The sequence below is a fragment of the Doryrhamphus excisus genome, chromosome 12 (genome assembly GCF_030265055.1).
Source record: "Doryrhamphus excisus isolate RoL2022-K1 chromosome 12, RoL_Dexc_1.0, whole genome shotgun sequence".
In the NCBI taxonomy this organism is placed as follows: domain Eukaryota; kingdom Metazoa; phylum Chordata; class Actinopteri; order Syngnathiformes; family Syngnathidae; genus Doryrhamphus; species Doryrhamphus excisus.
Window position 1 is genome coordinate 13186046 of NC_080477.1, and position 277452 is coordinate 13463497.

General features: G+C 41.0%; 29 protein-coding genes across 51 annotated transcripts in view; 21 read left to right on the top strand and 8 right to left on the bottom strand.

Moving 5' to 3' along the window:
- The first annotated feature begins 354 nt into the window (after nucleotides 1–354).
- Nucleotides 355–26894, top strand: prtga (protogenin homolog a (Gallus gallus)). The gene is made up of 18 exons (XM_058089670.1): nucleotides 355–511; nucleotides 1214–1516; nucleotides 10422–10566; nucleotides 10703–10836; nucleotides 11082–11378; nucleotides 11543–11702; nucleotides 12015–12262; nucleotides 13862–14026; nucleotides 14411–14716; nucleotides 15314–15502; nucleotides 21068–21163; nucleotides 21243–21429; nucleotides 21527–21654; nucleotides 21868–22038; nucleotides 22726–22905; nucleotides 22999–23122; nucleotides 23203–23332; nucleotides 23534–26894. The coding sequence occupies exons 1-18, from the start codon at nucleotides 445–447 to the stop codon at nucleotides 24035–24037; spliced, it is 3534 nt and encodes a 1177-aa protein (XP_057945653.1). The 5' UTR covers nucleotides 355–444; the 3' UTR covers nucleotides 24038–26894.
- A 620-nt stretch (nucleotides 26895–27514) lies between these two features.
- ccpg1 (cell cycle progression 1) lies at nucleotides 27515–37659 on the top strand. Of its 2 annotated transcripts, none has more exons than XM_058089351.1 (10): nucleotides 27515–27708; nucleotides 28231–28319; nucleotides 29726–29843; nucleotides 29986–30071; nucleotides 30144–30339; nucleotides 31384–31698; nucleotides 31770–31852; nucleotides 32215–32340; nucleotides 32997–34228; nucleotides 36258–37659. In XM_058089351.1, the coding sequence occupies exons 2-10, from the start codon at nucleotides 28260–28262 to the stop codon at nucleotides 36442–36444; spliced, it is 2403 nt and encodes an 800-aa protein (XP_057945334.1). In that variant the 5' UTR covers nucleotides 27515–27708; nucleotides 28231–28259; the 3' UTR covers nucleotides 36445–37659. The 2 variants fall into 2 exon arrangements, with proteins under 2 accessions (XP_057945334.1, XP_057945333.1); XM_058089350.1 differs by having other exon boundaries at nucleotides 27518–27708; nucleotides 29983–30071.
- pigb (phosphatidylinositol glycan anchor biosynthesis, class B) lies at nucleotides 36090–41339 on the bottom strand. Its single transcript, XM_058089352.1, has 12 exons — nucleotides 40394–41339; nucleotides 40165–40288; nucleotides 39882–39999; nucleotides 39689–39793; nucleotides 39169–39299; nucleotides 38944–39084; nucleotides 38790–38841; nucleotides 38457–38668; nucleotides 38309–38373; nucleotides 38020–38230; nucleotides 37783–37960; nucleotides 36090–37708 (listed from the first exon to the last, which is right to left on the bottom strand). The coding sequence occupies exons 1-12, from the start codon at nucleotides 40503–40505 to the stop codon at nucleotides 37595–37597; spliced, it is 1563 nt and encodes a 520-aa protein (XP_057945335.1). The 5' UTR covers nucleotides 40506–41339; the 3' UTR covers nucleotides 36090–37594.
- Nucleotides 41167–41910, top strand: LOC131139606 (protein PIGBOS1). The gene is made up of 2 exons (XM_058089353.1): nucleotides 41167–41330; nucleotides 41655–41910. Exon 2 carries the CDS (start codon nucleotides 41701–41703, stop codon nucleotides 41899–41901), a length of 201 nt encoding a protein of 66 aa, XP_057945336.1. The 5' UTR covers nucleotides 41167–41330; nucleotides 41655–41700; the 3' UTR covers nucleotides 41902–41910.
- A 1237-nt stretch (nucleotides 41911–43147) lies between these two features.
- Nucleotides 43148–52119, top strand: rab27a (RAB27A, member RAS oncogene family). Of its 2 annotated transcripts, none has more exons than XM_058089233.1 (6): nucleotides 43148–43347; nucleotides 47696–47864; nucleotides 48742–48827; nucleotides 48903–49006; nucleotides 49145–49268; nucleotides 50417–52119. In XM_058089233.1, the coding sequence occupies exons 2-6, from the start codon at nucleotides 47712–47714 to the stop codon at nucleotides 50610–50612; spliced, it is 663 nt and encodes a 220-aa protein (XP_057945216.1). In that variant the 5' UTR covers nucleotides 43148–43347; nucleotides 47696–47711; the 3' UTR covers nucleotides 50613–52119. The 2 variants fall into 2 exon arrangements, with proteins under 2 accessions (XP_057945216.1, XP_057945215.1); XM_058089232.1 differs by having other exon boundaries at nucleotides 43148–43338.
- A 102-nt stretch (nucleotides 52120–52221) lies between these two features.
- On the top strand, nucleotides 52222–58577 carry vrk3 (VRK serine/threonine kinase 3). 2 transcript variants are annotated; one of them, XM_058089229.1, is made up of 14 exons: nucleotides 52222–52381; nucleotides 52975–53171; nucleotides 53313–53438; nucleotides 53980–54090; nucleotides 54211–54339; nucleotides 55187–55245; nucleotides 55815–55881; nucleotides 56497–56581; nucleotides 56664–56760; nucleotides 56836–56928; nucleotides 56998–57130; nucleotides 57373–57490; nucleotides 57578–57636; nucleotides 57716–58577. In XM_058089229.1, exons 1-14 carry the CDS (start codon nucleotides 52365–52367, stop codon nucleotides 57850–57852), a joined length of 1428 nt encoding a protein of 475 aa, XP_057945212.1. In that variant the 5' UTR covers nucleotides 52222–52364; the 3' UTR covers nucleotides 57853–58577. The 2 variants fall into 2 exon arrangements, with proteins under 2 accessions (XP_057945212.1, XP_057945213.1); XM_058089230.1 differs by lacking the exon at nucleotides 53313–53438.
- ripor1 (RHO family interacting cell polarization regulator 1) lies at nucleotides 58106–68695 on the bottom strand. Its single transcript, XM_058089783.1, has 17 exons — nucleotides 68609–68695; nucleotides 68323–68413; nucleotides 68097–68196; nucleotides 67944–68022; nucleotides 67815–67838; nucleotides 67269–67322; nucleotides 67015–67164; nucleotides 66864–66927; nucleotides 66745–66788; nucleotides 66507–66632; nucleotides 66220–66368; nucleotides 64029–64137; nucleotides 60988–61530; nucleotides 60505–60908; nucleotides 59732–59822; nucleotides 59567–59654; nucleotides 58106–59497 (listed from the first exon to the last, which is right to left on the bottom strand). Exons 1-17 carry the CDS (start codon nucleotides 68693–68695, stop codon nucleotides 59406–59408), a joined length of 2295 nt encoding a protein of 764 aa, XP_057945766.1. The 3' UTR covers nucleotides 58106–59405.
- A 3630-nt stretch (nucleotides 68696–72325) lies between these two features.
- ctcf (CCCTC-binding factor (zinc finger protein)) lies at nucleotides 72326–78582 on the bottom strand. Its single transcript, XM_058089640.1, has 13 exons — nucleotides 78415–78582; nucleotides 77045–77326; nucleotides 76796–76975; nucleotides 76308–76674; nucleotides 76063–76233; nucleotides 75720–75853; nucleotides 75490–75610; nucleotides 74857–75006; nucleotides 74608–74768; nucleotides 74343–74525; nucleotides 74127–74259; nucleotides 73856–74005; nucleotides 72326–73664 (listed from the first exon to the last, which is right to left on the bottom strand). Exons 2-13 carry the CDS (start codon nucleotides 77303–77305, stop codon nucleotides 73420–73422), a joined length of 2256 nt encoding a protein of 751 aa, XP_057945623.1. The 5' UTR covers nucleotides 77306–77326; nucleotides 78415–78582; the 3' UTR covers nucleotides 72326–73419.
- A 1141-nt stretch (nucleotides 78583–79723) lies between these two features.
- On the top strand, nucleotides 79724–86738 carry LOC131139500 (uncharacterized). Of its 3 annotated transcripts, none has more exons than XM_058089178.1 (8): nucleotides 79724–79878; nucleotides 80755–80858; nucleotides 81553–82021; nucleotides 82104–82202; nucleotides 82291–82327; nucleotides 83859–83930; nucleotides 84488–85645; nucleotides 85714–86738. In XM_058089178.1, exons 1-8 carry the CDS (start codon nucleotides 79780–79782, stop codon nucleotides 85962–85964), a joined length of 2289 nt encoding a protein of 762 aa, XP_057945161.1. In that variant the 5' UTR covers nucleotides 79724–79779; the 3' UTR covers nucleotides 85965–86738. The 3 variants fall into 3 exon arrangements, with proteins under 3 accessions (XP_057945161.1, XP_057945160.1, XP_057945162.1); XM_058089177.1 differs by having other exon boundaries at nucleotides 85711–86733; XM_058089179.1 differs by having other exon boundaries at nucleotides 82104–82196; nucleotides 85711–86731.
- A 960-nt stretch (nucleotides 86739–87698) lies between these two features.
- On the top strand, nucleotides 87699–89918 carry nudt21 (nudix hydrolase 21). Its single transcript, XM_058089103.1, has 7 exons — nucleotides 87699–87999; nucleotides 88426–88626; nucleotides 88693–88756; nucleotides 88847–88936; nucleotides 89058–89133; nucleotides 89233–89347; nucleotides 89554–89918. Exons 1-7 carry the CDS (start codon nucleotides 87878–87880, stop codon nucleotides 89573–89575), a joined length of 690 nt encoding a protein of 229 aa, XP_057945086.1. The 5' UTR covers nucleotides 87699–87877; the 3' UTR covers nucleotides 89576–89918.
- A 669-nt stretch (nucleotides 89919–90587) lies between these two features.
- On the top strand, nucleotides 90588–96421 carry ogfod1 (2-oxoglutarate and iron-dependent oxygenase domain containing 1). Of its 3 annotated transcripts, XR_009132245.1 has the most exons (14): nucleotides 90588–90806; nucleotides 90982–91127; nucleotides 91197–91243; nucleotides 92546–92646; nucleotides 92720–92836; nucleotides 92904–92995; nucleotides 93063–93191; nucleotides 93263–93376; nucleotides 94652–94731; nucleotides 94815–95065; nucleotides 95133–95261; nucleotides 95344–95552; nucleotides 96030–96088; nucleotides 96171–96241. XR_009132245.1 is itself a non-coding variant. In XM_058089059.1 (13 exons), exons 1-13 carry the CDS (start codon nucleotides 90644–90646, stop codon nucleotides 96318–96320), a joined length of 1578 nt encoding a protein of 525 aa, XP_057945042.1. In that variant the 5' UTR covers nucleotides 90588–90643; the 3' UTR covers nucleotides 96321–96421. The 3 variants fall into 3 exon arrangements, 2 of the variants coding, with proteins under 2 accessions (XP_057945042.1, XP_057945043.1); XM_058089059.1 differs by lacking the exon at nucleotides 95344–95552 and having other exon boundaries at nucleotides 96171–96421; XM_058089060.1 differs by lacking the exons at nucleotides 96030–96088; nucleotides 96171–96241 and having other exon boundaries at nucleotides 95344–96022.
- Nucleotides 96422–96769: 348 nt separating this feature from the next.
- tradd (tnfrsf1a-associated via death domain) lies at nucleotides 96770–102163 on the top strand. 3 transcript variants are annotated; one of them, XM_058089160.1, is made up of 6 exons: nucleotides 96831–96869; nucleotides 98573–98646; nucleotides 99038–99191; nucleotides 99278–99558; nucleotides 100145–100283; nucleotides 101392–102163. In XM_058089160.1, exons 3-6 carry the CDS (start codon nucleotides 99041–99043, stop codon nucleotides 101688–101690), a joined length of 870 nt encoding a protein of 289 aa, XP_057945143.1. In that variant the 5' UTR covers nucleotides 96831–96869; nucleotides 98573–98646; nucleotides 99038–99040; the 3' UTR covers nucleotides 101691–102163. The 3 variants fall into 3 exon arrangements, with proteins under 3 accessions (XP_057945142.1, XP_057945143.1, XP_057945144.1); XM_058089159.1 differs by lacking the exon at nucleotides 98573–98646 and having other exon boundaries at nucleotides 96770–96869; nucleotides 101392–102160; XM_058089161.1 differs by lacking the exons at nucleotides 96831–96869; nucleotides 98573–98646 and adding an exon at nucleotides 96918–97135.
- A 2910-nt stretch (nucleotides 102164–105073) lies between these two features.
- On the top strand, nucleotides 105074–113622 carry LOC131139347 (guanine nucleotide-binding protein G(o) subunit alpha-like). The gene is made up of 8 exons (XM_058088868.1): nucleotides 105074–105622; nucleotides 105742–105784; nucleotides 107590–107731; nucleotides 109385–109545; nucleotides 109620–109748; nucleotides 109835–109964; nucleotides 111977–112130; nucleotides 112205–113622. Exons 1-8 carry the CDS (start codon nucleotides 105505–105507, stop codon nucleotides 112390–112392), a joined length of 1065 nt encoding a protein of 354 aa, XP_057944851.1. The 5' UTR covers nucleotides 105074–105504; the 3' UTR covers nucleotides 112393–113622.
- cog4 (component of oligomeric golgi complex 4) lies at nucleotides 112333–122084 on the bottom strand. The gene is made up of 19 exons (XM_058088866.1): nucleotides 121810–122084; nucleotides 121017–121099; nucleotides 120793–120907; nucleotides 120534–120708; nucleotides 120081–120274; nucleotides 119906–120011; nucleotides 119075–119232; nucleotides 118960–119018; nucleotides 118747–118871; nucleotides 118543–118661; nucleotides 118060–118226; nucleotides 117790–117958; nucleotides 116987–117049; nucleotides 116794–116907; nucleotides 115652–115744; nucleotides 115496–115579; nucleotides 115314–115415; nucleotides 114955–115083; nucleotides 112333–114242 (listed from the first exon to the last, which is right to left on the bottom strand). Exons 1-19 carry the CDS (start codon nucleotides 121942–121944, stop codon nucleotides 114108–114110), a joined length of 2325 nt encoding a protein of 774 aa, XP_057944849.1. The 5' UTR covers nucleotides 121945–122084; the 3' UTR covers nucleotides 112333–114107.
- A 451-nt stretch (nucleotides 122085–122535) lies between these two features.
- On the bottom strand, nucleotides 122536–125140 carry LOC131139349 (uncharacterized). The gene is made up of 3 exons (XM_058088872.1): nucleotides 124717–125140; nucleotides 123047–123478; nucleotides 122536–122975 (listed from the first exon to the last, which is right to left on the bottom strand). The coding sequence occupies exons 1-3, from the start codon at nucleotides 124787–124789 to the stop codon at nucleotides 122620–122622; spliced, it is 861 nt and encodes a 286-aa protein (XP_057944855.1). The 5' UTR covers nucleotides 124790–125140; the 3' UTR covers nucleotides 122536–122619.
- A 1734-nt stretch (nucleotides 125141–126874) lies between these two features.
- On the top strand, nucleotides 126875–129253 carry LOC131139348 (uncharacterized). 3 transcript variants are annotated; one of them, XM_058088871.1, is made up of 4 exons: nucleotides 126875–127209; nucleotides 127341–127447; nucleotides 128307–128738; nucleotides 128810–129253. In XM_058088871.1, the coding sequence occupies exons 2-4, from the start codon at nucleotides 127375–127377 to the stop codon at nucleotides 129160–129162; spliced, it is 858 nt and encodes a 285-aa protein (XP_057944854.1). In that variant the 5' UTR covers nucleotides 126875–127209; nucleotides 127341–127374; the 3' UTR covers nucleotides 129163–129253. The 3 variants fall into 3 exon arrangements, with proteins under 3 accessions (XP_057944854.1, XP_057944853.1, XP_057944852.1); XM_058088870.1 differs by having other exon boundaries at nucleotides 126876–127133; XM_058088869.1 differs by having other exon boundaries at nucleotides 126877–127447.
- A 1918-nt stretch (nucleotides 129254–131171) lies between these two features.
- Nucleotides 131172–134090, bottom strand: LOC131139498 (uncharacterized). Its single transcript, XM_058089171.1, has 3 exons — nucleotides 133703–134090; nucleotides 131669–132094; nucleotides 131172–131597 (listed from the first exon to the last, which is right to left on the bottom strand). Exons 1-3 carry the CDS (start codon nucleotides 133932–133934, stop codon nucleotides 131254–131256), a joined length of 1002 nt encoding a protein of 333 aa, XP_057945154.1. The 5' UTR covers nucleotides 133935–134090; the 3' UTR covers nucleotides 131172–131253.
- Nucleotides 134091–135077: 987 nt separating this feature from the next.
- Nucleotides 135078–141219, bottom strand: gfod2 (glucose-fructose oxidoreductase domain containing 2). Of its 6 annotated transcripts, none has more exons than XM_058089034.1 (4): nucleotides 141041–141219; nucleotides 140597–140690; nucleotides 138858–139173; nucleotides 135078–137709 (listed from the first exon to the last, which is right to left on the bottom strand). In XM_058089034.1, the coding sequence occupies exons 3-4, from the start codon at nucleotides 139108–139110 to the stop codon at nucleotides 136817–136819; spliced, it is 1146 nt and encodes a 381-aa protein (XP_057945017.1). In that variant the 5' UTR covers nucleotides 139111–139173; nucleotides 140597–140690; nucleotides 141041–141219; the 3' UTR covers nucleotides 135078–136816. The 6 variants fall into 6 exon arrangements, with proteins under 6 accessions (XP_057945017.1, XP_057945015.1, XP_057945018.1 ...); XM_058089032.1 differs by lacking the exon at nucleotides 141041–141219 and adding an exon at nucleotides 140874–140926; XM_058089035.1 differs by lacking the exon at nucleotides 141041–141219 and adding an exon at nucleotides 140863–140880.
- thap11 (THAP domain containing 11) lies at nucleotides 140508–142755 on the top strand. Its single transcript, XM_058089038.1, has one exon. It carries the CDS (start codon nucleotides 141632–141634, stop codon nucleotides 142433–142435), a length of 804 nt encoding a protein of 267 aa, XP_057945021.1. The 5' UTR covers nucleotides 140508–141631; the 3' UTR covers nucleotides 142436–142755.
- A 146-nt stretch (nucleotides 142756–142901) lies between these two features.
- Nucleotides 142902–150690, top strand: nrn1lb (neuritin 1-like b). 2 transcript variants are annotated; one of them, XM_058089039.1, is made up of 6 exons: nucleotides 142902–143126; nucleotides 143220–143328; nucleotides 144190–144303; nucleotides 144788–144963; nucleotides 147425–147572; nucleotides 149199–150690. In XM_058089039.1, the coding sequence occupies exons 4-6, from the start codon at nucleotides 144906–144908 to the stop codon at nucleotides 149500–149502; spliced, it is 510 nt and encodes a 169-aa protein (XP_057945022.1). In that variant the 5' UTR covers nucleotides 142902–143126; nucleotides 143220–143328; nucleotides 144190–144303; nucleotides 144788–144905; the 3' UTR covers nucleotides 149503–150690. The 2 variants fall into 2 exon arrangements, with proteins under 2 accessions (XP_057945022.1, XP_057945023.1); XM_058089040.1 differs by having other exon boundaries at nucleotides 144836–144963.
- Nucleotides 150691–150879: 189 nt separating this feature from the next.
- On the top strand, nucleotides 150880–157738 carry slc38a8b (solute carrier family 38 member 8b). Its single transcript, XM_058089041.1, has 10 exons — nucleotides 150880–152327; nucleotides 153503–153701; nucleotides 154423–154579; nucleotides 154643–154747; nucleotides 155137–155194; nucleotides 155950–156064; nucleotides 156145–156292; nucleotides 156379–156581; nucleotides 156703–156754; nucleotides 156927–157738. The coding sequence occupies exons 1-10, from the start codon at nucleotides 152139–152141 to the stop codon at nucleotides 157027–157029; spliced, it is 1329 nt and encodes a 442-aa protein (XP_057945024.1). The 5' UTR covers nucleotides 150880–152138; the 3' UTR covers nucleotides 157030–157738.
- Nucleotides 157739–158373: 635 nt separating this feature from the next.
- On the top strand, nucleotides 158374–168814 carry cmtr2 (cap methyltransferase 2). Its single transcript, XM_058089031.1, has 3 exons — nucleotides 158374–158408; nucleotides 164043–165320; nucleotides 165949–168814. Exons 2-3 carry the CDS (start codon nucleotides 164055–164057, stop codon nucleotides 167002–167004), a joined length of 2322 nt encoding a protein of 773 aa, XP_057945014.1. The 5' UTR covers nucleotides 158374–158408; nucleotides 164043–164054; the 3' UTR covers nucleotides 167005–168814.
- A 13586-nt stretch (nucleotides 168815–182400) lies between these two features.
- Nucleotides 182401–198817, top strand: LOC131139806 (calretinin-like). Its single transcript, XM_058089709.1, has 11 exons — nucleotides 182401–182587; nucleotides 192052–192128; nucleotides 193055–193144; nucleotides 193260–193340; nucleotides 194739–194795; nucleotides 194985–195062; nucleotides 195844–195899; nucleotides 195986–196025; nucleotides 197714–197767; nucleotides 198022–198093; nucleotides 198162–198817. The coding sequence occupies exons 1-11, from the start codon at nucleotides 182497–182499 to the stop codon at nucleotides 198276–198278; spliced, it is 813 nt and encodes a 270-aa protein (XP_057945692.1). The 5' UTR covers nucleotides 182401–182496; the 3' UTR covers nucleotides 198279–198817.
- Nucleotides 198818–201249: 2432 nt separating this feature from the next.
- Nucleotides 201250–207308, top strand: LOC131139380 (aspartate aminotransferase, mitochondrial). Its single transcript, XM_058088962.1, has 10 exons — nucleotides 201250–201418; nucleotides 203457–203613; nucleotides 203999–204127; nucleotides 204210–204269; nucleotides 204365–204526; nucleotides 204993–205097; nucleotides 205277–205427; nucleotides 205695–205860; nucleotides 205935–206085; nucleotides 206339–207308. Exons 1-10 carry the CDS (start codon nucleotides 201336–201338, stop codon nucleotides 206459–206461), a joined length of 1287 nt encoding a protein of 428 aa, XP_057944945.1. The 5' UTR covers nucleotides 201250–201335; the 3' UTR covers nucleotides 206462–207308.
- A 783-nt stretch (nucleotides 207309–208091) lies between these two features.
- On the top strand, nucleotides 208092–215108 carry slc38a7 (solute carrier family 38 member 7). The gene is made up of 12 exons (XM_058089055.1): nucleotides 208092–208253; nucleotides 208824–209268; nucleotides 209454–209507; nucleotides 209869–210013; nucleotides 210715–210859; nucleotides 211661–211759; nucleotides 211862–211919; nucleotides 211993–212107; nucleotides 212190–212337; nucleotides 212637–212836; nucleotides 212921–212972; nucleotides 213934–215108. Exons 2-12 carry the CDS (start codon nucleotides 209014–209016, stop codon nucleotides 214034–214036), a joined length of 1374 nt encoding a protein of 457 aa, XP_057945038.1. The 5' UTR covers nucleotides 208092–208253; nucleotides 208824–209013; the 3' UTR covers nucleotides 214037–215108.
- A 57-nt stretch (nucleotides 215109–215165) lies between these two features.
- On the bottom strand, nucleotides 215166–219412 carry si:ch211-122f10.4 (cathepsin A-like). The gene is made up of 11 exons (XM_058089802.1): nucleotides 219108–219412; nucleotides 218551–218662; nucleotides 218339–218476; nucleotides 218102–218257; nucleotides 217528–217619; nucleotides 217083–217167; nucleotides 216848–216994; nucleotides 216649–216794; nucleotides 215759–215921; nucleotides 215604–215693; nucleotides 215166–215538 (listed from the first exon to the last, which is right to left on the bottom strand). The coding sequence occupies exons 1-11, from the start codon at nucleotides 219275–219277 to the stop codon at nucleotides 215455–215457; spliced, it is 1383 nt and encodes a 460-aa protein (XP_057945785.1). The 5' UTR covers nucleotides 219278–219412; the 3' UTR covers nucleotides 215166–215454.
- gas8 (growth arrest-specific 8) lies at nucleotides 219350–226508 on the top strand. The gene is made up of 15 exons (XM_058089803.1): nucleotides 219350–219474; nucleotides 220104–220248; nucleotides 221050–221159; nucleotides 222035–222099; nucleotides 222160–222325; nucleotides 222418–222459; nucleotides 222537–222581; nucleotides 222650–223237; nucleotides 223378–223473; nucleotides 223718–223915; nucleotides 224047–224247; nucleotides 224959–225013; nucleotides 225574–225779; nucleotides 226013–226328; nucleotides 226432–226508. The coding sequence occupies exons 8-14, from the start codon at nucleotides 223235–223237 to the stop codon at nucleotides 226205–226207; spliced, it is 954 nt and encodes a 317-aa protein (XP_057945786.1). The 5' UTR covers nucleotides 219350–219474; nucleotides 220104–220248; nucleotides 221050–221159; nucleotides 222035–222099; nucleotides 222160–222325; nucleotides 222418–222459; nucleotides 222537–222581; nucleotides 222650–223234; the 3' UTR covers nucleotides 226208–226328; nucleotides 226432–226508.
- A 458-nt stretch (nucleotides 226509–226966) lies between these two features.
- Nucleotides 226967–244850, top strand: LOC131139866 (stereocilin). 3 transcript variants are annotated; one of them, XM_058089794.1, is made up of 30 exons: nucleotides 226967–228678; nucleotides 229570–229717; nucleotides 229846–230949; nucleotides 231136–231160; nucleotides 231238–231751; nucleotides 232157–233047; nucleotides 233125–233187; nucleotides 233254–233379; nucleotides 234205–234371; nucleotides 234450–234633; nucleotides 234713–234828; nucleotides 235072–235204; nucleotides 235435–235617; nucleotides 236841–236879; nucleotides 236963–237139; nucleotides 237228–237377; nucleotides 238806–238864; nucleotides 239057–239180; nucleotides 239291–239373; nucleotides 239456–239591; nucleotides 239876–240081; nucleotides 240709–240799; nucleotides 240883–241039; nucleotides 241351–241514; nucleotides 242195–242350; nucleotides 242433–242575; nucleotides 243743–243891; nucleotides 244128–244225; nucleotides 244408–244555; nucleotides 244698–244850. In XM_058089794.1, the coding sequence occupies exons 2-30, from the start codon at nucleotides 229618–229620 to the stop codon at nucleotides 244772–244774; spliced, it is 5763 nt and encodes a 1920-aa protein (XP_057945777.1). In that variant the 5' UTR covers nucleotides 226967–228678; nucleotides 229570–229617; the 3' UTR covers nucleotides 244775–244850. The 3 variants fall into 3 exon arrangements, with proteins under 3 accessions (XP_057945777.1, XP_057945778.1, XP_057945780.1); XM_058089795.1 differs by having other exon boundaries at nucleotides 226967–229717; nucleotides 234474–234633; XM_058089797.1 differs by lacking the exons at nucleotides 241351–241514; nucleotides 242195–242350; nucleotides 242433–242575; ... (2 more) ...; nucleotides 244408–244555; nucleotides 244698–244850 and having other exon boundaries at nucleotides 226967–229717; nucleotides 240887–241032.
- A 578-nt stretch (nucleotides 244851–245428) lies between these two features.
- Nucleotides 245429–277452, top strand: part of furina (furin (paired basic amino acid cleaving enzyme) a) — a 52895-nt gene continuing 20871 nt past the window's right edge. Inside the window, exons 1-4 of one of the 4 annotated variants that reach the window (XM_058089799.1) lie at nucleotides 245429–245614; nucleotides 251369–251695; nucleotides 272105–272203; nucleotides 275305–275400. In XM_058089799.1, the coding sequence (XP_057945782.1) occupies nucleotides 251402–251695; nucleotides 272105–272203; nucleotides 275305–275400 (489 nt within the window). In that variant the 5' untranslated portion in view covers nucleotides 245429–245614; nucleotides 251369–251401. Of the gene's footprint in view, nucleotides 245615–245786; nucleotides 246033–247432; nucleotides 247598–251078; nucleotides 251286–251368; nucleotides 251696–272104; nucleotides 272204–275304; nucleotides 275401–277452 lie in introns of those variants that run through there. The other 3 variants (XM_058089801.1, XM_058089800.1, XM_058089798.1) reach the window with 3 other exon arrangements.

The window sequence follows — 277452 nt, forward strand, 5'->3', positions numbered from 1 at the left end:
GTTTTTTGGAATGTTGGAGGAAACCGGAGTACCCGGAGAAAACCCACGCATGCACGGGGAGAAACATGCAAACTCCACATAGAGATGGCTGAGGGTGGAATCGAACACAGCTGTGTGGCCTGCGTGTTAATATACTATATATTTCCTCCAATATGTAATTATTAGTGTAAAGTTTAAAATCCAGTGTGTACATGAAGTACAATGAAATGGTCACACTGGAAAGACAGTGAAGAGGCTGTGCTCCGCCCCATCTCTAGATGGCGCTGTACTCCAGGAACGCCCAACTCCAATTGCCAGGCGGTGATTAATGAGTGTGATCAGCCCAGAGGAGGGCCACTATCTCCCGCAGCTCTCCACACCAGTCCGGCATCTCAGTAGTAAGGCAGTTCTTGTGGAGGAAGCTGCTATGACACACGAGCGAGCATGCACCGAAAATTGATGTAAATGGCGCTTGTCAAAAGGAAATTATATCAGCGTTTGCTGTTCTTTGGCGTTTTCCTCTCATTCCCTGGTAAGTTCACTTTTATTTAAGGACTTTTAAAGGTATTTTAGTCACCACATGAAAAAAGTTGAGGCGACAACATTGGAGGGTTCGTTCAAAGGATGGCTGGCCACTTTGGCATCAGTTTTAACTTGACATTTTAATGATGAGTCATGTCATTAATGGTATATCTGGATAATATTTTTCATATTGAGTGCGCACATTGACATTGACACTGTCACTTGAAAACCGTTTGTAACTTAAATCATTTAACCGTATAGTGAGTGTTTGCTACTTTAGCTAAACAGGTTTAGCCCAGAGTTAAAACACTCATATAATAAGGCCTAATTTCGTAATAATATGTTATCCTTCATTATATATTACTTTTATGTTTATTCACAATAAACTTAAATCATAACAAACCATTAGCAACACACAACACTACTATGTAAACAGACAGCAGGTTGTACATTCACATTAATCTCAGTTTATTAATGTTCAGGAATGAAATGTGCAGTGGCAGAAATAATATGATAAATATGTCAAAGAATTGCAGCAGGACACCTGTCTATAACTCTCAATTAGAGGTATTTTTTTTCTTTTAATGAAGTCAACATCATTATCACTCAGAATGCACAAACCTACTGTCCGTTGTTAAAAAGTGTGCACATTCTACGAATGCATGACTTTTTATATTATGCTATATCTTACTATTGTACTCTGTTTTTCAAGGGGTTTTCTGCTTCAGTGAGTTGTTTTTCATCAAAGAGCCACATGATGTCACAGTGATGCGCAAAGAAGCCGTCATTTTGGACTGTCAGGCCCATGGAGAGACGCCTATCGATGTCCGGTGGCTGAAAAACGGAGTGAAAGTAGTGGAGAACGAGCGGGTGTACCTGCTCTCCAACAGCTCCCTTTATATTTCGGAGGTGGAGAGCAGAAGAGGAGACAAATCAGATGAAGGCTTCTATCAGTGCCTTGCCCAAAACAAGTATGGAGCAATCCTGAGCCAGAGGGCCCGTCTTACAATCGCTAGTGAGTATGACATGTGAAGGTGCTTCATGCCCATTTTGGTTCATGTTTTGTCTGTTTGCTTTGAAATTTGCTTTTATTTCCCTGAATTAGTTAAAGATTATACACAATATATATTTTCTGCATTGAGGGCAGCTATAGTGGAGGGAAAGAAGATACTGTTTGGAAGAGGGACATGCCCATTGGTGTGGTAATGAAGGAGCAGCAGATTTGAAAGGTCAGGCGCTGTCCAGGAGACCACCTCCCTAAAGCTAAAGAGCAGATGACCCCTATTCACTGGCCTGGGCTTTCATGTTATTGCCCCCTGATCGCTGGTGGAATTGTTCTTTTGGAATGCGCTCTCCCTCAATGCTGCGCTCCTATTTTAAGGGGGGGAGGAGAGAGAAGCTCCAGGCAGAGTTGTGGGTTGGTCTCTCCTCCACCTCCTCCTTCTCCTCTCGCCAACAGTCCACAACTCTTGTAGCCACTTTTAAAAGTTTTATGTCAGTTTTATTTTCCCAGCCCGCAATGTATTTACATATTTTTAAATCCAGCACAGCCTGATAAATGTCTTTAAATTCTCTGTTCAGTGAAAGCAGAAGAGAAGAGACATATTTAGTTGTGATTGCACGGCGTGTCATGGGATCTGTCTGAAGGGCTTTTCTGTCTCTTTTTGAATGTTTTTTCATAAAAGTTTGAGCGTGTGAGTGTGGAAATGGCACCAAACCGTTACAGTCTGTTTCAGTATTGTTGCTAGTCCTTAGATTTTGTTGCCGGGTCATTGTATTCATATTTCAAACAATTCTTCCCATAGAAAATGTTGGAAACAAAATAATCAGTTACTGTCCGCTTAAAATCTTTATATACTGTCTAGCCAGTGTTTAAAGTGACACAATGATATACAAGTATCAAAAGAAGTTTACCACTGTATAAACTACTTTGATGTGACACCTTTTGAACATTTTAACAGTCTTCCAAGTGTAAAAAGACCTTAACAGCTATAAAAAAAAAGAAAACCTACCACAAAAAGCTTCATGTATATGACGGTTTCACGGTTAACATTCTTAACCGTCATACATAAAGTCTAATGTTAACTGATGTACATTCAAACTTGAAAATGATGAATTGTGTTGTGGGATACACAGAGTCTGCGCATATAAAATATAGGTGGTGTCACGCAATCTCACGTCATTAAAATGTGATGATATTTATTGTTTAACGAAGAGTTGTCTCATGGGAACAGAGCAGCCAGCATCTATGGCATCTCCACTGTGAATGATGGTACACAAAATATGAAAGTGGCAGTGCACCAGGCAGGATTGGAGCACTTTACTCACACTATAAACCTTGCAATGTTATCGTAGTAGCAGAAGCTGTAGTAATTCTATATTTGATCAAACTTACTTCAATTTTTTCAGATCAAAACACGATTGCTGCATATGACTTCTCTCAATACATGTGATGCTATTTTGAAAATTTGCTACTTTTTGGTTACTCTAAGCATCATGGGAACCGTAGTTCCCAACCGTAGAACCGTAGTAAAAATAAACCTAATTTATTGCTATCTGCCATCTTTATATAGCAGGACTGAAGTGCTCAAATGCTAAAATGTTCATCTATTTTTTAGATTGTATGACCTTTAGAGAGCTAAAATATGGATATTCCAACTGTATTTAATTTTAGGCGCCCTCTGTACCACTTTAATGATGTTGACATTACCTTGTTGTTGAATTTTAGTTCACCTGTTGTTTGTAGTATGATCTAAGAACTGCATACTTCTGTTCCTTCATGATCATTGTGGCTGCAATCCCCATTTGGAAAAGCTTTATGAATTAAATGGGCAGTGTACATGTTTTATAATAAATATAAGAGGCGATAAAGGCGGCCTGTAAGCTTTACTAGTTTGTTTTAAAATGGCAGTTAGGCCCGCTTGAGGGTCTATCTGGAAGCTCATAAAATTTGCACATACCTGAGAAATGCTCAGTTGAAGGACACAGTGGTAACAGTGGGGGTTGTTGCTAGTGCCACACACACACACACACACACACACACACACACGCACACAAACGTGAATTGTTGTTTCCCAGTACCACAACCCTAAATGACCAAACTTTATTGCCGGTCAGTTTCGGCTGCAGGGTTTGCACAATTGTTCTCCCTGCTCCTCTGGCCAAAGAGTGAAAAGCTTGTTCACCCTCACTGTTTTCTTCCATTAACCCCCACACCCCCACACCACTGTGCTCCCTAAAGAAAAGGTCTCTATTTGACTTGATACCAGTGGACTGAACCACAGGAGCTGTTCACTACAGCAAGGCTAATGACATCAGTTAAAAAGTTAAGCATTAGACATTGATTCTAAGTTTAGATGTTGTTTATACAACAAATGTGACACTGCTTATGTGTTAGCGCTTTGGGGCTGTGAAATTTAACAATGTGGCGGTCATGAGAGCACAAAGGTGAGACAGGATTTGGCCCTGATGAAGTGGAATGCGACACATGAGCCACGTCATGTGACTTTTGTCAATAGACTTCAGGTTAATGGGGGATTTGAGCCAAAAACTTGTGTCCCTCTTTTGGTGTCTCTTGTAGCTTGTCTGTTCAGGTGTACTTGCTCTGAAAATAAACACCTCTCAGGCCACGTGTACAAGTGTGGTTTAACTGTGTCAGCAGTATATGATTAGTGATTCCGAGTCCTTGTTTCGATTCTGGCTCCTAAAGATTATTGATTCCGATTCTTTTCAGATGTAGGGTCATAAAAGTTTGCTTGGTATAAGTGAGGATGCCAACCAAAGTTCTTATATGAAATGTCTGAATGTCTCCATTAATTTTTTATGAATTACTTTACTATGAATTTCTCACAGGGCTATTTTTAGCCTGGTTGGAAGAAGTCTGGCGTAGCTCATCATTAACATGACACTCTACATTGCGAATCTGGATGTTTTTAATGTGCACCCTCCTTTACATGATATAATGGTGTTGCAAATGAATGAACTCAAAAGCTTCCTGACGTTTCTTATCTGTTGGTTTTTGCTGGCTTTTTCTTTGTTAGTGGCCATTTTTTCCAGCTTCCGGGCTGGTGGATCACTGAACGTAGGAATCTAAATTTTTTTAAATGAACGATTCTGGGAGAATCTGAATATTTGTCATGGTTTCTGGTCCTGATACCACACACAGAACCAGATCAGGGGAGCTGTCTGTGAGCTGAGTCTTGGCGGGTTTAGAGGCCACATTACTATTACAAGAGAAACCTGGCTTCCCTCCATCCATTTTCTATACTGCTAATCCTCACTAGACTCAAAACGCTCGGTTTCAAAAGGCGTGGAAAAAAACGCCCCTTTATGATGTCATAGAGGGGCGGATTTCCTTATATATAAACCACCGTTTATTATCAACTCTTATACAGTTAGCAGCACAAACCGGAACTCTTTCTATGCACTGGCAGTGTGACCAACCACAGCAGAGTGGGCGTGCCTGGAGGCGGGCCGCAGTTGGAATACATTAAAACATCTGGAACCACGAAATCCAGCTGAATAGGTGCAGATACTGGAAGAACTGGAACGCTTTCTGTGCTGGTTATTGTGTGTAGCTGCTATAGGAGTCCTCAACTCTATACAAAAGACTGAAAAATTAGCATAATAGGTCCCCTTTAACAAAACCTCCATGCTCAACCATAACAGAACGTTGGTTAGGGTCCATTAAACTGTTTCAGAAGGTCTGACTCTAACCAAAATGGATGCAAACCAAATAAAATTTTCCCATAATATAAAGTAAATCCAATTTATCTGTTCCATAAAGCCAAAAATGTTAACACAAAACATGTTTTTATATATTTACAATACTGCTTTTACATGCAGTAAACAGTTACCAATGCATATAAATGCTGAATGAAAGGGTTATGTGAACATTTAAAGTTACTTTTACTTTCACTCCCTGGACTGGTCGCCAGCCAATCACAGGGCACATATAGACAAACAACCATTCACACTCACATTCATACCTATGGACAATTTGGAGTCGCCAATTAACATAATTAACCTGTTTTGGGTGGCACACACGGGGAGAACTGAGATTTGAACCCAGGTCTTCCTGATCTTTTTACTGTGTGGCCATCCTGCTAACAACCTGGCCCCCACTCAGCCAGGCGGCAGTTTCTTACCTCAATATGCTCAAAACTCAAATTGAATTTAGCACATATGTACAGTACTTATTGAATATATTACGAATTACAGCAATAAAACAGATAACAAGAACCTGGAAAGAGAAATCTCTTCCATTTGTCATTTACATGCATTTAGAGATATTTTTGAGAGTCAACCGCTGATGACATCATAGACAGACTATGTAGCTGACTTCCGCTTCAGGTTTCCATTTTGTGAGCAAGATAGCTTCTTTGTTAGACACTAAAGGATGTTTTGTGATAAATGTTGTGATAAAGTCGGCTGTACAGCATTCAATGCTCGGTTAAAGTGGAACGTTGCCTTGTATAGCTTTGTACATTCTATTATTCCAATGGGTTTCCAGTGGTATCAGAGGTATGTTACACCCCTAAATTGCTTCTGATAAATAACTTTGTCTTGAATTACATGCTTGTCCTTGTAAACATGTATATTTTAAGCCCTATGGACACTGTTATTATGTAAGGTCTTGTACCTTGTGAAAACCTGAGCTTTAAAGCAGGTTGTAATACTCCCTGTAGTGGCATCCCATGATATCAGTGTGCTGAGCTTGTGTCTTTTGTGAAAAAAAAATCACACAAATGTCATTTTTAGTGTGTGTGTGTGTGATATGCAGCTACTAACAAAGTGGATTAAAGCTCACAGGCCAGGATCACTTTGTTATTTTAGTTGCTAAGGAATACACTGGACTTGCACAGGCGCGGCACTATTAGGAACTCTAATAAGACAAGAGCAAACTTCACACAGTGCGAGCTGTGGTGAGGTTGAATGAAATGTCCACGACAACTGAAGGCGTGGAATCTTGTTTTTCCTACTCTGCTGGACACCAAAGGTTACCATGGTTCCCCTGAATGGCAGGCCCAGAGGTCATAGGGCTCCCTAAATTGTTAAATAGATGGAGGGTAGCTACCCCGAGCCCAGAACCTAAATCTTCTTTCCAAGAATACTTGAAGCTCCTCCTTTTTATGAGTCGCTTCAATGCCTATTACTAGTGCTATTTGTTATTTTGACAAGGATATGTTAATATGTTTATTAGGTTTATTGGTTGCTGCATTTAGAAAAATATATTGTTATATGAGTCGTGTACACTGGCCGGTGTATATTCCCAATGTATCTTGAAGCAAACTAAAGGAGTTGTTAAACAATGTGTACCTATTTATACATGTACCTTTATTAACTCCATGTTGTGACATCAAGGGTAAAGACAATGAAGTCACTGTGTGCGGTGAGTAGAAGTTGGTGTTGAGTGATTGGAAAACTTAGAAGATAAGGAGTTTAAGGGGCGATGAGGGCTCAGTGCTGACCCCAAACCCCACCCCCACCCCCACCCCCGTTGCATAGTGTTTTCAGGGGTCACACCGCTCGTGGGAATAACTCTTTGTGTAGCCAGAGCAGTGGTCACTTGACTGTCCTGCAGGCCATGTGGAGCAGCAGCACATCTGCCAGCCCGCCAGTGATTGATTAGTTGGCTTTTTCTTCAGCTTCACATTCTTCTGCTCTGGCTTATCAGTCAAGTTTTGTTTCCCTCTTGACCACTCAGTAGGGTCACTGCATATTGTTAAGTCGCTGGGTTCCAAAGAGCTACAATGAATGATGTTACCTCCTTTTTGCATGCAGCCTGATGAATGCAGTGATGATTTTTATTGTCTCTCCTAAAAGATTGGACCCTGGGAGTGGGTTGACTTGGAATAGGAGCGGGCTCTCATGTTCATCCATACAGTTAACTTACAGAAATGATTGTTAGGACAAACAGCTACCCAGCAAATGACTGGAAAGTATGAAAAAATATACAGTCATTCCTCGTCTGTGGCATTAAACCCCTGACTCTATTAGAGTGCTCTAGACATGAACTAACACCCCTATAGTCACATTTTATACTGGTGTTACCCAATATAGTAGACATTAAATAAGATATACAGTCATTATGTGAGTCTACAGAAGTTAGCATTGGGAAAGTGCCTTGTTGATAAGCCAAAAATGCATACTGTAACATTTGCTTAAGCATACATATTTTTGGACTGATAATATGCTGTTGTCAACCATGAAACACAGATGATTTATTAAAAAGTGTATGATGAAAAACCAAGATGGACTGAAGCCGCAAAATTTGAAGCGTGATGTGGTGAGGGATGACTGTAATCACTTCTCCGACATAATGTACATAATGTTGTGGATTGTTGCAGTTTCATAACAAATATTGTGTAGGATACATATACACTGGCCATTTCATTAACTATGCCCGCATACTTTTTGGCCATTCACAGCAACAACTGTTTGTCTTGATTGACACTGTCAAAGAGGTATTTATTTACACGACAGTTAGGTATACTTTATTAGTCCCAGGAGAGAAATGATGGATTTATAGTTTTTTTTATTGTTGGGAGTTTGCAGTGGTGGACAACTACCCTGCATGATACTTGGATAATGGTGTTTGAAATATTTTGGGAATATGTAACTTAATAAGACCCCTTAAATAACATAAGTGGGCACCAAAAACAAAAAAGTGACCTTTTTAAATGATGCTGTATTGCCTTTAGTGTGACTTTCTTTTAGTAGCTCACATGTATGTTGAGCCTGCTGTGTAGAGACTGACCACAGTAACCAGAGCAGAGGAGGCTGAACTAATTCCTGGTATTTGTAAGGCAACCTTTGTTTGGGCTTGACCTGTTCACTGACCTTCCGCTTGCTGAGCTGCTGGCATCTGTTGCAAGGAAAGCAAGTCGAAAAAAGGAACAACTAAAAAATGTATAGGCAGGACACTGAAATAGTGTTAGTTACAGTGGTGTTTGTTGTTATTTAACATTGTATTGATTTTGTATGTTCACTTGAGAGAATTTACGTTACACAGCCAAACACTAGCGAAAGTTGTCTGACAATACAATGTTTGCAACAAAATATGTTTGCACAGTTTGCAAAGGACTGCAGTGGCGTGGCCATGCAGAGATGTGCCTGAGCTGGGTGCGAGGCAGGATTTGTGGAGGTCAGAGGTTAGAGGTGAGACTGCTGGGTAGAGCAGATGGTCAGCACTGCTGCTTTTTGCTTTGGGGGAATGGGCTCAAGTATTTATTATGGTTCCATTTGTGGAAAAAAATTAATAGAAAATGCAAATGTGAGGGAATACTGTAAGAGGTAAAAAAAAAAAAAGACACATCTGATATAATGTCAATGTGATAGAATTAACGGAATGCGCATAATAAAGACAGAGTGTTTGCTTTGATAAATTAAACCACACATTAGATGCACTTTGGCAAACATCACCATCCAAAGCTGAAGGTCAGTGTTCTATTCTCATCTGTGACTACTGCCCTAGAAACCCCAGCATTTATAGATTTTCCACCTTGACTTAGTAGTTTATCAATAATCAATGATCACCCCGCTGTTTGTCAATCCAGCATCATTTGCCTGAATGGAAAAGGCCGAGCAGAGAGACAGAAGATCAGTGCGGCTCATCTCTCATGCCCTACAGCCATATCACTCCAGCACTTAATGGCATTGTTTTGGTTAGCGCCTGTGTAATGTGGGGGTGGATGGCAGGAGGGGGGGCCTGGGATGCCTTTCACCCCAGTTCTGTTTTGACATCCAGCAGCCACAGTGGGTCTAACAAGAGAGGGGATAGAGCTCGGGACTAATTTGATTAAACATGACCATGCCTTTAAAAAAAGACGAAAAGCTGACAATAGTTGGCCTCTCGTCTAACAAGAACAGCGCTGATCACAAAGCTGTGATTTTCACATCTTGCCAGGAAAACAACAACTCCGTAGTAAACAGCATCTTTAGAGTATCGCACACTTGTTAGAGTTCAGTTCAAACATCATAAAGACGTTTCTATGTAAAGTTAATTGGTAGGTAAATCCAATCTCATGACTTTGGGTTTGCAAAATTAAGCTCTTTGATTGACAAATTTTGTTTTGTCTATCAGCAAAAAAAAAGCATTCATAGTCACAGTAGTTGGCCTGAAAAATCAATAGTATCTATCTGTTAATATCTAAAATTACATTAAACATTCTCTGTAAGCTAAAATGACTGTACTTGTTATTTTGTCTTCTTCAATTTGATGCTTTGTCAGATGTCACCTTTGCTTCCTTGTTAATTTGAATGTCATTTTCACACCACCTATGTATTTAAATAGCCTAAATAGCACAAATTGGATGTTGTCCCAACAACAACAACAATCCCCCTTGAGCAAATGGCCCAAGAAACAAGTTTTCCATCTGAAAGTTTGTATTTTGATTTATGGTAGGTGTTTTTTTTTTTTTGGTTACCAATCACACCCAGGTCTTTTACCAAATGCCTAACCTCAGGCTTATTCAGCTTTTTGAGCAAAGAGGGGGGATGGTAGCGCTTTCGTTTGACTTCAGTGGCTTTTAGGCCAGGAAAGCCTTCTGTGAAAAGAGCATACATATATCAACAAGAAACTCCTGATGATGTCATAATTCATGTACATGAGCCTTAGGGGGCTTGTTGCTCAGCTGGTGGTGACAAGAGCTCAGTTTCAGGAAACATTATCCATGCAAGCGGGATGTAGTTGTTTGTAGCTTTTGACAGACTTGACATTTAACATGATGATGTTTCAATTCAATGAATCAGACTTCATGGTTTGTTCGGACTCTAGGAATTCTAGTTATGGCAGCATCTATTAAAAAAAACATGAAATAATTCAGCACTTTTTTAAATCACCCATCCAACTCAAACGCTTCATTCAATGTTGACACTTTAGCACACTCAAAGTAAAGGAATGCCCTCTTCTGCTGCAGGTATTTCCTCGTTTACAATCCAGCCAAGGTCCATCGTGGTAACCGAAGGCTCAGTTGCCAGATTTTCTTGCAAAATCACTGCACACCCTCCTCCTATCATCACTTGGGAGTTCAATCGGGTCACATTACCCCTCGCCACTGAAAGGTATGCACTCTGATGTTTTCGGTCCGCCATTTGGGATATTGTGATACATGCTTGTTGGACAGCAAAGTTGTTATGGAGTGCTGGTTAGTGTTGTAACATTCTTCTACCGTATGTATTTTTTATTTGTGTTCTCCAGAATCACAGTCCTGCCTGGTGGGTTTCTTCAGATCTACGGGGTGCAGCAGGCAGACGCTGGCAGTTACCGTTGCATCGCAACCAACATTGCTAGCCGGCGCCGCAGCACAGAGGCAACACTTACCATCACCGCAGGTGTGTCACGGTACAATGTATTTTAGACACTCCACGTTTGTAGTTTTACCACAGAAGAATAGTATTTTCGTAGCCCTGTAGTTTAGACAAAAAAAAACAGCAACTGCAAAGAGATGCCTGAAGGAACGTGGGGTTTATTGCAATTATTGCAGAATTTTCACTTGAATGTGCAGTACACTATACAGTATGTGACATGAAACCTCATATATTGATGCTTCCTCCCACCCTCTTACCTCTCCCTGCAGCTCCCAGCCCCCGGCTTCCCCAGAGACCACGCATCATAGCCGGACCGCAAAACATCTCTGTGTCCGTGCATCAGAGTGCCACCTTAGAGTGCATGGCCACAGGCAACCCCCGACCCATCATCTCCTGGAGCCGGGCTGACAGCAAGTCTATTGATGTTTACCACACCAAAGTGTTGGGAAATGGCAACCTCATCATTACGGACATCAAGCCCCAGCATGGAGGAGTGTACGTGTGCAGGGCCACCACTCCTGGCACGCGAAACTTCACTGTTGCTGCAGCCAATGTTACTGTTCTAGGTAAAGATATACACTTTGAAAACTCATTATAGAATTCTTTTATAATGGGAAAATAGTGGTGGTGGTTGAAAATAGATGATCAAATTTCATTAGGTTGTCATTTATTCAGTGTACGCAAAAAATGTGTTGAATATGTTTTTGCTCTTGTTTTCGTTCCTCTACAGCTCCGCCTTCCTTGGTGGAGTGGCCTGAAAGCCTAACACGTCCACGTGCCGGCACTGCTCGCTTTGTGTGCCAAGCTGAAGGCTTTCCAACTCCTCACATCACTTGGCTCAAGAACGGGGAAAGAATTCACTCCAATGGTCGCATCAAGATGTACAGCAGGTATACTTCTTTATATGCGATTCACATTGGGTTTTATGGAAATATGAAGGAGAGGATCAAAGACAGAAGTTTAATGTTTATTTTACCTCAGTTGGCCAAATAAAAAACATGCATATGAATAATTAATTTGTGTCCCAATAGCAGGAAGGAAACTGAATAATTTAGCAGTGCAAATTGGGGATTTAGTTGGTTTCCCTCTAATTTTCTCCTCGCTATTTAGCTGTCAATGCCTTTTACAAAGTAATTATGGGATGACTTCGCCTTGGGAAAGGAACCATGTCATGAAGTTGTGTGTGTGTGTGTGTCCCACAGCAAACTGGTCATCAACCAGATCATTCCTGAGGACGATGCCATTTATCAGTGCCAGGCTGAGAACGAGCAGGGCTCTGTCCTCTCCATGGCAAGGCTCATCGTGGTGATGTCGGAGGACCGCCCAAGCGCGCCAAGAAACATTCGAGCAGACACTGTGTCCAGCTCTGCCATATTGCTGGCTTGGGACAGGCCACTTTATAACTCGGATAAAGTTATTGCATACTCGGTGCACTACATGAAAGCTGAGGGTAAGGGAACAAACATATTTACATAATTTGCAATGTATATACTATATGAAATAGTAGTATTGAGACAAATGGAAATGAAACTCTCTGAGGTCACTTATGTTACGTCAGGAGAGAGGGCGTGCTTGCTCGCCATCTCTTTTCTAGCTCATTTAAACGGATGTTGAAAGAATTCTTCTCATCCAGTCCGCTCGTTTGGACCTTGTTTTCTGAGAACAGAAAACGGCCTTCCCCAGACTGTTCCCACAAAATTATACAAAATGTCATGTAAAATGAAAAATTTAAACCAATTTTGTATAAGCGAGGGCTATTCAGCTACATAGATTTTTCAGCAATCAAAGGACCAGGGCATTGTAAGCATTGCTTATATGAGGCAAGCTGTGCACAAAGACACATTTTGTCAACAAAAGCAGAGGAGTGATTGTCCTGTCCCTGAACAAAGATGGTCTATGTGAAGAGAGCATTGCTTCTGCTGCTGATTTAAGGGCTACTCTGAAAAAAGACGTATTTTATAATCATCATTGACTTCCTGGCTGCAATTTGAATGGGGCTTGCCTAGTGTAATCTCTGATTGATTAATCAATTGATTAAGAGGTGTTTTGTTTAAATATCTGATTATCGTGTCATAGCTTGGTTGTGTTACTATCTCAATCAGTGTTGTATTATGAGAATAGAAATGTAGAAAATCACGATATCTCGTCAATCTACATTCTGACTATGAGGCAGCTGAGCATTTGCTGTTTTTTGCTCAGGGTAAAGAGGAAAGATGTCTTTACAAGGTTAGTCCTATTTAGCTGTGGCGTTTCAAGAATCAGGGCAGAGAAAACTATTCAAAAACATATTGTGTGGGAGCAGAAAAAGCCCTTTGGACTGTCAGCCTTCCTGGGAACTTTTTCTAAAAACAGCAAGAGTCACAGTGGAACAATGTTCCACCTCAGGGAAAAAAAATCAACTTTGTGATTCAAGAGCTGCACTTAATTATAATTTGACTGACTTCAGTTGGTGAAGTGAACCAGGAAAAAGAAACACCTGCTCATTTTTGTAGTCGACGAGGAAGTCCGAATAAAAAGAAGTAGCTTTATTGTTAAATAAGTGGCATCTATTAAGGTTCTCACCACTTCAGGTTAAAATTCAGTGACATCTCCACAGCCTTTGCGTGAGAATGACTGTCAGAGGACAGCACACAGTTCGCCCTGCACCTGAGGCTGCAAAGCCTTGCGCTAAATAGAGGCTGTATAATGAGAGGATAAACTAATTAGTCTGCGTGATGGAGTGTCCAAAAGTGCCTGTCCTGGGGAGCCAGTCAGAGGGTGTGAATTGGGAGGGAGAGTACTCTTTTTCAGGGAGGCCTGAAAGAGGCATTCAGTGGGAGGACAAAACTTTTTATGTGCTTTGTTTACAACATTTAAAATCCAATTAGAATTTCCACAGAAGACCAATATATATCCATATCTATAGCTATTAATAAACTAACTAATTAAGTATTAGCTTAGAAAATACAGATGGGAGCGGACACATGTCTCTGCGCTGTTGATTTGCTTATCATGGTGTAAAGTAGAGACACTTACACACCATATTAACTGAAATTTGTAATTTGTCCAGGATTAAACAACGAGGAATACCAAGTTGTCATTGGAAACGATACCACTCGCTATATTATTGATGATCTAGAGCCGGCTCGCAACTACACCTTCTACGTTGTGGCCTACATGCCAATGGGAGCCAGTCGCATGTCGGACCACATGTTCCAGCACACTCTTGAGGACGGTGAGGAATTTAACAATATCATTATTCAACATTAGTGGAGTTTTATGCAGACGCATCACACCATGGGAAAGAACCGACACGGTTGTTTGTTTACTTGATGTTTTGCCGTAGTTAATGAGTGTGGGTTTTGTTGACGTAATGGGGGAGTCAAATATCCCTGTGCCCTTGTGTTTCTCAGATTGTGCACACAATCTCATTTACAGGTGCGTTTGTTAAAGCCACCTTTGGTACACTCAACCTGCAAATCTATTTTCATGTGGAGCTAAAAAAAAGTATTCCAATCAATGCCAAAAACACATCACATTGGTTGGTAGGATTGGTGTCAGAAGTTGATTTGCACCTCGTGGGATGTTTTAGTTATCTCTTCTGTTTTTCATTTCCCAGTTCCCCTCCGTGCCCCCGAGCTCAGCCTCACCAGCCGAAGCCCCACGGACATCCAGGTGTCGTGGCTGCCCCTTTCCGACAAGCTGAGTCGCGGTCGGGTCTCTGCCTATCGTTTGTCCTACCGCACCAGTGCTGAGAGCTCAGTCTCTCAGATGGAGTTACCTGGAGAGAAGACACGCTATCGCCTAGAAAACCTTCAGCCTGACACCATCTACCTCTTGCGAATTGCTGCCGCCACTAGCGTAGGGTGGGGTGAGCAGTCGGCCTGGACTTCCCACCGCACTCCAAAGGCATCCAGCGCTCAAGGTACAACATAGAGTGGACGTGTATCATCTCCATATATACCACGCAAAAATATTTATTCTAAATATTTAAAACATGCTGAAAACCCAATTTCTGTTCAACAGCTCGGTTTTCCAATAATCTTGTTAAGGCATTGCATTTGTTACTCTGTAACCTTTGCCCGGGACTGTCAGTATCACTGAAGGGGTTTCAGTCATGGGTCATAAAAGGAGCCATTCAGGCCTCCGGGTGGGAAAAGCCGAGATGGCCGTTTAGAGCTTAAGCTTTGAGGAGGAGGGGGTGTATGATTAGTTTTTCCTGCCCATTTCTCTTTTGCAGTGTGTCTTGTCTTTAAAATCAGGTGTTTTCTAGCAGTAATCTTCATTCCAAAAATAGAGATGTGTGAAATTGCTCCCTGTGCCATCAGCGTGGTCATGCCTGCTGTGTATTAAGTGTGAAACAGCTGGTAAACATCAAATGAGAGTTTCACTTTTCAAAGAACAACTTCCTGCAGGGGACTACAGCTCTCCTGCAGAATTCTGGCACGGTGCTCATAAAACAACATATTTGCTGCCATGTTGGGATTAAATAATTCAGTTGCAATCTGTTTTGTCTACACAGTTCCTCTTTCTCCTGAGCTGCATTTGGAGCCCTTGAACTGCACCACTATATTGGTACGCTGGAGACTGGCACAGAAAAATTCGGCCAGTGTGCAAGGCTACAAACTGTTCTACCATGAGGAGAGCCAGCCTGAGAGCTCCCCGCTTCACCTGCGTGCCTTGGATCATTCACACACCATTGGAGGCCTCGGTGAGTTGGGCTGCAGTCCTACTGATTTACTTTGGTCAGATTTAGACTACATGGTTGCACTTTAGAGATGCTAAAGATTATGTTATGGCAGCATAAAATTAAATTTCTTCTTTATCACGTTTAATTTTTTCCAGACCTGACCGTAAGTGAATATTCATGAAGTAGGATTCCTTATTTAGTGGAATATTTTTGTAGTTACAGCATAGAAAACCTGTTTACAGTCTTCTAAATACGGTTTTTAACATGGTTAGAGCCTTCTAGACATGAAATAACACCCCATAATCACCTTTACACTCGTATTGCTCAAGTCTGTGTTCCAATAAATGTGTTCCGGATGTGTGAAGGCCAGGATGTGGCATCAGAGGTTCAGAGTTGTTATTATTATGATGATTATGTTACTATTATTGCTGTGCAATAATCTACAATAAAAGCCTGCTGTTCTGGCAATCAAGTCTGACATACGTTAAAGTAACACAATGCGTCGTCATAATGCCTTATACAGTATTTGTATTGTAGATCAATTAACCATTTATGCACTTAAAAAGCTTAATTTAGGCTAAATCTATGTAATATTTGCTGATATATGCATATTTCTTTACTAATAATAGGCTGTATTGAACCACAAAACGGCAGGATTCATTAATGAAAATATTTATTAATCAATATTATAGACTGAAGGCGGAAAATTCAAACCCCAATGTGGCGAGGGACGACTGTATTAGGAAGGAAGAGCAGTGCCGTCTGGCGCTATTTACTCACTGTAGCACAGTTTAAAGTAACCATTTTGGTCACTACAATAGGCATATACTCACATCCCAATGCGATCCAAATCAAAAAGTGTAGTGATGTATAACCGCACCACATTATATGGAAAATTATTTTTATTATTTTGAAAATGTGGTGACTTTTTGAGCCACATAACATGTGCTAAATGATGGCATGCCTAATATTGTGGCTTGAGAGTGAATGGCCACCTAGCTGGATTTTAAGTGGCCATTTTTATGAGTGATTAATTGGCAGACGTCACATGTCAAACAGAAGTTCCTTAGCCGTGGGACAGAACAACACTACTTCCCATTTCCATGACCCCTGTGCCGGACTGTGTGTGTGCGTGTGTGTGTATGTGTCTTTTCAGCAGATGCTGGATAGCGTTGGAAGCATATCACAGCTCCTCTGGCCCTTGAGGTCACACACATTCATTTAGGCTTTATTTCTTCTTTGAGAGGGGGGTAAAAAGTCACAGGCGATGCAGTGGACAACTGACCATCTGTGGCCAGAGGGGGTCAACCAGGTGGTCAGCAGCTGACTTGTAAATCAGGCCGCTTGGTGCTTGAGCAGCATCCGAAAGAAAGACGAGCAGGCACCATAAATTACTTACAGTGTAAAAGCAAACTGCTGCTGACAATTCATTGACTTCTCTGGTTTTAAGATATTTCTACTTTTAGTGCTGTTACGAGTCGAGTTTTACCGGCCACATTCATCCGTGTAAGCAAACTAAAAGAGGCTTCACTTGTATTTACAATGTGATATTTTCGTCCGTCTGTTCATCTTTCTACATTCAGCAAGCATCTGATTGCTTTGAATGATGAACGCATGGGATGTAAAGGGCTCACGATCAAACCAAAGTTGGCGCTAAATAAAGCTCCCTCTTTGGTGGCATTTTAAAGACTGAGGATGGCGTTTAGCTGAGGCAGATTTACTGTTTGTTTTATGAGCGTGGTGAGCAGTGTTGCTGACATCAAAGCCTCTCATTGTGTTTGGCTTCAGAGTCACAAAGCTGGTTTATTGGCCAAGATTTTAAGGCAGTGCAAGCTCTCACTGACCAAGCTGTAGGCCAAACAATGAGCATGCCTTGTGGGTTGGCTATCGTGTGTGTCAAAGGAGTAGTTTCTTGTGATTCAGCTGCAAGTGTGGCGCAAAGGAAAGAAGATGAATACCGGTGCATCTGCTGTGCTGTGAGGCAACAACACTAACTGCTAGTGAAAGTCCTGCTGTGCCGCGGGGACTCCACATTAACATCTTATTACTTTGCTTACATGGGGATTGGTTAATCAGTAATGAGAGCATGATCATTTATGTAGCGGAATAACATGGTTTGAGCATACTTTATGAATAATTGACAAGATCTTCCACTGTTTTTACAGATATTTCCTCAAACGTGGAAAATCGGCTTATTATAAAATATGTAATTTGATTAAATTAATATTTATCCACTATCAAATACAGTGGAACCTTCAAGGCCGACTCTCACTGAAACGGACACTAACCAAATACATTTTTCACACAAGAAGTCATTTAAATCCAATTAATAGTTCCAGAAAGCCAGAAATGTGAACACAAAACGTGTTTTTATAGTTTTACAATTATCGTTTTACATGTATAAAAAGATTTGAAATGCATATAAATATACATAAATGATGAATAAAAGGGATAATGTAACATTTAAGGTTACTTTTACCTTTGTTGAAGACGTGACTGTTCCCAAAGACACAATGTGGCAGCAACATCAACATGGACACCACCTTCCTGTTTTGCCATTTAAATTCAGTGTCGTTGCTCACCTCCACCCATCCATTTTCTGTACTGCTTACTATCAAAGACGTTTGATTATTAAAAATACAACAAGAACACAGTTGGACTTGAGCAACATGACAAGCACTGGAAAATGTATGTAAAAGGAGGCAAAATTATGGCTTCTGTGTTTCTGTGTTAACCGAAAAACATGCTAACTGGGCAGACGCTAACCAAGGGTCCACTGTAAAAGAAAAGAGTTATTTTGAGCTGATTGTCAACATTTAATTGTGCTGTATTTAAGAAGCAGATGTCAGTGTACATGCTATTTTGTGGTAATGGGTCATTAAATAGGCATCATGTCTGAAAATGGACAGTAATAAAAATACTAAGAGTTACAGCAAATATTCTTTGAACCTTTGGTGAGCTACCTGTAGGACACCACTAGTTTAAAGACATGGAAGCATGTTGTCACATTTAAGCTCCTCTACACCTCAGTGCTGTAATATAACAACAACCCTTTTCACTATCAGAGCGACTTTGCCAAAATAGAAATAGCAGGTAGCCATTTGTGTTCTATTGTTTATGATAGCAACATGCTAACTTTTAAAAGTGGTCTTCATGTTTTGGTTGTTGTCATCTCCGGTATAAACATTGACAAACAGTAAAATAACATCTAACATCATAAGCGGGTGGTCTTCATTTGGCATCATTTTTGCATAATTTTATGAACCCCTTCTGTAACATAAACAGACAGTAGCCAACATTGTGTCCTTGTGGCTATGAAATGCTGAATTTTAATTTCCTAATTTAAATATCCTTGTACTGTAAACAGATTTCCCAATACATCTTGCTGATGTTGTTTCCTCCATCCACCCCTCTGTTGTCAATGTCATTGATTTCTGAATGATCAGTACGATGAAAGTGGATACTGCTTATTCAGCTCAGCTCTGTGTGTACAGCTGCACAGGGACACTGGTGCTGAACAGCCTGGTAAATGATCACTTATGACAATCCCAATGATTGAAAGCGCATCCCGAGGGACAGGAATGTGTTCTTGAGGCTCCGCTTGGGTGTAAATGTTGTAAATCTTGTATATGGTGAATCCTTTGGCTCAAATACCTCTCATACCTGGTGGCACCAGGCAGCGCTGTGTAAACACATGTAACACTGTATCCTTCATGTCACCCATTGCACTGATGGAACTCAATACAGTACATTCACTAATAGCCCTAAGTTACTTTAAGTATGCTTACATTTGAGTGTGTTTGCTTTGTTTGTGGGAGGCGGTGGATGCTGGGGTGTGGGCTCATGTGGGAGTTGACATTTACGGCCCCTGTTCAGGTCAGGCTTGCCATGGCCTGGGGTGGCCTTTCGCAGGGCAGAACAAAACCTCAGTGGCCAATGGGATTTGCATTGTGGGACTAAAAAAAAATAGAAGCTGACCACTAACGGCCCGAATATGCTCTTTAATACAAACACCGTGATTTATGGAAGTCAAGCTTTGAGATATTTACACCAGTGCGATGGGCAGGAAAATTCTCCACTCGAGGAATGTCAACGTAGTGTAGAATGAGAATACAATGGTTCACATTAATAACTGAATCTGCCTCCAACTCTACTACAGTAGCACTGTAGCTTATTTGATTGATAGCCAGTTACTGTTTCATTGTATTAACACATTTGAAAGGGAGCCATTTGGTTAGCCCTGCTAACCTGGACTGGTTGTCAGCCAATCACAGGGCACATATAGACAAACAACCATTCACACTAATACCTACAGTCAATTTGGAGTCGCCAATGTTGTTACGTATGTTTTTGGGATGGAGATTGGAGTCCAACAGCAGATTGTTATGCTTCTTATAGTATCAGAGCATGTTGACATCCTCTGTTCCTGTTCCTGTAAGTTTAGCATTTACTTTGACTCTCAGCAATGTTGCCCTGGTTTTCCACTCACTTCCTGTGCTTGACCCCCATCCCCACCCCCCACCCCTGAGTGCCTGACATCCCCTCCTTTTGCAGGATTTAGCTTGCCCGGATTCCATGTCAAAGGGCATGGCCCAGATGTCACAGCTTCCAACCCTCCCCCCCAGCAACCCCTCTGTCGTAGATCCTCTCTCGCATAATTACGGCAGGTCCATTGTATTGTGGTCTTTGGCTTGAGATACATAGATGTGGACACTGAAGTGAACAATCTGGCAAAAAATATACTTTTTTGATAAATTACAACATAACATTTGAGGGGACGGAATAAGAATCGTTAGGCAACAAAAAATAAAAGGTTCGTCTCATATTCCACGCCTGTGACCTCAGATTCTTTCTGAGTTTTATCTGAGGCTGACCTCTTGGCCTTGGACTGGCTCCAGTGCAAGTCATCAGGCCTGTGTAGAGGGCACAAGAGCTCTACTCCCACCACCTCTTAAACTTCTCCATCCACGTGCACACAAATTCATCCCTTGTGTTTCTGATAATGCTCATGCTGAACAAAACTTTTTACTTTTTTACTTTTCCACTGACATCAACAGATACCGATCTGTGTCTAATGCTTGTTGTGTACTAAATTTGTAAAGCAGTTGCTTGTTTTAGTTGCCATGTTCTATATAAGTAATTATCATCATATTTAGGCCAAAAGGGACATTTGGTGATCTGACCTTTGTTTGGACCATGGTCCTAAATGTGACCACGGATGTCCTTCCCAGGGGCTTTAGTTGGTCAACTTCACCCCCCCAGAACTTAGCTCTGAATAGAAGTGGTCGCTGACCAAGGAGCAGCAGAGCTTGACCTGGGCTGGAGAGAGGACCTTCCTTTTTGTGTGCTTGAAAGACGGGTGTAAGGGTGATGGATCTGACCAAAGGTCTTATAGTGCTGAGCGTCTGTCACACTTGCACCCCACCCTCACTTCCAAAACCCACATTGAGCGTACACCCACACCGGCGTCATTAATCTTCAGTGTTGACAAGCAGAAATGTTTGTGGGTCTTCATTGACATCCACATGTGAAACCCCAGATGGACTGATTTGGGAATTTTGCCATCTTCCTTCCCTTTAAATGCAGACCCAAGAAAGAAGTACCATGTAAAGCTTCTGGCTTACAACTTTATCGGGGATGGCTACCAGGCTGACCAAACTATCAGCACCCCTGGATGTGTCTGTGAGTGCTATCCCCTTATGTTCATTTCCATTTATTAACAAGTTGGGAAAACATAACAAACTTTTTCATGCTTTCTCAGCTGTTCGAGACCGCCTGGTGCCGCCTCCACCACCTCCACACAATGTGTACGCAAAGGCCAACAGTTCGTCTTCCGTCTTTCTTCACTGGGGTCGACCAGCCTTCACATCCAGCCATGCGGTCAACTACACTGTCCGCTGCAATCCTGTTGGCCTGCAGAATGCCTCACTGGTGCTCTACCTGCAGACGTAAATGACAACTCTTTCTTATGTCACCAATATTACACATATCACGCTGTTGTAATGGATGCATCATCATTATTTGTTATATTCATCTTTTATTCAGGAATGAGCAGAGCCTTTTAGTGCGAGATCTGGAGCCCAACACCAAGTATGAATTTGCTATCCGTCTTCATATTGACCAACTGTCCAGCCCCTGGAGCCCTGTGGTCTATCAGAGTACCTTCCATGAAGGTGAGTCTTACCTTGCCATTTACAAATCATTATATGTGCTATACTATCTAACAGGTGTCAAACTATATAGGCCTGGGGGGCATATATGTGTATATATATGTATATATTAATAAATATAATTTAGTGGAACAACCCTACTCCTTGACTTGTCGCCTGACTTCCTGCTGTAAACGTACAATTGACTGATCACTCTGTTACATCAATCTATCCTAGCTCCCACGCTGCCTCCCACCAACGTGAAGGTGACGCTGATCGAGGAGAACACAGCCCTGGTGTCATGGAAACCTCCGGATGAAGCAAACTTGGCTGTCACGCACTACACAATCCTTTACGCCTCCAGAAATGAGTGGCTTTCAGGGGAATGGCAGGTGCTACAAAGAGAGGGTAAGGATGCGTTTGTAGAGAGAGAAAGAGCTAATAGGCAGATACGTGAGTCCATTCACAGCTCTTCTCCAGCGTGAGACGATGGGTCATTGGAAATCAGTAACTCATCTTTCCTGATGTTTTTAGCTTCGGATTGATGCTGATGTGATTACAGATGTTTTACTTTCCTTTTCACCTTTGTACACATTTATCAACAAGCAAGTAGTGTCACTCCATGACTGGTTATTGAGATCAGGAAACACAAAGACACATTTCACCCAGCAGTACTCTTCTGGGGAAGGGGTCAAAAGTGAAGTGATTCACAAAGCCCCTCTAGCTCCTCTCACATCAATCTAAACAGCACACCCCCACTTCTCTTTTGTGCTGAGATCTTAGTAGTGTAGTGTGTTTCTTTTTTGGCGGGGTGAAGGTTAGCTAAACTGTACAGAATATACATATATTGAAGCACTTGTTAATTCATCATATATAAGAAATGTTTTAAGATGGATGAGGTGATTAATGGAATAGAATGCCCAGTGTTGTATACTTCTGTGTTAATACTGAAGATGGATGCTCCAGTCTAGCTATTTAAAAAGACTCCAATAATTATAGTCAACTCTAATCCTAGTTTTTCGTCTTCAATATGGAATACTGTGAGTGTAAAGTCAAAATGATTTTGAGCGACAATGTGGTGATTTTCTTTGACAGGGAGCATCACCATGGCGCTGCTGGAGAACCTGAAGCCTGGTCAGTTCTACCTGGTGAAAGTGTCTTCTTCCAACAAGATGGGTGATGGGCCATTCTCTCAAATGGTGGAGCTGACAGTGCGAGCAGATCACACCTCTGGTCATGATCCTCGGCTGTCACGTGGCTCCACACACTCCACAGGTCTGTAATGTTTTTCACTTGGTGTCTCATCTTCTATTTAAAACTCACAGCAGTATTTTTCATGTGATCTTGTGTGTGTTTGTTTTTTTGCAGGCTTTTCCGATGGCTACTACCACCTGGACCAAACTTCCATGACAGGCATCACTGTGGGTGTCTCCATTGCTCTCATGTGCATCATCATCTGTGCTTTCATTATCGTGTGCAGAGGCAAACACAGGTATACTTTTTGTTTGTCCACCACATTCAAAGTTTGTGTGCATGTGCCTCAAGTGATATTTCATTTTGACTTCCCTGCAGGAAATCATCAGCTGTTAAAGTGAACAGGGACGGAAGGCGCTCATCCACCTCTGCTGCTGGACAGGGCCCGGTTGAGGACACCAACATGAGTGTTGCCATGATGAGCCAGAACCATTTCATTGATACTAAGGTGCTTAATTAACACTGAACATTTTTATCACTGCCATCATATTGACATACTGTAATAGAGATGACATAATAGTTGTATAGGTATGGTATTAAGTAACATTATGCGTAACTGGGCTAGCCTTGTACAGTATGTTTGACATCACACCTTGATGGTTCCGGTAGTCATGGATTTACTGTTTGTAATATTGGTTGGCTTTTACAGGGTGGAACCAATCTCATCATCAATTGTCTTGGCCCAGTTCAACCCAATGCTGAGAAGAAACACAAATGGTTGTCCTTCAATAGCAACAAGGGTATTAAAGACGTACAGAAGATGAGACGCAGCACCGCCTCCTACCAACCAGGGTCTACCATTTTGACCTACGAAGAGGAGATGTCCGTTGCCGCAAGCCAGCCAGTCTCTCTGCAGGCTTTGCTTGGACGTCCTGGAGACTCAGAGGGTTCATCCAATAGCGAGGGCAGCAATGCCACCGGGGACTCTGGTCGCTACTCGCACGACGAGACGGAGATGACCAACCTCTCCTCCAGTCCCAGCAGCCGGCAGCCTTCTGTGACAACGGAGGACAGTGGCGGAGGTGAAGACGAAGAAGAAGCAGAAGCGGGTCGGTTGGCAGAGGAGAGTGATTTGAAGTTGGCGGAGGACCTCAGGTGTCATCAGAATGCTCAGAGAAGTTGCCTTTTGCTGTCAGTGTGTGAGGTTGTGTAAGTGTATGAGTCTGTGTGTGTGTGTATGTGGTGGTATACTTGCAACAAACTTTACGGCTTAACTGAAATACTTGTGAGTAGCAAGTGTACCGCATGTTTGTGTGTGACTGCAGAAAGTGGAAAGAAACAAAGAACCCCCTTTTTTTTTTTTACTTTAAAACCTCTTTTCTCTTTTGTTTGAAGCCTGCTCAACTTTAACCTTACGGTAAGCTTTTTCAGGCCTTTCCTTTTCACTCCTCTTTGTTTGTTTGTCTTTTAAAAAGAAAGAAAAACTCACCCACCACAAATGTTTGTGATTGTCAAAAAGCGTATTTAAGAGTTTATCACTGGAGTGAAAAGGGAAGAGTGGAGCCCCTTTTCACTGATTATCTACCTCGGTTTGCTCGCGAGTCAAACCTCCGTTGTACAGGTATATTTAAAAACTACCACGTTATGTGACATTACATAACCTGTGATACTTCCTGATTGTCATCCCTTTTTTGTCTATATTTTTCCCTGATTTGCTGGAATCTAAGGGCACTGCTGCTTTCATTCCCTACTCTGGTACTGGATGGAAAACACATTTGTCTCCTCAGATGTCGCTGAGGTCATGAGCCAGTATTAATAAGAGTTTTCTTTTCCATTATTGAGTAATGGTGTGAAATGCAAATAATGTATGTTGTTTAGAGTGTTGTCAGTGTGCAGCTGCCCTTGCTGTTCCTGTTTTTATACTACCTCAGATTGATTTGATTGTCTTTGTTGGCCTTCCTAAACTCAGGGATCAAGGTTTAGTACATTTGAAAAGTCATGTAGTGTTACATGGTGAACTGACAGGGTATCTCAGTACTAAGCTGTGTGTAATTGCCTAATAGATTTGCTATGAATGTATCTCTGTGCCAGTAGCTCGGATCAACCCCTTTTTGCCTTTTTTTTATTGTTTATCTTCTGTCTCAACTTCCATAAGAGCATGCAGTGTTACATAGGTGCAGAAAAGCTTTGTTATTGGCCTTAATGTGGATGCATCTCTCAGGGGGCCGAGCGAGGCCCCGTTTTTCTCAGGTAGAAGATGCATCGCATGAAGAGTGATTGTAGTGAACCAACATGATGTTTAAAAGTAATAATAATCAGGGATGAAAGTGAAGAATCAACATAACGTCCTGAAAAGCTATATTTTTGTTAGACGCTTTGTACTACTGAGTACACAATGTATTTGAATCTAGCTCCAGGTATTCTTTTTCCTGTTATTCTGTAGAGTAGATAAAATTAGCACTTGTCTGCCAAGTAGTTTTGTATTAGCAGGCCAATATGCAGTGGTGACTGATGCTATCGACCCAAAGACCTGTTTGCCTACCTGACTTTATTTTATTATAATCTCTCAGCTGTTGAGGGGCATGTGGAATAATCAAACATGTTATTAAACCAAAGATGATGATCAGCTGAGGTGATGCTCCTCACAACAAAGCCTTGCACATTAGTGGCCTTGAAATATGACAAGTTGCGGGTGAAAGTTCTCCAGGGAGGGGTGCCAGCAGCATTCACGGGCACCCGACCCAAAATGGAGGGGCAATTACTAATCAGTCTTATGCACACAAAAACAAATGATCCTCACACAGAACTCCTCCAAAACTGCTGCAACCAGATATTGTATATTATAGGAGAAATTATATTATTAGTGATTTGTGTTGCAGCAGCGCAGCCATGGATTTGCAAATGTGCACCCACTCCTTCATGTTATCAACACAATCTAACCTATTTGATTCTGTAATTCAATTTTGAAAGGGATGCCCATTGATCCATTATTTTTAAAAATGAAGTTGATTATTAATATCTGTGAAATTCATTGTTGATTAATTGTATATTGAAGCACTACTTGGCTGCAACCAGCAGAGGCGCTATTTATGTCTAAAAAAATGATATCATGTATCACTGCTATAGAAAGAGATTCTCACATCCCGTTAAATGTTTCCCATTAGGTTAAATTAAACAAAATTACTTAAATGTTCATCACTAATTAATTTTTAAATAAAATAGAGATGATTGCAGTTTAATTTAGGAAAGACTGCAGAGAGGTCAGCGGGTGCACAAATGTTCTTCCATTGCTGTTTATAATCAGAGGGTTCCGAAGAAGAGGATTCAATCAGGGGGGTGAATCTAGAGAGGAAAAGTGACACAATCAGTTACATTTTGTTTTCAGGGGCAAACTTTTTAAACCAAAGATTATTTTAAAAAGGTCACTGCTGCATATTGGCAAGAAGAGATCAGGTCGAATACATCCTGCTTATGTGTAAATTGTTGTCGTTTTTTGCAGCTTGTTGTGATTTAGAATTGGGCAAAACATGAGCTGCTGCACTCAGCCTTAAGTATTGTAATGGTTCTGCTGAACTTCATACAGCTGCAAATGTACTGTGTGTTCTACCTCCGTATTTTTATGATTCAGCTTCCTGTAAATTGTGCAGCTTCAGTATATTTGCCTCAATGATGTTTGTGAGAGTCTGATCAAATGTCACTTATTCACATAAGAGAACATCCTTGGATGTCGTCCTGGTCTCTTCTCATGTGTTCCTATCCGATCATGTGAATTTAAAGGGATTTGGAGCTTTTAGTCTGCTAATGGACTGACTTGCTCATAGTCACCCTTTTTAGCAGGAAAGTGTGATGACGAAATCAAGTGTCGAGCGCCGTGGGTTATTTTTTTTGACATATTAACTCAGGTGGATCCCGAGCTGCTCCTCCTCAAAAGAGAAAGTCATAAAAATTGAATGTATCGCTTGTAATTAAGATGCTTTTTGTTAATGCTTCATGTTTTGTCTATTTGTCTTTGTCATTAAGAATTATTTGGAAGGTTTTTTTGCCTAAAGATTTTACACTGTGGTTACTTATGAAAAGTATGATTCTCAGTTTAAATAAAAGTAAAAATCTAACAAACGTTTGTTTGGTGTCGTGATTATGTGTGATAATGTGGCTCCTTTTTATTTAACTAGACTGGCCTAACTTGCAGGCAGTGTAGGTTCAGCCTAAACTAAGTGTTACCCTGAATGCTTGTTACTATTTAGCATGTGAGCTGTGACTAGTCCTGGGTATACTCCGCCTTTTGAATGAATTCATTTAATTTTTAGAATGTGGTCAATAAAGAAATAACTCTAATTCACCTTACAAATTCACCAACAATAAACAACAATCAGCTCCCCCAATTCAGGGCACGTGTAACTTTACTCTTTAAACCCATTATAGTACAATAATACACAACTCGCTTCCGTGACCACCCGTCACGTGACGCAAGCTCCTGGGCCAAAACAAAACAAGGCACGTGCTCCCGGATGGAGGCTTTAATTTTTTGTGGTTGTTGTTGTTCATAAAACACAATGAACCGTGAGTCTTTTTTATCTTTTTGTTTTTGGCAATACTATGTGCTGTCACGTTTCCTTGTTTATGTTTTCAGTTATTGTCGTTTGTACAGGGTTGGCCCCACCCTCGCGGAACTCGTTTTTCACCATTGATGAGGCTTGTGGGAAATGAAGTTTTATAAGCTTGGCGTTTTCATTAAACTCTTGAGCTTCTCTGTTACCATTAAACTACATTTCCCATCAATACTCGCTATGTGTTGATGTTAGCGGATAACTTGGGCCCGGGTATACTGCAATAACTATCCCCCCGCCTGTAAACAGCTGCATCATCGTTGGGCACAAAACAAAGGTAATACGACTACTTTTTTTCACCACTCTTTGCATTAAATAAGCGTGGAACGTTTGTAGCAGACGTGAATAAACGTTGTCTGTATGCATTTGCGAGTGTACGCAGCAATGTGTCGTTACTAACGCGTTCGAACCAGTTAGTCAAGGTAAAATCAGCGTGATAAACCATACGAGAATCAAACTGCAACTGTTGTGTCGACGTTCTGTTGTATCCTGTTTTCCTATTTCATTCAAATTTAATGGTATGTGTGTTAGCTTAAACTTCATGACTTAGAATGACATGAACAACTGACTTGGTCCCCGTATGGGGGGCACTGTGACAGGTCATGGTGCCTTATGACATAGGATACAAAGTTTATGATTTAAACCTTTAGCGCTAATATCCAATGTGATGATAATTTAATGACATAAGCTTCAAGGCAGTTTGCTCGACTCCAGACAGTCTACCTGAATGTTGTTTAAACTGTTGTTTGTAACAACAAATTGTAATGTTTGTTAGTGATGAAAGTTTTCTCTCCTGTAGATTCTGCAGTGTTGCAGACAACTGACGTAATGTCAGATACGGCAAGTGATACCGAGTCATCCTGTGGTTGGAGCATCATTAGTATTGAGGTAATAAGAACAATTTAAAAAATTCAGAAATCTGTGGCAGCTGGAAAAATACACTGTCTCTCTCCGGATGTACTTGGACACACTAAAATAATAAATAAAAACGTGTAGTAAAACTGATTAAGAAGTATTTTAAAAATTGATACCCTAGGGATGTCCCGATCCACATTTTTTTGGCTCCCTTATCTGATTCAATTTTTTTTGTAGTCTTATTTGATCCGGTGTGGTACCGATCCCTTTTTTTCAACATGAAAAGGTTTTGTTACAAACATGAATTTGTGAAATTGAATACGGTTATGAAAGCTTTATTTTAACTTTTTTTTTTTAAACAAACTAATCTCTTCAACCCAATAGTAATTTATTGACGGTCCCTAGTATTAACCAGCCACTTTAGTGGCACCATGCCATCTCCCTCCAACATGACACAGCAATCCGGGCACGGTGAGGCAGAACCTAAGCCTAATACCCAACGTCCAAAGTGAAACTATACTTCACCACGGTACACTGCAGACATCTCTGCAAGGAGTTGTTACCACACCGACCAAATTGGTGTGTAGCCCTTTGCAACGAATGACCCAAACCCGTGGCGGAAGCCGATATCATCCGATCTTCAAAAATACAGTGGATCGTCCAATGATCCTGACCTTGAAGATCGTATCGGAACATCCCTGGTATATACATTTAAGAAATACAGTAAAAATGATCACCAATATCGACTATAGATAATTGAGATGTCCATACACATGTCTTTTTGACAATTTGTAATCTTTTCTATGGCTGGCAGAGAAGTAGTCAGTGATCACACAATATAAACTTTTATATCGTATTAGAAAATTGTATTAGAAAATAAGCACACCGGATATGATTACACTGTGATTGGCTGGCCACCTGTCCAGGGTGTACCCTGTCTCTCACCCAAAGCCAGCTAGGATAGGATCCTAGCTAGTCATGTCACTAATGAGGAAGACGGAGGAAAAAGCCCAGAATGAAAATACAGAGTATAGCGATGCTGCACGCCTGTAGAAAGTGAAACTTACGCTTGTGTGCCTGAAAAGTAAAAATATCAATCTATGAGGTGTCTCCCAAATGTTTTCCTTCAGTCATACTTTATGTATAAGGGTGGCAGAAGTTGTTATGTGAGAGAGAGTGTGAGTGTGTGTGTACCCTGATGGTTCCCGGTTAGAAGTTGAAAATACACTGATCAATTATAGTGTATAATATCTAACAATCTGCTCTCTTCAGTTTTGGTCCTTTATTAATTCAGTTTAGTAACATTCCTGACAGTTGGGCCATTTGACTTTGTCCATCTGACTTTGCAACACATGTCAAAATATACCTTTTAGTCAAATGAAATGTCAAAACTAGCACCATCCATTGAGTGCTTGTTTGTTGTATCTTTGTGTTTCCAGGGGTCTGATATAGAGACTCTAGTGTCAGAGGCTACTGGACAACATGGAGCTGATCTCTTGGAACGCCCCCCTGTGGTGGAAGCAGAACTACAGGACTCTCTCAATTCAGCGTCTGCTTGTATGAATCTTACTTGAATACTTAAGAAATTATTTTTTTCCATGATTTTAAATTATATATTTCAGATATGCAAATAAACTTTTCTGCAAAAATGGTTCACAAATGAAGTGATAACTTGTATTTGTTGCATTTATCTTAGCAGCTGGACACAATGAAGACAAACGCAATGGCTCATTTGAAGACACTGCAGGAGAACAAACCATAGATGAAACACTGTCCACCCCAAAGGTGAGCGCATCATTGTAAAATCTCACCGGTGGCTACTTTGTGTACAAATTGTCTGGACCTTTCTACATACAGACTGTAGCTGATGCCGCAATGGAGGAACGTGTCACCGTGGTGTCCTCCAGCGAGCAATCTGATATTGTGACTCTTCACGAGCTAAGGGAGGACGAGTGTGACCTTTTGGAGGAGGCGACGGTGCTGACTGCCAATGAGGGATTTAAACTGGGGATGTCGTGCAGCAGCCAGTATGCCTTCACAGCTGGAGAACCTGGTAGGACCACAGCCTCCCTCTATTCTGTCATGATTCTGTCATGCTGTTTTTTTTTTAGTTGCAGTCTTAACTGACCATATTTTGACACAATGTGACAGAGAATCATATCTTCCTTGTTGTTTGTCGCCAAAGAAGGTCTGAGTTCGAGTCACTGGAGACTTACACGGAGTCTCGTGAACTTAGGCTGCCAGCTGCGAAGTCAGCTCACGAGAGGTCACACTTTTACAGGTGGCCTGGTTTGAAGTGTGACATGCAAAGCTTGTTCACCAACTAATCAATAATCAAGAAGACAACACTTAACGCATGTTCAGCTCCTCCTCCGAAGGAGTAGTCAGGCCACACTAGAAAGAAGAAAAAAATTGTCATGGTACGAGAATGTAAAGTGTCTCCCCAAGCAAGTCAGAGCTTTTCTTCCTGTCACTCACACGGTGACTTGCACCAATAATCTGAGATCTTCTCATGTGCATATAAAGTATATAACTACAGTTTACTATTTGTGTCCTATCAGTGTGGCCCTCATACTCCTTTGTAGAAAGTAGTTGTTTTGTAGTTCTTCACTATTTTGGTAGTATTTGTGTGGATCTTATGCTCGTGTGGCTTAAGTTTCTTTTTTTTAAATAAAGTAGCATTTTTAAATTTTTTGCAGCAGACAATGAAAAATATTGAAATTATATTTCACTAAGTCAGAAGGCAGGTTAATTGGTGACTCCAAATTGTCCATAGGTATGAATGTGAGTGTGAATGGTTGTTTGTCTATATGTGCCCTGTGATTGGCTGGCGACCAGTCCAGGGTGTACCCCGCCTCTCGCCCGAAGACAGCTGGGGTAGGCTCCAGCATGCCCGCGACCCTTGTCAGGATAAGCTGTAGAAAATGAGTGAATGAATAAGTCAGAAGGCATGTACCTCTAATTTGTTTTTTCATCACTGTATATGTTTGCCTATATTATACAGATATTACTATTTTGGCAACATGCATGCATTCAGCTGCTACACCCATAGCTACCTCATTTCTACCACTTTAACTTTACATATTCCTCTGTAAAGTTTTTCCAGCAAAGCCGCTGCCTGCCGCCACCTCCAGCAGCAGCGAGGACGAAGCAGGTCCCAATATGGTGGTGCGAAGGCGAAGGTTGAGGAAGAATACGGCAACCGTGACAGAGTCCTGTGAGGAAGAGGAGACGACGGTGGAGTCGGGTCTTAGCGAGGAGGAAGAGAAGGAGGTCAAGGAGGAGAAGCAGGAGGAGGAGCAAAGTCAAAGCCGACCTGCGGCACTGCAAGGCCAAGGCAGTGGAACCCTCAACCTGTGTATCCTGCTCGCCCTCGTTGTAGCCGTCAGCATGGGCTTTGGCCACTTTTACGGTACCTTTGAATTACTTAACTTGTTGCCATTGTTCATGTTTTTATGTGTTGCATTGTCTGGTTGTTTACAGGCACCATGCAAGTACAAGAGAGACTAAAGACAGCAGATAGAGTAATCGAGATGGAAAATGTGAGGGATCTGCTTCAATATCATGTAAGTCAACACTGCATCACACAACGAATTCAACATAGGGCGCTATAATTGCAAGTTGTTACATTTCTATTATATGATGTTTCATGGTTATGCTGCTGGTGGAGTTAACTTGGCCACTTTTCCTTGACGAAGATGTGCATGTGACGTGAATCAGACGTGAATCATTCCACTTGAAATCCACCACAAAACATTCAGGCCATCCGCAAGAATGACCGATATTATGAATGCACTCGGAATTTTTAGAATGCACTTGGAATATCCAAGAATAAACCCAGTCATTTTCATTCTGATGGCATTCTGGCTCATTTTGCCTCTAGCGTTTTGTTTTTTTTTCCTGAAATGGTGTTTCTTTTCACATTTAGGTTAAGGGCAAAAACCGTGGGCTGGATGACTTGGATGATCAGAAGATGATTTTAGTGCTAGCAGACCTCATCAAAAAGATTAGCAAGGAGAACAGGGAACTCAGCATCCAGCAGGGACATGTTGAGGTAACCGATGCTTTCTTCACCTCAATATATTGCAAGATGCAGAGAGATATTTATTGCAGATTGGATGTATTTTAGAGAATAGGCCTTCATATGTATGAATGCATTTTCAACTGGTCTTAGGACCCACATTCGTCCATGACCGTTTATACAAGTCAAACCAAGCAAATGTTTTGAACATTTTAGAGCACAATATCAAGAAACTGAAGAGAAAGACCAGAATAGCTGCATGTGCATCAAAAATAATAAAATATTTGTATACTGCGACCCTCGTGAGGATAAGCGAGAGGCAGGGTACACCCTGGACTGGTCGCCAGCCAATCACAGGGCACATATAGACAAACAACCATTCACACTCACATTCATACCTATGGACAATTTGGAGTCACCAAACCTAGCATGTTTTTGGAATGTGGAAGGAAACTGGAATCTAACGCAGGTCTAGCTGTGTGGCCTGCACGCTAACCACTCTTAACCATGCAGCCTAAATTATATACTAATTGACAGATTTAGTACACATATTACTATCAGTCACAGTGAAGGTGAAAGTACTGTATGCTAATGCTAATGACATAGCACTTTGTGATTAAGTAAGGCATTGTTAGACGAAATACATTCTATTGTGAAATATATATCTATATTTTTTCCTTCACAATCAGGCCCAACGAGATGGCCTGGCAAAGCTGCTGAGACAGAAAGAGGAGAAGAGCAGCATTTTGACAGCCGCAAACCAGCATCTGAAGAGCTCCCTGCAGCGGGAAGAAAAGACGCTATCCACACTGCAGGAGGAGCTGAGCAGCCTGCGCTCCACAGTCCGAGATCTGGAGGCCAAGGGAGCCGGCTCTGACTCGCTGCTGTCCGAAAACCAGAGGCTGAAGGACGAGCTGGAGGGGGAGAAGGAGCTGGTCAGAAACTTTCAGAGCAAGAGGGTTGACATCACGGCGGAGGTGCTGGCGCTGAGGAAGAGGCTGGACAAGGAGAGGAAGGTTACGGATGAGCTGAGGAGGGAAATAAGTGAGCTGAGGAGCAGCAGCAGCGAATCTGGAAGAGAAGCAGACACCCAGGCCGAGGAGCTCCAGTCTCGCCTGAAGGAAGTGGAAAAAAGGCTGGGCTTTGAGCAGCAGCGCTCTGACCTCTGGGAGAGGCTCTACCTGGAAACGAAGAAAGACCAGCCCAAAGGAGACACGGAACCCAAAGTCAGGAAGTCAAAAGAGGGCATGCCAGGGAAAGTGAAAGAGACCTTTGATGCAGTCAAGAACTCCACCAAGGAGTTTGTCCATCATCACAAAGAGCAGATTAAGAAAGCCAAGGAAGCTGTGAAGGAAAACCTGCGCAAATTCTCCGATTCCGTCAAATCGACTTTCCGTCACTTCAAGGAGTCAGCCTCGACCTTCATCAGCAAAGCCAGAGGATTCTATGAAGAGAAATGCAGCAAGAAAAGAAAGTGTCATCACAAACACGACCCCGGCAACCACAACACACGAAAACAAGGTGACAGAGTTCATAAAGAGCGAGGTTGCCAAAACAGCCACCTGAAAGGATGCCGAGGAGTGTTTGACTGCGCCTACCGGGAATCCATGAGCCTCTTCAACACAGCCATGGAGCCCATACGAGCCGACGAGTTCCACCAGCTGCTTCGGAGCTATCTGCAGCAAGAAGTGGACCACTTCCACCACTGGGCGGAGCTGGAGAGCTTCATTAACAACTTCTTTCACAACGGGTACTTCATCCACGATCGCATGCGCTTCACTGACTTCGTCTGTGACGTGGAGGACTACCTGGTTGACATGCACGAATACCACGGGCTTGACAATGACGCCTTTGGAAACCTCGATGACTTCATCTACAGGCACTTCTTTGGAGAAGCTTACACAAACGGCTACGGGCCTAGGTGAGCATCTTGTTAATCACTGAGATATATTATTATTATTAAAAGTGACATAGTTATGTCATTTCACACTGTCCCGACAAATACTGTATGTGTATACAGTGAAGAAAATAAGTATTTGAACACCCTGCTATTTTGCTATTTCTCCCACTTAGAAATCATGGAGGGGTCTGAAATTTTCATCGTAGGTGCATGTCCACTGTGAGAGAGATAAACTAAAAAGAAAAATCCAGAAATCACAATGCATGATTTTTTTAACAATTTATTTGTGTGATACAGCTGCTAATAAGTATTTGAACACCTGAGAAAATGAATGTTAATATTTGGTACAGTAGCCTTTGTTTGCTATTACAGAGGTCAAACGTTTCCTGTAGTTTTTCACCAGGTTTGCACACACTGCAGGAGGGATCTTGGCCCACTCCTCCACACAGATCTTCTCTAGATCAGTCAGGTTTCTGGGCTGTCGCTGAGAAACACGGAGTTTGAGCTCCCTCCAAAGATTTTCGATTGGGTTCAGGTCTGGAGACTGGCTGGGCCATGCTAGAACCTTGATATGCTTCTTACGGAGCCACTCCTTGGTTTTCCTGGCTGTGTGCTTCGGGTCGTTGTCGTGTTGGAAGACCCAGCCACGACCCATCTTCAATGCTCTGACAGAGGGAAGGAGGTTGTTCCCCAAAATCTCACAATACACGGCCCCAGTCATCCTCTCTTTAATGCAGTGCACTCGTCCTGTCCCATGTGCAGAAAAACACCCCCAAAGCATGATGCTACCACCCCCATGCTTCACAGTAGGGATGGTGTTCTTCGGATTGTACTCTTCATTCTTCTTCCTCCAAACACGCTTATTGGAATTATGACCAAAAAGTTCTATTTTGGTCTCATCTGACCATAAAACTTTCTCCCATGACTCCTCTGTATCATCCAAATGGTCATATGCAAACTTAAGACGGGCCTTGACATGTGCTGGTTTAAGCAGGGGAACCTTTCGTGCCATGCATGATTTCACATCATGACGTCTTAGTGTATTACCTACAGTAACCTTGGAAACGGTGGTCCCAGCTCTTTTCAGGTCATTGACCAAGTCCTGTCGTGTAGTTCTGGGCTGATTCCTCACCTTTCTTAGAATCATTGAGACCCCACGAGGTGATATCTTGCATGGGGCTCCACTCCGATTGAGATTGACCGTCATGTTTAGCTTCTTCCATTTTCTAATGATAGCTCCAACAGTGGACCTTTTTTCACCAAGCTGCTTGGTAATTGCTCCGTAGCCCTTTCCAGCCTTGTGGAGGTGTACAATTTTGTCTCTGGTGTCTTTGGACAGCTCTTTGGTCTTCGCCATGTTACAAGTTAAAGTCTTACTGATTGTATGGGGTGGACAGGTGTCTTTATGCAGCTAACGACCTCAAACAGGTGCATCTGATTCAGGATGATACATGGAGTGCAGGTGGACTTCTAATGGGCAGACTAACAGGTCTTTCAGGGTCAGAATTCTAGATGATACACAGGTGTTCAAATACTTATTTGCAGCTGTATCACACAAATAAATTGTTAAAAAATCATGCATTGTGATTTCTGGATTTTTCTTTTTAGTTTATCTCTCTCACAGTGGACATGCACCTACGATGAAAATTTCAGACCCCTCCATGATTTCTAAGTGGGAGAAATAGCAAAATAGCAGGGTGTTCAAATACTTATTTTCTTCACTGTACATTCACCCTGGACTGGTGGCCAGCCAATCAATATAGACAAACAACCATTCACACTCACATTCATACCTATGGACAATTTGGAGTGGCCAATTAACCTAGCATGTTTTTGGAATGTGGGAGGAAACCGGAGTACCCGGAGAAAACCCACGCATGCACGGGGAGAACATGCAAACTCCACACAGAGATGGCCGAGGGTGGAATTGAACCCTGGTCTCCTAGCTATGAGGTCTGCGCGCTAACCACTCACCCGCCATGCCGCCCTATGTGTATACAAGTAATTAAAAATTCCGTAACACTCATTTTCTTGCTCTCCTCCCTCCCAGCGGGCCGCTTGAACGACCAGACCAGTACTCCAGGGAGGAGTCAAGGGTGAATCATCAAGCTCGTAGGCAGCAGAGAGACAGAGCGCGGCATCACAGTGAGCGCAAGTGGAGCAGGACAGGAAGAAACGGACACATGGCAGATGTCAAAATTGAATTGGGCCCTATGCCGTTTGACCCCAAATACTAAAAATGATATAATTCTTTAGTCTTTTTCTGGTTTGTCTGTTTGCACAATATTTATATGTTTTGAAGCTACTGAATGTCTACCAGCTGGGGTTGGTTTGGGGAAGGAATTCTATTTTTGGTATGGGATTAATCGCTATCGGGGGAAAAAAAACACCTCACTTTAAAGGCATTCAACTACAAAACAGTCAAATACCCTTGCGAAGGTAAGGAGGGAAAACTGATTGGACGTTTAAACCAAGTGTTGGCAAAATGTATAGTTATTTAATCTTTGACCCCTAACTACCTCAAGCATCTACTATTCAAAACAGAGCAATTAGATTACCATTCAAATTGCATGTGAATGCTAAGAGATGCTGTCGCTGAGCTGAAATGCGCATAAATGCATTAATTATCAAAGTAATACCCATATAAGAATGTCCAAACTTTTTCCATCCAGAGCCACATACAGAAAATATATCTGAATAATACAATACAATTGGGGACTCTGATTAGCAGCTCAGTTATTAATACAACCTGGGGTATGCTGGCAATGCATTGACATCTTTGTTACACTATTCTGTCAGTTAGCTTTCCTTCCTACCCAAGATTATTTCTTAAAATACCTCAGCCATTAGGTGACTAATGTTCATTTTAACTGACAAATCAAATATACCTTCTGTTACACACCCCTAACAATCGCTATGAGATGAAATTTGTGATCTTTATAGAGGTGACACGTTCATTTGAACTTTCACCCCAGACGCCTCTTTCACATTTTAACAGTATTTTTTAACAATTTCAAAAATCCCTCAATTTGTGAAGTTTCAACTAATAAATGGTAAATTACATTCTTTTTGTGAAAATACATTGACAGCCCAAGCTGGTGCGGAAAGTCAATAGCAAAACAGGGGAGGCTTTAGTGTTTATGTTTTCTAGAATTGTTGTAACATTCCACCTCTTGTTTTTGCTTCATCTCAACTTAAACCTTATGGTTCTTTAACATGCATTTAGTGAGGGAACTTTTAAAGTTCTCACCAAACATTTAGTGCATCATTAACCATTTGGTGTTTGGTTTTCCCATAGGACAGAATGAAGCTGTATCACAAAGCATGGCGTTTAAAATTTACTTCAGCAGCTAATGCACCGTATCAGAAGCATTGTTCCAGTAGTTGTCAGTGCCTTTCGTAAATAAAAATGCTTCCTCCAACTCTTCCCGAGGGAAAATGGGTGTGAAACATCTCTGTTGTCTTTGTGAAGTTATTCTCGTGCAAAAACACAGAGATTTCCTGCAACATAAAACATCAACAGGAAGTAAGAGGTCAAGTTTTCAACCTGCACAGAGATTTGTCAGTATGTTCACCTTCTCTAAAACATCAAACAGAACCAAGTGAGTAGGATATGAGGACTTGTGTGGAAATGAAGTTCTGAGCCAGTGAAGAGGGTCACCATAGAACCTGTCAGCTTTGTCCATGTAATCCTCCTCGCCAAGATCAGGCGGACACTCCAGGAAACTCATCTTCAGTGGGCAGTGAATGTGACTGCATAAAGAGAACAGTTAGCTGCTTTTTCAAGCCCTCTACATCCCATCACGAAGTACCTGTAGAAAGGGGTTGAGTGGCAGGGCATGAGGAAGAGAATGTCCGGCTGTGGCTGTTCAGAGACATGGCAAAGTGTCTGGAGGTGGCTCATGACGTCTAGAACACCGCGCTGATGAATGAGGCCCGTGTAGAGAGCTGTGAGCAGGTTGGTCACTAGCAAAACAGATGCGGCTGCTCGGCGCCACGCTCCCATATTAGCCATCGATAACCCTATGGTCAACCCACCGATAAACGTTAATGGGTATAACACATAGTGTGAAGCGTTGCCATGTCTGAATATGAACTTACCACAAAAGATCATACAAAGAGGAAGCAGAGAATAGATGAACCTGAACTCCTTGTGAGGAAGCAAACTGAAAAGAATAACATACTGTCAGGTATAATAAGAAGGTATCAAAGCATCATTTATGATATTTATGATTTTTGTATGCTTTACCTGTACACGCTGATGGTCCAGATGATAGCCACCAGCAGGATTCTGTATCTTCTGAAAGCCAGGGAGCATCCGTGAAGAAAGAAGGGGAGATGTGGACCGATGATGACCACAAAGCCCTGTGTGAAGTACCAGTGCCAGGGGTGGGAGCCGTAGAAGTCTGCTATGCCATGGAAGACGTTAAACTTCAGGAAGTTAAACTGCACGAAGGTCCACTACACAGCAAGACACAACAACAAAATGTCAATCAAAAGAAAGCCCTATTATTTGTGTAAAAGTCGACTTTTTGATACATCTACTGTATTGAATCTCAACAAATCATGCATCTAGTTTTACCTTTTCATAGAAGATGCAGTCAATTATGGTTGAAATCACAACAGCTGACACCCTAGAGAGATGAAAAAGAAAACATCACCTCCCCAAAACATACGTGTATATATATATATATATATATATATATATATGAAGCCATGAGATTAAAAGCACAAACCCAATCGGGATGTAGTCATGAGAAACTAATCTCAGTTTGTTTTCCTCCTGCCAGAAATGGTAAATCAACAGCGGAAGCCAAACAATCAGGGCCGTCGGACGAACAATAATAGCCAAGGCAACAAGGATCAAATATTTTTTGCTGGGAAGAAACAAAACCCATAAGCAATGCGTTAGCTGGGAATCTATTACACAGACAGAAGGAGACGTATCATATTAAGGAGACCTGCTGTGTGTTTTGGATGCTGGCAGAGGGAAGTAGGAAAGGGCCAGGCAGGTGATGGTAGCCTCCATGCTGTTGCTGAGCGTCCTGGTGCAGCAGAACCACGTGAACCACGAGCACAGATGGCAGAAGAACTGAAGAAACACAATAAAACACATTTTCTCCGAGTACTCCGGTTTCCTCCCACATTCCAAAAACATGCTAGGTTAAATGGCGACTCCAAATTGTCCATAGGTATGAATGTGAATGTGAATGGTTGTTTGTCTATATGTGCCCTGTGATTGGCTGGTGACCAGTCCAGGGTGTACCCCGCCTCTCGTGAGGATAAGTGGTAGAAAATGAATGAATGAATAAAGTTGCGCTATTATAGTGGCAGGTCACACTATTCCACACCCATAGGAAGCGTATGATGCAGAGTTTTGAAACCGTGACTTGACCCTTAACCCTTGAAACTGGCCTATGCGTAAACTCCATAAACACATGCAACCACGTTTGCACCCATCCATCTGTCAGTTCTATTTACCGTCCATTTTGCAACTTGTCCATTCTCTAGTGTCCTGATGAGGAAAAAAAACTTCACGTCTGCACATGCAGCGAGGAGCGCTTGACTGACTCGAGGCAGCCAAATCTGCAGGGGAAAACAAACCAGGTTAAATAACATAACATTAGATTGCAGGTGGTAATAAATTGTCTTAGAGATTATAAAAAAAACTTTCCAGGATATAAACTGAGTCACAGTTCAACAAGTGTAGTAGTTTGTATATGACGGCAAAGAACAGAGGATAGGTGAAGCCTCGAATGCCTGCTTTCCATTCCCAGGTCAGATAGCCATAAGTCACATTGTTAAGGTTATATAAAATTTGTAAAACAATTTGTCATTGAAAAAAAATTAATGAAAATAACAATCTAAAAAAACAGCAACCTTCACAATAAAACAATTATTAAAAGATGATACATATTGTAATATATTTTTAAAAAATGTTGATAGTTAAAGGATATTTGAAGACCATGTGATGGGCAACCTCCAGAGACTGCCAATATTCATCTGGAACAAAACTGGTCTGAACTAGGAAGCAGTTGATCATCCGGAAAGTCACAGAAAATGCTGCAACTCTCAGCACATCTACATGGAGCAAGAATAACGACTTAGTTATTAATGAAAAGTAGGAAGTAGCTACTCCATAGCTTGTCTATAGTGCGATGACGTCACAACAACCAGGAAACCCACCATTCTTAAGAGAGTCATGATCTCCCTTTATGTATAGTAGTGACTTTCTTTTCCTTAGTTTCACATCCTCTTCTTTCCTCCCGAACTTCAGACGTTGTCTAAAAGTCTCCATATGGACATTGTGTCTTTAGACGTACATCTACCTGCCTTACCTGTCCGGAAGACAATCGCTACACTCATTCAGCCAACATTACTCCAAATATTTAACTCGAGGAACTCAAAAACACTTGAGTTGTAGATACAAAACTGACACGACTTAATGGCGATAGCTTCACAACACTGAAGATCCAACTAAACCACCGTGTTTTTTTAAGTATACTGAGGAAATCCAACTTATTGTGTACCCTACTTTTTCAATTGGAAAAAATGTCATTACCGCGCTTCCGGATTTACACCTACTTCCTGTACAGCGTTATATTTAGACTTCAAATTAAAAGTTTAAAATAATGTAACAATAATTCTAACCTCCACTAGACAGCAAATTAAAATTGCTAATCGAAATGAATAGATTAAGTATTATAAGTATTATACATCTGCCATTTAGCGTTAGAGATCATCTAATATGTTGAGGGACAAACTGTACAACATAGGTATGGGCTGGGATTTAAAATGTATATTGGGAAAGGGTGACAACACCAAAGAATGTTGTCATGCACTATTTTATTTTGTTTAGGCGTGTGTTTGTTTTGATTTTCACTCTTCTGTAAGTCTGTAACCTAAGTACACACCATGCGTATCCATCCTCCGGTACAGTAGGAGGCGGTATGCACCTATGTTGGTAGCAACCCGCCATATACAACAACAACAACAAGAAGGAGAAACTCTGCAATATGGCGTTAAGTGACCCTTCCGTATCCTCCTTGTTGAGCCTGCTCTAACGTCGTGTTCTTCTGTCTATCCGTGGTCAGTACAATCACACGCGTCAGATACTACCCCGGTGAGTTCAAGATAAACACATATTATGAATAACCTGGTAACTTGTCAGTCTCTGAAAACTGACAGGCTAGCCATGAAGCCATTATGCTAACATGCAACGACAACAACAATCTGTGGGAACATCCGGTGCTATCTTTCAGTGTAAAACTACTTCATAGTATTTCATCTCAGGCAGTTTTAACAGTGCTAGTAGATAGATGTTGAAGTATGTATTTATTCTGATGCCATGGATAGGTCAAACAGCAAAAATTACATAGCGTGTTGAGTGGTAGATATAGTTGACCCAGCTTGTACTCCAGTGTTTGTAACATTGCTGTTCTTTCAGGACCATCTTGTGCCCTCAACATCGGAACTGTGTATTGCAAGAAGTCATGTTTCGACAGAAAATACCTTTCACACAGATGGCCTTTGCCGCAGTGCTTGGAGTTGCGGGTGGTTTCTACATCTACAGACCCTACTACGACACAGTGACAAAGATCACAACACAGCAGCAGCAAAACCAGGATATGACACAAAAGGACAATGTACCTGATGGAAAGAAATCTAAGTGCACTAATGAACAGCAAGAATAAAAATATTTATAAGTTGTTGATACTGTGTCATGTAATTCATAATTATCATAACAAAAACAGGCAAATCAATGGTAAATTAGCAGCCAAAGTATGGACCATATATACTGTATGTGGTTCTGACTTAGGGTATAGTTCTATGATAGTATAATATTTTTCAAACCACACATATATATTTATATAACACTTCTCCACTGTGTGTGAAGTGATGAAATACACTACTGGAAGTAGTGCAACTAAGAACTAGTCTAAAGCACAGGTATAATTATGAATATGGGAACTGTACATTGTGGCAATTAGGCTCCCTCTAGTGTCAAGAGTTGGGACCAGCTTTAGCCACGAAAAATACCCAAAGATGAGAAATGCACATATCACAGGAGACATGTATTTGGCTCCCTCTAGTGTCCAGAGTTGGGACCAGCTTAATCCGGCTACATAAAAAAAACTTGTAGTGAGTACAGCATATTCGCTGGATATTTGTCAAACACTCCCTTACTGTTTTGGAAAGCTATACTGTATTCCACCAATCACCAAAATCTTTGCGAACAATCGTCCCCTGAAATTATTTTATATTAAATTGCCACTGTGAAATCAACTCATATTGTGACAATTTTGATTGTGTTTAAACTTAAACAGGTTCAGAATACTTACTGGTCTGTCTACTCGGTAGAAGCGATGTTGGCCCAGTGTAATTTCTGGAATTAATTTGCTCAGTAAAGTTCACTCGTGTTTCTCTTTAGTTAGTTTTTTAAGTGTTTTGGGGGGAATTTAACGATCATGTTCAAACACTACAGTTACCATTGTTTTGGCTTCTACGTCATGGTTCGTCTGAGTGTGTCGGTAATGCTATTGCTGTTCTTCAGTTGACTGTCTAATTTCTGGAATTTCTCCTCGGTCAGGTCAGTAATAGTCACCGGTTTGTGTTTCCAGTTGGTCTAGTGCGGTGACGGTTTTGTGCTTCTATGTAATGGATAGTTTATTTTTCATCATGGCGTCAGTATGTGTAGTTTTATTCCTTGTATTTGTTGTTATGCTAATTACAATTTTCTTTAATTGAGTCTGCATGGTTGGTGTTGGTTAAGTCTAATTACTGGCGTTTCTCTATGTTATCTTCAAGCCAGTCAAGTCACTCTAGCAGGTTTATAATGGCCAGTAGCCAGAAGTGTTTCTCTTAAGCATGAAAGTGAAGTGAGTCCGAGATGATGAAACAAGTTGGAGCCCGGCAGGGAGGAGGAGGAGCCCAGCACACTTGCTTGCTCGCTCGCTCTTTCCTTTCTCAACTCAGCAGCAGCTCGTAGTCATAAAAGTGCTTGAGTAAAGTCGCCTCTGACATCTAATGGTTCAGAGAGGACGCGAAAAATAAAAGTCACTTTTTTCTTCTTTTGGTGAGCTTTGTTTTTCCCTTCCAAAGCAACAAGTGGCAGCAACGCCCCGGGGCTGGTGAGTGAAGTAAGTTAGCTATCAGGAAATGTCAGCACACTTTTAGCATCTGTTAGGACGGGGCTAGCTTCAACTCTATGTGGGAGCTTTTCAGCGTTATTTTAGTGACAAAACAGCACTCCTTGGCTATTAACTCACTCTAATGTCACTGGGGGAAACTATTTTACAACACTTTGAGAACCGTTAGCTTCTCCTCCAGCGTGTAATTCATTGGGGGTTCTTTAAATACTGAACTTGGTTGACAACTTAAGTAGAGGTTTGTCCACCAAAACATGTCTGATGGAGTCAGGTGAGTAGTTCAGTGATATAAACATGAAAGGGTCATTGCTTCTTATATTTTACTTAGTTTTTCTTTCACTTTGATGTGATGTGCCTCCTCCTGCTTCTGGGAAAGAACTTGTTATAGGAAGTTCCATCAATGTTGAGTAGTCGAGTTGTCTTTTTATTATTAAGGTCTATGTACTAGTTACTATTAGGATTGTCCAAAATGCAGACCCTTAGCATATTGTAGAAATAAAATTAAATATTGAAACAACAGCAAAAATGGGGAAAATAGAGCAGAAAGTCACAATCTAAACAGAAAAGGCTGAAATGTTGATACTAGTAATTAATAACAAAGCTTTGTATTTAAACGAATTGTCCATAGGTGAATGTGAGTGTGAATGGTTGTTTGTCTATATGTGCCCTGTGATTGGCTGGCCACCAGTCCAGGGTGTACCTCGCCTCTCGCCCAAAGACAGTTGGGATAGGCTCCAGCACTCCCCGCGACCCTCGTGAGGAAAAAGCGGTAGAAAATGAATGAATGAATGTATTTAAACATATGCAATTTATACATCCATCCATTTTCTATACTGCTTACCCTCATTAGGGTCACGGGAGTATGCTGGAGCCTATCCCAGCTGACTTCGGGCGAGAGGTGACGTAATTTATTCCACCCATGGCCAACCTCCAGGCATGCCCACTCCGCTGTGATTGGTCACACACCCAAAGTGCTTCCTAACTATGACCCATATAAGGAAGTCCGCCCCTCTGTGACATCACAAAGGAGCTGTTTTACCACGCCTTTTGAAACCGAGTGTTTTGAGCCATCCCAAACTTTTTTCAGGGCTCACTTCCAAATGCGCAAACTTCATTATCTGACACTTTGGCATCGTTTAACACGAGAATTTAACTACATTTATAGGTCAGAAAAGTGGAAAAAAGCATAATGGGTCCCCTTTAAAACAGAAAATGAAAGTCAAACAAGAAAATTAAAGTATAGATGCTCAGGCTATTGTTGTGTATGCTCATGTAACGGATGCCCCACTACCTCGGTTTTAAGAGCTGCGCTGAGCACACGGTCGACAGTCTAGGCTTTTGGCCGAGCGGTCAGCGCTCTCGTCTCCCATTATGAAGGCCCTGTATTGGAGCACCGGCGCGGGTCGTGTGAAGCAGGCAGGTTACACTCAGATACCTGAAGCATTAGGGGTACACTGGCTGTGTGTGTTCAATTTTAAGGTTTCATAATGTGGTTATAAGTAATGTGATCAGACAAATAAAGCATAGACAACAAAGTTAGGGGTACATGTGTTGCCAAACCTTCATGCTTTTGTGTGCAGAGGTTCAGGGTTACATCATGGGGTGTCCTAATTTTTTCCCATGTTTTTATATCCGGATTTCAGCCCCTGAATTGGAGTGCTGCCCAGGGTGGGCCCTCTACTTCTTACTGACAAAATGATTAGAGCTGTTTTTTTGTTGGGTGCCCTGCATGGAAAACAAACATACCAACTTCACTACCACTGCAGGAAAAGGACTTGAACATAGCAATTACTTCCTCAGAGGGTGAGAGAACAATAGAAAATGAAATATTTTTAGCTAGACAATCTTCAAAACTTCATTAAAACTAAACTTTTTTTAATTTTGAGAATGTTTCTGAATGTTCTGAATTCCTGTTTTTATGCCATGGTTGTATTGATCACAATACATAATGCTTTCTGGAGGAGTTGTAACTACTGGAGGTTGACATGGATGTAGCTTAACTTCCCATAGCTGGGGACTAGTCAAACTAGTTCAGAGTGCCTCTGCTCCTAATAGCGCAATCCATTTCGCCTCAGTTGCATTAAGACACACATGATTCATCACTTTCACACAACAGACAATTCCATATGGATCAAGTCATTGTTATTATTATGCCCCTCCCTCAACATGGTTGGCAGCATGGTTGGATTTGTGACTTTGCCTTGAGGCCAGTTAGATTACTACAACAAGCTCATTAACTGCCAAGAAAATATTACTGTAAAATATGACTGTACATTGTATGTATACATATAATACATGTAACAAGAGCATGAGGAGCCCATTGTTTTTGTCTTCTCAACCCAAATATCGTTAGCTTGAATTCCCTAAGGCATAAAAGTCAATACAGGAATGATGATAATTGCAAGAATGACTCGAGAGAGTGACATGACTAACAAAGTAGGAATGCAATTTCACTTTTAATAAAGCACTAAACCCGCACCCTCCCCAAAGAATCACAATTATTAACAATCTAATTACTCCAGGATTGTAAGTTCATTCTTACTGGTAGCATTTCCCACTTCTGCTTCCTTCTCATCACTGTGGAATTTTTACATTTATTTTCATTTTACCATGTTAGAACTTGTAATTTTTTAATTAATTTGTTATTAGAGTACTATGTAAATAGTAGAGTAGGGGTTTTTGTTCGACTCCGTCACTTAATGATCTGCGTCAGTCTGAAAAAAAAAATGACAGGAAACCTGCACAACAGTGTGTTGAGACACACTGAGTGAGTCTCCGTTGTCGTCAGCAGCCCTTTTGAATTGTACTCGCGTACACGCTTGTACCAAGCCAAGATTCATAGAAATCTGTTATATGACCCAGCTACCTGAATATTAAACTAATATTAAACTGTTCATGCATTGTATCGACCCACTATAAATCTGTACATTTCTAACACTTCTGTTTTCTATGGTGTCATCTTTCATTATTATAACCTATGACAGCAGATTACGTAAAAAAAAACAAAAATCACCCTGATGAAGGCTGAATTTGTTGTAGTGATTTACAGTTAATATGGGGATCAGCGGGGCTATTAGGATCCAATGAAGGTGCTGTAATGAAAGATATAAAACAACAGTATGTGGTGAGATTAAGTCAATTAGCTCATATGCTTACTCAAGTATACATGAATGAATTAATGGACTAGTAGTGAAACAGTTGAGTTCAAGTGGTCTGAAGTTATACTGCCAAATTAGAAATGCATGATCTTGTCCCAGCAGACAACCGCTCAGCCAGTGTTGATATGGCTGATGTGCTTATAGCAAACAACACTATAGCAAGTATAACACATGACTTTCACGCCAACAGCTGAGTAGTCCAACCAATATTCTAAAGCACAAGCACATGGTGGTCTTAGATCACAGCAGATAGACACATGGATGCTGCTATCAGCTGTTAGCATCATTGTGAGTGAGTTCATCAAGCATCTTGCTTTCGCAAAAGGACCTTAATCTTCTTATGGCTCCAGATGAAAGGATCAGTGGGGGGTCACCGTGAAAGAATGTAAGGCTTGTTTGAACGCTCTTTCTGCACACTGGTCATATGATGTATCGGCGCGTTCTTCTGACTGGAATTAGTCAACCATGTGAAGTGTGAAAATGTGCAGTTGAATAAATCAAAAATAGCTATGTAGAATACATTTCAGTGTAAACGTAGTAGTAAACAATATGTGTCCATGAGTGCTCTATATCATGGGTCTAAAACTGGTGCCAGCCGGTCTCTAAAGCAGGTGATTTTTAATGATCAACACCTCCAATTTGAGGGAAGGAGCTCATCAATTAAATCATCTGCTGCTCGGAGAGTAAGTCTGCTGTGTCTTGGCCCTACTGGGAAGAGTTTGAAACCTCTGCTATCCTTGGACGCTTGTGACATTCTCAATTTTCAATGCAGTACATGTGTATAAAAAAATAATGCGGCTCAGGGTTGGATCAAGGAGATTGATTTGTTGTGGCGACCCCCTGTAGGGAAAAGCCGAACAAGAAAGAAAAGAAGTATCTTAACATGACGTTTAATATGAAAACCACAGTGTTACAATTTATCCATCATATACCATCATTTTGTGACAGTCACAATGTTAAATGCCAACTGAATAATGAAGATGGAGTGTAGATTTTAATTCTAGAGGTTTCACTAAAATGTCAGTAAACACAACAGCTATACAAAAGTATTATTTTCTCTAGTGCCACATTTAAAGGCAAAGGTTTAATTAATTTGAACATGCATACAAGTTACATTACATTACAATTCAAGGAATATCTTTCCAACATTTACAAATGGCAATGTCTTGTGTGTGTTTTAGAAATCAAGCTCTCACCATGTCTGATGGGGAATATGATTACCTCATCAAGTTCCTAGCCCTGGGTGACTCTGGTGTGGGAAAAACTAGTTTCCTCTACCAATACACTGATGGCAAGTTCAATTCCAAGTTCATCACCACAGTTGGAATCGACTTCAGAGAAAAACGAGTGGTAAGCAAAGGCTCTTTTCTTCAAGAATGAAAGCGATTAAGTCATAGTGTTTTGTTTGTTTGTTTTTTTTTAGTAAAGTAATTGTGTATAAGCTAGGAGACCAGGGTTCAATTCCACCCTCGGCCATCTCTGTGTGGAGTTTGCGGGTACTCCGGTTTCCTCCCACATTCCAAAAACATGCTAGGTTAATTGGCGACTCCAAATTTTCCATAGGTATGAATGTGAGTGTGAATGGTTGTTTGTCTATATGTGCCCTGTGATTGGCTGGCCACCAGTCCAGGGTGTACCCCGCCTCTCGCCCCAAGACAGCTGGGATAGGCTCCAGCACCCCCCGCGACCCTTGTGAGGAAAAAGCGGTAGAAAATGAATGAATGAATGAATCAATGAATTGTGTATAATATTTTAATGACTTCTTGTTTTATCTTTTGGACGAGTACATACACTCTTATACATTCTATATATATCTGAAAAAGTTTTATCGGTGCACCCCTGTTGGTAACAGAAGCAAGCACCTACCATCAACAAGCACCTGAGCAGGGCTAATATTTACCATCAATCACTAAAATGTCCATCATTTCCCATCTTTTTAAAGATATCCAAATGAAATAAATGTTCACATATACCGGTCTATATTTGTAAAGCCCAGAGTGATAAAAAAAAAAACAAGTACACAAAAATGAGTCACAAAAGTGAATATACTCATCACATTTCAACAACCAATGCTATATAATGGTAATCTATACTGCTGTCCAAACTGCACACTGACTACTCTAAAGTTGTGTGTAGTTCGATATTTACTTCATTTTTACTGCACTAGTGAAGTGAGATTGTGGTGACTAATGGTGCAAGGTGTTGCAGTAAATGTGTCTTCTGACAGATATACAAATCTACTGGTCCTGATGGCTCATCAGATCGAAGTCAGAAGATCCACATGCAGCTGTGGGACACCGCAGGACAGGAAAGGTGTGTTACACAAACACTTTGTACGTCTCAGTGTTCAATTAACTTCAGTTGTGTTTTGATTTTTTTTTTAATCAGGTTTCGGAGTTTGACCACTGCCTTTTTCAGGGATGCTATGGGTTTTCTTCTGCTGTTTGACCTCACCAGTGAACAAAGTTTCCTCAATGTCCGAAACTGGATGAGTAGGTCAACATCTTTAATCAAGATCTTTATCTTTAATAAGTAGGGATGTAAACGATTCAATACCAGTGTTATTTATCGTGCACCCCTAGTTGTAGGTCATGTCTGTTACATAAAGTAAATAATACCGTTTCTGTCAGGCCAGTTACAAGTGCACGCCTACTGCGAAAACCCAGACGTGATTCTGTGTGGCAACAAATGTGACCTGTCTGAACAAAGAGTCGTGAGGGAGGATGAAGCCCGAGAACTGGCAGAAAAGTACGGGTAGGTCTCACTCATTCGCACACACAAAAACCTCTCCCAGGAACATTTACTAATGAGGCAGTGGCCAACATGTTTGCTAAAGTCAGTGAAAAGAGAAACGTCAGACTCTATTGGCCCTCCTGGAAAAGTCAATATTTGTCCACATGTGTAAAGTATCCTACCCTGGCACACCTGTACTAAAAAGCAAATAGTGTAATGGATGAGAACAGCATGAAGTGTTTTAAAAGGCTTTTCTAGAAGATTAAACGCAAGCCTGTTTGTCTTAGCTAGGCAGGCGCACACATCAAGGTTTTGTTTGTATCCTCAGTAATGGTAGGCTCTACAGCCACCTTGACACTCAAATTTTGTCCACGCAATTCATCGTAAACAGTTGTGAAGTACTATTGTTGCGTGCCAGTGCACCAAGGTGCATTTAGAACAGTTTTTTTCTGACACATTTAATCGTCGTGCCACTTGCGTGAACTTGTCGTGAATATTGCACAACCTGTTCCCAAACATTGCGGCTCGTGTGTATCAAAGCATGTCACTTATCAACCCGGCACGCATTGATTTTACACACTCAAGACATCAGCAAGCAATACTAAGATGCCTCCCAAGAAGGCAACCAGAGGGAGAGTCAGGCCTTGGAAGAAGAGTCCAGGCAAGAAACCGAGCACCTCCACAATAGTTCTGCAGCTGCAAGATCATATAAGCGCCTTTTCTTCTCTGCAATGAGAGCTTCTTTGGAGTTCAACCTCTTGTAGGTTCCTTGCAAATAGAGTAATTAATGAGGCTATGGGTGATGCTTGCTATATGTGGCATCACGCAAGACACAGCGGCGCCAAATAGTGTCGCAACCGCTTCAGGAATGTGGGAAGTGGTGGTGACAATGCACAGCCATTCAAGAACAATGCACATCACGTGTATTCGGTACATTACTCAGGTGTAAATAAATTGTACACTAGCATGGCATTTCATGCCAATTTTTGGTCACAAATTGTGTGCAAACTCGTCCTCACGCTTTCAGGCATGACGTCTAAATGACGCATATTTGCCACAGCGAGGAAAAATTGTGAAGTGTCAAGGTGGATTAAGACAAGTCAACTGCACATTTTCCCTATTAATCTAAAAGTTATATGCATATTACATTCATTTTGTTGCTTCAACAGAATCCCTTACTTTGAGACGAGTGCGGCAAATGGCCAGAACGTCAACGAGGCTGTGGACATCCTACTCGACCTCATCATGAAGAGGATGGAACGATGTGTGGACAAGTCCTGGATCCCTGATGGCACCTTCAGAACCAATGGACCCAACAATGCAGACTTGGCAGACAGCTCAAACAAAGGCAAATGTGCATGTTAAGAATGTGGAGGAGTCATTTAAATGAAAGGGGACCTATTATGCTCATTTTTCGACCCTTTGTATTGAGTTGTGGACTCCTATAGATCAGCTACACACAATAACCCGCACAGAAAACCTTTTAGAATTTGCAGAATCTGCACCTATTCCAGTTGTATTTCCTTTGATTTGTGCTTCCTGCCAAAACGGTCTGTGGTAATTTATTCCACCCACGGCCCGACTCCGGCATGCCGGCTCCGCTGTGATTGATCACATGTCCAAAGTGCTTCCTAAGTATGCAAACCTCATTATCTGAAACTTTAGCATCGTTTAGCACGAGAATACAACATTCTAACTATATTTAAAGGTCAGCAAAGTGGAAAACGCATAATAGGTCCTCTTTAAATATGAAGGTGATGTGTCTGTTTTAGGTTAAACATGCAAGTTGGTGAGCCATAAACCTACTGATTGGTGATACCTGCTGTGTAATATGTCACTTACGTGCCTTTGGACATTTGTGACTTTGTCGGGTGCTTGAGGGTGGGAATATTTGTTTACCATAATGCTAAATTATAAAAAGGCAACATTAGTCATATACTGTATGAGCTTTTTAATTATTTGGGACAACATTCCTCAACAATAAGCACCAATTATGTCTTCTGTAAGTAATACAGAAATATAGAGAAATACTGTATATGTGACAAATAATACAATTTGTATTATTTGTGTTTGTATTATTTGATTGTTTTGATTTTTCATTGAGTTTCTGAGTAAAGAAAAGTCATAAAATATTCATGCAATTATACAAAGGTTCATTGAGAAGCAATTTGTATTTGCAGTTTCCATTTCAAATACTCCAGATCACTTCATAAACATTGTATATTCTGTATTCTAATGTCATCATTTACATGAATGATATTTACACTTAATGGCAGTAAAACACTGAAATGCAATTGTTGTCCAAAATGGTTTTAGGTTTTTTTTTTTCAAAGTCCATAAACTGACTCATATGTGTAAAAATAAGAACATGTGTGTTCCAAATACAGTTGATTTTTCATCTATACATTTTCTATGCCGCTTATCCTCACAAGGGTCGCAGGTATGCTGGAGCCTATCCCAGCTGTCTTTGGGCGAGAGGTGGGGTACACCCTGGACTGGTCACCAGCCAATCACAGGGCACATACAAACAAACAATCATTCACACTCACATTCGTACCTATGGACAATTTTGATGTTAGAGGGAACTGGAGTACCTGGAGAAAGCCCACACACAGGGAGAACATGCAAACTTCACACAGAGATGTCCAAGCGGAGAATCAAACCCAGGTCTTCCCGATCTCCTGTCTGTGTGGCCCATGCTCACCGCTCGGCCACTGCCGGCCCCAGTTGATTTTTGCTCCCTTAAAATTTGAATTGATCTATTGAATGAATCGAAATTCGTGCCATAATTTGAGAAAATTGTGTATTTATTTTAATAAAGAAAATACAACATTTTTATTTATTTATAATGAACTGTAATTTGAATAAAAATGAACATGATAAATAATTTTCTCTTTATAATTATTCACAAAACATACAATATTTATCATTATGAATGTGGGTAATACAATCAGCATTCAGTTTCCATTTTTATAACACATTGAGTGAATTGCTCTGCTGGTATTGCAGTAACAACTCGACTGCAGTACTCCTACATTCCGATAGGGGCAACATTTTCTGTAGAGGCCGCTATAATATATCAACAAAGAAGAAAGACAAACAGAAGCATCCTGTACCATGGAGGACTCGACAAGGTAGTTTAAAAGTATTGTGAATAGTTTGACGACCTTTGATTTTTTCCCAACTATAAGTGTAATTCTGTCTCTTACAGACGATACTTATGCGCTAATCTAAAATAGTCAGACTGTTATATCGTGGAATATTTTCGTCGTCTTGCTAATCATTTTCGTTTTACAACAGCCATAGATTTTACTATCTGGTGAACTTTGGAGGGTACATCATCGGTTGTTATTTCTATCTATTGATTTATTTTTTTCTGTTTTGTGTAATATTAATCATAGTCTTATGGCAGTGTTTCTTTTATAGTGTCTAATGTGCTAATGCGTCACATTAACAAGTCAATGTAGGTTATAAAATATAGTTGGTACCGTTTTGGACGTTACATTAGCACGAGCTGTATCGTATTTTTCAAAATGAACAGTTTTAAGTTGGTGAAACAATTCTTGTATTTGAGCCGTTGGTTGTGTATGGGTTTTACCTGATAGTTTGACTAATCTGCAGTTAAATTTTAAAATACAGTAAACACCGAAACACGATGTGATTGTGTTGTTTTTAGGTTCCTGACACTCCCATTGTGTTTATAACATGTCTGTGTTTTCTCATGCAGGGTGACTTTCCGTTTCTGCCCACAGTGTGGCACAAAACTGCAGAGCGATTTTAAATTTTGTCCTTCGTGCGGGAAGAAGATCCCCTGTTCTGTTGATACATCAGAACGAGAAGACACCTCAGCTCCTACAAACATCTCTCCTTCTAAAGTCGATGAAGCCGGTAAAGAGTCCATCGACTCTCAGGACTCCACAGAGGGTAAGATGGACTCTGTAATACTACATTCACCTTGACCGCAATCTTACGAGATCCAATACAAGAGCTGCATAGGCAAAAACGTATTAAAATTGAGGGGGGGTAATGTGTACTAAACATATCACCCTTTTTCTTGCTCTACAGTACATGGATGTTTAAATTCAAGTACAGTCTCTCCTCGTCCTGCACTGCGAAAGACTCGTAAATCCTACCGTCTGAACAGAGTGCTCAAATTAAATGTGAATGAAGCCCCTCCCTCCAAGACACAAGGTAACTTACATTAATATTTGAGCACCCTGAAGTTGGTATAATCAAAATTCATTCATTCATTAATTCATTCGTTCATTCACAAATAACCATTCACACTCACATTCATACCTATGGACAATTTGGAGTCGCCATTTAACCTAGCATGATTTTGGAATGTGGGAGGAAACCGGAGTACCTGGAGAAAACCCACACATGCATGGGGAGAACATGCAAACTCCACACTGAGATAGCCAAGGGTTAATCAAAGTTTAGGCCCAATATTTGATACAGCCCTTGTATTGGATCCTTTTAAGAGAGGTCAACTGTGAAGGGATGCAGGAAACAAACAATATGTCTAATGATTGTACAGTACATGTGTGGTTCATTTTGCATTTGTGTGATCGATGACGATATTGAATGCGGTACATCTTCACCATAACAAAACCCAGTCATGAAGGTGACGACCCTTGAGGTCACTTCCCCTCGATCTGGTACACTGGGAGAAGCACACACACAATCACAAGCAATTATTATCTATCATTCAGCCACTGTTTTTCCCCAGTTAGAGGAAAGGCGAGACTCTTACCGCCTGTGGAAGAAGGAGAGAAATCAGACAAAGCCACAGTAGACGTCGCTAGTGGTGCTTCACCAAAATCCAAAGCTCTTTCCAAGGGTAAATAAACACAACTACAACTTATAAGCACCGACCACAGCAAGAGATGTACAGTACCTGCACAATGGAATCATATAACAATGAGCAGTTTCATAAGCATTTCTTTGTTTCCTCGTTTAGCCAAGAAGCCGAAGCACACGGTCGCTTTGCAGACGCTCGAGAACGGCACGGAGATGACGGACAAGTCAGGCCGGAAGTGGACAGTGATGCAGCTGCTCAGTCAGAGCGTGACGGAGTTTGTGTATCAAGGTGGCGTTTCATGAGTGACACCAGGAAGCAAATTCAGTCTAGCATCTACATCAGGGGTCTCAAACTCAATTTACTTCGGGGCCACTGGAGCTCGGGTCTGGGTGAGACTGGGCCGCATCAAAACTTCGCTTTGGTTCCAATTTTCTACAAGAAAAGCTCTGATAAAACATTCCACCGTTCTCAGATATCTTGCTTTTTATTTTTCTGCACAAAATAAGATGAAAAATAAATAAACAAATCAAGAATAAAGAAAATCAATCAGTAATAAATGAATATAATAATAATAATAATAAAACGGCAAATAATAAAAACTTAAGAAACCACATATAGTTGGTGGGTAGACAAATAATTTTTTTCAGATTAAAATTAACAAAGCATTATTAGAGCCCTGTAGACATGACAAAACACGACTATAGTCACATTTATACTCTTTTTATTTACAACATATTGCGCAACTGGGGTCTTGAGACACATGCTAACTCGCAAACTAGAGAGCTAGCGACCTAAACGGTAGCCTTCAAGTTATTTCCTTTAAACTTAAATAGCCAAAAACTTACCACTTCCACACGGATAGGGAGGATAACTATTAATAGTTATTTAACCTTTAACATGAACATTAATCAAACATAATAATTTTTTCTGGGTACATGATACCATACAGCATCCATATCAAACTTGCGCGGGCCGCACTAACATTAAACTTTCATATCAAGGCGGGGGCCTCAAACTAGTGTCGTGGGCCGCGTGTTTGACACTTTGTCACACTTTGTCGTGTTTTTGTGCGAAACAGTTCAGGAGTTACACCATGGGGTATCCCGTGACTGGATCTTTGTCTTTTGTTTTCCAGTTGTACAAAAAGGGTCCAAAAAGTCCACCCCCAGTGAATCCAGTTACATCCTCAAAATGGTGAGCCAAACTGCAGCAAGCACATATTGTTGACATATTGTATGTGGATAATGCCTGCACGCTCTGTTTCAAAAAGCGTGCCCCTTTGTGACATCACAGACGGGTGGAGTTCCTTATATGGGCATTATTAGATACATTCATTATCAACTCCTAGAAGGTTTGGTTTGGCCGTGCCTGCAGGCAGGCTGTGGGTAGAATAAATTTGTGGGAACCATGAAATCCAGCTGAATAGGTGCAGATTCTGGAAGAACTATAAAGCTTTGTGTGCTGGTTATCGTGTGTAACTGCTCTATAGGAGTCCGTAATTCAGTACAAAGGGCTGAAAAATGAGCGTAATAGGTCCCCTTTAAGAAAAGAACAATTAAAAATATATTACAGTTTAATTTATTTGAATTTAGTTGAACTCTTCTGCACTCTGTGTGTATGCTAACGGCCACGCCGCCACCCACTGAGGGCTCACTCCATTCATGCTGTGCTGAAACCAATGCAATGGGTGATATCCCTACCATCTACAAGAACTCCAAGAAGAACTCCAAGAACATTAACAATGAATTGAATCTTAATTGCAGGGAGCTAAAGACGGAAGAATCTTCAATGAGCAGAACTTTCTGCAGAGGGCTGCAAAACCTTCATCTGGTGAGCATTTAGTGTTTTATTTTAACATGTAAACCCTTTTTTTGTGGATAACTTGTTTAGTTATTTTCTTTATTTATTGTTTATTTATTCTTATTTTTGGAGTATACAGTTTTGATGTGAAGATTTTCCTTTATAAATCACTGGTTGTTGGGATCAGCCATTTGAGTGAAATATATCATATAGCAGACCAACACAGTGAGAGATGACAAGTGAAATGAAGTTTATAGGATTTACAGAAAGTGATTTATAAAGGAAAATTGAAAATTATCAAGGGCGCCCAAACTCTTTCATACCACTCTGTGCGTGTGTGTGAATGTATATGTGTATATATGTGTGTGTGTGTGTGTGTGTGTGTGTGTGTATATGTGTGTATATATATATATATATATATATATATATATGTGTGTATGTATATGTATGTGTGTACAGATGTATGTGTGTGTATATATATATATATATATATTCCATATATACATATGTATGTATATTGTCAATATTGTATATATTTCTTTTCATTTGTAAGTCGCTCTGGAGTATAAGTTGCAGGAACAGCCAACCTATGAAAAAAAGTGCAATTCCAAACCGCATTATAACAGAACTGCATCATTCCTACAGTGGAAAAGTGGATCAAGCAGCAAAACATGGACTTGCTTGGAATTCCTACCTGTGCCGGTTTTGGTTTGTACACAGATTCTTACAGGTGTGGATATTAACTACTTTCTTTTTTTTTAGTACCCATTTTAGTGTTGGCTTGTGTGTAAATGTTTGGTTGCTTTATTCAGGTTCTTGATTTTCTCCTCCATTGGCCAGTCTCTGCCATCTGTCATGCAGGACAAGCTTCTTCCAGAGAAGACCGTTCTCCATCTCACCTGCAGATTAGTGAGCATCTTTTCCTGGTTTCTCCCCTATTGAGTGCACTGTTAGACTCCTGTCTGATATCTTCTCCTTTTACAGCTGGATGTGCTTCACTACATCCATTCTAACGAGTATGTTCACTGTGATGTGAAGGCTGAAAACATCTACATCCAATCAGGACAGGCCACACAGGTAACAAGTCTTTATGAACACAATGTGGGCGGGAACTCATTTTTTGTTTACCATTGTGTACGTGTTCAGGTATATTTGGTTGGATACTCCCACGCCTTCAGGTACTGTCCCAGTGGAAAACATGTGGAGTATGCCGAAGGCAGAAGAGCGCTACCTGAGGGCTCTCTGGACTTTATCAGCTTGGACGCTCATAAAGGAGTTGGTGAGCTGACCACTTCACAGTATTGTACCTCTAAAGTGGAAACTCTTAAACGGGACCCATTATGCTTATTTCACTTTTCTGAAATGTTGTTAGAATGTTGTATTCCCGTGTTAAATGATGCCAAAACTTCATATGATGAGGTTTACACATTTGGGAGTGATGTTTTACACTGTTTTTTTTTCCTAACACTGAGTTCTACTGCCGTCAATGTGATCCGTACTTTGTGTATTAACCTCTTTCAGCTCCGTCGCGCCGCAGTGATCTACAGTCTCTAGGCTACTGCATGCTGCATTGGCACACGGGGGTGTTGCCATGGAGCACCCTCACCGACCCGGACAAGGTGGCCGCCCTTAAACAGAGGTGAGGGAGTGAGAAACACTGACGTGCAAAATGACCCAATGTGGTCCCCGTTTTTTATATGTAACCTTATATTTAACCTTATTTTAGGTACATGGATGACGTTCCAGCACTGTTGAGTCACTGCTTTGGGCAGAAGAGAGATTCCAGTAAGTTAATATTTAAAAATATATATATTACCACAAGTAAAATGAACTGAGGCTTATGGGTGTATTTGTGTTTGTTTAGGTGCATTTCTGAGCTACCTGACCGCAGTTGCGAATCTGCAGTACACAGAGCAGCCCAACTATTCTGAGCTGAGAGCCAAGCTCAGTGCAGCTTTGACTCAGCTGAGCGGGCATCTGGACGAACCTCTCGTCTTTTAGAAGAGGACACATAGGACAAAGAACCTGTGGTTTGTGAAGAATAAGGGTTTTAAATCCCATTTGAATCTGTATTTTCTATTTATAATATTCTTCACTGCTTTTATTGGTGCAGGATTCTTTGTAAGTGTGCTCCTGTTGTGCTGATTCACAGCAAGTTTTATTGCTAAGTTTGTTCAAGTTCCTCCCTTGTGTTTTGCTGAACAGAGAAAAGTTGTTTCGACAAATGTGGTGTTCATATTGAAATATTGCAAATGCTTTATTTGTACAACTTTTTTTTTGCTTGTTTGTGGTTTTATTGCACTGAATGGAATCAGTTCACATTGTTTCACGTAGTGTCTATGACATTCTCACATTTCATGCACTGGCTTTGGATGCTGTTCACTATACCTTTTCTTTAACTTAAAATGTGAACAAAGAAGTTATTTTTACATGTTTGCCAATGCTACCTAAATCTACCATGTGCATTGACCACAATTTAGCTACAATCCATTTCATAGAAATATGGAAGTTTCGCCCATTTGAAACCGGTCTTTGCTTCATTAAAAATATCTACCAGTAATTAATTAAATTGTTGTTCAAGAAGACAATGATGTGTTCATTTAAAAGAAAACTTTATAAAGTTTGAACATTTCTGAACATAAACATTTCAGGACATATACAATTCTTTATATGAAACAGTAAATATCTCTTATGGTGAACACTCTTAAAAGTAATTCCAAAATAAACACTTTGCTTTTTGCCTGTTCACTTTTTTTTTTTTTTTTTTACAACCTTAAATCCATCACTCGAGGCACTTTCTGAATAAAGAGGCGTTTTGCACGATGACGTAAAGCAAGATAATGCTGACACACTGAAGCGCCCCACTGAGGCTACTCTTGAAGAGACCTCTTTTGGACAGACTTTTTTTTGTTTTTTTTACAAATGAGTCTTTTACAGCGGACATGCTGGCAGTGTGAGGCGTCTACACATGCAGGTTTGAATAATACCTTTTACACAGCAAATTGCATTAATATGAACTCCAATCCTGCAAGTGTGGAAATAAAATAAAATCCCTAAAAAGTTGTGATCATAAGGCAGCTCAAGTCCTGGTGTAGCTTAAAAGACACATTGTCACACAAGTAGAATACATTACCACTGTGGAAATAACCCCACAGCTTTGTAGCAAAGACAAACATCACATGCTCGTGGAGTCCTTCCTAAGAGCTTGGCTTGCTGGAAAACACTGCAAAACATCCCCAATCCATCAATACTGCAAGTTTAGACGCTTGGAATGTTTGCCTTTGTTTACCCCAGTGACTGATTGGATGCTGAGTAAGGAAATACATCCTCTCCACTGTTTGATCACTTAAATAAATGGAACAAATTAATCCAAGCCTGCTTTTAGTGGATTCGAACAAAAGTGGTATTAATGCAGGCAACGCAATGCCATTAAAAGACTCCGAACAAGGCGAATACGTGCACAAACTCTGCAGCAATGGAAGAGCTTGTTTGTCGAATGAGTGGGACTTGGCAATGAGCACATTAGACGAGTGGAAATGGCTGGATGCTGTGTGTCATTGAAACACAGTGGGGGCCAATTGGCTGGGAGTAGGGGGACGCTCCTCCTCCTCCTCCTCCTCCTGAGCATCTTGTGACCTCTCCTCTTCTGAAAAAGGAACAAAAAAACATTCAAAATTTAAAGCCACAGTTACTACTTATTACAGCAAACACTCACGGTGTTGGTCATCTCCATTTTCCTCACTAGGCTCCTCCTCGGGGAGTTGCACCGGACCCAAATCCTGCTCCTCTTCCACATTAGACTCCTAATAATGTTACACATTTAGTACCAAAGACTTCTTCAAGGGGGAAGCAGCGTCAACTCATCAGACAGCACATTTACCTGAGATTCAGAAATACAATCTTCATCAGAGTTTCTAAATCCCTCCGGAGCCTCCATCAGGAACTCCAAACCGTCTCCTGTCTCTTCATCGCTGATTGGACACATAAAAGAAGATTTGTTGTGGGAGGAAACCGGAGTACCCGGAGAAAACCCACGCACAGAAAGAACATGAAAATAGAAAGAATCGAACCCAGGTCTCCTTGGTGTGCGGCCTGCACGCTAACCACCCACCCACCAAGATTGTGATTGCCTTTTATTTCATTCATTCATTTTCTACCGCTTTTTCCTCCCATCCCAGCTGTCTTCGGGTGAGAGGTGGGGTACACCCTGGACTGGTCGCCAGCCAATCACAGAGCACATATAGACAAACAACCATTCACACTCACATTCATACCTATGGACAATTTGGAGTCGCCAATTAACCTAGCATGTTTTTGGAATGTGGGAGGAAACCAGAGTACCCGGAGAAAACCCACGCATGCACGGGGAGAACATGCAAACTCCACACCGAGAGTGGAATTGAACCATGGTCTCCTAGCTGTGAGGTCTGCGTGCTAACCACTCGACCGCCATGCCGCCTACCTTTTATTTGTTTTGCCAAATAATCATCTCTTACTTTCAGATGGTTTCATAACGCTGACATTGGTGGATAAAATGTGGACGTGTTCTTCTATAAGATCTCACTGGACTGTGCAGGTCTACCTGACGTGGTGTTGCTATGTTTCTATGAGTTCTACTGCAGAGCTGTGGAATAAAGCAGAGAGTCCGCATACCTTCCTCCTGAGTAGAAGTTATCTTTGTCCTTTTCCTCCTCCGCCTCTTCTGTCTTCTCTGGTTCAGTCATACCGTCATCTTCTACATGTTGCCCCTCGATTGCGTCTTTTTCTATTTTGTCTTCCTCTTGTGTTTCTTCCGCTTGTGTTTCTTCCGCTTGTGTATCTTCCGCTTGTGTTTCTTCCGCTTGTGTATCTTCCGCTTGTGGTTCTTCCTCTTGTGTCTCTTCCTCTTCCTTTTGTTGCTCGTCTTCCTCTTGGTGCTCAGACGTTTCTTGGTGCTCCACCACTTCTTGATGCCCCTCTTCCTCTTCATCCTCCAGGTCGGAACAGTTCAGAAAGTCAAAACTCTCAAGCGCCGTCTCCACTTCCTGAGTGAAACTTGAAGATGTAGGAAAAGGGACCTGTGGACCAAATGCAGTGCTAGATAGTCATCAGAAGGTAGTGTAGGGAATGAGTGAATAACCAGAAGCGTCAACTTACAGTTGGAGCTCCATCTGATTGTTTTAGATCTGTCTGCCTTGGTCCCTCAGCCTCTGTGGTCCCTGCTTTGGTGCAGACTGTGGAGTCCTCAGGTGGATTGTTAGCGTGCATGCTACCGCATTCGTCTGTCCTCTCTAAGGACTCGGCGGCAGCGGAGGAAACATCAGAGCATGAGCAGCTCAGCTCTGCCGAGGTTTCCAGAACCTCTGATTGGACAGACAGCCTGTCCGTCACAGTACATTCTGGGCCGGTCTCGCCGACTTGGCTCCTTGAGAAGGAAGTCTGAGGGTGACCGTTGTGCACCGAATCCCTCTGAGAGAAAACCTCGCCGGCTTCGTTCTCATCCTCTTCCTGGTTGGATGAAAGTGACGGCGTTGATACGCTGGACTTGTGTGGCGTGAGCGATAGCGGCGCGGTGATGTTGGAGGCCGACAGCCTCTGAGTATGGTGGGCCAGCGCCGGGCTGGAGGAGTCGTCAGAGGATTCGGAGGAGTTAGACCAAACAGTGCCGTTGTCGAGCTCCCCTTGTCGCTTCAGCAGAGACTATGGAGGAGAGAAGAAGATGTTGGTAGGACTGCTAGCAAAAAATCAAAACTGAGCATTATTATCTTTGCAAAGACATAATTTGGTATACCATTTTCCACACGCTCATTAAACTGTGCAGGTATGCCTAAAAATTCAATTCCCCTCATAAATTGCTTTACTACTCATAAACACAGTGGCCGCCAAAGTTGCACATGGCGGTCATGACCAGTGCTGACAAATGTAGCACCTAGTAATTAATAAAACCCAATGGATGTGTTCCTTGCAGGACGTAGAACAAATGAGTGCTTTGAAACCTGCAAGTCCACTGCGATTCAGGTCAGATTTATAAACGCAGCACACACACGTCGAGAACAATGGACACATTTTTGGGCCTGCGGGTATGAGAAAACAGGTGGAACCCAACAAGCAAAACAATCTGTTTTAGGTCCGTGGTTTACAAGCACATTGTTGACTTTTATTACTTACAAAAGTATGGGAACCACTCAAGTAATACGACTCAGCTATGACTGACACAGGGAACTATTCACCACTACAAATATTTGCACCATTTATTTCTTATATACCGTAATTTCCGGACTATAGAGCGCACCTGATTATAAGACTCACACACTACATTTTTAGAGGAAAAGCGATTTTGTACATACACAAGCCGCACCTGTATATAAGCCGCATGTGCCCACATTAAAACATGTAAACATATTTACAAAGAAAGACGGCTTTTATTACCTCTGAAAGCTTTTTTCGTCTTTTTACATTTGCTCCAGTTCTTAGGATACAGTCACCTAAAGTCGGATGCAATCATACACCTTCCCATCAAAACGATGTCATCACTGGCCTAAAGATCACACTGTCAATCCAAACAGGATAGGTAATATTCGGAAAAAAATATGTACAGTCCAGGGTGTACCCTGCCTCTTGCCCAAAGACAGCTGGGATAGGCTCCAGCATACCCACAACCCAAGTAAAGATAAGCGGCACAGAAAATGTGTCGTGCCCACTTTAAAACATGTAAACATATTTACAAAGAAAGACGGCTTTTATTACCTCTGAAAGCTTTTTCGTCTTTTTTTAGAGGAAAGGCGATTTTGTACATACACAAGCCGGACCTGTATATAATCCGCATGTGCCCACATTAAAACATGTAAAAATATTTACATGTTAATGTTTTATTACCACTGAAAGTTTTTTTCGTCTTTTTACATTGCTCCGGTTCTTCCAGCTGCCGTTTTCCAGCGTCTCACCATCGATTCGTTTATGCCAAGTTTACGTGCAGCAGCTCTGTTTCCTTCTTTATCGGACAGCTCATTGCTTTTAGCTTGAAAGCTGCGTCATATGCCTTTCTTTTTGCATTTTCCATGATGAGGGTATGTTCACGCTAATTTAATTTATGCACAAGACAAGAAGTTGCAGTCTTCCTCGACTCATATATATTCCACCGGTCTTAATCGTACCTTTTCTACTCGAGAGCCCCTGGCGGCCGCTAGAAAAATTACATACATTTGCCACATCACTGAATAAGCCGCAGGGTTGAAAGTTTGGGAAAAAAGTAGCGGCTTATAGTCCGGAATTTACGGTAGTTTGATGTAAAAACAGCCTTGCGTGTTTTCCAATTTTGTAAAAATCTATTTTAAACATCACTTGATTAACTGGCATTGTTGTCAGAAATTGAGTGTGAATTTAAAATATGTTTTCCTCTATAATTTTGTAACTTGTCGACTACATGATCAAGCGGCATGCTAACTAATAACCTTTTCTAGCGCCCCTAGTGGATATGACAGGGAATGATTCAGCTCAGAAGTGTCAATCACTTGCTATTACTAAGAAACTAGCAAACTCCACTAAACTACGACTACGTCCCACACACCAACTGTAAATTGCTGGATGGGGCTCTTGCACGGCTCAGTTCGCAGGATAAGGAAGCCGTCCCGTCCGTCACTCTCTTATGGACCGCCTCCGTCAGCCGGCAGTTCTGCGCTGCGCCCTTGTGACGTGTGCTCTTCAGGTGAGGTGAGGAAGAGGAGGAACATATTGGACGGCTACTCAACCACGATTAAACAGCTACAAGGGCCGCAGCTCCGCTCATACATGCTGCTGATGTCACACCGCCCTCTAGCGCCATCATTCGCCGCAGCACTACCCGCGTTAGGAACGCCACTTCCACAACCACACGACCTGACACACAGTCCTGTGTGATTATCCTCACACACATCAGTGCTACCGCTACACACAAAGCAGGTGGGGAGTAGCTGAAACAGAACAAGCCAGTGAAATGAAAGTAATAGCAAGCCGTGAGTGAGGCAAACATCAGTGGGTACACTCACTGGCCGCTTTATTAGGTACACCCGGACTCTTATGTCATTGTACTACTGCACGGACTGAATAGCTCAAAAGTTAAGACACTTTAACTACGCCGTGCAGCACATCAGGTGTAGCGGATGAAGCAGCCAGTGAGCAAAGAATAGAGGTTCAATGGAAAATGTTGCCCGTTGACTCACATAAAACACTTGCTCCCGCATGGAGGGCGTGTCTGGAGGGCTCTGATTGGACAGCAGACGTTTGGATACTGTACTGGTGGATGATGTCTGGTCATCCTTATCAAATGGACTGGAATGAGAAGAATAGAGAGAAAGGAGATGGATATTAAAGAGTCAAATGGTAATGGTTTATTTTTATTTGAACATGCATTACGTTACAATTGAGGGCATCACATAATCAATTCACAAGTCCAAATGTCCAAAAGGAGTAGGAAGAAGCAAAGCTTATTATATCCTACCCCTCTATCTGGTACTTTACAATCGGTAACTGTTATATTTGTTCACTTCCTGCCTTTGTAATATTCATTCATTCATTCATTCACTACCGCTTTTCCTCACGAGGGTCGCGGGGGTGCTGGAGCCTATCCCAGCTGTCTTCGGTACACCCTGGACTGGTTGCTAGCCAATCACAGGGCACATATAGACAAACAACCATTCACACTCACATTCATACCTATGGACAATTTGGAGTCGCCAATTAACCTAGCATGTTTTTGGAATGTGGGAGGAAACCGGAGTACCCGGAGAAAACCCACGCATGCACAGGGAGAACATGCAAACTCCACACAGAGATGGCCAAGGGTGGAATTGAGCCCTGGTCTCCTAGCTGTGAGGTCTGCACGCTAACCACTCGACCGCCGTGCTGACCTTTCTAATATATATATTTTTTTATTATATTTTATTGTATTTTTTGTCACACACCAAAGTACGAGGTGATATGACCATATAATGACATAATGAGTACCATAGTAACTGTCAATATAGTGATATATATATATATCTCACTGATATATAACAGTTATAACAGTGTTGATATATATATATATATATATATATATAGGTTAATTGGCGACTCCAAATTGTCCATAGGTATGAATGTGAGTGTGAATGGTTGTTTGTCTATATGTGCCCTGTGATTGGCTAGCAACCAGTCCAGGGTGTACCGAAGACAGCTGGGATAGGCTCCAGCACCCCCGCGACCCTCGTGAGGAAAGGCGGTAGTGAATGAATGAATGAATATTACAAAGGCAGGAAGTGAACAAATATAACAGTTACTGATTGTAAAGTACCAGATAGAGGGGTAGGATATAATAAGCTTTGCTTCTTCCTAGTACATCATGACTGGTTCAAGACTCTTCATCCTTGTATTTAGCAAACATCAACTGCTTGTATTGTTTCTTGAACTGGCTCATCGTTGTGCATTGTTTGAGTTCCTTACTCAATCCATTCCATAGTTAGTTATAGTACATACTGAAATGCTATGGCTTTTTAACATTGTCCTTGCATATAAGTGTTTCACCATAGTGACATTAGTTGAATAAAGAAGTGGTTGTTATACCAGGAACCCCCCTCTAATCCTGGTTTGGAGTACTATTGTAAGGACTAATTACAACAAAAAGACATTACAGTACTCATTCTGTCAAAAAAGGAATCCCTAAAGCAAGCTCAGGGAGGACAGAAACCTCCCGTGGAGCAGAATGGCAACAGCTCGCTTGATCTTGATTTTCAGTACAGACCATGAAAGCGAGGCCTCACGATCCTTCTGACTTTTTTGGGTTTCAAACAGGAGGTGTCAAAAACGTTACCACAGGGATAAAAGGCTTGCGGCGGCCAAGCGTTCATAGCGACGTCTCTTTTTGATCCTTTGATGTCGACTCCTACTTATCATCGTGAAGTAGAATTCACCAAGTTCTGGATTGTTCACCCACTAATAAGGAACTTGAGCTGGGTTTAGACCGTTGTGAGGTTAGTTTTACCCTACTGATGATGTGTTGGAGACGTGTACAGTAATAATAGCACGAACACAACATACTTCCAAAAAAATGAAAGTATTAGTGGAAGTGTTGTGCATGATTGATTGTCATGTACATGTTATAATCTCATTTCAGCAATAAGGGGACTTGTGTGCTTGTTTGGCTCATTTTTACATGCATAACTCCTCTTGTGACTCACCATGTTTGTTATTGGGCCGCTTCCGGAAATGACTTCATTGATGCTTCTGATTGCCATGCACATGACACCGCGAAGAAGCAAATGTGCCTTTTTGAAAATATCTGTTTGTGTGGCCGTTTTTTTTTACCAAATCTATCTTTTATGTTAGGATATTTTGAGGACTGAGACCCTGAATGTGTGTTGCTGCATGTTTCCATACCTCCAAGTGACCTCCAAATTGAGCTTCACCGTACCCAGGTCGTTGATGTCCACCGCAAGCGTCTGCGGCAGGGGGCAGAACAAGTCGAGCATTTCACAGGACACACTACCCACTACCACATGATTGGCCAGACTCTTTAGCTCTGTCACCTGAAAAAAAAGACAATACACTTGGAACAATTCCTACCTAAACACAGTTGGATACTGCAGAAGAAAACCTCTGGTGATGACAACCAAATCTCCTTAGTGGAGATGGGCATGAAGTAACACATCTCATTCATTGCTTACCTTAATGGACAAGAGTTCAGTGACAAGAGGCAGGAAGATGTACTCTTCACTGTCCCACATTTGTTTGTTGCTGACTTCCACGCGACCCCGTAGCCTCCAGCGTTGCCGCCCGTAACGCATTAGCACCTAGTCAGAGAGAGAATATGTTGAATATTTGGAACATTCAATAAAAATATGACATATTATCATCTCCACACATTTTTACAGAGCCAAGAACCATGTTTGAATAAACTTTTACCTCATACTGGTCACCAGCACATAGCCGGGCAAAGCCAGCAAGGCCTGTAACATGAACACAAAATGGTAAATTGAGGAGAAGAGGGAAGAGAAAGTGATGAGTGTAGAAAAGTGACTCACCCTTCATCTTGACATGAAACTCTCCCATGTGGCTTTCCAGTTCACTCTCCAGTGAGCACATATGCTAACATAGACATCAACATACAGTATAGGCCATAAATGTCAAGGGAATAACGTTAAGAACGTGAAGCTCATACGTTCAGTCACTCACCTCTGTACATTCCCTGAAGCCTCTGTTTGCCTCACTCAGGCTCTCCCTGGCCTCCTTACTCCCAGTGGCGGAGTTAAAGGCTGCCACCATTTTACTGGCGCCGTCTCTAAGTCGGCGCTGTATGCAGTAAGCATCGTACAGCTCCTCTACCTACAATATCACACGTGACAAGAGGCGTCAATCACTGTCGACTTGAAACAACTAGTTGCTGTACATTTATAGGTACTGTACAGTTATGAGCTGAATAAACACACCTTGCTGAGGTGGAATTCCAAGCGACGCATGAATCTCTCTATGGCTTTCACTTGCTAAAATAAAAGAGGCAAAATTAGGAGATCTTAAGAGTATGTATACCTTTTCTATGCATTTCACAGTTTATCGCGCAGAGTGATTAGCGCGCAGGCCACATAGCTAGGAGACCTGAGTTCAATTCCACCCTTGGCCAGCTCTGTGTGGAGTTTGCATGTTCTCCCCGTGCATGCATGGGTTTTCTCCGGGTACTCCGGTTTCCTCCCACATTCCAAAAACATGCTAGGTTAATTGCCAACTCCAAATTGTCCATAGGTATGAATGTGAGTGTGAATGGTTGTTTGTCTATATGTGCCCTGTGATTGGCTGGCGACCAGTTCAGGGTGTACCCAGCCTCTTGCCCTAAGACAGCTGGGATAGGCTCCAACAGCGGCTAAACATCGTTAAATGACCACCTCTTGTACCTTTGCAAAGGACAATATTTTAGATTGTGCAGGTGTACCTAATGTTGTGGCCAGTGAGTGTATACAACAGCGGTGAATGAAACTCACCTTGTCCTGCTCATACAAAGACCCCTGTGGAAGAATATAAAACATTTAGCATCACAAAGAGTGCAATTAGCATCCCGACTGGCACCACTCGATACCAGTGAGACTGGTTGTGAATAGACTGGCTCTCACCAGTCGACCATTCCTCTTGTTTTCTCTGATCTGCTGTCCCAGACTGTCCAGCTCCAGTTGGTGGACCTGCAAGTATGACCTAACAAAAACAACAAAAGGAAATGTTTCACTGATGTTCTACCTGGCAGCCATGCTAGCCGAGTATCCACTCACTGTAAGCCTCGACGTAAGGCGGCGTACACCTCATCCAGCCGCTCAGGCTGAGGGGTTTTGGCGGGGGGCAGCTTGGTGGAGCCTGTGAACATCCTGCTTCCTTACAAGGCACGTTTCTCTTGGATCAAACAGTGCTGAGGGAGGGAGCAGCACAGAGACAACAACTTCATTCCGGCTATGAGACTATCATAAAGAAAGCAGCCTGGAGGAAGCAGGATGGAGGTACCTGCTGACTGATTGGGGGGTCCTGTCACTACTGGAGCATGCCGGCCGGGACGACTGTGGCACTGAGGTGTTAATAAACCAAAGGACATGACCTGTAATTGTACACAAAGGACAGATGAGAGGCCTTTTTCAGCTCATACCTCACAGTACCTGGCGGGGATATTCCTACCATTATAGAGAATCGTCATAATTATAAACGGGATGGAAGCAATAAAGGACAAAACCATGTTTCACTTCCATTCTGGATACATTTTGTAAGTGTCTGAGTCACAGTATGACTCTCTCACTGCGACCACAGCAGCCGCCGCGCAGTCAGTTTCAGCTTGTCTTCCTCTTCCTTCCTTCCCTGCTCCTGCAGCCACTCCCCCACCCATCTCTTCGCCCCCACTTCCCCGCCAGCACCCTAGAGCAGGAAGTCTCATAGCGGCCTGCATACAGGAAATTCTACACAGACGCTTGGCCCGAGAATATAAAGCTATCCCTGGAAATTCTGCACAGACGCTTGGCCTGAGAATATGAAGCTATCCCTGCAATGCGTGCCAGTGTGAGAAATAATGGCTACTTTAAGGAAAAATATACTGAGATTACTGTGATCAGGGTTACTATAGGAGGAGGGTCGTGCCTGTGCTAAGCTAGTCACAAAAGAGATTATAGTCTTAAACCAACTTAAATCTGTCATGTAAGAACCAAACCCATATTAAGACATGGGATCTGTGAATGAACAAGGGATGCAGCGCGACTAATTGCTTTACACCTTAAAAAGCGCAAATTCAACTTATTCCTATAAATAATGGATCACTTCCACTTGGTGCCCACATGCATAACACGGGCATTAGTCAGTTGATCAAACTGTCAACATGCTTCTGTTGTGGGTTCGTCTGTCACAGAGTGATGACATGGGGGGGGCTGGTCCCTCAGTGGTGGAGCGCTAATCTAGGTGACATACTGAGGGGGATTAACAGAAGGTGGTCAAGAAAGAAAAAAGAAAAGGAAAAAGTGCCATGCTGTGACACTGGTCACGTTTTATACAAAAGTGCACCTAGAATCAAGAGACATTGTGAATGTACACACACACACTTACGCTCCTATAACACACATATATACACATACATCAACAGCTAATTATGGGTTTTCCACTCAATTCGATGAGCTTTTATGCCTTTCCCTACATTAGAGATCATTAGCTGCATTAATCCTCTCCTAGCGAGTGGAGCAAACAAAGAGGACACTGTTTGAAAGCACCTCACAAGACTGGAGTTTTCTTTCCCAAAAAAGCCTTTCACGTACAAGCCACATAATGCATTGTGCTACTTATTCCCACACATTTCCTGTTTGAAAAATACACAGATGTGCAAATACAAGATCTGAAGGGTCACTCACCACAAACTTTTAATGTTTCCTGTAGTCCTCACCTGATCTGATATGTTATCAAGATAAAACCTTAAATAGAGGCTTGACTATTCTTCAAAATAATCCATTCATAAAATAAATGATTGGAGGCAATGGCCACTAACAGTGTGACATCAGATGGGGGATCACATGCAGGGACAATTAAGTGTTATGCTGTAATGTAACCTAAATTCAACAGAGAAACTATAGCAGGGTAGCAGTCATATTTGTGCAGTCAAAAAGAAGCCATCTTAAAAGGGAAACTCAAACAATAACAATGGCTGTTTTGCTTCCACTGGTAGAAAAGCGGTGATGAAGGGTCGTAGTTATATTAAAAAAAAACACAAACTCCTCGATTCCAGATTAGTGGATTAGCTAACCCGGCGGCAGAAGGCCATTTAGTGGGATAAACAGAGTCGCATCACAGCCGGAGCCGCTTCACTTGGTTCTCGGCGGAGGATGGAGCTCCAGCAGCAAAACTTAGGAGCTACATTTATATTCCAGCCAGGATTTTTCGGAGTTTACAACAAACCACTAAATAGAGACAAACATGACTAAATAAATCCACTCCCTTGCTTATTACTAACACAAATACAGCCGGTGAGGGAGACCCAAACAAGGAGAAAAACTGCAGAACAACCACGACGAGCTGGCATCACAGCAAAGCTAACTTGGCGTCGCCCATGGCAAGAGAAATCTTCTAAGGGAGCCTTGTTTTGACCTTGGTCGATTGAAGAAGCTCGCCTCTTACCTCTCTTTGGAAGTCCGGCAGGTCGGAGGGTTTGGCACGAATCCCATGTCCTTACACGATGCTCTACACAGTTCGAGACAGTTATTCTGGGCGCTGTCCTTCTCCCCGATTTCGCAGTTTTTGTGTCCACACAGTGGAGCAGTCGCCAAAAGATAACTTCCGGTTGGTTATTTCACAATAAAAGCTTCACATGTGAGTCACGATTTGGGTCGCAAATGTACACACGTGACATTATGACCTAAATGATTTACTGTGCTGTAGTATAACTATCAAATAATGGTGTTGTGTATGTCTGCATGTACAGTAGAGCCCAGCTATTTGCAAGACCCCCGCAGTGCCGTGTCAGCATAATCCACACTTCTTGTAATTCCAGTAATAAGTTACAATCATTCATTGACTGTGGTGACCAAACATGCTGTTTTCCTATGAAGGGCCCATGAAATTGACCACATGATGTCTACTGCATGTGACAAAATCCCAGAGGGGCTGTCATGTAGGCCACCTTTTGAATTAGTGTTGAAAAAAAGGCAAAGAAAAAGCAAAAAAAAAAAAATGCACATAATTAATTATGTGACTGATCATTCTTGTGTCTTTAAAGGGCAAATTTCCCCAAATATATTGGCTACATTCCAAAACTTACTTATGTAAGTTATGTATGTTTACTTTCTTACATAGGTACACATATGTATACTGTATTGGCCTTCCATCCATCTATTTTCTATACTGTATTCTATAATATTTCTAAATTTAAAACTCCAAATACAAGCAATTTAAGTTTGGGCATAGCCTTAACAATATTTTTATTATTTGTGGCTACATAATGAAATATTTCATTTCTAATATTTGTGGATAATTCAACCAAAATATTGGGATACCTCTCAGCATGGTGCAGTGCAGTTCTTTGCCACTGCAAACTACAACCACACTGTATATAGTTCTGTTAATAATGAAGTGGCGAGCAACATTACAATACAAAGCAAGAAAGTCGGCTGTTATTTTGAAATACAACTCCTCCTCCCGGAAAAGGAGAATCCGCTAGTTGCTGTGGCAACAAGGATGTCCCCGTCTTGTCATTGTGTTTTCTTCCTTTAGCTGACGACTCTACGCCGAATCCAAGGAAAAATCTAACGTGGAGGGTTTTTTTCTGTGGTTTTGGAATGAATGAGAGGCACCGCCGATGTGTCACACAACTATGCTATAGTTAAAATGCGTGGGTTTCGTTCCAGGTGCCATGTTGGCCCAAGTAAGGAGGTGGGGGCGGCTTAAGAGTGAAATCATGAGATTGCTTTCTTACTGAACAGGAAAAAAACGCTGTTCACTACATTTTTGCATTATAAGTGTATGTTTCTGTTGAATGTATTTTTTTATTACGAGGGGCGTCGGATAGAGATCTTGCTTGTTATTAAAAAAAAACTCAAGTGTGATAATTAGCCTCTTCTCACGCAATAACTCATGTGACAGACACATGCTAGAAAGTATGCGCGTTTCTGCATCACAATTTGCGTGTTGTCTTTGATGAATTATGGGCCACTGAGCCAGGATTACACTGGTTTTCAGGTTTAACCAACATGGAACAATTATAAAACGCCAGGCACACTAAATAGACATCCACATTGAAGTGCATTCAACTTGATGGTCCTTAAGTGCTCCTCAAACAAAAGGCTCTAGTCAAGTGAGATATAAATTATTTTTTTTGTATTAACTTCCATTTAATAAAATATTTGCAAGCAAAATACACAAGTGTTTGTTAGCACTCAACCAATGCCCATTGTGCAAGTATTGCTTTTTCTATTGTACCAAGAGTGCGCTCATCCCCTATATCAAGACTACCGTGAGATACAACTGCAGAAAGCTAAAGCATGAATCCATGTCTACTTTTTATTGGTTGTACCATCATACATTTGTCAACTGCCAGTCATTGAAAACATCACACTGCCCAGAAGGTATTGCAATCAGTACAAAAAGAAACCATGAACCCAAAGTGGAATGGCTACACAAGGGAGCAAAAAAAAGAAAAGAAAGACATTCTTTGCACATAAAATGACAATGTTTTGTACATAGACATCGTCTAGGGGTGTTACAGTAGCAAGAAGAGATATAAAGTAAGCAGACTAGAAGCTTTGATAAACTAGAATAGGTGTTAAAATATTTTTTTACTAACCACAGCAAAGAAACCAAACAATAAAAATACAATAAAAATATTTCAAATCTTTTTGCTGTAATTAACAATAACATTATCTTCTGGTCTCTGGACAGTGATTACATATTTTATCGTCTCCTGTTGTTTTTGCCATCAAAGGCCAACAGCAGGTTTAAGGAGTCGAACTGAAAAGCCAATTAAAAGATGGCTTTTGGGGGGCAGTCTTCCAAACCAAGAGGTAAAACGGGCTCTTCAGTGAGGACATTGAACATGGACTGAAAAAGTGCAGAAAGATCCATGACCTTGGTGATTGATCTGCTTACAATGTTCACCTGATGACACAAGTGATCCTTACCAAGAAGTGTAACAAGTAAAAAAATACACAGGGCGATAAAAACTGGGCATGGGTGACAGAGATGAATATGCACCTAGATCCTCTGAATACTTACATGCACATGTCTGGGATTTAGGGAAGCATGATTTTTGATAGCGTTGCCAGAATAGGTTTATTAATAATGATGTTCCTACTAATGTACTAAACACCAAGGACAACAATGAGAAGGCTCAAGATACTGTGATGAAATTACAGCCAGCCCAAAACACAAATTTTGAAATGATTTTTTGGTAAATAAATCCGTATTAAAAGTCTTTGTCACTCATCCATGTCAATGCACGATTAAAAAGCAAGCCTGCATTAAATTACAACAGTGATGTTTGTCTATGTCGAATGCAAGTGTTGGTAATCCTAAATGCCAAGAATTAGATGTGGATGTGAAACGGGGTCTGTTTTGTGTTTACAGGGTCATCCCTTGCAGCCATCACCGGTCCATCATGCTGAGGATCATCTCAGGGGTGAGGTCTCCATTTGGTGGTGCCTCTGACAGCTGCATCTCCTGTTCCTGGGACAACTCCTCCATCTGAATAGTGGAATCGCCTTCACCGACAACCACTTCATGTGTGGCTCCCTCTTCCATATCTTCTTGTTCTGCGCCAACCTCCTTTTTCACAATGATGTCGTCCACCTCTCCAGTGGCCTCGTCCTCAACGCGGATAATAGCAGCCACTGTCAAGAGAGTCTTAGGTCAGTTCTCTAGATAGACCACCATGACAATGTGCACATTAGATATAAGCACAAGTTCACCGTAATTATTTCCAGAAATGAACCCAAAATTCCTGTATGTATTAGGCATCTGTATGAAAGGTTTGTAGGACCAGACAAACACTGGACTGTGTAAAGCGCATTGTGAAACTCACTATCTGGCTTGTTCTTTGGGGGGCGCCCACGCTTCCTCTTGACTGGGGGATCCTCCGGAGCTGCGATCGGAACCACTGGTGGAGCCTGTTCCACTTCGATCTCAGTTAACAAATCATCCTCATCTTCAATCTCCTCGTCAAGTTCAGGTTCTAAGAGAGGGTGAAATGTTTTATTTACAACTTAACTGACCATTCATACTACTCCGACAACTACTAGTTCAAATATGCAAACCAACACCAGTAAAAAATAAATAATACGGTGGCCGCATACCCGTGTCGTCCTCATCATCATGCCTGTCCTGCATCTTCCTCTTCCTACCACGGCGACCCTTCTTCGGAGGAGTTCCATTTTGGTCTCCAGGAACTTCGCCCATGCAGTTCTCACTGTGGCGCAGCATGGTATTCTGTGGGGTAAACATAATATCATGGTGACACACTGCACAGAGTGTTGTGAAGCAGTCACAAATCTGTGTGGGCTCTGGCCTACCCTGCGGGTGAACGTCTTGCTACACTTGTTACACACAAAGGCGGTGGGCACAAAGTTGGGGTCATGGTAACGTTTGAAGTGCATGTCCAGAAGCTGCTTCTGTCTGAACGTTTTCTCACACTGACTGCAGGCAAAGGGCTTCTCCCCAGTGTGTGTACGCTTGTGCATGATCATGTGACGTTCCTGCCAGAAGAACAGACAAGTGTTAGAAGTAGACTGAGTGCTAGAAGTAGACTGAAGATCAGTCAACATTGTTGTTGCTTACCTGCTTGCAACAGTAATCACACTGGTCACACTTAAAACGTTTCTCATTCTTGTGAGTCTTCTGGTGTTGGATAAGAGCATATCGCTCATGGAAAACGGCGTCACAGTAACGACATTTCTTTCCCTTCTCAATAAATGAATGTTGCTTTCGCAAGTGAACGCCTGAGTTGGACAGAGGGAGAACATGATCATCTTGAGAAAGCTGTACACTTTGTTGTGTTTTCTGAGCAAAAGGGATTGCATCGTTTACCAAGGTCACTCTTGCGTGCGATGACAGTGTCACAATGTGGACAATGGAACTTCGCCACGTTCTCTGTGTGTTTCTGCAGAATATGCATCTTCATGGTGCCACTCTGGGTAAAACGAGCGTGGCAGATGTAGCACTCGTATGGCTTTTCGCCTGCAGAGGGAAAGTGAAAGGGTTTTGTAAGTGCCAATTTTTTTTACATTTTGTATTTTTTAAATACTTTTGCCAATAACTATATAACATTTTATGAAGCTTATTAACTTTAATAAAAGTTGATCGTGGTTTTTTTACTCTGACCTCACGTTCACAACCGGGAGTTGCAAAAAGGAAACAACAGACTACTCTGAATAATGAAGAGACAACAAAGAAACCGAAATGACAGCAGCTACTTCTAATTGGTTGATGATACCATGCTCATCGGTGTTTGTTGTGTTTCATCATTTTAGTATCAGGTTAAAAGAACTATTCAAAACTTTCTACAATGGCATTGAAGGCAAATGTCACACTTATGGTGGTTCATGTCCCTTTCCCCCAGAGGCTTGTGGGAACACAAGCAGGTCCGTGGAATCAAAAAGGTTGGGGACTACTGCTTTAAATCATGTTTCAACCACATGACTTATCCAAAATGTATCTCACCTGAGTGTGTCCTCATGTGCCTTTTCAATTTGTAAGTGTCCCTGCTAGCATAGCTGCATAGACTGCACTGGAAGGGCCTCTCGCCGGTGTGAGAGCGGATGTGCCTTTTCAATTTGCTCACCTACAAAAGGAGTTAATAAACAATTAGGATTAGCACAATACATGAAGGCTTATGCTCTCAGTGCAGTCTTGATACCAACAAAAGAGGCAATCCTGATGTGATCACTAACCTCCACACTGCAATAGTCACACATGGAGCACTTGAAGGGCTTCTCATGCGTGTGCTTGTAGCGACGATGGCGCACCAACTCTCCACTGGTCACAAACGCCATGTCACAGTCAGTGCATTTGTGTGGTCGGGTGCCTAAGGATTTGATAAACAAAATAATTGGACCATGCACCATTCCTGTCTTGTTTTGTACACAACACACAAAAAAATGAATACCACTACCATTACAATAGCATAACATCTGCCCCCGGCAGTAATTTGAAAGAGGATGACACTTCCCATCAAACTATGTACACAAAAGTATCAAAAAGTTGTACTCAAGGATGAAATGGGGTCTGCTCTACCTGTGTGGGTGTTGAGGTGGTTTCTCAGCAGTGTGACTGTTCTAAAGGCCCTTCCACACAAATGACATTTGTGTGGTCTCTCGTCTGTGTGGCTCTTCATATGCCTGTCCAGGTTAGAGCGTCGTGGGCAAGTGTAGCTACAAAGCTCACACTGGAAGGTCTTCTTCACACCTGGTCAAGTAGAAGAACTAATCAGAAACCAATCGAGTCTTTTTTGCGTATTTCACAATAAAAACACTGATTACCTTTTTTCTTGATCTTAGTTGGCTTAGGGGGCTTCATGTTTCCAACAACCTTTTCTGCATTCACCTCTGACAGAAGTCCCTCCTGTTGCTCTTCCTCAAAGTCGTACACAGAAACATCCATGTCTCGGTCGCCCTCTGCATAACGTAGACGGCTTTTCTTTCCCTTCTTTCCTTTGCGGACTGGTGTAATTGGCTGGTAGTCTGGGTCCTTCTGCCACCCTGTTTGAGGCTCAGTGGGTTCTTGATCTGCTGCCACTTCGCCATCCTCTCCCTCTTCTTCCCTTGTCCCTTGAAGCTCATTGTGGACGGCTTGAAGCTCCTCTTGCTCCACAGTCTCTACCTCACCATTAGCCCCCACTTTCACCACCTAGCCCAACAGACATTTTTCATAGTCAAACGTTTCAAGTAAAGTGCTTATTGGATGACAACATTTTTTTTATTGAAAATATGCTTCATTTCATGCTTTACTTTATTCTATTGATTCCTACCTGGAAACCTTCTGGCAAAGGAAGTGTGTGACAGATAACCGGCTCTGCATCCTTATTAGCTGATCCATCCACATAGGTGCCCTGAAGGCCATCTACTGTAGTTGTAGTGACTGGAACTTGCACAAGCTGTAGCTGACCAAGACCTAAAGCAGCACCAGCCTGCTCCTCCATATTTACAACCTATGCATAATAACAAATGTCAACAGAACCATTTTATAGACGGTGATACCAACCATGTCCTGTACTAACCTGAAGGGTGATGATCTGGCCCTCATCTCCACCAGTTACAGTTACTGTGCCCCCTCCCTCCAGCACCTCTGTCTTCATTTGCAACAAAGTCGGATCCAGGGCATCCATCACCATCATCTCCATGTTGCCTGGAACCTCAACGGCTTGTGATGCTCCCGCCACCCCTTGGATCACAGCATCTCCTGCTTCTGGCAGAACCCCACCTTCGGGAGCTAGGGTTGCTGCATGGGTGGTCTCCATGGAAACAACATCGCCCTCCATGGCGACCGGCCTGTCAACACTCTAAAATTTGAGAATGTGACATTTGTTAATGAAAACTTTGATGGCGATATTGTGATTGTTTTCACACAAAATTGTCAAATGACAAGAACTAAAGCGACAGGAAAGTCAATTCCAAACTCCATCAACTCAAGCACTGATGTGGAGTTGATAAGAGTCGTACAAAAAAGTCTTGACAACAGACCTCCAAAAGATCGCCATCTACCAAAAACGAGTCGGTGCACTTATTCTTGAGAAACGTTAGGCTTCATGAACTATCGAGTTCGTAGAGTTCTTTTAAGCTGAAAAAATGTGTTGAAGATAGTGGGGGTTGAATGTAAACGTTCAGACGACGAATAATGCGGTCTATGCTACCTTGAGAGTTTATTCAAATCACCTCTGTCGACACACCTGATGAAGCCAGGAGTTACCGCGCGGTATTGCAACAGCAACTTAGTTCAATGACATATGGGAACAGTTTGTAGAGACGAAACCAAAACGTTTCGAACAAACCGGACGTTAAATGGCATCAAAGCAGCGAATGGAACCTTCGCGAAATGTGGTATTTAGCATCATCACGGGTCGGGCTGAGTGGATAAGATATTGGTGGCGTGCTTCGGGTTTGCAGAATGTAGATATCACGATCGGACTATTTCAAAGTGGCTCTTTCGATTTTAAAAGAAACGTTTCGGTTAAATTGGTCATGTTATGGTACAATAGTCTAATTCCACACAACTGTTCAAACGTCGCGAACTCAAATAAGAACTTATATTTGTTTATTGACTGGGAGGCGCGAGGACGATTGAAAACAGGAAACAAAGGGCACGATAAGATGGACGTCAGGCCTAAAGTAAGTTAAAACAGAAAGACACATTCAGACGACCATCGCTAGGCAGTTCCAACAAAACAGCACGCAAAAAGCACTAAAACACACGCCCGAGACAGTGAGTTAGAGTTTAGAGACAGATTTAGTGAATATTGGATAACGATAGAGGGAGACAAACACCCCCCGCCAGTCGGTAACGTTAAGCCCCACCGTGACACCTAGAGGCCGACGCCAGCTCCTACAAAAACGTCTCGGTGTTTGCGGGCAAAGTACAGATTCAACTTACCTCAGAGTGCTTATTTTATCGTTATATTCTGTTCGAAGCCTGTCGAATGCGGGTGCTCGCTTCAATTCTTCGTGGACGTCTGAATAAGCAGTGTGCTGGCCTGATAATTTTCTCCCGCTTTAGAATAGAGGGCCTCACACAAAATGGCGGCCGTTAAGGGCGAACGAGCATGCGCAAACATAAGGCCCAGTGGTGAAGGGGCGTGGCCGAACTGCGACCGAGGCGCCAGATTTGAATTCATGCGTGGGCGTGGCGAACGAGACAAATTGGTCACATGATTTGTCTTACCGGAATGAAGTATTTCGCAAATAAATACGGATAAATGTCTACTTTCAGCCATATATGTCGACATACGTGCCATTTGTGCGCATTGTGAGCTATCAGCTAACGTTCTTAATAAAGTGAATTAAGACGTAATTTGGACAATATACCACATGGGGGCGTACAGTATGCAAACTAGTGAGTCGTGATTCTTTCAACCTCTGCTGAAACTTTAGCATACCATTAGAACACTGCAGATATTACTTAGTCAAGATAAACGATACAATCAAACACAAGTAGCCTCTAAAATAACAGAATGTGTATGTATATACACACACACACACACACACACACATATATATATACATATATATCTAAATGTAAGTTTTATAGATTATATCTTTATAAATATATCAGGTAAAAACCTTCTATTAAAAAGTCACTGAATTGATGTTGTTTTATAGATACATTGTGTTTTTTGGCAAGGTTCTGCAGTGAATAATTGAATTTGGATATATTTTTCATTATAGGTTTATGAAAAGCCCTTCCTTAGTGATTGGCTGGCTGTGTTTGTGTGTTTACAAATATTTTCCTGAGCCTAATGATGTGTTTGTCCACTGGGTGAACTGGCCTGTTGTCAATGTCTTTAATAGTACCTAAATAAAAATGTAATTATTTGCATGGCCTATTTTCATTCATTCATTTTATTTTATACGCACAAAAACACAAATCAAGTCAATCTTCCACTTTCGTGATTTGAGAGGATTCACATGTAAAATAAGTGATGAATTTGTTACATAACCAACAACAGTTTTGTTTCACTTATGGCTACAGAAGGCCACTCCTGTCCACTGTCACAGTTTTCCTTAAAACAAATGGTCACTTCCCTGCCACACATTATTTTTTCAACAGTTTCCTCTCTAAGGGGAGGGGGCAGAAGAAGGCGAGGCTCTGTTGTCATATCTGTCAGTCTTGCTGAGGCTGGCCCCTCCCACCTCAGCAGAGGCATTACATACTGCTGGTGCTTGTGCTCTTAGCAACGGTGCCTCAGCAACAGAGCCAAGGCAACAGAGCTCCACGGCAACAGAGTGCCGTGTCTCCCCAATGGAGTTGCCATTGGGCGGACCAGCTCTCAGGCACTACACCCAGAGCAGACCAAGACCTCACCGACAAAAACTCAACTATCGTCCCAGCAGACCGCAGGTACAGTCAAATATGATATCAGAGCATGGAGGGAAGGTAGTGTGTGTGTATGTGGAGAGAAAATGGAAGGGAGAGAGGAGATGTAATAGGGTGCAGAGGGGAGAGGCAGGGGGAAGGGAAGGGACGGTTAGAGGGGGAGAGCTGCAAAGATGCCTGCTCCCTGCTTGAATAAGCCAGTGCCATTGTGCCGGTAACTAGCTGTGTGAAGAAACCACAAATGGCATTTGCTGTGATTTGCTAGAGCGTGATTGCTTGAATAGGATTGCAGATGGTAGTTTGGCTTGGATCTCTCTTTTTCTCTGTGCTCACACTGAAAAAAAAGCCTGCAGCCTTCCCTTTTTCACATGATTGTGTATAAGAAAATGTGCATCAGCTCCTTTTTTCTTCATGGCTCATCGTGTTGTCACATAGCTCTCTGGCTGTAGACATCAAGTCACTCCCTTAGAGCCAGTGACCAGGGACACAAAATCCAAGCAATTCCCCTGACAGGGTATCGAGTCACAGCGACTTCTGCTAATTTTGTGCTCTGCTGCAAACTGTCCCTGCTTTTATATGTATGTATGTGTTAATCTGATCAGGACGTTTCAATGCATGTAACTGATATATTGATAATGAATTATCCACACTGGAAAAACGAGATATCTTGTATGCAAAATCTATGCCCCCTCGCCCCCTCCCATTGTATGTTACTGAGCAACTCCCTCTCAGGAGGCTGGTTGGTAGCAAAAGACTGAAGCCAAAATACACCTATAGAGACACTAGTGAAGGGCTGTGTGGGTTTTTATAGAGGTAGGTGTTACATAATTTGAAGTTACATTTTGAGATTTTTATCAGCAAATTGATGTCAAGCATATTTGTATCTTGTACAAATGATAGGAGACAATAATTGAGAGTGAAAATGAAGTCCTTGAGCTCATCGGGCGTGTTGATGAAGGTGTGGAGGAGTTCTTTACCAAGAAAGTTCTTCCTGCTGGGACGGAGTGAGTATTACTATAGCATTTGCTGTTGCTGAAAGCCCCTTTTCTACCAATTCCACCATTTTCAGGAACTTTTATTACCAGGAACTTATTTACACTGGTAAAATAATTCCTTATCTGAGTCCTTGTATTGGTGTAATTTTTTTTTTTAATCAAGCAAATTCTCCAAATTCTCTTAAAAAATCGGGTGGTGGAAAAGGGGCTCCTCTCCTTTGTTATCATAGAGCTTCACCTGCCTCCATGACTGCTTGTCATGCTACTGTATATAGATAATATAGATATTAAAAAGAGTGAAAAAACTTAACTAGCTTATTCTTGAACAGTACTGTGCAAAAGTGTGTGTGCCAACATAAGATTTGTTGTTTCAGTAATTACATAATGATGGATTATTCACGCTTCTTCTCTACTCGGTAGAGTACAAGTCTACACCAAGGAAACTCTGTAAACTGTATTTGCGTTTGTTAGTTAGTGGGCTAATTCCACGGTGGTTTCGTTCATGCCACGGTGACGTAGACTGAGCCAACACCTCTCCACAAATCATCACCAAATTTGAGCAATCGAACTATGTCAATTCTACTTTTACTATGTCAAAAGGTGAAAAAGGTCATGGAACAACAAAGCTAGTGCTGGCCTATGAGACTTTTGTATAGTACAGTATGCTACACATTGATTTGATGCAATTGACCCCTGTGCATAGGAAAAAGCAAGATGAGGTACCATTACACGAGGAGTCCATCACAGTGGATGAAGTGGTTCCTGCCACCTCAATCCCCTGCCCACCCCCCACAAAAACACTCAGGAGGAAGCTTGGAGATTTCTTTACCCTCAGAAAGAGACGAGGTGTGAAATCAGAGCCCAGCCATGAGGGCCGACCCAAAAAGGCTTCCATCGCTGATCTCATTCGCCCTCTTAGGGAGGCGGCCAGGGCTGAGAAAGAAAAAGATAAGGACCGAGTCAAAGAACACGACAAGGAGAATGAAAAGGAGAAAGGGAAAGAGCAACCCAGTGGTATCACCGGAGAGTTAGCTGTGCGGGAAACACTTGCCTCGGATGCACCGCCACTGAGGGGAGAAGTGGCGCCACCCCGCCGTGCTCTCAGAGAAGGGAAGTCCCAGTCTCTTATTTTACTGTCTGGTTCAGCAGCGGGGACCGCCAATGCCAGAAAGGTGAGTGTACACGCAATTAAAGAGCACACGTGTTCTCAGTCTTTTAACTCTGAGATACCTTTAAAAAAATTCATGGTTTCAGAAACAACTTGAAGGACAACATAGCTTTGAACAGAAACTTCATCTTATGCTTCAGCGTATTGGAGTTTCCAAAGCTCAACCAGAAGAGACACAGGTGTGTGTATGTGTCTTTAAATATTATCTCAAAGTAGATACTAGTTGATAGTATACTCTCAAACAGATCATATTTTTCTCTTTCATTCTCATAGAATCCAGAGAGAGAGATGAAAAAGGCAGAATCTGAAGGTATGTCAATTCATCTACCTGCAAAAACATGAAATAATCACACCCACAAATACCTGTATATATGTATTTGTATGTGTATATACCAGTGATGTGTGGTGAGGTTTAGGGCTGGCTCCTTTGGAGTTTCTGTATGTTAAAATGGACTTAATATGAACATTTTCGGCCCTTTGTATTGAGTGGACTCCTATAGAGCTGCTACACACGATAACCCACACAGAAAGCTTTCTAGATCGTCCAGTATCTGTACCTATTCCAGCTGCATTTCCTTAGATTTTCAAAACGGTCTGTTTTAATTTGTTCCACCCACGGCCTGCCTGCGGACACGCCCACTTCACTGTGATTGGTCCCACTCAGCTTGTCCAGCTTGTACCCGGCCACGCCTATAGAGTGAAGTCATTGGCTGGATAGAGCCGGTGACTTCTCACCGTCCATCCATCCATTTTCTATGCCACTTATCCTCATTAAGGTGGCAGGGGAATGCTGGAGCCTATCCCAGCTGACTGATGGAACCATAAAATCACCTTTATTTACGACAAAAACATATTTCACTTTTTCAAGAGAACATATATCACTCATGAAAATGAAGAAACGCCTTCTTAAAAGAGAGTTTGGTTGTGAAAGTATATACTTTGATGGGTTTCTCGCAGGACTGCCAGGCAGAGAACCGCTGAGAGAGGCTGGTCATATAGTCATATACATTCTATTATTTTCCGGGTTATTTGCTTTAGACTGCTGACTGTAGCGCACATACAGGCCAACGTTTCGGTTACATTAGCTGCCTTTTGACTGATAATCACATCGTGAGCTTCAAAAACTCACCATACGGCATCAAGTGTTTGTTCTTCAAATGCTTTAAAGCTTTTTAACATACTACCTCGGTGATATATTTTTTGTGGCATATTTTGCACGATGCAAAATTTATATCACTCTCACAAGCAGGTAAGTTCCACACATCAGGCATGTTTGACACGGTTTTGTGCTCCTGCGCAGTGTGAAGGAAAGTGGGCATGGGACGATCTCTATAGGTCGCATGCTGCAATAGTACAAGACTGAGTTGATCGACATTTACCCACATATGACGATCATAGGCTGCACGGCGATCAAGTGGTTAGCGCGCAGGCCACACAGCTAGGAGACCAGAGTTAAAGTGTGGGTTTTCTCTTTAATTGGTGACTCCAAATTGTCCATAGGTATGAATGTGAGCCCTGTGATTGGCTGGCGACCAGTCCAGGGTGTACCCCGCCTCTCCCCCGAAAACAGCTGGGATAGGCTCCAGCACCCCCCACGACAATTGTGAGGGTAAGCGGTAGAAAATGAACGAATGAATGAATGAATGACGATCATATGCTTTTGCACGGAAATCAGCCAATACTGATTGGTGGCCAATCGATATAAGAAGGGGGTGTTTTTTTTTTCATTATGACAAGGGGGACCTCACCTGCCTCCCCTGACTGCACGTTACTGGTATATACACACATGGTAGGATATATTTTTAGCTAAATTATTACATTTAAATATATATTTTTTTCAGGCACCATTATTGACAGTAAAGCTGAGCCAACACCGACTTTCACAAAACACAGAACTATGTCAGCATCATCAGGTAAACAGTAGTACACAAAAGTCTTAGGCCACCATTGCCTATTAATGACCTTTTTAGAGTAGTCATTTTGACATAGTAAAACATGTTGATGGGGCTCTTTGTAAAGTGTAAAGGTACAGATACTAAGGCCGGTAAAATGATTCATTCATTGATGACAATTCTGTCGGCTGTGTGAAACTGATAGTTGCGACGTCAAGCACTAGTGAAGTATAATAGAATGAATTACTTGCCTGCTATAAGCAGAGGTGACACCGATTCAGTTTCAACTAATTTGTGGTCTACCTGTTGAAACAGGTGATCAGAACATTAAAAAAAATGATAATCATTATTTTTTTCCCACAGTTCATCAAGGAAAATTAGTGATAAAATGTCTGATGGCACTCACAGAAGTTGATGCTCAGGTCGTTTATGTGTATGCTCAGACACTATGCAAGAAAGTTGGTCTATGGTCAATACAGCATCTCTAAAACAACTAACTAATGGTGGCATAAGACTTTTGCACAATACTGTATGCATATGTAAATCGGAATTAGTGTACTTAACATTTTACTCATCAGATACGAGGCATCAAATTCGACCAAGCATGTCAGCACATGAGTCAGCTGGAAAGCCTCCTTTGCTTCCAAAGCCAGTCATCAAGCCCACAACATCTGGCCGCAACACACCTGAGAATGAGCTGGTCCAAATAGAAGAAGGGGATACAAGCACACCCACTAAACTAAAGAGTCCAACTGCTGCTCCATCTGGCCCCGCTACTCCTGCGGTAACCACAAACGCCGCCGCTGACTCGACCAATGCTCCAATTTCCTTGTCTAGTACTGTAACATCTGACTCTGAGTCACCTGCTGTCAGCGCTAATGCAGCAACCACAGATGGTACGGATGAAGATGGTAAACCTTCTGAGCCTGAAGCTCAGCCTGTTAGCACAGAACCATCCCCTTCTAGTTTTCCAACAACTCTTACAGAACTCTCCGCCCCTGACCCCAGTACCTCCACTTGCTTGGACTCCATTACTTCGACATTCTCTACCACTTCCGACTCGACAACTACCGTAAACATCTTGGAAAACATAAACGATCATCGCAGTGAAAGTCTGGCAACATCAACAGATATGTCAGTTAAGTCGGAAAGGCCAGAGTCAAATGGCATAGTTTCAGTTGGTGATGAAGCCGTTCCGGTCGTTGCCGCTGTAGCAACAACTATCCAACTAGCAGATGTCAAATCTGATGCTGCAACCACCACCAGCTCGAGTGTTGACTTAGCATCAGTCTCCCCTACGAGCCCGATATCGTCTAAAAGCACATCTGTGGCCCCAAGCTCAACTCCCCCTGTATCTGATACCCCTATTATCAGCTCCTCCGCCCTTCCTCCTGCCAGCACCAACTCCATTACCACCACAACATCTACTGATTACATCAACTCTTCTTCTTCCTCCATTGTCCCCCACGTCTCATCCAGCGAAACCAACCTCACAGACTCCATCTCCACCGCCACTAGTAACGCACATATAACGACTACAGATGCAATTACCTCCCCGCTCGTGACTGACCCACTTTCCTGTAAGAAGACCAGCTCTGCGTTCTCATCAGTTATTACCTGCCTCCCTGCTTCTGATGACTCCAGTCCAACCCCTCCAGCACTCACCCATGATAGTCCAGGACAAGATTTACAGACAAATATTGATGAAAGATCAAGTCCGACTGTTAAGGACATAGGTAAGTGAAATAATTTATGCATTCTTTTTTTTGGTTTAACATCAGTATATTTTCTCTCTCATTAGAAGACGTGGTGATTGAGGTGGTCCAAAAGAGCAAACAAACTGAAAGCAAGATAGTCATGGATGATGCAGAAGAGTGTGAGCCTTGTACTGAGAAAGCAACTCAAGACAACAGTGAAGTGACAAAGAGAGAAGTGCAAGAGGCAAGTGTGAAAGCTGAAGATATCACGGTGGCAACTGAAGTGATGGCAACGGAACCCACTTTGGAAAAAGAGCGCCTCAACCAAGAAGATACAAAATCTGCAGATGGGAAGTAATTAAAAAGAATATATCGGAATTGCTTAATTTGGGACCAACTACTGTGATGTAGGCAGGTTTAGACCACAGTAAAGGGTAAAAGGTTAAATGATCCATGGCACTTCCTGCACAGGGACCACCAACACAAGAGCAGCACACCACACACCCGGTGGGCCACTGGACCAAAGAAGTGAGATCCCCTTGGTGTGATGTAATCAACAATTCCAGCAGTGTCTTTGTCCTTTTTTTAAACTTGTGTTTGAATTATGCATTGCACGTATGATTATGTACCATAAGAAAAGTACTGTGTTTGAAAGACACCATGTTTACAATAGATGGATAAGAGAAAATAGATATGACTATTAAATGGATTATTGAATTGAGTTAGTGAGATGTTTTTGTTGAACAAGTGAACTTTTCTCTCTGAAAAAATATGAATTTGTTTTCCTGTAACCTGATCTATTTTTGTGCTACAGATATGCAGTACGTGCATGCTCCATAATGGTGTTAAATGGCACATAAAAAAAAAAACATACAGTGACAGACCACATGATGTGGTTGAAAGCCATGGAAATGCTTCAACAAAGATCATGAGATTCACTGAAAGTTGCCTTTCAAAGTTCAAGAATGAGGTTCAGTCAGACTTTTATTGAAATGGTACACTTATATAATTCTGTATGAGTGTATCTTCACTAATAAACATAAAAGTTGCTCTATTTTATTTGACACAGCGAGGAGACACTCAGGTCACACGCTATGCAGCATGAATACAATGAGACATAGAAATAGTATTTGATTTAGAGCAAAAATATTACTTCAATTTAATTTACAGTAATATAGTGTTTGGGCCACCCTCTGTGTGGAGTTTGCATGTTCTCCCCGTGCATGTGTGGGTTTTCTCCGGGTACTCCAGTTTCCTCCCACATTCCAAAAACATGCTAGGTTAATTGGCGACTAATTGTCCATCGGTATGAATGTGAGTGTGAATGGTTGTTTGTCTATGTGTGCCCTGTGATTGGCTGGCTTCCAGTCCAGGGTGTACCCCGCCTCTCGCCTGAAGACAGCTGGGATAGGCTCCAGCACCCCCCGCGGCCCTCGTGAGGAAAAAGCGGTAGAAAATGAATGAATGAATAGTGTTTGGGAACTAGTGGACATTGTACTCATTACCCAAATTGCACACTAACCATCCACTTCCTGTTCTCTCCTTTTTAATAGTGAATGGTCACCACTTTAGTTAAGTGAATATTGAGGGTGTACGTGTCCAGCATAAATAATTATGTCCCTTGGAGTGCAACATGAGGGTACTGACAGGACAGCGCATTGCATTTTGCTATAATTCTCGGTTTGAATGCACTTATGCACTCAAAAGTGTATGTGCTATTGAGACCCAATCTGGGACGAGAATAGCAACACGCCATCTGCTGTTAGCCAAAAAGTCAAAAGGCAAAAAAGTGGCTGCAGGCTAGTATGGTTATCTGACCCATCCTCTTTATTCACATAAGTGAATGGGTAGCCTGTGTGCATGATGTTTAAGCAAACTTTCGGCGCTCAAAGAATAAAATATTAGGCGCAACAATGAGACTTGTGAGGAAAATATGTCACCTTACAATACCAACTGAGAAGAAAGAATGGATACGTTGATTTCTGTTGGGTCTGCAGTCCATTTTGTTTCATGTTCTAGCTTCTCTCACTTTATGAGTTGTATTAATCACCCCAACCAGCAGGTGTCGCTAGCGGCAGCGCCCTTTAGAAAATAGTATTTCACCCGGAAGTGGACGGAGGAGGAAAACGACGGTGGAGGGATTGTTATGTTCTCGCCATTGTAGTCTTTTTTAGTTTGCGTTGCTATTTTGAATATTCGGAGAGATATCAAACAGATTTGGATTTAATTACACCCAAAGAGAGATTTAATCTCATTGTGCGTTTATAAGCGATGTCTGTTGTGCCTCCCAGTCGCTCAAGCACAGGTTGGCCGCGCGGTGCTGGCGCTCAGTTTGGAAGCAAATACATGACTGGCCCGGCGAAGCCTCTCACCCTGGAGAGGACCATCAACCTGTGAGTTCATGTCGTTCTGTGTGGGGGGAGCATTAATTCATTTTAAGCGGATACTAAATGTGTACCTAACCCTGTTCATATCAAGTATTATATGGGTAACAAGCCGTAGCACTCCCTTCTATTGGTTGCAAAGCGCTTTAAATTGTTGAGTGATTTATTTGTTTTTTAGTTGTTGATCGTACCATTTAAAGTTAATTCGAAATGTGTACAGTCTGCCATTTAAATAGTAGATCAGGTAGTCTTGTAGTTTGCAGTTGTTATACTGAGGGTTGTTTCTAATAATTTTCAATATACAAATGATTATTCAAATATCAAAACAATACATCACTACATTTTGTGGAGAATGTAGTTTCTTGAGAGCACACGTTGAAAAACTAGAAACTTGACCGTTTCAATGAAAGCTGAGCTGAGGTTTTGTGTTTGCAGATACCCTCTCACCAACTACACGTTCGGGACCAAGGAGCCCCTGTATGAGAAGGACAGCTCTGTGGCGGCCAGGTTCCAACGGATGCGTGATGAGTTTGACAAGATGGGAATGAGGAGGACAGTGGAGGGTGTCCTCATTGTCCATGAGCACAGGCTGCCTCATGTCTTACTTCTGCAGCTGGGCACTACTTTCTTCAAACTGTGAGTATTTCATGTTCAGAAGAGTCACCCCGAGGGATTGTCTGATGTTTTCGTTCTCTCCTGCAGGCCTGGTGGTGAGTTGAGTCCTGGAGAAGATGAAGTGGAGGGTTTGAAGCGCCTGATGACGGAGGTATCTAAGTTGGCATGATTAAAGCTTCTATTGTTGATGTTTTGTCTGCATTGATTGCAAGGGTTATAATGTTATTCATGTGCATGTTAGATTCTCGGACGACAGGATGGAGTGAAACAGGACTGGGTAATTGACGACAGCATTGGCAACTGGTGGCGTCCTAACTTTGAGCCACCACAGGTTTGTACATCCTATCCACTATATGTCCTTTGTCAGAAAATCCAAATGAAGTGATCATGTGACATCTCAACTGGTAGCAGAATGAGTTGCATTGCATTGTCATGTCCTTTTTGTTTTGCAGTATCCTTATATTCCAGCTCACATTACCAAACCTAAGGAGCATAAAAAACTTTTCCTGGTGCAGTTACAGGAAAAAGGTAAGTATATCACAATGTGGCTTTGTTTTGGCCTTGAAGCTGACTTCATGACAAATCATAAGCGGAAATATGAGGCTTTTTTCAAATGTATTCTTACAGCATTGTTTGCCGTTCCGAAAAATTACAAACTGGTGGCAGCTCCGTTGTTCGAACTGTATGACAACGCCCCTGGATATGGACCTATCATTTCCAGTCTACCGCAGCTACTTAGCCGGTAATGTTTTCGGATTAGTGGGTCCTCTGTTAATGGAAATTGAGCAAATATAATTGCTTTAGTACACTATATGGCATTCACTTGTTTTATTACTTTAGTGTACAATTCAAGTTTGTATGATGTAAATATGCATGGGTGTTATAGATGAGAGTTTTCAGAAAGTTTTCTGAATTTTTGTTGACTTGAGTCCGTCATTCTTTTTACAGGTTCAACTTCATCTACAATTAAGTGAAGTTCATCTGGCTGTCTCTGTGAGTGCAGCGCATTCGAAGTGAAACTTGATGAAAGAAAAAGTGGAGAAATACACCCATCTTTAGCTCTACTTTCACATCATAGAAATGTGTCCCATACTGAACATACTGATGGGGCAGGAAAACAAATGTTTTTTGTTTTGTTTTGTTTTTTATCTTGATAAACTGCTGGTTTTTGTAGTACACATTTATATTGCATAATGTTCACTTCTGATTTTAAGCCTTCTCAGAAAAGGTTTGATCAAACCAACAATAACATTGCATTTGTTGTTATTTTAAACTGTATTTTTTTCTTTTTAATAAAAAAAGGCATTCAGTTATGTATTGGTATATGTTTTTATTAAATGTGGGGAGAGAGTGTTGGCTGTGGACTTTAGTGTATTGGGGGTTGGACATTTTGCTACAACAATGCAGCACAATATAATGTCCTGTGAGAGGTGCTGCACTTTTTGAAATCCGATGGGGCAGCAACAGCATCCCAGAGGTCAGTGGGCTAATGTATGATGCTCATGTTTCGTATGTAGGTCAATAAAATGCATTTTGTAGTGCTGTGTGAATACAGCCTTGGTATGATCACATCAGTTCTCTTAAGCTGCTTAAATTGTTCTGAGTTGTAGGTCATTTTTTACAATACTTAACTTAATTTTTATTCAAATTATTAACTGCAAATCCCATACCATACAGAGAAGGCATGCTAAAAGGATATAGGAACATCTGGACTTGGTACAAATTAATTTCAGTATGCAAAAGGAGATGTTTCATGACAAAACGGTTGATTTATAATCACTTACATTGAATTGCATATTATATAACAGCTTAACTAAAATCACTGGCGTGGTTGGTATGTCACTTGGAACAGTATTTTCACAAATGTAGGTTTCCATCTACTTGTGTTAAACTGTTGACTATCCTTTTAAAATCCATTTAAATGTACAAGCATTTATTTTAAAGAAAACGCCGTTGCTGACGTCATTGGCCTGCGACGAAAGACCCCAAGACGTCATTGTAATGCGGACATTTTAAAACGAGTTCAATCGACTTCATCATGACATCGAAAAGGCAACAGGGCGGGTGTACAGAGTCAAACAAGAAGAAAAAGAAGACAAATAATCGTGAAGAAACACCAGAAATTTGCCCTGTCGTTAGAGACGAGAACGTGAGGAGGACAGTGAAGGAGGCGTGGAGCCAGAAGTCCCACTATATTCACGGTCCGTGAAGTCAACAGCCCCACATTTAAACTAGTTAGCAGCTGTATCAGTTCTGACTTTATAAAAAGTATTAATGCTGATTTTATTAAACATTTTGGGGAGATATATTAATTTAGGAATGTGTTGTTGTCCAGGTATAGCGAATAATGAGGTGCGCATCTTTGTTGTTGTGCAGGTGATCTAGAGGTGGACTGCCTTCCTTTCCCTCACTGTATCATTAAAAACTTCATACACAGTGAGAATTTCTTGGAGGGCCTGCAGAAAGAACTGTTGACACTCAACTTTCACAACAAATCTAATGATCTATACAAATTTAAACAGGTAACTTCAAATATTCTCCTTTTGGTTTATTTTTTTAAATCTTTTTTTAAATATCATTTTCCCCCACAGTCTGATGACCTGAGAAAGAGAACAGAGCCATGCATTGCAGGGCTAAGGTGAGTTTGTATTTTATCCTTTTGGTTTAGCAAGACAGAAAGAACCCTTTGGTCTGAAAATGATAATTGACACAGAGTATTTTCCAAAAAATTTGGGGATCATCAAGATGTTTTATGGAAAAATTGAGATGAGCCTTACCCCGGGCTGACCCTGAATACATTGCCGCTCCGGGCCTGATCCAGTCCGGCTTGTCACAAAGTGCCACTCACATTGACTCCGGTAGAGTCAGTCTCAGTGGCGAGCTCCTGTGGCAGCTGTGGAAACCCACAGCTTGACCAGAGAGTGCTCTGACGTCTGAAAAAACACCCCAAACAGATTCTTTCCGTAGTGCCGTACAGACGCCGAAGACACGGAGCTACACCGCATGGAGGTAGTGGGAGCCTACAACTAGGATTTCAGTCTTGCGGAATGCTTCCACTGGCTTCAACGGAGCCGGAACGGATTAAGTGTGAGCCCGGCCGGCCACCTTGTTTTCACCATTTGTGGATAATGGCACTCACATGCCAAAAAAAAAAAAAGAAATCAGGAAGGGAAGAGCACTCACTTGCTCACCCAATGTGAAAGCTGGCTGCCGTTACACTTGATTATTTTTCAAACTTGTTGTTTGTTCAGTCATTCACTTCCCTGTCACTTTCCCAAAAGATTAGACAATCCCTGCCTGATTCCGGTTTGTCACCATCATCAGTTTTATTATGACAGATTAAAATCCCAAAGCAGTCAAGAGTAAACCACTGGACACGTTTATGGTTTCTGATGACCACCAGGGGGAGCCAGAGATTACATTTGCTAGCCAATTAATGTATTTGGTTTGTAGGTGGAAATCCCCAAATGTAGCAATAATACACATCATTACTACAAAATCCAGACTGTGCATGCTTCTCTTCTGTTGGTTTTTTTATTTATTGCTGTGGCAGTGAATGCCAAACTAATAACACATGCAGATCATTACAGCAACAAATTGTTATTGTCTTATTTAGATCTTTGCACATACCATCTCTAAGGATTATGACAGTCTTAAATTGTTGTAAATATTTATTTATGATATGCACCTCCTGGAGCAATCCACCCCGGTGAATGCAAACCATGATTAAAAGCAAATTGAAGGCTTCCTCTTTGGCTCGTTTATTATTTATGTTGCCACAAAATGTCACGTCAGGTTCAAACAGTAGAGGCAGTTGCCTCTTTGCTGAGACCTCCAACAGCTCTCACCGACCCACAACAACTGCTTCCTTGTCACACGCCCCTTTAGTGGGGTTTATTAAAAGAAAAATACTGAATTCAATATCTATCTCTAATTTCAGGTCAGCACTGTTTGGACAATTCCGGCTTTGGCTTGAGGAAGTTTTGGGGGTCAAATTGGAGCCCACTGTGGATATTTCTTGTGCCAAATATGAATACACAGGTGAGCATCATTATGAAGCCTTCAGCTGAATGACACTTTGTGTAATTTCCGTGTATTTCTAACATCTTTCTAGATGTTCTTTTGTGTCATGATGATGAACTGGAGGGGAGGCGTGTTGCTTTCATTCTCTACCTCGTGCCTCCATGGCAGAGCAGCGATGGGGGATCCCTTGATCTTTACGAAACAGATTGTGAGTTTCCGTTTTAGTTTTGCAATGCGACAGTTGGTGTGTTCAATAACAAAATTCATGTGATCAGGTCATTACCAACCACAGAGTGTTGTCAAGTCACTCGTGCCTTCTTGGAACACACTCATACTTTTTGAAGTGTCTCCAGTCTCCTTTCATCAAGTAAGAGGTTTATTTATCTTCTGTTTTGTCAAAGAGGCAAAGAGTGGACGTGTTTGCATATGTTTAGGTATCCGAGGTTTTGTCAGAGGACAAATGTCGTCTCTCTCTAAGCGGCTGGTTTCATGGACCATCACTGGAACGTCCGCCTCGCCACATAGAACCTCCCATCACACGGAATCCACACTTACCAAGAGACGTGAGTATTATAGTCATATGTGCACATGAATTGAACTCCTGGCTGATTGTTGTTCTGTGTGTACATAACAGGAGACACTGCTGCTAGAGTGGATCAATCCATTGTACTTGGATATTTCCTACCAGGAGAACATTCAAGGAGAGTTTGAAGACAATTCAGAAATCCAGCTTAAAACTTTTCTGAGGGTAAATGTGTTTTATGCTTGGTTGACTTAATGCAGTGGTTCCCAAACTTTTTTACAGTCACGTACCCCTTCAGACACGCGTACCCCACTTTGGGAACCCCTGACTTAATGTCATTTTAAAACATTTTGCTGCATTTTGCGTGGGATGTTTTTTATTATTATTTTTTTTAGACAAAGTTAAGCCAACTTGCCCCAAAACCTTCTGCTAGCTTGACTTTAACCTCCTGCTCTAATTTTCTGATCAACATTTCCAATAACCCTCCCCTTCTCTCTTCAATTACTATTGCTCACTCTTGACCAAATCCAGGTTTAGGCCCTAAATATGCCTCATGTACTTGCATTTAAAGTAGTGGCTTACGGGGTCTTCAAGTTCCTGGTTCAAATCCGGCTTACTCCATCCCAGTCACTGCCATGTCCTTGGGCAAGACACTCCACTCATACATTCTCTAGAATGTATAGATGTTTACCACTAATGAATTAAATTGTAAAACAGCAAATGTAGAACAGAGAGAATCACAGTCATGGAGTAGCTGTTTGCCTGGTCGTCAAGCTAGCTAGAGATGTGCCTTTATTAGTCCCTCAAGGGGGCTCGTGCTTGAGGCTTGAGGCTTGAAAGACAGTGTGTATACATAATCCACACCGCTTGCCTTTTTTAATTTCAGTAACTACGGTACTTAAGATAATATATCGACTTCAGATTCACTGTTGAAGCTAGTGCTTCCACATATAATATATCACATTTCACATACATCCACATTTTATACAGTAATTACAAACCATTAAATGTATAAAATCATTAAAATTCTTCTTATTATTAATTTTAAAAATTGTCTATTTATAGTTTTGGACCAAAAATATACAATTTTGCTGAATTGCACATGTGCGGGGATCCACTGTACAATGTAAAGCCAATTGATTAGTTCCAGGCCAAAACCATTGTTAACTGGCAGTCAATGTTTTTAATATCATTTTAATAATGTAAAATAACAAGAAAATAAAGTAAAACTAGTCACCCTTTGAAGACACCTGATACCAGTTCCTGGAGAGGAAACAGGAAGATACGTAGGTACCCCTGTTAGCCATTTCTAAGTACTGCAGGAAGTCTAATGTACCATAAAAAGTAAAACAATATGGTGGAGTTACTCCTTTAGCTTTTCACTGGGCATCACACAGGATGATGGTTTTACTCCTAAGGCATATTTTTTCCCCAGAAAATGTTCAAATTGTACATGCATATGTTCCCTTCTCCTGATTGTGTGTATGATTGTGTTATCAGGAGGAGAAATTCAGTCAAGTGAGTGAAGCTCTACGGCTCGCTCAGATTCAGTGGACGAGGAAAGGTCCCGCCAATAAGAGGTCGGTATAGTTTCACAGATGATCTATGCTTTACAGAGATCATTTCTCTTTTGTGTGTAATTATTACATTTCTATGCACTTAGATGCTATGAAGCAGCCTGTCTGGACACCTTGCCTGAGTGTGTTAGTGCTTGTTGGGAGCTGCTTCATTCAGAGGCCTTCTTCCTGCTCCTCTCCAACTTTACTGGCCTTCGGTTGCATTACCTGTGTCCTGCTGATGACGACGACGACGACGACAACGACGATGATGATGATGACAGTGACAGTGAAAAAAAAGAGGAAGAGGCTGCAGAAGCCGCTGGCTCCCCAAATGAAACGGCAGTTAAAAGCAAAGGTGTGTATAATCACAAGCTTGCAGAATTTATGTTTTCCTGCTAATGTTTTTCTATTTCCCTACTCAGAGCCGAGTACACCTCAGTGTTGCGGAGAGCTGCGACGATGGTCCCATGGGAGCTACACTCTACTGCATGATGGCGAGGCAGCACGAGCAGAATATGCACTAGATCTCATTTTGCCTTTCAGCTGCACAGGTGAGTCAGAACCCAAGAGTATACCATCCATCCATTTTCATCCCTGCAATCTGGTACATGTTAGACAACATGCGCTCCTCAGGTCTGGAAACAAACTGGGTCACTCCGTCACCTTCACTTTCAGCTTTCTCAGCAAGGCACCTGTCATCTTGGTAGTGTGTTTGGGCTCCTAATCTTGTTGGAAAACTGCCATGTGTTCCAGTTTCCCAGGGGAAAATACTCTGCTTCAGAATATCGCAGTACATGTTGGATTTCATGTTTCCGTCAATGAACCGCAGCTCCAGAGTGCCGGTAACACTCATGCAGCCCTAGACATGGTGCTTCCATCACCACTGTTGACTGTAGGCAGATACAATTGTCTTGATACTTGCTTGTGATACCAGCTATTTAGGCAATAATGTGTATAATAATAATATAATAGTGACAAGAATTAAGGCTCATTCAGAATTAGTGGGTGCGGCTTAAACACCAGTGCGTCTTATACACTGGAAATTACAGTAAAATTTTGACTCCATCATGTAGCCAAGTAAGACAACAGCAACATTTGAAACAGCTCTCAGTAAGATACAGGGCATCACTACACCACTGCACACTAGAGTCACAATGATAAATGATTTATTAAATGAATACTTCTCGGATAGTGTCAGTCAAACCTGAGCATTATATCTAGTATCACCAAGAGGAGTTCAATCCTGGAAAGAGGGGCATAGGCATCAGAGGATAACTGTATGGATGAAAACGATGACTGATTAATATTTTTTTTGTCAGGTTGGCAGTCGGAGAATGGAGGCTTTACTTGTTACGTTGCAAATGAAGAGGATGAGGAGGTGAGTGTTACTACAAGCAGTAAGTCTATTACACATACATAATGCTCAATACGTTGTTGTGATTTTTTTCTGCTCTTTAAAGCTGCTGACAGTCAATCCAGAAGATAATTCCCTCGCGCTGGTCTACAGAGACAAGGAAACCCTTAAATTTGTCAAACATGTCAATCATAAAAGCAACACTGATTCTTCTGGCAAAGTATTCTACGACTTCTCTTTTGTGTATTATGAATAAACTTATATACTGTATATATATATGTATGTGTGTAGAATTGTATTGTTTGTTGACCTTCTAAAACCATCTTAAGTATATGTATGCAAACTAAATGCATGTAAGTATGAGTTTTCAGTTGTTATTTTGGTCTCATTGATAATGATACTTCACTGTGACTTTATGTATGAGAAAGTACTAATCACAGAAAAAGAAAAGCCCTCTGTATGCAGTAAATTAAAGTAATTGTCTGCTTTAATGCTTTTATGATTGCATAAGAAATTGGAAATGTACACAACTCTTTCCTCTCATCAAACATTTATAGTTAAGGTCACTGTAAATTATGAAGACTGAGAATGAATGACGCTGTCCTACTTTCAAGCGCTGAGTTGCTGTAAAAAAAAACACATCCATGCTTTCTTCCGGTTTTTGCCGTTCCCTGAGCTGGATTCCACCAATCAGAATCCTCCTCTCTCTTCTCAACCAATAGGACGCAAATATGTGATTACAGTCTCGGTAGGCGTAATCTTTTAGTCGGAAGCGTCACCGAACAATATAACAAAAAGTTTTGAGGTAAGTTCCTGTCCAAATTGGCAAACAGTTTCTTTAAACTCGTTTCTAAAGTGGGTAACTGTTGGAAACGCTGCCTCCCGACTTGTTCGTTGTACAAACAGGGAAGTTAAAAGTTTCTCGTCTCGTCGAATTCGAGCTTTGACGGCAGTTTTCCTGCTATAAACAGTCCTTACTGTTAGTGAATAGGGTAGTTTTGCTGGCTGCTAGTAAAACCATTCTAATGCACAAGTTGCGACTCAAGAATGTACAGTTTTCACTGAAATGAGGTAAAGGCATGTTTATTTCTGTCGTGTTTCTCTGTATCAGTGAAATAAAGTGCATGTAAATGCATCTGCTCATACCATGGTAATATATAGAAGCTTCAGATTGTCTAGGTGGCTAAATACCCCCATGAGCACTGAGTTAGCTACGAATTAATGTATTATTCCAATAATAGCTAAAACTGGTGATATGATTGCAGCTTGTGTTGTGAAGTTTATAATGCTAAAACGCCAATAGCATTTTGAACTACTAGATTACAAGGAAAAAGCTGTTTATTTTCCTGTAATTTGACAAATTCTTCGATATTGAAAGGGCCCGTATCCTTTGTGTTCAACTTTTCAGACTCTTGTCAATCCATTCATTTTCTATGCCAGTCCTCACTAGGGTTGCGGGTATGCTGGAGCCTATCCCAGCTGAATTTTGGGTACAGGCGGGGTACACCTTGGACTTGTCGCCAGCCAATCACAGGGCACATATAGACAAACAATCATTCACACTCACACCTATGGGTTTTCTGACTGTGTGGCCTACATGCTAACCACTGGTCCACCATGCGGCCCTCAGACTCATGTATACTGTATGTTTAAAATGTTGTACATTAAGTGCCATATCATGAGGTGTGGGTGTTATGATATAGTATATGGTAATTTTTATTCCGCTCCTAAATATTGTGAACAGTCAGATACAAAAACCTTCCACGGGGTCACCACCAGCACGCCCCAGGAAGTCCATGAGTAGAGTAGGCATGGTTGGGGAGGAGGATGCAAAATTTGAGCATGTCAGACAAGAGAAGAATGCAGATTTACACATCTTAAGTACGTATACTGTAGTAAAGATATCTTACTCGAGTGCCAACTGGGATCCAATAGAATGTATGTATGTTTGACACCCCTGCTTTAAAAGAATGTATGATTATTTGCTGCCCTGAAGTGTGTTTGTCACCTTAACATCTCAACATCACAATGAGATGACTAATTTGTGGAAGCATAACTTTGTGATCTTGAGCATTCTTCCATGTAGACATCATCCGAGCTGTCCAGGGAACACTAGAGGTTGTCTTTTTGGCAGCAAAAGCTAAATGATATATTTTAAGCTCATGATGATCACTTAATCCTCATACAGCTGCTGAACTAATCTCACAGTATACTTTCAGAGTACCGGTAGATAGGATTGCATATAATTAAATACTGGCTAAGTTGTTGAAATTCCTGTAGACCTAAGAGTCAAGCGTAGTGTGTATTAGTGAAATATGAGGACATGCGTATAATCCAGCTCAAATGATGCTCTTTCCATGCGGCGCCTTGTGGATCCTGTACATGGAGACAGCATGCAGAGTGAATGAGCGAGTGGGCTTCTGTAGTTCATCCAGAGTACGGGAGATCGGGGATGCGTAGCTGTGGGGGATGGAAGCTTCAGATTAAGCATGTTTTTATGTAATGAAGGTTGCAAGAGGAGGTTGGAGCAAAGATGGGAAAGGTGGAATGAGGCCTCTGCTAGCAGGCACCAACAGTTCAGGGTGGGTACTATACACTAGTGTTACCTTTTGCGCCATTTTGGAGTTAAATGTATGGACTCCAAGTACTGTTATGTTTGTTTTATATGAGTTTGTCATTTTTAACTAGTTTGGACTTGAATGAAGAAATCAACGTAAAGTATACTTCTAAGACCTCCTCAGTCGCACCAACATGCCTTTCAATGACGAAGCGGTTGGGGGGGCGGGGGATTTTTGACATCACTTACGTTCCCATCTGTTAAACTGCTAGTTGTTGACACTTGGGACAAACCACTATCGTTTCATATTATGGGTGTTATAGAATAGGCATGGAGCAGCACTAGCACCTACCTGTTGGTATTATCTTGTGAGTCTCTCTAAACTAATTGTGTGATATTTTGCTAATTCTATTCAGAGGATGGCAGACAAGGTTTTGGATGGAGGGCCATGGACAGGATGTGCCGTTCTGTTTCTGCAGTCGCTCTGTCCGGATGCAAACCTGCTCTCTCTCTACAAAGACCAACAGGGAAAGTTCATCTTCTTTAAAGTTATCAAACTGACACTCATAGGTAAGCACTGACACTCTTATAGAAATATATGTAATAATTCAGACGGTGTTGCTTTTATTTTATTTTAAGTGTTCTTCCTCGATCAGATTCAGCAGGCGGGCTCGCTGGTTATGAGATACTAAAGGTTCACGATGCTGATCCCTTCCTTGGAGTGGAGGTGAAGTTTATGGATATAGCAGCCTGTCAGCACTTCCTGGAGAGCTACAGCTCAGGAGCAATGCGGCAGTCCATCTCCCAACATGCCTGTCGACTTCTGGCGCTGTCACAGGAGTTCAACGTGGAGACCCAGCTTAAGGCCGGTACCCAGGTCCTGGATCAATGTCTGGACAAGCTGGAACTTTGTCTACAGCATATCCACCTGTCACAAGTAGGCACAGTTTTTTTTTTTTTAAGCTGGCCTAACATTGTTTGGATGCACTTCTTATATGTGTGTGTATTAGGGCTGTCAATCGATTTCACTGTAATTGCGATTAATCGTATTTTGTCCAGAGTTAACTCTTAATTAGACTCTAAATTCTAAAACAAATTTACAGTATGTGAGCGTGCTGCATTTAACTGATGTATGATGTGAAGGCAATGAGCTCAACTTCATTTACATAATAGGGCTAATTACATCAGCAACACATCCGTGAAAAGCTTGTTTTGCCATGAATCATATGCACTGACTGGGCACTTCATCGAGTACGTAATATTTTATTTAGCCACACAAGAGTGCCAAAATATTTGGAACAATTCTGTGTGATGCAGAGCAGTTGTACACCACTGCATAGTACAGACGCGATGTTAAACTTATTGTTAAAATAATACAAAAATCATCATCCTTATCGTTTTAGATCAAGCAGTTATTACCCCAATTGATTGTCATGGGATATCTAATGTTGTCTACATGTTTTTTATTGCCCCACAATGCCATACCCAAAAAAATGTTCTTCTGAATTAAAAATGTTCGGCAGCCAGAACGCCTCCGTGATGAAGAGATCGATCAGCTTGAGAAGCAGCTGGAGTGTGAGGTCCACTGGCCTGCCCCCCAGCGGAACCCTGTCATACAGGAAGTTCCTAGCAACTGCTTCAAGTTTCAGAATAAAGTGTTTGGTAAGTCAAGCGTTATTCTTTTTGAGCTCAAAGAAGTACTTTGGCAATGTAGGTGTAAAATGTCACATGCACACAGCGTTTGCGTTGCAGCTTGTGACACAACAAACAGAGAGCATGTCATAATAATGTCAGCGAACATCTGCTGTATTTGTTGTGCCTGTGTGATGTGCCGGCAGCAGACAAACTCTGTGCAGTTTGACAGATGATTCTCTAATCCAACCATTTATGAATTGATGGTTGAAGGGGAGATTAGTGCATGCCAGCAGATAATATATGTGGATTGCATTAATTTGAAATTGCCAGCTTTCTGTTGAATTGTCGTGCTCACTGTGGCTCAAACCAGGGCTTGAAGTAAAATATATATATGTATAATTTGTTTGGTATGTTATAACCTTTGGTGAATTGTCAACTTCTTCAATTACACTCAGGGTCCCATGTGGAATGGTCATGCTACATCATAAATAAAAAGTATTAGGCCAGTATTATGGCTTTTTAACAGCGGTTATTGATGTTTATTTGTTATTTGAGGCTTCTACAATCTAACACTGAATCAAAATTCCAGCATCTGTTGTCACATAGACACACTATCACCTAAAAGAATACAATAGATGAATATACTGAGATAAACAGTAATGTACAGATAGATGCAGATATATATGGACAGATGCATTTTACACCACCACAATAGATTTGAAATACATCTATGAGGATGTGATTCATTCTATTTTCTATTCCAGACCATGCAAACCCCACACGAAGATGCCCCAATGACGATTTCAACCCCTTCCAATCATTATTATCATGGGCTCAATAGAGACAGATTGACAGGAAAATAGTACTACACATAAAAGTGTCATAATTCATAAATGACATTAATGAAACCTCTTGAAGTAAAGCTATACAAACCTAATGGCAACTTGAGACGTTTGCCCAGTATTTGATGGATAAAGAAGCTGAGCAGCAGCCTTTTCCTATGATAGCAAACACTAACTGTACGGCAAGGAAGAGCATTTCAATTCTTAGCGGATATGCAAGTGTTTATAAACCTCTGTTTATGTAATCGCAATTAAGCACAGTTTTATATTAATGTGTTTTTTTTTTCCGTCAGAGGATAGAATGCTGACGGCAGCAGATGTTCAGAGCTTCGCTAATGGAGTCGGCCGTCAGTGGAAGCATGTGGGGAGGACCCTGGGGAGGGACTGCCGCGCTCTACAGGATACGGCCATTGACAATCTGGCCTACGAGTATGCCAGAGAGGGCCTGTACGAGCAGGCCTATCAGCTGCTCAGCCGCTTCCTCCAAGCGGAGGGAAGGGCGGCCAAGCTGAGCCGGCTGGTCAAAGCACTGGAGTACTGCAAACTCACCGGCCTTGCTGAAACTATTCTGGACGTACACCCACAAGACTAACGCTGGGCACTTTTGTGCTTGTGTGATCACAGCGATGGAGTCACGGTGAAGGGGGAGGGTGGGGGTGTCTCACCTCTGTTGACTTCCTGCTTTTACATACAGAATGCCTGCTCTCTATTTGGTGACTGTGTGTATGTGTGTGTGTACTTGCTTTCATTACTTTTATTTAGATGAAGTCCTGCTGTGTGTATGTGTGTGTGTGTGTGGGTGTGTGGAGTCGTCTCTGTCCTATGTCAACTCTGTTTTTGCTTTACAGATGGAATCTCATTTCTAATGACTGCACAACTTGAGGTTATTCATTTTCCCCCTATAAAATGGGTGCACACAAATTAAATGGTTTTAAAAAAAGACCTTCTCATGTTTGTGTTTGATGCATTAGTGTAATTAAATCTGATCATTTTGTCCAAATTCCCCCAGGTATAAATTAGTGTTAATCCTCCATCCAGTCACTCACTCACTCACTCACACACACACACATACACGCATACACATACACGTGTACATGCTCATATGATTAAACTGACTTCCTGATGTTGCTGCTGAATGTGTGTTTGTGTCACGTTGTTTCAGGGCACCACGGCCGATGCAGCAATTGAGGTGTGCAACCGACGAGGGTTTATCTCCGCCCAAAGTCGCTGAACTTCTGGTTTCATTCAGGTTCTGTGTAAAAGCCCGACCCCTTCCATCCTTTTTATGCCACTTGACTATCCATCCAGATGTGACGTGTGGATTAGAAGCTGTTAACACACATTCACGCTGATTTCTGCACAGAAATAGCTTTATTAGTTATACATTCAGCTCTGCAGCTTCAGCTACTGCTGAGGTTGTTATGTCGGGATATTTAAGGCTGTTTATGTTGATACTCAAGCAATCGCATACTTTTAGTGACACAAATCCGGGTGTTTTTTTTTAAGTGTGGTGACAGTTTTTAATGTGTAGCTTTCAGCACACATCAACAGATTATGAAAATATGTTCACATTTTCAACTGGATTCCATGTCTGGTAGTGATGTGACAAAGAGTGGCTTGCTGCATGTTATGCACCCACTGGTCACTTCTTTAGGTACACCTGCCTGATTTGTAATTATAAAGATAATGCCGAGTTTGTGTTCAAAGTAGGTTTTCTCTTTAATTGGTGACTCCAAATTGCCCATAGGTATGAATGTGAGTGTGAATGGTTGTTTGTCTATATGTGCCCTGTGATGGACTGGCAACCAGTCCAGGGTGTACTCCGCCTCTCGCCCAAAGACAGCTGGGATAGGCTCCAGCACCCCCGCGACCCTCGTGAGGAAAAGCGGTAGAAAATGAATGAATGAAGGTATTAATAGTGCCCAAAGCTGGATTGAAGTAGTGCCCTCTGCCTTAAAGGTCAGCAGCTGTACCATTACACCACTAAGGACTTCTCCCAATGTATGCTGTCTCTCATTGTGCCAACTAGCACAGTGTTAGATTACTCATATCTTGCTTTTCTTCCCATGCCTTGGTGCTCTATACCTCACAGTAGGGGTGCACATCCTTTGCGTATTTGCCGAGAATGTGCTCCCTTGTCCAAAATGGGGTTTCACGTAGGCAAGGATGTCTCAGACTTCCACATGAACCTTTAATCCCTTTATCAATCATAGGACATTAACATTTGTTAGTAGTGACTACATAGGCTACTTTAAAATGTGTTTAATAACTGTATGAGGCATATTTAACAGAGGAATCAGAGTCACGGCCTAGAGCGACAACCGCGCTTTTGTTTGTTGTGGGGCCTCGTCCACCTCACTCTCAAGTGGCAAGCGGTAGAACAAAGCTCCCCTGTACTGCAGGTGGGTGGGATGTCCCAGCTAGCTGTCGTAGAAGGTGTTTTTGTCCGAGCCGCATCAACATAATCCACACTGCTTGCCTGTTGTAATTCCAGCGACAATTTACGAGCATATCCTCATCAAAAATACAAACACAATACCTGTTTTTGAGCTGAACTCAATCTGTGTCAATGAACATACATAATTCATCCATGGCACAGGTGTGGCCTAGGTTGATGAACAGATGGAATTGGAGTCAAGGTGTAGAAGTTATATAGACATTTCACTTTTGTATCTCCCAACTATGGTGCGTTCAAGAACAGCCAAATAATGTGCAAAATCTGAACGCTTGACTTCGGGTGAGAGGCGGGGTACACCCAGGACTGGTTGCCAGCCAATCACAGGGCACATATAGACAAACAACCATTCACACTCACAACAGTGATAGATGAGAAGTGAAACTTTCACAAAGAAGTGAAAGTTTCTAGGATTAAGAGAAAGTGTGTCGTAATTGTTCGAACAAAAGTAGGCGTGTCCCTAAAGTTGGGCACCCCAACAGAAAAATTGGATCAATATTTAGTAGATCCTCCTTTTGCAGAAATAAATTCTTCCTATAGCTCCCAACGAGGGTCCAGATTCTAGTTGAAGGTATTTTTTTTTACAATTTTTCTATAAATAAACATCTCCATTTCAGTCAGGTTTCCAAGCATGGACATCCCTAATGTTGTACTTGATCCTCTGCATGATGCCTTAGTAGAGTTAGAGCGGTGTTTAGGGCGCAACTTCAACTTTGCAAGAATCTGCTGATACTGACTGGAATCCATACAACTTTGAAGAAGATCGTCAGTACCTACACTGACCACACAGCCCCACAGCATGATGCAACCACCACCAAATGTTACTGTGGGTAGCAAGTGTTTGTCTTGGAATGCTGTGTTCTTCATCCGCCATGCATACCGCCCCTTGTTATGTCCAAATAACTCAATTTTAGCTTCATCAGTCCACAGAACCTTATTCTAAAATGAAGCTGGCGTATCCGAATGTGCTTTAGCATACCTCAAGTGACTTGGTTTGGGGCATGTACGCAGAAAAGGCTTCTTCCGCATCCGTCTGCTATATGATATGATTTAACTGAAATGGCTGATCCCAGTGATTTATAAAGGAGAATCTTGAAAATTAGCAGCGGTGCCCAAACTTTTTCATACTGTATAAATATACATTATTAAAAATACATACAAAGTGCATTTTTCAGTATGCAACCCTAGCTGGAAAACGTTTACACGCCCCTGTTGTAAGACTTAGACAAAGGCAAAGTAATGCAATGCTTTAATTCAAGTGCATTTTCCATCATTATGAAATTATTAATAACCTGTTGTGAGGCACACACATGCAAGTTTACATGAATGATTTTGATGACATATCTTCATGTTGTCGTTGTCGCAGCTAATGGAAACAATGTTTGCCATTTAAAGGTCTCTCGCATTGGAAGAATCTCTTCCAGGACGTGATTTGAAGGTCCTGCCTCTGAGCTCTGACGTCAGCGAGATTGTCTGAGCGAGGTGTGTCCCTCTTCTTCCTCCTTAGAGAAAGACACCATGCAATCGCTGGGTCTCGCTGTCACCATCACCACCACCACCATCACGACCAGCAGCAGCACCGCCCTGTAGAGAAAGAGAGAGAGAGAGAGAGGCTCCCGAACCACCCCCCCTCCCCTGAACGCTCCCCCACCTAACAACAACCTCAGCCCCGTAGCGAGGCTCTCTCACAACGACCCCACCCCGCCCCCAACCCCCCCTCTGAGAGAGGGGACGGAGCGAGACACACACTCGGAGCCACCGAGGAAAAAAGAAGACCGCTTCGGGAACCCCGGCTCCGCGTTGCCCTCAATCCGGGCCTAATGCTGTAGCGGCGGAGCGCAGTAGGAGCGAGAGAGAGAGAGAGAGACATCGCACTGATTGAGACCGAGAGAGTCGGCGAAAGGGCCAGGGCGGACCCGGGGAGACGACGCTTGTTCATTCGCTTGGAATCATGGGATGTACGCTGAGCGCCGAGGAGCGCGCGGCTCTGGACCGGAGCAAGGCCATCGAGAAGAACCTTAAAGAGGACGGGCTGGTGGCCGCCAAGGACGTGAAGCTGCTCCTGCTCGGTGAGTAAGACGCGGCCCCACGCCCTTAGTCGTCTTCCCTCTGCTGCCTTGGGACTGCATGGGGCGTTGGTGCTCTCCGTGGTACTGATTTCACTATGGCGGCCTTCTGTTGCTTACAGGCGGGGGAGAGTCCGGCAAAAGCACCATCGTCAAACAGATGAAGTAAGTGTCTTTATCTTCTCTTGTTCTCTTTTTATTTTTATTTATGATAGAATTATAACAGACCCGAGATTGCAGCCCCCCCCCCGCCCCTACCCACCCACCTCCCTCCCTCTCTCGGTGAGCCGCCATGTTTCCAGAGGCCGAAGCCCGGGAGCAGTGCCGGTGGCTCGACTAGCGACACTGCGGAGGCCTCGGTGGTGTATCCCAGGGTGCTGTTCGCTCAGCCGGGTGCTGAAATGTACTTAACGAAACCTTGTCGGCTTCATGGTTGGAGCGTGTGACGGACGATTTGGGTGTTGTTCGTGTGTGTGGATCTGAGTGAGGTCAGCACAGCTCCATTAGTGAATACCTCTGCTTTTAATCTTAATGGCTTTAAGTGCCCGATATCGGCGGGAGTACTTTGCCTATAAAGCGGATTTACGTAGAAATATGGCTTGAAAACCGCATCAAAGCGTCCCTAGCCTAAGCTAAATCACTCTTTCATGTTTTTAAATCACTGTTGTAGTTCGCGCTAAACCTCTTAGTGAAGTTTTCTAGATGTTTTCATAATAAATCACCGTCTATTGTACATTTTCTCATGGGAATCTTCTCCATATCTACACCGTCCTTGCGAATGCATCGTTCCCTCCCCCATTCCTGCTTCATTTTCTTCCTTCACCTATTTACTTTGAGGACTATCTTTTTTCCGCAACTACCTTGAACGCAACACCATCGACCAAATTGTAATGCCTGTTTTTTTGTGTTTGCTTCAGCCAAACAAGAAAATGTCATTATTTTTAGTACAGATGAGTGTGTAAAAATTAAAATTATACGAGTATGGAGTGAGTTGAGCATATACAGATTAATGTGCAGGATATGAAAGCCTCCAAATGTCTCCTATTTGTAAGTTTTCACTGGCACAAAGTTAGCCTCCTAGGGTATGAATAATTGAATTGAAAAAGGCCAGCCCATTTGGGGGCGATGCACTAACTTTGCTAGTCACTTGCAGCTGCAAATACGTCCGGATTTCTATTTTTATACTTTAGTGTGATTTGCCAGTGAAGTTCTCGTCATGTGTGGATGGCGGAAAGCTTTGATTTCAGTAACCTTTTAGAAGAATAGACGACTACAGTACTCAGGCATAAAAATAGCCTGTTTCACCGGTGGTGGCCTGTAAGTAAGTATTCCAAAATAGATATTTTACATAAATGTCGCTCCGAACACAAACAACACAAGGTTATTTGCAGCCATCACTATTATTAATTCAATCCTCCTCTCTCTTATCCACTTCTCATCCATAATTACACAATGGCGAACACGGCCACTGCACAAAATATTAAAAAGCTCCTCCTCTTTCAGATTTTTTACAATGCTGAGCTACTGTAACAGTGACATAGCACCTTGTGTGTGCATGTAGATTCAACTCCAGGAACAAAGGAAGTATGTATTACAGGAAGTGATGAGTGTCATGAAGTATGTACGAGCTGAAAGCGATGGTGATAACCTTTAAAGAGTCACAATCTGTCTTAAAATGGAGCAGCAGAGTGCTGTGCGGCGTGATGGATAAAGACTTCATTGCTCGTCATAAATTATACATTGCTTAAATATCACATAAGCGTCCAGTTATGGATGGAGGTAATGAGGGTCCACCACATAATACAGTCATGTCTTTTAGTTGGATGCGTGTGTTAGAAGAAAAAGCGTGAATCACTTCCACAATATGTAAGGCTTTATCCCCATGAGGTGAAAAGACGGCCGCTGAGGGCCGCAGGAACATATGGCAGAACGGGACATTTCCTTGTGTTAATGTCTGTGTGCGCCTGCAGGATTATCCATGAAGATGGCTTCTCTGGGGATGACGTGAAGCAGTATAAGCCTGTGGTCTACAGCAACACCATCCAGAGCTTGGCAGCTATCCTCCGAGCCATGGACTCCCTGGGAATCGAGTTTGGAGACAAGGATCGAAAAGTTAGTCGCCTCCATTTTGAAATGTGATAGAATGACGTAGACATTCACACCAGCTTGGATCCCTTGAGGTTGAGCGCTAATTTAGAATTCCGCAGTTCCCACAGTCAATGGTCTGTTCCAGAGTCAAAGTGTTGCCACCATAAAACCTTTAACAGTACAGACATTGATTGAGAAACATTCATAAAAATCCTAAAAGTGTAAAAGTAGGTTACCCACTGCATTTGTGTGTGTGTGTGTGTGAAAAGCTAAAGAAAAAGCAAAGCCTGTGTACTTTCGTGCATCTTTAGATCTTTTATCCTTTTTGCGTATAGCTAATAATGCAGCAGAGTCAAGGGAGCTGCAGGCTGCTTGCTGACTTGTTATGGCAAAACCAAGGGTCAGTTCCACATCCACACACCAAGTTGAAGTGGTTCTTTTAAGGTGGACTGGAAGAGGTGAAACCGTGTTTTTATTTTAATGGCTGGATTTACCAGATGCAGCAAGTGTTGCCAAAGAGAAAGGAAGATGGTTGTTTTTTTCGGTTGACGTTTTTATATTACATTTTCTTTATTTAGAAATAATAAACATATACAACTACAGTGGAGTAATAGGGCCACTATTTTCCTCAAGATTTTCCTCAAGATTTTGAGGATAAAGTCGTACATTTACAAAAAAAAGTCCTATAATAAATTTATGGCAAAAAGTCCTACATTTACGAAAGTAACATTCGACAAAAAAAGTAATACATAAAAAAATTGTCGTAAATTTATGAGGAAAAAAGTAATAAATTTATGAGAATAAAGTCGTAAATGTACGAGAAAAAAGTTGTTCATTTATGAGAAAAAAAAGTCATACATTTTTGAGAATAAAGTTGTAAAATTTACGAGAATAAAGTTGTGAATTTATGAGAAAAAAGCAATACATTTATGATAATAAAGTCGCAAAATGCAGAGAAAAAGTCATGGATTTATGATAATAAAGTTGTAAATTTATGAGAAAAAAGTCGTAGATTTCTGAGAAAAAAAACCTAACCTAATATTACCTTTGCCCAAGGCCAAAGGTCACATAAGTCCCCCTTTTCATAGCTGTCTCAGGCCTGTTACGACGGAGTATAAAAATAATCTGCGATTTTGAGAATAAAGTTGAAAATGTACGACAATAAAGTTGTCTAATCTAATCCACAGTATTAAATCTATGAGATTTAATCTATATATTATATATTTTTTCCAATGTGGCCCTAATACTCCATCGTAAACAACAAATATGGCGTCAATTTCAAGTAAATTTCCAGGATGAAATAGTGCAGGATGTTGCAAAACAGAAAGGAAATGAAAATATACATAACCAACAAAATAAATGTAACCAAAGAAAAAAAATGGAAAATTAGATGATAAATGAGGGGTTTTCTACAAGATTCTGATCATGAATTGAATGAGTTATAGTTCTACAGTTTGTTTTGTCTGAGATTGACAATAAAGAAAGCAACACTGTGAAAATAGACCTCACCATTCCTTTGAACCCACTCATATACAACATACCAGAAGTTGGATTATCTCTTCGGTTTTGGACAGGTGTGATACTACAGTGTGCATGTCTGACGGCACTCATTCCTATGTATGCTCAGACCCTTGAAAAACGAGGCGGAACATTGCGTACCTCTTGTCTATTGTGCAGGCGGATGCCAAGCTGGTGTGCGATGTCGTGAGTCGCATGGAGGACACGGAGCCATACTCTGCAGAGCTCCTCAGCGCCATGAAGCGTGTCTGGGCTGACGCCGGGACACAGGAGTGCTTCAACCGGGCCCGTGAATACCAGCTCAACGACTCGGCCCAATAGTGAGTCAGACATACACGTGTTTATGATGTTTCTGTAGAGTCCAGTCCACCTTATCGGTCCCTGTTGTCATCAGCTACCTGGATAGTTTAGACCGGATTGGGGCAGCAGACTACCAGCCCACAGAGCAGGACATCCTGAGAACTCGAGTGAAGACCACCGGCATTGTGGAAACTCACTTCACCTTCAAAAACCTTCATTTCAGGTAGGATTTGCTCGTGTTATGCAGAATCAGCATCATTAGCATTCTTGCTTCATTTCTGATACCGGACTTTGTCTCTCTTTCTTCAGGCTCTTTGACGTGGGAGGTCAGAGGTCAGAGAGGAAGAAGTGGATCCACTGCTTTGAGGACGTGACTGCCATCATCTTCTGCGTGGCTCTGAGTGGATACGACCAAGTGCTTCACGAGGACGAGACAACTGTAAGTCTGACTGTAATGAAGACATACCGACAATAATTCATTCATTCATTTTCTACCGCTTTTCCTCACAAGGGTTGCGGGGGGTGCTGGAGCTTATCCCAGCTGTCTTAGGGCGTGACGCGGGGTACACCCTGGACTGGTCGCCAGCCAATCACAGGGCACATATAGACAAACAACCATTCACACTCACATTCATACCTATGGACAATTTGGAGTGGCCAATTAACCTAGCATGTTTTTGGAATGTGGGAGGAAACCGGAGTACCCGGAGAAAACCCACGCATGCACGGGGAGAACATGCAAACTCCACACAGAGATGACCGAGGGTGGAATTGAACCCTGGCCCAAAGACAGTTGGGATAGACTCCAGCACCCCCGCGACCCTCGTGAGGAAAAAGCGGCAGGAAAATCAATGAATGAATGAATGCAGCATATAGTGGGTAACTGGGTTGGTTGTCACACTTTTTTTTCTTCAGTGTGAATGTTTTGTCACACTTAAATGTTTAAGATCATCAAATACATTCACATATTAGACAATGATAACACAAATGGCAACACAAAATGCCCTGAAATGTTTTATTATTAAGGGAGATAAGAAATACAAACCTATATGGCCCTGACTGAAAAAGGTATTGCTCCCCTCTGGAAAAAGCTTAAAAAGCCATTTCTAAAGCTTTGGGACTCCAGCAAACCGCAATAAGAGCCATTATCCACAAATGGCGACAACATTGCCAGGAGTGGCCGTCCAACCAAAATGACCCCAAGAACACAGCGATGACTTATCCAAGAGGTCACAAAAGACCCCACAACAACATCCAAAGAACTGCAGGCCTCGCTTGCCCGTGTTAAAGACACTGGGCAAAAATGGCCTGCAGTTGCTAATAGCCTTTTTTACCACATGTTTTTTTTAAAAACACGGGTAGTGTAATGACCAGACTTCCACTACTGATGTTGTGCCAACACATAAACGCTGCGTCCTCATGTCCGGCTTCTGAGCTCCACAGCACCAGCCACCAGTGCCTCTGACAAAGTGTGTCCGAAAATGAGTGCTCCTCCTAGGGCAGGAGAGGGGGAGGCAGCGCTCTCACACCAGGCTTCTCCTGAGCTAAAGCTATGTTACCACTCTTTGAGTTCAAGTCGGGGTCTCCAACCAGTCGCTCCTAACCACCTTTCAAGTAGCTCTCCAAAGGGTTTATTAATTTATCATCAACTCTTATAACAACAAAATTAGAAAGTGGGAAAGTCCTTTGGAGCACTTGTGTGATCAATAACAGCCGTGGGTGGAATAAATTAAAACAGACTGTTTTGGAAATCCAAGAAAATACAGCCGGAATAGGTACATATTCTGGAAAATCTAGAAAGCTTTCTGTGCGGGTTATTGTGTGTTGCTGCTCTATAGGACTCCACAACTCAATACAAAGGGCTGAAAATAAGCATGATAGGTCCTCATTAATAGTAAAAAGTTTCATTTAAAAACTGCATTTTGTGTTCAGTTGTGTTGTCATTGATGAATATTTAAATGTGTTTGATGAGCTGAAACATTTATGTGTGACATTTACAGAATGTGTAAATGTGAAATCAGGAAGGGGGGGGGGGGATAACTTTTTCACACTACTGTAAACTGCCCCATGAAAAATGTCCTATTCCTGCATTCATTTTTATGCGCTTAATCCTTGCTTGGGTCCGAGGGTATGTTAGAGCCTAATAATAAAAATAATATAATAATAATATATAAATAATAATAATAATTAATACCATAAATCAAGGGTGTTAAAAAACATCTTGCAATTGAAAGATTAATCGTAGCATTGTGGCCATACAGAAAATAATAGATATAATATAATATATATAATACAATAATTTTGTTTCATGAAGTTTCATCAAGTAATTAAAAAATGTAATATTTTTATATGCGGCCCTCATTATAAAAGCATGTCATGGTTTTAATTGTAATGTCAAGTCTACACTGATTGGATATTTACATTGAGTTCCATCATCTCTTCTTGCATCAGAACCGCATGCACGAATCCCTCATGCTCTTCGACTCCATCTGCAACAACAAGTTCTTCATCGACACCTCCATCATCCTCTTCCTTAACAAGAAGGATCTCTTTGCGGAGAAGATCAAGAAGTCGCCGCTGACGATCTGTTTTCCAGAATACACAGGTTGGTCTTGTTTTTCCTCCCAAACGGCCCCTTTGAGCACAACCATGTTCATTTGTCCTCTGTCGACCTTGCAGGTGCTAACACTTACGACGATGCTACGGCATACATTCAGGTTCAGTTTGAGAGTAAGAACCGCTCTCCCAACAAGGAGATCTACTGTCACCTGACCTGTGCCACGGACACAGGGAACATCCAGGTAGTGTTTGATGCCGTCACTGACATCATTATCGCAAACAACCTGAGAGGCTGTGGCTTATACTGAGGCCTCAAGCACAGCTGTTGTCATGGAGAGTGTGAGGTGTTAATGATAATTTTCATGATACTTAAAAACACAAAAAATATGTAATTCTACACGTCCAAATGGACCCAAAGAGCTGCCGCCAGACATCACGTTGGATACATGTCATGATCTGTCCCCTCCCTCCTTTTTCATTTCAATACACAACCCGTTTTGTCTTGGATGTTTTTTTATTTTTTATTTTATGATTTGTTGAGGACGGCTGGCACCAGAGTGGTATTCAGTTGGCGCCTTTTTTTGGAAAAAGTGCAGTGCAGAAATTCCTCCATTTGGCTTCTACGCGCAAGCCTTGAGCCTGTGGTGCTTGTGCTGCATGATGACGGTAACGATAATACTGGGGAGGTGCTGTTCTTGTAGGGAAGCAGGAGGCTTATTTGACCGTTGAGAGGGGACAAAGCTCTCCCCTCCTTCACAGACACACACCACTTAAGTAGCCTGCGGCACTTCTGTTCCGCTCCTTTTCTCTTCTTACTTACTAAATGATCATAAAAGAGTATTTATTCAGTGTGGCGTGTGAGGGACAGCCAATCATATTGCACGAAAAAGGAGACAAAAAAGCAGTCATATCTGTGCCAACCATGATTATCATAGATCACTAAGGATATGTTCTATCACACAACTACTTACTGATTGAAGCCTCACGCCCTCCTCCTACCTCCTGAGCTCCCTTGATACACATTTTGAGTCCTAAAAATGAAGAGGGGCGTAAAGCAGCTCTCTGATAACATCTTGTACCCCTCAATGTGAATCTGTTTAGACATAGAACACTGCACAAAGAGAACAATATCATTTGGGGGCAGCCTCTGCCTCTGTCAGGGGGAGACTGCTTTATTGTATTCTAAGCCTCCCCTGACAGCTCAAAACATTATCCCCCCTTCATCTGCCATCTTTACTCTTTCACAGAGAAAACGTACAGCTCTCCATTTTCACCTGTGCACCCTAAAATCCACCTCCCCATTCCTGTATACTCCAACCAGTCACGTCATCCCCCGTATCCTATCCATCCTCACCTTAAAAGCACCGTATTGTATATATATATATTACGATTATACCAGATTTTTTTTACTGTGAATGTTTTTGTGCTGCACCCCCCCCCCATCTTATTCTGTAGTTCTTTGGTTGCTCTCATGTGGAATGTTTGTGCTGAGCCAATCGAATGTTGTGTTTACATTAAAGCTACACTTTTCCTAACTATTCCTGTGTTCATGCCCTCAATCTGATCTGTGCTCGATTCAGGTTAGTTGCCAAAATAGGCGGAGCATTATGAGAATGGATCCCTTTTAAAGCTCCATTGTGTGTCATTGGGAGATTGGGAACTGCTCTTGCGTGGCAGCGCTCTGTGGTGAAACGTTTTTATCCAATCAGGATGAACGTGAAAAATGTGGCGCTAGTGGGTCTCGATTTATTAGGTTAAAAGTGTTTCATCCTCACAGACGAGCAGCCATTCCTTTATTGAATGACTAGGCGGGATCAGCTGTCTGACCTGCTTCTGTCATTTTAATAGCTATGATGTTCATTACCGCTCTGCTCCTCTGTCGTAGGGTGTCCTCCTTTCTCACCATTACAGGTTAGAAGGCTGGAACTACCGCAATTAAAGACCTTTTAATTACACATTCTCATATTTAACAATGCTCGCTCACATGTAGTTCAGGCTCAATATCTCTTGAGGAAGCGGCATGTCACAATCGCAGCCTCTTGATATCCTCGCTTCTGAAGTCAACACGTAGAGCGAGAACCTGACGCACCTCTGCTGGGGTCAAACGCCACGTCAGGGGGCCTGAGTTTGGTCCCCAGTAGTCCAAGATCTCAGTTACCTGCAGGACAAAAAGACAAGTAGACAAGTGGAGAAAGAAGTGATGAAATTGTGTCCTCTTATTTCAGATAGACTTTGTGTATATTATTATGATGCACTGTTTTCACATGAGTGGTTAGCACGCAGGCCTCATAGCTAGGAGACCCGAGTTCAATTAGGTCGTTAGACAGCTGAATGTTAAGTGCCAAGGCTGACGTGCACCCGCCACAAAGTCAGAAGTGGTTGCGGAGGACACACGCGTCACCCGTACACAGCAAAGGTTCCTCCTGCACTAAAAGTACTACATAGTGCCCACGCTTGAAAGAACAACGGGTTTGGACCGGGGCCTTATAGCTGCTGGCAGACTGATGATCACATCTTCAGCCTCAAACTCACCACACCCTGCCGACTGCTGCATCAATATAAAGCTTTCCAAAGTGAAATTTTTTAGGCACATTTTGCAGGTTGCAAAACTTATACCACTGTCACAAGACAGGAAGTCCCACACACGGCAACAGGGCCGAAGCTAATCTGCGTTTTACAGCAAATATCGGCTGATACCATACCGTACTTTTTCCACTGATATCGGCCGATACCAATCACTCAGAGCACCCCTAATTGCTATACAAGATATACATTGACTATTCTAAAAGTATAGCCAAATTTGTAGTATTATCCCATGAGAAGATATATTGTAATAAAGATGAGTAGTTGTGTGTGTGATATTAAATTACCCGTTCCAGGTTGAGGACGGTGGCCATTTGTGTGAGACGAGCAAACTTGTCCCTGATGGTCCAGGTGGTCACGGTGGTGAGATACGCCACAAGGGAACGGAGCTCTTTATCAAACTGCAGCCCACCAAGCTGCAACAAAATCAGTTACTCTTTTTGAAATATTGCCCTTTCTCACCTGTGTTCTATTTGCACTATCAATAAATAAAATATCAAATATGAAAAACCTTGCACAACTATCACCAGAGGCCCTCTGATGGACTTCAGAAATGATTGCTTAAGGTTTTTTCATACTATGCACGTCAGCAATGTGACACTTTGGGGTGCTCGCTGCCACCTTGTGGCTGAGCTCGGCTCCTCACCCTGCTGAATGAGCACTTGAGAACCGTCTTCTCCATCTCGATGGATATGAGGCTGGTCATCAGGCTCGTCAGTGTGTCGTAGATAACAGGAGAGAGGGCTGTCTGGTGACGACACACAGGGGACAGTACATTTAAAAACAAAACACTGTTTTCACTGAAGATGTAGCCTTTGTTATAAACACCTTGAACTCTGCCATCAGCTGCTCCAAGTTGACGATGAGCTGCTGCACCCAGGGGTCGTTTGCTTCATAATCATTAAATTCCTCCTGTAAGCGTCAAAATCAGTTACAGGGATGCTTGAAAAGCACAACTATCAAAATGACATTTGTATATATGACCTCTTCTATGTTATGTGAGATGGACAGGAAGCAACTGATCCAGGGTTTGACTTGGGGTTTGATGGCAGTTGTGTTCAACTCAGTCAGGCCTTCCTGTAAAAGCAAGGTCAATGTGGGAAAATCTATTTAGCTGACAACTCCTCCCACACGCCAAAAACATGCATCTTACAGTAGGTTCATTGAAACTGCATGAAAAAGTGTTTGCACCCTTTCCTGATTTCTTATTTCATTGCACTTTTGTCACACTTAAATGTTTCCGATCATCAATGACAACACAACTGAACACAAAATGCAGTTTTAAGGGATAAAAACAATCCAAACCTACTGTACATGGCCCTGTGAAAAACCCTAAACCCAATAACTGGTTGGGCCACCCTTAGCAGCAATAACTGCAATCAACTTTTTGCGATAACTTGCAATGAGTCTTTTACAGCGCTGTGAAGGAATTTTAGCCCAGTCGTCTTTGCAGAATTGTTGTAATTCAGCCACATTGGAGGTTTTTGAGCATTAACTGTCTTTTTAAGGTCATGCCACAATAGGATTCACGTCAGGACTTTGACTAGGCCTTAATGTCTTTTTTGTTCAGCAGTGGTCTTCGTCTTGTAACTCTGCCATGCAGGCTGTTTTTGTCAGTCAAACACTGACCTTAACTGAGGCAAGTGAGGCCTGTTGTTGTGGGGTCTTTTGTGACCTCTTGGATGCGTAATCGCTGCACTCTTGGGATAATTTTCTCCTGGGAAGGTTCACCACTGTTCCATGTTTTCACCACTTGTGCATAATGGCTCTCACTGTGGTTCGCTGGAGTCCCAAAGCTTTACAGCTTTATAAGCTTTTTCCAGACTGATACTTTTCCCGCATATGGCCATGTAAGTTTGAATTTTTTCTTCATTAATAATAACAATTTTCATTTTAAAACTACATTTTGTGTTCAGTTATGTTGTCATTGATGATTTGAAACATTTAAGCAAGGCAAAAATGAAATCAGAAAGGAGGCAAACACTTTTTCACATTACTGTAAATACAGCAATGCTAATCCTTAAAAACACATAACCCCCCAGTGCTACTATTGCCATCTGTCGCTAGTACTTTTACACCAAGCACCCCGCTATGATGCTCTAATGAGTGTTTTCTAGGCCTCCAACCTGCAAAAGGTCCTTGAACTTTGTGGATGTGTTGACAAGGTCGGACAAACAGCTTTCAATCTTGGCGTGTTCACCGGAACCAGTCCCCTGACTGAACAGCTTGGAGCAGTCGTTCTGCACGCGACATGCAAAAATGTTTAGATCAAGCAGAGATGAAAAGGAGTAAAACTGAGGTACATTATATGTATCTTACTTCAAGGTTCCTCTTCAAAGTGGAGATGTTCTCACTGCACACCTCGGCATTGTTGAGAGTCACCTGAAGTCGACATAAAGGTGACAGTTAGAAAGCTCCAGTGGTCCTGCTCAATTTAGTGAATTATTCATCACCACTATGTATTGCTTCATGACATGAGTAAACAATAAAACAAACAAAAGTAATACAAAAGTGCACATCCATGCATGCATTTGAATGTAGTGGTTGTAACAATTACAGCCGGTTGGCTATGTACGTTCATTCATTCATTCATTTTCTACCGCTTATCCTCACGAGGGTCGCGGGGGTGCTGGAGCCTATCCCAGCCGTCTTTGGGCAAGAGGCGGGCTACCAGCCAATCACAGGGCACATATAGACAAACAACATTCCCACTCACATTCATACCTATGGACAATTTGGCGTCGCCAATTAACCTAGCATGTTTTTGGAATGTGGGAGGAAACTGGAGTCCCCGGAGCAAACCCACACATGCACGGGGAGAACATGCTAACGCCACACAGAGATGGCAGAGGGTGGGATTGAACTCGGCTCTCCTAGCTGTGAGGTCTGCGAGGTCCACTCGACCGCCATGCAGCCCTGTACGTTCATTAAACCCCTAATTCTATTGAAAATCCGTAGTGTGGTCTGTACACAGAAGATACCCATATAATCTGACACATTTGGAGTATAATATTGCAAAGGGAATCTCTGTCATCCTAATAAACTCACAAAAATACTATTTTTTTAACATAAAAAACATTATACACTCTCTTTTTTATAAGTGTATATGTTGTTCATCTCACCAAAAAGGCAGCCTTGGCATTTTCAGTGCTCTCTATGTTGAACTCAGTGTTGAACTTTCCTTGCTGCAAGCTGCTCTGCATCAAGCTGACGGCACTACTGACACCACGCTGGATGTCCTGCAGCGTGGTAGCAGGGAAGCCCTGCCGCAGCTTGTTGTACAGCACTTCCCTGACAGGTAAGATGATGGACAGAGGGACATATAAGCGTAAGATGCCAACAGAAGAAAAATGATGAGCAGTTATGTATGAAAGTTCTTCAAATATGGGAACCTAAAGTCGGACTCCAGCACTGAGTTGGCATGGTTGATCATTGCACATAGGCAGTCGATGCTGGAGCTGGACAGAGCGCGACTGATGCACTTCTTTACAATGTAGAAACAATCATCCACCATACTGGAAGTCAGCTGACCCTTCTCATAGGTATCCATTGTAACAGCCTGGAAAATGTAATTATACACGTGACATATGATGCAACAGAATACAATGGAATCATTCTGCTTCATCTATCATGAAGGCGCCTCCCCTACGCCCCGAAAAACATTATTTACTCCCCAAATGTAGCATCTAAAATCAATTCATTTTTCCCTCAAACATAACTGAAGTTAGCTTAGCAGGTTTGGAAAATGTTTTTTCTTATTTTTCCTCAAGCTGCTGCACCTCCTCATAGGTCTTATGGCACCTTTTTAAAACACCTGATCTATGGTATGACAATCACCAGACTAATCCAACGAAACGTAAAACAGAGTACAAAACCTTGTTGACAGACTCCCGCATGTAGTATTCCTCCATTGGTATGTAGTAGCCAATCAACTCCTGCATGGTCCTGCTCAGCACGCAATGCTTTAGCAGCTTCTCCACATTCTGATGATGTTCTGGGTGGAAAAAGCAACAACAGCATACATTTTAAATGAAATGATGAAAATATACATGACAACTCTATAACACATTCTCCCTTACCCGGTGTAATGCTCTGAGCATCGCCAACTTCAAAGTCAGCCAACATACGCCGACGCAAAAAACGCAGGTAGAGCTCCGCCCGGGCATTCATTAAAGTGACTTCTGCCAATACAGGGTCAAGCTCTCTGTTCATGTAAAAAAAAGTGTAATGAGAGACCAGCGTACTTGACAATGATAAAGTTATTGAGCGTAAACAATGTTAAATACAAATACCTGGGCTCAATCCCCTCCCCAGGTACGCTCTTCATCATGCTGCTCTGGACAACCTGAAACTACAGAAGGGAATTATGCGTGTGTCACAATATAAATCTTTTCCTCTGATGCACACCTTGTTGAGGTATCCTCGCTGCTGAATGAACTTGTCCACGATCTTCTGTGCCTGCTGGTCACATTCCTGCTGTAGATGAGTAATGAGAGTGTACAGGTGGCCTGGACCGTAATAGGTCTCTACGATGGGTTGATGGGTCTCAACAACACGAGCGATGCCTGCAATGATCAGGTATAAGTTATGTACATTAACTCATTCAACCCCAGCAATTTTTCTAAAGTCGTCCCTCTCGGTACTGGCCTTTTTTTCTTTTTTTTTTACTGACTTTTGAAGGGACACAGAATATTGTGTTTTAGGGCTATATAGACATGGTATATACCAAAAGAAAGGTTAGTGTAAATAAGTTAAAACATAACATACAGCATTGTGCATTACAAGGTAAATTGTTTTAGTACAGCCTTCAGAATCCTGAGTCCTATTAGCAATGTGGCTGTTTCTTTTACCAGAGTTTTCTCCCAGAAAAAAAACCCATAATGTTGACAAAACTTTCTGCACCCAAAAGGCAGAGGAAGCTAATCATCGCAGAAGAAGTTTCACTTCTGGACATGCTGTAGGAAAGTAGAAGTTGCGTCTGTAGGGCGCCATTATTAATTAATGCAGGAATTAATGCAGTTATTTTGCATATTAAACCTCAGTTTTTGAACACTGACAGCAAAATACCAGTCCTCCTAGGATCTTGCAGGCCTTTATTGACATACCAGAAAGCTTTTTTGAGCCACTACAAATTATACCTGTGTAAGAAGAAACCTAAAAATGATGTATCAGAATTTACATAAGGAAAAAAAGTTACATTTAAAAGTAATTTATGGTATTTTAAATATCGTATCTCACCTTCAAGTAAAAGTGTCAGGGTATCAGCAAATATGAGTGGAGCTCTTTTGTCACCCAGGTCTCCTCCAGTTGCTAACAGCAGGTTCTCTTCAGCTTTGGAGGCGAGCTGTGTGTTACAGTGGATGTGACTCAACTGTAGTACATATTTATACCCTGTGACCACACATTTACTGACCTGACTGCAGAGATATTGTCCAAAGCGGGCAAGGCCCTGCTGATGGAGGCCCAACAGAGGAAAGATCTTGAAAAACCTTTCCACCTGCGCCAGGTCCACTGCAGACACAGCTTCATCCAACTTCTTAGCGACAATGACCTTTAGTTTCTGCTCAGCCTCCTGCAGCAGTAACAGACTGGCATCCACAGTACTGCCTGTGTAAACAATCTGAAAGTTACTATTTCAGACAAAAAATAAGAACATAATAATGCTTTTAAATGAGACATGCTGGTAATGCTATTTTTCCTTATACCTAGTACTTTATTCTACAGTGAAATAGCATTAAAAATGTAATTAATTCACAATATATGGTGAATTAATTACAGTACATTACATTAAGTACAGTAAAAGAATCAAGGATGTGAAAGTTAACTGCTAGTTATTAAACATGATCAAAAACAGAGTGAGACCTACTTTCTTCTCCCTGTCTGCTCAGTTCAATGACTGACTGGTCAAGAGAAAGGTATCGGTGGATATGAGCAGCTGCCTGTTCATAATCTTCATTATGCAGAGCTGTCTGCACGCCGTCCGTACAGAACTTTAAATCAAGGATGTCATCAGCACGCTGGATGACTTTATATAGCCGTGTCTGAAAAAAAAAAAAGATAATATAGACGCTACAGGATATATGAGTATAATTTGTAAATTAGGAAGTGTCTTTTAATGCATGTACCTTTGCTAGATCCAACTGTCTGACTTTGCGGCTGACATTCTCTGCAAGGCTGCAGGTAAATGTAATCATGCCTGACAGCTGGCTGGCATCTCCTCCGATCAATTGTAGGTTGGGCCTAAAAAATACAGATGCAACTAGTAAAACAGTGCATGGTTCGCTGTTCAAGTCACAAACAAGTCACAGTATGGTCTTTCAGTTCATAGTCAGTGATTCTAAAACCGTACCCCATTCTTTGGAGGGACAACATTTTTGTGTGAATAGTTCCCTCCTGGCTCACCAGCTGGTCCAGCTCAGCCTCCACTGTTTTCTACATGAAAATGAATCAACACACCAAATGAGCAGCATGAACTCATACTGGGATAACAAATATATGTACTGTTACATATTTTATATTTATATTTAGTTATATATACACATGTTATGTGTTTAGTTATATATACATAGTTATATTTTGATGATCTCATTTAACTATGAGAAGGGCAACATTTTAGCAAGGTTGCAACTGCAGTGTAACCTATTTTAGGACATATTTTACACAGATGTGGTCACTGTACAGATTCCCGGTGAATGTTTTGAGCAAAATGTGTTCTCATGCACTTGCAAAACACTGACTTGCTTCCACCTCTGGCAACGTCTATCTGCCGAATGGTAACATTAAATGACATTCAGTGGACCTCTTACTGTATTACTAACTAGCGAGATAGACAATAGACAACCATATTAACTGCATTTGCTCTGCTAGATACAAAAGCTTCACAGGAAAATTTACACATTCAACAATCAGTAGTGTTTTGGTTTGAAAACAGAAACACTGCCTTTATCCTGCATTATTTCGGAAATACTAAAGCGTAATACGGTATTACTAATGTATGTATGCATACCATGGTCACATGTCCAATTCTATGTTCTTTGAAAGGTAAATTCAAGCTCACATCCGGAAGTAAAGGTAGTGTAGCTGACCACAGTGTACACGTCACACTCCTGAATTAATGTAATTTTATGTCGTTTTGTACAAACCTCCTCAACACAAAGCTGCTGATAAACTCTCTCCAGGTCTTCCAGCTCCGTGAGCGTCGAGATAGTGTCCATGCTCACAGAGGATAGATGACTAGAGTCGCATCTTTTCATCGCGACCGACCCGCTGTTAGCCATCTTCCCGCTGGTTGACACAAATAATATTCCCTGGTTGTAGTCTGTTAGGCACTACTCTTTTACAATTTGATTTGTTCGAACTTAAAATATCTGGTGCATTTGCTGATGCTTGGCTGTCGAGGAAATTAGAACTATATTTAATGTAATATTTTGTGACACTTTCAGCGGGGTATTGGTGCAAAATCACTGCCTGTGAATCTAGTTTCGGGAAAGTACCGCTGACTGTTCAAATGCAAATACGCATGCGCTGTGATTGTGTACTTTTTCTATGACACGCCGTCTCGCGATCACAACTCCCCACAAGAAAGAAAACACGTTAAAACCATTTCTGAATTGCCTGTAAGAAAGTCTCATTACGAATTTTCTATTAGAAAAGACAATTGTGGTATAATTGCTCACCTGAAGACAATTTGCTTATTTCACTGACTTGTGCTTCTTCTAACTTCTATTGCGACATATTGGTCATTTATGTTGCTGTTGATATACAGTGGGCCTGAGGAGGAATGTGCACGATATATGCCCAATTTTTCTTTTTGCTTGTACTAATTATAGGTCGCATTAGGAAGCAAAAGCAAAGATCAAAAACGGATCTGCATAGTAGATTTTATTAAAATGAAAAAAAAAAAAAACAGGTATTCGCAAAGGTGCAAAAAGTAGTCAATTTTTTAAAAAATCTCACAATTTGTGAGAGACAGAGACTGGATGTTCCCTGGAATGCAAGAGCAGTTGCTCCTTCTGCTGGAGCTCATCCCATTTCCTCCGCAGCGCTACCTTTTCTGTCTTGAGTTCTTCCCTCTGTCTGCTTATTTTTTTGGCTTCCTCCTGCTGTGCTCTCCTGAGAAACTCAATTTGCTCTCTCTCGACAGCAACTTCTCTGGCGTTGACAGCCCGCAGCTTCTCAACAAGCTCCCTCTGATGCTCCAGCGCCTGCGCCTCTTCCTTCTGTGCCCTCCTCAAAGCTTCTATCAACTCTAGTTCCCTCCTAAAAACACGCTTCTCTCCTGCAGTTGCCTGTGAAATCTGGAGCACATCTAAAAAAGACAAGGTCCATAAATAGCATTAGTAACAGAAAGAATACAGTATAGTGACCATAAAAGTTTACCTGGTACTGCTATGTCCTTTGTGACCTTTGCTGGACAAGTCTTTCTATGATTCTTTTTCTTTGTGTGTGAGGATGTGTCAGACGGTGACTGCTTCAGCACCTCGCCGGTTCGCAAATTCACATGCGGGTGCATTTTTGACATGTGTCTGTGCAGGTTGCTGGTGCTGCCCTCAGAAGAGCACTTTATCTTCCTATTGCAAATGTAGCATCGACAACCATCTAAACTTTCCAAGCGTTCAAAGTGTCTCCAAATCATACTCCGACGTTGTGATTTCGTCTTTGCAGGGAGTGTATTTTTGACCATGTCTTCTTTTCTTTCTTCCATGGGTGCTCCATGTACAGCTACAAGGATGCCGTTTAGTGCAGAATCAATGTCAGTGTCGTTCACAGTGATGACGGTGTTAGAATCGGCCTCCTCCAGCTCCACCTCCACTATAGAAGAAGAATTAAAGACAGTTAGGTATGCAGTTAACAGCCAATCCCATTCCTGCAAAAGTACGATAACATAAATGGCAACAGCAACAACCATTGAGGGGTGGGTTGCATTGTGGAGGGTTTATGCAAACTTTCAGACATGTATTGCATGGCAGTGCTTCTACTTAGGTCTTTATTAGCCGCTTGTATTTAATTAAAGAATAAATGCATGACGAAAGAAACACTTTCACATTTAATGCATACCCCACTTGTGACAAAGTACCATATTTTCCGCACTAAAAAGCTTTTAATTTTCTCAAAAATCGATGATGCACCTTATGTGTGCACTGAGTTCCAAAATCTTTGGTAAGGGCTATGCTTGATTCACTGTCGGACCATTTCGTACTATACAAATACATACAGTATGTACGCTGGCAGCGATAAATCAATCAGAGAACAATGTGTAATACATACAGTACGTATGCTGGCAGCGACAAACCAATCAGAGATACTGACATCATATGTACAGTACGTACGCTTAACGTCTGCCCTGCCTCTGGCAGATATACTACCAGTATCCTGCAAAAAAAACAAAAAACATTGCGCCCATCTCTCTGCGACTGTGAAACAACAAGTGAAGCAAATTAATTCAGAGCTTGTCATCATTCCAAGAAAATTAACAAGCACTTTAAAAGGGAACTTTTTTTTCGCCCATCATTGAGTTTTGCCGCTTTTCATGTTACATTGCTCTATTTGATCATTTTAGCTGTTTTTGTGTATATTTTATTTCTACAATGTGCCAGGGGCCCATAAAAAACAAGCATTGTCCCCAAACACACAAATAGTCTCCAGGCCGCACTTTGGACACCCCTTGTTTACATATTTCACTGGGTTGTGGTAATGCACAGTCCCGGGCTTGTGGAGGTGCCCTGCATGCTTACACTTCCACTCCAGCTGCGAATGTTGACTTGGCTGGCCACTGTATTTAATTAGTGATTAATTGCATGTCACAAGAAATACTTGCTGTTCCTCATTTTCAATGTGTACTGCATGTACTGGGGGCTTGACACACAAAACAAATCCATACCACCAAAAAAGATACCATTTAAAAAATCTGAATACGAATACGATATTATAAAATAAATGAACTACGAGTGGTTATCTTTTATCCTTTCATACTTAAGTATAGTAAGTAATGCATATTACAGACAAATGGCGACCAGCTTGAGATAAGAGGGCAAGATGTGTTCAAGTACCTTGTGCAGCGTCAGTTTCCATGGGCTTCTGTCCAGTCGAAGCTTCCTGACCCTCGGTCCTACCAAGTTCCATGGCAGTTTTGCACGCATACGTCTCAGCACCGGTGTCGTACTGCCATGTTCGTGTTTACGCAATACATTTTTACACACCAGGCAGACCACAGATTCCGTATCGACCTCTTCAAAATGATTCCAAACGACACTTCTCTTACGAGTCATGCTTCGAACCGAACAGGATGAATCATCGTGTTATTCGAACGCTTTGTGTACATTATGCTATGATCTAAGCCTATATGATGACTGTTTTGTGTATTCTTTAGTTTCGACTGTACTAATTTCGTCAACAAATGGCGGGTCCCGCGTTGAGTACCAGACTGGAGTACATCGGTCTTGTGTTCAAGAGGTGCATGCTCTTAAAGAGACAGTAACGTACACCTCTGTCCTAACAGGAAGCAACACAGCCATGACATGAATCAGAATGTTTTCACGTGACTTTTAACTAATCATTAGATATGTATCAGAATTGCCTTAAGAAATCTTTTCTACATACACTCACATGTTTTTAAAACCATAATTTGGTTCTCACATTAATGTGTCCCATTTTCCAGAATGATGCTGACGTCCTCCCCATTATGCATTCCAACTGCATTCTGATTGAGTTTGTATTGTCTTATGTTGTTTTGCACTAATAACTGTAACATAATATAACAGAGTGCCTTCCTCTTCCAGCCAGTACACTGCAAATTTAATTTAAAGGGGACCTAGTGCTAATTTTTTCGGCCCTTTGTAAGTGAGTTGTGAAGTCCTATAGAGCATCTACACACGCTAACGCGCACAGAAAGCTTTCTAGATCTTCCAGAATCTGCATCTTTTCCAGCTGTATGTCTTTGGATTTTGTGCTTTCCGCGAAAATGGTCTGTTTTAATTTATTTCACCCACAGCCCGCATCCAGGCACACCCACTCCGCTGTGGTTGGTCACACTCCCGAGTGCTCACGAGGACTTCCAGATAGCTGCAGAACCCAACTTTATAGGAGTTGATAATTAACGCGATTAATCTTTTTAAAATGTCCGCTTTTAACTTACAGCCAATATGTGTTGGATCCCAAATCCAATCCGGAAGTAGAAACTGGACAGTCCAAAGTTTCTGAAGAAAAGAGGTTACTTCAAGACGTTTCTGAATTGTAAGTAGCTTTAGCATTTTAGTGCTTTGTACAACATCGGTAACGTGTAATGTGGCCATTACATTTTTTTTAACATGACTAACAATGTTTAAGAAAATGTGGTGGGAAATGACTTCACGCCGTGGTGGATATTTAAGATGAAAGAAATGCTGTCATTATGAGCAGAAGAAACATTAGTACATGGAAGTATTTACTTTGCAGACCGCTCAGTCATGGCACAAAATCATTCTAAACACTGAACAACCCCCTCCCAACCAAAACAGATTGAATTGGCGAAAAATGTCGGCCAAAGTTGGCTGAATCTCCTCTTACTGAGCGTGAATGGAAGCTAGCAGGGTTAGCTTGTGTGTTTATGTGTGCGCGACTCGGGCTCGATGGGTATATTTTCACCACTTTGTATTTTACGGCTGTATGTAAGGAACATTTTACATTTTGCACGGTGACGACGTGGAGGTTCCGAGTGGAATAGATAGAAGAAGCACATTTATTTTTGGATGCTCGTCTTAGCTGTAAATACACAATCTCCACACACTCACACACGCAAAACATTTTTGCTTTACAATTTCAGATGTGTGTTTCAGAAGTGTATTTCATTATATATGGCTTATGGTTTGTAGCTCTTTATACAAGACTCTGCTGAATTTAAATTTTATAGAGTCAAATGATACATCCTAAAAATATCGTGATATATAAGGTAGATATCACCCAACCCTAATGCAAACCATATGCAAATTGACAATGACATCATGTGACGACTTCGAGGTCAGCCAATAGCTACTTTTCTTACTGATGGGTTGGCAACAGTGAGCCCTCTTTCTATGACTGCTTGTTAAGTAGCCTCTCTGAGACTGTGCGAGATTGTATGTGCGCGCACACTACGGGCATGTGCCTCTGCACGAGCCGTGAGTGAGTGGCAGCCACTAAAGTCACTCCCCCTTTTCTGCCTGAATGACAAATCAAATTCAGTTAAACCTGTAATTGTGAACGAAATATAAATGTTTTGTACTCTGAAACTACTATTGGTAACATATGCAAGCCATTTGGATTTTCTTATATTTTCTGGGTGAAAAAAGTGTCATTTGGCGAGCTAACAAACTAGGCCACTAGAGGGTAGTATAAATCTTTTTGTATTAGTTTTCAACGCATCAGGTATACCGAAGAAGTCGACCTCCTCAAGACGAAACCCGCCATTTGTTGACGAAATAACCAGTACAGTCGAAACTGATGAAAACAGGTAAAAACCGTCATCATATAGATCATAGCATAATCTACACAAAGCCTTCGGCTAACCCGATGATTCATCTTGTTTGGTGAGAAGCATGACTCGTAGAAGTATCGTGTGGGATTATTTTGAAACAGTCAGTACAGAATCGGTGGTGTGTCTGCTGTGTCAAAATGTTTTGTCTAAACACGAACATGCCGGTACGACGGCGATGCTAAGACATCTGCGCGCCAAACACCCCAAAGAGACTACCATGGAACTTGGGAGGACCGAGGGTCAAGAAGCTTCGACTGGACACCAACCGATGGACACTGACGCTGCACAAGGTACTTGAACACACCGTACCCTCTTCATCTGGAGGTGGTCACCATTTGTTCTTTTTAACAATTTAATCGTCACTTATTGTAATTCTGTATGAAAGCATAAAAGATAACGACTATTAACGGGATATATGTACTTTGGTCGGAAGTTACACATGTTCTACACATTTATTTTAAGGTTCTAGTCACCAATAAACAAACCATAAAATATAGCATCGCCCACCACCAGCTAGGATGTGCATAAAAGAACAGATTGCACAAAAATGTCTAGATTTTTCACAATTAAAAAATAAAAAGCTTAGGAATTGTCATGATCTATGATTAGGCTCAATTAAAATAACAGTGATCACTCACCGCTTACATGTCTGTGGCGCATGCACATATACAACAACAATCTCAGAGAAGCAACCAACAATTTAAAGTTATTGACTGCTTATGAGAGTCTATACATTCAGTGATGGCTAACATTAGCAGCTAAACTTTGCCAAATGGCTATCATTAGCTGGCAACAAACATAACTAGTATGTGGGGTGTGGCTTACATGCTCCCAGCAGGAAGAGGCCGTCTTTATAATGCTTGAAGCACATACAAAGGTTAGCGTCCCCTGCATGTCAGACGGTAAACAGCATCTTTTAAGATCTGGGTTAATGAGACTGCTGACCTTTGATGGCTGATTGTGAAAATATTTGGTTCATTAACCCTGGTTATTCAGAAATCGACTAGCACTAATAACCATACAATGTTCTAATCCAAGAAAATATTTGTTTCACCTGTTTTACCTACAGCTTGCTTCTTTGTTGCATTATTTTATCATACTTTTAAACTACATACTTTTAACTACATGTCTTAAATTCTTCTTCTGTAGTGGAGGTGGAACTGGAGGAGGCAGACTGTAACACCGTCATCACTGTGAATACTGACATTGATTCTGCACTAAACGGCATCCTTGTAGCTGTACAGGGAGAGCCCATGGAACAAAGAAAAGACGACAACGTGGTAAAAAATACTACAATCCCTTCAAAGCCAAAACCACGTCGGAGTATTATCTGGAGACACTTTGAACGCTTGGAAAATTCAGACGGTTGTCAGTGTTTGATTTGTAATAAGAAGATAAAGTGCTCTTCTGAGGGCAGCACAGGGAACCTGCACAAACACATGTCCAAGAGACACCCGCATGTGAATTTACAAACAGGTGAGGTGTTGAAGCAGTCATTATCAGACACATCTTCACATACGAAGTCAAAGGATCACCGGAAAACATGTCCAGCAAAGGTCACGAAAAACGTAGCAGGTCCAGGTAAGCCTTTATGGTCACTATATTGTATTATTTCAGTAACCAAAAATACTTATGAACTTTGTCTTCTTCAGATGTACTACAGGTTTCACAGGCAACTGCCGGAGACAAGTGTGATTTTAGGAGGGAGCTGGAGTTGATAGACGCTCTGAGGAGGGCGCAGAGGGAGGAGGCGCAGGCTCTGGAGCATCAGAGGGAGCTTATCGAGAAGCTGCGGGCTGTCAATGCCAGAGAGGTTGCTGTAGAGAGAGAGCAAATTGAGTCTCTCAGGAGAGCACAGCAGGAGGAAGCCAAAAAATTAAGCAGACAGAGAGAAGAGGTCGAGACAGAAAAGGCCACACTTCAGAGGAAATGGGAGGAGCTTGAAAAGGACCAACTGCTCTCCAGAGAACTTTCCACAGAACATCCAGCATCCGTTTCTCACTAAGAGTGACATTTTTAAAAATCGGCTAATTTGGCACCAACAAATGGCTAGGTTTGTTTTTTTCTTTTAATAAAATCTGCTTTGCTGACCAGTCTTTGATTTTGCTTCTTATGTGACCAATGATTACTACAAAAACAACAAATAAAATGCAAACTTAAAAAGGAAACTAACAAATATTGTGCATACCCCTCTTCAGGATTATATATTTATTCATCCAGGTTTGTCCCATTGAGATCCAAGATCTCTTAGCATGGGACACATTGCCAAGAATTCATTCATTTTCTACTGCTTTTTCCTCAGGAGGGTCGCGGGGGTGTTGGAGCCTATCCCAGCTGTCTTCAGGCGAAAGGCGGGGTACACCCTGGACTGGTCGCCAGCCAATCACAGGGCACATATAGACAATGTAGACATGTTTTTGGAATGTGGGAGGAAACCGGAGTACCCAGAGAAAACCCACGCATGCACAGGGAGAACATGCAAACTCCACACAGAGATGGCCAAGGGTGGAATTGAACCCTGGTCTCCTAGCTGTGCCGCCCACATTGCCAAGAATGCAACAGCAAAGTTGCATTTAAAACAAGTAAAAACAAATACAGTTCGTATACATAATGTACAATTGTCCATCCATTTTCTATACTGCTTATCCCCGGGGGGCCTTCTCCCCCATCTGTTTCACATCAATTTACAGTACATTTGTTCACTTCCTGTTTTCTAAATGTACTCCTAAATACATACAAAATTGGCAAGGCAGTATAACAATGTGGTAAGATAGGAGTCAAGGTTGTAGTCACTGGAAATGAATCCTAGTTATATAATAACTGATGAAAGGGTTAATAGTTGACAGAAACATAGCTGGATGATGATGAGTGAGTTTGTTCTCACAAAAAATGTAGTAGTGGGTATGTCGGCAGTGTTTCAGAACTGTTTCTTGAAATCTCATTTTAATGCGGAATTTGAGTTTGTTACTTAATCCGTTTCATCAATTCCTCATACTGAATGAAATACGTTTGTTTAAGTTTCCCCAAGGTAATATTTCTCCTCTTGTTGAGAACTGTATAACATTTGTATTTAATTTAAAACATTTTGATTTTAGCAATAAAGGGTTTGTATGACCTCGATAAGTGATATATGGATTATCCTAACTGAACTTTTTTGTAGTACAGTTAGCAAGTGAAGTGTACTTTTAGAGTTATTTCCCCATATTGCCACACAGTATGTGAATAGGTCAAATATAATTAAGACAAATATAATTTACTTTCATTCCAGAAGGGGGAAGAAGGACGTTTCCACCAGTTTCAGGTCGAGGTCCTCAACTGCCCTGCTGACATCAATGACAAGGTCATTGCTCACCTACCTCAAGTGGACACTGACCAAGGCCTGGGAGTGGAGAGGACTCGCCTTCACCACCAAGCTGAAGGGTTACCATGCAGTGGTGCAAACATGAGTATTGTACAGTAGACACGCCAAGCAGCTCAACCACTTCCACCTGAGCTGCCTGCGCAGTCTACTCCACATCAGGTGGCAGGACAAGATCCCGGACAAGGGCCGGCACCCCCAGCATCCACAGAAAGCTCAAGCCAGATGGGATGGACATGTCACCAGAATGGCTGATAGCCGACTGCCCAAACAGCTGCTGTATGGAGAGCCGTCTCAGGGCAAGCGTTCAGTTGGGGGACAGAAGAAACGCTTCAAGGACTGCCAAGTGTCCTTCAAAGCTATGGATATCAACCTCAACACTCGGGAGTCACTTGCCCAGGACCGTCCAGCATGGCAATGCAAGATCACAACTGGAGCTGATGCACCAGAGACCTCAATTCTGGACAAGAACCCACAGAAACAAGGTAGTACCAACTTTCTCATTAAAAGACTGGTGATTACCGTCCAAAGAATGTTGTTACAAAACAAATGGTGCTATAATTATCATTTGTGTTTTTGTTAATGTACAGTAAACCTGAAGAGAAATGTGCACAAGATATGCCCTTTTTGCATAATGAAAGATCCAAAAACTGGTCGACAAGGCAGATTTTATTATATAAAAAAAAAAAATCAGGCATTTGTGTTGGTTCCAAACGACTCTATAAAAAAATGTCACCCTTAGTGAGAAACAGAGTCTTGATGTTGTCCAGAGAGCAGTCGCTCCTTCTGCTTGAGCTCCTCCCATTTCCTCTGCAGCTCCGCCTTTTCTGTCTCAAGCTCCTCTCTCTGACTGCTTAATTTTTTGGCTTCCTCCTGCTGAGTTCTCCTGAGAGACTCGATTTGCTCTCTCTCTACAGCAGCTTCTCTGGCATTGACAGCCCGCAGCTTCTCGACAAGCTCCCGCTGATGCTCCAGAGCCTGCGCCTCCTCCCTCTGTGCTCTCCTCAGTGCTTCTATCAACTCCAGCTCCCTCCTAAAACCACGCTTCTCTCCTGCAGTTGCCTGTGAAACCTGGAACAAATCTGAAAGATACAAGGCCCATTAATATCATTAATAACAGAGAGAATACAGTATAGTGACCATAAAAGCTTACCTGGAACTGATACGTCCTTTGTGACCATTGCTGGACATGTTTTACTGTACTTTGACTCTGTGTGTGAGGATGTGTCTGGTGACTGCTTCAGCACCTCGCCTGTTTGCAAATTCACATGCGGGTGCCTCTTGGACATGTGTCTGTGCAGGTTGCTGGTGCTGCCCTCAGAAGAGCACTTTATCTTCCTATTGCAAATCAAACACTGACAACCATCTGAACTTTCCAAGCGTTCAAAGTGTCTCCAGATCATACTCCGACGTGATTTCGTCTTTGAAGGGGGCTGATTTTTTACCACGACTTCTTCTTTTATTTCTTCCATGGCTTCTCCCTGTACAGCTACAAGGATGCCGTTTAGTGCAGAATCAATGTCAGTGTCGTTCACAGTGATGACGGTGTTAGAATCTGCTTCCTCCAGTTCCACCTCCACTACAGAAGAAGAGATAGAGATGGTTAGGGATGCAATACTCACTCCTGCAAAAGTGAGGTTAAATATTTTCTTTTGATAAGAACATTTTGTCGGTTTCTAAATCATTTTTCTCTAGTACAGGATGGGTAAGGAGAGGCGGCAAACATACCCAAAATAGTATCAGTAAAGGTAGCTAAAATAAATTGAACGACCAGGGTTAATGATCCATATCTTTTTGAATCTTTTTTAAGAATCAGAGAAAGCGTCAGAGGTCTCCATTAACCCGAATCTTATGAGTCCTCATGACTACTGCAAAGTACACAAGGCATGTTACAGAAAGACTCACTGGAAACATCATGGACTCTGATTATTCATTTGAATTGGCTCACAGACTTGAGTCAGCAGACTCAATGGAAACAGACTAAAAAGATTTAGGATGAATTGTTCAATTGACGATAGTCAAGGGACTCAGATAATTCATTTGAATTGATTTACTAACTTAAGTTAGTGGACTTAGTAGGAAAAATGCATCTGTGAATCTATAACTTGGCATAATAACATAAAAATTGACAAAAATGTATAATGAAAGATACATAGCTATTGTATATACATATATATGTGTGTATATGTACTTAATTATTAAGGAATTATCTTTATTGCCATAATCATTTTCATTGTGAATTACTGAGTGATAACTATTTTGATGACCTGCAAACTTTGATACATTGAATGTGAATACAGGTAGTTGCAACGTTTACTGGTTAACTTTTATATATGCTACTGTATATGTTTTATAGGTTAGATCATTTTTATGGTGTGATTTGCATTGTTAGTCCAGTGAATGGCATCATGTGTACTGGGTATGGGATGGTATGGTGGAAACTGGGTATGGTGGAGGTCGGTTTGAGCTCCCAACCCACAATCAGACAATAGACAGCATCCAGGGTGCGAGAGAGAGTGACAAATCCTGACCAGGATGGCTTTATCTGGTTGGAATACCAGCGGAACTGGTTTTGCCGTGCCAGTTGTACAGCACGTGGAACACACGGCAGGAACAACACCCGGATGGATCAGCAGCCCCATTGTGCTTCGACGCGATATGGACTGTTGTGATCTTCGTTTAATTTTTAGTTTTTTAATTATTCTTGAAACTAAAGATTTTTTTGTTTTTGTATGCCAGTGCTTCTCAAAGAGTGGTGCAGGATCCCCTGACAGAAAGTAACCGAGGAAACACTGCTGTATGCCAATTCCCTAAACAAACGATTAATAAGAGGAAAATCCAGTTTAGGGCTTCAAAATAAAATGATGTCGAAAAATATGGTCTCAAAGTTTCCATTCACTGGCAGTGTAGAAAACTGATAGATGGATGGAATTGGAATTGTGGCAAGCTTATAATCGACATTTTTGTTACATTAATTGTTGTTTTTAATAGGTTGTGTTGGTATGTTTTTTTGGTGAATGGACTTAAAAATAAAACACGTTTAACTAGAAACCGAAGTCCACAAAATGAGGCTAATGTGCTTTATCCTCTCTTTCAGAATTATTGGAAGTACTGCATAAATTCTTAAACACAACAAATGGCGACAAGCTCGAGGTAAGAAGGCACGATGTATTTATGTGTTCAGTACCTTGTGGACCATCAGTGTCCATTGACTGCTGTCCAGTCGAAGCTTCTTGACCCTTGGTCCTCCCAAGTTCCATGGCAGCCTCTTTGGGATGTTTGACGCGCAGATGTCTTAGCATCGGTGTCGTACTGCCATGTTCGTGTTTACACAATACATTTTTACACAGCAGACAGACCACAGATTCCGTATCGACTTCTTCAAAATAATCCCAAACGACACTTCTCCTCCGAGTCATATTTCTCACCAAACAAGGCGAATCATCGGGTCAGTCGAATGATTGTTACTTTCGACTGTACTAAATTCGTCAACAAATGGCGGGTTCTGTGGCGTGTTGAGGAGACCGACTTCTTCGGCTAACCGAGTGTGTTGCAAACTAGTATTCCAAGATTTACACTACCCTCTAGTGGCTCAGTTTGTTTCTTGGAATGGAATGGCCTTTATTGTCATTATACAAGGTGTACAACGAGATTGGAGAGCTTCTCCTTTCAGTGCAGTAGTCAAGTTAAAAAAAAGTATACAAAAGTAGAGTAAAAAAGACAATTTAACAAGATATATACAAGATATCCAAAATATTCTTATTCTTCAGCAGCTCTGAACTTCAACACCAACAGTGTGTACTGTTCATGTAAAACAAAGCAATTAGTGTGATTGTATTAGTTGTGTCTTTTAAATATTGACATGTCATGCTGTTTTTTTGTTTTCACTATGTATACTTTGCCGTACAATATTTTGCCATGTCATTGTGCAGCCAGCACGGTGACCGAATGGTTAGTGCGCAGTGCACACAGCTGAGAGACCCAAGTTCGAGCATCTCTGTGTGGAAATTCTTACCGTGCATGCGTGGGTTTCCACCAGGTACTCCGACTTCCTCCCACATTCCAAAAACATGCTAGGTTAATCTGGCGAACCTAAATCATCCATAGGTATGAATGTGAGTGTGAATGGTTGTTTGTCTATATGTGCCCTGTGATTGGCTGGCGACCAGTCCAGGGTGCACCCTGCCTCTCGCTGAAGATAGCTGGGATAGGCTCCAGCACACCCACGACCCTCGTGAGGATAGATAAGCGGTAGGAAATGAATGAATGAATGATTGTGCAGCCAGAAGCCACAAAAAATCAATTTTATAAAATGTATATTACAAATGCTATTCAGAGAATTGCTAACAGTAAGACACAGAAAGTTTTCATCTCAAGCCCTTGTTGTTCTTCTTGTCTCCCTTTGTATTGTATTCTCGCACTCTTGCCTCCGTTTTCTTCTTTTCTATCTCCTCTTTCTCCGGACCAAACGAAACCAAGTCTTATCCAAGGTTTTAACATGCAAAATGCTAGCGACACAATAACTTGTCAAGACCAGAAAGAAGCAGCTGAAAACACTTAAATTAAGACAATTGTATTTATTCAAGGAGATATCTGTCAAACTAACAGTTTCCTAAATTAAACACACACACAAACACACACTGAGCCCGAAGGGATATGGTCAAATTAAATATTAGATAAATACTCCAGCTTCAACAGAAATTCACAGACTGACAAAAGTAAACACAAACAAATGGAATCCTTCTCCACACCAAAAAAAAAAAACATCTTTCCATCTTCCTTAGACACATTTTTAAATACATTTTGCAGTGCACTGGCTGGCTGAAGAAGCACACTCCTTGGTAAATAATGTTACAGTTATCAGTGCAAAACAATGTAACACAATACAAGCTAAATCAGAATGGAATGGAATGCATTTTCATGGGGAGGACTCAGCGTTATGCTGGAATATAGGACATATGAAGATATTTAATGTAAATGTACTTTTGTAATAACGCACTGTTGGGATAGTGATAGGTTTACATTACTGTTTTCTTAGATCCTGAGTGGGTCTAAAGGTGGTGAAGCATACAGTATTAATAAAATAAACAGTTCAACAATGTTCAGGATATTAGTGTGTGGCTACTGCATGACAACCAAACATCTTCCTTGTCACATGTGTTGTATCCAGTGGTTCAAAAATCTATTACAGGGTGAATGAGGTACCACTGTGGATTTGAGGCATTGGTAAATATCCTTTTTTCCTGTTAAACAAGTCTTTATAAAACTAAAATCAGCTCTGAAAGGACAACAAATGTAAACAGCTCATTTAGTTGTCAAATACAGTAATCTAAAACCAAATTAAACATTAAAATGTCGCTCCTCAAAATACTTGAAGAGCCTCGTTTCTGCTGGTGCAAGATTAAATAGGAAATTGTAATGTATAAATGTTCGCTTCCAGCACACGTCACACATTCAAAGCCATCCTTCTTTCAAGTAAACCTCAAAGTGTAACAGATGGCCACCCAAAAAAAGACTAAATATCCTCGAATTAAGCCCTGTTATTCAACGTTCAAATTAAGCTACAGTATTTTTAAGCACAAACCGGCAGAATTAGGATGTTTGCGAGCATGTGGACTCTGCAGGGAAAATGTGATTTCCTCACTATAAACAAAACTGCTTTGACAGTGAAGGTGACCACAAAACACTTGAACCCTCTTTTCAAGGCCACATGATGATGGAGGTCTGTGTGATGTCTGATTTTAGTCACTGCATTCGGGGACATAAATCCACCGTGACACAATTTTTTGTTACATAGCTTATGAAACACACAATCCCTGGTATATCACATACCATTTATATCATCATCTTCCAACGGCAAAACTAGTTTCATATACATTGCCAAGTTGTGCACAGCTGCATTACTCTGTTTGTATTTTTTTTTCCAAAAAGCTGAGCACCATCAATAGAACATCAGTAGTACTGTCAGAAAAGTATCAGTTTGTAAGTCAAATCATCTGTGTGTGACATTAACATTCAGGGAAAACACTTTCACAATAAGGTGCCATTGGACTTAAATGCATACGATCTTTCATTCCATCTACAAACCAGAAAGAGGTCTTTTTTTTAACCCCCAACCTGAGTACTTACAGGCATTAGGTATGAAACTATAAAATGTTTCCATTACACAAAGTGAATATTCTACTCAAAAGGTGGCAAAAGAAAACAAAGTTGTCGCGGCCGATGTAAACTGCAGTAGAAGTGAAAACATTCAGACCTGCTTTTGTCAGGCATGTTTAGTAGTTGCTCGTCTGCAATATGATTAGTTCTTATGTCCCTGCAGAGCATCACACAGGTTGTGGTTCGGATCAGGCTCCTTACTCATGACCTCCACACATTCCCATTCTCCGCTACAGCTGGACCGCTTCACAGCCTCCACCACCGTCTGCACGTAGAGGCCATCCTCAAAAGTGGGTGCCATGGCAATTGGGCCACGTGCCCATAACCTACGCTCCTGGTGAGCCTGGAAGGACTGTCTCAGGGCTTTAACCATGGAGCCCAGTCCCTGCAGGTGAGTCAAAGGTATGTCTTTCACGTCAGGCCCAGCCCAGCCACCATCACCTAGCAACAGCTCCTCACTTATGCTGCCATTGCGCTGACCGTACAGTTTTGTCCCCCTGGCAACCAGTCTCCCACTGGATCCGACTATCATCACCTCATGCACAAATGAGCCTGGCATGTTGAAGTTCAAGGTCACAGTGCAGCACATGCCACCCGAGGATGTCCCCATCAACATTTGGAAAAAACAAAAATCATCGCTGGTGACTCGACGGATGCCTCTGATGGTGTCGTTTTGTTGTACAAAGGTCCGCAGCAAGCCGTGAACCCGCTGTGCCCGGGCCCCAGTCAGATAACTTAAAAGGTCAATAATGGTGGAACCAACTGTATGCAGGCCACCTCCCCCCATCAGGTCCTCACAAGTCCAGCCGTACGACTGGTCCAAGAGGCTGGGGCCATACACGCGCACATCGCAGACCTGCACTTCACCCACGTATCCTTCCACCAGCAGCTGCTGCATCGTCACAAATGCAGGAAGATAACGCAGCGTATTACCCATGATGCTGAGAAGCTGGGGGTAATACCTGGCTGCATTCACCATCTGGAAAGAATCCACAGCAGTAGCAGCTTTCTCACATACAACATTCTTACCTATGCCTGCAGAAAGACAGAGTGAGAAAAACGTGTAAAATATTCAGATCATAATCATGGTTCAATTTTTTTTTACTTTTTTCTTGCAATAAAATAGATAAAGCAGGTGGACAAACATAAAACTCCAACTTCATCACTATTAGAGCTACATTGACAAAAATAAGTAGATTTACTATCCACTGAAAATGAGTCAACACAGCCATTCTTGACTAATAAATACCTGGCAACGCAAGTGAGTAGCGAGATAGTGCTTACAGTCAAGCATGGTGGCCGTTTTATGTTCTGGGGCTGCATGAGTTCCGTCAGCACTAGGGAGCTGTGGTTCATCGAGGGAAACATACACTTGAACATGTAGTGTGACAATGTGAAGCAGAGCTTGAGCCCTTTCCTTTGGAATGTTAGGAAATGAATGCCTAAGTGGATTAAGGCAGTGCTTGATCCCAGTGGTGCTCACACTAACTACTGACACTATGGGCAGAATTTAGACATGCTCGCTGTGAGGTACAATCACTTGTGTTGTCAACCATTTCACAATAATGTTGACCTATTTTCGGAGGACAATAAATCTAAAACTGCTATACAAGCTGTACACAGACTACTCTAATTTATATACATGTTATTTTCGTATTGTGTCTTGAATAATTTTTTTGCTTTACTTTCCGTATATACATACATTTTGGAGTGAGTAAACAAAAATTCTGCTTCCTGCAACATGAGATGTAGTGCAGAGATAATCAAATACAACATCAAGGTTTCATTGCTGTGGACTTCCAAGGCGGGCAGGACACACGCAGCCAGGAAGTTGCAACTATAAGAGGAAGCTGAGGTCAATGCTCAGGAATTCCATGAGAAAACGGAACAAATCTACTCTGCGATGAGAGTGATGATGGTATTGTGTGATAGATTGCTGTTTGTATTCGATGACCCATATGACCACAACAGAATAACTGTAAGCAAAAAATATTTTCCAGCTGAAAACAACTTGGAAGTAAATAGTGAACCCTGTTTCCAAACAGCTAAGTCACACAGGCCGGTTGTTTTCTAAGAAATCTCTCCCAATATCCCAAGTGTGAACTGAAGGTTCACATCTCAAGGTGTGGCTTTCAGCCATTGTGCATGTCTGTGAAATTGCAAGTGTGTTTATAACCTCTTACCCAGTGCTTTGACAGCAATTTGCCTCGTCATTGAGGGCGGAATATAGATGCAAACAAGGTCAACATCTTGGTGCAGAAGGACATCATCGGACCGACTCGTGTGAAACGGGATACCGAGCTCATTTGCCAGGCTGCACGCTTCTTCTTCGCTCCTCCCCCAGAGTGCATGGACCTCAAAGCCCTCAGCTTTCAGCAAAGGGACCAGCACTCGGGCTGTGCTCCCCGTGCCAAACACGCCGACTCCGGGCAGCATGACAGCGCCGCTCAATGCAGCCTTATATCGAAACCATGGTGATGCTCAGAAATGACATTGCATCTGTAAAGCAAAGGTGTAAAATGGCGTTTAAAGAGATGCTCCGATATGTAATATACAGAATTATGGGGCAAAAACAGCTAAATATTGACCAGGAAACAATTATGATGAAAAACCTTGATACAATCGGATGTCACACGCGTAGACAGGACAGTTAAGTTTGCTGTTGTTGAGATTGTTCACCGACCACCTCCTTGTTATCCTTACATGTGTCTCGTTTTTATGGACCAAAACAAAAAAACAACCCTTTTATTTGGTGCACTGCCACTACAAGAGCCTACCTTACGATTGGAAGGCATAATGAAGCATGAAAAGTTAACGAATAAGCAACATTATTCTTCCATAATGTAGCTAGAGCTATCACTCAAAGCATACCCACAGCTGGAGCTGTGTCATGTGTACTGTATCATGCGCTACTGTATCCTACTGTAAGGACAAACATAAACAAACAGCAGCCATAAATATGATACCAAATCACATTGATTAATAAATGTACTCCCATGATGGAAATGACATAACAGTGAGTGAAGTCACAATACAATACAAATAAAGCCCCTATTTAACACCATACACGTAATACTAGATGCCAAGTACTCTCTGCAGGTGAATAATTACACAGCTTTGGTCAATATAGGGGCAAATGCTGACAAAATCTCCTGGCTGTGGCAACTGTATCAACAAACACAACATGTCACTTTGACATCCAGACGATTTTTTCTTATCCGCAGTCTGACAACAACTTACTTTGTCCTATTGATATTGTAATGTTACCTAATCTTACTCTTTTCCCCCCATTATTAACATACCATTCCTCTCTCATATCAACATATATAACACCTCTACAGAAAATATTAAACACAAATGCATAGTTATTTTAGATTGATATCTATTTTATAATATTCATTTGCATTTTGCCTTCTTGAGAGCTGTTGTTTCAGAACCACTTTCCATGACACAGTTCAACCGTAAACACCATTAATCATTCTGTAAATTGCTATTTGACCACTTTTGGGGCACCTGACAGCAATCTTGTGGAGGCTCAGCTAACTCTGATTAAAGTTTTAGGGTAAACTGCTAAATCTTGGTTTTACTTACTTAAAACGAACATCAGCGGCTAGCTCGGTTTGTGTTGCTATAAGCCTGTTTTTATACACTGTATAATGGGCGCCACGTTATTGTATTTAGGCTAAAAATACAACTTGACAAGTTGAAAATATTTCAGTTATTAACCACAGATAAGACAGGCACCATACATGCAAGAGTCAATGGGCATTGTGATAAGGCTTGCTAGCACGTTTGTCAGCTAACAAGCGAGCAGGACAATTGAAATCAAACACCTTCAGTGAAGGGGTAAGACTGTGTAGCTTTCATAAGAACTTTGCACACATTAAGTTAAAAAACAAATAACGTAACGTTAGATACCTACTGTATTTATCCAGTCGAGTTCATCAACAACTGTAGCAAGTGTTCTGACGGGCGCTGCCCAGTTGACGATGGAAGTGAATGGTCAACCAGAGACACTAAAACGAGAAGATTGCTCAAATCATTAGACATTTTGAACTTGATTAGCTTCCCCATATGCGTTGTATAACTTCTTTTTAAATGATTTACAGGTTAATACACAAATTGCGTGAAATTCGTAAATGCAATGGATAAATGTGAGCATTCACTAAGTATTCACTAAGTATTTACCAGCCATTTACCGATGTTATTTTCGCCATCTTTCCCGGAAGTGGGCATGTTTGTTGAAAAGACTGTTTCGACATATGTATTTTATTAATTCATTTGCCCGTGTTGTCAGGTATAGTTGTATACACAAATGTCTGTTTTTCACAAACATCTAAAATAAATTCACAATAAACAATATTACCATTGTGGAGGCTAAGATGGAATGTTACAATAATAAGCGCTGTTCATCTGTTCGTCCAAAACAACAAAACTTTTTTGAAACTAGTATTAACGTAGTTTTTTGTCTAGTATCGTTGTTATAGTTTGAAGCGGTGTAAAACTGCAATAATGTTGCTGACATTATTTCGCGAAAGTCATTTATGTAGGACAACAAAGTGACCACGAGGGGCGGTAGTTAGCTGACTGTTGTGGCTAGAAATCGCAAGGCATTCTGGGACCTTTAGTTCTAAATGGCGGGCTGTCGTGTTGACAATATGATTCAGAAAACTAGAAAAGCGTGAATTGCTTTTTAAAAAAAACTATCTCACAATTAAGAATACATATAGATTTAATTTGCGTTTATTTAGGATGTAACTGCGTGAATAAAGCTGCGGTATCACAAAAAAAGCTTTTCTGGTTGGCGTAAAATAAACAGGAAGTTGTTAGCGTTGTGGGACGTGTAGTTCCGGCAGCAGGCCGCTGAAGGAGACATCGCGCAGGATAAAGAAAGGGCAATAAAATAGTCACAGTTCGACCTGTGGGTTGACTTTTTGGACTTGGCGTTTGTATTAAGATGCCTGGGTTCACCTGCTGTGTCCCGGGCTGCTACAGCAACTCACACAGGGACCGGGACCTACGCTTCTACACATTTCCCAAAGACAACACGCTGAGGGAGCTGTGGCTGAGGAACATCTCCCGGGCCGGGGTCAGTGGCTGCTTCAGCACCTTCCAACCCACCACGGGTCACCGCGTCTGCAGTGTGCACTTCGTAGGCGGGAGGAAAACCTACAGCATCCGAGTACCGTCGCTTTTCCCTCTGAGGGGTGTGAATGAGCGCAGGGTTCGACGAGGCAGGGGCAAGAAGGTGTCGACGGCGGCTCCAGGAGCCCCCGTCGCCGCTGCAGCCACCACCGGGATTGTTATCAACACCGTGTTGGGAAACACGGCTGACAGTGCCGAGGCCAACGCCGGTGGCGAGGCCATCGACGAAAGCATCACGGTGGTTCAGATTGGCCAAAACGGGGAGTATCTCGGCACGGCGCGGCTGCCTGTGGCGACAGAGGGATCTTACACAGTTTCAAACGAACTCACCGCCGACGACTCCTCCGCTGAGGGGCAGCAGCCACTGATGCAGTACGTCAGCGTCACCAGTAGCCCACTGGACCACTCGTACTCGCTGACCACCGGCACCACGTCCACCGAGCTGCTGCGCAAACTCAACGAGCAGCGAGACATCATCGCCCTCATGGAGGTGAAGATGAAGGAGATGAAGGCCACCATCCGCCAGCTCCGGGTGGTGGAGGCCAAGCTGCAGGAGGAGGTGCGGGAGCGGGATCGGCTACTGTGCAGCGCTTCGGTAGCTCCCAAGAAAATATAATAGGCGAACTCGAAAAAGACATGAGGACACAGGATGGGGATTTGTACAAAATATTGTATTTTCAACAACTATAGAGCTGATTTTCGTAGCCCTTGATGCATAAAGATAAACTGTCTAGTTGTTTAGCTGGTAGTAATGCTGACCTGCTATGAAATCCACCGTTATTTAACCCCCCCCCCATACACACACAGTTAGACTAATATTTATGAGTGTCAGGAAGGTTGCTTTCGTACGATTTTTTTGCTCATTTGAAATTTAAAAAAAATCACCAGAATGGCACAGCACATTTTTGTGGCATATTAATGACATCTACAAACATATCACAGGCCCCTTTCAAGCTACTTTCAATTTGGGAGTGGTTGCAACATGCTAACATACAAATTATGGATATCGTAAGTGCATTGTTTTTGTGCGATGGATGCATTTAATGTGCCTGTTTAAGTTGTTTCCTAGCTCTTACAATGCGTTGTTATTACTGGCTGCATTTTCTCACAAGTGCTTTTAAATGCACAACATGATACATACATACATTTTGATCTTTAGACTGACATTTGTGCCCTGTTTTCAATTTGAAGTAAATTACATTTTGAAATAGATTTGCTTCATAGAGTTCTTTTCAGATCATCCACCAATTGTTTGCAATTTTGAAGGCAAACCTGCACAGTATTCTCAACATGCTTCAGTACTCATGGTAGGTGAATTCATTCAAAACAATTCCATAACAACACATCTAATTGACACATTAACTGTATTTCTATGTTGTAACATCTTTCCCTTTCTACAGGTCATTTGGAGTTGACGGTGCTGCAGCGTTGTTTCCTCCCTCTAGATGGCAGTAACCTCAGCTTGGAAGGTCCTTTGCTTGATGGCTCCCATCTGGCAGTGTTGACATGGTAAGTATATCATTAAACTGGTGTCCTGTTCTTCAAACCTAAGCTCTTATTGATTTAAACACCTGCAATATTAATAATGATATGTGTCGAAAGGTAAGTTGTTTATGGTGAGTACAGAAGAGAGGGATGGCTCAGACTCATAATCTCGTTTGGATTTATTTTGTATTTTTTTCCACTTCCAACCCGTGTTGCATAATGCTTTAATCCAAGCGCTGTCAATCAAACATACGCCACTCTTACCTAAATTTTCAATGGTGGCCATTGTTGCGCCGCAGGTCTTTGCGTTATTCCACAATAAAACAAGAATTATGGTAATTTTTGTTGTATTATTGAATTTTCTTTTCTGTTTATCAAGCTCAGCGACTTTAAATACCATTTAGAAACTGATGTCTATTTATTTATTTGTACTGTACTGACTGAACTCAAAACTGAAACCAGTGAAATGCAACACAATGGAGAACAGTGAAGCACACATGCATATTTAGGTGTCAAACTGTGTGATGTGTAGATCAAAGTCATACATGTTGGCAGGTCTACACTAATATTGAGTTTTTTGCCTTCCTGACAGTCCCCTAGTTCGGTCCTGCCCCACTATTTGAGAAACATCGGCCTATAGTAAGATAAACTGCAGTCCCTCTTAACACTGCATTATTTTATTAATGTGTCGTAAGCAGGTCTGCAAGGTGACAATGTGAAAAGTGTATGCCAAACATCCAAACAAACAGCTGGCGCTGCCGTCAAAAGTAGCCTCCACGATGTATTGGTTCAGGCCAGTGGCTTCAGACACAGACAGATTAGTCTTCAGTTAATGGTCGTATTAAACCGCAGATTAACAATGGGATGTCTTTCCTCTTCTGTCAGCATACAGATGTGAACCAGGATTTACACTAATGCACAGTGTCAGCCATCTGTAGAAGAACTGTAGCATGGGATTTGGAGGCCAAGAGGTATAGAGGAACAGGATGTAAAACTAAGGTAAGGAAATACAGTTGTACTGTATATGTTAAACTCATGGTATACACACAGTGGGTATATACCCACAACCCATATGAGTTGTTTCTATTGTCAAAGGGCGCTCCGCTGCCATGTTGAACCCTCAGGTGGGCTACATTCTCTTATCTGTATCTGCTCATATCAAGAAAAACACTCATAATCATGTCCCCGCCTCCAATCATCACATTTGATAGCAGTGGTAAAAGCAGGATTTAGTTGCAGGTCAGTGTTTGTTAGGGACACTGTTATACTCATCTCACTATATGTGTTTTCATTGTGTGTCAATACAGGTTCTAAATACTAAAGACCGGAAATTAGAATGCTTTAATCCAGCGTGCTGTGTTGGGATGTGTGCTGCCATTGGTTCAGCCCTCTCATGACGCACACGCATATAGACACACACTAATCCAGTAGGGTAGTGCCTCGGTTGTGTGTTCTGTACTTTTGCAATCTCATGAATTCCCAGCGGATGGTGGCAGTCAGGACGCATCGCATTTTTTGGATTTACATCCAGCAGGAGCGCCACATCAGAGCCTCCCTACACTGGAAGAGGCACTCGCATCCGCGGGACTCTGCTGAGCCCAATGATGAAGTCCTGGGTCGGCACCACAGCGCTATTGCTGCCAATCGCCTTCTGTCTTGGTAAGATGATTTCAATCAAATTTCCAAGACGCAAGTTTGTTGTTCTTTCATGTGTTGTTCTGATTTATATATTCTTATTTGCGTCCTGGATTTGGATAGACATTCAGTTCATTTACAAAGTAGTCATGATACAATCGCTGATAAAGGACACTGTACTTTGGTGAAAAACTGATCTCATCATGTTCCAGTTTGTATCTGGGGACATGCATACAGTATATAATTCCATATTTTAAATATAATTGGTTATAATGCCATAACCTTCCAAATAATGGATTTTACAATATGCTCATTATTTTGTTGCAGTGGTGTCAGTCACACTGCATTGCTGAAAGCTAATTGTAATATTTTACTTGTCTTAGTTAGCCACATAATCTACAATACCTCTGTGAAGGTATCAGTCAGGCCTAAGCATGATGGCATCCCACATGGGTGTTTTTGTGTGCAGAACACCGGCACAGTTTTATTTGGATAATGTACAAAGTGTGTGTATTTGTAATAACATGTGCATAAATATCTCTTTGTATTTTTTTTCCAAAAAATCCTTTTCATGGAAAAAAAACTTTAAATGACAGTTAAGTGTCATTTGAGATGACTATATTAGATGCAAGCTGAATAACTTTTATGGCACATACTACTTAGTCCAAAACAGTATTATTAAAGGGGACTATTATGCTTTTTCCAATTTTTTGACCCAAAATTTTGTTAGAAGGTAGTATTCTTGTGTTGAACGATGTCAGCGTTTCAGATAATTTTAAAGCCTTAAAAGAAGTTTGGGATGGCTCAGAACACTCAGAGTTTTTTTTTGTAACACTGGCTCACTGTGATGTCACAGCTCAACTTCCTTATATGGGCATGCCCGGGTACAAGCTGTAGGCTTGCCCTGGATCGGCTCTGCTGGACTGTTTCACTGCTCTGATTTCACCGTGTTAACACGGACCAATGGTTTCCAGAAAATATTTGTTCAGGTTTGAAGGACAGCTAACTTGCCTAAAGAGGCGAGCAGAAGTGGTTGGAATCACAGATTCCAGGTTAAGAGAAAAATATGGGACTGTTTTGGGCGCAGCAGGACTATCCACCAAACTGCTGCTGAAGTCTGATGCCTTTTTAATGTTACTTGGTCATGTTGAAGAGTCAGAAGCGCATGCTTGGAAGTACCTATTTCTCAGTTTCTCAGTGTCCTAACTGTGTTTAATTTGTCCAAGGCAACAGTCTGTGTAGCATTATAGAGTGTGCATACAGGGACTGTCTTACCTGCATTCATGCAAATTACAATCGTTGAGTCTACCTGTTTTTTTTAAACACTAGTAGTCCCGCAAAAAACGTGTAAAGACCACATTTCCACTATCAATGTTGTGTGAAGATTGTCTGCACGCAATAAATGCAGACTTATGTTATCACTCATTGAGTTCATACAAGATGAGTTACGGGTCTCCAACCAGTAGCTCCTAACCCTTTTTCAAGTAGTAGTTCAACTGTTTTATTCATTTATTATCAAGTCCTATACTGACAAAATTAGAAAAAGGGGTTCAGCAGTAGTCCGGAAGTCCTCAGGAGTGCTCATGAGCATTACCAATCACAGCATATTGGGCGTGCCCGGAGGCAGGCCGTGGGTGGAATAAATTTAAGACTGTTTAGGTAATACAGGGAAATACAGCTGGAATAGGTGTAGATTCTGGAGGATCTATAAAGATTTCTGTGCCGGTTACTGTGTGTAGCTGCTCTGTAGGAGTCCATAACTCAATACAAAGGGCCGAAAATGAGCATAATAGGTCCCCTTTAATGCGAGGATGCCAGTTGAGGTATGTAGTTAAGACTAACCTAACCTAATCTAACCTTTTACCAGTTTATAGGAGTTGTAGAACACTACTTTGAAACTTGAGTTTCATTGGTTTGCCTGACCTGTAACTGGCAACTCACCTTTTTCTACTCCAACCCCCTCCCAACGTAATCACGTGAATGGCTTGGCTTACTTTTTACGCTGGATGCTCTTCCTGACAAAACTGTGGCCGGGAATCAAACCCAGGCTCTCTGCCATGAAAAGCATCTACCATTACACCACCCCTCACCTTAACATTATATTCTAATAATCATTATTCAGTTATTGACCAACTGGAAATGGAACGCTGCCTACTAGCTGGGCACTTACTTCCCCACTAGCCCACATGGCTAAATAGATGTGAAGACCATGAGCAAGGTAGCAAAACATCCCTTTTGTGTATTTGATCAATGTAGTCAGGCAGTGCTTATGTAAGCCCACAATGACTTAGGCTTTCACAATGTGTAATCCCTCCAGATGAATACAGCACAACATATTTTTGCATTTATTTGATCCTTACAAGCATCAGTCTCCCCAAGCATATGCACATTCTATTGTCAAATGAAATCCTCACATGAATCACATTCATATTTACTTATTGTTGTGTGTAATGTACTTTTATTAAAAACCTTTTCTCTTATGCAGGGTTGGTGCGGGTCTGTAATGGAGCGGCTATTTCTATTTCATGTGGTTCCATCTACAAGAGTTTTGCACAGTGTTTGCTGACACTCGGGGACAGTTTGGTGGAAACACAAAAAGATCAGGATACGCAGGACATTGATGCAATCTGCAGGTGAGATTCCGCTTGTCACTATGGAAACCACTTACTCACTCTTGATTCTCTTTTGCTTTTATGACAAGCATTTTAATGGTGAAATCGCTTGCCGATCCAGAGAAACTCATTATGTCATGCATGCAAAACAGGAAATTCAATTTGTGCAGCTTTGCATGTTCTTTACATTTATTTAGGGTTAGGGTTGGTAACCTTTTCACTTACCAGTGAGCTGGTTGACAACAGAACTGCTGGTTTTAGTCATCAAGTCACAAAAGTAAGCTTTAATGCAAAAACATGGCACACAGTGGAGCAGGACAACTGGCGATAAACTACACAAATCTTTCTACTACCACTACGGCTCTTTCTACGTAATATTAGTACTAATAAAAGCAATTGCAGCAATAACATCAAGCCATTCACTACTTTTACTGGCCAAATGTTTCAAAACTACACTGGAGGCAATTTGTAAAATGCATAAGACTTGTATGTTTACACTCAATGCACCTGGTGTTGTGTTACTCGGCACATACTGTCATGTTCGGGCTTGAGAGCTTTATGGTTCGACCCCAGGATGCTGAGAACAGGACTCAATTGCAGGTAAAACGTTTAATTTAATGAAGTAATGGCAGGAGCAGGATACAACAACAACAACTACTACCAAACAAAAGACAATGAAGCCACAAAAGAAAGAGCACACACCTGAACTAAATAGGGAGTATGAAATTAGAGGCAGGTGCGTGAAATAAGCAGGGATAGAGAAAACGGAAGGGAACAAGAAAGGAAGTAGTTACAAAATAAGGCCATGGACACCGGAACAGAGGCAAAGAAGGAAACTAAAAAAAGCTGTCACGAGGGGGTAATGCCCACATCGTGACACATACTGGAATCAAGACTCATTTAACACAAATTGTACCGATACCATTATGTGTGGGTTCACAACAAAGCTGGAAAAACTGCAAATCATTTGAATGAATTAGTTAAGTTACAGTATATTCCCGTTGTTTGCTGGGGTTTCACACCAGGACCATCCTTTTGCCAATTGCAAATCCGATGATTGAGATGGCCATAAAAATTTCTATTTTTGACACATGCTCCCCCCAATATTCCTGCTAGCTCGACAATTTTGAATCAAGATTTGCAATAACATCAACTGTTGCATTTATTACAAGGACAGTCAAAAATAACACGTTAATGGCGGTTATTTCATTAATTCCATTACATTTTTCAGTGTAATTAATATTTGTGCAACAGAGCAAACATGGCAGACGGAAGCACAGTGGCGCATCCCCACACAGTCACACAAGAGTCTGATGCTCTTTAATAACGTCATTCTGACCCGAACACATCAACAGCAGTACACCATATACTGTATGTACAGTATCTCCAACTCATACACACGAAGGTAAGATGCCAACTATTGACTTGGTGTGCATATAACGAGGTCTTAACTATGTCTGCTATTCCTCCTCACACCAGAGCGAGCGTGTTTCCTTGTGTAAAGGCATTTGAAGTTTATATTCATAAATATTTCATGCTCCTGTCAACATTATCATTTATTAAATGTTTTTCCTGTCCAAAGGCAGGGTTGCTTTCCCCCTCCCAACATCCCTCATGACTGTGACTTTTTCCCCTTATTCTTTGAAGGTCCTGGAATGACTTCCATGTTTGTGCCAACACGGCCATGTCTGGCTGCCCCCGAGAAGCAGCAGCAGTATGGGAGTCTCTAAGACAAGAATCCAGGAAGGCCCAGTTCTCTGGAAACCTCTATGACATGTGCGCCAGCCTCACCACCCTGGTACCCAGCACCGTGCCTGCACCCCTGACCCCTCCCACCTCAGATCAGACCAATCAGGAAACACTGAAGGGACGAACGTACCAGCAGAGCCCCGCCCTCACCACGATGATCTTTCCAATATGTAGCACTCTATTAGTGCTGCTCAGGATCTAGATAGGTCATCGTCATTTCAACTTGCATTGTTTGCTCAGAGACATTAATATGCCAGTTTTATATACTGTACAGTGTACTATATATTAGTTCTTATCTTCTTTTTGAGTGCTGACAAAAATGCTTTTTTAATCAGATTGGGACAAGGATAATTACAGATTTATTATTAGTTTTTTAAATCACAGATCAGCCGCATTTATGATTAGGCCTCAATCCTAAAATCAGGGTTTCAGAAACAGAATCAGCAAGACATATTTTTATTGAAACTCCTCACACTCGGAGTGAAGTTGACTTAATGTAAATATTAGTGACAGCTTTTCAATGAACACTATCTCATGGAGAACAAAGAATATTGTTATCCAAACATGTCATATGTCAAATTAGATAGCAGTATATTTAGAGTGCCCTCTGATTGGCTGGTGACCAGTTCAGGGTATACCTTACCTCTTGCCCAAAGTCAGCTGGGATAGGCTCCAGCATACAACTGCGGCCCTAGTGGAACAAGCAGCCTAAAAAAAGGAATGAATATACAGAAGAGCATACATTAAATTAGTTATTCTATTTATGGCTATAAATTTAGTAAAATTAAGTAATTTCATTTGAAATTATGGAGAGAGACTCCTTCAAAAAATGTTACCGAATGTAGATTTGTTAAAATTGAAAAAAAAAATGTTGTAGCTATTTGAGTTTTGAGTTTGAGTGGGAATATTTTTTTCTGTGTGTGCGTGCGATCTTAATACTCTTAAATGGTTTCATAACAATCGTGGCATGAGCAGATTAATCTCGTCTGTCTTTAGTCATCCGTTGTTGTGCAGCATGGTACTATGCACCTCCAAAACCTTTGAAACAGTCTTGAGCCCTTGGAGGACTTTGGTGGCGGACTGAGAGGGAGGAGGATTGTTCTCCATTGTCACGAACATGATGCTCACATGACATCTATACAACAAAAAAAAAAAGTCAGAGGTCAGAAGTGCGTGCGCTATCTCTGCAGCAGGATGAATATTAAGAAGGAGCAGCTGCTGCTGAACCTTTGTGTGTGTGTGTGTGTGTGTGTTATATAAAAGAGTCATGCATCAAACTTACATTAAAGTCCATTTTGTAAATGCAGGCTGTCAACATGCAGCCTCTGCAGGAGAACTTTGACAGCGTCAGTCATTATTCTAATTGTGGACCTTTTATATACATCACCAAAGTTGATTAAAAGTGTAATGAAATAATGGCAGTTTGACTGTGTGTTAAAGGGGACCTATTATGCTAATTTTTAGCCCTTTCTATTGAGTTGTGGACTCCTATAGAGCAGCTACACACGATAACAAGCTGAAAGCAGAAAGCTTTCGAGTTCTTCCAGAATGTGCACCTATTCAGCTGTATTTCTTTGGATGTTGTGGTCCCCGTGAAAACGGTCTGTTTTAATGTATTCCACCCACGGCCCGCAGAGCTTGGGGGAGGTCAGAGAGTTTATATATAATAGAGTTTATATCATCATATTGTGCAGTGTTGGAATGGTCAAAACATGGCAACCTACCCCCCACCCCCTGCCCCTCATCCAATTTCATTCATATTGAGGGTTAAGACCTGCACTCTCTTGTGGACAACAGATGGTGTACAACGTCAACCATGTTCAGGATTACGGAGTCCACATAAGACTTGTTCTATCTATTCTATATGAGCAGGGCATAAACAAATGCTGAGATCATGTAAGCTTTGCCTCATGACAGCCATCTGTTCATATAATTCTTAATAATGAAGTGGACAATTACCTTGTTGGACATTTGTTTGGATTTTCCTCAGTGGAAGCAAGGAAATTAGAAACGTCATTAACGATAACATTTTCATAAATCTTGGCATCGTGTCACCTAAGTGTAAAAAACATTAAACAAGTTGACTTTTAATCGAAAACAACTGCAGGCATTAAAAATATATATTTAATGATGACTTCTTTGGGTGACAGTTGCTTTTTGTATTTCTAGCAAACAAACTATTTACATATTGTTTGTCTTTGTCACATACAAACAAAGGAAGAAGATTCTGCTTTGCTTGTTGCACAAGTACAAATGTATGCTTTATTTTAAGAAACCGATTAAAGTAGTGTGATTTGGCGATTAAATTCGAGACCGTAGCATTTGGGAGGCTGCAAACGCAATCTATACTGATATCGTTTGGTGACCCCAATGGGTTGTGGTCAAAACGCTTTGGAAGACATGCTAGCATACATGTAACACAGATATCTTCAAAGTTTAATAATCATTGGATAAATGTTTATTGACTTATGGACAATTATTACGTACCAAATTCTGTAGTAATAAAAGACACCCTAAAGTTACAGTGGGTGCTTTGTCGAGTGCATTGAAAATTTTCAAGTCAATCCAACTTCGTGGTCAAAATTCGACGTACTCAGGCAGACAGGCAGACAGCTTGGTGATACATTTCTCACCTCACAGTGAAATGTTTAGCGGTCCCAATGTCCAATTAGACCACGTGGCACAAGTCTGTGCAGGAGCGTATATCTTCATGCTTGGTCCCTCACTGGGATCACTTGTGAAACAGAGCAGAATGACCCAGACAGCAGCTGGACCAGTTTGGACACATTAGTTGAGCCCAGAGAAAGTGAGAGTAAGCATTGCAGAGTATAGCGTATCATGGAGGAACTGGCAAGGGAGAGCATCAGCCTCCTGGCTCGATCCGCATCTCATTCTGATCCCCCACAACTCGGATCCTTTGGTGCCGTGTTCATCATGCTGAAGTCTGCACTCGGAGCTGGACTACTGAACTTCCCTTGGGCCTTCCAGAAGGCGGGGGGAGTGACTACTGCTGTTAGTGTGGAGCTGGTAAGTGCAATTACTGTAGTGAGCAACTAGTCTACAATATTTTAATACAGGGCCTGCAATCTTCACTTGATCTTAAATATTCACTGAAAAGATCTTGAGGTTAGATCTATTTATGTTTTGGCCTTATGTACTGTATACACACAAGTGATTTGTCTCCTTGGCGTGAAAGAGGCTCAAGTGTTTCACAGGTGAGTGTTAATGAAGCTGCCACTTTAGACCATCATGTGTCATTGTATTGCTTCTACTCACTTACACTGCATGGAGTTTCCAAGTAGACCAAGGGCCCGAATTAAGGCCCGGTAAGGACACGTTACAGGAGGCTTTGTTGTCCTCCCTTACTGACATACTTAATTGACATATACTAGTGCATATAAATAAATGATAAACAGATTTTTTTCCAACTAATTTTTACTTTGACTCAACAAAAACTAATGCAGCACAGCTTAAGCAGGAAGAATATATTTGAATGTTGGACCACTCTTTCGTTTTTTCCCTTCAGGGGTCGCCTCCATCCAATCCTGTCTTCTGCATCTGACTCTCTCACACCAACTACCCTCATGTCCTCCTTCACTACATCCATAAACCTCCTCTTTGGTCTTCCTCTACACCTCCTACCTGGCAGCTCTAAACGCAGCATCCTTCTACCAATATATTCACTATGTCTCATCTGGACTCTAACCATCTCAGTCAGGCCTCTCTGACTTTATCTCCAAGGCCTCTAACATGTAATGTCCCTCTGATGTACTCGTTCCTGATCCTATCCATCCTGGTCACTCCCAATGAGAACCTCATCATCCTCATCTCTGCTTCCTCCGGTTCTGCTTCCTGTCTTTTCCTCAGTGGCACTGTCTCTAGACCAAACAACACGGCTGGAGGAATCTGCTGCATACAATGACAATTGAGAAACTCCTCCACTAAAAACCACTTAACCCACTAGCGCTGAATCCTGGACATTATATTTACAAAGAAATCACATTGTAGTGTAGATAAGACACTGCTATTCCCACAGGTTTGGTCTTGACCGGTTCTGAGCATAAATCCAGAGTTCTTTATGTCTGATTACTCAAGATTAAGACCACTTTTGTGGGGTCTGCAACCTGCGCGGAGGTTCATATTCTGTCCCATCATCAGTATGCTTCACAATAATGTATTGAGAGTCTTGTCTGCGTGGGCAGGTATCTCTGGTGTTCCTCATCAGTGGACTGGTCATCCTCGGCTATTCCTCGTCCGTCAGCAGACAAAAGACCTACCAGGATGTGGTGAGAGAAGTGTGTGGACGTGCGGTCGGGCAACTGTGTGAGGTCTGTTTCTGCTTCAACCTCTTCATGATATGCGTCGCCTTCCTGGTGGTGGTGCAGGACCAGCTAGAGAAATGTGAGGGTCATGTGATGTGATGTCATGGAGTGGTCTTTGATTTTCACTGATGTGATAAAATAACAAGGTTTTGAATTGTTTAATTTTTTTTTAGGTTCTGCCTCACCTCCTTCCCCTGACCGCATATCACTGATACCATCAAAGTCTCTCCTTTACTTTGTATTCACGATCATCCATGTAGATGTAAAGAAAACTGATGATTTTTGATTATTTTTTTGCTTATAGCTAATTATTAAAATGACTTGTTTTGCAGCACATTAATGTGTCATCAAATCATTTGTAGGAGTTTATCCAGAGAGGAATATGAATCTAATTTCAGAACACAAATCCATCTGCAATTTCATTTTCATTCTAGCTAGTATTAGGATAAACATGTGCTGGGAAGCATAGATGCAACGTCGTTTTCAATTTTTCTTTTGGTCCCCTTGTTCATCTGAAATCATTTTAATCCCTTAAACGTTTTTGTTCACATTTTAAACAGAGCATTTGATTGGATTTATAAACACACCCTAAACACACATCACATTTTGATCAGAACATTCAGCAGAGGAGTGCAGATGGGCTCACGCACTTAGTGTGATAATATGCAGTCAGTGCACACAAATGCACACGCTTTCATTATTCTACCAGTATGCATTAGTAAAAAAAAAATCTTAAAAGGCTTGTGTTCATCTTGGAGGTATTTCTGTTCTGTTCATTCCCACAATTGTGTCTTCTCCAGTGTGTATTTCTCTGTTTGAGACGGTGACCGGGTCAGGTGAAGAGGAGATGCCCTATCACTGGTACACTGATCAGCGCTTTGCCCTCTTTGTCCTGTGTCTTGTCATCATCCTACCACTTTCCATCCCAAAGGAAATTGGCATCCAAAAATACACAAGGTATGTGACAATCTCTCTCACGTGATATTTTTGTCATTTAACTCTTATTTCTCTCCTCCGCAGTGTGCTGGGGACACTGGCTGCAACCTACCTGTGTGTGGCAGTGATCGTCAAATACTACCTGATGGAGAACCACACTGCCATTGTAACACCAGAGCACAGTCAAGGGTCAGCCATTGTGGTTTCATGTATTATATTGTTCACATTTCTGACCTCTAAGTATAACCTGTGATTGACTGGCAACGAGTCCAGACTGTACCCCGACTCTCACCCCAAGTGAGCTGGGATAGACTCCATCTCACCAATGACCCTGAACAGTATCAGTAGTAGTATAAGTGGTATCAAAATTGCATGAAAAACAGTCAGGTGACGTGGGTTTGTGGAATCTCCGTTTGGAATTCTCTGTGTGGAATTTGCTTGTTTTCAGGGGAATTCCAATTTCCTCCCACAATGAAAAACGATGCATGTTAGGTTAATTGTGCAGATTTCCAGTTATTTCCCATGAATTCACATTTTTACCATGTCTTGGACAGGAAGTCATGTTCATGTCTTTACAGTATAGGATCGTGGGCGTCCATGTTCAGTGTTGTGCCGACCATCTGCTTTGGTTTCCAGGTAGGATCTTCTTGTGGTTAAAATGCGGAATCATTCTCTTATATCAAAGGTGGCATCATAGATAGATAGATAGATAGATAGATAGATAGATAGATAGATAGATAGATAGATAGATAGATAGATAGATAGATAGATAGATAGATAGATAGATAGATAGATAGATAGATAGATAGATAGATAGATAGATAGATAGATAGATAGATAGATAGATAGATAGATAGATAGATAGATAGATAGATAGATAGATAGATAGATAGATAGATAGATAGATAGATAGATAGATAGATAGATAGATAGATAGATAGATAGATAGATAGACTTTCTTTATTGTCATTGCACAATAACACAGCAGTGAAATTGCCAACAAAATGTTGTTGCCTGGCTCCAGTAAAATAATAAATAATAAATAATAATGTAGAGAATAAATAGATTACATCAAATATGAACAATGCACAGCGTAAACAGTAATTTGTACAAATAATTTAAATAATTTAGAATAAATAATAATAATGTCATCACATTATTCATCACATATCATGTGGAAAATGTAATGTACAATGCCAAAAATATGCGCTGTATGTATATGATCTTTTACAATTAAGAAAGCACAAATAAACCAGTCATTCACAGTTATGGGTTGCCACCTTAGTTCCGACTGAATCTCATATTCAGATATTTTGGACTATTCGGGATGCACTAGAACCGAGATTTCCTCAATTTCTTAAATGCATCTGCTTGTTTGATTGTGTTCACAGTGTCATGAAGCCTGTATAGCCATCTACAGTAGCATGGAGAACCAGAAGATCATGCACTGGGTGGTCATTTCTGTCATCTCCATGCTTTTCTGTCTGCTCATCTACACTCTGACTGGTGAGCTGACGTCAAAGAACATCAAGCAGTATGAGTTCCACTGAAAGATGCTAACCTGTGTCCACTCTTGGCATCATCAGGAGTGTATGGCTTCATGACATTTGGTCGAGTGGTTGCTTCCGATATCTTGATGTCATATCCAGGGAATGATGTCGTCATGATCATTTCTAGACTGCTTTTTGGAATATCAATCATTACCATCTATCCTATTATTCTTCTTTTAGGGAGGTATGAAACACCAGAGTATTCGTCTGCAGTTGGCAGCAAAAGACTATAGGTTTGTTTTTCAATGTGTGCTAGTGTGCCCCACATAGGTCTGTCATCTTGAACCTGATTGTGCGGGTCCAAAGACGTCGACGTGGAATCGTCACAAACTCCTTTGAGAGTCGCTGCAGGGTGCTTCTCACTGTGATCTGGATCACTATAACTCTTCTAATCGCCATGTTTGTCCCCGACATGGGTGAAGTCATCAGCGTCATTGGAGGAATCAGTGCCTTCTTCATCTTCATCTTTCCTGGTATGGCATCAGTGTTGTTTTTTTCAACAATCGATCAGCCACCTTTCAAAAGCTGGCCTTTGAATAATTGCACTCGATTTTGATAAATAAATAAGGAAGAGGTGTCTGTCTTGTGTCACAGGTCTTTGCTTGGTGTTCATCATGCAAAATGAACCTGTGAGTCCAAGAGTCAGGTGAGTACACGCATACATTTGCACACATTCATGAAATCATATTAATAGCAAAACGTGCTGTGAGTGGCAGTAACACTGTTGTCACACAGCTTACATGTGACTTACTATGTTCTTTTTCAAGGTTTTTCAGTTGTCTCCTTTTTGTAACACCCAGTTCTAACACCTTTTTCAGGATTGTTTTAACCATCTGGGGAATCGTAACGATTGTTGTCGGAGCCTTCATCTTTGGACAAAGTACGACGATTGCTGTCATGGAGCTTCTACGCAAATTCTGAGTATCTCAGGGGCTAGTCACATGGAAATGTTTTCAGATCAAAACAGCAAAGTATTTTAACGTTTCAGCCTCTCATCCACATGGAACAGTTTTCTGGGTGCCTCTATTTTTGTAAATGGCTTCCAGAGTGGGAAATCTGAAAATTTTGTATAAACAGCAAAACCGTGGTTAAATATATTTTCAGAAACTATTTCAGCACCGACCCGTCGTCATTATGTGACAAAAAGTGAGCTTTGATGACAAGACAACATAACATCCAGCTGACATTCTCCTGATATTTTCTCCAAAATGTAATTCCACTTTTTTGTCAATTTAGATTAGCCTTAAAAACCAAAAGATTTATGCACATGCGTTCTTTCTCCTTCTATTGTTTGGTGTGTCACATGGTTCCATTTGTGTGTCTGTTTACAGCACCACACATAGTAGGTGTGCCTTGTGCATTACATCGTTTTCATCCATTGAAGCGTTCTTGTCTGGTTGCAGCTATTAACTAATCCAGCACAGTGTGGATGCAACATTTTTTTAGCCCACCAAAAAATAAATAAAATCCCGGGAATGTTCCCTTGTGGATAGGGCCTCACTCTCTGCTACTACTGTAGTAGTAGTAGTAGTAGCAGTAGTAGTAGTAGGAGTCATGACTTCAGGGTGATGGATGACGCTCTTCTGTTTTGCACAACTGAACATTACATTTTTTTTAAGTGTCTGTGATATCATCTGGGTCACATTCATGTCTTATTGGTTTTATTTGTGTGTGTTATTGTATGAAGTGTAATTTAAATAAACAAAATAAAACCACACATTTTTTGTATTCAATTAAACATGTATACCATATGAAGTTATTGAAGTTATATGTATTTAATGTGGCAATGTAGTATATTAAGGTTGTTGTCATAGTTAGATATTGCAAAGGGCGCCCTCGCTTTCAAATGTACGGTAGCGTCCACTGGAGTTACAATGGGGTTGATTAATAAGCTCTTTATTGCAAATAAGTGGCTACCTAGGGCTACTGTCAGCCATAACCGATGTCACTACGCAATATTTACCTGATGCCTGTGTCGCCCTCTGCTGGCGAATATCTATATTACACTAATACAGTACGTGCTAGCTAGGTATTATAATAATAATAGTTACCCCTAATATATTACACATATAAAGTATGACCATTTATGTTCATACGTTCAAGCGCTGTCAGAAAAAAAAGCGAAGGAACGAGAGACGTAGAACCGATTGCGTTTCCGGGATGGATTGCTAGTGACAACCGTCATACAGACGTCGCATCGAGTGGCTAGGCCCACTGGTGTGACACGTCAACTTTGCCGCCATATTGGATGTGTCAAGGCTTGGGAAACATTGCTGGAAAACAAGAAACACTGGTCTACGGTAATCACGTCTACGTCAGTTTTTTTGAATTTGTATTTGTGAAGAATATAAACATTTTGTACAATGTCTTTCCAGAAGACCACTGCATGCTTTTGACTGTGGTGTTCTTATATTTTGTGGCGTGTAATTTGGAGCGAAGGAGGTTGAGCGGCTATAAATTTGAAATCCAAAAATACTTTCATCTTGGAGCTGCCAGGGGGCAGTATTGCATCTTTTATAAATGATATTTTTAGATGAGGCATTCATTCATACATTATACTGCATTATACTGCATTATTTTCAAACGGAATGTTTCCCTCTCTAAACTGAAAACTGAAACTAAAACTGTATAATGTATATGTTGTAGCTAAAGCTATTTTCTCACCATCATATCTTTCTCACGTGTCAGATCTTTTGACTGATATGACTTTTAGTGTGACTGGGCAAAAGACTGTTTAAGGAATGCTGAATATCACTGCCACTGCCACCAGTGAATTATGGTAGTGCACATGCTCATGGACGTTACTGCATGACTGATTAATGCCATGCAGCAGAAAAAAAAAACAAAGAATCACTGACATGTGTGCCGAGAGGCACATCATCCTAGATCAAGGCCAAGAAATACAAAAGGCATCTCCCTCTGAGCACAAATACAGTAGAGTAATTATTATAATTAAACTATAAACCATCCATGAAGTGCAGTTCTCATCCACGAGAGACTTAGATGCTGCTTGTGTTGAGCCCATGGGAGATTATACATTATTTCAACCTGCTGGCCACATGACTTAATCCACTAAATGCGTAAAAAATCCTTGAAAACCACATCAACTCCCTTAGCTGCCTTTGCGTAAACTGGCCCAAGTTTGTAAGAGCAGCGCTAACTTACAAGCATCAGCATGACTCATTTTTAATCCTTTGGGAAAAGTTAACTGAGACGGTCCACCTCGGAAAGTCAGTAGTGTACACTGATGTTCACAAGTCTAAGCCATCAGTGACTTTTATGTAGCAATCATTTTGACATATCACATATATATCTCCTTCAAACTATAAAAGATGCATAGAAAACATCCTTTACTGCAGTGATATGATGCTAAGGGATAAGGCGAGGGTCATTCGGGAGGAGTTCAGAGTAGAACTGCTGCTCCTTCACAGTGAGAGGAGCCAGTTGAGATGACTCGGGTATCTAGTCCTTGAGCCTCTAGGGCAGGGGTCTCAAACTTGCGGCCCACGGGCCAAATGCGGCCCGCGAGACGCTAGTTTGAGGTCCCCACCTTGATACCAAAGTTTAATGTTGAAATGACAGCTTAAAGCTGTGTGCACACCGGACACAATTAACATGATTTTGCCCCGCCCATACTGTTACCCTACCCTGTTACCCCGCCCTGTTTTGCTTTGGATTAGCAATGAAGCTAAAGGCTTATGACGCTGGGTACAAATAAATGCAGGAAATGATTTGGAATAAAACGGAAAATACATGTCAAGATAAAGCATCTCATCAAACATGTTGTTAAAGTTACGACGCTGCTCCTAGAGTACGATGCTAACTTGCTAATTGGGTAAAATTATTAAGTTTCATTAATGTTCATGTCAAAGGTTAAATAACTGTTAATACTGTATATTTGAATCTGAAAAAAATAATTTCTCTACCAACTGTATGTGGTTTCTTACGTTTTTCTCATTTGCTGTTTTATTATTATTTTACTTATTTATTACTGATTGATTTATTTATTGTCTTTATTCTTAATTTGTTTATTTTATTTTTTTTAAATCTTATTTTGTGCGGCAATAGATAGAGCAACAAAATACTCGCCTTGCTTGCACTTTGGTGCGATTACAAACACAAAACGCCATGGTGTGCCATGGTGGAGGTCTGCACGCTGATGATTAATAGTCATATGTGATCAACATAGCATAATAATATAATAATAATAATAGAGGCCCAATACCTTTTGCATACTGTATATCATCTGGAAGTGTGACTGTCACAGATTAATTAGCAATAATCCAAGACTTTAAGAGTCAACCTTTAAAGTCTAATCAAACATCTGCTGAGATACTTCAATCAAAGTGAACAGACAGACAGGTCATTACCATCTCACTCCAGCAACCACTAAAAACCATCTTTCATTCCCTATATTAGATTATGTTTTCATTTTCCTTTGCAACATTCATTACACCTCCGTCCCCTGTAGCTACTGCGTTATCGAGAAATTACTCGTAATGTCCGCCTCTTGCGGTGCTAATTTGTGGCGCCATGTCTCTTAAATGTTTAATTGTTCCTGATAAGAATGTCACAAAAAGGGACTGGAGTGTAATGGATGGGGCTGGAGTTCCTTCACTGTGTGTGTGGAGGTGATAAGTGACCTTTCTGTATGTTGTATGCCTGACATCCACATCCTGTGGATGTGTATCCATGTGACATTTGTTTCTAAGCATCAAGGGTATGACTGCCGGATTGAGATCATCATGGATGCAGATAGGATACGTCCATCATTCTGAAGCTGGCCTTGATTAGAGTGCTGAGAGAAGGTCTTTGACCTGTGGTGTGAACCTTGCATGGTAATGGCTGCAGTGGCAATGAGCGCAGATGAAGGAGGGGCTTCTTTCACCTTGTATGTGTGCGGCATGATCAACTGATGCTAGGTAAGACTACCACTGCTGTATTGTCTGTTTTTTTCTACTCAGAAATGATCAGTATAGAAGATGAGCAACTACATAGAATAGAAACATGCTGCATCCAAAAGGTTCAACTTTTGTCTTGTCAGAGGTCTTAGAGATCATCAATATATTTTCTTGCAAAATTGAGACAAGCCTTAATCTTAGTTTTGTTCAGCAGTGGAACTCATGCAGGCTGATTTTGCCCAGTGTCTGAACACTGACCTTAACTAAGCCAATTGAGGCCTGCAGTTGTTTAGATGTTGTTGTGGGGTCTTTTGTGACCTCTTGTATGAGTCGCCGCAACACTCTTGAGCTAATTTTGATTGGCCGGACACTGGGAAGGTTCACCACTGTTCCATGTTTTCAACAGTTGCGGATAATGGCTCTCGCTGTGGTTTGTTGGAGTCCCAAAGCTTTAGAAATTGCTTATAACCTTTCCCATTAGATTATGTTTAAACAGGGGCAATCACTTTTTCCACACAATAAGAAATCAGGGAGGGGGCAAACACCACTATAAATGTTGCCTTGACGTTGTGTATGGTTTAAATAAAGCACACCAGGGTTGCTTCGGAGCGGCACTTTACTTAAATAAAACAAGTACTCCATACAATGTGCCCCTCTCTTATAGAAATCAACAGCAAAAGGGAAGTACTTAAGGCACGTCCCTTATTTATAGGCGGGAAGTATGGCATCAATTAGCGCACGGATACATACTGATGTTCCAAATTTTGACTGTACATTAGGAAAAGACATCAAGCATTATTATTTAACTTATTTAACCTATTTTGTGTAATGATAACACAATGCTTAACTGACCCTGTTACATACAGTACAGTTACATACAGTATTCCAATGGTTGCTATGAAGTAATAATCCACCACTGGCAGTGTAGTTGCTGGATTTTCCTCATATTCCCAGAGCACATGTAATCTTTTTCATGGACAAGCACGACCTTTATGACCTCAATCTCCAATATCACTTGTGATACAGAAGCACACGCACATATATAGAAATTCCTCATCCAAGATTAGTCGTCAGATTATATAGTATATTATATATTTGTATTGAAGTGTCATACAGGACTACTGTATTAAACCCTGAGAGGTACATTTACCTACAAGTACAATTTTGTACCAGACAATGAAGAATGATGGATGCACAAAGAGAGTTGCTATCAATTGAAAACAGAAACTTATATATGAAATATAATATAAAATATAAAACACAATATATGAAAACCGCCATTACATATGAAGTAATTGTGTATTTCCTCCACAGTTTACAATACTGTATTTGTACAGAACTGAGTTTAGAAAAGGGACAACCAAGTGTACACATTAATATTACAAGAGGTGTGCCACTGGTATAGCGCAAATGGAAAGACAAAATGTTTACAGCCACCATTTTTGGAAATCCTAATTGCACCTGTATATCCCAGAGGTCCATTACTTATGAATAAGTCTCCCTCTGTGGGTGTCCTGCTTTTTGCTTTAAGCCCGCAAGTCCTCCATCTCTTACCAAAACCTAATTTACTCACATGCAGTACGCTCTGCTGTGTGTCTATATAAGAAATAGCCCTGAAGCAGAGAAAATAAACATCTATAATGTTCATTCTCTGGTACACTATATCGCAAAAGTCACTTTGCATCAGCTGACATGCGAGGGAGCTCTAATAATTATGTAACATGCTCACACAGATCAGCTCACACTCTGTAAAGTTGCTCCCACAAGCCTACTCGGTCTAAAAACAGCACAGCCCAATCAGACAAAAGGCATCGAAACTACAGCTCAACATATTGCACTATTAGTCTGACATATTGTAAACAATGTGATTTGTCAAAGTGACCTGGCACCACAATGTAGGCAAGATTTATGTAAATTCATCGACAAATTAGTGAGGCTATGAAGACAAATGTCTAGGGACATATTTAAGAGGCCATAAAGAAGCAGATGTGGTGTGATTCATTTGGTGAATGCGAGTAAAACTAACAGCTTGATTGCATCTGACTATGAAAAAAATAGATGATTTATGTGATAATCTTTTCTGTAATTACTTATTTACAATCACATATTGGGTGATGATTTAAAGCATCTCGCGTATACAATATCTAATATTATATCGATAAATTAACACAAAAATAAATATAATTAATCTGAATGTCTGTCTGTCAACACAAGTAAAAATTATATTTTGCCATGTTCCTCTTGTCTGTGTGCTCCATAAAGTTAAAAAAGAGCTAAATTTTAATTTAAAAATGGACACGCCCACGAGGCGCTTGCTAGCGCATGCGCGGGGGTTTGTAAAATGATCACGTGACAGCGTGTTTTCCGGTTATGTACTGCAGAGGATTCCGGTAAGTACCATCAGCGAGTTGACGATTGTTTACGTCTCTAAATAGTGTACACTTGACAAAAAAATCTTCTGAAAATTCAAACTACGAGGTCGGAATGTCCATTATTACTTGTTTAGCTGTTTAAATAGTCCGCCATTGAAGCACTGCCTGCTATGCCATACATTGTGTTGACAACTCCCCCGAAATCTCCATATACTGTACACACACGCACAGACACAGGCGGGATACAGCCTGGCTATCTTATGAAATATATTCCACGTTATCTTATCATCCATAATGTACTGCAAACCAAAAGCTTTTGTAAGTTTACATTGTCAAGTTCACTGCAACAGAGAAGTACTGTAGGTCTCCTTTAAATGTGGAAGGGAAGGAATTGCAGTGTGCATTTTACTCCAGGGTATCACATAACAATGAACTGCCATAGTTATTCCACACCAGTCATGTATGCCGTGAAAAATGATGGCTTTTATTTGCGTAATTTCTTGTAAAATCCTTCCTATACCGTCTTTTTTTTTCTTTCACTAATTTTCAATTTTCCAAGCAAGCACAGGTTAACAACGAGCTCTTTATTGGACAAAATCACAAACTATGAATGTGTTTGTCAGTGTATTTGTATTCTAACAAACATGTTGTTCTCCCACAGTTGGTGAGGAGGATGAACTCAGGCAATGGCACCAGGAAGAAAGTTGGCAGGCAGCATCAGCATCAGCATCAAGTGAGCAAGATGACGGCTTGTGATGCTGAAACGCTGACTGAGATTAATGGTCTATTCAGTAAATTTAAAACCTATGTCAAACCGTCCAACGGCGAGTGGTGCCTCCCAAATACCAGCGTCACCTTCAGACATTCTGCAAAAGTTCAAAATTGCCACCTTCAAGCCCTGAAGGTGTCACTTAATGCTGTGAAGAACCAGCTCAGTGATAAGAACATCCAAGTGTGGCATCAGCACACCAACTCCACCAACCGTGCTGGGAAGGTCATCGCCGCCGTGCGATCCACTGGCAACGCAGAAATCTGTACTCAGGCTTGGTGCAAGTTCTATGAGATCCTTGGAACCTTCTCTCCTCTTCCTGAGGTGGCACTCCACTCCGGGGAACTAAACACGGTTCACCTGTGTGAAGCGCCTGGGGCTTTCATAAGTGCGCTGAACCACTACATCAAAACCAACAAGTCAACACGCTACTGTGACTGGAGCTGGGGTGCCAACACGCTCAACCCATACCATGAGGCCAACGCCGGAGGCACGACCATCGCAGATGATCGGTTAATCGCCAACACTCTGCCATGGTGGTTCTTTGGCTCAGATAACACGGGCGACATCATGGTCCAGAAGCACCTCCTGGAATTGCAGACATTTGTAGCGAACATGCGCAGAGTTGATCTGGTAACGGCAGATGGTAGTATTGACTGTCAAGAGAACCCCGATGAGCAAGAGGCACTGGTGGCACCATTGCATTACTGCGAGGTCACTGCCGCTTTGCTGCTTCTGAGCCCCAGCGGCTCCTTTGTGCTTAAAATGTTCACCCTGTACGAACACTCTTCCATCTGCTTGCTCTACCTGCTCAACTGCTGTTTCCGCTCTGTCAGCGTCTTCAAACCTGCTACGAGCAAAGCCGGGAACTCTGAGGTTTACGTTGTTTGCCTCGACTACAACAACAAGGAAGCTGTGAGGCCCCTGCTCTCCAAACTCATTCGGAATTACGGACCATATCTAGCGGAAAGGGATGCGCTTTTCCCAGAATCCTCAATCCCAGCGTCATTCCTCACACAGCATGAGGAGTTGTGCCTGTACTTTCACACTCTGCAGGTGGACACCATCACAGAAAACTTGAGATTGTTTGAAGGAATGAGCGCAGAGCAGAGGGAGAGGCTTGATTACATCAGGGATTTTACGGCTCAGGAATACCTGCAACGATTCCAGGTAGGAAGTCTCAATATGTTTACTAACATTACTGACGCCTAGTAACCAGAATACTACACATAACTTGTCTTTCAGTATTCTTTTTTTGACTAATGATAGGCCTTAGTCAATCATGAAACAGCAATCATTAATTAATTAATTAATACATTTTTGGGTGGCACGGCGGACTGGTGGTTAGCGCACAGACTAGGAGACCAGGGTTCAATTCCACTCTCGGCCATCTCTGTGTGGAGTTTGCATGTTTCCTCCCACATTCCAAAAACATGCTAGGTTATTTGGCGACTCCAAATTGTCCATAGGTATGAATGTGAGTGTGAATGGTTGTTTGTCTATATGTGCCTTGTGATTGGCTGGCGACCAGTCCAGGGTGTACCCCGCCTCTCGCTCGAAGACACCTGGGATAGGCTCCAGCACCCCCACGACCCTCGTGAGGAAAAAGCGGTAGAAAATGAATGAATGAATGAATGAATACATTTTTGAAAAACTGCGATAGAGTGAAGGAGAGATGTTCGAATTGCATTGTAATGAGGGATGACTATTTCTATTCAGTATACAGCATGTGTCTGGGTTCGCTCCAGACGTTCACTGCCAATCCAACGTTGATAAGACCCGGTGTTTGTGTGCTCAGGTTACGTTCCTCCCTCGAAGTCGATGGATCTCCCGTAACACCATCAGCCCCGCCTGCTGTCGCGTCTCTGCAGGCCACCCTCTGGGACAGAAGAAGCAAACAGGCTCCTTCAATGAGCGGAGGAAATTGCAATCCCTGAGCTGGAGGGATCGCGTGGAGAGGGGTTGCCATGCCAGATGGATACAGCAACACAGCAGTGCAACCGATGGGGTGGCCTGTGTGCTGCAAGGACCCCTGATTGGCTATCATGTGGATTCCTGGTATGTTATTGTCGGTGCTGCACTGCCTGCAGTCAAAAACTCTCCATTCTGTCCTGGACTCTTGTTAAATCACTTGAATGAAACCCAGGTGTCTTCATCTGAAAACTCTCGAACAGCAGACTTGAATCAGCTGTCTCCCTGTGAGTCATGCCACGTGTTTAGTGCCACCTCCATTTTGTCGGACACGGCAGGTCTTTGCAGTGACAATGAAAGCAACAAAAAGAAAAGGCAGTGTCTGGTGTTTGGCAGCCGTTCGATGTGGGAAACTAGTGGCGACCTTAATGGGGATTTAGTCGTAACGTTTCCATCGGAGTGTCCTAATCCTCAAGGAGGCTGTAGCATACTGCACGATGCGGAGCCACAGTACCAGCATCAACTCGTGAGCTGCATTGTATTGTCACTGCAGAGGCTGACGTCTGGAGATGCACTGCTATTGCCTGTGTCGTCTGCACTCACCCGTGTCTCGGCTGCACTTGTGTTCTGCTTGCACGCTTGTTTCCGCTATATGACATTCAGGTCCCCGCCTCCTTCCGGCTTGGTCGGAGCAGTCCTTGTGTGCGTCGGCTTTTGCCCTCAAGCCGCAAGCCAAATACTCCCAGTGCTGCTTGATGTCCAGAACTGTATTAGTGGGCTGCTAAAAGGAAACGATACAGGCCAAAGTCAGTCTAAGTGTGACACACAGGTGCTCCAATTTGTGCCAATGGATGAGATGCTCACTGGAGGATTGACTGACTTCTTGTGGACAATGAACTCTGAAATCATTCGTCACAGGCTGCATTTGCTCATGCAGGCATAGGACGGACTTTAAGAAACCTTATTTTATATTATATTTTACTTTGGGATCACAAAATACATTTTGGGATGCAATGCAGAGAGAGGTTTAGCCCATAATCCAGACGCATTGAAACCTCTCGGGTCAAAATCAATTCATTATGATCCTTCTTCATATAATAATAATAATGGAAATAGACTTAGTCTTTTACAGGGTTAAACTGTCGCCATTGTACAACCTTCTTAACTGTACAGGCAATGTTACATTTTAACATTGTTTTTCTGCAAATTAGAGATGCTCCGCTAAATCATCCACCAATCAGTATAGGCCAATTTCTGTTATTGTTAATTTCTGATATGCCGCTAAATGCTTTTCAGCGCCGATTACCTATGGCTAGTACTACTGCAGCCCTCCGCCATCCATGAGTGCAGTGTAGTGTCTTTCCCTAAATAATGTGGCCAAAAAAACAACAATCATGTCTGCCATGTGGAACTTAACTGCCAACACATGCCACAAAAACTAAGTTGTGGGAATAGCATGTTAAAAAGTTTTAATTTGATACGGCATTTGAAGAACAAACACTTGACAGAGTATGGTGAGTTTTTGAGGCTCATCAGTCAAACGGTAGCCAACACAACACAAAATGACCAGCCTGGAAGACACTGGATTTGCCGAGTGTTGTCTCACTTAACCTGGAAGTCCTGCTAGAGCTCCACCAATGTATTCCTACATCCAGATCTCCTTAAAGAAGTCTTCCCTGTAACTTTCACGAATGCTTGACGTTCTTAGAAAAGTTTCTTCATATCATGCAGCCATTCAATTCATGATGCCCCCTTCTTCTTTATTAATTAATTGCTAATTAATTTTTGCGTCCCTTGGTAGCCAAGGGACCTTGAAATTGTCCTGACTTTCCCCCTTTCCTAAAGGGACTCTATGCAACTCTCTCCAAACTGCATTTTGTTTTAAACCCAAAAATATAAGAACACCATCACCATATCGTGACCAATCGTGGTATAAAAGAACAGCTTGTGTGTTCTGTCGGCGTACTCAAAACAGAAAGAGTTGGAATGTTGGCGATTCCATACAGCTGCATACAGTTCAGTCCCTTGAATGCTTTGAATATGAGTGTGCTTACTTCACATACGTACTTGGATCTTATTTTATTTTCTTCATCTCCTCACGGTCATCTTCTCCTAACAACACACGATGAGAGTGTGCCTGATTTGCGAATAAAGACATGAAAGACACACGAAAGCAAAGCTAAAGCTTTTTGATTGACCTTTTTTGGATTTAAATTTCAACTGTTGTTGCTTGTGGGCATTTGACTTTAGAGGTTCCATTTTGTTACAGTATATTTCTAAACTGACTCAAAAATTGTGTGTGAGGTGATAATTTTTCTAAAGTATATATGTATATAATTTTTTTACTCTGAATCAAAATGATTGAAATTAATGTTTGAGTTCGATTCCACCCTCGGGCATCTCTGTGTGGAGTTTGCATGTTCTTCCCGTGCATGTGTGGATTTTCTCCGGGTACTACGGTTTCCTCCCACATTCCAAAAACATGCTAGGTTAATTGTCGACAAATTGTCCATAGGTATGAATGTGAGTGTGAATGGTTGTTTGTCTATATGTGCCCTGTGATTGGCTGGCGACCAGTCCAGGGTGTACCCCGCCTCTCGCCCGAAGACAGCTGCGATAGACTCCAGCACGCCCCCAAACCTTGTGAAGATAAGCGGCATAAAATGAATGAAAGAATGAAAGTGCTGGATACGGTAGCAATATTCTTGCAATTTTGTTTGGATTAAAAGCAAAATAAACTTACAAAGTTGGGATATTATGAGTGTTTTTGTGCCTTTCAAACATCGTATTTGGTTTTCCAGCAGTTCCTAGTTTTGTCATCAAACTGCATTGAGTATTACAGAGCATTTTGTATCTACATTTCATTTCTAATTGTGGGCGTGTGTGCATATGATAAAAATTTCATCAGCACTCATGCGCAACTCTAATCACTGAGGGTTTTTAGGGGAGATTTAAACAAACAAAAGTCCCTGATGCTGAATGCACAGCCTCCTGTCAGTCACAGATGGTTAGTAAGCTACTGCGGCCTACCCTGTAGTGCTCCTTGTCTCCAGTAATGCGTTATTTTGTCCCACGACACGCTGGAGCTTTGTGTCTTTTGGCTATCTATTGCTTGACAATGAGTTTACTAATGAATTCCTTCCTTATAGACTTCTTCCATCTTTAAAGAAGTATTAATGTTGCAGGGTTAGTTTGCTTGCTTGTGTATATTAAATGAAGCAGCACGCTCGATGAAAGTCTTGCACACTACACACAGCCTTCTGTATAATTTGTCAGTGTAATGCCTCCGGGATCTTTACTCTTTCGACATTATGGATTAGAGTTGAAAACTGGATCTCCATGCAAACAAAAACTATTGAATCAACCATCACTAATCTGACACCTCTACCATGCACCCAAACAAACCACTCAGATTAATAGAAATGGTTTAGGAGATTTAGCTTTAGGCAAGCAAATAGAGAAGCATTAAATAATCATTGTTTATAAAAAAGCTGACAGGAGAAATTTGATTTGAGTTTGTTCCAGACCATGTATTTAATCATTCATCAATGTACTAGTCTTCCTGCTCCTGAAACATTTTCATTGGATGCTCGTATAGAATAGATTTGTGAAGGATAGATGGACCGTATTAATTCTGTCAAGGAAATTAATATTGTAGTATATTGGTGGGATGAAGGATACATGTTTTGAATGACAGCGTGACTCGGTTGCAAATGTGACAATCCTCCATTATCTGTACCGCTTGGAGTCTACCAGCTGACTTCAGGCAGGCAGCCAATCACAGGGCACATGTAGACAAACAAGCATTTACACCCATGAACATAATCTCCAATAATTTATCATCTCTAATTAACTGAACGTGTATGCTTTTGGGGTTATCGGAGAAAGCCTGAATACCACATGCATGGGGAGAACTCTACCCATAGATGTTCCAGCAGAGATTTAAACCTTCAATCTCCTGACTGTGAGGCCAACATGCTCATCACTATGTCACCGTGCAGCCTGGGGACACTATCGCGTCAAAATTAATGACTTATCACCACACTTATGATTATAAAACTGCAACAAAAAAAAGGATCACGCAAACAGAGCGACATGAGATCAATCTTTGTATGAGATAAAAAAAAAAGATATGAGGCTGGTAACATCTGGTGTGGTAGACGTGCAGGGTTGTTATTTAAATGAAATGTTCCATTTTAATTTGTGTTAGCGGGCCCACTGACAGTTTAACTTAACGACACAGTAGTGTAAATGCCTCTATAGTCGTCAGATGTAATTTACCCTACAGTAGAAGCGATAAATACAAGTTTCTAAAATGACGCAAGCTATTCCAAAATGGGAAGTAGTGGAAATAATCTGATCAAACTGTTCTTATTTTTCTTGTACAGGCAATGTCTTAAGTAACATACAAGTGTAAAAATAAGTTAACTACTTTCTTTGGGCGAGAGGCGAGGTACACCCTGGACTGGTCGCCAGCCAATCACAGGGCACATATAGACAAACAACCATTCACACTCACATTCATACCTATGGACAATTTGGAGTCACCAATTAACCTAGCATGTTTTTGGAATATGGGAGGAAACCGGAGTACCCGGAGAAAACCCACGCATGCACGGGGAGAACATGCAAACTTCACACAGAGATTGCCGAGGGTGGAATTGAACTCGGGTCTCCTTGCTTTGTGGCCTCCGCGCTAACCACTTGTGCTTAACTTTTTACACTGTATTATGTCCAGCTAATTTCCTGTCTATATTAAGGTAAAATTACTACATATTGTTACTTTAATGATGTCAGATAATGCTACGATATTTTCTGCAGTGTTGGGCAAAATGTCATAATGGAAGACGCTAAAAAAAACATAGATAAGAATTAGTGCTTTAGAGACATAATCCAAAGAAACGATAATGGTTTTGCTGCTGAATCATCTGCGATAACACAGCCCTGCATATGAACCTGCAGATAATGTTAAAGTCATCCTTTTCTTCTTTCCATTTCCATGTAAATCCTTAAAGACTTCACCATAAAAATAGGTAGATGTACAATATCCAATGCAGCTAGCCATTGCCAACGTGATATGTTGAAAAGGGGCAACATTCCTGGAATTCTAAGGCAGTGTGGCTACAACTTATTGTCTATCAGAAAACATTAAAAAGTCACCCAAGGGGAAAATAGGAATATGGGTTCATAAATCTGTCAAAGTGGCTGGCGTTTTCTGTTCATAAACTACAACAAGCAATTAACCTCTGACATCTGACCAGAACTGGAGTGTCGATTGGTTGAAATATTGCAGTTTAGTTCCTGTTTTCACGGCTGTACATGTGATCTGTGTATGTAAATCATGTTGGACAATCCATGATTTAATGCCATGGTCTCTGGGTTTGTCTTCATAAAATGTTAATGAGTTTCACTCCTGTGAAGAGATGAACCAGCAGGAACGATGTGTCACGAAATAGAAGCGAGAAACTCTGTCATTCTGTATGTTCCTTATGTCCGACGCTAACTAAATATATGGGCCATTAAGTCAGCTGTCTAAATGAATGATCTAGAAGGCGTGATGGGAAAGATTGCAGCTGTCTCCAGCAATATTTAGATCATGACAGACAACGTGCTATGTTACATGTTCCCAGGAACACAGCCCTACGTAATGGTGCTATCGATCATTATTTGCTACTCATCCTCGAGGAAAAATTCTGTTGACAGTTTTGTGTTTTACCACAGCGTGACAGCGAACATGATTTGATTGCTGTTTGTTTGTCAATTAACAGGCACAACAGCTCGTTGACGAGAACGACACACACCAGTTCCTTGCAACATTTAGGGGGGGGGGCGAAAAAAAACCCACCATTGCATTTTTTGCAAATCCTGATAGAAATACAGATGGATGATTGTGTGAGGTTGATATTTATAGGTTATGACATGGTTTGTCTGGTATCGTTCTCGAGCTGATACTGACACTTGGGGGCATGATACTGAGCCTGATACCAGACAAACCATGTGATAACCTGTAATTATCACATACTACAGTATTAATTGGCCCTGTACCCTAGAAACCGCCCATGAATGATACGGGAAAAGGATATTGTGATACTGTGTCAAAGCCCAGGGCAGTGATACTGATAAAATATAGAGTTTAACCATGTCCAGTATCAGCCCCCGTAGCTGTCCACTCAGAGCGCGCTGCTCTGGTATCGTGCCCGTGAAACAACCAATCAGAGGTGGACCACTTGAGATAATTATTGTGGTGGTTGTTTTAAGCCAAGCATAATCAATCAATGATGCTGTTGCCGTAGTTGTTATTCCTCCTATCTACCAGTATTTCTTTCTCCCCGTACCTACAACTAGATCGCAGCCACTCCTGCACTACAGTATGTTTATCCAGCCCAACCAGCCCTACACAAAAAGGCGATGACGCTGATGTTATCACTGGCTGTTAATCTCACTCCTCTCTTTCCGTATTCACTTCCAGGTTCCACCAACACCATCCCAGGAAATGTGAATGTGACCGTTGGTATCACTGTGTTCTGTCTTTCCCCTCTGACTGTCCCCTCTTAAACTATCTCGTGTTCAAGTATATACTCTAGTATTGCCACTGTCCTGATTTCTAATTTCTTTGCATGTTTGTCACACTTAAATGTTTCAGATCATCAAACAAATTTAAGTATTAGTCAATGACAACACAAATGTCCGGCTTCTGAGCTCCATGACGCCAGTGGTACCTCTGACAAAGTGTGTTCGACAATGTGTGCTCCTCCTTGGGCAGGCGAGGTGGATGCAGGATGCAGTGCCTTCATGTCCGGCTTCTCCTAAGCTCCACCGCACTGGCGGTGCCTACGTTGCCTTCATACATGGTAAGTCAGGGTCTCCTAACCACTTTTCAAGTAGCTCTCCAAAGGGTTTATTCATTTATTATCAACTGCTATACCGACAAATTTAGAAAGCAGGGTTTGGCAGTAGTTCGAAAGTACTCCAGAGCGCTTGGGAGTGGCCGTGGATGGAATAAACAGACCATTTTGGAAATCCAGCAGTAATTGGTGCAGATTCTGGAAGTTCTAGAAAGCTTTGTGCGCAGATTATAGTGTAAAGTTGCTCTATAAAATACAAAGGGCCAAAAATGAGCACAGGCTTGTCTCAGTTTTGCCAGAAGACATCTCGATGATCCCCAAGACCTTGAGGATACCTTGGGAGAATAGTCTACGCTCTGACGAGACAAAAGTTGAACTTTTTGGAAGGTGTGTGTCTCATTACGACACGTAATGGCGTAAAAGTAACGTTTTTTTCAGTATCGTACCAAAATATGGTGGTGGTAGTGTGATGGTCTTGGGTCATGGTCTGTTTTGCTGCTTCAGGACCTGGAAGACTTACTGTGATTAATGGACTTCTGCTGACTTCTGCTGCCTACCAAAAAATTCTGAAGGAAAATGTGTGGCCATATTGTGTTTATAACCTCAGGTTAGGATTTTCTTCTCCGTTAATAGTTTTGATTAAAATCTAAACTGCATTTTGTGTTCAGTTGTGTTGCCATTGACTAATATTTCTATTTGTTTGATGATCTGTAACATCTCAAATTCACACCAGATGTGTATCGCAGATGTCACATCCACATAGCGTTTTCTGCATGTATATTTAAAAAGCTCAGTTCACATTAGAGCAGCGTCACGTATCCCCCAACTGTATCATTCCTTGGCTCATTTTCGGAATACCGCTGTATTTTACTCTTTTGTCTTCTACAACAAAACAAGATACACATGTGTGTCGTTGGTGTGAATTGCCAGACTGATTAAAATTACGCATCATGTGTGAATTAAGGGGGCAAATACCTTTCCCCACCACTGTACATACCGGTTTGAAGAAATACTGCTTGGCTTGTTTTCCAAGTTTGCAATTCACATTTTCTCCTTATTGTGCCGCAATCAGATGGTTGGTGTGAAGCTACTTAATGTTTGTTGGCTCATTACATCGGCCCCACATTGAATTTCTTTAATTTGATGAATTTGTGTCTACATTTGTAATCACAGCGACTGATTCCACGGACAGCACTTTTTCTACTACTTTATCGAGAAGCAGACAAATCAATAGACTGATAGATTAAGTCTTTACATCTGTGTTTTTCTTGTATTCTGCTTGGAGGCACGTCAATGGACCTCAGTTCAGCCACTAAATTGAATTGACCCAGTGGAAGCGATTGCCGAGACAGAGGTGGGCGAGGAAAACACAAATCAGGCCATGGGGGTTTCTTGTTGTCGACATTCAATTTGCACACACACACACACACACACATAAGTGCAGTACACTAGAAGCATACAGTATGTTTGGTGCATTTTATATGCATGTGCTGGTCATGCCTCAGTGCATTTGATTAGGGTGGAGCTTGTCAACCTCAATTATTCATCTCACCTCCTGGAACTGGTTGCATAGTTCCCCCCCCAAAAAAATGCACTGATGTGGAACACTGGGGCACCTTCAGTCATGCAGAAGTACCTGCAGACATCCCTACTTACTGTTGTTGATACCGTCTCTGTTCCTGTTGCACTGTAACCCATACTGCCATGGCAGCTGTTGCCGCTTTGTTGATACTATTATCTTTTTCATGTTTTTATGTTATGTCCTCTGTCTGTTCCCTCATGAAACACGCCTGGTCCAATAGCATTTCCAGGAAACATCAATGCAAACTGTAACAGGAGGACTATCAGTATCACCGCACAGTAAATTTGCTCTGGGCAAACCTCTCATTCAAAAGAAAAATTACATGGCTTAATAGGTTTATAGGTTAATTGGCAACGGCAAATTGTCTATAGGTATGAATGTGAGAGTGAATGATGATTGGCTGGCAACCCTGCCTTTCGCCCGAAGACGACTGGGATAGGCTCCAGCATACCCGAGACCGTAGTGAAGATAAGCGGCATAGAAAAAGGATGGACATACATTTAGAGTAGCGACTAACTAATGATTAGAGTAGTTACTGAGGAACGAATGAGTCATGGTTAGGGTTATGTAGGTTAATTCCTCATACTAGTCATACTACTACTGTAAAGTGTTACCTATTTACCTTAAATCACATGATGTCTGAATGCAAGCCTTCATTGCTCATAATAACACAGTTTGAAGTGTTATTCAAATGTTTTGCTACCAGATACTCAACACTAGATACTCATTGATTCATTCATTCATTTTCTACCGCTTTTTCCTCACGAGGGTCGCGGGGTGTGCTGGAGCCTATCCCAGCTGTTGAGAGCTGGCGAGAGGCGGGGTACACCCTGGACTGGTCGCCAGCCAATCACAGGGCACATATAGACAAACAACCATTCACACTCACATTCATACCTATGGACAATTTGGAGTCGCCAATTAACCTAGCATGTTTTTGGAATGTGGGAGGAAACCGGAGTACCCGGAGAAAACCCACGCATGCACGGGGAGAACATGCAAACTCCACACAGAGATGGCAGAGGGTGGAATTGAACCCCGGTCTCCTAGCTGTGAGGTCTGCGCGCTAACCACTAGACCACCACTAGATACTCATGCTTGACAAATACTAGATAGAGATAGAGAATATAATCCTGTCCTGTCATTATATTGTAAAAATTGGCATATTTTAGAGTGATTAATCATGATTAATTTAATAAATCATTTAATAAAAAATGATTAATGTGATTACAATTTGTAATCATCAGCCCTAGTATTTAATGTTGACCTACTTTTTAGGGGCCTATGCATCCTTATGTTGTCTTACTGCCCTAATACTACTATGAGAACAAATACTCACTTGTCTCAGGTGATTTCTGGAGGTGGAGTTGTTTTTGTACTTTGCAGATGTGCACTCTGGAGGTCCAGTTTCTTAATTGTTCCCAGTAGAGGGAGGGGGACACAGCATACATTGTTCACCTTGCACGCTGTGCAATACGTAGATCCAGTACATATTGGCAGAGGGGGAAGCAAGTCTCAGATCCTTAATCTCAAATTTCGAGTCAAGTCTCAAATAAAGATGTGAAAATCTAAGTCAAATCTCAAGTCAGGACAACACAGGTCAAGTCCAAAGTCGTAGGCTTGAAATGTTTGAGTTGGCATGTTTGCATCTTCTCCTCGTGCATGCGTGGGTTTTCCCCAGGTACTCCAGTTTTACTCCGGTTTGTGAGTGTGAATGGTTGTTTGTCTATATGTGCCCTGCGATTGACTGGTGACCAGTCCAGGGTGTACCCCGCCTCTCGCCCCAAAGTCAGTTGGGATAGGCTCCAACATACCCCCAGTGACCCTCTAACAAGGATAAACGGCATAGAAAATATGCTGAAGCACGAGTCTGGAATAAACAACAGTAAAGTAAATGTATAGAAATAAATAGTTACAGCGACCTACAGTGTTTGTGCAGGGATGCAAGACCAAGACCAAAATAAATAAATTGCAAATGAAGTTGCCACACAACTGAAATTGAGCAACCTTTAATTTCAACAATAGCCTCATCTTCGCTGGATGCTAACATTTCCACCATGTTTGATCGAGTAAATACGATACTAGCTAATCACTGTAATCAACCTGATCATGTAATCGCCCAGTCCTCCCAGTGTGTGAGCAGGGGTGTTGTGCGTTACGTGAATTCAGAATATCATGACATGTTCTCATTGTAAGGTGTTGTGCTAATCTACTGTAGTGGTGAAATGAACACAATATAATTGGGACTGGATTAAAAATTGGATTGTGTCTTATCTGTTTACAGCAATTTCTCTTGCCTTTTGGGGAGTCAAACTACTTGTTATCAGTCTGCATTGTGTCGCTGATAAAATGGCTGATTACTGCAATGAAACAATCTGTCACTCTCTTTTACACAAATCATACACTCCCACTCTGATTGCTGCTCCAGCGCATTAATGCCGGAGCAAATGTCTCTGGCAGTCATAGCCACAAAACCTAATTTGATCTGCATGCACACAAATAAGCCGACTGTGGGATTTTCATCCGAACCAACAATATGCACACCGGGGTATTTATTGCCCGTCTGAGCATGTAATTATACAGTTTTAGAGTCTGTGCACCAGAAAGGAGGACTGTGGTGTGATGTTTTAGCTGACCTGCTTGATTAGCTGCACAATGTGACAATGAGTGCAATGAGGAGATCTCCTGGTAATTAGAAAGCACGTTAACTTGACTTGAACTGCTTTGGAGTTAAAGATGTGGGCTGGGTGAGACAAGAATCCCATGGGTCACAACAGGGCTTGGTTGGACATCCTCCTGGCCATTCAGAAGAAAGATTGCGTGAGTCTTTGTAGGCTCAGAACATATATGTTTTAGTAGAAAGGAAAAGGCACGTCATAAATGCAATGCTCAGAGTTTTGAACTTTGCTTCTCAGATCACATTCTTCTGATTTGTGAGAGGTCCTCCTGCATAATTACTTAGAACAGTAGATCATGTTGGCTTCTTATCAGTATTGTTGGTTATTGAGATTTGGTGGATGACATTATCCAGCAGCAATCACTCATCTCTGCATGTGGATTGTTTTTCGAATAAATGCGAAAAAAGTCAAGTGCTCAATATGGAATGTTAGAATGTTGTATTTTCATGTTAAACGATGCCAAAGTTTCCATATAAGGAAGTGAGCGCTGAAGAAGTTTGGGGTGGCTCTGAACGCTTGGTTTCAGAGAGTTTTTGTGTCAATGCCAATGTAAATTTTTTGACATCAATGCGATCCTGACTTCCTTATGTGGGCTGCAGAACACAGACCTACATATCCGGAAGTCCTCAGGAGCGTTTGATAGCGTGACCAATCACAGCGGAGTGGGCGTGCCTGGAAGAGGGTCGGGGGTGGAATAAATTAAAAGGATGGTTTTGGTCAGGAAATCCATGGAAACGCTGCACAAAGAGGTACAGAATCTGGAAGATCTAGAAAGCTATCTGTGCGGGTTATCGTGTGTAGCTGCTCTATAGGAGTCCACAACTAAATACGGCTGAAAAATGGCTGAAAATTATCATCATCGGTCCCCCTCTAGACAGAGTCTAGAAAACGATTGTTGGTATAGAATTAATATTTCAAACATAGAACCCAATGATGAACAATCTTAATGAATCGGTCTAAAACAGTGTAGTTTATTATGGGATGTGTTGTTTACTAGTCTCTAACTTCAGTTTTGTTGTAAGGTTTCCCCGCATACAGTTGTCACTTTGCGATGTTGCAGGTCAAATTTCATGGCTCCACCCTATCACTCTATCTTTAAAAAATATATATTAATAAATCATACTGTTTTGTGGCTGAATATGGCTTATTATTAGTCAAAATATATGCATATTTCAACTCATGTGACATCGTGTTGTGTAAATTGAGCATTTTCAAGCAGAAAAACACCTAAATGAACTAAAATACAAATACAAAGCATTCAAAAGATGCATTCAAAGACAATGACTTAGTATTCAGCACAAGTCAATAGGTATCAGTAATGTTACTGTAATGTTCGGTGTGAGACACAATAACCACACTTATTTTCGTCTTAAATGGCTTATTTACTCTTATTACAATATGTCTACTATATTAGTAAGATGAGTATGATGGTGATTTTAGGGTTTTTTAGTTCATGTTTATGTTAAAAAATGCATTTCTAAACAGGTTATTTACGTATGTTTTATATACAAACATACTCCTCCTGGCGGCCCCTACAGGCCCATAACTCGAATTGCCACTGGAAAGCTAAGCAGGGAAAAATACTTACATATAGTACAGGGTTGAGCTGAGAGTGAGTGAAGTCCGATTTTCAATCTCGCAAGGAGTGAATCCTTCTGCCATGCTTAAGAAGGCCAGGTGAGTAATATCTTGCAGGTGGAGGCTCTGCCAAAGCAGTGCACTGCAACAAGCGGCAGCAGAGCGACAGACACAGAAGATGACACAAACAAATGACTCAAATGACTGAAGTACCGAAGCATGGAAAATATATTTGGATTTGAGGCTCGATTTTAGAGCATGAAAAGCTGGTATCGGAAGTCTCAACATTTCAATATCAATCCTCACATTACAGACGTGACCTGAGGAACGTTTGTGCCTGTATACATCTTTACTGAAATATTTCCTCTCTTCAGGGCATTTGCACTTCCATTTGATTAAACGTCAGCATCTGTAGGAAAAGAAATGAGGCTCATCCTCATATCAAAATGTTATTTTTAGAGGCACTGAAACCACAAGCATTTAATGAATCATTAAAGCTTGGATGCCACAATAGGCCAGTTCATTTATTATGAATAAGGGTAAAATCTTGGTTCTGAACTAGGTTCTGAATGCGATATTGCGATTGATGCATGCAGAGACTTCCAGTAAGTGGAGCATAAAGCTGGCAGATCCCGATCCATCGCATTAGAATGCTGATGCATGTCGACATACTGTATATTCAATCCACATTTCACAATCGGAGGCCACCTAATTCTACGTAATCCCAAACAAGCTTCATTATCGTTGCGTTTCAGAAAATGAACATGTGCCGCAAAGCCTCTACAGCACCTGTCCCTTCGACATTTCATGATTTTATCTCTATGTTAATGATGCACATTATGTCACATCAGCTCGTATTCATTTTCAACGATCTATTTAATAAAGTGGATTGCACAGTTCGCCATAGTATGTGACCTACAGTAAATATACCAGGAGTGGCACGCAATGCTAACACCCTAGCCTGTTTAAAATTCAAGCATGTGCACATACATGCATGAACACACATGTCTTTGTAGTTGAGCTTGCAAAAGTCAGTGTTTAATTTATTTTGATCTTACTTTTATAGATACTGTATATACACATACATAGAAGACGAGGCTAACACTGATCCGCATCCACTCAGGGAATATGAGCATGCATGTTCATAATCACATGATTAGGGGCTCCATTAAAGGATGTGTCCCTGATCCATCATTGTCCTTTTCACATCCCACACTGCTCCAGGATTGATCCTGTCACGTCATTAAAATGAGAGTAATCAGGGCTCTGCAAACATTGTGCAATTATTATTCATACACTTTTGTTGTTATGGTGCAAGCTCCTATAAATAAAGCACACTGCCGCTCTATCGCTCCTTTTTGTCCCCCGCCACACATACAAATTCACAAACACACACACACTCTGCCCTCCCCAATTATCTCTGTTTTTGTTGTTTTCCACTTCTCTGATATTAGTGTGCAGCCCTGCAGGGTGGAGATAAAGTGTCTTCATAGTCTTCTTCTTCTTCTGCATCTACTCCCCCCATGCATCCTTCATTCCAAGTTGCAGGCACCAATCCACAGAATGAGAAACACCGCAACTCTGAGAAAGGAGATGAGGAAAAGATAGGAAATAGGGCTCTTGCAGCAAACAGAACAAAGGCATGTTGGTGATTTAGGAGATATGCCACTAGTGGGCTCTGCTCTCTTGAGTGGGTTCGATTGAGCAAGGAGAATGAGCCTGTCTGACCTCTGCAGGCCAGGAAGAGTGATGGAGAGTGTGAGAAGAGGGTTGAAGGTGCTGCAGGTAGTAGCAGCATTATACAAAACAGTAGAATCAAAACGAAATCCAAAGTCAGCAGAGGACAGGAAGTGGAGTGGAAGAAAATGTGCCCATAAATGCATGAAGATGGGTGATGCGTCAAACACATAATAGCATTTATATACTGTATATTTGGGCTTCTTGAGTGGGTCAAGGTCCGTTTTAAGGTGATTGAAAGCAACATTTACAATAAGGAGTCAGAACCAGTAACAAAGCATTTCTAAGCATAATAATGGCTAAATGAACTAAAATACTAATACAGTCATCCTTTGCTATGGTTCTGGCTTAATAATAATAATAATCTGGTTCTAATTCCACTCCCTTGTTCTATCAATGATCGCTGTTTCACGGTTGACTACGGCCTATTATTAATCCCCAAAATACTGAAGGACAACTCATATGGAGTATTCCAGACACTACTATCAGTAATGTTACACTGATGAGACATTACCTGTTCTATGTCAGTCACGGATGAACAGTCCGATGTGACACAGTGAAAAATGTTCTCCTCCCATTCCATGTGGCAGTGGTACATTTTTGTATGTATCTTCATACTTTGTCGTTCTCTCCAGTTTCAAAACTATTCTCAAGTTTAGAATAAATAAATTGGAGGTTGACTATCGGTAGATTGCTATAGCATTGTTAAAATGGCGGCTGTCTCTTGTGTCACTTCAAAGATGCCATAACCTGTGCATTAGCGGCGGCCATTGTCGGAATGTACATTTATGTATGGCAGATTAATGTTAGACTGGCTTTCCTGTATATCATTCAAGTGACGTACGCCATAGTGAGGATATATATTTTTTAATGCCAAACAATTGACCCACATTCTGTTCGAGATATGACAATAAGGAACTTTCCCAATGCTAATGGTGAGTTATTTTGTCTTATCATGTCTGCTCTATTCATCTCTGTGTGGAGTTTGCATGTTCTCCCCGTGCATGCGTGGGTTTTCTCCGGGTACTCCGGTTTCCTCCCACATTCCAAAAACATGCTAGGTTAATTGGCGACTCCAAATTGTCCATAGGTATGAATGTGAGTGTGAATGGTTGTTTGTCTATATGTGCCCTGTGATTGGCTGGTGACCAGTCCAGGGTGTACCTCGCCCCTTGCCCGAAGACAGCTGGGATAGGCTCCAGCACCCCCGCGTCCCTCATGAGGATAAGCGGTAGAAAATGATTAATGAATGAATGCGGCTATATTAAGCAATACGAGTATAAAGTTTATTGTAGGGATGTTATTTAATGTCTACAGGTCTCTAATAATGTAAAAAGCACATTTAGAACAAAAGCTTTCTATGCTCTAACTACAAAAATATTCAATGTATAAAAAAGGTATTCTACTTTGCGGAAGTTCACTTATCACGTAACCAATTAACCGCAATAAACGAGGGATTATTTAATTGCTATTGACACCATATACCATTTTTAAAAATTTTGCATGCTTACATTTTGATAAAATTTGACATGAGTACCGATAAATAGATAGGTAATCTAGTAAACGTTTTTATCTTAATTAAATTGAAATATTCAACATAATTAAGTGGATGAAATGAATGATGGTTTACCAGCAAGTCTTTATTTACTCAGCAAGAGAAAAGAGCCTGCTGGGTGCGGAGTCTTAATAGTTTTAAGCAGGCTCATTTTCAGCAGGGTTGCATGATGCATCATCAAACCACCATCTTGGACATCATTTCACGGTAACTCATATTCAATGCCCAGGAGCGTGACACTCCCTCCCACTTGCTAAAGTGGTCTCTCGTGGTTCTCAGCGACTTCTCACCACAGCCGAGGCGCTCCCTAGTGGCGGGCAGGAGAAGTGCGTGCGCCGCGGGGGGTTTAAAAGCTGCGCGTGAGGAGGAGCAGCGCAGATGATCAAGGAGCTACAAGGAGAAACGTTCTTCCTCTGCTCAAGTCCAGTGAAAAGAAGCGAAGAAGCAGCAAAAAAGAGAGATGGCAGCCCAGACTCAGCAGCCTCACCTGCACCTGGCCGAGCTCACTGCAGCCCAGTTCATCGACATCTGGAAACATTTTGATGCAGACGGTTAGTGACGCCATTCAAAAGTTCTTTGCATTTTTTTTAGAAGTATGAATTTTGTTTTGAAATCCTCATTTAAGTACAAATTAGACCATAAAAATACTTGTAAAAGTAACCATGCATTATAAATATCAGTTTTCAATGTTTTATACAATTAAAAAAAAGAATAAATCTATTAAACTATACATTATTTGATAATTTCTAATATTAATATGGTTTAAAATGCCACACTGTGGTTAAATTAAGTATTTAAGACTGAAGGAGAAGTGAGGGGAAACAGAGCTCATAGAATATTTATGAAGAAGAGGAGTGAGTGAAGAAAAAAGAGAGTATGGGGTTGAGGGGACGAACCAAGAAGAGGGTGGGGGGTGTGTCACTGAATAGGATGAAGGATGCAAAGAACCGATGGAAGAGCGACTGAATGTCTATACTGTTTGTATAACTGCTATGTCAGTGGGTCAAAATGCCAAGCTCCGTGCCACGAAGGGTCACTCTTCTGATTTCTATGTTCCAGTATTAATTCCAGGATTACCTTATACTGTTGTTAAAAAAAAAAACTCTCCTCTGACCTCTCCTCTAAACCAAGCAAAGCCCAACTGATTATTCATAAGTAGTATTAAATAAAGCTCACCCTATCCTGCTGTGTCTCAAAGCAGATGAGGGTTTCTTCTAGATATTTATGTGTGATGCTGGAATGCAGAATGGATTGAATCACTAACCATTGGACATGCAGCGTTCATTGAGACCTGCTCTGATGCTGAGACTGGCCAACATAATTGAAGATCCACCGAGAAACAAACCTAGAGATAGTGTAGTGGTTCATTTGGTGGTTTTAATGGAGACAGGAGGACCTAAATGCAACTTAAATTGAACTAAAAATGGAAGACAGGGGGCGGCACGGTGGTCGAGTGGTTAGCACGCAGACCTCACAGCTAGGAAACCAAGGTTCAATTCCACCCTCGGCCATCTCTGTGTGGAGTTTGCATGTTCTCCCTGTGCATGCGTGGGTTTTCTCCTCCCACATTCCAAAAACATGCTAGGTTAATTGGCGACTCCAAATTGTCCATAGGTATGAATGTGAGTGTGAATGGTTGTTTGTCTATATGTGCCCTCTTATTGGCTGGCGACCAGTCCAGGGTGTACCCTGCCTCTCGTCCAAAGACAGCTGGGATAGGCTCCAGCACCCCCGCAACCCTCGTGAGGAAAAGCGGTAGAAAATGAATGAATAAATGAATGGAAAAAAGGCAGGCAAATGCATGGTGGAGCCATTGTGAAGCTCAGTCCTGGAGCAAGACTCAAGCATCTCATGTGAACCCTTTGATTGGTGACATCACTTTATATGAGGACATTGTTAAAAAGCTCATTCATTTACAGTTTTTCCCAATGGAAACAGACCCAATGAAAAGACACAAAATTTCATTCACCGCAATTTCACACAGGAACAAAAACAGAACTCTTGAACCTTGAACTCTCTTCATGGTTTGTATACAGTTTCCAAACTCTTGGACTCTTGCAAAAGACTGAATACATTTTTTTGCCCATTTGAAGACACTTTAGACAAAGACAAAGTGAACACAAAGAGGCCAAATTCAGCTAGTGTTCCAACACAGCTGCCACAATTAAGATCACAGCTGAAAATACTTCTGCCAATGAACTGCACACTTAAGAAAACCTGCTTACAAACACTATTAGCTGTTCAGGATGGATGTCAGAAGAACAAAAGGTCATGGTGGAGGAAGAGGATTCATGCCACTGTCATTGATATGGTGCTATTCATGGAATCACATGACACCCAACCTGAGCGGATACACAGTGGGATCAATTATTGGATGATTTAAAGAGGACAACAGGTATGAGTACCTCCATTATACATGTACTTTTACCAAGACTGGCGTTATTTAACCATCACCAAATGGTGGCGCAAAAACAATGCAATACTATTGTGACATCCAATTTCATAGGAATCAACAATGTAAGCCTCTCCACCATTGAACCGCATGAAGCAAATCTACAGGGTTCCCTTTGAAAGGAACTCCCTCAGAGTACAAGAGCGATTTGAATATGTACATTAATTTACGTTAATTTACATAGGATGTAAACAATACAAGCAGTCAGAAATGTTCTGAGAATACTGTGAATCATCTAAAGCAGGGGTCTCAAACTCAATTTACCTGGGGGCCACTGGAGCTAGGGTCTGGGCAAGGCTATAGTCACATTTATACTCTTTTTATTTACAACATATTGCGCAACTGCAAGGTCTTGAGACGCATGCTAACTCGCAAACTAGAGAGCTAGCGACCTAAACGGTAGCCTTCAAGTTATTTCCTTTAAACTTAAATAGCCAAAAACATACCACTTCCACGCGGTTAGGGACGATAACTATTAACAGTTATTTAACCTTTAACATGAACATTAATCAAACGTAATAATTTTTTCTGGGTACATGATACCATACAGCATCCATATCAAACTTGAGCGGGCCGCACTAACATTAAACTTTCATATCAAGGCGGGGGCCTCAAACTAGTGTCCTGCCGGCCACATTTGGCTCGTGGGCCGCATGTTTGAGACCCCTGATCTAAAGCAAAATTTTGGTTCACAAGTGCTGGAAAACTGAATTCCCTGTTTTGTGTGCGTTTGTTCCAGAGATTTTCAGTTTCTGATGATAGGCCATATTAATATATCTATGTGGATGAGTCTGGTTTCAACCTGACCAAGAGAAATATCATAGGATAATGGGCTAAGTAAGCAATGCTGGTGTAATTTCCAGTCATGTAGTTCTGGGTGTATGGGTGTGAGTGCCTACTGACACAGGTGCAGCAGGGCGTTGGGCAAGAAGACATTGTTTTTGTTGTCTGGAATAATAATTTTCATAGGACTGTTTCTGGAATGCTATTCTTTTACTGCCACTATATTCTGAAACTTATAGAATAATTATTCTCAACATGGAGGTGGAAGGTTTATAAGCAGCAGCTATACATTCAGGAAAATCCCTTGCAATCTATATGGTCTTGGCATGTGATAAAGTTTCTGGTGATCGACTGAATCAGCAATTGTGGATTTTAGGTTGTGTTGAGCTGCATCTTGGGAATGAAGCCACTTTCACAGAATACCCTCCATGCCTTTCTTTCCATGTCAACACATGTACTGCTTTGCCAGTTCAGAACAGTGTCTTATCAATAGAGGGAAAAACTGCAATAGTTTGCACCACAAATGACAAGCATTTTGACTGGTGAAATACTGGATGCTGAAGATCAATGTATGCTCATTTCACCATAAATCAACACGCATGCTTTACACTCACTCCTGCATGACAGATTCATTATAAGGGCAGTTTGTCTATAAATAATCAAGTGATGTGTGCATTCTAGAATGATGAATCAAATGCTGTGGCTTTGGGGAGGGGAGACTGCCAATTTAATGTCCAGTCGGCATATTGGTATGTATCGCTGGAGGAATGGTTTAGTGATGGACCATTGCTGGCATCAGTTCAGTTGAAGAAGGCTGTCCCTGTCGCAGCTGTGACACACTGATTGGACAGTGGCCGCAAACTGGGACGAAGACAGCAAAGTTACATGCCGAATAGACAATGCAAATTGTCAATCCTTCTCATTTGCACATTGTTCCTCGTAAGCCTGCAACAATAAATGGCATGTCAGTTTCATTTCATGTCAACTCGACAATCCCCGATAGGAGATTGGAGGAGTTGACTTGTTTTTGTAACATTACGCAATGACAGTGCCACTGAGGAAAAGACAGGAAGCAGAACCGGAGGGAGCAGAGATGAGGATGCTGAGGTTCTCATTGGGAGTGACCAGGATGGATAGGATCAGGAATGAGTACATGAGAGGGACATTACATGTTAGAGGCCTTGGAGATAGTCATAGAGGCCAGATTGAGATGGTTAGAGTCCAGAGGAGAGATAGTGAATATATTAGTAGAAGGATGCTGCATTTAGAGCTGCCAGGTAGGAGGCGTAGAGAAAGACCAAAGAGGTTTATGGATGTAGTGAAGGAGGACATGAGGGTAGTTGGTGTGAGACAGACAGATGTGGTTTGTGTTTGGAATTTGCTACACAAAAGAGGCAAAATTGTTGCAAAAAATTGCAAGAATTTGCATTTTGCAAGGTGTGCTGCGAGAGATTGCCATCAACAGATCATGACAATGTGAATAACTGACAGAAAATGACATTAAAGCCACATTTTTGCCCTGTAAAGTCTGTCGTCTTATACTTTTAATTTGCTGATGAACAGCCTATTCAGTTTAATGGGTGTTTGCAATAAATCGCTGACTCTGTTTTTTTTTTCTTCTTTCATTTCTTCTTTTTGCATTTTGAAGCTCTACTTTGAATGTCCTTAATATCCAACAGTGCAATTTTTAAAATAATTTTAAATAATTTCTTGCATTTTCTGTATTAGAAACCACTACCTCTATACCACTGTAAACTACAACCACAATAATAATGTACATATTGTTAAAGTAATACCTTTATAACTCAGGATTAGTTTCCTTGTAAAGACAATCTAAATACATTAGACCTTAGAGTGTGCACATGGAACTATATCTCATATTCTTTGTGCAGGAATGTGGGAAAAATAGTCCTTCAATCCAAGCTAAATCCCGAGCAAGGATTAAGGCCCTGGTACAGCCTTCACAATCATACAAATGGGCATGAAAATATTAGCAGTACAGCCTGAAGTTCAACCTACTTTTTATATACTACAGTAGTATATAGGCAGACCATTTTATCACAGTTGATCTACCTAAGTCTTACTCCATTGGATCAAGCTGCATAGTGTGCTAATGAGGCCCTCAGGGTCACAACGTAGAAGCAAACATCCATTGAATTTCTTTTTTTTTCCACCTTTTTAATTGTTTTAAATTGTCTTCAAATATTTTGTTTTCCTTATTTACCGATATGAGAGAGTCAGAATATTACAAACAGCTTTCACCTATGGTGCACCTGCATGCTTTGCTACAAATTGTTTCAATATGCAGTGTTCTTGAATGTCATCATCACGCGTCACAGTACTTGAAAGGAGCAAGGAGACGGTTATGAGTTGTTCATCGTTCAATGTGTGTTCTATGAAACAAACAAACAAGCCACACAGGACAGGTCCAAAGCCTGCTTTCATTCAGGTTTGAGTAGCTCTTGCTTGGATTGGGTAAGAGCATTGTCTCAACTCTGAGAAATTAGCACCCCGACTATCCATTCTTCAGAGACTGAGTCACGGATGTGTGGTTGCTTTGTTTGGGTATGAGACACACTGCTGTCAGTGCAACAGACCAAAATATATTTGTGGCAATACAGTAATGCCTCGTTTATCTGGGATAATTGGATTCCTTATTTATGAATGTAATATTTTCATAGTCACAACATAGAAAACCTGTTCATGACCCTCTAAATACGATTTAATTTTAACATTAGAGCCCTCTAGACAAGAAACTAACACCCTATAGTTACTTTACACTCCATGCATCCATACAGCCATTTTGTATACCACTCATCCTCACAAGGGTCGTGGGTATGCTGGAGCCTATCCCAGCTGTCATTGGGTGAGAGGCGGGGTACACCCTGGACTGGTTGCCAGTCAATCACAGGGCACATATAGACAAACAACCATTCACACTCACATTCATACCTATGGACAATTTGGAGTCGCAAATTAACCTAGCATGTATACGGTACATACAATAACTGCCAGGTGGCTACAGTATCCTTGAACATGTTAAAGGATTTGCTCCTATGAAAGCGACAGTAATAATTTAACTTTTTTTTTGTTTTTTATTTATTCTTATTGGCGACACGGCAGTCGAGTGGTTAGCGCACAGACCTCACAGCTAGGAGGACCAGGGTTCGATTCCACCCTCAGCCATCTCTGTGTGGAGTTTGCATGTTCTCCCCGTGCATGTGTGGGTTTATAGACAAACAACCATTCACACTCACATTCATACCTATGGACAATTTGGAGTCGCCAATTAACCTAGCATGTTTTTGGAATGTGGGAGGAAAATGGAATACCCGGAGAAAACCTACACACATATGGGGAGAACATGCAAACTCCAGGTCCGAACACCAAGTCTGGTATTTGTGTTTCACTGGACATTCCAGGACATTACGTTTTAAAATACTACAATTTTTATGCTTGGAAATGTTACTTTCAGCATGATTTTAGGCAATTGAGTTTTTAATATCTTTGTTTGAGAAAGGTTGGTGAAAATAAGTTGCAATAGTACTGATATGTGGGACCAAGACAAATTAAATGGCTGTTGAATTTCAGCAGTCAAAACATGTTTTGGATATGTTTGTGTCTGCTGTGTTCCAGCAGTGATTTGTTCATGTCTGTAAGGACAGATGGTGCCCCAACATATACTGTATAGTGTCCAGATGAGGCACGGAGGTGAAGTGAAGGGGGGCGGGGATGATGAGAATCATCACAAAGGAATGGAGATTATATAAAACGGATGAAAGGGGGGGTTAATTATTTACATTACTGTATATTCCATATGTAGTGATGATTCAACTCGTACTCACCTTCTTTTCTTGCGGAAAAACCGGAAGAGTAAATGGTTTATGATCCCGGGTCATGTGACTCATTCTCCTAATTATGGCGAAAGAGGGACAGAATGCCCCAATAAGCATCAATCTGACTGCCCACTTTCACTCTCTTAGTCAAGAAAACACTCATTACACACTCCAACTGCTCCCAAGTGCTGTGATTCATTTCTTCCGCTCCAGCAAACCCTGCCCCTGCAAATGCCACTTTGACATGAAATATCACATTGTCAACATATTATGGTCTCAAGATTATTGTTGTTCTCTCCAGGCTTCACCTGTTCACTTTTTATTCACATTTAAAAATAAATGATAGAATGTGTTAAGGTTATCTAGTGATTTAACTCTTTTTAACTTAACATCTGTGTTGGCAGGCTGCACGGCAGTTGTGTGGTTAGCGCACAGACCTCACAGCTAGGAGACGCAGGTTCAATTCCACCCTCTGCAATCTCTGTGTGGAGTTTGCATGTTCTCACCGTGCATGCGTGGGTTTTCTCCAGGGACTCCGGTTTCCTCCCACATTCCAAAAACATGCTAGGTTAATTGGCCACTCCAAATTGTCCATAGGTATGAATGTGAGTGCGTATGGTTGTTTGTCTATATGTGCCCTGTGATTGGCTGGCGACCAGTCCAGGGTGTACCCCGCCTCTCGCCCGAAGACAGCTAGGATAGGCTCCAGCACCCCCCGCGACCCTTGTGAGGATAAGTGATAGAAAATGAATGAATGAATGTCTGTGTTGGCTTTTTTTTTTTTAACATAGGACATATCTATGACAATTTCTGTGTGGGTTTTCTCCAGATACTCCGATTTCCAGGAGCCACCCTTTACTGATGTTTCGCTCCTTTAATCCTGGAACATCTCAGGGTGGTGGAGCAGCCGGCCCCCTGAAGCCGGCTGTAGGATCCTTCTCCCATTTTGACATGTCCATCTGGTATTGCGCTCGTGTGTGGACTGAATCTGAAAGGACTATGCATGGCAAGGGAGTCAATTTCCTTGAAGCCAAACCACATACCAAACCCATCATCCTGCTAGGCTCCTGCTAGGCTTATCCCATGGTCTGTTTTTCCGCAAGAGCCAAAAACTGCCCTGCTCTACCTCCTCTGCGAGGTCTTTAAGTGCCTTCCTTAGCTTGGATCAAGTATCTCTCAGGGACACCAAATCCCTGTGAAACCTCGGTACCCAACTTCTACAGGGAATATCAGTGGTTTCCACCCTGCTTGGGAGAACCCAGCTGCCAGGTCCGTGTCCTCCTTCTTCTTTCTTTCGAAAGCTGCATCCATTACCCTCTTCCCATGGAACCGTCAGCTCTGCCATGATGACGGTCCTCGTGGGAATATACCAGAGAACAATGTCTGGTCGGAGGGAGGTAGGTGTTATTTCCTGGGGGAACTTTAACTGCCGGTCAAGGTCAGTTCTCATGGTCCATTCACCTCCAAGGCAATGGAGAGAATATAATACTCATCAAGAAAATCATTCTCGACCATAGGATGTGGAATTTTCTTCTGACCCCGGACTGTTTACGCGCTCAATACAGGAACTAAAAATCAATGTTCCCTATCTGCTGAAGCTTTATCCTTTGCAAACTGTACATCTTTAAATGGTCTCTCTTCTAATATACACCATACCTCAACTGGTCACAGATTTGATTGAAATATACACTACGTATATACAGTAATCCATTCATTGCGGTTGATTGGTTCCAGACTCAGATTTACTGTGATGAATGAAATGGATGAATGAAATCCTTTCATAGTTAAAGCAAACCTGTTTACAACCTTCAAAGTACAGTTTTTACATTATTAGAGCCCTCTACACATGATATAACACCCCTATAGTCACCTTTACACTTGTATTACCCATAAATAAACAAGTCTTGTGCTTGTGTGTGCTGCTATACATGTGTTCTGGTACGAGGAGAGCAGAGTGGTGGGTGGATTGTGGTGTGGGGCTCCAACTCCATGGGGTGCCCGCAAGCCTGCTTTTCATTCAGTTTTTCAGTTAATAATGTAAGAACACTACAAAAAAATGCAAAACGTGAGTTGTGGATACCAACATTTTGTGAATGTTTTGTTAAAACATGAATGTCAATTTGTTTGGGTTGAAATAATCTATGAATGTAAATATTACAAAAATGAGTAGCTCTTGGCCATTTTCATTTTGTAAGAGTAGCGCTCACAAGAAAAAACATTGATGACCGCTGTTCTAAGACAACCTTAACAGTCCATTTACAATTGATTCAAAGCCATTAGAATTAAATATGCATATTTTTCAATTAATAATAGCTGTATTCAACCACAAAACAGCATGATTTATTGCATTTTTGAGGCTAGAGTGAAATCTGAACTGCAAAGTGGCAAGGGATTACTTATATTATGCAGTTTTTTTTCTTTACTTACAGTAGCTGGAGGTCTTGGCTTGGTCTATTCTTTAGACCAGGAGTTCTTAGTTATTTTCTGTCATGTCCCCTTCGGGGACTGAAATGTTTTCATGCCCCACTGTGAAATACTTCTGAGAGAAACTGAAACCCGGAAAATGCAACATAACAGAGAGCTGTGAAGCATACAATCATATTCAAGAGTCAAACTGCATGTTGAGCACAATAAATGTGTCCATGTTGGCAGTAACATTGAAAGTATTCCCTTCTCTGTACGAGCATTTTTAGTAACACACATCCTTTAATAGATGGCTCATTTGGCCACTATTTGAGAAAATTATGTACTTTGTATGAAATACAGTCTGTATATCTTCTACTACTAGCAAATACCTATGGATTGAAGAGAGAACAATGCAAGGTTTGGATGTTATAAAGTGGAAAATAAACTTCTGTAACCTTTCATCAAATGCTTCAAAGAGAGCTTGAAGCTATCTCAACAATTCATAACCCTTCGTTTGTTCCTCTGGTGTTGGTTGCAGGAAATGGTTACATTGAAGGCAAAGAGCTGGAAAACTTCATCAGAGAGCTGGAGACGGCCAGACGAGGAGCAGGCATGGTGAGTGTTGCTCCCGTGTATTTTATCGAGATTTTCACAAGAAATGCTTCAGGCTGCCTTGGGCACATGAAGATATTATGACTGTTCATAAGTGCTATACTGCAGATACCTGCTTTGGCAAAAATATACTAACTAATGAATCATGCTTTGCATGTTTAAAAAAAATATCTATATATGGATATTGAACCAAATTTTAGATACTGTCTGCAGAAATTGTTTGATTTTCAAGCATAAAAAAGACTAGCTATAACTATAAATACAAATATAAGCCATTCATAAGCTGCATTCAACAATTCTGTTAATTCTTATTTTTATATGTATTGTTTAAAACTAAGGCAGAAACAACAATTGTATATATTTTAAATAAAATGATGGCCCGTATTTCCCAAATTGTAATAGAATTAATGATGTAATATAACATTCAATGTTATTTACAATTTTTTTTCATTTTATTTAATCATTGCACCTGAAAACTGCTCTGTTTGGTCCCTCCCACAGACTGGTACCAGTGGTTGGGGACCCCTGCCCTAGTGAACACATTTAGTCTTTTTTAATGTCTTACAAGGCTTATTTTCTGTTATAATGTCTACTATATTGCCTAATATGAGCATAAAGGTGAATATAGGGGTGTTACTTTATGTCTAGAGGGCTCTAATAATGTAAAAAACACATTTAGAAGGTCATAAACACCTTTTCTATGCGTTAACTATGAAAATATTTAATTTATGCAGTAGATTTGGACTCCTACTTTGAGGAAATTCACGAGGGATGAGGGATAAACGAGGGATTACTGTATTCTGAGCCAAAATAGTATGAATTCATACACATGTACTAATGTTCTGTTACGAAAGTTCATGATGGTTTCCTTGCATGGTTATTTTGAAAACAAGCACTATATCATCTTACATGTTGTTGCTTTAATGCAGGATCCCTCGCATGCCGTAATCAAGGAAAAGATGCGGGAGTTCATGGCCAGTTTCGACAAGAATTCTGACGGAAGGATTGAGATGGCAGAGGTGAACACCATGATGAGACTTGATGAAACACACTCATGGATTAATTGATCTCTGGAGTTAGGATGAAGAGAATAACAACACACTTTTCATCCAGCTTTCATTTTTCTCTTTTTAGTTGGCTCAGCTTCTGCCCACAGAAGAAAACTTCCTGCTTTGTTTCAGAGAGTTTGTGGGATCCAGTGCTGAGTTCATGGCGGTAAGAATCAACAGTCTATATGGGCAAAAGTTTTTGGACATACCTCTTTGTCAAGCCTTAGTTCCCGTGACTGTTAATTTTTTATATTACCAAAACATTTTGGGTAATTCTATGATTCCTGTGTTATGGGAACAGTTTGAAAAGGGCCCTTTCAATTTTACAATGTACAAAGCAAAGCCTCCTTAAATGAGTTTGATGTGGAAGAATCCTCTCAACACCTTTGGGATAAACCAGAAAAGAGATGGTTTGCCAGCAGAGATGATGAGTCCGACTATAACTGAAACGGACACTAACCGAAACGGACGCTAACCAAATACATTTTTCCCATAAGAAAATGTTAGTGTTAACAAAAATGTGTTTTGTGTTAAGAAAAATGTTAACACAAAACACGTTTTTATAGTTTTACATGCATAAAACAGGCCTGTACGGTGGACGAGTGGTTAGCATGCTTGAGTATAGTAGTCAGGGGGTCAGGAAGACATGGGTTCAATTCTCCACTTGGGCATCTCTGTGTGGAGTTTGCATGTTCTCCTTAACTTTTCCCAAAACCATGATGTGGCAGCGAGAACAACAACTGCCTGTTCAACTCCACCTTCCTGTTATTTCCTCACCTCAATAAAACAAAATGGAGTCAAAGAAAGTTGCAAGTGTTGGAAAAGAAGACTTTGCTCTCACTGCCATATTAAAAGTAACTTTTAAATGATCGTTTATCCCATTGATTTGCCATCAATGTGTATTTACAATTTTTTTAAACTATAAATATACTATATATTTTTTTAACTATAAAACCGTATCTTAACATTTTTAGAGTCAACTGCTGATGACATCATAAATGAGTGACGTAGCCGCCATTTTTTAGCATCCTAAAGATGCTAAAAGGACGTTTTCTGACAAAAATACATTTTTTATGAATAACGCAAAACCAGAACATGCAAACCGAGGCAACATTTTTTTACATTAAACAGAAAAAACACTAACCGAGGTACTGTATAATAAATGCACATTGCCACCATTAAACCTTACTTTTCTTGCACTTGTTTTATTTTTCAATAGTTTAGAATTTATTATATTATTTTTTGTTTTTAGAAAAAAACCCTGGTCATGTCTTCTTCAAAGTGTATGGTGCGAGATGTTCATGCTGTTCTTGAGCATTAAAACCTATTCTAAGACAAGCATTCATTATGGATGGACCACTGCCTCCAACAGAGGAAAGGCAGTGTGTGTGTGTGTGTGTCTGTGTATGTGTACAGGGATTTAGACATCCTTCTTGGACAAATTCTATATTTAAACAATATCTCATCGCCGACAACCTTTTACTTTAAGATACAATCTAACAGACTCGGTGCAAATGTTGTTGCATTTGCAGTACTATAGCCTGTCTTTATTCCTCTCCTGCAGGCCTGGCGGAGGTACGACACTGACCGCAGTGGATACATAGAATCGAATGAACTGAAGGTAAAGGAATTATATTGGCCTTCCATAAAATGTTCAGCTCATCAGATTGATGTAATGTCATATTACACATAAACTGATGTTTTTGTCTTGAATTGTATAACAGAATTAAAACGTACAATATAATTTCAGTCGTTTGCTCAAACTACTTCATTTTCTGTAACGTTCACTGACCATGCCAACTCCTTTCAGGGTTTCCTGACAGACCTTCTGAAAAAAGCTAACAGAAGCTATGATGACAAGAAGCTCCATGAGTACACACAGACTATTGTGAGTATTGTTTGACAAAGAGAAAATACGATAGATGATTCATCCATAACCCTTGACAGGTGGAATTTGGAAGCAGCTTGAAGCTGGGCACACAACTATGTCTGTGATATAGAGTTATTTTAATGTGAATGATAAAAACCTTGCCATTGCAAAGTGTGAAATATGCAAACTTGGATTCCATAAGGTGGGAAGGAAAAGGCTACATTTTACATGACAAACCTGAAACGACATCTCAAAAACAAACACAACACAATACAGTGAGTTTGCAATACGGTTTTCATCAAGAAAAACATTTCCTTATGTGAAACTAGAGTAGGAAAGTAATAATTAGGAGTGCAGTTCATAAAAGTACATTACTGGCCTTAATTTATAACAATGAGGCAGTTATTTTGATTTGTTTACATGCCTGCCGGGTATGTTGAGGTGCTGTTTGTTTTTATATTACATTGTTATTTAATATGTCCTGGTGCACTAAAGTCCAAATAATTTATTAAATGTATTACTTGATTGTTCAAGCTACTTGACAATGCGCCATTAAAGTCTTATAATAAGGTGAATACAATAAAAAAATAAGGGACATCCTGTTATTTAAGTATCAGATTGGGACTCTGTATTGTCCGATACTCAAATGACTTGGCAAATAAACCTGATCAGGACATCCCGAGCCCCTGTATTGAACACCAAATCGCTAATACATCAGCTGTGACATCCATGTATGGTATAACTGTTGCTATCTGTGCGTACCCTGATGAAATTCCCTGTCAATTCTCCTGACTTGCAGCTAACAATGTTTGATCTGAATGGCGATGGGAAGCTGGGTCTCTCTGAGATGGCGAGGTTTGTCTCTTAATTCATAAACATTCACAAGCCCCTCGTGAAGGTCTGCTTGACGACGTTAACGTTTCCACTTGGTATCACCGCAGACTCCTACCAGTACAGGAAAACTTTTTGCTGAAGTTCCAGGTAAGATAATAAAGGAGTGACTGAAGAATAACATCATATGTGATGACGTTAGAGCAGACAAGGAATGGTGCATTTCAGGAATAGATTCCCTCTACAAGAGGATTATATGTCATTAAAGTGCTGAATGGACATATGGCACATTGACACAAATTCATGGTTGCTTTAAGTCTGGCGGTAATCATCTTACATAATATTATTGCATCTGCCGCGGATGGTTGTGGTTTGTCTCTTAGTCAGCGGGATCATGCAATTATTTTTCACATTCACATACAGTATGTGCAATCACCAAAAATCCCCAATCACAGGCCGGAGACAGTGATGTGTTGGCCTTTCTTTAACACTGCAACATTTTCATAGTAAACTGACAGATATGAGGTGCTAGGAACCTCGAGTAGAAGCACAAAAACATTTTGTTTCATGGAACGAAACAGGAGTTTGCCCCCCCCCCCCTCCAAATTTCTGACACCACACAAAATAATTTACATAAGCACACAGTTGTGATAAGCTAGAGGTTGAGACGCGGCTCATCCGCTCACTCACTCTGTGTGACATTGAGATAGGCCTGTCAATCAAAAGTTATGCTTGGTGTTTCAAAAATAATGTATTTTCCCAACCTTGGAGTAAAAATGAATAAATGTACTCACACAACAATGGCATTTTAACAAAACACTTTTACAAGCTGCATATCATAGCAAACATTAACCAAAAAGTGATTACAGCCAATGAGAAGTAAAAAAAACAACAGGGAAGTAAGGATTGCTGAATATTATCATGGGGGACGGTTATACAAAGTTGGCAAAACAATGGCTAGAATGTAAAAGAAGGGGAAAAAGCACATTTTCATCACCCTGATGGGACCAAAAATATGTAAATAAAATGCTTCGTCCATTTATACATGAAAAAAATATCAAAATATCTGCTTTGTCTCTTTACATTGTGCCTTTTTATTTTCTTATTTTTGCGTTTTTTTTGTACAGTATGCCACAAGTCTCGTCTTAAAACCCACTTTTATTCTCTGGCTTTTAACTCTGAGTGAGTCGTATGGTCCTGTGTCTTTTAGTTCTTCGTTTTTATCGTAATTGGTTTTATTTTTTATACTTTTATTGCTTTGTTTCTTGTTTTTAATATTTTAATATCCATTTTACTATTGTATTTCTTAAATGATCTTTTAGTTTTGGATTATTACTTTTTAATTTTACTAGTCTGTGCAGCACTTTGGAAACTCTGTTTATAAAATGTGCTATATAAATAAAGTGGATTGGATTGGAAGCCAATAAAAAAAAACACTGCTGATATCGGGTATCCAGTTTTAAAATTCCACTTCAAATATCTACCCATATAACAATCTACCCATATACAGTACTTCCTCTGTAACAATGCAAAAAGTTCAACGTTTGTAGCATAGTGTCAATGTTAAATCTCCCCTACAGAACTAATGGTGATCCTCCACATGATCTGTACGTCCCCAAATATACACACTTCAGCTTGTGAGAGAAGATCAACAATTCCTCTCTGTCAAAGGATTAGCTAGTCTGATCAGGATTAATTCAATGCTAGTCCCAGTTATCATAATCTGCATGGATTAATATCAGCTGTTGGCTCTGCTGGGACTTTTACTGCAAGAAATGTTGAAAATGTTCTGAGGCTTCGGGCTTCTAACAATTTTCTGCCTTTTGTAATGTACACAGGGCATCAGGCTCACCGTCAAGGAATTTGACTCACTCTTCACACTCTATGATAAGGTGAAAATGCTTCTTTATAGTGTTGGGTGCCGTGGGTTTTGTTGGGTGAAGCAGGTTTCAGAGCTATAACGTGCAAATAACCGATGCTGTTTTAATTGTGCTGTGGGGTGTTGAGACACCTAAAGAAAATGTGAGGAAGATATTTTGTAGTAGTAGTAGTATTCCAGTTCAGTCCTTTGCCCTCAACATGACTCTGGTCTCTTAACAAACACTGCATAAATAATGAGAATCCACTTCATGTATCTATTTATTAGGATGGTAATGGCTACATCGACGAGCAGGAGCTGGATACTTTGCTGAAGGATCTCTGTGACAAGAACAAAATGGTAGCAATGACAGTAAGATACGTGCAGGACACTTGTTTTATCAGTACTAACAAAGTTCATGTTGCCAGGATACGGATGTAACAGGACTGTCGGGCTATAAGAAGAGCATCATGGCGCTGTCGGATGGAGGGAAACTATTTCGCGCCGAGCTGGAGATCGTCCTCTGTCGGGACTCTACACTGTGAGACTCCGGCCCTTTTCCCTGGCCCCACTACCTCCTTCCTACCTCCTGTGCATGTATGACCTTTAACCCCGCTTACACTGGTAGAGAGAAAACAAAAAGTGCTCCTGAAAGCACTGGCCCTGACATTTCAACTTTTTTTTTTAAACATAACATAAAAATCCATAGTGAAATAGTCCTAGCAATCAAATATATTGTGTACTTTCCCATTTTAAAATGCATTTACAGTTTTACATTAATCCACATGTGTCAAAGAAGGGCTGAGACACTGCAAGTGTTCTTTCCAACCAGTTTCTCCAGCAGGTGATTAAATTGATGAGCCCCTTCCCTCAAATTGATCTTAAAATCACCTGGAAAGAAAACCTGCAGTGTCTCGTCCCTCCATGGCATGAGTTGACACCCCTTGCATTAATCCAACTATAACTTTTGTTCATGTATTCTATTTATTTTACTTCAATTCATGGCGGTATTGTTTTTTTCATGAGGCTTGTACTGTTCTATTAAATATATTGCAGAGAGAATGAATAAATATAACATAACAGACTCTGTTTTGCTCCAGTTATTCACCCGCATCTCTCCTCAAGAGTCAGGAGGATTATTTCACCTTTTAACAATGTGCAATGTGCAAGAAAATAATTTCATCCCATTGGAGTGGAGCGGAGATTACAGTTCCAGTGCGGAAAGATAACCACAGGAGCAGGAGTGATACAACCCCACCGTCCAATCTCTTGCAAACAGAAGGCGTGATGTACTAGCTGAGTTGGAACTCTTCAATTTTTCATGCAGCAAAAGCTTTTGTGACACTTTTAGATAAAAGTGAGCCAAGTGGGCAAAACCGTGTGAGCGCAGGGGAGAATTGTCTCACTCCTGCTACATGAATACAAACAATGTAACAAAACATTGAAGGAACAGCTTGACAATGTAGGATGCTGTCATTCCCATATGGAATAGAAATTGAAGAAAAATATTAAAAAAATGTACATTTTCAGTCACTTTCAGTTTATGTTTCATATACATATTATGCAACATATAAGGCTTATGTAAGTCACTCTTGAAAGTGACCAGTTTTGCATAAGTACTCAAATCATACAAGTTATATTTTGTACAAATGTACTTATGTGGTGTCTGATGTTTCAAACAAAAGAGATACAAACTTATAAGATTTATGTTTTTTTTCCCCATATGTCTTCCTTTATGCGTGTGCACCTAAATAACATACAGTATATTGTACAGCGCCATATACACAGTACAACTATCTTAAACCCACGGTATTAAGTTTTGGATTATAACTCTATTAGTATAATTTGCAATTCAGCAATGACTTAACATACTTTCAGGTATTAAGAGCCTTCTTTACTGCCAAATAGAAAGAAGCACCCCCTCACCCCCCCACCCCCACGTACAGTATCTCTACATTATGGAGCAGCCTACCTTCCATCAATTAATCATCACCACTTTCATCTTTAATTAATCTCACTATTTTTGAAGCTTTCCTTTTCACACACTATAGAAGTACTACTGACACACACACACACACGCACCCTTGTTCTTTTAAATGTTCTGGGTTGTACAAATGCACACACAAACACAAATGTGGGGGTTTGTGGAGGGGGATGACACAACGCAGTGTAGCCAAAGCTGTTAACTGCTGACAACAAGGAAGGAGCGTTATATCCGCTCTGATTCCTTCACACACATCAGGAACGCGCAGTGAGAGTGATGAGACGAGGGGGCGAAACAAACAGATGAGATTTCCTCTGGTACTCACACACACACACGCACGCACAGACACACACGCACACATACTCTCTATGGACAAAACAAAGAACACATATGGTTGTGAACTTACAAGAACACACAACAGATTCTCAGGTTCTCACTATACACTAAAGGCATGCTTGGATGAGTTTGGTGTGGATAAACTTCATGTTTGGGTGAAGTAGAACAGAGATGCTGAGCTTGCAGGCCTTCTCACGGGTCCAACATCAAATACCTCTGATTATCTTTTAGAAGGTTTTCATGGAAAAGTGGAAGTAGTAGCAAAAGGACCTACCCTGATTCATTTGAAGACAGATGATGACATTGCATAAGATGAGTCCAAGTCACATTATGCAGACTTTTAACAGTTGTCCAAGGTGTGCAGCCCCCGACAGGAGCTGCAAGCCACAAATAATCACATTGGTGGAGAAACTGAAGAGAGTGTTTGAAGGAAGAATGTTAGCATAAAAGTGGAATGAGTTCAAGCAACAAGCGACATATGTGTCAAACTCAAAAGCCATCATCTTTAGTGCAGCAAAGCATGCTGGAAATGCGTAATCTGCCCATTCCACAGCTGCAAACTCTTCTTGGTTAATGTTTTTTGTGTTGATATAAAATACTGAATGCTGAAGAGGCGGTTCATCAAAAATCACTTTATCGAAGTGGGCTTCAGGTTGTTTACCAACCAAGCTTATATGCTAACTCTGGTAGGTAGAACAGGAAGAAACGTTTACAAGAATATCAATGACCGCACATTAAAGAGTGAAGAGACCAGATGCATTGAGGGGGATAAAGATGGAGCTGCCTGAGGAGTAAAAGTCACTATAGAACAGTTTTCATCACTGTACTGTAGTGTACTGTGGTGTACTGTCTATAGTTCAGATCCCACATTGTCAACATTTTAAACATTCAAAGCCCATCTGCTTACAATGGTGCTATATGGAAGTGGCGCCACCTAACCAACTTCCGTGTGCAACAGCTACTGTAGCTATTTAAACTGTATGAAATGTATCCAGTGTGATAACGACCTCTAGCGGTAGAATGGTGATATCGCATGCTATAATACAGTAATGCTATAAACCTTTTTTTATACATTTGCTGTCGACGCCCATATGTTTAGGGGAAAATAGTCAACATCCAAATTGTTATGCCATGTTTTTACTAAATATTTCTTATAATAAACGTGGCAATAAATGCATGTTTGCGTGGCACGTTACGTCATCACGTCCTCCGAGCGTCTAAACTGTGGCCGTGACTGTCCTTCATCCGTCCACATCCTGCTAGGCTCGACTCCCTGAACAAGATGGCCCTGCTCAAGTCCAACAAGGTGTTCTTCTGTCTGGGTAACATCACCCCATCTCTAGGGGTTCTATCCGCCCGTAACAGGTAAAAAGCGATATTGTATTGAAATGCTACTTTAGCCGTGTATGTCTCACTAATGCTAGTCTTTGCCGTAAATGCTTGTAAATGCGGTACTTAATGATTCTTACTAGCTTTACAAGCTCGTATACTAGAATAGCAACGCTAATGCTAGCCAGCAAGCTAAAGCAGACAGGGGTCATAGGGTACGGCAGGCCTTCTCGTCTGAACTGTCAGCTTCTTTGCATCAAGCGTGGCCCATTTAGGCTTCATTTCACGGCCAGCATGAATATCACATCCACCTGTTGTGGCAGTTTTTGCAGTAATCGATATGATGTCAGTATTGTCAAAACTTGCTGATAAAGAAAGTCACGTTGGAATCAACGCCACTTTCAGTTCAGCTGGTACGCAGGGTTAGAGGATTAAGCAGCATTGCTACATTACGGTAGCTTTTCGATCAGTGCTGGAAACGTGATGCAACAAACTAAATTGTTTTGTCCATTATTACGCTCTATTGGAGATTAATCTATCGTAAGGGGTGTTTTGGTTTTCGTGAAGACACTCTGCATGTCATTTGAGCCAAGCGACTTCTCGTAGTGGGCGAATTAGCGTAACCTGATTGGCTATTTTACTTCACTATCGGTTCGTTGATTGGTTGATTTGCAACGGCGTAGTACTGAATTGTAGCAGTCATGCCCTTTTGGCTTCGACCTATATTTGGAGGTCAAATCGCCTCTGCATATTTAGTGTATAGATTAAATACTATTTGTTAGCACTGAATTGTAAGTTCTTCCAGTTAAAATTGAGTTGTTTTTGCTTGCATTCTGGGTTCTGTGGGCGTGTCTTCTCTTATACTTGAACCTCACCCTTCTAGTTTGATTATGTGATATTTTTTCTTTAGTTGGGTGCCAACACTGGTATGTTAAGATATATTATGTATAGAGATGATGCACATGACTGCGGCAGTAAGCTTGGCTCAGCCTTTGGTCTATTGATCCCTGATAGCTTGGCTAATGTTTTCAAAAGTTGTAGTTCATTTGTTCAAAGGTTGAATGTGATGAACTGCAATTGATCTCTTGACGTCAGTGTTTAGGAATTATTTTCCCATCGGGATGTGAGAATGTGTCACCAAAGTACTTGATGCAGTTACAGCTAGTATTTGGAATGTGCACACCCTTTAATGCACAAGTCTTGCTGATTTGGCTGATTATTATAATTATTTGAAAGTGACTGGAGACTGGAGTTGCCCTTTGCAGGGATTTCAGTCCTAATTTTAGCAGCAAAGTTAAGAGGGTTTACAAAGCAGAAGAAACCTGAGACAATATATCAGTGGCAACATGCAATGACGACCAAATGTAATTTATGCACAGTATTTGCATTAAAAAAGCTGTTTCTTTCAACATTAATTGCAGTTCACAATCATGAAAATGCAATGGTAAATAATTAGATTTTTAATTTTTTTTCTATTTATCTATCTCTGTATCTATCTAGATTTTTTCTATAATTGAATTAGTATTTTCACAAGTAGTTTCTACATCAGCACGGCCTCCTAAGTGCACATGATCAGTTAAGCTCAAGTATTAGGTTCACATGGTGATACAGTCACACTGCTATTATATTGTATTAGCATGACCAGTGTGACATGAGGCCATGAAAGGCTTAAAGGGGAACTACAGAGTAACAATCGTCATGTGTAACATGAACGCATATTTCTTTCTCTTTTCTGTGCATTCTATCACGAGAAAATGAGTTAATATGAGCTAGCTAACAAGGGATGTCATGGGAAATACCTATTTTAACACTATAGCTCTTGCAAATAAACCACTCAAACACCAACAGTGTTGCATTGCATTGTTAGCTAGCTCTTATTAACTCATTTTCTGGTGTTATAATGCACAGAAAAGGGAAATAAATACTATGTGTTCATGTTTCACATAATGATTGTGAATGATGGGCAAAATTCCCCAAAACTGCAGTTCCCCTTTTTAAGAGATGGCAGGTTTTAAGTTCATGTTAGTGATCTTGTGCATGATGGGTGTAATTTTTTTCCCTTGCATCTTTGCAGCTCATGGTGGAGTGGAGTGCAGATGGGTCCCCCCGATCCCATCCTGGGGGTGACCGAGGCCTTCAAGAGGGACACCAACCCCAAGAAGATGAACCTGGGAGTCGGAGCCTACAGAGATGACCAGGGCAAACCTTTTGTTCTCAGCTGTGTTCGCAAGGTAATGCTGCACGTAAATGCATGATAGTGCTCCCTCACTAGCAATTTCCGGTACTTTTTTGGTACAAGCTGACATTTATTGTATTAATATATTTTAAAAATATGACATATTTTAGCTTCTGTAGCTTTAATTTGTATTCTTGTGGGTGTCGACATTGCCTCCTGACTTTGGCTTCATTTTCATTGCTTTTGGACTGAATGCTGTTAAAAGCAACACTCCCATGAGATTGGTGTATAGGTACCAAAACATGGTACCTTTTTGATTTTATGCGAGTCTGTGCCTGTAAAAGTACAGATTTCTGTACCCATCCCTCCATAAACGGTAGTGTATTCCATAGATTAAGGTACAGTATGTCTATGTAAAGTCTCTCTATTGTTTTCTTCAGGCAGAGGCTTTGATTGCATCAAAACAGCTGGATAAGGAATATCTTCCCATTGGCGGTTTGGGAGATTTTACCAAGGCTTGTGCCCAGCTTGCTCTTGGTGCTGATAATGAGGTCTTGAAGAGTGGCAGGGTAAGTTATTGGACATGTTAATTAAATGCAAACAAAATTTGTATATGGTCATTACATTTTCAAACTGGTCATCTCCCAACAGAACATCACTGTCCAGACAATCTCAGGAACTGGATCTTTGCGCATTGGAGCTAACTTTCTGGTAATGCACCTGTGTGTTTAGCTAGGTTATGCCAAACAAACTCTAAAGTACAAGTAGGGCTGGATTTTCATGTCATTCATTTTTTTCTGGTACAGTCTCGTTTCCATGGCGGTTCCCGTGATGTGTACCTGCCAAAACCTTCCTGGGGCAACCACACACCCATCTTCAGAGATGCTGGCATGCAGCTCAAAGCTTACCGCTACTACGATCCTTCTACATGCGGCTTTGATTTCAGTGGAGCTCTGGAGGACATTTCCGTAAGACACAAGGATTAGTTATTTTTAAGAGTTAGTAGTCAACCGTATGATTTCATGGTCTATCCTGGAGCTAAATAATTGAGTTATATTTGGAGATTTATTTTAGGGATGTTTGATGATATATGCTTACGGTGTAAAAATTGTATAGTATACATACAGTGTGCTATATCGTCTCATTTAGAATGCCCATCGTCTGGCATTATTTCCTAGTTTCCCCTTTGGACCATAAATATTTCTAAGTCAGGGTCATAGTAAGATGTTCACTGATGTGCAAGCTTCAATTTGCAATAAAAGTGTTGGTTTATCAGGGTCAGCAAGGCATCTTCCATTAATTGGTCTTGACTTTTGTTGAGCCAAAATGTTAAATATGGCACTTTTTAGATAACTTGCATTACATATTGCAGTATAGCTTAATGTGCATAAACTACTCTGGATACTTGATCCTTCTTTCATTGTATTGTCACAGAAAATCCCAGAGCAAAGCGTGATCCTGCTGCATGCTTGTGCCCACAACCCCACCGGTGTGGACCCCAGGCCTGAGCAGTGGAAGGAAATATCTGACATTGTGAAGGTGCATACTCGCTTGCTCTGTAGTTTGAAATCATACATTAAATGTCTGCACACGTATCTCACTATCAGCCTTTGTGATGGTTCCAAAGGCGTTGTAGATAAGGACACCGTTCATGTTTATTGACTTGTGTTTGTCCTGTCCTGGACCCTTTTTTTTTTTTTTTTATCCCCGCTTTTCAGAAACGCAACTTGCTGGTGTTCTTTGACATGGCGTACCAGGGCTTCGCCAGTGGAGACATAGATCGTGATGCCTGGGCTGTGCGCTACTTCCTTGAGCAGGGCCACAACATCCTTCTGTCCCAGTCCTTTGCGAAAAACATGGGTCTCTATGGTCAGTCTCAATACACTATTGCAGGTTTTACCAAAACACATTTAAGTTTAGGTTACAAACTAACATAAATTATAATTTATTAATAGTTTTTTTTAAATAAAGGCTAACAGACAGCCACATTGGGACAAGGGGTGACTGATTAAGTCTTTAGCACCACCTAGTGGCCAGGTTTTGTCAGTTAACATGGTCCTTATTAAATGTGTGGTTTCATACTGAAAGCAGCAGCAGTGACGGGAGTTCTTCTTCATATTTTGTCCTTTTTTACAGGTGAGCGTGTGGGGGGCTTTACTGTGGTGTGTAAAGACAATGAGGAGGCAAAGAGGGTGGAGTCTCAACTGAAGATCCTCATCAGACCCATTTACTCCAACCCACCAATGAATGGTGCAAGAATTGCCACAACGATTCTTAACACCCCAGACCTGCGATCACTTTGGTAAAGATTGCTAGATTACTGTGTAGAAATAATGGCATATGCCAAAAGTACATTTGTTCCTGTTTGTGTGGCAGGCTGGAGGAGGTCCATGGGATGGCCAATCGCATTATCAAGATGAGAGAACAGCTCGTGGCTGGCCTGAAAAAGCATGGCTCCTCCCACAACTGGCAGCATGTCATCGACCAGATTGGCATGTTCTGCTTTACAGGCCTGAAGCCTGAACAGGTACACAAGTGCTTCTCAAATAGTGAGAGGGGGGCGGCGACACGGTGAACTGTCAGGGGGGGACGTGAGAGCAGAGTACTTTCAATGTTGGTGTGGCATGTACACATTTTTCATACTCTACGTACAATTTGACTCTTCAATATGCTTGTATTATTCACAAATCTCCATATTGTTGTATTTTCCTGGTTTCAGGTTTAATTTCGGTTCTTGTCCTATCATTATTATTATTATTATTTTTTTTTTCCTCTTGCAGGTTGAGCGCCTGACGAAAGAGTTTTCTGTGTACATGACCAAGGATGGCAGGATCTCCATGGCAGGCGTGTCCTCCGGGAACGTGGGATACTTGGCGGAGGCCATCCATGCTGTCTCAAAGTAGACTGGCTCCTGCTGGGAGAACAACATTCAATTAGCGAGGATAAAGGAGGGTTGATATATCACTCTCTATCCATTTCTCCACATTTCACTTCTAGTGTATGGTTAGACATTGCCTACTGTCCAACTTGTTGCTGTTAAAATGGTTTACTTATTTTGTTTTTCCCCAAAATAATAACAATAATGTGATCCCCCTGCTAAATTGTTAAATATGTACAGCTGACAGATATCTTGTCTTTTCTTATTGTATGAAACAAACTTGGCTGCTGTTCTTCAGGGTAACATGACAAGTGAGCTGATTGGCTGTGTGAAATAGAAGCAAGTGTAAATGTTGTCTTTTAGGGTGGAAGCACTTTATTCAAAGAAAGCACTATTTAAGTTCAAAATTGGCACTGAGAAACTTGATTAGTTCACAAAATGAACTAATCAATCACTCAATACTCTTATTGTCATTGTTTTGGAATGTACTTGATCTGTATCTTAGTAGTATTCACAATTGAATCAAATGGACTTAAGTTGTTGGTGGAACAGCAGTTTCTCAGTTTATTTCTACGCGGTAAACCACATAAGTCAGGCAAGCCAAAAATACGTATTGAGCTCAGTACATAATGGATATAAGAAGTGAATGATTTACCAACATAATGTTTATTCAGTCCATTCACTTCTTTATGCAGGATTATTTCAGCAACAAGGACTTTGTATTTAATATTGGTTCAGCCACTTGGGGGGCTTTCAGGTGTCATCTGGGAATGCGGATGATATTTTTTGAATGTCATCTTTTGCCTCTGTATTCTGCATACTTAAACATTGGTCATGTGCATCACAAAACTACAATAAATCATTCAAGAGTTTCTGTTCTAATATTCGTTATTGTGGAGAAGAAGCTAATGAAATTACTTGCAAAATGAATAGAGTCATTACAATAGTGGACTCAATTGTACTTATTTGTAAGTAATGTATTTGTAATTCGAAATGAATCAGTGTTTATGTGATTCTACGCAGAAATTGGTTATTTGCGGGTAAAGATGAACAAGTATAGACAAAGGACTACAATACCCACAATGCGACAGTCACGTGAGCTTTTGTCACGTGACATTCAGCCTTATCAGGCTCTCAAAACAATAGAGACACCATTCATGGCTCTTTCAAGGGAGTCGGATCTCGAGGAGACGTTCATTTCATAGAGCTGTTCAAAAGACTGGCTCGTTATATCTATTACTGTATTTTTTTCACAAGCCAACCGAGGTATCGTTACCAAGGCTTTGGTCGGAAAATCTACCGATCAGAATTATTTTGAGAAATTGATTATAATTATTTTTTTTATTCTGAATATTACATGGGGTGGTGCCATATACCAATGCTTTGACACTGCGAGCAATATAACTTTGCGGCACAATTTAAACTACAGATAGTTTACAGGCTACAGATAACTTATGCAAAACAACAATTTATCCACACAATACAATTTGTACATAATATAGTTTTTCTTTTTACAAAATACCACATCGGTCGTTCACCTGAAGGGTCAGACTCATGGGACACACAGGTGCTGACAAGGAAAGCATATAAGCACGAGTTGTTTTTATATGCAACTGGGAGTCGGTTCTCATCGTTTATACAGAAGAGCCGTTCAAAAGACTAGACTCGTTCGCGAATGTTACAATCACACAGTAACGCGCTGCTTCGGTTGCAACTCTTCCTTTTTGTCTTTTCTGAATGACTGAGCTATTGAAAAAATCTGTATTTTATCATCTTCGTGTCGCCGAAGATGGCCCACATTGGTGAAGATAAACACTGTAAGTATTGTGTGTTATTTTTCGATGATTGAACGTATAGTACTGGCGTGTTTGACAATGTAGCTAATGTAGCTAAACAACCAGGACTGATTGAAAAACAAAGGGTTGAGTGCCCTGACAGCTCTATATTGTTACGGTAATGAGATTGGCTGTGTATTTTTAATTAGCATATAACGCTTTGATTGAGTTTCGGTCCACCTTGTCTGTAATGAGTGTAGCCATCATCACGTCCCCTGTATGTTAGCTTCACTTCCACTTCTGCTGACCTCACTGGAGATCCACATTATCCACTAGTTTGTGTAGGTAACATCTACTCACAATTTCTGCCTTTTTTCCATTTAATATCAAGGACTAATTTGTATTGATTCAGTTTATTGTAAAGACATGGGGTGTTTGTTTCCCCGCTTTGAGGTTTTGTAATAATGTGTTTGCAGTACATCAGCATATTAATGAGGAGGGAGTTTAGCAGGTTTTATTTAATATAATATTAGGTACCGCTGCGTAAAATTGGAAATTCAACTTGAAAATTAATGATATCCAAGTTTACATGTATAAATGCTTTCATTCCAGATTACCAAATGGATCCACCAGCTCACTAATAGTAATTACAACAGTAGTATTGACTACTTTTACACTCTTTTGGACACTAGGGATTTATTTGTCAATCCACATAGTTTTTCTTGAACCTGGATCACAGAGTTGGGGACTACACTTCTGGGGTGCACAGGACTCTGCGACCCAAACTACTTCTAGTTAGTTCATGGCAATCAACACTGATATTGAGGACTGGGGAGCAGTCGGCAGTAATGATTCAGGAGAGCGAGCCTGGCTCTTGCAGAGCCCCAGCGTGGACTCTGTACAGCATCTTGAGTCGGAGATGAGGCAGAGCAGGGGAGTGTCGTCCTGGGGAGCCGTTTTCATCGTGGTGAACGCAGCTCTGGGTGCAGGTCTGCTCAACTTCCCAGCAGCCTTCAATATGGCTGGAGGAGTCACGGCAGGAGTGATGCTTCAAATGGTGAGGCCCACCTTAATTGTACTTATGCAACTGCATAGGATGTTCAGTATTGTCTTAAATTAACAGTTTAATCTAATTTTGCACTATACATTTCTACCTCTTTTGAATTTTAACAAATAATCAGAACTAGCAATATTGTGATAATGCATTCTCAACTGTTTTTCTCCTTGCTTTTTCTTTTTCAGTTTATGCTGATCTTCATTATTAGCGGGCTGGTCATTTTAGGCTACTGCTCCCAGGTTAGTGACACCTTCACACACACTGTATCCCCTTTTTTTCCGATATCAACCTCACATCTTCACATATACTCCCTCCCCCCCCATCATTAGTAGTAAGGTATTGTGCAATAAAAACACAGACTTTCACTTCCGCAATGACACATTGACTCATATTTGTCATGTTTGGTCTAGTATGTTAATTGTGAATGAGTTGTTGCTATGACAACGGCCACAACATTAGGTGCAACATTTATTAAGGTCCTAAACAAGATCTATATCATAAATTCCATACCACCGCAATCTACAACCACATAGTATATTAAAAGTGTTGTTAAATGTATCTCCAATGAAGCTGCATTACAGTTTGCTTTGGATTCCTCAGGTCAGCAACGAGAGCACCTATCAGGAGGTCGTTCGAGCCACTTGTGGAAAAGTCACAGGGGTCTTATGTGAAGTCGCCATCGCCATTTACACCTTTGGCACTTGCATCGCTTTCTTCATCGTAATTGGAGACCAGCTTGACCGCTGTAAGTAGATGACTATAGTTGTGCATCAGTTGCTCCTTACAAATATTAAATTCTGTGACAGTTGGCCTTTTTGAATGCAGTCTGCCATACTGGTTAGAATAGAAGTGAGGTGACAGCCAATCTGGTCACTTGACTGAACATATCTCCATATTGACGATAAGTGGGCAGCCTGCTGTATAGTGAAGAAGTCCTGCTGGTTTGGCTCACAGCTCACATTTTTAATCCCATCATGAAGCATCTCAATCCTGACATCAGGATGACAAAGAATGAATCATGTGATTTTCATAACGGCAGCACTAAAACCATCCAATAAAGTTCCAGAGACTGTCAAAGTACAGTGACACTGGTGGTGGAGCAACAAATAAAAATATGTTGATTGTTTCAGCAATGTTAGAAATGACTGAACTTTTCTTGGATTCCCACATCCTGCTTTTATTTACTTTTCCTCAAGTGTGTCAAAACAGGAAGTCAAAGCTGGTGCCTTCGCTGATGAGGAAAAAGAGCACATAGTTTGTTAGTACTCAGCTTTTTAGCACCGTATTTATGTTGCTCATGTGACCATGTCATGCAGCGCTGTGTGCCAACATGCTGACAACGACGAAATTTGTCTCCTTGCCCGGGTCTGGCATTAGACTGTGGTCTTCCATGGCCTTTTTTAAGTCGTTTTACCTTCTCACCGTGTCTTTTTTTTGTTGTCACAGTGATTGCTGTGATGGCTCATGAAGGGGATGATGCAGTCAGCAATCACTGGTTCACCGACCGCAAGTTTACCATCGTTGTCACCGCAGTCCTGGTCATTCTCCCTTTGTCCATCCCCAAAGAGATTGGATTCCAGAAATATGCCAGGTATCTCACCTCATAAACTGCTTACCTCAGCTTAGAAGGTTATGTACTCATCATCGCATACATTTTTTTTTAAAATATTGTAGTATTTCATATTAAAAATGAAAGCACTCACAATTAAATGCATTATGTTGCTAGAAGTTATGTTTGATGAGCTTTGTTTGCTGCTACACAAAAACCTGTGATAATTTCAATGAGACTGTGGAGGAGTGGTAATTGAACCAATTGTGCAGACCTGCACCAAATTCTACTTCCAGGAATTACTAGATTTTTTAAAAACATATTTATCAAATACTAAGGACATTTTGTAAATATTTTTTTCATTAATTCATTCATTTTCTACCGCTTTTTCCTCACGAGGGTCGCAGGGGTGCTGGAGCCTATCCCAGCTGTCTTCGGGGTGAGAGGCGGGGTACACCCTGGACTGGTCGCCAGCCAATCACAGGGCACATATAGACAAACAACCATTCACACTCACATTCATACCTATGGACAATTTGGAGTCGCCAATTAACCTAGCATGTTTTTGGAATGTGGGAGGAAACCGGAGTACCCGGAGAAAACCCACGCATGCACGGGGAGAACATGCAAACTCCACACTGAGATGGCTGAGGGTGGAATTGAACCCTGGTCTGGCATTTTTTTGTGATTTTTAAAAAAATTTATATTCTGAAATTTCTTCAATTAGGAGGTGTTAAGATGTAAAATTTCCTACTGATCGAAATGATTTGGCCTCTTGTTGCTATTACGTCTTTAACTAGCCACTTATTGGTGAATCCCAACTGTATCCCTCTCTTTTTGCAGTGCTCTGAGTGTGATGGGAACCTGGTACGTTACCACAGTGGTGATTATAAAATACATCTGGCCTGATAAAGAAGTCATGCCAGGTGTTTTTCCCACCAGGTGAGGGCGCCACACAACTTCTTCCATGTGCCATTTTGATAAATGATCGAAAACTGTTGACATCTTTTGATTTATTCCTACATTATCACTGTGTTTTTTCAGTTCTGCGTCATGGACTGCAGTTTTCAATGCAATGCCAACCATATGCTTTGGTTTCCAGGTAACTGAATACATTCAAGATCATTAAAATGATTTTAAAGGATATATTTTTTAACCAGTCCTCTTCCTTCTAGTGCCATGTAAGTTGTGTGCCCGTGTTCAACAGCATGAGCAAGAAAGCCATCAAACCTTGGGGACTTGTCGTCACTTTCAGCATGATTATCTGCCTCTTTGTTTACACAGGGACAGGTACAATTTTGAGTCTTGAGTCCAAAATAACACAAGTATTGATACTGTACACCCAATATTGTTTTTTTTTCCCTTTGGTCAGGTGTCTGTGGCTTCCTGACATTTGGCTCTGTTGTCAGCCAGGATGTACTGATGTCATATCCTTCTGATGACATTGCTGTGGCCATCGCCAGGGCATTCATTGTGGTCTGCGTGGTCACTTCATACCCTATTTTACATTTCTGTGGCAGGTAAGGACATACACCTCTATTTGAAGGCTAGCTATTCAGGATACATGATCTGAATGATAACAGACAAATCAAGATCTCTAACAACACTATCAGTATATTTCTGTCACTGTTTGCTATTGTGTTTCAGCATAATTGTAAGTGGTGTAGAACTGCAGTAAATCATACTTAGAGTCGTTTCTATGTACTATAAATGACATTAGGTGCTCAAAATACACTAGTAAGGTAGCAGTAATAGTACAGTACTCATATTTTCCTCTGTATGTTGTTTCTTCATCATTTCATGCACTAATATCTTGCAGAGCTGTTATTGAGGGCCTGTGGTTGCGCATGCAAGGCGAGCAGGTGGAGGTGTGTGTGCGGCGCGAACAGAGGCGGAGGATCCTGCAGACGCTCCTGTGGTTTATCATCACTCTCGTTCTCGCGCTCTTCATCCCCGACATCGGCCGCGTCATCTCGCTAATTGGAGGATTGGCGGCCTGCTTTATCTTCGTCTTTCCAGGTATCATGACTTCCTTGTGTTTAAAAAAAGTCTGTGCCACTTAAATGGCATACAGTAATGTTCAATTTATGTTCTGTTTGACAGGTTTGTGTTTGATGCAAGTCAAATTGTCAGAGACAGATCGTCGAACTACCAGGTGAGCATTTTAAATGTATTCTTTTTTTTTTATTACTGTGGTCAACAATGATATAGTGTACATAGTAATATGCTTCGTTGAATTCAACCACTCAGGACTTGGTATTGTAGATTATGTGTATAATAATAAATCAGCTGGGATAGGCTCCACCATACAGCGGATCAAAAATAGCAGTGTTGGTCACTGAATGGACACTATTTGGATAAACCCGCACTAACCCGCACAGACAACTTTTTAGATTTTGCAGAATCTGCACCTATTCCATCTGTATTTCCTTTGATTAGTGCATCCTGCCAAAACGGTCTGTTTTAATTTATTCCAACCACGACCTGCCTCCGGGCACGCCCACTCCGCTGTGATTGGTCACACGCCCCAAAGTGCCTTCTAACTATCAACCATATAAGGAAATCCGCCCCTCTGTGACATCACAAAGGGGCAGTTTCAACATGCCTTTGGAAACCGAGCGTTTTGAGCCATCCAAAACGTATTTTAGGGCTCACTTCCAAATGCGCAAACCCCATTATCTGAAACTTTGGCATCATTTTAACACAAGAATACAACATTCTAACTACATTTATAGGTCAGAAAAGTGGAAAAAGCAAAATAGGTCCCCTTTAATTGTCTTCATAGTGTACAAAAACACTACAATTAAAGCTAATTTGAACTTTGAACAGTTGAAGGTTCATAAAGGCATGCATGAGTTTGGTGCAGAAATGAATGGGTTATTATAATTAAATGAACTAGAACACAGTAAATGACTAACAAGTTTAAATTATTTTTGTGTTTGACCTGGCTCTAATTAGAGACACTGGTGGTTATTTTATTTTTTGTAGACCACACACCCGACAACTTTGCAGCCAATTGAACATAGAATTGATATGACATAGACACATTGATACTCTGTATAGATGAAAAGTGAATGAATGAACTCAAGTAGGTCTGACCGGTGTTTCATCCCCAGCTGGCATGGACAGGTGGTGTTCGCCGTCATTATGGTTACGCTCGGAGCGTTCATCTTTGGCCTCACTACGACTAACTCCATCTATCAGGATGTCGCCAGCTAAAAGGATTAGTTTCTCTCCAAGCCTGCAGATGTCACTGTTGTGACTATCCAGTGCTGCGATCATCAACTACAAAGCTTCTCTTGCATGACAAGTCCTTTTAAATCAAGCCAGACCTCCACATTGCACATCTGTACTTTAAAACCAGGAGTCGAGCAAAGACACCCCAGCATACCAAGTCAACCTCAGACACTTGTGCGTTTTGCTATCATGTTTAAATTGCATGTTTATTTTAAAATGTTGGTTTTAACCTGCAGCTGAAACAGGTTTGTGAATGCAGTCATTCCTCAGTGACTTCCGCTGTAATTTTGTTCGGGGGAATCAATCCTAAATGGACTTTGTATTGAAGACCATACAATCAAATAGATTTTTATAATGGAATTGCACAAATTGGTACATTGCATGTCATGGTGGATGTTTATCCTTAAAGAACATGTGCAGTATGTGACCTATTACTCAATCTCATTGAGGTCCAAACGGAGTTACATGCACCTTTTCACGTTTTGACTTGGTAACATTTGCCTGAAATGCTTGAATCTGCTTTCCAAATACCCAGTGACATTAACAGTAATTTGCAGGACCGCTAACTTGACGCTGTGTAGAGCTGAGGTGCTATGCAGGACAAGGAGCACCGACATGGTGCAGAATGTGAGACCAAAATTGATTTAGCAATGTTACTGTGACTGTATACAAAATCCTAGCATTTAAGTATCCACTACTCCACTAGACCGTGTACAACAATCCATCTTGATGAACAATTGAATGTAGTGTGAAGGCTCAAACCAGTAAAACAGTGGGAAGGTTTTTGTCTTGAGCTCCAGTGGCCGCGACTTTTAACACTACAGTAGATAATCAAATTCTATCTTTTAAAGCAATATTTCAGGTTTTATCAAGGGTCTGACAAGGGACAGGAATGTTTTTATTTTAAAATCACAGAACTTTTCTAAAGGGAAACCACGAGTACTATGTTTTTATGGCTTGAATTTTAAACATTTGTATCAAATGCTTTATGATTTCTCTTTTTGGTGCTGCAGTCTGCTGTTTATTGGAAGATATGAATAAATAGCTGCATTTATCTTGTTCTTATTTACTGTGTTATCGTTCAGCTTGAAACTGCCAGTGCATGCGAGTAAACATAGGGATGATTTTATTAGAATGCAACAATATTTGTTAAAGATAGAATTTTATTGAATCCAGCTTCCGAGTCCCTTTACATGACTGAAAAGTGCAAACTGATGTGTATAATACATTTTCATCAGGATTCAGACAATGACACTAAAAAGTACAATGTAGCTTATGTATGATTTGAAATATGTCCAACATGAACAAAGCTCAAATGCTGCACAACCAACATACCTTTTCCCCTCAAAATCCCTGAATTGACTGCATGTTTATCAAAGCACATTGCCAACAAGCAAGGGTTAATAGGAGTGATTTGTTATGAAGGACTGGAACATATGAAGGGCTGGACCTGGTGCCCACTGTGGAACCATGTGACCTGCACCCTGGATATGTAAAAAAAAAATCAGTATCGTAACAACCATGCAGTGACATGCTAGACCTGGCGTACCTTGACTGTTAGGAAGGTGATGTTTCCATACTGCTGGTAGAAACCTGCTACCTGGCTGTCATAGTGCCAGGGTTGGTACTTTGTTGTGGCCTGGGAACAATTCGTTTGATTTTAGCTGGGAAGATATGTACCTTTTACACAATTACACAATTTACCTTCATGCCGAGGTCTTCCACAAACCATTGATCTCCAAGAAAGTTGCATGCCATGTCTGTGTCCCCGTTGTAGACAAGCGCTCTGAGGCCCCAAGAAAGCAGTTTCAAATACATGTCCTTCACTGATGGGTACAGGTTGGTGTAATTCTGTCCGACAGAGTCACTAAAGACAAGAAAATTATAGATGTTAATAATACAGTCCCTGGGCAAAACACAAGTGGGTATAGTTAAAAAGGCCTGCTAAAGTGGACCTTTTAACATAGTAACATATGCCCCGAATTTATCTCAATGGTTTGCTCCACTGTTTATTGTTTATTACAAATCCCCTTTAGTCCTCACTGCAGTGAAGACTATTCTTCCTGGGGTTCAAAAAATAAAATTTCAAACATAATACAATAAAAACAGTTATTACAATTAAATAAAACTAAATCTAAACAAAAATGATCTGCAATGTAATATATGTAAAATACAACCCTTAAATTATTGAAGCCAACCACCTGTTGAAAAAGGCGCATTTAAAGTTCAGGGTTTTCATGAAGAAACTCCTTCCTCGTGGATATGACACACCACCCCTGTCCCGCTAAGATGAACCTGCCCAATGCATATGACCACTAGCACGACAGAGGACAGCTTTGTACAATAGCAGGCTTCGCTACACATCTTAAAGCAAAGCATGGAGCTCTACAATCAGTCAGTCAGGAAAATAGAAGGTTGCATTTTCATCCGACATGTAAATTAAACAGACAATTTGGGTGGAAAGCAGGAAGTCCATGGAAACACTGCAGATACTGGAAGCTGGAGAATGTTATCATGTGTAGCTGCTAGATAGGAGTCCACAACTCAATACAAAGCGCCGACTAAACATGCCGAGCATCACTGCTGTCATTTACCTGCACAGGTCCCATGGTGGCAGCGTGTCAGGAATATGCAAAGCTTTCCTCACATCACCTCTGTTGAGCCAGTTGGCTTGAGCTGTGCTGTTGATGCAGGGGGGTACCTCTTCCAGAGAAATAGAGAACGGCTGTGCACCTGAAATCTGCAAAGATTTCCGTCATTTTCTATACAACTTATCTTGTATGATTAACTCACCTCTGTGAATCGTTTTCTGTAGCCTTTGAACAAGTGACTCATGGCCCTCTCGTAGCCCTTGTGAAACCCCCGGCGTCCTTCGCAATTCAAGTAAAGTGCATATTCATTAAGACCACTATTATACACAATTTTAAAGGCAACATTCACCTGAAAGAGATTAGAAGGAGAGCATAAGAGGATTTTAGTCATCAAACCAAATGGCAACATACTATATTTAGACATAAAAGAGTCGTACCAGAATCAGACATTTCTCTGAAGTGGAGTTGTAGAAGTCGCACCTTTGATTCTCACAGCAATATTGGTTTAAATCACGCCACAAGCTGCACATGAGAAACAACTTCAACATAACATCTTTCTCCAGTAATTCTCGAGTTATGGATGTGATCAGCCACAACATTAGAAACAGATGATGTAGCCAACATTCTGCATTTGCAAAGATTGACCTGATCACGGTCAGATTGGTATTAATTTAACAATACATTTTCGATTGAAGTGGTGTATAACTGTACTGCATCATGCAGAGAGCTGTTGCTAATATTTTGTGGACCTTATTGAGCTACACAAGTGGCATGTAAACAAAAACTAATGCAAAGAACTCTCAATATAACATAATACAGTTCATTGCAGAGATTGACATTGGAATACTACATACATTTCTGATACATTAAAAGCCAACTTACTCTTCTCCAAAAAGGCCATGGTAGTAACCAAAATATATTAACGTCTGGTCATTGAGTGCATAGCTGCTAAGACCATTTCCCACTGCAAAACCCTAAAAAAAACAAACAACAAATTTGATAGGGAGTCTTCCAGCATACACAAATACTGTATCGACCCACATATGACACGACTCCTGCTCTGAAAAACACTTTAAAAATGAAAAATCAAAATTTTTTTTTAAATAATGATTTCAACAACATGGCAATAATAAAAGGATATCTTATTTCTGCTATACAGTTATTTGATGACCATTATCTTAAAATTGGCATCATAATTCCTACTCCGTGGTTTGTTCTCTCTTGCTCGCTCTCCTTCCTCACTCACTCTACAACGGGCGTGAGTGACAGGAAGAAAAGCTCTGACTCACTTGGAAAGATATTGTTGGGTGACACCTTTGGTTTGCATGTATAGAACTGTTTAGGGAGAATACACTGTATTATATTTGGGTCTATATGGTACATAAGAAAGTAATATCTCTTAGGACATGAAATTTCAGTTTCTAGACTCTAGGATTGATGGAAAAAAAAATCTCACCTTAAAGTTGATGTTACTTTCCGAAGCGACACGCATGCTGAGGGTTGGTGTATAAATTCCGCCATAACTTTCTCCAAAGATGAAGAAGTCATTTCGAGTGAAGCTTGGGAATTTGGCAAAAAAACTCTGCAGTGCTTTGTAATTGTCCTCAGCGACCTAACACATAGCAACATGAGATGTAAAGGGATGTTTTTTTTTTTAATTTCCTGCCAAGTGTCAACAAGTTCCTAAACTCGCCTGATCATCATCAGTGGTGTAGTTGCCATCATTGGAGTAGGAGTATCCAACCCCTGCAGGAGATTCTAAATAGAGCACATTAGCGATCCTGTTCCAGCTGAAAATGTTCTCATACAAAGTGGCTCCGTCATCTTTTACCTGAGGGGTCATCAACAATCATGTCACGTTAAATACATTTTGGCACAACTTCTGCACACATGAAGTATCCTCACATGGAAGGGTCCATTCTCTGATAGGAATCCATCCAGCGAGCTGCAGCCTGGGCCTCCGTTTAGCCACAGCACCAGCGGGTCTTTGACTGGGTCTCTCTGGGAGGTCACAAACCTACACAAGATCAGATACCATTAAAATATTTAAATGGCACTGTGATCAACATACCAGGAGTTCCTGTGTACCATGTAAATATGCCTCTAGAGCAGATGTGTCATACTCAGGAATAGCAGGTTTTCCTTCCAGGTGGTCATCAAGGGTCTGGAGCCTGATTACTTATCTTATCGACTCCTCAGTGCTAATTAGACATGTTCTCATGACCTGACCATACTGCTATTTTTTCAGTTTTTGTGGCATGTCCTGACGTGTTTGCGACTTCAAACAAGCATCTGAGTGTACTTCATTCACCATGTCCTAGTACACTACACATTATTAGAAGAATAATACGCACACACTTGTGTTGCAAGATTCTACAAAAAATACACATTTCTTGCTAAGAATTTCCACATGCACACCTTAACTAAACCATGTGCATACTTAACTTGTAGTTGTTCCTTACCAGTAGTGTAAAAACTTGCCAGGTCGTGCCTGCAAGTGTCCCGACCACTGACGGTAACTGGGTTTGAACGTCATACCGGGTAGATGGATCACCTCGTCGGGAGCATAGTGAGCCCAAGAGCCGAGCTGCAACGCGGCAAACAAAGCTAAATAGCGGCCAGCGGCTAACATCTTAAAAACTCACCGACAAGGCACCGAAACCGCATGAAACTCAGTGCGTTTGCGAGCCAAAGGAGAGTTATTTTATACTGTAGCTTGTGACTTCCTCATAAACGTCATGTGATTGCCCTGACCGTCACGTGACCATAGTGCTAACGTCATGTAGTGCTTTTATCTTGAAGGGTTAGAAAGTAGAAAGCATACTGCAGGTAAGCTATACATGTCAGTGAAGTTTGTCTAATTAGTTTAAGAGAACACTACGGATGAAACTATACATTTAAACCCGTCTAACCGCCTTCGACGTGTAGTAGAACTTTCTTCGAGTACAGGACCTGCTAGCTTTGATGCTCGCCGCTTTTGACTGTAACAACATCAGCTTCTATCCTCGTCGAAATAAAGAGTTAGTTTATTCCCGTTGTTTATCCACTACCCAAGAAAGAATTTACTTGAAGCAAACCACATCACAATTGCTGTTGGGGCGCTTTTGGCTACTAAAATGTGTTATTAGAGTGGAAATGTTACATGGAAGATATGAATTTCCGGTACAATCCTTTCATAATAATGTTCTAACAGCACCCGCGTTACAATAATGATAATAGAATAATAGTGTGTTGATCAAACTAGTTCTTGTTTGGAAAACAAAATAATTCACAAGTGATCCCAAACTTAGCCATAGTTTTTATTAAAATAAAATTATTTATATATTTACTGAAATCTATTGATGAAATAAACATAATCAACAAGTTGTTGTAGGAACATTTAAAAGTAAGTTTTATTAAGTAGGCACTACTCAGCTCAATCAAGCAGAGTCTGTTTGTGTCCCTCTTTGGCAAAGCAGCATGGATTGTGAAAGTATTCCACAGAGCCCTGAGGAAGATTCTCCAAAGCTAGATGTAATTGATCTGAGCGGCCTCCACAGGATCACCAGGCAGTTTACAAGATTGCTGCAAAAAGCAGAAGGGGACGAACTGGACCTTCGGCAAGTATGTCATATATTTAATAATTCATATGAATGTTATGATTATATTTATAGATTTTTGCAAACACTGTTGGTTGAACTTTTACAATGTGCAATACAACATAATGAAGTTTCAAGTACATTGTGAATTGATGCAATATAAAATAGATTGGAGAGTATGGTGAGCTGGGCTGGAGGCCAAACAGCTAGGAGACCCGAATTCGATCCCACCCTCGAGCATCTCTGTGGAGTTTGCATGTTCTCCCCGTGCATGCGTGGGTTTTCTCCGGGTACTCCGGTTTCCTCCCACATTCCAAAAACATGCATGCTCGCTTAATTTATGACTCCAAAGTGCAACTTAAATTGAACTAAAAATGGAAGAAAGGGGGCGGCACGGTGGTCGAGTGGTTAGCACGCAGACCTCACAGCTAGGAAACCAAGGTTCAATTCCACCCTCGGCCATCTCTGTGTGGAGTTTGCATGTTCTCCCTGTGCATGCGTGGGTTTTCTCCTCCCACATTCCAAAAACATGCTAGGTTAATTGGCGACTCCAAATTGTCCATAGGTATGAATGTGAGTGTGAATGGTTGTTTGTCTAAATGTGCCCTGTGATTGGCTGGCAACCAGTCCAGGGTGTACCCCGCCTCTCGCCCAAAGACAGCTGGGATAGGTTCCATGTTTGATTCATTTTATGTTTTGGGTTAACTTTGGCAAATTCAAATGGATGAGGCCCTTGAGGTTTGTAGTGTTATTTATGGAATAGTTTTTTTCTTTTGAGACAATAACCAGCGATCTAACAAAGTGTTTGTTTCCTCCATTCTTACAGGCTGGTAGACTGTTTGCTGTGGAACAGAAAAGGCGAATCTATGACATCACAAACGTGCTCAAAGGCATCGGCCTCATCATGAAAACATCCAAGAACATGGTAAAGTGGATGTAAGTTAGCATCAGAAAGGTTCATTTTGAAAAACAGTTCATTTAGTAATACATTCTATACTTATATATACTTTTATATCCTTTGTAACATTACTTAACGCATTTGGTGACTATTCTCTTCATAATCACACAAGCTTACAGCAAGGAGAGGATTTATGGAAGATTGTACTTTTTGTTTTTTCATTACCTTTTTATACTCAAACTGGGTTTTGAAATGTACCCTAATTCAGCCTCACTCTCACCTATGTGAACTATGATGATATCGGCGACTGCTTCAGTGGTAATTCATGTTTATTCCACCATGCAAGCATTCATGATGACTTTGCAGTTATTTAAATTAGCTTTTGATTTATGAATACAAAGGCTCAACCCCAATAACAGATTACCATATTGACCCAAATATATTTCTTCCTAGAAAAAAGAATCGTCTTATATTCCAGGTCGGCAAAACAACAGTTGACACCAAACGACATCTCCCTTAGAGAGTCACAGCTTTTTTTCCTGTCACACATACACAAGTGAACTAGAGAGGCACAGCCATGACACAAGCTGCAAAATAGGTTGCGCAAGTTAGCAAACAGGCTGTGTTATGAAGTCAATTTGAAGATCCTGGTGCTTAATGAAGCAATAAGTCCTCAAGCAACTGTAAACAGCTAAGAAATATGTCATATTTTTTTAGTTGTTATTTCGCTGAAATTGAAAACATTTATTCATTCATTTTCTATACTGCTTAGCCTCGTTAGGGTCACAGGTCAATCAAAGGGCACATATAAACAAACACGATCTGAGATGGTCCAAAGCATCAGGGCCGTGAGACTGACGTGCAAACCACGCCATATTGAAAACTATTTTGTGTAATCTTCTTCTGCTCTCAGGCAACACATTGTTGGCAGTACAAGCACCTCCAGGCACACACATGGACGTTCCCATACCTAAAGCAGTAAGTGTTCCACAGTCTTGTGTTGTGATGACTCTGGTGTTTACATGTTATTTCATTCAGGTACAAAACAGCCCAGCAAAGTATCAGATCCATATAAAAAGCGTCATCAGCCCCATCGATGTCGTACTTCTTAACAAAAGCTCTGTCAGCGCCATCCCTCTTGTGCTGTCCTTACCACCGCCTGATGACATTTTACATCGAGCAAAGTTGGTCATGTCCACATCAAGTGAGACAGACACACACACGATCTTCAGCTACTGTATTATGGTTTTAACAGTATTGTACATGATTATTATACCCTCTTATTTCCAATGCAAGGCTTATCAAAACAAACAGTGGACTTTCAAGTGCCTAAGAAAGGTATTTGCACATTTTATATCTTGTTAAAATCTGTTAAAATTAGTGTTACAATTTCTTTAATTGTTGCATTTCTGTAGAAATTGTGAGTGCTGATCTAATAGCAGAGCTCATTAAATGTGAAGGTAAGTGCTCTTATCATGCTTATTTGCTTATTTCGTTTTGGTCTTAATGAGCCTCTTGTCCTCCTCAGTTTTGTCTCCCTTCCTTCGTGTCTTTCTGCCCCCAATTGGAATTGTGTCTAATCTGGACGGACGACCTCAGTGAAGTATTGGGCTGAGTTATTGACCTTTGACTGTTATGATCAGACTCCCAAAGTATTTTATGTTGAATTGTGTACCCATATGTTGTTTTAAATAGTTGTTTATTTGATATAACTAATAAAGATTTTCATAATATTGTCTCCACCTCATCCAAACAATAATAATAATCAATATCATACAATATCAAACAACAATCATACAATTATTCATTTCCCTCAGCTTATCAGAGTCTGAAATATTTAAAGTAATTTAACTACCACTAACATATGTTACTGTAATAATCAATTTATTGAATATTAATAATAACCCCAAATAATGATTTCCCTTACAAATCGGGCATGGTCATGTTTCTACGAAGGAGCATCTACTGCCCTCTACTGGCGGTTTGGAAAGCTACACCAAAAAATAGTCAACCAGGGAGCTGCTTGTTCATGTCGCTACGGCAACAAGTGTTTGCATAAGGTTGGGGGTGATTTGTATTGGGCTTCCTGGTATCTCCAACCTACATCTAAACAATGGTGAGCATGTTCATATATCCCTGTTTTTTTAATAAGAATAACAAATGTGACAATCAGCTTGTTAAATGTGCTGTATCAGCTGAACGGACGTAAAACTGGGAGCTAACTCAATGTCTGATTAACATGCTAACTTTGTCCAGCCTCCTAAAAAGAAGGGCTCGGGTAAAATGTCAGCCAAGGTGAAGTCTGCTGCACTCATAGATGGCCTCACCAAGGAGGAGCTGTCCAAGGAACAGGTTAGACTCTCCTAATGTTCATATGAACTTTATTGTGGTGACAAGTAACACAAGTAGTTCTAATAAGGTAACCAAACTGATCTGCATGTTACACAATTGTACATAAAGTATGAAACCATGGTGCAGTTGTACTTGACTGCAAACTAAAGCCAAAATAATAAAATGCTGCATCTTCCCAGATTATTCCAATAAAGTAGTAATGTATATGTGACATGATGAGAATATAAAAGTTTCTAATTGCCAGATGATAGAGCACATCATGGTTCTGCGAGAAGAGCTAGACACAGAGCGTGAAGAGAGGAACTACTTTCAGCTCGAGCGGGATAAGATCCACTCTTTTTGGGATGTGACAAAGAAGCATCTGGAGGAGGCTGTTGCTCAACTTAGAAACATCGAGAAGAAGATAGAGGAGGATGAGGGCCGCCACCTGGTAGAAATCAAGGTAGGAACATCATCCAAAAAAAACGGCCTTGCAGAGTAATAGTTGCCGAACATACAGTTTTATGCCACGGCAAACTACAACTCCAATAATAAAAATATTGTTCAATTCATCAATGCATCTTTTTGTGGCAGGTGTATAAGCAGAAGATGAAGCACCTGCTGTGTGAGCACCACAACACAACCTCTGAGCTGAAAACAGACAGTCAAACATCCACTGAGGCGATGCAAAAAGAACAAGCCCGACTGGAGAGTGAGCTTCGCCGGAAGATGGCGGCCATCAGGTTGGACATACATGAGCTTGACATTGAATACCTCGCTGGCGACCTGGAGCAGGTGGGGGGGGCAATTTGTTAACATACTGCCTGGCCAAAATAATGTCACACACTAAATATTTGACTGGACCGCCTTTAGCTTTGATTAGATTTGGAGTGACAGTTTTTGCACAAGCTTCTGCAATGTCAATTTTATTTTTTCTAGTCCTTTTGCTAATTAATGGGAGATTCGAACCACTGCATATTTCCCCACTGTACTTCCGCTTTAAAAAAATGCATTGGACAGTTCTGAAACTGATTCCAATGATGTTAGATGTTTTCCATGACCACAGCATGAGTCTTTGACATTTTACCAAATGAGAAGCTACTCACTAATTTTTTTTAGATTTTCACCCTTACTCATGCAGAATTATTGTGCTTTTTAGACTTTTATGAATGCTGGCAAGGCAAAAAGTTTGCCCGGCTCCAACTCCCCATACGCAATAAGACAACATTAAGACAAAAATAACATTCACATGATATAACCTCACAGAAATCATTAAACGGCAGAATGGGACAGATACTTTAAGGGTTAAACAACTTGTTAATGACATGTTAACTGAAATACATATAATCATGCATGCAGTAACTATCCAATAGGAGAATCTATTTGCTACCTATTTGCTCAATAAATGCAGATGGTGACCTTTTTTGGGCCGGGCAGTGTATTATTTTAGGGAAATAGTTTATAATTCAAGGGATGCTAACATGCATGTCTGTCCTAACTCAACAGGCACACAATGAAGAAGTTTCTAAAACTAAAAAAATCTTGGAGAATCAACGGGCAGGTAAACATGGAATGTCAAGTATAGTGCAATTCAGAATAAAAACTTAACTCGAGGCACTTGAAACCGTGCAGGTCTAGAACCGCACTGCTTATAAATGAAAGGAAACCAACTGAACCCCACATAAACAAGCACTTGGGTGACAGACGCAAAGAAAAACTCAGAAGAACAAAGGCTCACTGAAGGGTGGCAGGTCTGGCTCAACCGGTTAAAGTGAAGTTGATAGACAGACGGTAGAGAGAAAGCGAGAGATGAGTCTGTCGGGACGAGCGCTCCCTCCAGCAAGTAGACAGATCTGAAGAACAGGAGGCAAACACTATGTAGAGAAAGGGGATGGAGGAAGGGATGAGAAAACAACTATACTGTTATGGTGATAACAATTATTAATATCATTACAACTGCTAACAATTAAAGCGGGTCTCAGAGCCATGTTGTTGGCTAGTAAAATACTACATAGACAAGGATGACATAACAATAACTGCATCAGTCACAATAATACTAAAGTAAAAGCAGTAACTACTACTTTTTTCATGCCTATTCATCATTTTGTGTATTGGGATTAGAAATAGAGGCCCAGTACAAGGAAAAGCTGGAGCTGTTGCAACAGGAGATGGACAACATGAGGAAGAAGGAAGTGAGCGAGCGAGAGGATCAGTGGAACAGTCACATCACCACTGTGACCAGAGACCATGCCAAAATATTTGGCGACGCACTCATGCTCCTCAATACAAACGTGGAGCAGGATTTGAATCTCACTGAGTCAATGAAGGTGAAGTACTCTGAGTATAGCAAAATGACACAATACGTGAAGTGAAGTTTAATTTAACAGTATGTGGTGACAGTGCTTAAAAACATCTACTGAAAAGTGTCAAACTGTTTCTACATAAGCATATATAACAATATACAACAATAACTATACTATACTATTTGATTCACATATAAACAATCAACAATCTACCTGTATTCTAATGAAGCTTTTAATCCTCATGGTTTGTCTCATAGAATCAAATAGAAGACATGAAGACAAAACAAAAGGAAAAGGAAAAGAATCTTGCCAGGGTTCTACCAGAAAACAAGCACCTCACTAAGCTTCTATCAGAGACCAAGGAGAAAATTGCTGAGGCTGAAAGAAAAATGAAGAACCCCATAAGGAAAGAGGTTCTGTTTTGTTTTGTATGGGCATGTGATGTTTCATAGACGTGTTGTTTCCAGTGGATTGATCTTCAGCTTTGAACAGGAGCCCATTGAAAAGAGGAAAGCAAAAGAGCTGCGTGATCAGAAACAGAAATTAGAGCAACTGCAGCAGAACATTAGCAAGGTAAAACAACAACAAAAGAAAGCTAAATATTGCATAAATATTGCATTCAAGGTCAGTCTGATGAGTCAGTGACCTTGCAGGACTGTGCTGAATATGTTTCCAGCTTCAGCAGGAGCGAGACCAGCTACACAAGGCCCTCACTCAGAGTGTAGAGAGGTTTCAGCAGGAAGCAGATGACAAAAATATGAAGCTGGAGCAGAAAGTGAAGGACATGAGGGACAACTTAGAGGTGACAGAAGTGAAGATCTCCTCTGTGATCTTGGTCTCCAACGTAGACCAAACCACACTGAGTGAGGCCACAAATAGAGTGAAGGTACTGTAATCAACATACCAGTAAAACTGTCTAAACTTTATTATCACACACTATCACACTAATATTCATATTTTTCCTCTCACAGGATGAGATTGACTCCAGCAATAAGTCTATTAAGGATTTACAGTATCAAATATCTCAGATTTCCAAGGTTGGTGTTACTGTCAACAATACTGAGTCATGTTTGCGTGACATGTTATATTGAAACAAGTGTTCATCTTGACAGGCTCGTTGGGAGTTACTGCTCAACTTGGAGACAAAACAAATAGCTCTTGGTGTCCCCGGGGAGCAACTTTGTGTAACATGTTCTTGATTTTGCAATTGAAACGAGCCTTAAATTTAAAACACAGAATCCATGTGATTCCATTGAGCCTCTGGTTAACTGGATTAATTGCTCATAATCAGGTTTTATTCAATAGTCATGAGAGGATTTAAGCTGATCATCATGTTTTCCATATGTAGGCCATACACATCAAAAATGATGGATGTTGACCCAATTTGAGATTCTTTATCTTTTGTGTATTAAACACATGGGAAACATGTATGTTATTTTCAGTGTCTTAATTATTCTTTGCAATGTTCTGATGGACGCCATATTGAATTGAATATTTAGAATATGCCGCAAGCCAACTACCGGGAATTAAATAGATACTCCTGACCTATAGGAAAGAAAAACTGAAGTAATTCTAATTCACCCCATACACCTTCCCTTTGTAAACAGCTTTCACTATGACGGGAATGTTTGCCCATTGATATAGTTGAACATTTTTAGGTCGCTGAAAATTGAGAAGGGACCAAACGGATATAATCCCTGATGGGTTAATTAAGGAATTTGTCAGTATGGCAAGTGTCCCAAATGAACTCCAAATGAGAATCAAGATAAATTGTGATTAAAAAAAGAAACTGCAGATCACTACCTTTCTAAACATCTCCAAAATGAAGCAGCTCGCCCTTTATAATCTAATTTCACCTCTGTGAATGTCCTTAATGAAGTCTTTGCGTCACGCTAACAGGTAGATATTCATGTTGTATTAAAATTGCATGTTCCTTGACTAATGCAGTGCTTGGTGACTCCAGGGATATACGTATGGTGCATGTTGGATGACAAGCGGCCGCTAGTCCTCTGAAGTTGCTTCAATTAGCCATGTGTCATAAATACAGTGATGATTAGGTTGAGATTAGTGTGACCGAAAACCTTGGAATGAACCCAACTATTGCAATCTCAACATCTAGTTGCCAGTGGAGCTCCGTGTTGGGCGGATCCAGTTGCACATTGAATATTCCTGCAGTCAAATGAGCTCAGTTGCATTGAGTGATTGCTGTTGCTTTTAGTATTAATAATACAGGAGGAAGTTATTGTCCCTATGCACCACAGTATCATGAAGCGACAGCAAGTACAGTGCGGGGGGGCTTGTGTGCTTTCACTCGGGCCTCTAATGTTTCGGGGGCCTGTCGCTTTTCAGACTCAGGGGAGGCGGCTGCTCTTACCTTTGCACAGGGCTCAATTGTAAGGCTGCCTGAGCCAGTGATAACCGAGTCCCAAGTGGTGACAGCCTACTCAGTCCCGTTGGCTCGGACCACGCCGTAAGACTAAACCCTCAACAAAGCCAAACTCTAATAGAGCTCCTGCTGAGAGACAGCTCAATAGGAAATTAGTCGCTGGGAGACTTCAGAGAAGGATGAAAGTCCAGAGTGTGATTAAACCCATCCAGATTTTATCTGTGCGGTGACCTTCTTATAACCTGACCTGGGGAGACAAAAACAACATCTTTGTTCCGTAGACTTACCTAACAGTATTCACTTTTGAAGATGTCTCGATGTTGGGTATATTCTTTTGAATTGTAGTAGTCAACCAACGTGCATATAGGACGATGCCAACCAGCAATTTACACCTGCACCAAAGTGGGAGGGGGTTGGAGAGTGAAAACTAAAGAGTGCGGCAGCGAAACAGAGAAGGTGTACTCGGAGGCCAGTTCCGAGTATGTTGATACCTCCATGGAAAGCATGCGGCTAACTTGATACTTCAAGAAGTCATGGGTGAGTTATTTCATTTCTTTTACATTATTTCAAATATTTTAAACACACTTCATAACCCAGGTTTGTGGGTTGTGCCTTGTATACTCCTCATTCATCAACCTTTTTTTTTTTTTTTTTTAAAAACATGGTTTTACAGAAAAAATATTTTGTGTATGATCCATGATACTTTCATAGTGAGCTATTGAGTTTCATGTCCTATGTAGAAACTACGCATGACCATAATAATTCAGTGATTACAGACAGTCTGGTATTTGTTAGAGTTTGCTGTTTAATTGTGGCCAGCAGCCAAGTAGTCCACTACAAGACATCAGCTATGTGACCCTTTTTCTGAGAGAGGCAGAGCAGTATATCATGGACTGTCAAATTCTTATTTTTGCAGTAAAATGCCCCTGTTTATGTGCACATCTTTGCAGATTTTTAGTCAAAACACTGATTTTTTAATATGTTTGCATATCTCATACAGCAAGGTGTTGAAAGCATAATCTGTACGGCATTTAAGATGTAAAGGTAGTCAGCCTTTTTATTCCATCTTGGATTTTTTTTCAGTCAAATGTAAAACATTAAGCAAAAGTCAAGTCTTGATAGATACCTTATTCACCATGCTTTATATATGGCAAAGTGATGTGGTAGCAGGCCATACGCAGTCAGGAGATCGGGTTCGATTCTCTGTTTTAGCATCTCTGTGTGGAGTTTGCATGTTCTCCCCGTGCATGCGTGGGTTTTCTCCAGGTACTCCGGTTTCCTCCCACATTCCAAAAACATGCTAGGTTAATTGGCGACTCCAAATTGTCCACAGGCATGAATGTGAGCGTGAATGGTTGTTTGTCTATATGTGGATGAAAGATGGATGGATGTGGTAGCCTGTCACTCTCCCTCTCTTCCACACCCCAGGTTCATGCTTATCAGTGAGAAAGATGTGACCGTGTCCCACTGAATGAAATGAAGGCTGCACATGAAAGGCCAAGCATGGCCACTCTTCAGTTCAAATTCTTCCTAGTTTGTGTTGTTTTACTTCGACAAGGATCCTCTGAGAAAACAGGTTAGTGCAATGTGACTATATTATATTACATTATTATAATACAATATATACATAAATATTATTATTATTATATTGTCTTGTTTTATTAACATTTTTACATATTACTCATCCTTAATGGAAATCCTCAGGAATGGGAAAAGAACGACAGAATGATGACATACTCAAGGAGCTCCTATCAAAACTGAATAATGAAGGTGCTTGGAATCCACAAAAGAACCCTAAAGAAACGATCATGGATGTCCTTCTGCACCCTTGGATGAATAATCTACTGGGGGGCCTTCAAACTCTAAGTGGTTTACTTCCTGGTAAAAGCCAGGCTTCACTAAACCAGCTCATTGACCAACAACATTGTCTCTCTGGCTTCCTCCACAACATCTCTCAGTATCTCCAAGATATGAGTACAGGATCGGAAGAGGCATCTGTAGAGGACCAGCTGTGGGAGAAAGTGCTCTATTTCTTTCTCCAAACCGAAGGGAATGCTGCACAGAGCCAGTGGAATGGCCGGGTGCCACCTCGTCCAAGCATTCAAGTGAAGGACTGGTTTCTGTCCCTCAGAGGCAGCCCACACTGGGACTGGCTGCTGGGCCTCATGCAGAGCATAACAAGCCTCCTACAGCATCAGCCTCACAAATCCCTTCTGACTTTGACGTCTCAGAACTGGAGGACAGTGAGCGCTGTGCTGGAGGCCGCTCTGCAGGCACTGATCAGTGGGACATACGGCCAAGCCAGCGCAGGCCTGCAGGGTTTTATCTGCGCACTGAAAGGTCGCACTGATTGTCCTTTTGGTGTCGGCTGGCTTCAGTATGTACTCCACCTCCTGGAAACACACAGCTGGAGCCCCATGATAAGTTTACATTCAGATGGGGAGGATGCAGACCACAGGAGAGGCTCGAGTGGACGCATTAAACCCTTCAGCTTGCCTCCTGAAGCCATAAGGCAGGATTTATTAACAGAAAATACTTCACTAGATGACACAAAGGGAACACCAGATTCTATGCGGAATTTATTCCTGCAAGCACTCTCACGCTCAAGTGGAGGCAACTTGGCACAGAAAAATCTAGCACTTGTTCAAAGTTTGGATGGGCTGAGGACGGGCCTCCTACACAGGATAGGGAATTCTGTGTACGGTAACCTGAGAAAGAAAGTGTCACGAGTTACCATGGCCATGCTTGATGATGTCAGCAGTCTGGTGGATATGCCACAGCCCAATGCGAGAGGACAATGCTCAGTAGGTGAGACTAGCGACATGACTGATCATTGGTGACTATATTTGGTATTACCGTTTAGCCTTTTATTGTTGTAAGTAAATGATATCTAGAGATTTGTTGGCCGATCTGGTGTTACATCAGACACAAAAATCTGGCGTGTATTTGCTTTTTCCAACTCCTACTCATATTTATTTTCGTGTCTCTCTAAAGGCAACTTGAGGCAGCTGATCTTATGGTAAGATTATTCACGTATCCCATTTGGTAGGGAGTTGTCTAATACTTCTGACTTCCCATGTGTTGATTCAAATGCAGGGGTATACGACATAACGTGACATGGAACACTCAAGCTTTGGGTGTCAGTACCCATGGGCTCCCAAACACACTGCCATTCCTTTCTTGTCCCTCCGATGATAACAGCTTCAGGCAAAAGACTGCTAAGTCCAGTTCTAAATCATCCCAAAAAAGCAACCAAAAACGCATTAAAAAACCACAATCAAAGAGTGAACAACAAAGAGAGATGGAGTACTCAACTAGTGCAGAAATTCTGGAAGCGGCGTGTAATGAATCCATCCCAGCATTGACAGGAGTCTCCAACTTCACAGTGTTCCTCTACTGTAAACTGTTGGAAGGAGAGAATGGCTCAGTGAGTCCTGTTGTGGCTGAGATGGGTCTGGACCTGCATGCCTCCTGCTCTGATGCAGCTTGGTACCTGTCTGCAGCCGAGGAGGACTTCCTTTGGGTTCATGTGTGCAGTGAGTTCTTTGCTCATGAGTTCAACAACACGGTGTGCACCAACTCCTCTTTCTGGCTGCAGAGGGCACATCAGGTGAAGACCATTTCATATTGACAGTACACTGAACTGCCACTATATTAGGTACACTTGTAGAATGACAGCGTGAAATCTTTGTAATATTTTGCCCTGTCATGTGGTTCATTAGGTTCATCAATTAATTAAAGGCATATTGCATGATCATGAACACTACTACCACAATAATAAACACATTATTATCACTTTAAAGGGCACATATCCAAAACAAAAAGTGAAAAAACTACTTTACTTGTTCAGTTTATATATGACTCCTGCCACTACTACTATTCTAATAACAATCATAATGACAAAATATTACTGTGGTGGTTTGTGTTCACACAGGCAGATTGCAATAACGCTCATTTTGTTCCACTGTAATAATCATGCATAACTCATTTTACATTTCTTTCTCACCAATTGCAGCCTGCAAGGACAAACAACTCCAATGTGTTTAACCAGACAAGTATCGAACAGTTGTGTGTGCACCTATCAAGTGGTGCAACAGGAAGTCCAGCGCTTGTGGAGAGCTGTCTGTCTCAGCTGGGCAGTAGCAAGTTCGTGAGTGCTCAGACTTTCAGACGCTGCTTTCTGCCCAACAACTCTGCTCTTATCTCAGCTTTGTGTGGGAGAGAACCATTAGAATCCCACCGGTCCTTGCCAGAGGGCAGCTGGGCTGCAGCTTACTGCTTCAGACAACACAACCTCTCCACTGTTGAAACCACTGAGAAGACCTGTCAATACCAGGAGTGGGCTGTGCAGACTTTCCTCAACGTGACCATGCTGGAAGTGTGTGGGAAGGCACATGGACTGAGGGAGTACATGTGCCTGAATGCATCGCTGTATCAACAGTTGCTGAAATTGATGCCACACTTGTTTGACTTTTGTGCAGACCTCCAAGCAGAGGTGGAAGACAGCAAGTGCTTACTTCAGAAGTTTTTTGACATGCTCCCAGCACAATACGAGTTTGACACATCACTATTGTGTGCGGACCCAGCACAGCTGATGCTGGAAGTGTTACACAAGCTCAATGTGTGCCGGGTCGAGGGAGCGGAGAACCAAGGATATTTTGTCTTGCTTGGATATGTGTTAAGGGTGCTGGACTTCATGGTAGGCCTCTCTTCTGGTCTGGATGAGGGGGAGCGAGAGGCCCGACAAGGTTTGAGTCAGGCCATCCTCCTTTCCAGTCTCCTTGAGAATGGATCGTGGAGCACACTGCAGCCGGAGGCCTCCATGAGCGTCCTTCACACTGTGGGGGTCTTCCTCCGGCGAGAATTGAACCCAGCCCTTAAAGAGGACCTACTGAGCTGCTTTAGTGTAAGACAACACACACACATACACACACATATCCATTACTGAAGAGGCACTAACTTATTGTGGTGGTGTTACCTCAGCCTGTCTTGTGGGACCTCATTCAGCAGGACGACAACTCATCTGCTCTAAGGGTTCTTCTGCAGGTAAATTCACATGTCTCTCCAGTACATTCCATGAACTGAATTTGTTGTTATTCTGTATCACTGCAGGAATATCTCAAAATGCCAAAAGACAGCATTCGCACTCTGGTGATGTCTGCAGAGAAAGATGCAGTCAAGAGGTTCCTCTCACATATGCATCAAAGCTGGGATCACATTCAAGTTGAAACCAGTCGGGTTTGTTTGAACGCTTCAGTTACATTAAAACAGGGCGATTCAACAGGTGGCCCAAATTTAAGTTCAATTCAAAACTTGTGATGTGTGCCTGTCATAAAGAAGATCAGCATAACACTTCTGTGATATATAGGATCTTTGACTAGCGTTTTTGCTCTTGGTGCTTAAAAACAACATAGAAGATAAATGTATGTCTTCCTGACTTTATTGAACACTATGTTGGACATTTGGCAATATACAAATATTACTGGTAATAGTGGTGGGAGTGTGGCCCCAGAACAATTTATTTGAATAGTCCTGCACTAAAAGAAACATGTGGCTATTCTCATCTCATTATAAACCTACCAACCTATAAAACTGACAGCTGTTTTTTTTTATTAGGCTTAGACTTTCAGCTGAGATTTAATGGGTTTCACATAAATATGGCATTTACCATTCGGGAATCACAACCATTTTTGCACATTATCTTCATTTTCAGGGTCTGAAAAGCATTTGGACCACTGACCATAGTTATTGATGAATATATTCATTCTTTGTGCTATTGAAAATTTGTTTATTTCTGTTGCGACACCTTTTAAAATAGGCTGTTTTCCTAATTCCTAAACAGTAAATGTCATATAATCTTAAAATGACTTCAAAGTCAACTTGAGTGTTATTTCCATTACATTATAGTAGAGTATAAAGACAAAACACAACTGTCATTGTCCAATACTCGACTTAACTGTAGCAGATGCTGTCATGTGATCTGCTCAATCATCTTTGAATGTATGACAGATGATCTTTTTGAACCCACATCTGTTTTTGTCCTTTTTGTTTTCTTCCCGCTAGGCTTCTCAAAAAGAGCTGCAGGCCATGGAAACAATGACTGCTGCTTTTATCAATAAATTCCCCAAAGTTACCCCAGAACTCTTTATGGATCTGTCCCAGTTCATCCCATTCATGTCTGTCTCCGACATCATGAGCTTCCCAGCCTCTCTGATGGTTAATGACAGCGTGTGAGTTGCTGACTCTGCAAAGGATCAAATGCAGGCGACCTTCAGTGAATTTGTCATATTTTTGGCTTTGTTTTCAAGGCTGGCTGCCATTCGTGACCACAGCCCAGAGATGAAGTCGCCACAGAAAAAGGCATTTGTTAAAAGACTCCTGCAGTCAGTCCTGGGTGATGTCCCCACTTGGCCACCCTACTTCCTCAGCTCCATCATCCCTCTTCTGCCTTACCTTCCCATCAGTCATTTCCAGCAGCTGACCTCACAACAAGTTGTGTGGAGATGTCTATTGTAACTGTTTTCCTTGATATCGGCCATTTTCCAGTAATATGAAGTATTTTCTGTTTTAGCTCACCCCTTTGGTGGAGTTGCTCGGCAACAGCAGCCTGGATGGTGTCAGAGGACGCCATGTTGTCCGGACCATTTTCACCAAGAATAAAAATGTCACAGTTGATAACATAATGAGGTGAGACAGTTCATGTTGAAAAAGAAGGGCATCGTTGTACCTTGAGGGATATAATGACCTTTTAATGTGGTGGAAGCTTCAAAAGTACTGCTTTTACATCTGACTTTTACAGTTTGGGAACATATAGGTACCATTTTGGGCCTGGAAAATGAATGCATAATTACATATGAGTGCAATAATTAGCTGCATTGACCTTTTCCAGTTGTCGAGATGACATGTGTTGCGGTGAATCTTGTTTTGCAGGCTTGGCATCCTTGCTTGTTACTTGGATCCACTTGACCTGCATTCATTTCTTCACAATTCAGCCGTGTCATTCACTCTCCAGAGGCAGCTTCTTCAGTGTGTGTCCAAGGGCTTCATTAGAGCCAGTGGCAGGGTGAGACATCTGCAGAAAACCATCCTCCGAATGTTATGTTACTCATCTTTTAACTGTGTATTAACCAATGAATACTGTATTTTGGTGTGTCTTCTATTCTGTTTACTTGCTTTATTCAACTTCATTTTTCTGTAAAGTGTCTTTGAGTATCTTGAAAAGCGCTATACAATAAAATGTATTATTATTATTATTATTATGACTTTCAATATATATCTGTGCCATTTGGATAGCTTTCGTCCTGGTTGATACCAGCAGTACAGACACTGAATGCCAGCAGCATGACTCCTGTGGAGCTGACCGGCCTCAGTACTCTGCTCCCCCAGTTAGGAGCATCCTTCTTGCTATCGCTTCCATCGCAGCAACTCCTGGAGCTCCTCTCCCAACCAGGAATACACAGATATTCTCCAGCACAGGTAAGCATAAGCAAGTATGTTTATTCCCCATGTTGTTTATCACTGTTTCCCACCTTTTAGTGTAACTTTAATGAATCGCCACAGAAATCTGGAAAATATGCAGGATTAAGTATATATATTCTTTATCATCAAGTGGGTAGGAGCTAGTCATAATTTTTTGCAGGACTACCTGTGACTGATGTTGAAAAAAGGCTCTTAGCAGCTCCAGACATCAGTGAGCGTGTAATTTACACCCCGCCCCCTGTATACACACTCTATAATGCTACACAGACTTACGTCCACAAAATAAACAGTTAGGACGCTTATGAATGGTTACTTACAGCTGACGGATAATGCAGCTTCACCCATGTTTACAAAACAGTCCCATATTTTTCTCTTGCTGGTCCTCAAAATGATCAACTCCAACCACTTCTGCCTGATACCTGACTCTAGGCAATTTAGCTGTCCCTCAAATCTGAAAAAACAGCCAATGCCACAGCTCCTTGCTAACACCGTAAAATCTTCAACAAAGCTGTGTAGTGAGGGGGTGGGGTAGAGGTGGTGAGTGTTTCGGTGTGCTCACTGTCGCAAACTATGACTTCACAAAGAACTGAAACTGAACGTTCTTTCACGGCTCAATTCCAAATGCACAAACGTCATTGTCTGAACCTTTGGCATAGTTTATTATGGGAAAACAACATTCCAACTACATTTATAGGTCAGAAATATAAAAAAAGCATAATATGTCCCCTTTAAAACCAAAAGTTTGATGCCATAAATTTGGATTTTGAAATTTGAATCTCAATACGCTCCAAAATTGTGCTATGTTTTGCCAAATATGTTTTGCCAAAGCACCACAGAATTTGATATGTATCAATTTCATATAAAATTTGGGTGAGATTGGTTGGAAAAACAGGACTGCCATTAACCAAAATGTCTTCATATGAATATGGGCAGAACATTTAAGTCATTTTATGACATTTAATTACCCATAATTGACATTGTCTGCCTTGTCAAAGATATTAATGCTATAATTTTTGCTGACACTATTAAAGAGGCATTAATCAGGGGTACATAATAGTATGTAAACTTAACAACTATTTGCTTACCCATCTGCTTATCCTGTTAAATCAAAACTCCACTGCCGGTGGGCTGTCTGTCCTCTTGTCTTTTCACATAATGTAATCCTGAATACATTTTGCATTAGGACTTTTCATTCCTGTTTAATTTGTAATATTTTCCAGGCTTTTGGAATTTTGTCCAAGATTTCCAAAGACACTGATGTAAGTATACATTTCGGAGAATATGTTTGCTGAACAAGGGTCAGCTTAACTGAAAGTGCCAAGTGTATTTGTCTCCCCGGTAGCTGACAGTGGAAACATTGTGTCGACTGAAGCCATTACACTCTGGTCTCTCCACTGCTGTGCTGAGCAACCTCAACTGGTCTGAGGTCAATGAAAGCACCCGCTGCCAGTGTTGGAGTAACATGCTGACGGAACTGAAACCTGGCCATAAAGCACTGCTATACAATGCAATGCAGGAGGTGATGCTATTTACTCTCTCGAATATGTCCCACTTTCCTTAAGTAATTTGCTGTGGTGCTTACTTTGTGTTCAATTATACATCAGCAGGCTTTACAGCGACACTCACCAAACATCACTCAGCACGTGAACTGTCTCCTGCCATTAATTCCTTTGAGGAAGCTGAGTGAGGCCCTGCAGAGGCAACAACTCCCCAAAGACAGCAGCTTGTACAGAGACATCAACTGGTCGCCACAGCAGGTGCGCATTAAACTTCATCTTGTGAGGTGTTTAACTTTTCTGTGCACGGCAATAGGCTCCCACACGCTTACACAAATGAAGAAAAAGTGAACAATTAATCCTCATAGCTTCACTCCTATTATTCTGCAAGTCATTGGATATGCTTCAGATGAGCCTTTCAGGATATTAATGCTCTGTCGGCACCAACTTCCATCACGCTAATTAGTTTGGCTCTGACACGGTGGTGCGGAAGAATGTACTATAAATTAATCATAGCTACGTTAAAGGGCTTTTTGTCACAGCCAAGAGTCTATTAGGCCGTGTTCACCACCTGTACAGTAAAAGCAGCCAGACAAATCAAAGATATTCAGTCTATAGCGCGCTATGCAATAGTGTATCACATATGTATCACATATCTAAAATTGAGTCCATGTTGTGTCACATGATGTCTGAAACCCAGGTGTTTGTGTCATTGATTGTTATTGATTGTATAATGTAGATACAATTGTTCCTTGTACTCAGCTCCAGATGGAAAGTCATGCATACAGAACAGTAGTACCTTGGTTAACATCCGCCCCGGTTAGCGTGTTTTTCAGTTAACAACCCACATTTTATATAAAGTTTTGCCTTGGCTTGTGTTCGCCCGCTTGCGTGCAAAGTACCATCTGGTATGTTTATGCACGCATCTTGGACTATGTGGCCAAGACGAACTCTCATGATACTTCCACATGATAGCGCAATGCATTATGGGCTGTGGGCGCTATTTTAGGTTGTCTGTATTAGATATGTAGAGAGATAAACGACGTAACAAGTACATGGACTGCACAAAAGAGAAAGGATGGACCGGCAAGATCCCTCCACATACTTAATTTAGGCCTCCGAAAATTATTTTAAATAATTGTTATCATCTTCTAACAAGTGTGAATATGAGAAAATGCTATTTCCTGAACTAGATAAAAGTCCTTAAAATCCCCTGGGGGATTATTATTACCTAACAAGTCAATCATCTCAACGCTTTTACTGTAATTGATAGGAACATTAAGCAACATTTAACACAGTTTACCGCTCAGCATATGAATTAAGACTAAAACAGTAGTATGTACTTTAAAATTGAAGAAATCAATGAACAGTTTTTTGAGACTTTTGGGGGCCTTTGGACATCTTGTGGCCCCGGGCAATAGCCTGTGGTAGTTGCGTCCATGACTACAACTACAACTTTGATGTAGTGTCCCTAAAACTAGTCAAAATGAGGCTCAGTAGTGTGTGTGACCTTCATGTTTGATTTTATGTGGGATTGATTGGCGTAACACTGTGTTGTTTTCCTTTATTTTTCTGAGCAGTATATATGGTAATTGGCCATTTTGTAGTAATGACAATGACAATAAAGCTTTCTAAATTCAAATTTGTTACATGCCCTCACAATTCAAGACAAATTTTCTGTTTGGACAGGCTCAACTGCTGTTTAGGTGGATGCATGACTCTAAAAATATCACCAAGAAGATGTTGAGGTGAGTCACTAATTTGACGAATCATTACAAGGTGAAACAAATGAAGATTTAGTTTCACTAAGGTGTTAATGTAACAATATGTTTATTATTGTGGTTGTAGTTTGATTGGTTTACAGCTGTTTCTTGTGTACATGTGCCTGGTAGTAGTATCATTTGCTGTTACATGAATGAAATAACGACTTCTGTTTGTAGACAGCTGGGTCATGTTGGAGGTGGAATGACATGTGCATTTTTGAGACTTTGGCGCAACGACAGTGATTTTGCAGAGCTGCTTCACTTTGCTACTTGGTTGCCCGGACACCTGAGACCTGCTCTGGTGAGAGGAAAAGTGCTGAATCATCCTGTTAATGAATGAAAATTGTGTTAAATAGGCATAAACTGTCTCCAAAAATATCTTAACTTGTTCTTTTTGTGTTATGTGTTAAGCGAAAATGTCTCATAGAAGAACTTAGACAACAACCTGAAGCGGATCTCAGCCCTATGAGCCCTTGGTTTTCAGCAACATTACCGCAAGTATCTGCTTATTTGACACGTCAATAGCTTGTTTTACAGTTCATCCAAAAGATATACTTCTGCTCTATTCTCTCTCAGAGTGGCAATGATGGATGACCTTTCCAACACATCCTTTAGGGCTGTTCTGGACCATGTCCAGGCACACTTTGCAGATTTCCTCCTACTACCACATTACAAGCAGACAAACATAGCCGAGAGGGCCATCGGAGAACTGGTAATAAACCATCAATATATACAGTCTGGATATTATACAACAGCACATTTAAGTAGAAACTATGCTGCTGATATTCATTCAACCTGTGAGTGTTGAAAGCAACATTGAGTCTTGATTAAATCAATGTTGGTTGAATTAACGCCCATCAGGGATGCAAAGTGATGATTTGATTTGATTCCAAAATTAATTTAGACAGACAGTATACGTGTGTTGCTTTAATATTGGGATACTTCAAAGCATACCGATATGAGATATTAGATACAATCATGTGTGGTGCTCTGCAGGGCTCTTCTACCCTGATTAGTGGCGTGATTGATGGTACCACTCTGGACTTGCTGGGACCTCTTCTGCCTTTCTTGGATAGAGACAGTTTGGCACTGGTAGATAGGAGGGCTCTGGCTTTGCGGCTGGAGGAGATGAGAAGCTTCTGCCTTCCCAAAGAAGCACTAAGAGATATCAGCATGCTGCTCACTCAGAAAGACGTGATTGGGTAAATTAACTCTTATGCTTTTTCCACTTTTCTGACCTATATACATGTTGTTAGAATGTTGTATTATCGTGTTAAACCATGCCAAAGTTTCACTTAATGAAGTTTGCACATTTGGAAGTGAGCCCTGAAAGTTTGGAATGGCTCAGAACACTCAGGAGAGTTTTTTCTCACTGTGACATCACAGTGAGGCGAACTTCCATGTCCCGGGTGGGACCAATCACAGCAGAGTTGGTGTGATCGGAGACGGGCTCTGGGCAGGAACTCCAAGGAAATACAGCTGGGATAGGTGTAGATTCTGAAAGATCTAGACAGCTTTCTGTGCCGATTATCGTGTGTAGCTGCTCTGTAGGAGTCTCAATACAAAGGGCCGAAAATGAGCATGATATGTCCCCTTTAAAACAGGTCATAAATCTGCTTGAACTATGAAATCTGGGTCAATAACACATCAAGAGATACATTTTTATAATGACTACAATTATGCCCAGCTGTAATAGACTGGAATACAAATGTAATCAGTCGCAAATACATTTGTCAAACTACTAAGTCCAACCTCACATCCTCATCTTACAACTTTTCTGTTGATCTTTTTTTTTGTTATCAGTGTGACCCTAATACTCTGTTTGCTAGGGAGCCATCCAAGTGGCAAGTCGGGGATGTTGAGCATTTGGGAAGGCTGCTGTTTTCTCTGTCGACAAAGCAGATTAACTCCATCCCACTGGTGAGCAACCGACACTACGTCCAAATAAAATAACATCAGATGGGCTGTCTTAGATGAGAGTATAACGTATTTCCCTTGTTTAGACAGTGCTGAATAAAGATACAGTGGAGCAGGTTCTTGGGGGTCAAGAACGCTGGGAGGACAGTGTGTTGAGTGGAGTCTGTTTGAGGCGGTGCATGGACCAACATCACCAAAGAGAGAAGACACTGAGTCTCATGCAGGGGATTGTAAAAGCACAAGGCAGGGATGCAAAAAGTTCTTTTACAAGTAGTTCCAAAAGTGAAAAATTGTATGCTATTTTGTGTTGTACATACAACCACTAAGAGCAAAACAGCGCTACTGTATCAAACTGTATGTTGTTGATGTTGCAAGAGATAGTGAACCTGATTGGTTCTGACAATCAGCAATCAAGGACCCATACAAGTTGTCATATGACCTCAAATGTGTCCCCACCCTAACTTTGGGAAATCCTGCAATAGGTTGATATGGAATACAAATCAAACATGTTTTGAGTGATTTTAACGAGCGTTTTTTTGTGTGTCTTGGCGTAGTCCCAAGCTGTGTAGACATTAAAAGTACCTTCCCCTCAGCTTGGACATCATCTCAGCTGAGGCACATGTCACAAGTGGAATTGAGAGAGTGTGTAGAAGTCTTTGGCCAGGATGCTTCACTAAGCCCCGACCAGCGCAGGTCACTGTGGGTCAAACTTAGGCAGGTCAGTAATGCTACATGCTCATGTGATTTTTTAATTGGCTCATTGGTTAAATTGTGTTATGTGTTAATTTGGCTCCAAGGTCGAGTGGAGAAACTAAAGGGGGCTTATTATTAATATATTTATGCATTGGTTAGTTAAAGTGAAATTGTTTTTGTCTGGAAAGCTAGAAATTACACAAGAATGTGGCTATGCTGTTCAGTTTGCATACATAACCCTATAACCCCAGACCGTGATACGACCACCACCATATTTGACTGTAAGCAAGACATCATTATTTTGGTACTCACTTGTGCTGCCAGCTTTTCAGGCTGGCTGAGAAAATTGAGTAATTTTCAGTGGATAGTAAATCTGTTCCATAAATGTTCTACATTGTCTACTCTAAAGTATATCCAATTTTCCTTTCTGTAGTATTATCCCTTGAGAGTTTCTACTGTGATAAAAATGGTTGCTGAAATTCATTACCTATACTTTCAATATTAATGCACTTTTCACTGACCATGCATTGTATTTTATTAAATTTTTCAAGTGTGCCTCATATATGTTACAGTAAATGTAGCAGTCCATTTAGTCTCCATCACCCGGGAGCCAAAAAAAAATGATGTTGTTGCCTCAAGCTGTGTGAAATTTAATTATCGACATCTGTCTGTGACTGAAATGTTGCTGTTCTCTGACCACTGCAGGCGTTCAGTCCAGTGAGGGAGCTCAGAGCAGATGAGGTGCTGGCTCTTGGCTCTCTGGTGACTGAGATGGCAGTCAGAGAACTGCATGACATCTCTTTGACTGATGTTGCTTTTTGGGCCCATCTGGGGACACTGACACACTGGAGCCCTAGGAAGGTAAACTGAATGTGAACTTGAAATTAATCCACACTGACCCACTCACAGAGGCGAACGTGTGTGTTCCTGTATCACTTTTCAGATGAGAGCAGTCATTTCGGGAATGATGCACAAACTCAACCTGAAGATTGAGCACCTATCAGTCATTGATCTGGCGACATTTGGCCATCTGATCTGTGGGCTGTATCCCTCAGAGATGACAAGACTGAACCCTTACAACCTCAGGTCAGTCAATTAATCTCTGTGTGATTGTCTCTGCGTCCACAAACACATTTCGAAAGACACTCAGTGGTGTGTATATCATCACAATTTATTCCTGGCAAATAGCGGTATAAAACAGATCTTACATGGAAACCCAAATCTAATCTTTACTTCATAACTACTACTAATTGTTTAAATACTGTGCTGCTCGCAAGTCAGTGAGGAAACGGTAGCTTTTTTGGCAAGTGCCAATCACAAGCTATCAGTGCACTCACAATAAGCTTGTCAACCCATTGGAGGTCATTATATACAGTACAACAGTGACTCACTGTGTCATCTTGCTATGAACATTTAACTTGTCCCACAGCAGGTTCAAACTCTCAATGCCAAATATACAAACATGTAAAAATATGAGTCTAAAATGCATTGCATCTGAGCAAGGCATTCATCGAGCCGTTGGAATGACATCAGCCTCCCTCTGGGCCCTGGGCTCCTCTGGCTCCCTCTGGTCGGCAGAGGCAGCATTGCAGCCCCAGTCACCGTTTCAGGTGCTGCTTGTCCTCCCTGCTTTGCTTAAAAATGCATTATGGGAGAATTTTTTTGTATTGGTACATGTTTGTATATTTATTAGGTATATTTATTAAGTTACTGTGTGATGAATTTTGTGTTGTGCGCAAGATGACACCGTGAGTCAGACTGTTATATTGAGTAATGATCTCCTGCATTTTCCAATGGGTTGACAAGCTTGTTGTGACTTTTTTCATACCTTATGATTGGCTCCTTGATGCCTTGTTCTCATAGACTTGGGGCGTGACACCGTATAATATAAATAATATACATTTAGTGGGTGTGACTTTTACCAGAATTTAAGGTAAAATCATGAAGAAAAAAATATATAAAGCTGCTTTTACAATTTTATTACTTTGATGTATCATAATGTAAATGTGCCACATCATAAAATCTTTGAGCCTCTGCATAACCCTAAAACTAACTTACAAACCAAACAAGGAGGATAATACCTCTTTCCAACTTATCATGGCTACAGAATTAGTTGTATTGTAATGAGTTGATTAATTCCCACTAAAAGACCAACACATATCCCCATAGAGAGGATGCATACAAAGGCTTCATGTAAATATTTTGTATATGCTCAGAGGACTAAATCCCCAAACTTTCTTTCTGAAACGACAGCATGGCGGTCCGATTCCTACGAGAGATGTCCCTGCCATGCACAGAACAGCAGATGGAGGCTTTGACAAGCCGTTTGTCCAGACCTGAGGCCTTTGGTCCTGTCAGTGCTTGGGGACCTGAAGTTTTCACTGAAATTGGGACATTGGCAGGTACAGATGAATGTAATATCCCAAAGGATGCTAACTTTTTGTTGAAAACCTTTTATTGTGCCACATCCAGAGTGAGGAAAAAAAAGCAAGAAGTAAATGACAATTATCTGATGGATTGAAACAATTAAAAACTGCATCCTTGGGGTTTGAGAGTGAAACTGGAAAAGTTGAGAATAACTATTTTCAGCCACTATTATGATCTAACTACAATGTTTGTCAAACTTTTGTATGCTCAGTGGGCCTGGAAGACATTGTTTTGTCAGCTCTGACACGAGAGCAAGTGGAAGGAATCACAGCTGAAGCAATCAGCCTGCTTTCACCAAAAAAGACCGCAGTGAGTGCCACCTTTCACCATCTTGGAGAAACTTTCTGTCAAGTGGATGTTAACTACAGGGCATCTCAAGCCTTTTTGTTTTGTTCACAGTATACATTCAGGACAAGTTGTGCTTCGTTCTGTCTGACAAAGAACATTAATGGTGTGACTTTTTGACATAGTGTTGGATGTGTTCCCGCTAGGTTGTGTTCAGTGCCATCCAGTTGTCCTGGCTGAGTGCAGAGCAGGCGTGGGCCATCACTGAGGAGCAGTGGACAGAGCTTGACAACGAGCAGAGACACAATGTCAGACTTGCTCGGTATGAAGGAGATGTACCGCTAGAGCTGAGAGGTGTGTAATGCTGACAAAAAATGGTGATAAAACCTCATTTTCCCCCCTATGTCATAGTAATGTTTGTTTCTAAGCAACGACTGTGATGTTTTTTTTTTGATTTATGAAGCCAGCCCTCATGAATGTTCCTCTGCTTCCACAGGGAGAAACTCAGCTGCAGCAGCCCTCAACACTTTAAGCTTTCTCGCTCCAAGTCTCTGGATATGGCATCTATTTTAAAAGGCTTCAGCACGTTTAATTAGCACCTCTTCACACATTTGTATATGCATTAAATACTGTATTTTGGTGGGTCGTGTGTTGGTCCTTTTATTTACTATTTTTGTTTTTCATTGAAAATAAAAATATTATAGATATTAGTATCAATTTGCTTATTATAATCTATCACTGCTAAAATACATGCAATTTTTTCTTCAGTAAAGGTGATGGTTGCATACATACAACTTTATTATATGGATACAGATGCAAGATGCAAGAAATGTAACTCAAACTTTAACCATAATTACATAAAATTGTGTTAATGTTAAACTAAAAGATATATTTCTTAGAGGGTCTTGGCTGGCATCAGTTCTTTTTGCGTTTGTGGGAGGGATCTCACTTCCGTTTTTTGCCTTTGGAAGAGCAACTCTGTTAGGAAAAGTGTCCTGTGCGCTTGAAACGTCGAATAATCTTGAATGGGTCGTTTCCCCCGCCACGTATTAAACGTTTCTATATTTAAAAGCGCTCTCCAAGAATAAAATGTGTGTGTGCAAAGGATTTCAACCACAGCCGCTCTCTTTACGGCTGTCGTCAATACCGCTTGCAACCAGAAGGTGGTGCTGTCGCAGCACCATACCGGGTGGGTGTCTCCGTAACGTCCCCGCTCAGTCCACGGCCGTGACGTATTTCCTGGGGCTTGTGTGGACCTCTCCAGCGGCACACCAGAGGGCTATCATGACTATTTATAACCAGCAATTCTCCCCTATCAAATGTTCGGTGATTTTTCCGTGCTGTCGTCGGTTCTAGCACCGCTTGGCGTGAGACAACAGCAAGCCGGGTCGAGCAGAATGTAAACGGAAGCTGGTAAGTTGAGCCCATCGTAAGTTTGCCGTTAGCTCCGGTTCACAATTCCGACTTGTTTTGGTTACATTGCTGCTCGATGTATTCCGGGTTTGATTCCGACGGCGAGGGGACGGTGATCCAAAGCGGGACATTGTGGTCTTATTGAGCGTAGTGGCTGTCAGTGACGGGGGATCTCACACACGCCGAGGTGACGTCGACTGTGTCGGGTTTGATTGGGTGATGACCCGCGGCTTCCCTGGTCCGCGGCTCGGTCCTCGCTGTAAAATGTAAAATGTTAGTAAGTTTTAGCACCGGAAAAAAAACAAGTACGTCTGTAAGCACGTCAAGTTTATCAGGACAGTCCACTTTTTCACGTAATCAAGCAGACGACATTAACAGAAGATTATGACTACGTGGTGTTCCAATTTTTACGCGTTAGGTGAGTCCGAAAACACTCTTATCAAGACCAAACCTTCGAGTGTATTACACTTTACAGCTCTGATAAGTTTGATTTCCGTCAACTTTGTGTATGTCGTCAAGCATACAACAACAACAGAAGCCTGTGACTACGTGGTGTTACGATCTTTATGCGTTTCTTCAGACCGCTTGTCCCTACAGACCACTTGGAGAAATGTCGTTGCTCTTTTAATATCGTAATCACATCAAACATAATCACACCACCGCTAGCATTGAAGTGATTGTGCCTTGAGATTTCATTATATCATTGATTATGCAATTCATCCACAAACTTGTTGATTTGGAACCATATGAGAATGACTTTGGTATGGTGAGTCACAGCAGACAAAAATCCGGGAATAGAAGTTGTTGCCTCATGTAAAGATTTTGCCGGTAAAGCTGTACTGTCCAAATTGCGGTCTTGGGGATATTTGTGGCCCACAGCAAAATGTATTATTGGCCTGTGGCATATTCTAATTAGGGAACATCACATATTTACACTTGTACAATTCCTTATTTCTGTAAAGGAACAGGAAGAAGCAAACATTATTTAGTCTCAACATCTTTCAAGCAACAGAGTGCTCCTCCACATAGAAGATCTTTGATGAGTGTTAGCATACAGTAGTTGTTATATATTAATAATTGCTTTTATTACTTTGACCATGAGTCTTGAACATTTGCCTTAAACCGAGGATTAGATTGTAATGATGTAGCCAATGAGAGGGGAGGAAGCTGTGTATAGATTCTAATAATAAGGGATAAGGGTCCTATGCTTTTTGACAGGATGATTCACGGTGGCTTAATGACAAAACCGTGATTGATGCCTTGATGATAAATTAATGTCTTTGGAGTGTTGTTAAGAGGCAATTCCATGCTATAGCTCAAGTGCACATAAAATAGCTTATTTGACTAAAGCTTGTTCAGCAGTAACCATGACAATGCATGGTGTGTGTGATGACTCATTACATTTTAGGGTCAGTTTTTGCACCACCATCTCAGATTTTGCGTTCTACAGCGGTAGAGTGTGCAGTTGTAAGATCTAGTACTTGGGTGACTCTTGGAGACACTAGATTTAATATGTCTGAGATGGGAATTTGTGTTTGGTTTATGTGGAAAATACTTGATTTTTTTTGCTTTGGTTAAGGCACTGAATGTAGAGTAAAAAGCAAATATTTAACCAATGATGCAATTTAAAATGTTCTGATGTTTTGCAGTGTTTTTGATGTTGGCATTATCCTTCTAGTTTAATGAGACTAATTAGGATTTCCTGCATTTCCTCATTACAAGTAGACTGTCATACATGTGGTATCATTTACTTACCAGACCACTGGCAATGTATTGGTGGTCCTATGTCTCCTGAATAGCAAAACAGTTCCAGCACATGCATGTGTTTCGGAGTGTGTGTGGTATGTGTTTTTTTTAACCCTGCAACTGAGTGGCTGAGCTTGTAGGTGAGGTCACAGACATCTGTATTTAAAGTCAGTGCATGCTAACCTTGACCAGAGGTTTGGAAACGTGTTTACTTGCTGCAACAGAGGACAAAGTTGAGTAAGTTATACCACTGATTTTTCTTTGACTTTCATACCTGTGAGTTTTGTTTTTATTTTAATAACGTGACTTTCAGCATGACTTTAGGCGATATATATTCAAACTATGCAACTTGTGTTACGTGTAGATATTTGTGCTTCAATGATTTGGTTCTGGTTTTCATCGCCCAAGCAGCATAGCAGATAAACTTTTCATATGTTAGATTTTTCTCTTGTTTTTCTGGATCGAGTCCATGGCTTTAAGCTTTGGTTATTGATTGCTTGTTTCACAATGCAATGTTTCCCGCAAAACACAGTACCCTGACTGAACCCAACTGGCTTTTAACACATTAAAACACCCCTTTTAATCATGATTTTCTTCACCTAGTGCAACTTGGCTAAGCTCAGTCGAATGACCCAGGGGTGGGCCCAGTTACTTTTATTGAGAATGTTTATTAACCTACCCAAAGTCATCATAGGTGGGGGAGATTTGTGTTATTTTTATGAAACTTGCTAAAAGCAGTTGGTGAGACAAAATGTATGACTAGTTAAAATTGTCTCTTACCATTTTTGAAGGAGAAGAAAAGCCTGAAATGTATTCATCTTGGCGAGACAACAAGGCCTTTTCCCTTAATTCACGGTGCTCAAACTGAACATACCCGGGGGCCGCTAAAAAGGGTTTCATATATTTCCAGAAAATTCATTCAAAACATTCATTTATTTTCTACCGCTTATCCTCACGAGGGTCGCGGGGGTGCTGGAGCCTATGCCAGCTGTCTTCGGGGGAGAGGCGGGGTACACCCTGGACTGGTCGCCAGCCAATCACAGGGCACATATAGACAAACAACCATTCACACTCACATTCATAACTATTAACGCCAATTAACCTAGCATGTTTTTGGAATGTGGGAGGAAGTACCTGGAGTGCACAAGTAAAAGGCACAGAGAGAACATGCAAACTCCACACAGAGATGGCCGAGGGTGGAATCGAACTTGGGTCTCCTAGCTGTGTGGCCTGCGCTCTATCCACTCCTGCACTCGCCGTGCAGCCAATATAAATATAAAAATATATTGTACTTTTGCTGGGAGTGCTTCCGGCTTTCCAACATTAGGTACAAAGTTGCTCAAATAAATATTTACAGTTAATATAATTGTTGTTTATTACTCCCTATAGTAGTAATAGTTTCCTTAAGTGTTTTTTGGTTTCTGCACCATAATTGTAGTTAGTCTTCAAGCTCGATGTTGGTTACTGCTTGCCCAAATGAACTGTTTCAGTACCAAAGACATATTTATACATTTTTACAATCCTGAACGCCTGATTCCAGCAACATATTTATATGTGATTTAAGTTTATTTTGCGCAGGAAACAGAGGTGGTGATGCAAGTCTCCACCAATACATTTAGGAAGCACTTTTAAGCCATAAAAATGACCACATTGCATTTGATTATTATTAACAGGGGATCATAGGATCATGTCAATGGAAGAATCACATATGACAGGAAGAGGGACGTGGAAGAGCGCGGACGAGTGTTACGCATTGTAGGGACATTTTAACATATGAATACACATGCACTCGCACTTCAGCTCCAAACATCAGAATTGAAATGTATAATTTTACAAAAAGTTATATATTTTTCTCTTTTCTAGTCGGGATCTGATATTTTCCTGAAACTTAGCTATGTTCTACTGCTGATTACTAGAGAACCAAAAAAGGTATAAACAAACTTTTTTCTTCTAATGAAAGGCTGGAGTCAAATTTTTCTTTTCCATGTTTATATAGCCGAAGAACACAATATTCTGTGTGCCTTGAAAGATCAGTCAAAATTGTCTAAAGTGCCCACAACTGAAGGGGTTATCTTTTGAAAAAAGGCTAGTATTGAAGATAATATTTCTGAAAGCTTCAGACCATCTCTTGTGAAAGGTTGCCACAGAATATATAATATGAAATGTGTGGGCCACACTAACACAAAACTTTGATTTAAAGTTAGGGCCACAAACCCGCAAGCTGCCATTTGGAATAAGTCCTGTTTTCCATTGAAGAGGCCTGTAATAATTCTGTTAAGAAAGCACAATAAAATTAAATATTAACATTTCAGCGCTGAATCAAAACTACCAAAGTATCAGTACTGAGCTCACTTTTTCTAAGAATGGTGAATTCAGGTGCATCTCGTAACTTCTCGGGCACAAGTTGCCACTGCATTCAAGGACACTTGGAAATCACAGCCAACACACCCAACAATCACGTGATATTTACAAAACCCATCACTCGTTGCTCATAACAGTAAGACAGGCTACAGAATGTTCTACTTATAACAGACATCAATGTTTAACCAAATAGACTTTCGGACAGATACTGCTTTATCATGATTGTTAAACATTCACCTTCAATTTGGCATGAAATGAATATGCTTACTTAAATCATAGCCATCCTGAGTGGACAAAAAAAAGTGAAGCTCAAATTAAATCCATTCAAAGGGACGGATGCCAACATCAGTGGAATCAAAAATGTGTAGGATCATTCATTCATTCATTTTCTACCACTTTTTCCTCACTAGGGTCGCGGGGGTGCTGGAGCCTATCCCAGCTGTCTTTGGGCGAGAGGCGGGGTACACCCTGGACTGGTCGCCAGCCAATCACAGGGCACATATAGACAAACAACCATTCACACTCACATTCATACCTATGGACAATTTGGAGTCGCCAATTAACCTAGCATGTTTTTGGAATGTGGGAGGAAACCGGAGTACCCGGAGAAAACCCACGCATGCACGGGGAGAACATGCAAACTCCACACAGAGGGTCGAGGGTGGAATTCAACCCTGGTCTCCTAGCTGTGAGGTCTGCGCGCTAACCACTCGACCGCCATGTAGGATCATTACTTTTCTATTTATCAATGCTCATGTCCATGAAAAATACATATTTTTCACCTGGAATTACTATAAAATGAATGAACCAATGAATTATGTTCAGTATTTCAAGGTAACATAAAAAGTTTAGTTTTGTGTGCAGGAGTAAGGAGTACGTCATCTGGCAATGGTATAAAACTCAAAACTTTTATTTAGAAACTTAAAGCCAAGAAAGCTGACATTAGTCGCCAGTATTTATACTTATCCAGCAATAAAAAAAATAAGCAAGTTGTCCAGACAAATTCAACACTCAACAACCGTCTTGACAAAAACAAATGAGACACGTTTGACCTCACTGAGTATACAGTATGTTGTGAATCATAATAGCCAAAAAGAAAGCCCGTCATGCAATCCGTCGGGCGAGCCGTCCCTTGAGAGTGGCTACGATATGTGACTAAAGAAAGAGTGGAACAAGGTAAACACGTTTGACTACATACAGCAGGAAGCAGACCTATTCAAAATGTTTTTGTGTAGAAAGTTTCTCACGCAATACACTCTGGAGCTCGCATGTATGGCTTAGGAAAAAGTTTTTCAATTAGACACAGTTGTGTTGTGTTGTGTGTGTGTGTGTGTGACTTGGAATGCCTTCCAAGTTTTTCAACTGTTCTTTACCACCTCAAGTGCAAAACATTTTCTTGTAGTATTTCTCTTTGGTAGCTCCAACTCTCCAGTGTGAGGAGGTGTAAATACCTGCAGGCTTTTTCTCCACAACATTGGGGCTGATCCTCATTTGACTCAATTTCCTCAGAATGCATGCTCAAAGCTGTGATTGCTGGTCTGCCTTGTGGCAGTACTTCTTAACGGTATTGCCTGTTGGATTATTGAAAATTGAAAAAAAGCTACGCAAACCTGTGCTGATTATTCTTGCTTTTCTGTTTCCCATCAGGTTAGCTCCGACATACCCCTTCCTTGTTTCTCCATGCACCTGCAAGCACCGTGGGTGGCTCTGGCCTGGCAGAGAGGTACTAGGCACAGAGGCTCTGTTGCTTCTGGAGACCCCATGGCTGCTGGATCTCCTCCACCTCCTGCGAGGAGGCCCAGGTTCACACTGGTGGAGTTGATAGTTTGGTCTCTGCTGATCTTGCTGGTTTTTGGGCTGGAACCAGTGCTAAGTCAGAAGATCTACACCAACACATGGGCTGTCCACATACCTGGGGGATTGGAGGAAGCTGAAAAAATTGCCAGTAAGCACGGCTTTATCAACCATGGACATGTAAGTTAACGATTCTGACTAATTCTTTAGGATCTTCTGGTTGGCATGTGTATAAAATGAGCATTATCATTTTTTAATCATGCACACATTTAACACTCAAATTCTCATTTTGTTTAAAAACACATTTGCCTCATCCTACATATTTCTGCCTGTAAATTTTCAAAAGACATCCCCTCCAGTAGCAGCCATTTTAGAGGACCTTGACTAATCTTTCAAGGCACATAGAATATTGTCTTCTAGGGCTATATAAACATGGAACATACCAAAAGAAATCCTCAGAAAGCAAAAAATTGGTAGTTATCAGCAGTAGAACAGATGTATTTTTCAGCAAAATATCACTTCTGGGAGAAAAAAAAATGGCTTTTTGTGAAAAGATACATTTCATACACTTTGACACAAGCCATACACACCATTATGTATTCAGCAAAAATATCTAAACAACTATGCCACAACATAAACAATACAAAAGCATGGTTGTTTACACGTTTATTTACAAATATAGCTAAATGAACTATTTACAATGTTCACATTTGGAATTGAATTGTATTGTGTGTGTGCACATACATTTGCCGGGTTAGCATTTCCTTTCAATGTGTAACCTTCTGCACGCTACACTCCTCCATGCTTTTCCAATGTGTCCTTGCTGTGGAGCATGTTAATTAATAAGAGCAGTTTTAAAACAGCAACTAACACCGCACCACCTCCTTATCTAAAATTATGATTTTGTTTGTTTAGCTTCAAGGACTAAACCCGTCGAATATCATGGTTTGTTGAAAGCAACTGAGAAAAACCCCCAAAACAAAACACTTGTTGTCAAGCGTTCTGAATGATCATGCTTTTTCAAGTGGTACAACTAAAATGAATACATTCTAGTTTCCATTTGATATTTGGGAGTCATGGCTGAGTATCAGCTGTACACACTGACACATAGCCCAGCAATGGTAATATGTGTTATGTGCCCACCCCGTCTAGTTTAATCAGTTCAACATGTAGTTTTATAGAGTGTGTGTGTGGAGATTTAAAGCCGTACTTGCACTTGCAATGTATTTGCAACTCCTTTGTCCTTCAGTGTGCATTATCTGCCAGTGTAGCCCTTGTTTAACCACGGGAGTCATCTATTATGTTGTACAAATAATGAAACCTTAAATTTGTTTTATTTGTGTATGTATACAAAAAGAATATATTAGACCACCCTTGTTTCTTGTTCCATTTTAATGCCTTTTAATTAAAACTATATTTGTTCAAACAAATGTACCAGGCATTAAAATGGACCAATAAACTGAAGAAACAAGGGTAGTTTAATAATCGTTTTCCATGACTGTGTATAATAGTAGTGGGAACACTGAATATGCTGAACAACAGTAACTCCTCTGTTCAGCAGCACCAGAAAAATCCTCCAAAACAACCATTACAAAATCACAACATGGGAAGCTCCAGTGGTTTAATGATGCAGAGTTAGGACATAAAATAATCATACAAATGACCTTTCCTGTATGTCATCGGTCAGGAGTGCCAATTTTACAATCTTAGAACTGGACTTTGTGTTGAGTTGCATGAGATACGATGTGACCTCACCACCATAAATAAACAATCAAGTGTTAATGCCAGTGAAAGGCAATCTCTACCTTCACGGTGTAAATGAAATAAACATTGCTTTAGAGCATTCTGCAATTATCGTTTACATGTGCAAGGTCATGAAACTGTCCTTATCTGAGGCTTTGTATCATGTGTGCAACAGCGAACATCACTTTAAATCTGTAAGATTGACATTTCATGGGTTTGTGTGTACTAATCAGGAAGTAAAGAAGTTAAAATATCTTTTGTCAGTGAGGAACCTGTAGGGCAATAATGCCTGACTGCAGCATGTCATGATGCAACAAGTGCACTGGCGAGCCTTTGTACTATCTGTCAAATGCTGACATTAAAATCGTTTTCCTTCGCTTCTTTCCGTTGCTAAGTAAGTTGGAGTCTGTGACAGTGCTGCTGGGAAATATCAAATTGCTGTCCCTTATTGACTCCAAATTACAATTTTCACCCCCCAAAAGTGGAAAAAGCATAATAGGTCCCCTTGTAGATGTGAGTGTTAGTACCTAACCATAACAGGCAGCACCTTTTTAAAGTGCTCAAATCATTCATTCATTTTCTACCGCTTATCCTCACAAGGGTCGCAGGGGGTACTGGAGCCTATCCCAGTTGTCGTCGGGTGAGAGGCAGGGTACACCCTGGACTGGTCGCCAGCCAATCACAGGGCACATATAGACAAACAACCATTCACACTCACATTCATACCTATGGACAATTTGGTGTTGCCAATTAACCTAGCATGTTTTTGTGGGAGGAACCCGGAGTACCCGGAGAAAACCCACGCATGCATGGGGAGAACATGCAAACTCCACAAAGAGATGGCCGAGGGTGGAATTGAACCCTGGAAAGTAAGCAAAATAATATTCTGCATGCTTTTCCAAAGTCAAACGTCTTCTGGGTTTCTGAATTTTTATTTCCATCCGCGTCAGTGCTTGTGTTTTCCCTGGTCTCAGTCGAGACAGCTGATGCTAGAATCATCCCCGGTAATACACATTCAGTCCCAAACTTTATTTTATTGGAGGTTGTAGTGTCAAAACAACTGTCCTCAAATTGTGCTAAACACAACACTGACAAAGCCGTCCATACAAAGAGCAGGCAAAATATTGAACAAATATATAACAGACAACAGAAAATTTTAAATAAATTGCTGGTGGGAGGCGAGGCGTCACTTCCTCGTTCCTCCAGACACTGGTTTCAGTGGCAGACTAACAACAACAAATAACGCAACATTCCTTTCACACAGGAATTTTCTCACTGCAAAAATAACATAATAAAACAACTTTTCCTGCTCACATCATCAAACGTATTGCTTCCCAACTGGAAATGAGATTTCTAGTGCTATTTGATAAAGTCATGCTGTGGGATTAGAGCACACGTTGCCTCTGGCAAGAGGTGAAAAGAATGGCACATTTAATTAGTAAATAATTTAACAAATTTAATTGAAGAGGATCAAAGTCAATGCCTGGATCAGACACATTGAAAAACTGCCTCAGTCACGCTCAAAGTTACAAGATCCCCTTTTCCTGTTATCCGATTAAACTGACTGCTGGTTAAACTGCTTGGTAGACTCTTGGCATATATGAGGGCACTCCTTATATCTGCTCCTGGCCTGAGGCTTTTTTTTTGTATTTTTTATTTTTTTTTACCAACTATTCAATCTTGTATGCAGCTCATGTATCCTTTGTGATCAAGGGAGCATCACTATTTGACATGCCGTATTGCAGCATTAACCTAAGGTTGTATCTCATATCACAGCAGTTTAATGGCCTCACAGTACATTTGACGGCTAATAAAAATGTTACTGCGCAATGCAAAATATTTTCATCCTGATAATAAATTCAAATTGAGTTCAGTTGCCATGTGAATGATATAGTACGTTGCTAAGAATAACAGTCATGACTAATTTATTAAAGTGTATGGGACATTATTTTGATTCTCAGGGCATCCAATCATATTAATTTCCTCCCACATTCCAAAAATATGCATGTTTGGTTAATTGGCGATTCATAGGTATGAATGGTTGTCTATATGTGCCCTGTGATTGGCCGGCGACCAGTCCATAGTGTACTCCGCCTCTTGTCAGAAAACAGCTGGGATAGGCTCCAGCATACCTCTGCGGCCGTAGTGAGGATAAGCAGCATAGAAAATGGATGGATGGTTAATTGACGATTCTGAATTGTCTATAGGTATGAATGTAGGTATGGTTGTCTATATGTGCCCTGTGATTGGCCGGTGACCAGTCCAGGGTGTACGAGCCCTCTTGCCTAGAGTGAGCTGAGATGGGCTCCAGCATACATTTGCGGCTCTGAGACGCTGACCCGAGAATACAATGACCTGGATGAATGAGAATAATCAGACATTATTTTACGATTAATTCTGTAATTCTGTACTCTGCTTCAACCCTTCCTGTATTTGTTATCATTTATCTGGAAAGGAAATAAATTCATGAAGTGACTTCTTCTGTTTTAGGTGTTCTCTTTGGTGGTCTTTGCTAATACAGTAATTGGCACATCACAACTCTTTAATTCTCTCCGTGTGGTGCGATTGTGTTAGGATGCATCATTGCTGTTAAGACGTTTCTTTGATTTAGCTTACCTTGCTTTCACCGAAATCTTCTATACACACCGTATTGGACTCATCTCAAAAAAAAAAAAAAAAAAACTTTTATATTGGGCACAACCAGCTTGTCTCAAACGATAGACTTGACGGAAAGAAATCCGTAATTGGACTCTGGAGAATTGAGGCTGTGAACCGTGTGGGGGGGAAAAGGTGTGTGTGTGTGGGGGAAATTGCTGGAAATACATGGAACATGATAGGGCCAGTTATGATGCGAGGAAAGGGTCTGCTGAGTTTTGCGAGGAGCTCTGCACGATCCACCCAGGTGTTGCCTCAGGTGTAGTGACTGCTTTCTACCAGATGCAAGTCATCTGACTAGAAAACTCATCTTCAGAAATGCCTTTTGGGATTGAGTTCATATGAAATGGACTTGTTATTGAGAAGTCCAGATATATAATAACTTCGGCATTGGATAAAAACGGGCATTTCTTGCATCGACTAATTGGAAAATAAAAAATGAATATCAGTCAAAATATATACTGTATATTTTAGTGCATTGCCAGTATGGTATAGGAAGCAATACTATTCCTGTTCATCTTTGATTTATTATAGTACTGCCCAGGAGACTTATTCAGGTTCCTCCAGTCAACCATGCGACTCAAATCTCATCAGCTATGGATTTCTACCTTTTGAATATTTTATTAAAGTTTAAAGTGTATTTTGTAAGCATATTTACTCATGCAATATCATCATCAATGTTTAATGCACCACTCTGTACTAAACTTGCTCCAACCTACTTTAGCCACCAGCATGCTTAGCTGGGAGTGTACAGCTGTATCTAGCCAGCATGGGCTAGATGTCCCTGCAGTAGTACACCATGCAGTAGGTTGCCACGAATACTTTAGAGTTGGCACTACCGGTTGGCGCTTGTCGTTACAACTCCATACATCTGGTGGCTATGTAAAGCACGGCACACATACCTAGACTACCAGTCTAGACAGAGAATAAGAAGACAGAGCAGAGGGGCTCAGTGTTGCCAACTTCCAGACTTTGTTGCAATATTAACAAGTAATCTGAGTCCTCTAGTTACCATTGAATACATACAAGTCTTGCTCGTGCGTTGCAATAAATGTGTTCCAGACTTATGGACCGGAAGTGATGTCAGGGGTTCAGAGTTGAGTTTTAGGTGGACTACGGTCGTAAAACAGTTGCCAGTGTTAATATATGATTATGATTATCATGTTATTATTTCTGCATTTTGGTAATTCAAAGGTAATTCAAAACTGCAATAAAAGCTTGCTGTTCCGTCAATCAAGTCTGTTACCAGTGTAGACTACTACATATTCAATGTTTTCCTTAATGCCTTATATTTGTATTTTACAATATTAACATGTTGACCTTTTGCTGGGAAAAATAACCTTGAAAGGCATATTTAGATATGCCTAGACTCATATTTAGATATGTGCTTGAATTTTGACATGTTGACCTTCAGTCTTCCGAAGGAGGATTTGAAGCTTCGCCAAGAATCCTCCCACCCGGAAATGCCCCTAGTCTATTTTATGGTTTTATTTTTTGATTTTCAATGCCAATCCCAATTGAACAGTCAAGAACAGTTGGCACTATTATTATGAGATTTGATTAGTGTGTTATTATTTGTGCCTATTAGATAATTTAAATCTTCAATAAAATTGGTGTCGACCACAACTAGCTTGCAATCCTGTGGGTAACTGCCAACATAGTCCAAAGTGTTGGGTCCAGGTCATTTTGTTTTTATGTCCGTCCCCCCCAACTTTTTATCTTTCCTAGTAATGCTGCCATTTTTTTTAGCTGTGTACAGTTACAGTCAGTACAGCTGCTCCTCTTTGAAAGCTAATGAACTGCAAAGATTGACTGGTCCTGATGGATGTGGTGGAGAGAATGTCTAGCCTATACTAGAATTCATGTACCGAAACTAGACTGACCACATAAAACAATGGCGCGGTGCAGAGGGAGACTCCCACCTCCAGTTGTCTCCTTTTTAAAGTTGTGCGATTAAACCATAAAGAAGATTTTCATTGGAAACACATTTACAACATGATCTTGAAAGGTAACATGTTATAATGTTTGGCTAATGTCACTGTTGCGGCATTTTAATAAGTTACAGTTGTTTGCAGCACAGCCACAGAGGGGTTTTGTGTTCAAACGTTGCATTTAAATGCCTATTAAATAATCTCTTTTGTGTGACAGAGCAAGATAACACTTTGATGCTGACAAATGAGCAAATGTGACTTTGGTACAAAAAAAAAACAAAACTGTGCATAATCAACCTCGAAGAAAATACAGGCATTGTGTATTAGCATCATTCTTTATTATCAACATAGTCAGTCCTGATTAACAGATCCAAATTAGACATCAAGAGGATTACCTTTAATTTGATCCATCTCACTGCTGTTGTTTCTAAACATAGGAGGGTGTCTAATAAGCTTGGTCTTAATGTGTGCCAATACGATCCTTCACTCATCAGTTGTCTTAGTTTTACTCAAGCAAAAGTAACCTCAAATTACAGGTAGTCTTAATAGCGTTGTATTTTTTTCAACTTGTATGGTTTATTTGCTTCAGATTTGCCCAACAGGTTGTATCAAGGAACATCATGTGGTTGCATTTGTATAATTCAACATGTCTGAAAAGGACTGGGAAGAAGCAGATCTTATTTTTCTCCACGTCTACTCAAGCATATCAGGTCCCCTTTCCCTAAGTCCTCATGACTTGAAAATGTCAAATGTTGCATTTTTTCAGATGCTCATACATGTGGACGCCTGTCAGCTTGCCTTATAGGAATTAGCTGTTATCTTAGAAAAGGAACTTGATCATGACTGTGGTTAATCATGTGAAACATGCGTCACATTTCATTTTTCTCCAATTCATAGAAATGGTGTCATTGCTCAAAATGTTATCACATATTAACTTGTTAGCCATAGATGAGAACTGTGAGCATTCATGTAAGCTCCACATTGAGATGTCCAAATGACCCTCAATTGTGACCATTTTGTTTTGCAATCAGTAGAAGCGCTACTGATTACTTTCATTATTAGATTCAGTAGTGGCCTGATGAAGAGCAAAATGACGTCAGCTAAGCCGTATCTACGCAGACCTCTGTCACATCAATAATTATTGACACGGTGCATCACCGACTGAATTCGTGGTGATATGTTAGTATGTCGTAATTAAGCTGTAAGTACTTTATATTGTTTTATGTGCACATGGAATGTCATCAGGTTAGATTTTTAAACTATCACACATTTTCCTTAATATTTTAAATCATTTTTATTGGGCAGTCCTAAAAAATAACAACCAATTAATTGTTTATTTTTCACATAGTCAATCAAGAAAACTGTCAAATGCCTGTTAATGCCAGAAATCCACTCTCCTTTTGTAAACGAAAGCCAGAACAACGGATGAAAAAAATTACATGTTGATCTGCAGGGGTCTGTCTGCTGCCGACGGCAGAGGAGTGAACATTCATATTGCCAGGGGTCCTGAGAACTGCATCGGGGGCTGGGATGTGGCAGACCCACACACAGGTCATAGAGGCTGTAATGAGAGCCAGATGTGCCGTGGGGACGGCGAAATACTTGGACAAGGACCGCTTCCACTTTCAAAAAATGTGCATGTATGCACACGCGCTATGTAGTGTGTGGTATTTGAGGAATGTATAGGAATGCAATATAAGTACTGCTAAGCTTCAGTGTGATGCTTATGGTAGTTGTTGTATTACATATAAGTAAGAAATTTAGTCGGGGAAAATGCACGTATGAAACGGGAACATGTGTTAATAATATTTCCTGTTACCTCATGACCTTGCATCTCTGAATCATGACTGACATTTGAATACTTGTTAAATTTGTCCATCTTCTCAGTATTGGATGATTCTGTTCAGTTGGTCCTGGAGTTGAACCCTGACTAAAAGCATAAATCTGGTTGGAAGAAGCAAACTCAACACTTCAAGGAAGGAAGCAAATTCACCGGGCTGTTAAACAATGAACTGACGCATCTGCTTCGGTGGCTACAAGATAAGGCACTTGTTAAGCCGTGTCTTAATGATAATGAATTTTCTTACTGCCCTAGAAGACTTTGGCCCTCGCAGAGTTTTCACTGGACATACTCAAGCAGAAATGAAATTACAATAAACATGAACCTCAATTCAGCAAAACCCAATCTTCATCCTTAGTTGATTTTGGCGCCTGCCTTTCAATACGAAACACATGGAGTGCTGAACAAGGCTTGTCGTGACCCGGCCTGTCTCCTGCGCGTAAGCACATACATCAACACAGTCTGACTGAGAAGGTGGGGCGGCCGTTTTGAGTCGCAAGGGCCTTGATCTGATAAGCCTTTTTACAATGAAAACAATGAGGTGAATGTTGACAAGCCTGTGTGAAGCAACTCTTTGTGAGGAATGTAGTAGTTGGGTGGAGCTTTTTTCTTTTTATGGCTGAAAATGCTTTTTTCCTTTTGTAACAGGAACTCATAGTCTACACGGGAACGTTCTTGGGCTGGATTAGTAAATAGTTGCAGTCAGACAAGAGCACATCACTCGCTGAAAACAATGTAATACACAAGGTACACCTATGTGTGACGCTGTGAACAAGCATGCAGATGGAACCACGTGACACTCCAAACCATAGAAGAAAAAAGAACCGATGTGCAGAAGTCTGTCATCTTGCGCTTTACAAGAAGTTTAATTAATTTTGCGAGTTATTGTGGATGGTGATGTCATAATTCTCGTATTGCCAAGCCTGCATTTTCAGAAAATAAAAAATAAAATTTCAGGTCACCCAGAATGTCGTTCCTGTGTGGATGAGAAGTAGAAACAATAAAATACTTGCCGTTTTGACCTGTTACTTAATGGTAACGGACTGAAGTTGTGCTAGTGTTGTTAACACAGGTACAGGGTTTACATGTAAGTCAAGCATGTTTTACCGATGTTCAGAAATATAGCAGTTATGCCACAGTTTTTTTTTTTTTTCATTTTCTAAAGCATCATGAAAGAGCAGCAATGACTTTGCTGATGAGAAACTTTAGAATTCGTATTTAATTTACAAACACAACCAGCGCCTACATTTATGTAAAATCATCAAACCAGAATATAAGTGGCATGTTTTATTTCAATGACCTTCAACTGCATCACACCGAATGCGTCTTAATTTAGCGTCAATTAAACAAATATCATACACACAATTTTGGGACTTGAATGAATTTATCTGACTTTTCATTTCAAACCACATACGCAGCTATTTACTCCTCCCAGAACAGCATAACGAGTGGGTACTTATTTGTTTTCCAATGTTTGCTGTAATAATTTTGGTTGTCTGCCAACTTGGCATAGGTGGTTGCAGAATGTGCCAGAGGAATTATTTTGCCCTAAAATGTTAAGACAGTGTAGAAATGTGTTCCTCAGGGACATTTTATTCAGCCTTTAATTGACGTGCCAGCTTCATTGGGTAAGATGAATGGCTCTAAGTTGATCTGACGATACCTATCAGGACATGTCTTTTCTTTGAGTGTGTACAGCAAAGATGTGTGTGTGTGTGTGTGTATAGTGCTGAAATAGGTAAGAATCAGTGAATAACTACCTCCTTCCCCCAGCATGACTGCAAAACGGAATCTCTGGATGCCTTTTATAGAACAGAGCACATCTTCTATATTGTGAATAATGATTTTGCTGATAGTGAGGTGATGCTGATGGATTTGGATGCCTTTATTAAGTCAATTTCATCTATGGTTTGTTGCCACACAGTGGAGGATTGGAAAGGTGTTGAGAGCATTTGCTCTGTGGGAGATTAAATTGTTATAACAGAATAATTTGGTTTGCTTACATGGCAGAAGTTTCTTTGTATATGTTTGCTGCTATATATGGATGGCGTTTCTTTGATGTATTAAAATTTAGAGCTCCATACTTTAGGGATATGTGGAGATTAAAATGTGTTCTAGATATAATACTATTTCCTTGCAACAAATTATTAAATTTATTATTAAATAAATTATTAAAAGTAACTTAAGTGGCAGAAAATTCAGTTTTTAACATTATTTTAATTGAACATTAAAGCAAGGAAATAAGTCAGACTTACTGTAGAATGCATTGTTGCATTATTACTGATAACGAGGGATGTCACAAGCTTGTGTCACAAGATCTCACAAGATTAAAATGTGAGATTTCTCATTCAGGAAAAAGTCTCACGGGTACTAGGCGTCAGACAATAATAATTCATCATACAATAAATGAAAAGGAACTAGATAATTTTGACGGAATATATTGCCATGTGCATGCGTGTCTATTCTCCCGGTCTCTTGCCTCCAAAGTTTTTTTTTTTTTTGGAGCTGGTTCTTTGGTGCTTTGCTTTTCCATTGTCCAATTGGTTCAAAATACAGGGTTTTTGGTTTGACTCCAAAGGCTTGCTCGGCTGAGTGGGCGAACTGTGTGAATAATGAAGTGAGGGGGCTTACCTCAAAACAAGTCCCTGAATTACCGACATTGTGTTTACATTGCATTGCGACTGTAACAATGGGGAAAAAACACTTCTATGAAAAAAAGGAAACCCGCTGTCACTTGTCCAGTTGGACATTTAAAGGAGTGCAGAAGAATTTGAAGGACCCTGCCGATGCTGGAATACATCAAGGGGCGAGATGGCTGCAGCTGAGTGAGTGAGCCCTTTTGGGGGGGGTTGAGGCGGGATCACCAGCATACATACAGAGCAGAGTAATATAGATTGCAATATATTGTCATATATTTTCATTGTAATTTGGTTCTTTACTTTACGTCTCATCTCGTGAACTCTCTGTGACACCTCTGGTGGTGACTAAACCTCTTCACATTGAACTTAAAAGCCAAAGTTTGGATTCTGCGCTGGTTTAATGTGATGCTCCCTGAGGGATTGTACCATTGCAGCGTGGCTGCTAGTTGTGTTCTTTAAGTCTCGGCTCAGACTCATTCTCAGGGCAGTTGCTCCTTGGCCAAGTGGATTTCATCACTTGTCCACCTGTTTGCATCGTCCCATATGTCATTGTAAGGAGACTCCAAGTCGCAGCTTTGCCTGAGAGTCCAGAGCCACCAGCGTTGATGCACCGCTGTGATGTAAGCAATCATAGTATGTTGGGAACAGCTCAATCCTTTGTTTAGATGTTTAGTTCACTACCACTGCCCACTATTCTGACATTTACTTCATTTCCCCTCTTTTCCCTAAATCTCTCTTACATGTAGAACCCTCTTGGCACTTGGTCATTCTGTTTGTCTATTTTAAGGCTGTTCTCTGTCTACTGTAAGTGCATGAAACTGGTGCGACTTGTTTCTTAAAGTTGCAGGTTTTTTTTTTAACTACTGCCATTCTACGTGGAGATTATTGTGTTACACACTGACTGATGTTGTTCTTAATGCCTTTCTTTTCAAATGAGAAAAGTATTTGTAGTATCCATCTTAAGTTCAGCCGATTCATTGTAATTGCTCACATGAACTTAATGAAATGAGTCTCTGCGGGACAGAGAACCATGTTGATTGTGCTGTCAGACTCGAGGAAATAGCTGTGGTCAGCTTTCTTGAAATTGTCCCAGCCGCGTGATTTGTGCATTCAGCAGGCTGAATGAAGCAGCTGTGTTTGAGGTTCAGAGTGGACTGCAGTCAAATGTTCCCCCTGCGTGAGGTCGGGTGACCTAAAAGGCCGCCGCAGGACATGCACACGAGAAAAGAGGACACACGGAAGAATGGGACATGGCTTCCTGTTCATATGAAGTATGTTCAAGTGGCTAATGCATTTTGGGTCATCTGCTGAGTGGTTGTTCTTGGTATATTAGACTCATCACCATTATTTTTGTTCTGTGTATGCATTCCTGTTAGTGTCAGTTCATGTCACATCACAGCAAAATGAATCAAAACGAAAATTTCAACCTGTAGTTTTTTTTCTTCCACACTTACAGTGAAGAAAATAAGTATTTGAACACCCTGCTATTTTGCTATTTCTCCCACTTAGAAATCATGGAGGGGTCTGAAATTTTCATCGTAGGTGCATGTCCACTGTGAGAGAGATAAACTAAAAAGAAAAATCCAGAAATCACAATGCATGATTTTTTAACAATTTATTTGTGTGATACAGCTGCAAATAAGTATTTGAACACCTGTGTATCATCTAGAATTCTGACCCTGAAAGACCTGTTAGTCTGCCCATTAGAAGTCCACCTGCACTCCACGTATCATCCTGAATCAGATGCACCTGTTTGAGGTCGTTAGCTGCATAAAGACACCTGTCCACCCCATACAATCAGTAAGACTTTAACTTGTAACATGGCGAAGACCAAAGAGCTGTCCAAAGACACCAGAGACAAAATTGTACACCTCCACAAGGCTGGAAAGGGCTACGGAGCAATTACCAAGCAGCTTGGTGAAAAAAGGTCCACTGTTGGAGCTATCATTAGAAAATGGAAGAAGCTAAACATGACGGTCAATCTCAATCGGAGTGGAGCCCCATGCAAGATATCACCTCGTGGGGTCTCAATGATTCTAAGAAAGGTGAGGAATCAGCCCAGAACTACACGACAGGACTTGGTCAATGACCTGAAAAGAGCTGGGACCACCGTTTCCAAGGTTACTGTAGGTAATACACTAAGACGTCATGATGTGAAATCATGCATGGCACGAAAGGTTCCCCTGCTTAAACCAGCACATGTCAAGGCCCGTCTTAAGTTTGCATATGACCATTTGGATGATACAGAGGAGTCATGGGAGAAAGTTTTATGGTCAGATGAGACCAAAATAGAACTTTTTGGTCATAATTCCAATAAGCGTGTTTGGAGGAAGAAGAATGAAGAGTACAATCCGAAGAACACCATCCCTACTGTGAAGCATGGGGGTGGTAGCATCATGCTTTGGGGGTGTTTTTCTGCACATGGGACAGGACGAGTGCACTGCATTAAAGAGAGGATGACTGGGGCCGTGTATTGTGAGATTTTGGGGAACAACCTCCTTCCCTCTGTCAGAGCATTGAAGATGGGTCGTGGCTGGGTCTTCCAACACGACAACGACCCGAAGCACACAGCCAGGAAAACCAAGGAGTGGCTCCGTAAGAAGCATATCAAGGTTCTAGCATGGCCCAGCCAGTCTCCAGACCTGAACCCAATCGAAAATCTTTGGAGGGAGCTCAAACTCCGTGTTTCTCAGCGACAGCCCAGAAACCTGACTGATCTAGAGAAGATCTGTGTGGAGGAGTGGGCCAAGATCCCTCCTGCAGTGTGTGCAAACCTGGTGAAAAACTACAGGAAACGTTTGACCTCTGTAATAGCAAACAAAGGCTACTGTACCAAATATTAACATTCATTTTCTCAGGTGTTCAAATACTTATTAGCAGCTGTATCACACAAATAAATTGTTAAAAAAATCATGCATTGTGATTTCTGGATTTTTCTTTTTAGTTTATCTCTCTCACAGTGGACATGCACCTACGATGAAAATTTCAGACCCCTCCATGATTTCTAAGTGGGAGAAATAGCAAAATAGCAGGGTGTTCAAATACTTATTTTCTTCACTGTATAATGTGCTTTTTCTGGTCCAAATCAGTTGATGTGTTCCTTTTCCAGCAGCTTAAGGAACATAAAGACAATTATTTTCTTTACCGGCTAAGATAACCTCTTATAACTTATCATCCTTCATGTAATGAATTCATGATGATACGCTACTAAATACTATACATGCTTAAAGAAGACTTGTTTGGTAAGTCAGTGATTACCTACCTAACATTTATTTTATTAGTTGATTAATCTGAAGGTCATTGCTGTTAGAAAAGAGGCAACAAATGTCAAAAAAATACAAAAATAATAGGTCTGTTTCATAGATGACTAAGGAAATAAAGGTATTCACTCTTGAGACTGAAATCACGGAACATTTTGAATTGATTATTCATTTAATAATTAACTGTTGTAGTTCCATATGTCACCATTGTGGATTTTACTGGATTGGTGAATTTGTAATTTGGTGGAGCAATACTACTTTCATGCTTTTAAAGGTAGTGTTAGAATGCACAAGAGTACCATGATTTGGTGTTGAGCTCCGTCTATTCATTCATGCTTTTTTTGACAGTATTATCACCTTTTAGACGTAAAACCACATCTCAGAACAAATTGGTGGCCCCATACGGGTCACTGCCACAATCCAAATAGTGCTCATCTCTGATATTTTTCACTCTCGCCTGCCACGAGTGAGATGGAGGAAGCAGTGAAGAAAGACGAGGGCTCGCTATCTGTGTAGACAGAGGACATGGGGCATGTCCTGTTTGCGTGACAAGCCATCCGTACAGTAGCAACCTCTTTGCCATCTCATTTCTTGACATGGTGCCATTCAATTCTGTCCCAAACACACATGGGCATGGGTCCTTCAAAATTAATTGGGGACACACAATCTTGAACCATTGGGAGTCTAATTCAAACCAATGACAAACCGTGACAAAGAAAACCATGAACATTTGTACACTGTAATGCAATAATAGGACTTGGAATTGGTGATCTTACTATCGTTGTGCCTCTCAATTCATGTGTGTGCGCAGTTCCTTTTTTATCTTATGTAGGTTCTATACCAGGGTCACGTACGCTATAATATGGATGTTAATTGCTAAATGCTGATGAGCTAGAGAATATCCCAGCTGACTTTGGATGAAAAATGAGCGAGGGAATGAATTAATGAATTGCACTAAGCTTTGTAATTAATGTAATATTTTTTGGTCATCTTTTAACCAAATTTGACATAAGCTGAGCTTGTTGTGTCTTTTTTCTGTCAAAATGTTGACTGCAGTTGCTCGGCATTTGGGTGACTCATTTGCTCCTTCTGCAAAGATAAATTAATTCTGAATTAAATGAACATCCGTTTTAGGTAACAGTGCTGCATGTTTTGGTAATATACTGTTTTTGTTCATTTTATTTGAGAAGATTTGTTCATAACAAAAACATTGAAAATTGATGACCTCTGGAAAAAATGATCAAATTAGTTTGCATCCTAAGATAAGTTGGTAATTATTAAATTATTCGGTTCATAGAACAAACGTAAAACAAAACCAAGAAGATCTGGCTTGCCAAAACTCTTGTCACAGGTAACATGCCATATTTGTATCCAGTCATGTCAATGATGCCAATACTTTTGTACAAATTAGACTGATTAGGCAGATTTTGGTTGTATTTCATTCAGGCATGGCCAAAAACATTGGAATCTTTTTTCCTCAAAACATTCAAGACATTTCAAGACTCCATCAACTGATTAAGTTTGCCATTTTTTAAAAGTCACCTCCTCTAAACGTGACTGCTGTGCACTTCAGGGAGATCTTCATAACTGCCCATTAAACCGAGGTGCTGAGGCTTTGGCCTCCCTGTGGTGTGGATGTGGAGACAAAAGAGCACATTGAGACAGTGATGGAAATGTTAAAGACGTAGAGTTATAGGGAAATTAAGTGAGTGTAGTTTCCTCAAATAGCCCCAGTGGTCCTTCATCAGGGTCAGAGGAACCTGTTTGCTATTCTTGTCCAGTCGCAGTGCTCCATCAGTGCTCTAAGGAGAGATAAAATTAGGCACCAGAGTTAAATCTTATTAGCTGTTGTCCCACTGGCAATCCCCCTTTGCGCAGTAGTCTGTGTGTGCGTCCAAGAGCCAATCTGAGTTTAAAGACCTCTTAAAATCGGTCAGAGGGTGCAGTTAGGACTTGATTTTTGCTTGTATTTCATTTTAGTCTGGGATTTAAGTTTCTGAATACAAAAACTGTCTTAATTTTTGAATCTGATGTTTAAATATAGGACTGTAATCAATGCCTCACGCCTTTTAGTCATAGCACTATAATTTTGTCCAGCACAGATATTTTGCTTGCATGCTTGCCAGCACTTGGAATCCAGCAGAAGCCCCCCTGCCGCCCCGCCGGGGGCCTCAAAGCAATCTACCTCCACTGAAATGTCAATGAATTCATTTTGAATCTGCCTCTCCTTTCACTGGAGAATTTAAGACCATCCTCAAAGAATGCACTATGAAGTCAAACGGGGAAAATACTTGTCAATATTGGGCCCAAAACCTTCAGATGTTTGCTTGAAAGCTAAGATGAAGAGGAATACATACATCAAAATGAACAAAATAATGGCTTGGAATGTCCCAACGACAGCCTCATCCTAAATTCAGTTGAAAATGGCTTTTGCTATGTGACAGATTTTGAGTGCTTCTGCAAGAGTGTTAGATGTTGCAAAATCGGAATGTACCGTGCTGATTCAAAACAACTGACAGTAACTGCAAGTACCATCCCCATTATTTGTGAGGGATAGGTTCAGAGACTACTAGCAAATTGGGAAAACATGCAAGAAATAGATGCATCCTTAAAAATGCAGATTGTTGACATTCGAATAAAGCCTGGATTATGCTGCTCTGTTGAAGTGCCACCGTAGGATTCACCAAATCACTCCTCCAAACCTCACTGCATTAGAGATTTTGCATAGGAGTGTGATGAAATATTGATATTGAATCCTACAATGGATTGATCCGTTATTTCATTAATATTAAAATACCATAAACTAAGGATTCTCCGATCAGGGTTTTATGCTGTCAATTCCGATACCGATCGTCCATGAGTGAGATACGCCTGCATAGTTGCAATCACAACTGTTTACTCATGTTGACGCTGCAGGATATAAGAAATGTCTCTCAAAAGACACATGGGCGACATGACAGACATGCACATCCACCTCGTTCCTCGTTGATTTTTACACACTTAAGCGCATTTTAAATGGTAGAACAAGTATAGGTACTCACCACTAACGAAAGATAATGAAAGAGGATCAAAGGAGAACAGATGGAATCAGTCAGGTCTACCCTTTAGCCTGGTCAATACTATACCTGCGCCTTCGCCTCCAAAGATAGAATTGGTTTATTAGGCCTGATTATGCCTTGTGAAGTCCTCCCCCTGCATGCAACACACATGGACAAAGCTCACACACCATTTTTGACAGGCTCAGTTGCAATGAATTCTGTGAAATTCCTTTGCTAATGAGGGTAAACTCATTAAGCTATCTGCATGAGAGTCTACAACCCGTTCGTATGAGATAATCCCTCAACTGTTAATAAGACCAATAGGGCAACCTTTGATCTCCAACGGACTGATCATAAAATGTATCCGACTTGATTTGCCAGGCAATTATGGCAGGACCTTCTCTGTCCATTAATGAAGGTTTTTTTTTTGTTAAATCTAATGAAACGCTGAAATATGTTTTCTCTCATCTTTGCTACTTTTAATTCTCTGCGAAGATGAATGAATTAGCATGTCAGAGCAACTGCAGTAGTAAGTCTCTTTGTAGTATTTCCCAGATAAACTGAAATTATACAGAATTCCAGTATTATTATGGATTTCAGCTAACATATGGTGCATGTATCCCACTGAATGGAAGGGCTTTCATTTAATTAAAATATTGAGCCTGAGAACCATTCTCATTAAATGTTTTTATTAATTTCTAATTCAATCGGACATTGTACAAAGAGTCACATAGTTCAGGGTCCTTCTTTTGTTAAACATGTACTGTATCTGCAGGAAAAGAAAACATTCATGAGATTGAATAGTCTGAACAGGCTACACGTTACATAAGAGGGAATGATGGAGCGGTGAGTGATAGAATGTACCCTTCTCAAACTTATCGACTTTTCTAGGATTTATTATGATGGCATGTGTACAAGTTGGGATTTTTTTTTGTTGTCTTAAGGGCCTGTGTACGCATGCCCTCTTTTGCTGCCTGCATCCAACATAGACCTTGCAGTGAGGACAGTTCTCATCGACCCGTGAGCTAACAGTCCTACAGCACTTCTGCCATGACTCTGTAAACTCTTTATACCCTCATCAAATCCACAAAGTTGAGGTCTGTCGTAGTGGACACGAAACCAATTTGTTGATGCATGCACAGGGTATAAAGTTATACAGAGTTGATATCATTTCAGTTATGTTTATCAATATCCACCTCCATAGTTATTTAAATGCCTCATTTATGCATGTTATGAATTATTACATAATTGTTATCACTCTTGCTGTAGGGTCTCCCAGTTAATCTTATAGTTTGTTCAATAGCATCATCTAGTATCATCACTGTCCAAAACTGTCCAATTTCACGACTAAAATTATTTTTTTTGTACGTTGGATGAAAGTAAAAAAAAACTGCATATACTCGTACTTTTTATTTTTTGGGAGGCGAGAGATAAAAAACTGCTACTAAAAAGCTGCAGATGGGAAAAGATGTTAGAGGAGAACACAAAGATTCTACATGCATACACAAAATAGTGAGGTGGGCAGTGACTATAAATGTAGTTTCGTAGAAATGAAGTACAACCAACTTTTTTTGACTATTCTACCACAGTTCCACCTTCATTATATACACAATGAGAGTCCTGGAGAGTAAATTGCTTGTCTCATTTTCTCAATTTATCACAAGCCGCTGATGCCCGGCATCGTGTTTGCTCAAATGAATGCTTAATGTGTGCAATGGAAAGGAAATATGTCATGGGTGGTTTCTCTTGAGTTTAATAAGGCAATAATGGTCTTCTGTCCATGGAATTACATAAATCCACAAGTGCAATTCAAGACTCCATGTGGAAAGCAGGTTCATATCACTATAATGCAGCCGCAGACCTCTCCCCTAGTTATCTCCAGGCAGTTTTGGTCTTGTAAAACAAACAAAAACAGCATTCACTGCATTTGAGACGTAAGACCTTTTGAATAGATGTTTTCCCACTAGGTGTGTTTGTCTGGCAGAGATTGCACAAACATACACATAAACATGACTTTTAATGACCTCGATGAATTAATGCCGCTGTTGAATAATAAGCTACTCGCAGGAGCCCCTGATAAGCCTTTTCTGCTCTATCTGTGACCAGCTTACTGCATCAGTAATGGTCACACTCAAGTCCTGAATCCACATTTTTCCAGCCGTTGTAAATGACTTTCTCCACCCCGGTGGAAAAAAGTTAAATCTCAGAGAAACAATGTGGTCTGGAATAAATGGCCGGAATCATTAGCCATTAAGTGTTGTTACTGATTGCCAAATGATGGTTAAGCTGGAGGGTAGACATTGAGCATGGAATGGACATACTTGAGTGAAATGTGTGTGTGAGTGTGAATATATTGGTAACAGTTGAGCTATTCTTAATGGGAGGCGACCTCTGGAACGGCATGCGTACATATTAGTATGTGTGCTTGTTTGCCTTGAAACTAATTGCTGTTGGGAATGTTGTTTTTTGTGCTTGTGTAGGCAAAATTGAGCTAGTTTGTAGTCTAACACGTTTTTAAGAGGAATAATAATTCATGCTGTGCTAATCTTTGTTTGCATGTATTGTAAAATATTAAGGGTAGAACTAGAGCTCAATACGATTTTATCGCAATACTTGCAAATAGAACCATATATATCAAACAAGTAGGATCTAATGAGAATTATTTTTCAGTGGTTGTTTCACAGTCTAATGGCGGTAAAAAAAATTTTTTTACACACGATTCCATTTTTTGGAACATGGTGTAAGTCAAACACAGAACACCTCACCGTAAAACAAGGCAGACAGTAATGCAGAACACACCAGAAGCATCTGTTTGTGTTTAACACGTTCTTCATGCTTTGATCTAATGGCCTGAGTGGAGGAATTGATCACCGCATAGTTTCATGACACTGCTTAATGGACCTCGCCACCCCACCCTCGTACTTGCTTATCTTTGATCCATCCCACCTCCCAGGCTCGTATCTTGGCAAACACAATGAACTGAATACCTGCTCCTCTTTTCTTCTATTGACTCAGTATTTTGTTTCTACTCTCATTCATTGCATTCTCCTTTGGCGGTGGACTTAAATTGGTTTCTACACAGATACTTTCAGACATTTTCATTGTCATGTGGTTTTATTTGCACTCATAGCTGTCCAGACTGCCCATTTGCTTTATATAGAAGGGCCTTATGTGTGTTATGTGTGTGACTATAGATAGAATTGGTTTGTTTACTATGATTTAAATAGAAGAACTTTTTAGGCAAGAAGGAACACTGTAACACAAATTGCAGTATCTCTACATCATCCTCCACTGGGACCATGTCGGTTTCTGTGCTTGTGTATTTTTCTGCTGCTCATACAATAATATACTGTATACACAAGTAAAAAAAAATCAATGTATTGCTCTTATATAACTGCATTTTAGGTTTGCTTGGTTTGCTCACTGCTTAACATAAATGTTTTAGCCTACTCATAATAACAGTCCTAATTGTGTTTATTTCAGGTTTTTGGTGATTATTATCACTTCAGGCATCGTACAGTGGTGAAGCGGTCACTGTCTGATCACAGGAGCACACATGTCCGTCTTCTTAAACATCCCAAGGTAAGAAGTTCAGCTTTTTTTTCATATTTCGGATATTTTTTTTGGACATGCTGACATCCAAAACATCTCACATCAAATGTCATTATTGCCATCAAATGAAAGGTTGTATATATCGGACCATTGTCGTGTTGCTAAATTATTATTATTATTATATTATCTCAGTTGATAACTTGAAGGCTAATAATCCTTGACAATCCTTAACAAATGATGATACAAATATATATTGTGATATATATTGTGAGCCAACAGCTATGTGTGCAAAACAAATCATTAGCTAGCCTGTTATTTTTAAATGTTACTCCCAGAAAAGCGTCTGCATTCATACTTGCTGTTGTCATGTTATCTGAGTGATGGAAGCTGAACTGGCTCTTCCCTGAGGAGGCCTGCAAGACATAAACACTCCTCCGTGGACTTCTGAAATGTAGTTCAGCTCTCCTGACTGATATAAATGGAAATTTCACATTTCTGTATTTTCCAGTAGTCTTGCAAGTGAATTTGAGGTTAGTTTAAAAATGAGTTTATGCCCTACCCCATTGGGAAGGACAAAGTGAGAAGTGTAAAATTAATATTCATCGCAGCAGTGGGAATACAAGGCAGTTTGAAGCTAAGTGAGGAGGACGCATGAGTTCATTTTAAACACGGGGAAAAGTACAGAAAAATGTGTTAAGATTTTTTAGCATTGTAAATGAAATGGCCTTTCATCTGGAAGAACATTAGTGCATTAGTGTATTCCAAATATGAATGTGAGTGTGGTGTGAATGGTTATTTGTCTATATGTGCCCTGTGATTGGCTGGCGACCGGTCCAGGGTGTACTCTCTCCCCTACCCTCTCGCTGACAGCTGGGCTAGGCTCCAGCACGCCAGCGATCCACGTGAGTTTAAGCGGTAGAAAATGAATGAATGAATCATGGAAAAGAGATGGAATCGGAGTCACTGTGTAGTCTTTAACCTGGTTGCCCCCCAATTGTAGTAATACCCCACAATCATATTGCCATATCTCTCGCTCTAAAGTGGTTAGCGTTGCTCCACGATTTGGCTGGATTCTGTCGCGTCTAGATAATCCACACTGCTTGCCTGTTGTGATATCAGTAATGATCATATTACTTGTGTTCACCTTGCTCCAAGTTTTGGGGGAAAAAATGGTGAAAAAGATTCCCTCTCTCCCCAAAATTGTCAAAAATTGGGGATATTAATCATTTTCATGAAGTGCTTCTAATGCCACGATGAGTTTATTTTGAGGGTATGGAGGAGTGTGGTCGTGCAGTCCTGATGCAGGCAGGGAATGGCGCAAATGGCTGTTGGCACTTGTTATTGCTAAAGCCTCCCTCTCTATTTGGGATTTCCTTTGCCACTCGGTCTCCATTTCCTGTTGTTGAATTCCTTTTTTCCCCACAGCACCTCAGAATGTGAAGCATTACCGTTTCATGTTCTCTTGTAAAATTCATGAAGGGTCACATCAGTTTCTTTAGTGCGTCTACTAATTTACAAGATGTATATATTTTTTATTAACAAAAAAAGGTTGCTATTTTTAAACCCAATAATTTGTCTATCTCTGCTGCATTTAGTAATCTGATCAAAGATGTTTTAATCCTGTGGTCCAAATAAAATTAACTTTGACATCCATTCCAAGAGGCAACTTGTAAGTAACCAAGATGAACTTGACCACCTTTTGAGGAGTGTTTAATTACTGAGAACAAAGCCAGGGTCTCTTAAATATGTCATAATGGTCAATAGAGCCCTGCTAATGCGGCCTAATGAGGACCTAAAGCTTGGCTGTATTAGCCATCTTCATGTATCTGAACCTTACTTTCATTATTCAGTGCTAAAACGGTTAAGGAAGGTTAACATTTTTGTGGGGGCTTGGTCTACATCATAGACAGTTTACAGAGAGGTCTTACCAAAACCTGTACGGGTTACGTCACTCGTGTTATCTCATCAGCGAAATCCGACCAGAACTGGGCTCACAAGATCGAATTGTGGGTAAGTCACAGTTGATGAACTACACTGCTGATGGGGATGTCATCCAACTTAATGTCCAAAACTATCCCTTTAAAAACTCATAGCTTTTAATAGTGAAGAACATGCAGCACATACTACTTGAGCTAAATTGTAGCTGGGGAAATTACACAGGATGATTTTCAAAATAAGATTAAGTAGCTTCTTTCCATCCGAATGAAAAATGCCCAGATATGTGAACGAAGGCAGTTGAATGGTTGCTGCGCTCGACTGAGTGTGTCACTCTGCCTGCAAAGAAGCTTCTAAGTCGATATTGCTGTTTTCCTTAAACAGAAAGCCAATAAAGACAGACAGAGAGAAATGGCTCGCTTAACAATTCCGTTAGTCCGCCTTCACACCAAATTACGTCAGTATTAAAATGACACGGAAGTGCTGTGTGACGTTCTCTTCACGGTTGGGTCCATTTGGAGACTCCAAATTGTTCATATAGGTTTATTGAGTGTGAATGGTTGTTGTTGACTAGTCTAGGATGCACCTTGCCTCTCACACCAAGTCAGCTGGGATATGCTATCAACAGTGAAGATAAGGCTGTAGAAAATTAATGAAATGGAGATGCAATTGCGTGGAATGTAACCTTCATTATTAATTTTATGTTCTGTCACTAGTGACCCTACCAAGGAGAGTGTTACCATTCATTTGACCTTAAAATATATTTTTATTTTTACACTTTCATTAAAATGCATAGTTTCTTCCATCAGATCTGACACATTGCCTGCAGCAAACTGGACGACAGTGTGTTATGGTGTGTGTGTGTGTGTGTGTGAGAGAGAGAGAGAGAGTAAACATGTACCATATAAGTAGAAGACTCTCACGCCGAACCAATCCAGAAATTTGAATTAGTCGCTTGCTACTGTGGAATTCATCAGTGAGTCTCATTAGCATGGTAGCCACAATCCTCAATGTGCCTCTCTAATCTCACCGTGCGCTGCCATCCTGCTGAGAATTCAAATATCTATTAAATCATTTGACACAATGACCCACATAGCTGGTACATAATTATTTCTGTCCCTGTTTCCTTGTTAATAGTGTTTACCATCATATCACTGTCGTTTTTGTATGCTCATTTCATATGTGTATGCATTCAGGTGACCTGGGCAGAGCAGCAGGTGGTCAAACAGAGGAAAAAAAGGGATGTCTTCATAGAACCTATGGATCCACAATTCAAAGAACAGTGGTACTTGGTGAGTTGGAGCTGTATTGAACCATCCAATAAAACTGTCAGTGTGTGTTTCTGTGTTGGAATTTATCTGGTTGAGCTTTTTTTATTCATCTAAAGTCAATAGGAACAATTGAATTTGAGGCCATGATGTTTGCATGAAGACAAAATCCTCTGTGAATCTATTATGACTGCTTTGAGGGAAATGTTCCCGTTAGCAGCACAAAGTTTTGCTGTTAACCCAAAGCACCTTTTTTTTCCTAAGCTACATGATTTCTTCTTTTTCAAAATGATTTATTTAAGTGCATAAAAAAACACAAATAAGAGTTTGTGAACGCAGCTAATCTTGAAGCTCATATGTGATTGACTTCGCTTGAAACAGCAGGCTGTTAAAAGCATCAGTTCCTACCCCTGAGGTTTCCTATTGAGCACCACTCTGAGGGTACTTCAGACAGGAGAAGATTTATTGTCACACAACAAAACTGCTCAGTAGTTGTTCAAAGGAACGCTGTCGTGCGGTGTGTTTGAAAAATTAACACATTGAAGCATTAAAAGATGCCTGGTTGCCTCAGAAGAAACTGACATTTTGACAATGATTAATGGAATTATACTTAAAAATTCAAATGATAGATGGATAATACAAAGTGATACATTAAAAGGCACACAGTCTAGTAAAGCTGTAAAAGCAATTTATGTGATTTTCATTTCTATTTTTAAATTAGGCAGCTTTTAAAGGAAAGTGACAAAAGAAAAGTGGAGCAACACCTCAAAGCCTTTTCACCACTGGGATCAGCTGTGCTTTGATCAGAATGTAAACATGCAATTTTCAACATAGCTACAAAAGAGCCCAATATTGTCACTGCTGTCTGTTTCCTTTTCTTATTCATATTTGGGGAGGCCAACCTAGTCTTGTTGCTAAAGAGAGACTGAATACAAAAGGCAAACGAGCAAAATGATGCATTAACTTGACTATTGAACTACTCAATTATTGTCTCGTCTTGTCTTTGATCACCAGTTTCATGTCTATGGGGAGAGGCAGTAGCCGTAACACGAGTATGAGAGAAATCACCGTATCTGTCCTGTTTTTTTTTGCTATTGTTCCTTTATGATGATGATACTTGAGATTTTAATTCAGTCTTGTCCAAGACAAAGCTGAGGGGTGGGGCGTACTTAAACATGAGTTCTGCATTGTATTGACTGGTGGAACAAGATTTACTCTCATATATTCACTAAATGAGCAGAAACTACATTAAATATACCGCCCATTGGACCCATGGTCGGAGCCCAACTAACGTGGAAGGTGTGGCCAAGTACTGCGCTCCTGCAGCAACCTGCAGATGTTGAAAATTGCCTTTGCAGGTGCATTTAGGAATAAGAGGTGCAGTGAATGAAGTATCCAGCGTATTCATCCAAAATGTGGCTGCCTTGTTGCCTATTCTATTAACTAAAATCCTGTTTTATTGTTGGGAGCAGGGGAGCTTTGATCATAAAACAAACATTCACCAAGTAACGTTTTGTTGTATTAAATTGAATCAAGGCTGCAGCACAAAAGTTAGTGAACTGAAAACACACTGAAGCCTAATGATGCTGTGCCGTCAATCAATTTTTGTGGCAGGAAGTGCCACAAAAAATACAAATACAAAAAAAATATCAATAGCAGGCATAAGTTCTTACATCGGTTCACTTTTGATGTTTTGTTGAGCTTTCCCATCTGAGTGAGCATGACATTATCATTTCCATTATGAGGGATTTTTATATGACTTTTCTATTCACTCTGTCATATGTAAAGGAGCTTTATCAGTCTCAATCAAAATTGCAGGTCAGTTCTTTCAGAAGTATATAATTGCCTTGATTTTCATACTGACGTCACAGCAAGGTTGAGCGATCCACAGTACAAGGAGGATGCACTGGATGGTACTTAATAATTTAACCATTGGCACACTTCAAAGAAAACCCCAGTTTTGACAAAGATTTAACAAGATTTAATGTTAACAACAGTATCAAAAGACATACAAAAGGCTGTGCATCATCTTGTGTTTTACCAACGTTTTGGTCTGCATGAATGATAAATGCAATA

What these genes read in the sequence shown, in the direction of transcription:
- LOC131139348 (XM_058088869.1), top strand. Translation starts at nt 127,219, where the DNA reads ATGACTCGTAGAAGTATCGTGTGGGATTATTTTGAAACAGTCAGTACA. An exon ending in GGACACTGACGCTGCACAAG is followed by an intron (nt 127,448 to 128,306) that starts GTACTTGAACAC and finishes CTTCTTCTGTAG; the next exon opens with TGGAGGTGGAACTGGAGGAG. An exon ending in GAAAAACGTAGCAGGTCCAG is followed by an intron (nt 128,739 to 128,809) that starts GTAAGCCTTTAT and finishes TGTCTTCTTCAG; the next exon opens with ATGTACTACAGGTTTCACAG.
- tradd (XM_058089159.1), top strand. Translation starts at nt 99,041, where the DNA reads ATGGCAGACAAGGTTTTGGATGGAGGGCCATGGACAGGATGTGCCGTT. An exon ending in TATCAAACTGACACTCATAG is followed by an intron (nt 99,192 to 99,277) that starts GTAAGCACTGAC and finishes TTCCTCGATCAG; the next exon opens with ATTCAGCAGGCGGGCTCGCT. An exon ending in AGCATATCCACCTGTCACAA is followed by an intron (nt 99,559 to 100,144) that starts GTAGGCACAGTT and finishes AATGTTCGGCAG; the next exon opens with CCAGAACGCCTCCGTGATGA.
- ogfod1 (XM_058089059.1), top strand. Translation starts at nt 90,644, where the DNA reads ATGACATCGAAAAGGCAACAGGGCGGGTGTACAGAGTCAAACAAGAAG. An exon ending in TGATCTTTACGAAACAGATT is followed by an intron (nt 92,837 to 92,903) that starts GTGAGTTTCCGT and finishes TCATGTGATCAG; the next exon opens with GTCATTACCAACCACAGAGT. An exon ending in AAAGGTCCCGCCAATAAGAG is followed by an intron (nt 94,732 to 94,814) that starts GTCGGTATAGTT and finishes CTATGCACTTAG; the next exon opens with ATGCTATGAAGCAGCCTGTC.
- LOC131139498 (XM_058089171.1), bottom strand. Translation starts at nt 133,934, where the DNA reads ATGACTCGGAGGAGAAGTGTCGTTTGGGATTATTTTGAAGAAGTCGAT. An exon ending in GGACACTGATGGTCCACAAG is followed by an intron (nt 132,095 to 133,702) that starts GTACTGAACACA and finishes CTTCTTCTGTAG; the next exon opens with TGGAGGTGGAACTGGAGGAA. An exon ending in AAAGGACGTATCAGTTCCAG is followed by an intron (nt 131,598 to 131,668) that starts GTAAGCTTTTAT and finishes TGTATCTTTCAG; the next exon opens with ATTTGTTCCAGGTTTCACAG.
- ctcf (XM_058089640.1), bottom strand. Translation starts at nt 77,305, where the DNA reads ATGGAGGGCGATGTTGTTTCCATGGAGACCACCCATGCAGCAACCCTA. An exon ending in GTGATTACTGTTGCAAGCAG is followed by an intron (nt 74,526 to 74,607) that starts GTAAGCAACAAC and finishes TTCTTCTGGCAG; the next exon opens with GAACGTCACATGATCATGCA. An exon ending in CCCAAAGAACAAGCCAGATA is followed by an intron (nt 73,665 to 73,855) that starts GTGAGTTTCACA and finishes CTCTCTTGACAG; the next exon opens with TGGCTGCTATTATCCGCGTT.
- vrk3 (XM_058089229.1), top strand. An exon ending in GGACGCTCATAAAGGAGTTG is followed by an intron (nt 57,131 to 57,372) that starts GTGAGCTGACCA and finishes AACCTCTTTCAG; the next exon opens with CTCCGTCGCGCCGCAGTGAT. An exon ending in TGGGCAGAAGAGAGATTCCA is followed by an intron (nt 57,637 to 57,715) that starts GTAAGTTAATAT and finishes GTGTTTGTTTAG; the next exon opens with GTGCATTTCTGAGCTACCTG.
- pigb (XM_058089352.1), bottom strand. Translation starts at nt 40,505, where the DNA reads ATGGAGACTTTTAGACAACGTCTGAAGTTCGGGAGGAAAGAAGAGGAT. An exon ending in TCATGACTCTCTTAAGAATG is followed by an intron (nt 40,289 to 40,393) that starts GTGGGTTTCCTG and finishes TGCTCCATGTAG; the next exon opens with ATGTGCTGAGAGTTGCAGCA. An exon ending in GCCCATCACATGGTCTTCAA is followed by an intron (nt 40,000 to 40,164) that starts ATATCCTTTAAC and finishes TAACAATGTGAC; the next exon opens with TTATGGCTATCTGACCTGGG.
- LOC131139866 (XM_058089794.1), top strand. Translation starts at nt 229,618, where the DNA reads ATGAAGGCTGCACATGAAAGGCCAAGCATGGCCACTCTTCAGTTCAAA. An exon ending in TCATTAGAGCCAGTGGCAGG is followed by an intron (nt 235,205 to 235,434) that starts GTGAGACATCTG and finishes CCATTTGGATAG; the next exon opens with CTTTCGTCCTGGTTGATACC. An exon ending in TGAAATTGGGACATTGGCAG is followed by an intron (nt 243,892 to 244,127) that starts GTACAGATGAAT and finishes TTGTATGCTCAG; the next exon opens with TGGGCCTGGAAGACATTGTT.
- nudt21 (XM_058089103.1), top strand. Translation starts at nt 87,878, where the DNA reads ATGTCTGTTGTGCCTCCCAGTCGCTCAAGCACAGGTTGGCCGCGCGGT. An exon ending in CTGGAGAGGACCATCAACCT is followed by an intron (nt 88,000 to 88,425) that starts GTGAGTTCATGT and finishes TTGTGTTTGCAG; the next exon opens with ATACCCTCTCACCAACTACA. An exon ending in TGAAGCGCCTGATGACGGAG is followed by an intron (nt 88,757 to 88,846) that starts GTATCTAAGTTG and finishes TGTGCATGTTAG; the next exon opens with ATTCTCGGACGACAGGATGG.
- rab27a (XM_058089233.1), top strand. Translation starts at nt 47,712, where the DNA reads ATGTCTGATGGGGAATATGATTACCTCATCAAGTTCCTAGCCCTGGGT. An exon ending in GACACCGCAGGACAGGAAAG is followed by an intron (nt 48,828 to 48,902) that starts GTGTGTTACACA and finishes TTTTTTAATCAG; the next exon opens with GTTTCGGAGTTTGACCACTG. An exon ending in CAATGTCCGAAACTGGATGA is followed by an intron (nt 49,007 to 49,144) that starts GTAGGTCAACAT and finishes CGTTTCTGTCAG; the next exon opens with GCCAGTTACAAGTGCACGCC.
- ccpg1 (XM_058089350.1), top strand. Translation starts at nt 28,260, where the DNA reads ATGTCAGATACGGCAAGTGATACCGAGTCATCCTGTGGTTGGAGCATC. An exon ending in AAACACTGTCCACCCCAAAG is followed by an intron (nt 30,072 to 30,143) that starts GTGAGCGCATCA and finishes TTCTACATACAG; the next exon opens with ACTGTAGCTGATGCCGCAAT. An exon ending in ACAAACGGCTACGGGCCTAG is followed by an intron (nt 34,229 to 36,257) that starts GTGAGCATCTTG and finishes CCTCCCTCCCAG; the next exon opens with CGGGCCGCTTGAACGACCAG.
- si:ch211-122f10.4 (XM_058089802.1), bottom strand. Translation starts at nt 219,277, where the DNA reads ATGTTAGCCGCTGGCCGCTATTTAGCTTTGTTTGCCGCGTTGCAGCTC. An exon ending in CAGAGAATGGACCCTTCCAT is followed by an intron (nt 218,477 to 218,550) that starts GTGAGGATACTT and finishes ATGACCCCTCAG; the next exon opens with GTAAAAGATGACGGAGCCAC. An exon ending in ACACCACTGATGATGATCAG is followed by an intron (nt 218,258 to 218,338) that starts GCGAGTTTAGGA and finishes GCTATGTGTTAG; the next exon opens with GTCGCTGAGGACAATTACAA.
- gfod2 (XM_058089034.1), bottom strand. Translation starts at nt 139,110, where the DNA reads ATGCTGCCCGGAGTCGGCGTGTTTGGCACGGGGAGCACAGCCCGAGTG. An exon ending in AATTGCTGTCAAAGCACTGG is followed by an intron (nt 137,710 to 138,857) that starts GTAAGAGGTTAT and finishes GTCTTTCTGCAG; the next exon opens with GCATAGGTAAGAATGTTGTA.
- cog4 (XM_058088866.1), bottom strand. Translation starts at nt 121,944, where the DNA reads ATGGCTAACAGCGGGTCGGTCGCGATGAAAAGATGCGACTCTAGTCAT. An exon ending in TTGTCCCTCCAAAGAATGGG is followed by an intron (nt 120,908 to 121,016) that starts GTACGGTTTTAG and finishes TGTATTTTTTAG; the next exon opens with GCCCAACCTACAATTGATCG. An exon ending in CCGTCCTCAACCTGGAACGG is followed by an intron (nt 114,243 to 114,954) that starts GTAATTTAATAT and finishes TTTGTCCTGCAG; the next exon opens with GTAACTGAGATCTTGGACTA.
- prtga (XM_058089670.1), top strand. Translation starts at nt 445, where the DNA reads ATGGCGCTTGTCAAAAGGAAATTATATCAGCGTTTGCTGTTCTTTGGC. An exon ending in CGTTTTCCTCTCATTCCCTG is followed by an intron (nt 512 to 1,213) that starts GTAAGTTCACTT and finishes CTGTTTTTCAAG; the next exon opens with GGGTTTTCTGCTTCAGTGAG. An exon ending in TGGCTCCACACACTCCACAG is followed by an intron (nt 22,906 to 22,998) that starts GTCTGTAATGTT and finishes GTTTTTTTGCAG; the next exon opens with GCTTTTCCGATGGCTACTAC.
- LOC131139347 (XM_058088868.1), top strand. Translation starts at nt 105,505, where the DNA reads ATGGGATGTACGCTGAGCGCCGAGGAGCGCGCGGCTCTGGACCGGAGC. An exon ending in CGTGAAGCTGCTCCTGCTCG is followed by an intron (nt 105,623 to 105,741) that starts GTGAGTAAGACG and finishes TGTTGCTTACAG; the next exon opens with GCGGGGGAGAGTCCGGCAAA. An exon ending in CTGTTTTCCAGAATACACAG is followed by an intron (nt 112,131 to 112,204) that starts GTTGGTCTTGTT and finishes TCGACCTTGCAG; the next exon opens with GTGCTAACACTTACGACGAT.
- LOC131139349 (XM_058088872.1), bottom strand. Translation starts at nt 124,789, where the DNA reads ATGGAACTTGGTAGGACCGAGGGTCAGGAAGCTTCGACTGGACAGAAG. An exon ending in GGAAACTGACGCTGCACAAG is followed by an intron (nt 123,479 to 124,716) that starts GTACTTGAACAC and finishes CTTCTTCTATAG; the next exon opens with TGGAGGTGGAGCTGGAGGAG. An exon ending in AAAGGACATAGCAGTACCAG is followed by an intron (nt 122,976 to 123,046) that starts GTAAACTTTTAT and finishes TGTCTTTTTTAG; the next exon opens with ATGTGCTCCAGATTTCACAG.
- ripor1 (XM_058089783.1), bottom strand. Translation starts at nt 68,695, where the DNA reads ATGGGTGGGGGAGTGGCTGCAGGAGCAGGGAAGGAAGGAAGAGGAAGA. An exon ending in GTGCTGGTGACCAGTATGAG is followed by an intron (nt 66,633 to 66,744) that starts GTAAAAGTTTAT and finishes CTCTCTGACTAG; the next exon opens with GTGCTAATGCGTTACGGGCG. An exon ending in AATTTGGAGGTCACTTGGAG is followed by an intron (nt 64,138 to 66,219) that starts GTATGGAAACAT and finishes TTCTCATTCCAG; the next exon opens with TCCATTTGATAAGGATGACC.
- LOC131139500 (XM_058089177.1), top strand. Translation starts at nt 79,780, where the DNA reads ATGGAGTTGCCATTGGGCGGACCAGCTCTCAGGCACTACACCCAGAGC. An exon ending in ATCGTCCCAGCAGACCGCAG is followed by an intron (nt 79,879 to 80,754) that starts GTACAGTCAAAT and finishes TACAAATGATAG; the next exon opens with GAGACAATAATTGAGAGTGA. An exon ending in CAGAAGAGACACAGGTGTGT is followed by an intron (nt 82,203 to 82,290) that starts GTATGTGTCTTT and finishes TCATTCTCATAG; the next exon opens with AATCCAGAGAGAGAGATGAA.
- LOC131139380 (XM_058088962.1), top strand. Translation starts at nt 201,336, where the DNA reads ATGGCCCTGCTCAAGTCCAACAAGGTGTTCTTCTGTCTGGGTAACATC. An exon ending in AGGTCTTGAAGAGTGGCAGG is followed by an intron (nt 204,128 to 204,209) that starts GTAAGTTATTGG and finishes ATCTCCCAACAG; the next exon opens with AACATCACTGTCCAGACAAT. An exon ending in CAGGCCTGAAGCCTGAACAG is followed by an intron (nt 206,086 to 206,338) that starts GTACACAAGTGC and finishes TTCCTCTTGCAG; the next exon opens with GTTGAGCGCCTGACGAAAGA.
- slc38a8b (XM_058089041.1), top strand. Translation starts at nt 152,139, where the DNA reads ATGGAGGAACTGGCAAGGGAGAGCATCAGCCTCCTGGCTCGATCCGCA. An exon ending in GCAGGACCAGCTAGAGAAAT is followed by an intron (nt 153,702 to 154,422) that starts GTGAGGGTCATG and finishes TGTCTTCTCCAG; the next exon opens with TGTGTATTTCTCTGTTTGAG. An exon ending in GGCATCCAAAAATACACAAG is followed by an intron (nt 154,580 to 154,642) that starts GTATGTGACAAT and finishes TCTCCTCCGCAG; the next exon opens with TGTGCTGGGGACACTGGCTG.
- cmtr2 (XM_058089031.1), top strand. Translation starts at nt 164,055, where the DNA reads ATGAACTCAGGCAATGGCACCAGGAAGAAAGTTGGCAGGCAGCATCAG. An exon ending in AATACCTGCAACGATTCCAG is followed by an intron (nt 165,321 to 165,948) that starts GTAGGAAGTCTC and finishes TTGTGTGCTCAG; the next exon opens with GTTACGTTCCTCCCTCGAAG.
- thap11 (XM_058089038.1), top strand. Translation starts at nt 141,632, where the DNA reads ATGCCTGGGTTCACCTGCTGTGTCCCGGGCTGCTACAGCAACTCACAC.
- LOC131139606 (XM_058089353.1), top strand. Translation starts at nt 41,701, where the DNA reads ATGTTTCGACAGAAAATACCTTTCACACAGATGGCCTTTGCCGCAGTG.
- slc38a7 (XM_058089055.1), top strand. Translation starts at nt 209,014, where the DNA reads ATGGCAATCAACACTGATATTGAGGACTGGGGAGCAGTCGGCAGTAAT. An exon ending in CCATATGCTTTGGTTTCCAG is followed by an intron (nt 211,920 to 211,992) that starts GTAACTGAATAC and finishes TCTTCCTTCTAG; the next exon opens with TGCCATGTAAGTTGTGTGCC. An exon ending in ATTTTACATTTCTGTGGCAG is followed by an intron (nt 212,338 to 212,636) that starts GTAAGGACATAC and finishes AATATCTTGCAG; the next exon opens with AGCTGTTATTGAGGGCCTGT.
- LOC131139806 (XM_058089709.1), top strand. Translation starts at nt 182,497, where the DNA reads ATGGCAGCCCAGACTCAGCAGCCTCACCTGCACCTGGCCGAGCTCACT. An exon ending in CCAGTGCTGAGTTCATGGCG is followed by an intron (nt 193,341 to 194,738) that starts GTAAGAATCAAC and finishes CCTCTCCTGCAG; the next exon opens with GCCTGGCGGAGGTACGACAC. An exon ending in TCTGTGACAAGAACAAAATG is followed by an intron (nt 198,094 to 198,161) that starts GTAGCAATGACA and finishes TCATGTTGCCAG; the next exon opens with GATACGGATGTAACAGGACT.
- gas8 (XM_058089803.1), top strand. An exon ending in AGGAGCTGTCCAAGGAACAG is followed by an intron (nt 223,474 to 223,717) that starts GTTAGACTCTCC and finishes TCTAATTGCCAG; the next exon opens with ATGATAGAGCACATCATGGT. An exon ending in TCGCTGGCGACCTGGAGCAG is followed by an intron (nt 224,248 to 224,958) that starts GTGGGGGGGGCA and finishes CTAACTCAACAG; the next exon opens with GCACACAATGAAGAAGTTTC.
- nrn1lb (XM_058089039.1), top strand. Translation starts at nt 144,906, where the DNA reads ATGATGAAGTCCTGGGTCGGCACCACAGCGCTATTGCTGCCAATCGCC. An exon ending in GCCAATCGCCTTCTGTCTTG is followed by an intron (nt 144,964 to 147,424) that starts GTAAGATGATTT and finishes TCTCTTATGCAG; the next exon opens with GGTTGGTGCGGGTCTGTAAT. An exon ending in GACATTGATGCAATCTGCAG is followed by an intron (nt 147,573 to 149,198) that starts GTGAGATTCCGC and finishes TATTCTTTGAAG; the next exon opens with GTCCTGGAATGACTTCCATG.